Source organism: Homo sapiens, chromosome 20 (assembly GCF_000001405.40).
Source record: "Homo sapiens chromosome 20, GRCh38.p14 Primary Assembly".
Taxonomy (NCBI): Eukaryota; Metazoa; Chordata; class Mammalia; order Primates; family Hominidae; genus Homo; species Homo sapiens.
The window spans coordinates 3,842,521-4,122,503 of NC_000020.11; the positions used below are offsets into that span (position 1 = coordinate 3,842,521).

General features: G+C 45.1%; 3 protein-coding genes, 1 long non-coding RNA gene, 2 other non-coding genes and 2 pseudogenes across 24 annotated transcripts, besides 39 other annotated features; 4 read left to right on the top strand and 4 right to left on the bottom strand.

Annotated features, from left to right (window-relative positions):
- Positions 1,097 to 1,241: an enhancer, noted in NCBI's record as "145 bp enhancer 155/156 fragment used in the MPRA reporter construct; PK_construct_3514". NCBI's record gives its function as "activates an SV40 promoter by MPRA in HepG2 and K562 cells {active_cell/tissue: HepG2 | K562}" and the evidence as "EXISTENCE:reporter gene assay evidence [ECO:0000049][PMID:23512712]".
- Positions 1,164 to 1,174: a transcriptional cis regulatory region, noted in NCBI's record as "NFE2L2 motif; enhancer activity is reduced when this motif is scrambled". NCBI's record gives its function as "necessary for full MPRA enhancer 155/156 activity {active_cell/tissue: HepG2 | K562}" and the evidence as "EXISTENCE:site-directed mutagenesis evidence [ECO:0005528][PMID:23512712]".
- Positions 2,230 to 2,369: an enhancer, noted in NCBI's record as "active region_17487". NCBI's record gives its function as "activates an Ori minimal core promoter by ATAC-STARR-seq in GM12878 lymphoblastoid cells {active_cell/tissue: GM12878}" and the evidence as "EXISTENCE:reporter gene assay evidence [ECO:0000049][PMID:35858748]".
- Positions 3,731 to 3,780: a silencer, noted in NCBI's record as "silent region_12632". NCBI's record gives its function as "represses an Ori minimal core promoter by ATAC-STARR-seq in GM12878 lymphoblastoid cells {active_cell/tissue: GM12878}" and the evidence as "EXISTENCE:reporter gene assay evidence [ECO:0000049][PMID:35858748]".
- Positions 4,211 to 4,590: a silencer, noted in NCBI's record as "silent region_12633". NCBI's record gives its function as "represses an Ori minimal core promoter by ATAC-STARR-seq in GM12878 lymphoblastoid cells {active_cell/tissue: GM12878}" and the evidence as "EXISTENCE:reporter gene assay evidence [ECO:0000049][PMID:35858748]".
- MAVS (mitochondrial antiviral signaling protein) lies at positions 4,314 to 33,598 on the top strand. 4 transcript variants are annotated; one of them, NM_001385663.1, is made up of 8 exons: positions 4,314 to 4,383; positions 12,038 to 12,221; positions 15,115 to 15,289; positions 16,299 to 16,422; positions 18,812 to 18,984; positions 19,734 to 19,893; positions 21,736 to 22,268; positions 23,163 to 33,598. In NM_001385663.1, exons 5-8 carry the CDS (start codon positions 18,943 to 18,945, stop codon positions 23,625 to 23,627), a joined length of 1,200 nt encoding a protein of 399 aa, NP_001372592.1. In that variant the 5' UTR covers positions 4,314 to 4,383; positions 12,038 to 12,221; positions 15,115 to 15,289; positions 16,299 to 16,422; positions 18,812 to 18,942; the 3' UTR covers positions 23,628 to 33,598. The 4 variants fall into 4 exon arrangements, 3 of the variants coding, with proteins under 3 accessions (NP_001372592.1, NP_065797.2, NP_001193420.1); NM_020746.5 differs by lacking the exon at positions 16,299 to 16,422; NR_037921.2 differs by lacking the exons at positions 16,299 to 16,422; positions 18,812 to 18,984.
- Positions 8,324 to 8,825: an enhancer, noted in NCBI's record as "H3K27ac hESC enhancer chr20:3831491-3831992 (GRCh37/hg19 assembly coordinates)". NCBI's record gives its function as "activates a minimal SCP1, AML or CMV promoter by ChIP-STARR-seq in primed H9 embryonic stem cells {active_cell/tissue: H9 hESC(primed)}" and the evidence as "EXISTENCE:reporter gene assay evidence [ECO:0000049][PMID:30033119]".
- Positions 15,152 to 15,651: an enhancer, noted in NCBI's record as "H3K4me1 hESC enhancer chr20:3838319-3838818 (GRCh37/hg19 assembly coordinates)". NCBI's record gives its function as "activates a minimal SCP1, AML or CMV promoter by ChIP-STARR-seq in primed H9 embryonic stem cells {active_cell/tissue: H9 hESC(primed)}" and the evidence as "EXISTENCE:reporter gene assay evidence [ECO:0000049][PMID:30033119]".
- Positions 23,492 to 23,993: an enhancer, noted in NCBI's record as "H3K4me1 hESC enhancer chr20:3846659-3847160 (GRCh37/hg19 assembly coordinates)". NCBI's record gives its function as "activates a minimal SCP1, AML or CMV promoter by ChIP-STARR-seq in naive H9 embryonic stem cells {active_cell/tissue: H9 hESC(naive)}" and the evidence as "EXISTENCE:reporter gene assay evidence [ECO:0000049][PMID:30033119]".
- Positions 43,849 to 46,653, bottom strand: PANK2-AS1 (PANK2 antisense RNA 1). Its single transcript, XR_001754478.3, has 2 exons — positions 46,219 to 46,653; positions 43,849 to 46,029 (listed from the first exon to the last, which is right to left on the bottom strand). It is a non-coding gene; the product is annotated as a PANK2 antisense RNA 1 (long non-coding RNA).
- Positions 45,942 to 46,493: an enhancer, noted in NCBI's record as "H3K27ac hESC enhancer chr20:3869109-3869660 (GRCh37/hg19 assembly coordinates)". NCBI's record gives its function as "activates a minimal SCP1, AML or CMV promoter by ChIP-STARR-seq in naive H9 embryonic stem cells {active_cell/tissue: H9 hESC(naive)}" and the evidence as "EXISTENCE:reporter gene assay evidence [ECO:0000049][PMID:30033119]".
- PANK2 (pantothenate kinase 2) lies at positions 46,261 to 87,367 on the top strand. 8 transcript variants are annotated; one of them, NM_001324191.2, is made up of 8 exons: positions 46,867 to 47,208; positions 48,724 to 48,891; positions 65,406 to 65,758; positions 68,057 to 68,310; positions 69,938 to 70,114; positions 74,407 to 74,530; positions 76,151 to 76,276; positions 80,724 to 87,367. In NM_001324191.2, exons 3-8 carry the CDS (start codon positions 65,651 to 65,653, stop codon positions 80,772 to 80,774), a joined length of 840 nt encoding a protein of 279 aa, NP_001311120.1. In that variant the 5' UTR covers positions 46,867 to 47,208; positions 48,724 to 48,891; positions 65,406 to 65,650; the 3' UTR covers positions 80,775 to 87,367. The 8 variants fall into 8 exon arrangements, 7 of the variants coding, with proteins under 7 accessions (NP_079236.3, NP_705902.2, NP_001311121.1 ...); NM_024960.6 differs by lacking the exons at positions 46,867 to 47,208; positions 48,724 to 48,891 and adding an exon at positions 46,261 to 46,384; NM_153638.4 differs by lacking the exon at positions 48,724 to 48,891 and having other exon boundaries at positions 46,403 to 47,208.
- Positions 46,502 to 46,561: a silencer, noted in NCBI's record as "silent region_12634". NCBI's record gives its function as "represses an Ori minimal core promoter by ATAC-STARR-seq in GM12878 lymphoblastoid cells {active_cell/tissue: GM12878}" and the evidence as "EXISTENCE:reporter gene assay evidence [ECO:0000049][PMID:35858748]".
- Positions 46,752 to 47,251: a silencer, noted in NCBI's record as "silent region_12635". NCBI's record gives its function as "represses an Ori minimal core promoter by ATAC-STARR-seq in GM12878 lymphoblastoid cells {active_cell/tissue: GM12878}" and the evidence as "EXISTENCE:reporter gene assay evidence [ECO:0000049][PMID:35858748]".
- Positions 53,782 to 54,076: a silencer, noted in NCBI's record as "tiled region #6416; HepG2 Repressive non-DNase unmatched - State 14:Gen5', and K562 Repressive non-DNase unmatched - State 14:Gen5'". NCBI's record gives its function as "represses a minimal TATA promoter and a strong SV40 promoter by Sharpr-MPRA in HepG2 and K562 cells {active_cell/tissue: HepG2 | K562}" and the evidence as "EXISTENCE:reporter gene assay evidence [ECO:0000049][PMID:27701403]".
- Positions 55,093 to 55,322: an enhancer, noted in NCBI's record as "active region_17488". NCBI's record gives its function as "activates an Ori minimal core promoter by ATAC-STARR-seq in GM12878 lymphoblastoid cells {active_cell/tissue: GM12878}" and the evidence as "EXISTENCE:reporter gene assay evidence [ECO:0000049][PMID:35858748]".
- Positions 62,996 to 63,496: an enhancer, noted in NCBI's record as "H3K4me1 hESC enhancer chr20:3886163-3886663 (GRCh37/hg19 assembly coordinates)". NCBI's record gives its function as "activates a minimal SCP1, AML or CMV promoter by ChIP-STARR-seq in primed H9 embryonic stem cells {active_cell/tissue: H9 hESC(primed)}" and the evidence as "EXISTENCE:reporter gene assay evidence [ECO:0000049][PMID:30033119]".
- Positions 64,218 to 64,297: an enhancer, noted in NCBI's record as "active region_17489". NCBI's record gives its function as "activates an Ori minimal core promoter by ATAC-STARR-seq in GM12878 lymphoblastoid cells {active_cell/tissue: GM12878}" and the evidence as "EXISTENCE:reporter gene assay evidence [ECO:0000049][PMID:35858748]".
- On the top strand, positions 74,974 to 75,051 carry MIR103A2 (microRNA 103a-2). Its single transcript, NR_029519.1, has one exon. It is a non-coding gene; the product is annotated as a microRNA 103a-2 (primary transcript).
- On the bottom strand, positions 74,982 to 75,043 carry MIR103B2 (microRNA 103b-2). Its single transcript, NR_031722.1, has one exon. It is a non-coding gene; the product is annotated as a microRNA 103b-2 (primary transcript).
- Positions 83,516 to 83,685: an enhancer, noted in NCBI's record as "experimental_60114 CRE fragment used in MPRA reporter constructs". NCBI's record gives its function as "activates a minimal promoter by MPRAs in K562 erythroleukemia cells, with activity observed for both the introgressed and non-introgressed 20:3906768 variant alleles {active_cell/tissue: K562}" and the evidence as "EXISTENCE:reporter gene assay evidence [ECO:0000049][PMID:34662402]".
- Positions 84,791 to 173,038, bottom strand: RNF24 (ring finger protein 24). Of its 9 annotated transcripts, none has more exons than NM_001134338.3 (7): positions 172,917 to 173,038; positions 131,812 to 131,880; positions 121,355 to 121,504; positions 105,717 to 105,759; positions 102,657 to 102,698; positions 92,474 to 92,553; positions 84,791 to 91,681 (listed from the first exon to the last, which is right to left on the bottom strand). In NM_001134338.3, the coding sequence occupies exons 2-7, from the start codon at positions 131,865 to 131,867 to the stop codon at positions 91,543 to 91,545; spliced, it is 510 nt and encodes a 169-aa protein (NP_001127810.1). In that variant the 5' UTR covers positions 131,868 to 131,880; positions 172,917 to 173,038; the 3' UTR covers positions 84,791 to 91,542. The 9 variants fall into 9 exon arrangements, with proteins under 9 accessions (NP_001127810.1, XP_011527448.1, XP_016883110.1 ...); XM_011529146.3 differs by lacking the exon at positions 131,812 to 131,880 and adding an exon at positions 147,065 to 147,335; XM_017027621.2 differs by having other exon boundaries at positions 172,681 to 173,038.
- Positions 87,154 to 87,323: an enhancer, noted in NCBI's record as "experimental_60118 CRE fragment used in MPRA reporter constructs". NCBI's record gives its function as "activates a minimal promoter by MPRAs in K562 erythroleukemia cells, with activity observed for both the introgressed and non-introgressed 20:3910406 variant alleles {active_cell/tissue: K562}" and the evidence as "EXISTENCE:reporter gene assay evidence [ECO:0000049][PMID:34662402]".
- Positions 93,740 to 93,889: an enhancer, noted in NCBI's record as "active region_17490". NCBI's record gives its function as "activates an Ori minimal core promoter by ATAC-STARR-seq in GM12878 lymphoblastoid cells {active_cell/tissue: GM12878}" and the evidence as "EXISTENCE:reporter gene assay evidence [ECO:0000049][PMID:35858748]".
- Positions 172,545 to 173,144: a silencer, noted in NCBI's record as "silent region_12636". NCBI's record gives its function as "represses an Ori minimal core promoter by ATAC-STARR-seq in GM12878 lymphoblastoid cells {active_cell/tissue: GM12878}" and the evidence as "EXISTENCE:reporter gene assay evidence [ECO:0000049][PMID:35858748]".
- Positions 172,545 to 173,960: a biological region, named in NCBI's record as "H3K27ac-H3K4me1 hESC enhancer GRCh37_chr20:3996195-3997127".
- Positions 173,028 to 173,960: an enhancer, noted in NCBI's record as "H3K27ac-H3K4me1 hESC enhancer chr20:3996195-3997127 (GRCh37/hg19 assembly coordinates)". NCBI's record gives its function as "activates a minimal SCP1, AML or CMV promoter by ChIP-STARR-seq in primed H9 embryonic stem cells {active_cell/tissue: H9 hESC(primed)}" and the evidence as "EXISTENCE:reporter gene assay evidence [ECO:0000049][PMID:30033119]".
- Positions 174,164 to 174,765: an enhancer, noted in NCBI's record as "H3K27ac hESC enhancer chr20:3997331-3997932 (GRCh37/hg19 assembly coordinates)". NCBI's record gives its function as "activates a minimal SCP1, AML or CMV promoter by ChIP-STARR-seq in naive H9 embryonic stem cells {active_cell/tissue: H9 hESC(naive)}" and the evidence as "EXISTENCE:reporter gene assay evidence [ECO:0000049][PMID:30033119]".
- Positions 181,198 to 182,068, top strand: FTLP3 (ferritin light chain pseudogene 3; annotated as a pseudogene).
- Positions 190,954 to 191,598: an enhancer, noted in NCBI's record as "OCT4-NANOG-H3K27ac-H3K4me1 hESC enhancer chr20:4014121-4014765 (GRCh37/hg19 assembly coordinates)". NCBI's record gives its function as "activates a minimal SCP1, AML or CMV promoter by ChIP-STARR-seq in naive H9 embryonic stem cells {active_cell/tissue: H9 hESC(naive)}" and the evidence as "EXISTENCE:reporter gene assay evidence [ECO:0000049][PMID:30033119]".
- Positions 195,424 to 195,473: an enhancer, noted in NCBI's record as "active region_17491". NCBI's record gives its function as "activates an Ori minimal core promoter by ATAC-STARR-seq in GM12878 lymphoblastoid cells {active_cell/tissue: GM12878}" and the evidence as "EXISTENCE:reporter gene assay evidence [ECO:0000049][PMID:35858748]".
- Positions 203,555 to 204,055: an enhancer, noted in NCBI's record as "H3K4me1 hESC enhancer chr20:4026722-4027222 (GRCh37/hg19 assembly coordinates)". NCBI's record gives its function as "activates a minimal SCP1, AML or CMV promoter by ChIP-STARR-seq in primed H9 embryonic stem cells {active_cell/tissue: H9 hESC(primed)}" and the evidence as "EXISTENCE:reporter gene assay evidence [ECO:0000049][PMID:30033119]".
- Positions 204,056 to 204,556: an enhancer, noted in NCBI's record as "H3K4me1 hESC enhancer chr20:4027223-4027723 (GRCh37/hg19 assembly coordinates)". NCBI's record gives its function as "activates a minimal SCP1, AML or CMV promoter by ChIP-STARR-seq in primed H9 embryonic stem cells {active_cell/tissue: H9 hESC(primed)}" and the evidence as "EXISTENCE:reporter gene assay evidence [ECO:0000049][PMID:30033119]".
- Positions 217,081 to 217,632, bottom strand: RPL21P2 (ribosomal protein L21 pseudogene 2; annotated as a pseudogene).
- Positions 220,725 to 221,613: an enhancer, noted in NCBI's record as "H3K27ac-H3K4me1 hESC enhancer chr20:4043892-4044780 (GRCh37/hg19 assembly coordinates)". NCBI's record gives its function as "activates a minimal SCP1, AML or CMV promoter by ChIP-STARR-seq in naive H9 embryonic stem cells {active_cell/tissue: H9 hESC(naive)}" and the evidence as "EXISTENCE:reporter gene assay evidence [ECO:0000049][PMID:30033119]".
- Positions 228,930 to 229,431: an enhancer, noted in NCBI's record as "H3K27ac hESC enhancer chr20:4052097-4052598 (GRCh37/hg19 assembly coordinates)". NCBI's record gives its function as "activates a minimal SCP1, AML or CMV promoter by ChIP-STARR-seq in primed H9 embryonic stem cells {active_cell/tissue: H9 hESC(primed)}" and the evidence as "EXISTENCE:reporter gene assay evidence [ECO:0000049][PMID:30033119]".
- Positions 229,432 to 229,931: an enhancer, noted in NCBI's record as "H3K27ac hESC enhancer chr20:4052599-4053098 (GRCh37/hg19 assembly coordinates)". NCBI's record gives its function as "activates a minimal SCP1, AML or CMV promoter by ChIP-STARR-seq in primed H9 embryonic stem cells {active_cell/tissue: H9 hESC(primed)}" and the evidence as "EXISTENCE:reporter gene assay evidence [ECO:0000049][PMID:30033119]".
- Positions 231,929 to 233,128: an enhancer, noted in NCBI's record as "BRD4-independent group 4 enhancer chr20:4055096-4056295 (GRCh37/hg19 assembly coordinates)". NCBI's record gives its function as "activates an origin of replication core promoter dependent on BRD2, P300/CBP, MED14 and CDK7 cofactors, and independent of BRD4, by STARR-seq in HCT116 cells {active_cell/tissue: HCT116}" and the evidence as "EXISTENCE:reporter gene assay evidence [ECO:0000049][PMID:35650434]".
- Positions 232,542 to 232,836: an enhancer, noted in NCBI's record as "tiled region #12382; HepG2 Activating non-DNase unmatched - State 20:ReprD, and K562 Activating DNase matched - State 5:Enh". NCBI's record gives its function as "activates a minimal TATA promoter and a strong SV40 promoter by Sharpr-MPRA in HepG2 and K562 cells {active_cell/tissue: HepG2 | K562}" and the evidence as "EXISTENCE:reporter gene assay evidence [ECO:0000049][PMID:27701403]".
- Positions 239,717 to 239,916: an enhancer, noted in NCBI's record as "active region_17492". NCBI's record gives its function as "activates an Ori minimal core promoter by ATAC-STARR-seq in GM12878 lymphoblastoid cells {active_cell/tissue: GM12878}" and the evidence as "EXISTENCE:reporter gene assay evidence [ECO:0000049][PMID:35858748]".
- Positions 239,717 to 240,898: a biological region, named in NCBI's record as "CRISPRi-validated cis-regulatory element chr20.311". NCBI's record gives its function as "regulatory_interactions: RNF24".
- Positions 239,830 to 240,331: an enhancer, noted in NCBI's record as "H3K27ac hESC enhancer chr20:4062997-4063498 (GRCh37/hg19 assembly coordinates)". NCBI's record gives its function as "activates a minimal SCP1, AML or CMV promoter by ChIP-STARR-seq in primed H9 embryonic stem cells {active_cell/tissue: H9 hESC(primed)}" and the evidence as "EXISTENCE:reporter gene assay evidence [ECO:0000049][PMID:30033119]".
- Positions 240,201 to 240,898: a transcriptional cis regulatory region, noted in NCBI's record as "candidate enhancer chr20.311 targeted for multiplex CRISPR interference". NCBI's record gives its function as "positively regulates RNF24 gene expression with high confidence in K562 cells {active_cell/tissue: K562}" and the evidence as "EXISTENCE:mutant phenotype evidence [ECO:0000015][PMID:30612741]".
- Positions 240,332 to 240,831: an enhancer, noted in NCBI's record as "H3K27ac hESC enhancer chr20:4063499-4063998 (GRCh37/hg19 assembly coordinates)". NCBI's record gives its function as "activates a minimal SCP1, AML or CMV promoter by ChIP-STARR-seq in primed H9 embryonic stem cells {active_cell/tissue: H9 hESC(primed)}" and the evidence as "EXISTENCE:reporter gene assay evidence [ECO:0000049][PMID:30033119]".
- Positions 266,339 to 266,891: an enhancer, noted in NCBI's record as "H3K27ac-H3K4me1 hESC enhancer chr20:4089506-4090058 (GRCh37/hg19 assembly coordinates)". NCBI's record gives its function as "activates a minimal SCP1, AML or CMV promoter by ChIP-STARR-seq in primed H9 embryonic stem cells {active_cell/tissue: H9 hESC(primed)}" and the evidence as "EXISTENCE:reporter gene assay evidence [ECO:0000049][PMID:30033119]".
- Positions 266,892 to 267,443: an enhancer, noted in NCBI's record as "H3K27ac-H3K4me1 hESC enhancer chr20:4090059-4090610 (GRCh37/hg19 assembly coordinates)". NCBI's record gives its function as "activates a minimal SCP1, AML or CMV promoter by ChIP-STARR-seq in primed H9 embryonic stem cells {active_cell/tissue: H9 hESC(primed)}" and the evidence as "EXISTENCE:reporter gene assay evidence [ECO:0000049][PMID:30033119]".
- Positions 267,777 to 268,341: an enhancer, noted in NCBI's record as "H3K27ac-H3K4me1 hESC enhancer chr20:4090944-4091508 (GRCh37/hg19 assembly coordinates)". NCBI's record gives its function as "activates a minimal SCP1, AML or CMV promoter by ChIP-STARR-seq in primed H9 embryonic stem cells {active_cell/tissue: H9 hESC(primed)}" and the evidence as "EXISTENCE:reporter gene assay evidence [ECO:0000049][PMID:30033119]".

Genomic DNA, 279,983 nt, shown 5'->3' on the forward strand with positions numbered 1-279,983 from the left:
AGTGTGCCTAATCTTATGGCTCCCACACTTTCAATTGTTCTTCCTGAAACAATTAGATATGAAGCCGCAAGAGCCCAGGCAGGGCTGGATTGATTCTTGAACTAATCAACATTTATGCCCTCTTGGCTAAACTAGGCAGAGTTGGTTTTATTACAGTTCAGATGTGATTAAGCACACTGTATTGTGTCAGCGGCAGGTGACGAGCCACACAGTGTCCTGAGGCCTGATGAAAGGGCTATGCCAACCACAGTCCCAGAGGAGGAGCTGGCTGTAGCAGCGACTGACCCAGGAGCTGAAGTGAGCCAAGCCCCCTCCTCCTGAGACCCCTGAGAGGTAAGGCAGGCTCATGCCAGACCCTATTACGTCCCACATCATGGCTAGAACCAGAACCATCTTACATGGCTGGTCAAGGCAAGGATAACCCCAGGAAGTCAGAGGACTTGGAGACTCTGTATTGTAGGAAAAAAAAAAAATACTAGAAAAGACACTGGAGCGTCACCAGCAGTCACCCCTGGATGGTGGCATTATTATTATTAGTAGTATTTTTTTTGAGATGGAGTCACTCTGTCGCCCAGGCTGGAGTGCAGTGGCATGATCTTGGCTCACTGTAACCTCCGTTTCCTGGGTTCAGGCAATTCTCCTGCCTTAGTCTCCTGAGTAGCTGGGATTACAGATGTGTGCCACCATGACTGGCTAATTTTTGTAGATGGTGGCATTATGAATATGGATTTTGGTTTTCATCATCAAATATTTCTGTTTTCCCCACATTAGCTGTAAACAGTATATATTTTTGGTAAATTAAGTTGAAAGAATGAAAAAATTAAAATAGTATAAAGAATATCTGTTTAAGTGCAGTGGAGTGTGCCTGTGGTCCTAGCTACTTCGGAGGCTTAGATGGAAGGATTGCTTGAGCCCAGGAGTTCAAGACCAACCAGAGCAATGTAGCAAGACTGTGTCTGTTTTATTTTAAAAATAAATAAATAAAACATAAAGAATAACTGTTTAAAATACTATTCAAAATGAAGTCATAAAGGAGGGGATTATGTTTTTTAGTCATAGTTCCCTCAAGGGCTCAGACCGGAGAACATAACCGAGTTTGGAGCCCTCTGGCACTGTCTTTGCGCCTGACCTCTGCTCTCCAGGGGGTGACGTGAGCTGGTGGGTGCTGAGTCATCATGGGTGGGTCACAGCCTCCCTCGGAGGCCTGGAGATGGGCCTGTCTGTGCTGAACTTTACTGGGCAGGGGGCAGCTCCAAGGCCCTCACTGGGGGCAGCCTAGAGCATAGATCACTCTCTGGACTTGCTCTTCTCCTAATAAATGGACAGTGATCAATGAATTACACCCATGAAATAGGGTGGGATGCAATAAGAAATAAAAGATAATATAAATAGCCAGATAGGGTCAAAAGATGATTTATTTTACTTTATATTTTTGAAATAATTTCAGATTTACAACATAGTTGCAAAAATAATGCAAATGTTTACATCTTACATAACCCAGTACAATGATCCTAACACTGACAGATTGTTGTTGTTGTTGTTAATTTGAGACAGAGTTTCACTGTTGTTGCCCAAGCTGGAGTGCAATGGTGCGATCTCGGCTCACTGCCGCCTCTGCCTCCCGGGTTCAAGCGATTCTCCTACCTCAGCCTCCTGAGTAGCTGGGATTGCAGGTGCCCACCACCATGCCTGGCTGATTTTTGTATTTTTAGTAGAGACAGGGTTTCACCATGTTGTCCAGGCTGGTTTCAAACTCCTGACCTCAGGTGATCCACCCACCTCGGCGTCCCAAAGTGCTGGAATTAGAGGCGTGAGCCACCATGCCCAGCTAGATTATTGTTAACTGATCCAAAAGCCTTATTTGGATTTCACCTGAAGTCCTTTTTCTGTTTCAGGATCCAACCCAGGTTCCCATATTGCATTCAGTTGTCATGTCACTTTGGTGTCCTTTTCTCTGGAGCAGTCTCTCAGTCTCCTTGTTTTTCCTGACCTTGAAATTTTTGAAGAGTTATTCTGCAGAGCAGTGCTATCCAATAGAACTTTCAGTGATGATAGAAATGCTCTGTTTGGGCCTGACGCTGTGGCTCACACCTGTAATCCCAGAACTTTGGGAGGCTGAGGCAGGCAGATCACCTGAGGTCGGGAGTTTGAGACCAACCTGGCCAAGGTGGAGAAACCCCGTGTCTACTAAAAATGCAAAATTAGCTGGGCATGGTGGTGCATGCCTATAATCCCAGCTACTCGGGAGGCTGAGGCAGGAGAATCGCTTGAACCTGGGAGGCAGAGGTTGTGGTGAGCCGAGATCACGCCATTGTACTCCAACCTCAACAACAAGAGTGAAACTCTGTCTCAAAACAAAACAAACAAAAAAAATAGAAATGCTCTGTGTCACCGAGTATGAAGCCATTAGCTACATGAAAATAGCATTTGAAATGTGGCTCATGGGCCAGGTGCAGTGGCTCACGCCTGTAATCCCAGCACTTTGGGAGGCCAAGGTGGGTGGATCACTTGAGGTCAGGAGTTTGAGACCTGCCTGGCCCATATGGTGAAACCTCGTCTCTACTAAAAATACAAAAATTGGCCGGGCGTGGTGACATGCGCCTGTAGTCCCAGCTACTCGTGAGGCTGAGGCAGGAGAATCACTTGAACCCGGGAGGCGGAGGTTGCAGTGAGCCGAGATTGGGCCACTGCACTCCAGCCTGGGTGAAAGAGTGAGATTCTGTTTCAAAAAAAAAAAAAAAAAAAAAAAAGAGAAATGTGGCTCGTGGGTCTCAGGAACTGGCTTCTAAGTATTATTTAATTTTAATTAAAATAGCTACATGTGGCTAGTAGCCATTGTATTGGATAGGACAGCTGTCAAATGTCTCTCGTTTTGGGTTTGCTTACTGTTTCCCTATGATTAGTTTCAGATCATGAGCTTTTGATAGGAATACCATAAGCATGTTGTTGTGTTCTTCTTTGTCTAAATCTTTATAAAAGCTGTTGATAGGTGGCAGGGAACCACCTAGTCAGGCAGTGGGATTGTTTGAATGCTCTTTGAGGTCCAGCAAAGACAGGAGTGATAGCTGCACTTGGAAGCCCGCTCCTACACTTTCAATGTTCTTCCTGAAAGAATTAGATATGAAGCTGCTAGAGCTGCTCCGGTGGGGAGCAGGCAGGATTGATTCTTGAACTAATCAACATTTATGCCCTCTTGGCTAAACTAGGCAGAGCTGGTTTTATTACAGTTCAGGTGTGATTAAGCATACTTTGTAAATGCTGAAGGTTGTGAAATATTCACAGGGATATAAAGTACAGTAATAAAACCTCACTTGAGGCTGGGCGTAGTGGCTCACGCCTGTAATCCCAGCACTTTGGGAGGCCGAGGTGGGAGGATCACCTGAGGTCAGGAGTTTGAGACCAGCCTGGCCAACATGGTGAAACTCCGTCTCTACTAAAAATACAAAAATTAGCCGGGCGCAGTGGCATGTGCCTGTAATCTCAGCTACTTGGGAGGCTGAGGCAGGAGAATTGCTTGAACCCAGGAGGTGGAGGTTGCAGTGAGCCGAGATCGCGCCATTGTACTCCAGCCTGGGCGACAGAGCATGACTCTGTCTCAAAAAAAAAAAAAAAAAAAAAGAATAGAAGACCCTGTGCCTGGAAGATCGTAGGTGCTCAGTAAGTGCTGGCCTCTGCCCCAGAAGGGGAAGGGCGAGGCAGATGGCAGGAACTGCGGGAGGTACCTGTCCCAGGCCCTTGGGCGTAAGAGGCCTCTCCCACGCAGCACCCAACCCATACCCAGCCTGCCCGCCAGCCAACCTTGGCGTCCCTGCCTTGCGCCTACCTACCCAGCAGTCCCCCGCCCGCTCCCACTCCCACAGGCCCAGCGTGCACGTCTCCAGGATAGGCATCCTTGCCCCTGTGACTTCAGCGGCACCCAACGTTTATTGGGCACTAACTGTATGCCAGGCCATGGGGGTGCCGGAGAGAACGACACGAAGACCCTCACCCCTCAAAGTTCCCAGGGGGAGGAGGGGCTGCTTCACTTGGGAAGCGTGGGGATGGAATTCTCAGCCCCCCGATGACTCCGAGGCCGGCCACCTGCCTGGTTTCTGGCCGGACACCGGACTTCCCCTGGAAGTTGCTCGAGACTGCGCGCCCCCAGCAAAAAATCAGGTCGGTTCTCCGAGCCCAGTCTAGCGCTTCCCGACCCGCAAACCAAGGCCCAGTGACCGTCCCCGCTGCGCAGCCGCCTGCGTCGCCAGCCAACCACGCGCGGCCGAGTAGCCCCGCCCCTCCACATGGCCAATGGCCGCGCGCTCTGCCCGCCCCGCCTCCTCGCTGCGGGAAGGGTCCTGGGCCCCGGGCGGCGGTCGCCAGGTCTCAGGGCCGGGGGTACCCGAGGTAAGATCGCTTCCCGGGCGTTGGGTCCTTTCGGCTCAGCACGCACGGACGCCTTTAGGGAAGGTGGCTGCAGCGGCAGGACGGAGTCCGCCGGGACGCCCTGGGTCTGGGGTGCGCGGGGGGCCCAGGAGGGGACAGGACGCGCGGGGATCCGGAAGAGCGGGCCCTGTCGCAAGAGTTTCGGGAACACTGAGGGCTCCAGGCGCCGCATCCAGCATCCGGGGAAAAGGGGGTAGGTGGCGCTGGGCGTCTGCTCAGGCTGGGGGAAAGGTAGGGCCAGAAGGGGACGGGCAGCGGCCGCTGACCTCCTCCTGCCGCCCGCGGGCCCAGGGTGACGCTAAGGTGGGGCCGAGCCTCGACCGGGTGCGCCTAGAGGTCGAGTGCTGCCGCCCTCCGCTGGGTCTGGACAGTTCTCGGCGGCGACACCAGCTCAAAACGGCCTCCCCGCCCTCCGCGGACCTGGGTCGCGCCCAGGAATCCGATCCAAGGCTGTGAGGCCTGTCCCTTTGGGAAGGGTGGGTGTTTATTTCCGGGATGCACTCAGAGCCTCTGGACAGTCAGGTCGGAAACTTTGCTGTATTGGGAACACTCTGTCACCTACTTCCTTCTCAGTTGGGAAGGAAGTGCCAAGAAAACATGAAACAAACCAAAAACACGAAAAAGGGATTCTCTGTATGGAAGCCGTGAAGCCTCAAAAATATCTAGGAGGACAGCCAGCGACCTGGGACCTGTGGCAGCCATGTGAAAGCAGGGTTAATGTCTGGACTAAATGTTGCTTCCACCTAAGTGCACCCTCAGCCTCCCTCCCGCCAAGTGACCTTGGGTCCTCTTTGGGCTTGAAGGCAGGTGGCTGTGTGGGTCTCGCTGCAGGGGTCTCTGTGCCCTGCAAGGTGTATGACCAGTTGCAGTGAGGCAGCAGGTTTTGGGTTCAAATCCTGTGCTAGCCTCTGGCCAGCTGTGCACCTTGGCAACACTTTCCCTGTCACGGGATTGGGGAAGGATTAACTGAAAGAACCTTAGGATGTGCCTGTCTACAATGGGCCCTCCATAAATGTGAACAAATGTGGGCTTCCTTTCCTTTTGTTTGGGCCACATCATCCCTTCCCCTCCATCTGTGGCTGAAGCTGGAATGCAGAAGAGTGCCTCATCTGACTGCCTTCTGGTACCTGGCTGATGCCATGAGAAAGGAAGGAGAAAGGGGTCTTTTTTTTTTTGAAATGGAGTCTCACTCTCTTGCCCAGGCTGGAGCGCAGTGGTCCAATCTTGGCTCACTGCAACCTCTGCCTCCTGGGTCTAGAGATTCTCCTGCCTCAGCCTCCTGAGTAGCTGGGACTACAGGTGTGTGCCACCATGCCTGGCTAATTTTTGCATTTTTAGTAGAGACGGGGTTTCACCATGTTGGCCAGGCTGGTCTCAAACTCCTGACCTCAAGTGATCTGCCTGCCTCGGCCTCCCAAAGTGCTGGGATTCCAGGCGTGAGCCACCGCGCCCGGCCGAGAAAGGGATCTATTAACTCCCATAGAGTTGTTCTTTGCTAATTTCTTGAAGGCTCAGAGGACCCCCGCCTCACCTTCCTGATTCTCCTGACCTGTCATTAGTACTTGCCCCACGAGGAATGTAGCAGGGCCTGCTGGCTGGCAAAGCAACTCATGCATGTGAGGCTCTGAGGCCAGTGACAGGACTGCTTCCCCTGTGAGGAAGGTCTGGTGGCCCAACAGCTTTTAGGTGCTGTCTGCTCTACAGCACTGCCTCCTGAGAGAGGTCTCATGCCTGCCTGATGCCCACTTGGTCCTCTCCTGCCTCCTTCCCTCCCTGACAACCCACTTGGAATCCAATAGCATCTCAAACTTCACTTGTTCCGAACTGAGTTCTGGAGTCCCTTCTGAGCCACTGCTCCTCCCCTGGCTTCTCTGGCCTGGTAAAAGGGCACCTTCCATCCACCCAGTGCCCAAGGAGTCATGCTTCTTTTCTCTCCCTTATCTCCTACACCCTCAAAACACCAGGAATCTGGCTGCCTCCTGCCATCTCTGTGGTTCCCATCCTGACCATAGTCATCCTGTCTCCTGGGCTGTGGCCTCCTTACTGGTCTCCCAGTTTTCATCCTGGCCCCTCCAAAGTCCTCACAACCACCAGAGAAGTCTTTAATGTAAATCAGATCCTCTTCTTTCCCTGCCGGAACCTTCCAGTGGTTCCCTGTTTCACTCCAACTAAAACCCAGAGTCCTTTCCTACAGCACTCTACATGAGTGGCCCCTGCCACCTCCTTGACCTTGACAATCTCTGCCCCTTTCCCTAGCTTGCTTGCTTTTTTTTTTTTTTTTCCTATGATGGAGTTTTGATCTTGTCACCCAGGCTGGAGTGCAATGGGATGATTTCAGCTCACTGCAACCTCTGCCTCCTGGGTTCAAGCGATTCTCCTGCCTCAGCCTCCCGAGTAGCTGGGATTACAGGCGCCCACCACCATGCTAATTTTTGTATTTTTAGTAGAGAAAGGGTTTCACCATGTTGGCGAGGCTGGTCTCAACCTCCTGAGCTCAGGTGATCCACCCGCCTAGGCCTCCCAAAGTGCTGGGATTATAGGCGTGAGTCACGCAGCCAGCCATCCCTAGCTTTCTTGACCTAGACCACACTGACCTGCTTTCTATTCTTCAAACATGCCAAGCTCATTCTTGTTTTAGGACTTTTGCATTTACCATGCTCTCTGCCTAAAACACCAATCTTCTCAGAGCCTGAGAACAGCTCAGCTGTGTTCTGCACGCTAGTTCAGAAAGGCTTCTTTGACCCCCTAGTTCAAGTAGCATGCCTGTCTCCAGGGGCTCTGTCTCATTACCTGCTTTACTTTCTTTAGAGCCTTTATTGCTATCTGGAACTCTTATTTGGGTATTAATTTACTGATCTGTTATTTGTCCCACCCCATTAGAATATAAATTGGATGTGGCATAGACCTTGTCTCTTTTATTCCCTGCAGCACTCCCTGATGGGGGCGGCAGAAAAGTAACGAGCAAATACATCTATAACTGCAAATTGTGGTAACTCCTACATAAACAACTGGCAGCAATTGCTTATATTTGAGGCACTTAAAAATTTTTAAGCTGGCTGGGCGCGGTGGCTCATGCCTGTAATCCCAGCACTTTGGGAGGCCGAGGCGGGCAGATCACGAGGTCAGGAGATCGAGACCATCCTGGCTAACACGGTGAAACCTGTCTCTACTAAAAATACAAAAAATTAGCCGAGCGTGGTAGCAGGCGCCTGTAGTCCCAGCTACTTGGGAGGCTGAGGCAGGAGAATGGTGTGAACCCGGGAGGCGGAGCTTGCAGTGAGCCGAGATTGCACCACTGCACTCCAGCCTGGGTGAAGGAGCGAGACTGTCTCAAAAAAAAAAAAAAAAAAAAAAAAAGAAATTTTTTTAAGCTGCTGGGCGCGGTGGCTCACGCCTGTAAATCTCAGCACTTTGGGAGGCCGAGGTGAGCGGATCACCTGAGGTCGGGAGTTCGAGACCGGAACATGGTGAAACCCTGTCTCTACTAAAAATACAAAATTAGCGGGGCGTGGTGGCTCATGCCTGTAATCCCAGCTACTTGGGAGGCTGAGGCAGGAGAATCGCTTGAACCCAGGAGGCAGAGGTTGCAGTGAGCCGAGATCGCGCCATTGTACTCCAGCCTGGGCAAAAAGAGTGAACTCCATTTCAAAAAAAAAAAAAAAGGCCAGGCGCAGTGGCTCACGCCTGTAATCCCAGCACTTTGGGAGGCCGAGGCAGGCGGATCACGAGTTCAGGAGATTGAGACCATCCTGGCTAACACGGTGAAACCCTATCTCTACTAAAAATACAAAAAATTAGCCGGGTGTGGTGGCGGGCGCCTGTGGTCCCAGCTACTCGGGAGGCTGAGGCAGGAGAATGGTGTGAACCCAGGAGGTGGAGCTTGCAGTGAGCCGAGATTGCACCACAGCACTCCAGCTTTGGTGACAGAGCGAAACTCCGTCTCAAAAAAAAAAAAAAAAAAAATTTAAGCTTAGAGGCCGGCCACAGTGGCTCAGCACTGTGCAGGCCAAGGCAAGAGGATCACTTGAGGTCAAGAGTTCGAGACCAGCCTGGCCAACATGGTGAAACCCTGTCTCTACTAAAAAATACAAAAATTGGCCAGGCGCGTTGGCTGGCGCCTGTAATCCTAGCAACTTGGGAGACCAAGGCAGGCAGATCACCTGGGGTCAGGAGTTCAGGACCGGCCTGGCCAACATTAAAACATATAAAACCCCGTCTCTACTAAAAATATAAAAATTATCCAGGCATGGTGGCGTGTACCCGTAATCCCAGCTACTCGGGAGGCTGAGGTAGGAGAATTGCTTAAACCCGAGAAGCAGAGGTTGCAGTGAACCGAGATTACGCCACTGCACTCCAGCCTGGGCAACAGAGCGAGACTCTTTCTCAAAAACAACAACAACAACAAACAAACAAATTAGCCAGGCATGATGGTGGGCACGTGTAATCCCAGCTACTCGGGAGGCTGAGGCAGGAGAATTGCTTGAATGTGGGAGATGGAGGCTGCAGTGAGCCGAGATCACACCACTGCACTCCAGCCTGGGCGACAGGGAGACTCTGTCTCAAAAAAAAAAAAAAAAAAAAAAGTTTATAAGGCTGAATTACCGTACTGTCAAAACAAGCTGCTATCTGAGCCGTTTTAAGGGTGAGGAAGTCTGGAAACTGATAACTTGCCCAGGACACACAGTGAGTTCAAGGCATGGAACTCAGTCTCCTATCTTAAGAATGTATGTGGGCCGGGCATGGTGGCTCACGCCTGTAATCCCAGCGCTTTGGGAGGCCAAGGCAGGCAGATCATCTGAGGTCAGGAGTTCAAGACCAGCCTGACCAACATGGAGAAACCCTGTCTCTACTAAAAATACAAAATTAACCAGGTGTGGTGGTGCATGTCTGTAATTCCAGCTACTCAGGAGGCTGAGGCAGAAGAATCACTTGAACCCGGAAGGCAGAGGTTGCGATGAGCCGAGATTGTGCCATTGTACTCCAGCCTGGGCAACAAGAGTCTGGAACTCTGTCTCAAAAAAGAAAAAAAGAATGTATGTGTAGCAGGCTTTTTTTTTTTTTTTTTCCCCCGAGACGGAATCTGGCTCTGTCGCCCAGGCTGGAGTGCAGTGGCGCAATCTTGGCTCACTGCAAGCTCCGCCTCCCAGGTTCACGCCATTCTCCTGCCTCAGCCTCCCGAGTAGCTGGGACTACAGGCACCCGCCAGTACGCCGGGCTAATTTTTTGTATTTTTAGTAGAGACGGGGTTTCACCGTGTTAGCCAGGATGGTCTTGATCTCCTGACCTCGTGATCCACCCGCCTCGGCCTCCCAAAGTGCTGGGATTACAGGCGTGAGCCACCGTGCCCGGCCTATGTGTAGCAGGCTTTAATGGTGGGCCTGCAGCCATGTCATGGAAAGAAGCTGACCTGAAGATCTCAGTTCTTTCTTCTTCTACTAACTAGCAAGCATACCTCAGTTTCTTCTTTAAAGCGGGATGATCCGATTATTATCATGTTGGGGTTCACTTTTTATTTTTTCAGTGTGTCCCAAAGCAGCAGCACGTTTAGGTATAGCCCTCTTGCTATCAGCTTGAGGGCCTTAGAGCCAGGAAGGGAGCCAGGACATTTATAGGCACAGAAACTAGGGTCACATACAGATCCCCCCACCGCATGTGCTAGGGGTACATGCAGACCTTCCCAGTGCTGACCAACCTGCAGAGAAGAAATGGGCCCTAGGTATTCTGGATCTGATTCTTTTTGGTCTTCAATTATTTTTATTTTTATTTTTTTAGAGACAGGGTCTCGCTGTGTTGCCCAGGCTGGCCTCGAACAGCTGGGCTCAAGCGATCCTCCTGCCCTAGCTTCTTGAGTAGCTGGTGGTCATCAATTCATTTTTAGCAAATTCTGCAGAATTTTTTTTTTTTTTTTTTTTTTTGAGACGGAGTCTCACTCTGCCGCCCAGGCTGGAGTGCAGTGGCGTGATCTCGGCTCACTACAACCTCCGCCTCTTGGGTTCAAGCAATTCTCTGTCTCAGCTTCCTGAATAGCTGGGACTGCAGGCGCCCGCCACCATGCTTGGCTAATTTTTTTGTATTTTCAGTAGAGACGGGGTTTCACCATCTTGGCCAAGTTGGTATTGAACTCCTGACCTCGTGATCCATCCGCCTCGGCCTCCCAACGTGCTGGGGTTACAGGCGTGAGCCACCGCGCCCGGGTTCTGCAGGAATTTTGGAGAGACTCAGGCAGTAATAAAATAGGATGTTTACAGAAATTAAAGATGGCGGCCGGGCGCGGTGGCTCACGCCTGTAATCCCAGCACTTTGGGAGGCCGAGGCGGGCGCATCACGAGGTCAGTAAATCGAGACCATCCTGGCTAACCCCGTGAAACCCCGTCTCTACTAAAATACAAAAAAATTAGCCGGGCGTGGTGGCGGGCGCCTGTCGTCCCAGCTACTCAGGAGGCTGAGGCAGGAGAATGGCGTGAACCCGAGAGGCGGAGCTTGCAGTGAGCCGAGATCGCGCCACCGCACTCCAGCCTGGGCGACAGAGAAAGACTCCGTCTCAAAAAAAAAAAAAAGAAATTAAAGGTGGCTGGACACATTGGCTGGTGCTTGTCATCCGAGCTACTTGACAGGCGGAGGCAGGGGGATCGCTTGAGGCCAGGCGTTTGAGACCAGCCTGGGCAGCATCATGAGACCCTGTCTCTAGAAAAAATAAAAAAATTAGCTGGGCATAGTGGCGCAGGTTTGTAGTTCCAGCTACCGGGGATGCTGAGGCGGGAGGATTGCTTGAGCCCACGAGTTCGAGGCTGCAGTGAACTATTATTGCACCACTGCACCCAACTTGGGTGACAGAGACCCCATCTGTTTGTTTGTTTGTTTTTGAGACAGAGTTTCGCTCTTGTTGCCCAGGCTGGAGTGCAATGGTGCAATCTTGGCTCACCGCAACCTCTGCCCCCAGGTTCAAGCAATTCTCCTGCCTCAACCTCCCGAGTAGCTGGGATTACAGGCATGCGCCACCATGCCCAGCTATTTTTTTTTTTTTTTTGTATTTTTAGTAGAGACGGGATTTTCTCCATGTTGGTCAGTCTGGTCTCCAACTCCCGACCTCAGTTAATCCCCCAAATTGGCCTCCCAAAGTGCTGGGATTATAGGCGTGAACCACTGTGCCCAGCCCGAGACCCCATCTCTTAAAAACAAAATAAAACAAAACAAAAACGGCCAGGTGTGGTGGCTCACACCTGTAATCCCCAAACTTGGGAGGCCGAGGCGGGTGGACCACTTGAGGTCAGGAGTCTGTGACCAGCTTGCCAACATGGTGAAACCCCATCTCTACTAAAAATACAAAAATTAGCTGGGCATGGTGGTGCGCACCTGTAATCCCAGCTACTCAGAAGGGAGGCTGAGGCAAGAGACTCAATTGAACCCAGGAGGCGGAGGTTGCAGTGAGCCGAGATTGCCCCACTGCACTCCAGCCTGGGTGACAAAGTGAGACTCGCTCTCAAAAAAAAAAAAAAGAAGAAATTAAAGATGAAAGAAAACAAACATTCCAAAAAGTTGAGAAAGAATTGCCTTTTGTCCAGCCCCACTCCCAACCCCCCAACCCTGTTGTAATGTGTGATCTGTTTTCTTCCAGTCTCGTTTCCTCTCAGTCCATCCACCCTTCATGGGGCCAGAGCCCTCTCTCCAGAATCTGAGCAGCAATGCCGTTTGCTGAAGACAAGACCTATAAGTATATCTGCCGCAATTTCAGCAATTTTTGCAATGTGGATGTTGTAGAGATTCTGCCTTACCTGCCCTGCCTCACAGCAAGAGACCAGGTGAGCAAGGGAAGTGACAGCCCGACACTGGCCTGGGGGCAGGGCTGTGGAATTCAAAGCTCAGCCCCATCCTAGTTCCTCACCCAAGCCTGGGCTGGCTCCTTCCTTCTTCCTCTTGCTGTGTCTTGCTCCTTGTCCTTGCTGCTTTTCTTTTTTTTTTTTTTTTTTGAGATTGAGTCTCGTTCTGTCGCCAGGCTGGAGTGCAGTGGCACGATCTTGGCTCATTGCAACCTCCGCCTCCTGGGTTCAAGTGATTCTCCTGCCTCAGCCTCCTGAGTAGCTGGGATTACAGGTGCGTGCCACCACGCCCAGCTAATTTTTTTGTTTTTAATAGAGACGGGGTTTCACCATGTTGGCCAGGATGGTCTTGATCTCTTGACCTTGTGATCCGCCTGCCTCGGCCTCCCAAAGTGCTGGGATTACAGGCGTGAGCCACCGCACCCTTGCTGCTTTTCTAACTTTTGGATGGAGTGTGGCTCAGGGTGGCGTTGCTGACTTCGCCGAGCTCCCCCTTGTGTTGCTTTTGTGCACTGCTCAAAAATATGGCGCTGGCTCTCTGAGATTTCCTGGCTCTGGTCCACTTGCCCACTTTTTTTGGAACCTCCTATTTCCTTCATCTCTCTTGCCCTTCCTTGTCCTGCTCAGTTTTGATTCCATTCTCCTTGTCATGGGGCCCTGTCCTGGCACGGAGCTGGGACTCAGGTTTGAGAGCTGGCAGGATCAGGGTCGCTCTAGCCCCAACAGAACTTGCTGCAGGCCCCTGGCACTCACTAGCTGGTGAAACGGGCACAACCCCTCCCCGTTGTAGCTGCTGTTCTCAGATTGGACCCCTGTGCTCCAGAGGGTACCTGTTGGCTCTTTTGGGGCCTCCTGTCCTCAGATTTCTCAGGAGCCCCATTGTTGTCTCCGCTGTCCTCCCACACAGATCGCATTAGTATGCAGGTCTGTTTGGAGTTTGCTCCTCCCTCTTGTATTTTGGGGTTTATAGGGATATCTTGTTTTATAGTAAATATTTTCTGTGGGTTTTCTTTATTTTCTTTAAAAAATTTTTTTTTGAGACGGAGTCTCGCTGTGTTGCCCAGGCTGCAGTGCAATGGCATGATCTCAGCTCACTGCAACCTCTGCCTCCTGGGTTCAAGTGATTCTCGCGCCTCAGCCTCCTGAGTAGCTGGGGTTACAGGCGCATGCCACCACACCTGGCTGATTTTGTATTTGTAGTAGAGATGGAGTTTCACCATGTTGGCCAGGCTGGTCTTTATTTTTATTTTTGAGACAGAGTCTTGCTCTGTCACTCAGGCTGGAGTGCAGTGGCACGATTTTTTTTTTTTTTTGAGACGGAGTCTCACTCTGTCGCCCAGGCTGGAGTGCAGTGGTGTGATCTCGGCTCACTGCAAGCTCTGCCTCCTGGGTTCACGCCATTCTCCTGCCTCAGCCTCTTGAGTAGATGGGACTACAGGCGCCTGCCACCATGCCCGGCTAATTTTTTGTATTTTTAATAGAGACGGGGTTTCACTGTGTTAGCCAGGATTGTCTCGATCTCCTGACCTCATGATCCACCCGCCTCGGCCTCCCAAAGTGCTGGGATTACAGGCGTGAGCCACTGCGCCCAGCATTTTTTTTTTTTTTTTTTTTGAGATGGAGTCTCGCTGTGTCTTCCAGGCTGGAGTTGCAGTGGTGCCATCTTGGGTCAACCTCTGCCTCCTGGGTTCAAGCAATTCTCCTGCTTCAGCCTCCTGAGTAGCTGGGATTACAGGTATATGCTACCACACCCGGCTAATTTTTGTGTTTTTAGTAGAGACGGACTTTCACCATGTTGGTCAGGCTGGTCTTGAACTCCTGACCTTGTGATCCTCGGCCTTCCAAAGTGCTGGGATTACGGGTGTGAGCTACCGCACCTGGCTATTTTCCTTTTTCTAAAAATCTAGCTCCTGCAGGATTCTGTGGGTTTTTGTTTCTGCTGTCTGGTTGCTTGTTTTTATGTGAGAATTCAGGTAGACATAAAAACTCTAGGGCTGGGCACGGTGGCTCACGCCTGTAATCCCAGCGCTTTGGGAGGCCAAGGCGGGTGGATCACCTGAGGTCAGGAGTTCGAGACCAGCCTGGCCAACATGGCGAAACCATGTCTCTACTAAAAATACAAAAAAATTAGCCGGGTGTGGTGGTGGGCTCCTGTAATCCCAGCTACTCGGGAGGCTGAGGCAGGAGAATCGCTTGAACTCAGGAGGCAGAGGTTGCAGTAAGCTGATATCACGGCACTGCACTCCAGCCTGGGCGACGGAGTGGGACTCCGTCTGAAAAAAAAAAAAAAAAAAGAAACAAAAAAACTCTGCAGCCACTGTCATCTGCCCACAATCTCCCCAGCATTCTCAGCTTCCTTGTTTGTTATTGTCGGCCCCCTCTCTTTCCGTCTTTTGCCCCTTTCATCATACTTTTGCTATCTACCTTTTCCTTCTCTCCTAATCCAAACCTTTCTTTTTGCCCTGGGGGCCATATTAATCCAAGGCTTTTGTATCAGATTAACTGGGTTTGGATTCCTGCCCCACTGTTTTAGGATCTTTGCTACAGTACTTTGCTTCTGCTAAGCCTCAGTTTCCTCATTAGTAAAGTGGAGATAATAATGGCATTAAATAAAGATGATACATGCAAAGCCCTTAATGGAGAGCCCAGGACATAGTTAATTGCCAGTTTCCGGCAGCTGCCTTTATTGATGTGGCTGCTAATTGCTCTTCCTCACTCCATACCTGGCCCTGTCCTGGGCTCCGATCCAGTTTCACGTGGCTGCCTTGCCCTTGTGGCTTTCTTGGCACCCCTCCCCCCGCTGTGGCTTCATTCTGGGTGGGGAAGTGGCAGGGGCCACCTGGCTTGAGCAGGACAGTGGCATTGTGTCTTCCAGGATCGACTGCGGGCCACCTGCACACTCTCAGGGAACCGGGACACCCTCTGGCATCTCTTCAATACCCTTCAGCGGCGGCCCGGCTGGGTGGAGTACTTCATTGCGGCACTGAGGGGCTGTGAGCTAGTTGATCTCGCGGACGAAGTGGCCTCTGTCTACCAGAGCTACCAGCCTCGTGAGCGTCCTGCCCTTGCCCTCCTGGACCCCCAGCCTGCTCCCTGGCCTCCGCTCTCCTTTTCTCTCTCCCTGTACTTCCTGCCTTTCTCTGTCATCCTCTTTCTTGTCACTGTGAAGCGATGAATAAACCTGGGTGTAGATCCAGGCTGAGCCACTTACCAGCTGTGTCCCTTTGGCCAAGTCCCTTAATTTCCCTGAGCCTCAGGCCTCTCTTCTGTAAAATGAAGCTCATGGCAGCATCTGCCGCGGGGAGCTGCAGTGGGTGATACTGCGGGACGATGCGTGTTGAGTATTGAGCTGGGCTGGGCACTTCCTGTATGCCCAGCACATGGAGTCTCCCCTAACTTTCACGGCTGTAGCATTCGCCTCCCACCCTTCCTCATTTCTTCTCCCCCACCTACTCATTCACCCTCCCTCTCTCCTCCTTCTCTTCCCCTCCCCTGGTTTACCCTGAGAGCCTTCGACGCCCTCTATCAGCTGCCCAGTTATTCTTTAAGTCCCTCTCAGTGTCCCTGCCACTCTGAGTGCTCGGAGGCGATTTGATGAGATTGAGTTTGATCCTGAGTGAGATCAAGACATGGGAGGAGGCTGGGCGCGGTGTTTCACACCTGTAATCCCAGCACTTTGGGAGGCCGAGGCAGGCGGATCATGAGGTCAGGAGATGGAGACCACCCTGGCTAAAACAGTGAAACCCCGTCTCTACTAAAAATACAGAAAATTAGCCGGGCATGTTGTCCCAGCTACTCAGGAGGCCGAGGCAGGAGAATCACTTGAACCAGGGAGGCAGAGGTTGCAGTGAGCTGAGATCGCGCCACTGCACTCCAGCCTGGGCGACAGAGTGGGATTCCATCTCAAAAAAAAAAAAAAAAAGACATGGGAAAAAAAATCAAGCCAGCCCTATTTATATTTCAAACTAGAGGTAACCCCCGAGACCCTGGTCACATTTATAGCTGTGGGACATCCATGTTTTTCTTTTCTTTCTCTCTCTTTTTTTTTTTTCCTTTTAGAGACAGAGTCTTGCTGCGCCACCCAGGCTGCAGTGCAGTGGTGCAATCATAGCTCACTGCAGCCTTGACCTCCTGGACTCAAGTGATCCTTCTACCTCAGCCTCCAGAGTAGCTGGGACTACAGGCATGGACAACTACACCTGGCTAATTTTTAAATTTTTTGTAGAGATGACATCTCACTATGTTGCCCAGGCTGGTCTCAAACTCCTGGGCTGAAGCGATCGGCCTCCCAGAGTGCTGGGATCATAGGTGTGAGCCACCGCGTCTGGCTCTCATGCTTGCTTTTCTCTCCTTTTTCCCTTCCTTGCTTTTCCTCCCTCCCTCCCTCCCTTCCTCTCTTCCTTCCTTTTTTTCCTTCCTTCTTTTTAAATATGTCTCTTCATGTGTGGAGATTAATAGTGATCCCTGGCTGGGCACGGTGGCTCACGCCTGTAATCCCAGCACTTTGGGAGGCCGAGGCGGGCGGATCACAAGGTCAGGAGTTCGAGACCAGCCTGGCCAATATGGTGAAACCCTGTCTGTACCAAAAATACAAAAAAATTAGCTGCGCATGGTGGTGCAAGCCTGTAATCCCAGCTACTTGGGAGGCTGAGGCAGGAGAATTGCTTGAACCGGGGAGGTGGAGGTTGCAGTGAGCCGAGATTGCGCCACTGCACTCCAGCCTGGATGACAGAGTGAGACTCCGTCTCCAAAAAAAAAAAACCCAAAAATAGTGATCCCCTGAATACAATGGCTGTGGTAGGGCCTGATGAGGGGTGGGGGCAAAGGGGAGGGGCTCAGGTGGCAGCATCAGGGCAGGGGTCAGTGAGCAATGATAGTCATGTGGAGGAGAAAGCCACTGGGTCCTAGGATGCCTGGGGACAGAGAAGAGTGACTGCTGACACGGCGTGGGTGACTAGAGACCCACGAGGCCCCCCCATACTCCCCTTCCTCCCTTGCTACCTTGTCCTCCATCTGCTCTCACCCTCCCACTCCTGCCCCCTTGCCAAGTGATGCTTGTCACTCCTTTTTTTTTTGAAATGGAGTTTCGCTCTGTCGCCCAGGCTGGAGTGCAGTGGTGCCATCTCAGCTCACTGCAAGCTCCGCCTCCCGGGTTCACGCCATTCTCCTGCCTCAGCCTCCCGAGTAGCTGGGACTACAGGCGCCTGCAACCATGCCCGGCTAACTTTTTGTATTTTTTAGTAGAGATGGGGTTTCACCGTGTTAGCCAGGATGGTCTCGATCTCCTGACCTCGTGATCCACCCGCCTCGGCCTCCCAAAGTGCTGGGATTACAGGCGTGAGCCACCAAGCCCAGCCCTGCTTGTCACTCTTGAGGAGTGGGCCCACATCAGAACAGCTTTTGGACCTATGGGTGGGGCGGGGGGTGTACCCAAGAGCACCCAAGCCTCTTTAATCATGAGGAGAACCCCCAATTCCTTTTTTTTTGAGACAGAGTCTTGCTCAGTCGCCCAGGCTGGAGTGCAGTGGCATGACTTCGGCTCACCACAACCTCTGCCTCCCGGGTTCAAGTGGTTCTCCTTCCTCAGCCTCCCTATAGTCCCTGATTCCTTCTATTTTTTTTTTTTTTTTTTGAGACGGAGTCTCGCTCTTGTTGCCCAGGCTGGAGTGCAATGGTGCAATCTCAGGTCATGGCAACCTTCACTTCCCAGGTTCAAGCAATTCTCCTGCCTCAGCCTCTCGAGTAGCTGGGATTACAGGCATGCGCCTCCACGCCTGGCTAATTTTGTTATTTTTAGTAGAGACAGGGTTTCTCCATGTTGGTCAGGCTGGTCTCGAACTCACGACCTCAGGTGATCCACCCACTTCGGCCTCCCAAAGTGCTGGGATTACAGGCGTGAGCCACCACGTCTGGCTTCTTTTTCTTTTTTTCCCCCGAGACGGAGTCTTGCTCTGTTGCCCAGGCTGGAGTGCAGTGGCGCGATCTCAGCTCACTGCAACCTCCGTCTCCCAGGTTCAAGCAATTCTTCTGCCTCAGCCTCCTGAGTAGCTGGGATTACAGGTGCTTGCCAGCACGCCTGGCTAATTTTTGTATTTTTAGTAGAGACGGGGTTTCACTATGTTGGCCAGGCTGGTCTTGAACTCCTGACCTCCTAATCCACCTGCCTTGGCCTCCCCAAATCCTGGGATTACAGGCATGAGCCATCGTGCCCAGCCCCTGATTCCTTCTTTTTTTTTCTTTCTTTTTTTTTTTAGACGGAGTCTCGCTCTGTCGCCCAGGCTGGAGTGCAGTGGCGCGATCTTGGCTTACTGCAAGCTCCGCCTCCCGGGTTCACGCCATTCTCCTGCCTCAGCCTCCTGAGTAGCTGGGACTACAGGGGCCCGCCACCATGCCCGGCTAATAATAATGTTGTATTTTTAGTAGAGATGGGGTTTCACTGTGTTAGCCAGGGTGGTCTCGATCTGACCTCGTGATCTGCCTGCCTTGGCCTCCCAAAGTGCTGAGATTACAGGCATGAGCCACTGTGCCCAGCCCTGATTCCTTCTTGATATCACTACATCTTTGTCCTCTAGGGACCTCGGACCGTCCCCCAGACCCACTGGAGCCACCGTCACTTCCTGCTGAGAGGCCAGGGCCCCCCACACCTGCTGCGGCCCACAGCATCCCCTACAACAGCTGCAGAGAGAAGGAGCCAAGTTACCCCATGCCTGTCCAGGAGACCCAGGCGCCAGAGTCCCCAGGAGAGGTCTGTCCTCATAGTCTACCTTGAGCCACCACTTTTGTGTTCCTATCTGCCCACTTCTGCCCATTGAGCCTTCCAGAAACCCTCTCCCGTCCCCTATAAATCACGCCTAATCTCTGCTCAGAACCCTAGGGCTTCCTCAGTGGGGATCTGCCCCAGACCAGCTTCCAGGCTGCTGACCAGGTCTTCACCCTGTGGCAGCCCTAATCCTCTGTCAGCAACCAGCTGGGAGACCACAGTTTTGTGTGTGTGTGTGTGTGTGTGTGTGACAGTGTCTCATTCTGTCACCCAGGCTGGAGTGCAGTGGAGTGATCTTGGCTCACTGCAACCTCTGCCTCCTGGGTTCAGGTCATTCTCCTGCCTCAGCCTCCTGAGTAGCTGGGATTACAGGCACCCACCACCACGCCCAGCTAATTTTTGTATTTTTAGTAGAGATGGGGTTTTGCCGTGTCAGCCAGGCTGGTCTCGAACTCCTGACCTCAGGTGATCTGCCCACCTTTGCCTCCCAAAGTGCTGGGATTACAGGCGTGAGCCACCGCACCTGGCAATGCTGTGTGTTTTCTGTGAGGTAGACGTAAGGACACCTGTGGACAGAGGGTCTGGGAATTACCAGAACCCAGGCAAGGGCTCCCCTGGCTCCTGTGCTCCATGGTGTGGGCTGAGGCCTATAGGAGATGCCCCAAGAGCACAAGCTGCCCTTTGTGAGCTCTTGGGAGAGGCAACTGCCTTATTCATATTTTCCCTCATTGCAGAATTCAGAGCAAGCCCTGCAGACGCTCAGCCCCAGAGCCATCCCAAGGAATCCAGATGGTGGCCCCCTGGAGTCCTCCTCTGACCTGGCAGCCCTCAGCCCTCTGACCTCCAGCGGGCATCAGGAGCAGGACACAGAACTGGGCAGTACCCACACAGCAGGTATGCATGGAATCTGGAATTATAGGGTCCTTCTGATCTCTCAAGTGAGGGTAAGAATTAGAGTTGCCCCATCTGGCTTCCTTGAACAGGAGACAAGGTGGGAATAAAGGGAGTTCAACCCAGGAAGCAAACCAGTTCCTTAGTGGGTGTATCAGTTAGCATTTGCTGTGTAACAAATAGTCCACTCCAGTTTTCCAAATTTTTTTTTTAGTAGCTTAAAATACAGCCATTTATTTAGCATATGATCCTGTGGGTCAGGCATTTGGGCTACCTACATGGGCATTTCTTCTGGTCTTGGCTGAATTTCCTCTCAAGTACTCACCGGTATATACATAAGTTCTGCCTCTGGCTGTTTGCTGAGCACCTTGGTTCTCTTCTATGTAGTCTCTCATCCTCCAGCACACAAACCCATCATGGCAGCTGGGCAGAGTTCTCAGAGAGGGCTCAAAACTGGCACAGTGTCCCCTGTGCTCCATTCTGTGGGCAAAAGCAAGTTATAAGGCCAGCCTAGATTCAAGGAGTAGGGAAATAGACTCCCTCCCTAGACGGGAGGACTGACAGGCACAGTGCAGTGGGGCTGGGTGGAGATGAGCGAGATAAGTAGGGCCATTTTTGCGCTCTGCCAAAGGGACTGTAGGGAACAGCCAGGGCCTATAGGGCAGTGGGAGAGGGACAGTGAAGGGCTGCATCAGCTGTTGGCAGGGGAACCTTTAGGCACTGTCTTACCGCAGAGATCTCCAGTTCCCAGTGAATCATGAAAACTTCTCAGTCCCCAGAGGAAGTAAGGTCTTCATCATCCAGTGGCCTGGACTCAACTCCAGATGTCAGTGCTCCCCCTCAGAAATATATAGTTGTCCATCTGGACCTCTCAGGCCAGCATGTCTCTTTCCTACTTCCCAAACTATTCCACATGACGCTGGTGCCCAGTCAGCCCTCAGTGCCCTGGGACAGCCACAAGACACATGAGCAGTTAGAGGCTGGGAGACGTCATCTTAGTACTTTTGTCATCCCCAAACTGCTCCAAGCACCTGTCTGCTTTGCAGTGTCACCTGGCCACGGGATGCCTTTCAGGAGTTGCTGTAGACCACAGAGGCAGAGGGCGCTTAGGTTTCAGTACGTTTGTAGACACAGGTCCCATGAGATTCTGTGGTATTAGATTGTGGTGGGGGAGCTGTACATCAGAATCACCCTGACTTTTGCCAGCTGTGGGGCTTGGCATGTGCATTCCGAGTTCCGTGGAGAGTCCTGCTGCAACTGCCTTTACAGACCATCACCACCTGCTATCCTCTGCTTCCCCCACCCAGGTCAGGCAGCCTCCCAGGGGTGGCTTTGTCCTTGTCCCCTCTCTTCCCAAGCCTCCGGGATGGCCAGGCCTCTCGGCTGGTGTGAGCTGTTCTGCATGAGCCATCCTGCCACCCCTTGCCCTGATCCATGGCTGCTCCCACTCATGGTGGTAGGAGAGGGACAGCAGTGGGGGAAGTGTCCAGGATTGCATGAGGCTAAGGTCAAAGTAGAAAAGGTAGACACAGGAGAGGGGAGGTTTCCCAGGTGGGAGAGGAAAAAGCGGAGAGAATAATTAATAATGGTCTTCAGGCTCCTAGGTACCATTTCACTGTGTGCCAGGACAGACCTGGGGCTACAGGTCAAGGACTGAGGGCAGCTGTTGGGCTTTCAGGCCAGGAAGCAGTGACCAAAGGGACTGTGGCATCTCCTCCAAGGGCAGGAGATTTGGAGGCCTAGACACAGTAGGGACCATGAGATCTGGGCCAGAGGGACCCTTCTCCAGGCCTCAAGGTAATGGTCTTTGGGTCTGTGTTTCCACTTGTGTTTTTCCACCGGCAGGTGCGACCTCCAGCCTCACACCATCCCGTGGGCCTGTGTCTCCATCTGTCTCCTTCCAGCCCCTGGCCCGTTCCACCCCCAGGGCAAGCCGCTTGCCTGGACCCACAGGGTCAGTTGTATCTACTGGCACCTCCTTCTCCTCCTCATCCCCTGGCTTGGCCTCTGCAGGGGCTGCAGAGGGTAAACAGGGTGCAGAGAGTGACCAGGCCGAGCCTATCATCTGCTCCAGTGGGGCAGAGGCACCTGCCAACTCTCTGCCCTCCAAAGTGCCTACCACCTTGATGCCTGTGAACACAGTGGCCCTGAAAGTGCCTGCCAACCCAGCATCTGTCAGCACAGTGCCCTCCAAGTTGCCAACTAGCTCAAAGCCCCCTGGTGCAGTGCCTTCTAATGCGCTCACCAATCCAGCACCATCCAAATTGCCCATCAACTCAACCCGTGCTGGCATGGTGCCATCCAAAGTGCCTACTAGCATGGTGCTCACCAAGGTGTCTGCCAGCACAGTCCCCACTGACGGGAGCAGCAGAAATGAGGTGAGTCCTCGCCCTTCCTGGCAGGGATCCTGGCCCCTTCCCCCGGGACAGCTTGCCCACCTGGCCCTGGCCTTGGCCCCTTCCCAGTCTGCATTCTGTGTCCAGCCTGTGCTGCTCTGTGGCCTCTCCTTGAGGGCATACAGACAGTTGAGAACCAGCCTCATGCAGGCCCCACACCATGTTCTCCAGGAGGAACAGTCATTGAGCTTCTAAGTCTGGACACCTCAGGAGGGTCAGCCACAGGGGGCACCCACTGGTCAGGTGTATAAGTTCATTTAGGGCTCGTAGTTCCTAGTGAAGCCGAGCGGTGCCGTTTTGCACATAAGGAAGCAGTGACGGGGACAGCACAGTGGCCCATCTGCCTCTTGCCTTGCTCTTCACCAGGATGCCTGGTGTGTCCCTCCATGGCCAGGCTTTACAGAACGCAGTCCCACCTGGAGCAGCCACTCGGACCCAGCAGCCCCCCATTGTTGCCTGCTCCAAGCCTCACATCTAACCCTAGCTGCGGCTGTCTGCTGGGAAGAGCCAAGTCCATAGGGCCCTTTGGGCACATGGCCAGGCCTCTGACCCTGTGGCTGCTCTCTAGTTCTCAGGCCCAGGCAGGATGTCAGTGCAGGATGGAGCCCCGCCCTACCAAAGGCTTCCAGGTGGGCATGAGCTCACAGGCAGGCCAGGGAGTAGGGAAAGGCTGCCCTGGAGGAGGCCACCATTGGTGCAGATTCTTGGTCCCCTCTACCCCCACTGCTCCAAGAAAAGGTGGCCTAGGGGCATTATAGATTGGGAATTGAGGGGTTGGAGTGTTAGTTCATGCCCTGGCCTGGGAATGGGACCGCCCTACCAGGTTCGTCTCCCTGCCAACCCCAGTCCCTTCCAGTGCTCTCCTTTCTTTCCCAGGAGACCCCAGCAGCTCCAACACCCGCCGGCGCCACTGGAGGCAGCTCAGCCTGGCTAGACAGCAGCTCTGAGAATAGGGGCCTTGGGTCGGAGCTGAGTAAGCCTGGCGTGCTGGCATCCCAGGTAGACAGCCCGTTCTCGGGCTGCTTCGAGGATCTTGCCATCAGTGCCAGCACCTCCTTGGGCATGGGGCCCTGCCATGGCCCAGAGGAGAATGAGTATAAGTCCGAGGGCACCTTTGGGATCCACGTGGCTGAGAACCCCAGCATCCAGCTCCTGGAGGGCAACCCTGGGCCACCTGCGGACCCGGATGGCGGCCCCAGGCCACAAGCCGACCGGAAGTTCCAGGAGAGGGAGGTGCCATGCCACAGGCCCTCACCTGGGGCTCTGTGGCTCCAGGTGGCTGTGACAGGGGTGCTGGTAGTCACACTCCTGGTGGTGCTGTACCGGCGGCGTCTGCACTAGTGAAGCCCTGGGCTCTTCCCACCACCCATCTGTTCCGTTCCTGCAGTACACCTGGCCCCTCTCCGAAGCCCCTTGTCCCTTTCTTGGGGATTGTGGAGGCTGGGTCAGAGGGGAGTTAAGGGACTGCAGGCCTGGCAGCAGGACATGCCTTGGCTGAACCAAGTCCTGAGAGCAGCATCTCTGTCCCCACGGTGCCTTGTGTGGGTCCCCGTCCTTGGCTTTCTGGGTCCTGGGCTGCCCCCAGTGCTCCAGACCTTCCCCACTGGCAATCCAGGTTATCATCCATGTCCTCCAGAGGAGCTTCCTCCTCCAGGCCTCAGCCCTGTTGGCCCAGGTGGAGCAGGAGGGACCACTGGAACATGTGGTGCTTGGGAATGCCTCTCCTGTTGCATTGGTCCCTGAAGGCCTCAGGGCAGGTATGTGGTGTGTGGGCGACTCCACAAGACCTGCCTCCCATCCTGGCAGCCCAGCCTGAGACCGTTGCATTGAGGCAGGCAGGAGCGGCAGGGTGGCTGCTCTCCAGGAGCCCAACTGCCTTGAGTTCCTGCCCCACTGGGCCCCCTCCCCTGCTGGGCAATCCTGGGAAGGTCTGGAGGTTCCTGTGGACCTCAGGGAAGCCAGGGGCAGCTGTCAGGCCTGAGGAAGACCTGTGGAGCTCCTCTCCAGCCTCCTCTTTCCCTCCCCTCTGGTCTCCATTCTCTTCAGCTCCCTACATGGGCTGGGGAGGAGACACCTGGTGGGCAGAGCTCAGGCAGAGGTTTGGATTTCAGCTCCCTCACTTCCGGGGCTGTGTGGCTTTGGCAGATGTCAGACTTCTGGTCTTGCTTCTCCACGTGGACAGTGAGTATCTGGCTCATTCTTCACTGGGTTCTTCTGAGATTGAACCTACAGGTGTTTGCCAAGTGCCTGGCCCAGAGCAAGTGGCCACTGCTTCTCCCATCTCTCTCCTGCCCAACCTGGTAGAGCTGAGGGCATGAGAGGCAGAGTGCACAGTGGTCAAGGGTGCAGCTCTGCAGCACAGGCAGCCTAGGCCTGCGTCCCAACCTGCCTCTCACCAGCTCTGTGACCTTGGGCAAGGGATTTATCTGTCTGTCCCTTAGTTTTCTCACCTGTAAAAGGAGGATAAGTATATATATATATTTCCCAGTGTTGTGAAGATTAAAGGAGTTTATCGATGTAGGTCTTAGGATGAGTCCTGGCATTTACCAAGGGTTGGATATATGTTATTATCACTATTAAGTGTTGAGGGTCCAGGCATGCTGGGCAACAGGGACCCCATCTCTACAAAAAAGTTTAAAAAATTAGCCAGGCGTGGTGGTGCACCTGTCGTCTTAGCTACTTGGGAGGCTGAGGTGGGAGGATCACTTGAGCCCAGAAGCTTGAAGCTGCAGTGAGCTAGGATCGTGCCACTGCACTCCAACCTGGGTGAGAGAGCGAGACCCTGTCTCAAGAAAAAGAAAAATGCAGAGAAACAGGAGTCTTGGCTACTCCTTTAGAGGCAGACTCAGACCCTCCTGCCTCACAGCTTTATCTTTGTATTTGCCCCTTACTTTATCTTGTGCCTTGAGAAATTGCTGGGGAGAGAGGTATGTCCACTGGGCAGCTGTACAGGATGGAGGATATAGGGCGTTTCCACTCCCAGCAGCCAGGTTCCCTCACCCCAAGCTCACCCACTGTTGGGGAGATTATCTACAATAACACCAGAAACACATTGGGGTGGATTGGGGGTATCCTTATGGGTTCTTTTCAGGGAACCATTGCTGGACAAGGCACAGGAGCCACCTCCATTTCTGAGCTCTGCAAGGGACAAGAACTAGAGCCATCAGGGGCTGGGCTCACTGTGGCCCCACCCCAAGCCGTCAGCCTCCAGGGATCTACACCCTGCCTTGGCTGCTACAGCTTTTTCACTCCACTGCCCTAGGGGAGTTCAGCAACCTAATGATCTCTATCTCTGAACATCTCTTCATCCCATGCTCCAAGTCCAGCAACCTGCACCCTGGAACCAGGAGTGGACCCTACCCGAGCTGTCTGTATTAATCCCCATCCCCCACCACCAATCTTAAAAAGCCCTCTGTCCCCCTACCCTAAACCCCAGTTAGGTACCCATGCTGGGCAGGTCAGTTAACAATTTATGCACAGGTACTAGTTTTATTGTATTACCGTTCCAGGGTAGCTTTGAAAAAAGTATCTCAAAAAGGCAACATGGGCCGAGCGCAGTGGCTCACGCCTGTAATCCCAGCACTTTGGGAGGCCAAGGTGGGCAGATCGCCTGAGGTCTGGAGTTCAAGACCAGCCTGGCCAACAGGGTGAAACCCCGTCTCTACAAAAATAAGAAAATTAGCCAGGTGTAGTGGCAGACGTCTGTAATCCCAGCTATTCAGGAGGCTGAGGCACGAGAATTCCATGAACCCAGGATGCGGAGGTTGCAGTGAGCCGAGATTGTGCCACTGCGCTCCAGCCTGGGCGACAGAGTGGTATTCTGTTTCAAAAAAAAAAAAAAAGGCAGTATGTAGCCCCGAAGACTGTTGCCCAAGTGGTAGAATGTTAGCACACTACCAGCCTAGGTAAAAAATACAAAAAGTAACTGGGCATGGCGGCGCCCATCTATAGTCCCAGCTACATGGGAGGCTGAGGTGGGAAGATAAGTCACTTGAGCCCGCCAGGAGGCGGAGGTTGTAGTGAGCTGAGATCGCACCACTGCACTCCAGCCTGGGTGACCGAGTGATACTCTGTCTCAAAGAAAAAAAATTATAATTTTAGCACAGTAACCAGCCATGATGGGAGATACCCTGGGTAAGGCATGTAGAAAGGGTTGAGGGACCTTCCCAGTCCCCTAGCCCCGCCTCCCATCCTCCCATCTTTTTCTTTTTTCTTTTTTTTAGAGAATCACCCAGCCTGGAGCGAAGTGGTGCAATCATAACTCACTGTATCCTTAAACTCCCGGGCTTAAGCGATCCTCCTGCCTCAGCCTTCTGAGTAACTAGGACTTCAGGTACCTGTCACCATGCCTGGCTAATTAAATTTTTTTTTCTTTTTTTTTTTTGAGATGGAGTCTTGCTCTGTCACCCAGGCTGGAGTGCAGTGGCGCGATCTCAGCTCACTGCGACCTCCACCTCCTGGGTTCAGGCCATTCTCCCGCCTCAGCCTCCAGAGTAGCTGGGACTACAGGCGCCTGCCACCACGCCTGGCTAATTTTTTTGCACTTTTAGTAGAGACGGGGTTTCACTGTGTTAGCCAGGATGGTCTCGATCTCCTGACCTTGTGATCCGCCCGCCTCGGCCTCCCAAAGTGCTGGGATTACAGGCGTGAGCCACCGCGCCCAGCCAAATTAAATTTTTTATAGAGATGAGGTCATGCTGTTATGTTGCCCAGGTTGGCCTCATGAGATCTTGCCTTAGCCTCCCAAAGTGCTGGGATTACAGATGTGAGACACTGCACCCAAACCCCACCACTTTTTTTTTTCCTTTTTCTTTTTTTGAGACAGTCTTACTCCGTTGCCCAGGCTGGAGTGTAGTGGCATGATCTCAGCTCACTGCAACCTCCGCCTCCCGGGTTCAAGCAATTCTCCTGCCTCAGCCTCCCGAGTAGCTGGGATTACAGAGGCCTGCCACCACACCCGACTAATTTTCGTATTTTTAGTAGAGACGGGGTTTCTCCATGTTGGCCAGGCTGTTCTTGAACTCCTGACCTCAAGTGCTCCACCTGCGTTGGCTTCCCAAAGTGCTGGGATACAGGAGTGAGCCACTGCGCCTGGCTGATCCCAGCACTTTTCAAATGATGCCGCTCAAAGCCGTGACTTGGCCTACTTTGAACAGCAAACTTGTTGCTGCTGTTGTCAACCTGAAGGCCTCTCAAATGCCAGCTTCAAGCAGGGTGTGAATTGGCCAGTGTCAGATCTCAGGAGTCCTGTGTTGAGAGTGTGGCTTTCAGCTGCGGGGAGCTGCACTTGGTGGGGAAAGCCAGGCAGGTCACCCTCACAGCCAGATAATGTGGAGGTCAGAACCCAAGGAAGGGAGTGAGACCTCCACTCCCAGTGGGGGACCTGGCCACCCATCCTTGGGGACCTGAGAAAGCGTACTTCACCTTGGGGTGAAGGCTGGGTGGGGCCAGAGGGACCAGTGCCCTCCTCAGTGCTTAGGGGCAGAGCCACCTGCAGCAATGGTATCTGCATATTAGCCCCTCTCCACCTTCTTTCTCCCGCTGAATCATTTCCCTCAAAGCCCAAGAGCTGTCACTGCTTCTTTCTCCCTGGGAAGAATGCGTGGACTCTGCCTGGTGATAGACTGAAGCCAGAACAGTGCCACACCCTCGCCTTAATTCCTTGCTAGGTGTTCTCAGATTTATGAGACTTCTTAGTCAAATATGAGGGAGGTTGGATGTGGTGGCTTGTGCCTGTAATCCCAGCATTTTGGGAAGCCGAGGTGGGAGGATCCCTTGAAGCCAGGAGTTTGAGACAAGCCTGGGCAACAAAGCAAGACCCTATCTCTAAAAAAAAAAAAAAAAAAAAAAAAAAAAAAAAAAAAAAAAAATCTAGGAGATGCTCTTTACCCTGCCTGGCCTCAAACTATTAATAGCTTCCTTTGAGCAACATTATTTATTATGAACTTTCAAACACAAAAAAGTAGAGAGAGTAGAATAACAAATCCCCATGAGCCCATCACCCAACTTCAGTAATTATCAATTCATGGCCATCTTGTTCACCCCTGCCTGCTTCCCTGCTTCCCCTCATTCTGCAGAGGTTCTTTTCTTTTGAGACAGAGTGTTGCTCTGTTGCCCAGGCTGGAGTGCAGTGGTGCAACTTCGGCTCACTGCAACCTCCGCCTCCCAGGTTCAAGTGATTCTCCTGCTTCAGCCTCTCAAGTAGCTGGGATTACAGATGCCCGCCACCACACCTGGCTAATTTTCGTATTTTTGTTAGAGATGGGGTTTCACCATGTTGGCCAGGCTGGTCTCGAACTCCTGACCTCAAGTGATCCGCCCGCCTTGGCCTCCCAAAATGCTGGGATTACAGGTGTGAACCACGGTGCCTGGCCACTGTACAGGTTATTTATAGAAGTTGGAGAGTGAAGGGTTGAGAAAGCCAAGGGGCAGATGCGGGTCTGGAGGATTTTGTGCCTAAGGCCCTCTCTTTGCTCCCAGACAGCATGAAGTAACAATGAGGCATCCACCTCTTGGTTTTGTGGCCTCTGTGGATGACGTCTCTCACCTTGAACCAGTTCAGAGTTGGAGTAGCGCAGGATCCTGTCTTCAGAGGAGGGGCCGAAGCGGGTTCCTCTGTTGTCAAGCTCTTTGGAGGTGCCTGGCTGCTACTACTGTCCCAGAGAGGTGATGATGAATGATGGGTGTGTCCAGTGGCAGTTTGCCCCACTGAGGCAGGGGCTTCCACTAGGCCCTGACAGAGCCCTTCCAGCAGGCAGAAATCCCTGTGCTAGGCAAGATTCAAACTCCGTAGCATGTCTCCTGCTCCCATCTCTTAGGAATGGAGTCCTTCAGGCCTTGAGTCCCACATTTTCCATGATGCTCCATTAAGCAGCTGATAGCACCCCCACCTCCAGGGAAAGTGAGTTCAGAGTCCTTGGTCTAATGCATCTGTGTTGAAATTGAGGCCTTCCCCTGTGTTCACCTTTCTGCTCTTTTTCTTTTAGCCCAAGGCTATGAAGGCCTCATTCGGTGCTGGGCATGGTCACTCCTAGCATTCCTCACTCTGTTGCTAACAGCAACAGCAATAATAATAAGGGTTACAACTTACTCCATACCTTACTGTCTGCCAGGCATTAAGCTAAGTGCTTTACATATATTAAGTCATTTAATCCTCATAATGACCCTATGAAAGAGATACCATCTCAACCCAATTGACAGCTGGTTTGCAAGATTAGGAGGGATGAAGGACCCAGGGGACAATGCGAGGGAAAACTCTGACCCCGGGGCCCCAGGCTGGATGTTCTTTATGCCTGTGAACCACAGCTTATCACATGTCTGGAGTTAGGGACCCCACTTAAAGTGAGATTTTGGCTGGAGGTGGTGGATCATACCTATAATCCCAGCACTTTGGGAGACCAAGGCAGAAGGACTGCTTGAGGCCAGGAGTTCAAAACCAGTGTAGGTAACAGCTAGACCCTATCTCTACAAAAAATTTAAAAATTAGCTGGGTGTGGTGGTATGTGCCTCAAGTTCCAGCTACTCAGGAGGCTGAGGTGGGAGGATCACTTGAGCACAGGAGTTTGAAGTTACAGTGAGCTATGATGGCACCACTGCACTTCAGCCTAGGCAACAGAGGGAGACCCTGTCTTTAAAGTACATAGAGGTTTTTCACACCAACACATCTCTGCCCAGTGTGCCAACATCTGCCACCTGCTATAATAGTACTATAACACTCAATATGTAATTAATGTAGTCTCAGGGATGTTATGACAATATGATTACAACTATCACGTGTGTGCCCAGCCAGGCTCAATGCCCCAGGCTGGGCGAGGTGGGGCAGGGGACACAGCCTAAAATGCCAGGCCTCAGGAAGCCATTTGGTTTAGCAGACATTGTTTATTAAAGGAGTTACCTATGCCAGATCGAAGGCCTAAGATGATTAAGACACTATGAGTGCCTTCAAGTGGTTGGGGACGTTCATGATTGTGGTACAGACAAATAGGCTTTCACATCATTCTTTTATGTAATCATACAACAGATATTTGCACCTACATGTGCAGAGCACTGTGATAGGCCTCAGTGACACAGAATAATACGGCAAAGACCCCACCCGATGAGCCCCCTCCCACCACCCACCAGTACAGTAGGGGGTGGTTTAATGGAGTGTTCCTGGAATATGAAGTGGGGGCAGGCATTAGGGGTGGCAAAGGGACAAGTGTTTATCTGATCAGTTATGTACTGTTTATAATAAGTAAATCAGCAGAGGGGGAATAATACTTAGAACCTATAGAGAGTAAATCTGACAAGATGAAATGCTGATGAAAATATGGAGGAAATGAAACTCTCATGGGTTTTGCAGGGAATCTAAGTCAGTGCTGTGTTGTGAATGTAGGTGTACCCTTTGAATTCATATGTTGAATCCTAACCCCCAAAGCAATGGCATTAAGAGGTGGGGCCTTTGGGGCTGGGTATGGTGGCTCATGACTGTAATCCCAGCACTTTGGGATGCTGGCAGGGGGCAGATCACTTGAAGCCAGGAGTCTGAGATCAGCCTGGCCAACATGGTGAAACCCCATCTGTACTAAAAATACAAAAATTAGCCAGGTGTGATGGCGTACATCTGTAATTTCAGCCACTCGGGAGGCTGAGACAGGAGAATAGCTTGAACCCAGTAGGTGGAGATTTCAGTGAGCCGAGATCGTGCCACTGCACTCCAGCCTGGGTGACAGAGCGAGACTCCATCTCAAAAAAATAATAAAGATGTGGGGCCTGTGGGAGGTGGTTAGGTCATGAGGGTGGAGATCATGAATGGGGTTAGCACCTTATAAAACAGGCTTGAGGGAGCCCTTCTGTCCCTTCTACCATGTGTGGATGCAGTGAGAAGGCACCGTATCTCTGAAGCAGAGAGCCCGCCCTGGACACTGGATCTGCTGGCACCTTGATCTTGGACTTCCCAGCCTCTAGAACTGTGAGAAATAATTTTTTGTTGTTTACAAATTACCCAGGCTAAGGTGTTTCATTGTAACCTGAATGGACCAAGCTGGTGTGACCCTGTTGGAAAACTGGCAGTATCTACCAAAAGCCGAACATACGTATAAACTGATCCAGCAGTTCCACTCCTGGGTATGTACACCACAGAAAGCTATGTCCACCGAGACATTGGCAAGAATGTTTCTAACCACACGCTGACTGTAGCCCCAAACCTGAAACAACCCAAATGTCCATCCACCAACCCAAATGTCCATCCACAGTTGAAGCTACAGTGAAGTCACAGGGTCGAATACTACTGCACAGCAACGAATATGAATGAAAATATCGCTATGCACAGCAACATGGATAAATTTCACAGACATGAGGTCAAGCAAAAGAGGTCAGAGTCCTCATCATCAAGAGAGAATTCATTGTATGATTCTCTTCCTACAAAAAGTACAGAAATAAGCAAAACTGATCCATGGTGTTAGAAGCCAGGGGAACAGTTAACAGGGGAGGGATACTGGGGAGGGGCATCCTGGAGTGCTGGTCTACCTCATCTGGGTGTTGATTTCACGAGTATTGTCAGTTTGTTTCCAGACTCCCTGTTGGAGATGTGGAAATAAAAACCACCTAAACAAGAGCAGAGAGGCCATTTGGTCAAAGTTTGCAAAGGAGTCAGCCATGATTGCTTGTATTTGGCAGGGGTCAAAGGCAGGCAGGGACTGTGAAATGTTATAGTGGAAAAAAAGGGAAGGCTCTGGGTGTGCTGTGATTGGAGATTGTTGGCATGGGGACAGAGCGGACTAACTGGAGGGGCATCTTTGGTTGGTTGGGGGGGTATATTTGGCTTTCTCTGGTTGGTCTGGAGTTGGAAGAGGGGGTGTGGTGGCTGGGGATTGGGAAGAAGCTGGCAGCCACTAAGTTCAGACTGTTCTGGGTCCGATTGCTGCTGAGGCTGTGGTTTGGCTTCCTTGGCTTCCCAGGCTGGTCATGGGTTTCTGGCCAGAGTCTATTGTCATATGTGGCCTGGCCATTGTCCAGTTGTATGTTCAGTCTCTTGGAAGGAAGGGTATTGACTCTGAGAGGGGCCACCATCGCTGGAATGGGGGACACACAGTACTTCCTCCAGCTGCCTACACCCCCCTAGGGTCAGTGGCGCCTGCCTGTGAGGGTGAGCCCAATGGCTAGAGGGCTCTGCTCCAAGTCATTGCTTACTACACCCACAAACATTCTTCGTTCTTTAAGGCCTAACTTAAAGCCCAGATCCTACAGGAAACCTTGATTAGACCCCTCTCTTTATTAAGCTTCCTAAGATCAAACCCTGCTTTTGTGTAAATGCTGACCTCCTTGCCTACATTTTAAAAACCTAGAGCTGGGCATGATGGCCCCAGCCTGTAATCCCAGTGATTCAGGAGACTGAGGTGGGAGGATTGCTAGAAGCCAGGAGTTCGAGACCAGCCTGGGTAACATAGCTAGACCACATCTCTTAAAATAAAATAGTTAATTTAGCCAGGCATGATGATATATGCCTGTAGTCCCAACTACTTGGAAGGCTGAGGTGTGAGGATCTTTGAGCCCGGGAGGTCGAGGCTACAGTAAGCTATGATCTCACCACTGTACTCCAGCCTGGGTGACAGAGCGAGACCCAGACTCAAAAAATAAAAATAAAAACCCTGAATATCTTCCTTCTACTTCTTCAGTGCTGTTTTTATTTAAAAAAAAAAAAAACCAGCCAAAACCACAACTTTTTACTGAAGTGTAATGTAAATGCTGTAAAAGGCAGTGAAAGGCACAAGGGAGGTGGAGGGGTAGGAAGGGTGGAAGTGGCGGGAGGAAGTGGCAGGGCAGGCAAAATGAAGGGAAGCCCTGGGTTCTTGTCCTGCATCCGCAGCCAGCTCCCACTTTCCTCACCCTCCAGGACCTGTAAACTGTGAGGCTGGACCAGTTATGTCAAATCTGTCCTCCCCCAGAGCTCAGTCCCTCTGCCCTTGGGTGTCCTTGGCACAAGGCAGGCTAGGCTGCACCAGCTTCCTCCATCTCCGTCCTGCCTCCCCCATCCCCAGGTGCCATTCCCACACCATCTGAATCACTGATTTCCTCGCAATCAGACGCTATCTTCCAGTTAATCACTTCGCTTGTATTTAACATAAGAAAGAAAAACCCTTTCATTATCACATACAGCTGGAAATCGGCTTCTTGCAGGAGGCGTATCCAAAGGAATTGGAGAAGAGATAAACTGGTAATTGGTGAAAGAATTACTTTAATTTTTTTTCCTACTTGCTGTCATGATGATGTCCTTAGAATTGTGAGCCCGTGGACACTTCTGTACAATAAATCTGCTATTATTACTTCTAGAACTACAGTTATAATGGTCTACAATGGCCAGATGCCTGCTTGTAATGAGAAGCTACTGCAGTGAAGATCAACAGAGTCAGGGGGCTTGTCTGTGACCTCTCCTCCTTTTCCCTCCTGCCTTCTCCCTGGGGATGGGTGGGTTTCTACTTAAAGACAAGCTCCCAGCTCTCAGACAGAGAATGTATGAGAGCAAAACAGAAGTCACAGTCCTTTGGTACTTAATCTTGAAAGTGACATCCCAGCAGTTTTTTTTTTTTTTTTTTTTTTTTAAGACAAGGGCATGCTCTATCGCCCAGGTTGGAGTAGAGTGGAGTAGAATGTCTCACTGCAGCCTCAAACTCCTGGGCTCAAGCAATCCTCCCACCTCAGCCTCCTGAGTTGCTGGGACCAGAGGCACACGCTACCATGCCTGGCTAACTTTCATGATTTTTAGTAGAGATGCGGTCTCACTGTGTTGCCTATGTTAGTCTCAGACTGCTGGGCTCAAGTGATCCTCCTGGCTCAGCCTCCCAAAGTGCTAGGATTACAGGCAGGAGCCTCTGCATCCACTCCCATCACTTCTGTAAATTGCAGTCAAGGGGCAATTTACCCAGAAGTAGGAACCACTGGAAGCACCATTATAGCAGCTGCCTCTTCAGGAGGGGAATTTGATTCTGTCCTACAAAATGACATATGCATGTGTTTTTTGACCCAGCAATTCCATTTCTAGTAGTCTAAGCCAAAGATAACATTGGCAAAAATAAAGATATATGTCCAAGGCTAGTCATTATAGCCCACTGTGTAAATAGCAAAAGACTGGAAATAACTCAGACAATGTCCATCTACAGAACATTGGCAATAAACCAAGGTATATCTACATTGGAGTGCTATGCAGCTGTGAATAGAAATGAGTATCTCTATACTGCTATGGAGTGAACTCCATGATGTTTTGCTAAGAGGAAAAAAAAAGTGGAAAACTGTATATATAATATAGAATCTTTGGGCTGGGTGGTGGCTCATGCCTGTAATCCCAGCACTTTGGGAGGCCGGGGCAGGTGGATTATGTCAGGAGATCGACACCATCCTGGCCAACATGGGGAAACCCCGTCTCTACTAAAAATACAAAAAAATTAGCTGGCCATGGTGGTACGCGCCTGTAGTCCCAGCTACTCGGGAGGCTGAGGCAGGAGAATCGCTTGAACCTGGGAGGCAGAGGTTGCAGTGAGTCACGATCACAGCACTTCCAAAAAAAAAAAAAAAAAGACCTGACTCCAGTGGACTGAAACTCATCAAATAGGCTTTTAAAATCCATGAGTTGGCCAGGCGCGGTGGCTCACGCCTGTAATCCCAGTGCTTTGGGAGGCCAAGGCAGGTGGATCACGAGGTCAGGAGTTTGAGACCAGCCTGGCCAACATAGTGAAACCCCGTCTCTACTAAAAAAAAAAATACAGTCCGGGTGCGGTGGCTCATGCCTGTAATCCCAGCACTTTAGGAGGCTGAGGTGGGCGGATCACCAGGTCAGGAGATTGAGACCATCCTGGCTAACACGGTGAAACCCCGACTCTACTAAAAAAAAAAAAAAAAAAAAAAAAAAAATTAGCCAGGCATAGTGGCAGGTAGCCTGTAGTCCCAGCTACTCGGGAGGCTGAGGCAGGAGAATGGCGTGAACCTGGGAGGCGGAGCTTGCAGTGAGCCGACATAGCGTCACTGCACTCCAGCCTGGGCGACAGAGACTCTGCCTCAAAAAAACAAAACAAAACAAAACAAAAATAAGCTAGACGTGGTGGCACGCGCCTGTAGTCCCAGCTACTCAGGGGGCTGAGGAAGGAGAATCGCTTGAACCCGGGAGGTGGAGGTTGTGGCGAGCCGAGATCACGCCAGTGCACACCAGCCCCGGCAACAGTGTGAGACTCCGTCTCAAAAAAAAAAAAAAAAAAAAAAAAAACACCAGGCATGGTGGCGCACGCCTGTAATCCCAGCACTTTGAGAAGCCAAAGTGGGTGGATTCTATGAGCTCAGGAGTTCGAGACCACCCTGGGCAACATGGTGAAACCTCCTCTCTGCTAAAATAGAAAAAATTAGCTGGGCGTGGTGGCACTTGCCTGTAGTCCCAGTTACTCAGGAGGCTGAGGCAGGAGAATCGCTTGAACCCAGAAGGCGGAGGTTGCAGTGAGCCGAGATCGCACCACTGCACTCCAGCCTGGGCAACAGAGTGAGACCGTCTCAAAAAAAAAAAAAAAAAGCCACCAGTTCATGATAATACTAAAAAGAATTCATTGTTGACCTCTAGAGGATGCCCCAGGAAACCAACTCATTCTGAAAACTGGTCAGTAAAGGGAAAGAATTGATCCTGCCTTTTCTATTTGAGTAGTTCCAGCTCCTCTGGAGGCTGAGGTTGAGGTACTTCAGGATAACAAAGAGTTGATGAGGGAAGATTCTTTATAGAAATATTCCAGTTAGGCTGGGTGCGGTGGCTCACACCTATAATCCCAGCACTTTGGGAGGCCAGGCAGGTGGATCACTTGAGGTCAGGATTTCGAGACTAGACTGGCCAACATGTTGAAACCCCATCTCTACTAAAAATACAAAAGAAAAGTAGCTGGGTGTCGTGGTGCACAGCCGTAATCCCAGCTACTCGGGAAGCCGGGGCAGGAGAATCGCTTGAACCTGGGAGGAGGAAGTTGCGGTGAGCTGAGGTCGTGTCACTGCACTCCAGCCTGGGTGACAGAGTGAGACTCTGTCACACACACACACACACACACACACACACACACACACACAAATTCCAGTTAACCAAGCATAGAAGAAACTACCTGATTAGAAAATTACGGTAGGGGCTGTAGCCCCTAACGTAAGTAGTTAATGTTATGAATTTCTCTTCTCTTGATGAGATGAATAAAAAGTAAATAGTGAGACATGGTGGCTCACACCTGTAATGTTTTCACTTATAAGTGGGAACCACTTTGGGAGGCCAAGGTGGGAGGATCGCTTGAGGCCAGGAGTTTGAGACCAGCCTGGGCAACATAGTGAGACCCTTGTCTCTAAAAAAAAAAAAAAAAAAAAAATTAGCTGGGCGTGGTGGTGCACACCTGTACCTCCAGGTACTTGGGAGGCTGAAGTGGGAGAATTGCTTGAACCCAGGGGTTTGAGGCTGCAGTAAGCTGTGACTGCACCACTGCACTCTTGCTTGGGTGACAGGGTGAGACCCCGTCTCAAAAACAAAACAAAAATAGAAAAATAATGTTTAAAAAGGTAAATAGCACCTGTGAAGAATTCTTTTAAAGAAATCAAACCTGGGCCAGGTGCGGTGGCTCATGCCTGTAATCCCAGCACTTTGGGAGGCTGAGGCAGGCGGATCACCTGAGGTCGGGAGTTCGAGATCAGCCTGGCCAACATGGAGAAACCCATCTGTAATAAAAATACAAAATTAGCCAGGTGTGGTGGTGCATGCCTGTAATCTCAGCTACTCAGGAGGCTGAGGCAGAAGAATCGCTTGAACCTGGGAGGCGGAAGTTGTGGTGAGCTGAGATTGTGCCATTGTACTTCGGCCTGAGCAACAAGAGTGAAACTCCACCTCAAAAAAAAAAAAAAAAGGCAAAGCAATCAAATATAATATGTTAATATGTTGATCTCATTTGGAAACTAAATTGATTTTTTAAAAAATTTACTTAAGAGACTGGGTCTTGGTATGTTGCCTAGGCTGGACTCAAACTCCTTGTGTCAATCAATCCTCTCGCCTCAGCCTCCACTACAGGCTTTAAGAAATTAGCTCTAAGTCCTTATGGTAGGAAAGCTGTAACTCAGGTTACTGGATCATGGAGAGGCCAGGATTAGGTGACCTGAAAAATGTGGGCTTGGTCTCCATCATGATTGTTTAATTAAGACTCTTGGTTCCAGCTGGGCACGGTGGCTCACGCCTGTAATCTCAGCACTTTGGGAGGCCGAGGCGGGTGGATCACAAGGTCAGGAGATCGAGACCATCCTGGCTAACACGGTGAAACCCTGTCTCTACTAAAAACAAACAAACAAACAAAAATTAGCTGGGCATGGTGGCGGGTGCCTGTAGTCCCAGCTACTCAGGAGGCTGAGGCAGGAGAATGGCATGAACCCAGGAGGCGGAGCTTGTATTGAGCCGAGATTGTGCCACTGCACTCCAGTTTGGGTGAAAGAGCAAGACTCCGTCTCAAAAAAAAAAAAAAAGACTCTTGGTTCCAAGTAACAGAAGACAATGTAAGCTAGATTAAAATATGGGGCGGGAGACTTAATAAACTTATTTTAATGTTGCGGGGGGAGACATATGGAACACAGACAGGAATGTATTCAGCCTAGGGAATGGATAGAAACAGGCAGGACTGGGAGAGCTGGCAAAGTGCTTTTTCTGTTCTGTTCATCTGTTCACTCTTGGAGCTCTGTGCAAACCTACTTTTTTTTTTTTTTGAGATGCAGTTTTGCACTGTCACCCAGGCTGGAGTGCAGCGGTGCGATCTCGGCTCATTTCAACCTTGGCCTCCTGGGTTCAGGCAATTCTCCTGCCTCAGCCTCCCGAGTAGCTCCCTCCACCATACCCAGCTAATTTTTGTATTTTTAGTAGAGATGGGGTTTTGCCATGTTGGCCAGGCTGGTTTCGAACTCCTGACCTCAGGTGATCTGTCTGCCTCGGCTTCCCAAAGTGCTGGGATTACAGGCGTGAGCCACTGCGCCCGGCCGCAAACCAATTTTTTCTGCTTCTTTGACCCCACGAGGAATGTGGCATCACACTTTGAGAAGTAAGTCTCTATTCCAAGGTGGTGGGGTTTAGGAGGTACAAACATGGCTGTTGGGGCCTAATCTATGATCTATAGGAGGAATGGTTGTAAGTTGGGTAGATGTCAAATATGTCCACTATGAAGATGTAGTTTTTTTTTTGAGACAGAATCTCGCTCTATCGCCCAGGCTGGAGTGCAGTAGCGTGATCTCGGCTCACTGCAACCTCCGTCTCCCAGGTTCAAGCAATTCTCTGCCTCAGCCTCCTGAGTAGCTGGGATTACAGGTGCCCCGCCGCCATGCCCGGCTAATTTTTTTTCGTATTTTTAGTAGAGACAGGGTTTCACCAAGTTGGCCAGGCTGGTCTTGAACTCCTGACCTTGTGATCCACCCACCTTGGCCTACCAATGTGCTGGGATTACAGACGTGAGCCACCACACCCGGACTGTTTTTTTTTTTGAAGATGGAGTCTCGCTCTGTCACCCAGGCTGAGTGTAGCGGCATGATCTCAGCTCAATGCAACCTCTGCCCAAGATATAGGTATTTTAAGGGATCCTAAACTTGGTATTGTCACTGCAATCATTCCTTAGCAAATGGTGTGTGTGCACTCACACTCTGAAAGGTACTGGGGGATGTAAAGATGCAAAGTCTTAATCTGATAGCTCTCATATCTAGTTGGGATTATACAACGTGTACACCAAGAATCTTAGGACCAGGAAGTACGAGAAATGCCACTGAGAGTGACATAAGGCTGGGCAAGGTGGCTCACACCATAATCCCAGCACTTTAGGAGGCTGAGGGGGGCGGATCACTTGAGCTCAGGAGTTTCAGACCAGCTTGGGCAACGTTGTAAAACCCTGCCTCTTCAAAAAATACAAAATTAGCCAGGTATAGTGGTGTGGACCTGCAGTCCCAGCTACTTGAGTGGCTGAGGTGGGAGGACTGCTTGAGCCGGGGAGGTGGAGGTTGTAGTGAGCCATGATTGCGTCACTGCACTCCACCTTGGGTGACTGAGCCAGACCCTGTCTCAAAAAAAAAAAAAAAAGGGCCAGGCATGGTGGCTCACGCCTGTAATCCCAGCACTTTGGGAGGCCGAGGCGGGCGGATCACGAGGTCAGGAGATCAAGACCATCCTGGCTAACACAGTGAAACCCCGTCTCTACTAAATATACAAAAAAAAGTTAGCCGGGCGTGGTGGCAGGCGCCTGTAGTCCCAGCTACTCGGGAGGCTGAGGCAGGAGAATGGCGTGAACCTGGGTGGCGGGGCTTGCAGTGAGCCGAGATCGTGCCACTGCACTCCAGCCTGGGCAACAGAGCAAGACTATGTCTCAAAAAAAAAAAAAAAATCAGGGTTGGCCGGGTGCAGAGGCTCATGCCTGTAATCCCAGCACTGTGGGAGGCTGAGGTGGGTGGATCACCTGAGGTTAGGAGTTCAAGACCAGACTGGTGAAACCCTGTTTCTACTAAAAAATACAAAAATTAGCCGGGTGTGGTGGCATGCACCTGTAGTCCCAGCTACTTGGGAGGCTGAGGCAGGAGAATCACTTGAACCCAGGAGATGGAGGATGGAGTGAGCTGAGATTGCGCCAGTGCACTCCAGCCTGGGCGATGGAGAGACAGACTCTGTCTCCAAAAAAAAAAAAAAAAAAAAAAAAAGATCAGGTTTACAGTGAACTGTGGTAATCAATGAAGACATTAAGGAGGAGGTATCATTTGGGCCATGCCATAGAAGTTGGATTGGATTTTGATAAGCAGAAATGTGGCGGGAAGGAATTTTATGTAGAGATGTAGAGATGCCCTTTGGGAGGCTGAGGCAGGCAGATCACCTGTGGTCGGGAGTTCAAGACCAGCCTGACCAACGTGGAGAAACCCCATCTCTACTAAAAATACAAAAATTAGCTGGGTGTGGTGGTGCATCCCTGTAATCCCAGCTACTTGGGAGGCTGAGGCAGGAGAATCGCTTGAACCCAGGAGGCAGAGGTTGCGGTGAGCTGAGATAGCACCATTGCATTCCAGCCTGGGCAACAAGAGCAAAACTCCGTTTCAAAAGAAAAAAAAAAAAAAGATGTAGAGATGAAGGATGAGCCAAAGCTGGGTAAGAATAAGGCTTATCTAGAGAATTGTGAGATTTGTTTTGTTAGAACAGTTATGCAAGCATAATAAAGCAATGAGAAAAAGTGGGAAGATGCTGGGCGCGGTGGCTCACGCCTGTAATCCCAGCACTTTGGGAGGCTGAGGCGGGCGGATCATGAGGTCAGGAGATCGAGACCATCCTGGCTAACACGGTGAAACCCCGTCTCTACTAAAAAAATACAAAAAATTAGCCCAGTGTGGTGGCAGGCGCCTGTAGTCCCAGCTACTCCGGAGGCTGAGGCAGGAGAATGGCATGAACCCGGGAGGTGGAGCTTGCAGTGAGCCGAGATTGTGCCACCGCACTCCAGCTTGGGTGACAGAGTGAGACTCCATCTCAAAAAAAAAAAAAAAAAAAAGAAAAAGAAAAAGTGGGAAGATACCAAATGGTGGAGCTCCTTGGATGTCAAGTTGTTTGAACTTCATTCTGTAGGCAAAGAAGCCACCATAACCTTTTTAACATAGGCGAGATTATAAACAGGAGAATGCTTTAATAAGATTACCCTGGGAGCTGTGGGCCTGGAGAGTAGAGACTAGAGGCAGAACAAACTCTTAGGAGGCCATTGAAATAAATTACTAATTAGAGCTTTCTGTTTGTGATAGCCACTAGACACCTGTGGCTATTTATTTTTTTCTTTTTTTTTTTTTTGAGACGGAGTCTTGCTCTGTCGCCCAGGCTGGAGTGCAGTGGCGCGATCTCGGCTCACTGCAAGCTCCGCCTCCTAGGTTCACGCCATTCTCCTGCCTCAGCCTCCCAAGCAGCTGGGTCTACAGGCGCCCGCCACCATGCCCGGCTAATTTTTTGTATTTTTAGTAGAGACGGGGTTTCACCATGTTAGCCAGGATGGTCTCGATCCCCTGACCTCGTGATCTGCCCGCCTCGGCCTCCCAAAGTGCTGGGATTACAGGCGTGAGCCACCGTGCCTGGTACTTGTGGCTATTGACTACTTGAAATGTGACTCGGTGAGAGTGAGATCCTTTTTTTTTTTTTGAGACAGTGTCTCGCTCTGTGGTCCAGGCTGAGTGCAGTGGTGCGATCTTGGTTCACTGCAACCTCCACCTCCCTGGTTCAGGCGATCCTCCCACCTCAGCCTCCTGAGTAGCTGGGACCACAGGCATGTGCCACCACGCCTGGCTAATTTTTGTATTTTTGTAGAGATGGGGTTTTGCCACATTGCCCAGGCTGGTCTCTAACTCCTGGACTCATGTGATCCGCCTGCCTTGGCCTCCCAAAGTGCTGGGATTAAGCAAGGGCCATCATGCCTGGTCCCGAGATCACGTCTCTTAAAAAACAAATAGGCTGTGTGCAGTGGCTCATCCCTGTAATTCCAGCACTTTGGGAGGCCAAGGTGGGTGGATCACCTGAGTTGGAGTTCGAGACCACCCTGGCCAACGTAGCAAAACTCCATCTCTACTAAAAGTACAAAAATTAGCCAGGCATGGTGGTGTGCGCCTGTACTCCCAGCTACTCGGGAGGCTCAGTAAGGAGAATCGCTTGAACCCAGGAGGTGGAGGTTGCAGTGAGCCGAGATAGTGCCATTGCACTCCAGCCTGGGCAACAGAGACTCCGTCTCAAAGAAAATAAATAAAATAAAATAAAGTAAAAGCACTAGACTATTAGTAGTTAAGAGCAAGTTAACAGTATCCAAATCAGGGCTATTTAGTCAAAGATAAGATAGACTTTGAGCTTGAAAACTAAGGGAAAATTTTCATCTCTTTCAATACTTGGGAAGGGACAGGATCTTCCATATTTAGGAAACTGAGTTGTCCTAAACTCACTGTATTTCATCTTGAATTTTCTCTATTTTCCTGAGACAAGTGGAAACTGTGAAAGCAGTCAATGCTGTTATATTGCCTGTGAGCTCCGTCGAGGCCACCAGAATGCCATATGCTAGCTATACTATGCGTACGTATGTGCGCATATAACACACATCTCTGCCCCTTTTCAGCAGTGGACTCTGGGATACAGGCCAGACCTTGGAAGAGTGTCTAGGGGCTTAAGAACTTCATGTTCTTCATAGCTTTGCCTTTTTTTTTTTTTTTTTAACCCCCTCATACCTTTGTCCTTTGAGAGAGACAGTTAAGTAGGTAAGGTCTTCCCAAGTCCTCACACCATTACACTCTGGCCAAAAGGCCTTGTGTTTGAAACAGGCCTGATCTACACCCCTCATGTCCTCGGCACCGACGAAACACGATGACATGAGAAAGAACTTGGTGTTTAAGCCTCTGTGCCTGGCAATCTTGTGATGTCTTTTTTTTTTTTTTTTTTGAGATGGAGTCTTGCTCTGTCACCCAGGCTCAAGTTCAGTGGTGCCATCTTGGCTCACTACAACGTCCGCCTCTGGTTTCAAGTGATTCTCCTGGCTCAGCCTCCTAAGTAGCTGGGATTAGAGGTGCCCGCCAACACACCAGGTTAATTTTTGTATTTTTAGTGAAGACAGGGTTTCACCATGTTGGCCAGGCATGTCTCGAACTCCTGACCTCAGGTGATCCGCCCACCTTGGCCTCCCAAAGTGTTGGGATTACAGGCGTGAGCCACTGTGCCTGGCCTTTGTGATGATATCTTAATTTTTACTGCTAATGATGCTCTACTTTAGCTGCAAGAAAGCTCAAGGGAAGTCTGCCTCCTGGCTCTTAGAGAGCAGGAACAGACGAAGACGTGAATCATTAGGGGGCAGAAGGCGGACTATGGGCTCCAAGATGGCCTCCAGAGATTCTCTTCCTCCTGATATTCATGTCCTTGTGTAGTACCAACCTACACTGAATAGGGATGACCTGTGTGATAACAGGATATTGCATAAATGATGGAGTATAACTTCCCAGCCTAGGTCATAAAAGACATTGCGATTTGTCGTTTTCTCATCCTTCACTAGCTCTAGGGAAGGCCTGCTGCCATGTTGAAAGGACACTCACGTAGTCCTATGAAAGCCTGCATTGTGAGCTGAGGCCTCCTGCCAACAGCCAGCACCAACTTGCCAGCCATATGAGCAAGCCACCTTGGAAGTGGATACCCCAACCCACTACACTTTCAGAGGACTGCAACCTCTTGAAAGATTCTGAACAAGAACCACCCAGCTTATCAATCCTGAATTCCTGACTCACAGAAACTGGGATAATACATACATACATACTACTGTTTAAGCTGAAGTTTTGGTGTTTTTACCTAGCGATAGGCCTCTAATGTGGTAGATGAATATTTTGTATGATGTTTTGTCATTGAAACGGCTCTCGATTTTCAAGTCATTCCTTTAGAATCTGGCTAGTTTCTCTGAAGCTCTATGCTTACCATTCTTGTACTTATTCTGGTGTATACAACCAGAAAGTTGGCTTCTCTCTAGGGGTAAATAACCGGAGAGTGATAAAGAACTTAGTTCTCACTATAATAACCACAGAGAAAGGATGCCTCTTGTTAGGTTCATTTTACTTTTTTTTTTTTTTTTGAGACGAGTCTTGCTCTGTCACCCAGGCTGGAGTGCAGTGGCGTGACCTTGGCTCACTGCAAGCTCTGCCTCCCAGGTTCATGCCATTCTCCTGCCTCAGCCTCCCGAGTAGCTGGGACTACAGGTGCCTGCCACCATGCCTGGCTAATTTTTTGTATTTTTAGTAGAGATGGGATTTCACCGTGTTAGCCAGGATGGTCTCGACCTCCTGACCTCGTGATCTGCCCACCTCGGCCTCCCAACGTGCTGGGATTACAGGCGTGAGCCACCGCGCCTGGCCTCATTTTTTTTGAAAAAAAATAAAAAATAAAAAATAAAAAAATCTAAGCTTAATCATAGATTTACCTTACTCTGCTCCAAGGCAATTTTTCAACTTTTTAAAAAATAAATGTTTTCTTTCAGTATAATACCCAAAAAAGTGCACAAAATGTCTTGATAACATATTACAAAGGGAACACACCCATGTAACCCCCACCCAGATCAAAGAAACAGAATATCATTAGCCATCTAGAAGCCCATTTGGTCATCTTCATTTTCTTTTTTTTTTTTTTTTTGAGGCAGAGTCCCACTCTGTTGCCCAGGCTGGAGTGCAGTGGTGCAATCTCAGCTCACTGCAACCTCTGCATCCCAGGTTCAAGCAGTTCTTCTGCCTCAGCTTCTGGAGTAAGTGGGATTACAGGCACGCACCACTACGCCCAGCTAAGTTTTGTATTTTTAGTAGAGACAGGGTTTCACCATGTTGGGCCAGGCTGGTCTGAAACTCCTGACCTCCAGTGATCCGCCCGCCTCAGCCTCCCAAAGTGCTTGGATTACAGGCATGAGCCACTGTGCCTGGCCTAATTTTTTTTATTTTTTATTTTTTGTAGAAGTGGTCTCGAACTTGTGGTGTGCCTTCTTATTTATTTATTCATTTTTTTTTAGAGACGGAGTCTCACTGTCTCCCAGGCTGGAGTGCAGTGGCACGATCTCGGCTCACTGCAACCTCCGCCTACCGGATTCAAGTGACTCTCCTGCCTCAGCCTCCCAAGTAGCTGGGATTACAGGTGCCCACCACCACGCCCAACTAATTTTTGTGTTTGTTTTTTTTAGTAGAGACGGGGTTTCCCTGTGTTGGCCAGGCTGGTCTCGGACTCCTGACCTTGTGATTCGCACGCCTCGGCCTCCCAAAGTGCTGGGATTACAGGAGTTGAGCCACTGCGCCCGGCCGCTTTCTTTTGGTTATCATAAGGCGGGCAGTAGCTGAACTTCTCAGGAGTCCAAGCTCTGTCATTCTTTAGGCTTTGTGCTTCTGGATAAGTTACCTCATCATCCAAATGTTACTGCAAGGACTAAGTGAGATGTAGAGGCAGTGGGCAAATTGTGTAAAAATACTACTGTTTCAAGTGTTTTGATGTTGGAGTTCATCTTGCCAGCCAAGGGATGATGATACTTTGATTCTTCAGGATGATCAGAGCTCAGACTTGGACGGAAGCTCCCTCAGGTCAAGGAGGACCACATTTTTTGGGGGGTGGAGAGAGGAGGCAGAAAGAGAGGCAATGTCAGGCACTGAGATTTAGAAGAGTAGCTATAGCTGTTTTTGGTTCTTGTAGATCCGTCTGTGTTGGCTTCCTACAGGAGCTAGAATTTTCAGAGCTAGTCCTACAGTGAGGGGAGCTAACGTGGAGTGGGCGTGAGAATTCTATTCAGCAAGCACAAGCGAAGCTCAACCTTTTTGTTCAGCCTGCTACAACCAATCATTATGGGAGAGGGGAATAAGGATCACTGCCCAAGGGGCATTAGGATCACTGCCCAGTGGGCATTACAGTCTCCCCAGGGAGGCACTCTTTTTTATTTTTTATTTTTTTTGAGACGGAGTTTCGCTCTTGTTGCACAATGTTGGGTCACTGCAGCCTCCGCCACCCGGGTTCAAGCAATTTTCCTGCCTCAGCTTCCCAAGTAGCTGGGATTATAGGCATGGGCCACCACGCCCCGCTAATACGGAGGCACTTTTAATTAGCCCACAGTCCAGTGAAATTTGACGGAGTGAGGAAGTGACCTCAGAGTACAGAACGGGATGGGATCCTTCCGGGCTTGGGCAGCCTTTGGTAGTGGGGATGCTTGGAAGGGTCAGGGTCTCAGTCCTGGAGGTGACCAATTTTTCTCTCCAAAAGAGAAAGGAAGATGATTAAAAAAAAAATCCATGCTCCAAAGCGGCAGCCAAATCCTTCTATGGCCCCCAATGCATCACCCAGAAAGGGGCTCCAGACTCTCCTGCAAAAGGCCAACTCTACTTCCCGGCTCCCACTTCCCCTCCTTCGCCACAGGAGGGTGGCGAAGGATTTATAACCCACCTCTTTCTTTCAGTTGCCATGGAGACAAGCCCCAGTCCTTTCATTCCTTCTGGTACCTCTCTCTCCAACGCAGGCGGAAAGGAGGCGGCTTAGCCCAAACATGCTGGGGGAGGGGCTGGCGGCCTCGACGGCAGCTGCGGAACTAGGCCGAGGGACAAAGGCTAAGGTCAGCCGCGGTTCAAGCCCTTTCGTCTGCCGACGACCAGCGGCCAGACGCTGCGGGAGCACTGCTGGGCTGGAGGAGGGCTCGAGCTGCGAGGACGGCACGGAGCAGCGGGGTGGGACTCGGGGTCGCCCCAGGAGAGTTCCGCGGCCCGGGGGGGCAGAGGCATGCACAAGTGGGGGGCGGAAGGAGGGGGTGGATGAGGAGGCTCGGGCCCTTCCACCCACGCGTCCATTGGGCGGCGCCGCCATCACTCTCTTCTGGGCTACACCGCCTTCTCTTCCTCCGCGGAACCCGGATCCCCTCCTCCACCACCCTCTCCCCGCCCCGTCACGATAGCCTCTCATTGGACGGAGGCACGGTCAATCCTCCTCGAGTTAGGGAGCCGACTGGACGCGAGGCCTTTGGGCCGTCCCCAGCCTCGTCGGATTGGCTTCCTGCGCGTTGGCGCAACGGAAGAGGCGGCCGGCCGAGGGCGCGCCTCTGCTCTGGCTGGACTGCCGCGGAGGAGGCGAGAAGGAATCCGACGCTGGGGGGCTTGCTCGGGCGGCAGCGACTGCTGCTGCGGATGGGAGGGGGCCGGCTCGGCGCGCCCATGGAGCGCCACGGCAGGGCTTCCGCCACCTCCGTCTCGTCGGCTGGGGAGCAGGCGGCCGGGGACCCCGAAGGGCGGCGGCAGGAGCCACTGCGGCGCCGGGCGAGCAGCGCGTCGGTGCCCGCGGTCGGGGCCTCGGCTGAGGGCACGAGGCGGGATCGACTGGGCTCTTACAGCGGCCCCACCTCGGTCTCCCGCCAGCGCGTCGAAAGCCTGAGGAAAAAGCGGCCGCGTAAGTGTTCCGTGGGGCGCCCTCCCGGCCCGCCCTGCCCCCCCTTCCGGCCCACCCTGTCCCCTTCCGGCCCCGCCGCCGTTTTTCCCGCGCGCGGACACTGTCCCCGCACGGTGGTCCCTCGTTGGTGCGTGGCCTGACATCCGGCTGGAGGCCTCGGGTGCTCCGAAAGCGGTACCTTCGGGGGCCCCCCCGCACCCATTGGTATGCACTTCCCGCTTGTTGGAGTGGAGGGCTTTTCCCCAGGACCTGTCCTCCCTTTTCTTAGCTCCTTGGGCATTCTCTTCCTGAGGGTCACATGATTTTATCCTCGAGAAGGCTTCTTTTGACTCATTTCCACCTCCTTTCCTCCCAAATCCTTTGAATCCCCAATGTTTGTTTTCCGTGGGTTTCCAAAGAGCTGCTCTCTAATACTTTAAGTCCCTTTTATTCGTCAATTTCGGGCTTACTGGAAAATGGTGAACTGCCCCTTGAGTTGCACCAGGCCTGAAACTGTATTCCGTGCACCTCTAAGGTGGCTGCCCTTCTTCTCGTGAGAATCCAGGTCATCTCTCACCCACATATCCCCTCCGTTTTCCTTCTGTCTATTTGCAGGTACTCACGATTCAGAACTGTGGCATTCTGGGCATTAAGGCTCTTTGTTTTGAGGGGAAACAACATCTTTCTGAATTTTGCCTTGGGAGTTGCATACGCTCCTCCCAGAGAATCCGTTTCCCCATTTTATTAGGTTTCTTTTTCTGTGTTGTGTATTTTCTCCCCTTTACAAGTCTTCAATTCAGGACCGCTGCCTGGCAGCCATTGCTGCTGTTGAAAGTATCAATTGTCCTGATACTGTAATATGAGCTTTACAGTGTGATGCCATTTTACATATGGTTGGACTTTTTGGTGGGTGTTGCCAGATTCCTATTTCAGGAAATTGACTTGTTTAAATGCAGATTGTGAGAGGGAGGGAAAATGGCAAGATGTGAGATTTTTATTGAATAGTCTTCTACCTTAGCCCAGTCACCCAACTGCTTTTTTGAATCTTCTCTGATATGGATGATTAAATGTAGTTCTATTTTGCTGTGAAAAGTTTGGGAGTTTTCAGTTCTTTTGTCTTTTTCCATCTTCTTGCAACAGATTTGGAAAACAGATTCTTAACCTGTGCCATTTTCAGAGTCAGTCACCTAGTTTTGTTTTATTTGAGAAGCACCTGAGTTTGAAGCAATGCAAAATATGAGATCCTTCATGGTTTTGTATTACATCGTTGGAAATGGATGTAAATTCCAAAGATTCAGCAAATAAGAGTATAGCCATTAGCCACAAGGGTTTTTTTGGTTTGTTTTTTGTTTTTTACTTTGAGACAGCGTCTTGTTCTGTTGCCCAGGCTGAAGTGCAGTGGCATGATCATGGCTCATTGTGGCCTTAACCTCCTGGGCTCAAGCCATCCTCCTGCTTCAACCTCCTGCATTGCTGGGACTAAAGGCACGTGCCACTATGCCAGGCTAATTTTTCAATTTTTATTTTTTTAAATAGAGATGGGATCTCTTATGTTGCCCAGGCTGGTCTTGAATTCCTCCTGGTCTCAAGCGATCTTCCCACTTCGGCCTCCCAAAGTGCTGGGATATAGACGGGAGCCATTGTGCCCGACCTGGCAGTCGTCTACTAAGAGCTTTGGTAACTCATTAGCCTCGTGGCTCTGAGGTAGGTGGTAGTATTCCATTTTACAGATGAGAAAACTGGGACACGTTTGCCCGGTCAAATGGCTAGTGCGTTGTGAAATAGAAATGTAAACTCAGAATTGCTAGCTTCATAGCTTTTGCGGTGGACCACTGTGTTTTTCTGAATTATTTACGTTCTGTTAGTTATTTCTTCATTGCTCTAAGACCAAGCATAAGTTTGATCTTTTGTGTTCAAGACTGACTTACTTGAGGCGAAAATTTTTAGATACTGTGGAAGTACTTCCAAATATTGAGCATGAGAATGACCTGGTAAAAGTGCAGATTCAGTGGGCCCAGTTAAGCTCCTCATATTCAAATACAGGTGACTCAAAGACCACACTCAGAAAAACCGGTTTACACTGGGTGGGGAGAATTATATTAAGGTAGTTTTGAAACTTATTTTAGGGAACTAAGTAGACACATATTCATGCTATAGGATTTATATTTTGTTTTGATGTTTGATGTTTGTCGTGATTCCCTTCATTATCTTCTCTGGCTGATAAATCATGAAAACCCATCTTTCCAGTATAAGACCTGCTAAAGGAATGAACAGGATACTGATTGTTCTTCCTTCCATTTGTTTCTTCTGTACTATCTAGGGGTGCCCCTGTTAGGTGGAGAAGCAGGCTGGGCGCAGTGGCTCATGCCTGTAATCCCAGCACTTTGGGAGGCCAAGGCGGGTGGATCACCTGAGGTCAGGAGTTCGAGACCAGAGACCAGCCTGGCCAGCATGTTGAAACCCCGTCTCTACTAAAAAATACAAAAATTAGCTGGGCGTGGTGGTGCATGCCTGTAATCCCAGCTACTCAGGAGGCTGAGGTGGGAGAAACATTTGAACCTGGGAGGTGGAGGTTGCAGTGAGCCGAAATTGTGCCAGTGCACTGCAGCCTGTATGATACAGTGAGACTCCTCAAAAAAAAAACAAAAAAAAAGGAGAAGCAGCTTGTTGACTGCCGAACCCTCCTAGAGTATACTTCAGTCTTATCTCTGAGAGAATTCAACTAAGACTAAATCTTTTTTATTTATTGTTGGGAGGTTTGGGTATGGAATGGTGCCACCTTTCTGGTGAAACCCTATCTCTACTAAAAATACAAAAAAATTAGCCGGGTGTGGTGACGCGTGCCCGTAGTCGCAGCTACTCGGGAGGCTGAGGCAGATAATTGCTTGAACCCGGGAGGCAGAGGTTGCAGTGATCGAAGATCGCGCCACTGCACTCCAGCCTGGGCGACAGAGCGACTCTGTCTCAAAAAAAAAAAAAAAAAAGCCTTACTCTGATACCGCACTACTTGTCTAAAGGTGCAGATAGATACTAGTTGTCATTTGAAAGTCGAAGGAGCTATTCAGGTTATCTTAGGCATTCTTGTGGTCCTGGTTGTAGTCGTGTTCTGTCACGCGTTTCCTAGAGCAGTGTAGTTCCCAAACCGGCCCTTGTCCCAGACTTACTGCATCAGAATCCCTAGCGATGAGGCTAGGCATGTGTATATTTAAGTTCTTCAAAAGTTTTGCATCAGGTGGGGAGGGGGGTATGTCTCGCAGGGCTGAAAGAAATACCAAATAAAGATTGATTTTAAAATGATGGAAACCAAGACGCTAATGATGGTAATGTAGCTACCATTTTCTGAGTGCTTATTTGTCTTGGACACTATGCCGAGTATTTTATAAGCATCTTGGTTAAGTCTCATAGCTATCCTGTGAGGTAGGTGTTTTTTATCCCCAATTTCCAGATGAGAAAACAGGCTCAGTGAAATTGTCCTTTTGTCCAAGGCCATATAGTGAGTTAGTGATGGAGTTGGGTTTTGATTCCTGGTGTCTTGACTTCAGATCCAGTGTTCTTGGTCCACATTTTGGGGTGGGGGAAGGTATGTGTGATGTAATCCAGAGCTGTGGTTCTCAAGTTTTTAAAACTTTCCCTCAACCTACCATTGCATGATATAGGTCTGCAAAGGGGTCTAAAATTATATTTTAAATTTTATTGAGGCATAATTAAATAGAGTAAAATGTACAATTTTGGCAAATGTAGACACTCATGTAACAAGAGAACATACATTTTTATCAAGGGCTCCAGGTGTTGAGCATATGTGCAGCAGGTGTGCAGAAGGTGTGGAAGCCCTGTGATCAGAGTGCTCCACAGTAGTGTGGACAACAAACTTATCCTTTGAAGATGACTCGCAAGGCATGTTGTAGCATGCCAGGGAGACCTTTGGGGCTTGTTGATTTTGGACTCCTACAAATCTAACCTTCATAATACAGTTTTTGTTTGTAGCTTGACAACACTAGCCTAGAAAATGGATCATTTTTTCTTGGCTTTCCGAGGAGCGTTGCTGTTGGCAGTATGGAACTGGAGCCGGGGCCCTGTTAGGCTGCCTTTATTAGGCTCAGCATTTCAGCTTCAGGGAATTAGGACGGATTGACCCCTGGGAGCTGAGGAAAAATGTTAGATTGCTATAGCTTTGTGGCCCATTGGGAGAGGCAAGATGGGAGTTTTTTTTTTGTTTGTTTTTTGTTTTTTTTTTTTTTTTTTTAGAGGAGTTTCACTCTTGTTGCCCAGGCCAGAGTGCAGTGGTGCAATCTTGGCTCACTGCAACCTCTGCTTCCTGGGTTCAAGCAATTCTCCTGCCTCAGACTCGCAAGTAGCTGGGATTACAGGCATGTACCACCATGGCCAACTAATTTTTTGTGTTTAGTAGAGATGGGATTTCACCATGTTGGTCAGGCTGGTCTTGAGCTCCTGACCTCAGGTGATCCATTTGCCTCAGCCTCCCAAAGTGCTGGGATTACAGGTGTGAGCCACCGTGCCTGACCGAAAAGATGTTGTTTGTTTGTTTGTTTTTGAGACAGTTTCACTCTTGTTGCCCAGGCTGGAGTGCAATGGCGTGATCTCGGCTCACCACAACCTCCACCTCCCAGGTTCAAGTGATTCTCCTGCCTTAGCCTCCCGAATAGCTGGGATTACAGGCATGCGCTACCACGCCTGGCTAATTTTGTATTTTTAGTAGAGACAAGGTTTCTCCATGTTGGTCAGGCTGGTCTTGAGCTCTGGACCTCCGGTGATCTGCCCACCTCAGCCTCCCAAAGTGCTGGGATTACAGGTGTGAGCCACCGCACCTGGCCTGAAGGTGTTTTTTAACCTATTGATTTATCAACTTTTTATTTATTTATTTATTTATTGAGACGAAGTCTTACTCTGTCGCCCAGGCTGGAGTGCAGTGGCAGGATTTTGGCTCACTGCAACCTCTGTCTCCCAGGTTCAAGTGATTCTCCTGCCTCAGCCTCCTGAGTAGCTGGGACTACAGGTGTGTGCCACCGTGCCTGGCCAGTTTATCAACTTTAAGTGGAACCAAAGTAAATACAGCCTGTCTTCTTAGATATATAATAAATACTAAGCAATAAGCAGGGACTAAAAATCGTCCCCTTATGCAGCTGTGTAAAATGGTACAGTATATTACTTTAGGGGCCATGTGTAAGAATCATGCAGTTGGATAATATGGTTGTTTAGTGTTGGTGTCCCTGCCTTCTATCTGGGGAGACCATAGCAGGAAGAGATGTATGTTGTTAAAAATATTTTGCTGACTGTGTATGCTGGCTCATTTCTGTAATCCTAGCACTGTAGGAGGCTGAGGTGGGAAGATCACTTGAGACCACGAGTTCAAGACCAGCTTGGGCAACATAGCCAGACCTCGTCTCTCCAAAAATAAAAAGGGCATGCATGGTGGCTCACACCTGTAATCCCAGCTACTCAGGACGCTGAGGCAGGAGAATCACTCGAACCCAGGAGGTGGAAGTTGCAGTGAGCCGAGATTGCGCCACTGCACTCCAGCCTGGGAGACAGGGCGAGACTCCATCTCAAATAAAATAAATAAATAAATAAATAAATAATAATAAACAAATTAGCAGAATGTCGTGGCACATGGTCGTAGTCCCAGCTACTTGGGAGGCTGAGACAGGAGGATTGCTTGAGCCCGGAGGATTGCTTGAGCCCGGAAGATTGAGGTTGCACTGAGCTATGATCATGCCACTGCACTCGAGCCTGGGCGACAGAGGGAGACCCTGTCTCCGTTTTTTTTTTTTTCTTTTTTTTTTTCTCAAAACATTTCAAAAAATAGGAGGAGGAAGATAGACTAGGCTATTGTAGAGCATCAGGCAATGAAAAGAATGGCTATTTTGATTATTTAAAAGAGCGGTGATGTTTTTTGGACTTAAAGTTTGTAGCCTTGTGAGCTTTTCTCAGGTTCATAATTTGGGGTATCTTCAGGCACTGTTCAGGTAAGACTGACTGGGATGTGAAAACTTTTCTAAATTGCGGCTTAAAGTTTGCTTTCTAAAAATGAAACCCATCTCAGTTTTTTAGTAGTTCGTTACATTTTGTGTGTTTATATTTCCTGAATGTAGAATTTGTTGTTGAATTTGCTGATTTTACGGTATGTGGTCTTTTATAAGTATCTAGTCCCTGAGTTTAAAACTATTTTGGGAATAAGAATAATTATTAAAGTACCTCTTTCAATGTTAGGCCAAGATATTGCTTTCCTAGAACAGCCTAGACATGGATTTGCGATGTCATTAACCATCTGTGGTCTGGTAAAAGTGTAGTTCATAATATTGGAAAATTGAGCACACTTTTAAAAGTAAACTGTGTGTTTCTTTTTTTTTTTTTGAGACGGAGTCTTGCTCTGTCGCCCAGGCTGGAGTGCAGTGGTGCGATCTTGGCTCACTGCAAGCTCCTTCTCCTGGGTTCATGCCCTTTCTCTTGGCTCAGCCTCCTGAGTAGCTGGGACTACAGGTGCCCGCCACCACGCCTGGCTAATTTTTTTTTTTTTTTTTTTTTTGTATTTTTAGTAGAGACGGGGTTTCACCATGTTAGCCAGGATGGTCTCTATCTCCTGACCTCGTGATCCGCCTGCCTTGGCCTCCCGAAGTGCTGGGATTACAAGCGTGAGCCACCATGCCCAGCCTACTGAACTATGTATTTCCCATTGGAAAGTGTGATGTTGTGAAATATATATATTGGTCTTTTGCCCATTTCCTGGCATACAACTCCTGAAATCCTTAGAAACTCCACAGTGATGTCCTTTTGTGTGCTAAGGAGTTAACTGATGGCTGGAAGCCTCTGGACTTAGTCATGGAAAGAACAAGACAGGATTAGAGGGTTGGGACTTTCACTCCTCTCCAGCCTCTGGGGAGGGGTGGGGGCTTGAAGGTTAAGTTGATCACCAGTGGACAGTGATTTAATCAATTATACCTACTAATGAAGCCTCCATTAAAAACCCAGGAGGACAGGGTTTGGAGAGCTTCTGGATGGCCAAACAAGAGGTTCCAGGAGGGTGCAGTGCCCGAGAGCACAGAAGTTCCGTGTCCCTCCCCTATACTGTGTACTATGCGTCTCTTCCTCTGAATCTTTTGAAATATCTTTATAATAAACCAGTAAATGTGTTTCTTAGGTTCTGTGATCCAGTCTAGCAAATTAATCCAAACCAAAGAGGGGTCATGCAAACTCCAACTTGAAGCCAGTTGATCAGAAGTTCTGGAGGCCCAGATTGGCAACTGGTGTCTGGCAGAGGTGTGGTGGAGGAGCAGTCTTGAGGGACTTAGCCCTCGACCTGTGGCATATGATGCTATCTCCAGGTACATAGTCGTTGGAATTGCATTGGAGGGCACCCAGCTGGTGAGTGCTGCAGAATTGGTTACTTGCTTTGTGTGTGGGCTCACAGAAGTCTTCTGTGTTGATCGTTGCTGTGGTGTGAGAGCAGAGGAAAAACTTTGTTTTTCCACACTCTTAAAGGATTTCAGTCGTTGAGACCTATTATGGGACCTTGTGCTTTGCATACGTTTTGAAATGTGGCCTAAGTCAAGTATAGGTTGTCTAGACTGAGTACCTTGGAGGTCTTAATATCAGGAAATATGTTAAGGGCTGTGAATAGACTGAAATATCTGAAAATTAATGGCCAGGACTCACTAACTAGAAGGCAGGGGCCTTCTCTTATCAGTGAGCTCTAGGCTGGATGTGTTAGCTCACGTCTGTAATCTCAGTACTTTGGGAGGCTGAGGCGGGTGGATCGCTTGAGCTTAGGAGTTTGAGACCAGTCCGGGCAACATGGTGAAACCTCGTCTCTACAAAAAATTAGCTGGTTGTGGTGGCCTGCACCTGTAGTCCAGCTACTTGGGAGGCTGAGGTGGGAGGATCACTTGAGCCAGGGAGGTTGAGGCTGCAGTGAGCCTGAACCTGGTGATTGTACCACTGTACTCTAGCCTGGATGACAGAGTGAGACTGTGTCTCTCAAAAAAACAAAAACGAAAACAAAACCTGGGTGCAGTGGCTCACGCCTATAATCCTAGCACTTTGGGAGGCCGAGGTGGGCGAATTAGTTGAGGTTACGAGTTCAAGACCAGCTTGGTCAACATGGTGAAACTGTCTCTACTAAAAATATGAAAACTAGCTGGGCATGGTGGTACGAGCCTGTAATCCCAGCTACTCGGGAGGCTGAGGCAGGAGAATCGCTTGAACAACTGGGAGGCGGAGGTTGCAGTGAGCTGAGGTCTGTCGCTGCACTCCATCTGAGCAACAGAGCGAGACTCCATCTCAAAAAAAAAAACCTCTTGGTTTTAATTGGTTATATTGGATTTTGTTTTTTGGAATCTGTTGAGATAATCATGATTTTTTTCCCTTCATCTTACTAATTGGAATTTCTAATGTAAAAGCCATTGCTGCATTACTGAGAAGAATCTCTTTTGGCTATGGCCTATTAATTTTACTGTACAACTAGATTCCATTTTTTATTTTATTATTTATTTATTTTGAGATGGAGTCTTTCTGTCACCCAGGCTAGAGTGCAGTGGCACGATCTTGGCTAACTGCAGTCTCTGCCTCCCGGGTTCAAGCAATTCTCCTGCCTCAGCCTCCTGATTATCTGGGATTACAGGCGCCCACCACCATGCCTGACTAATTTTTGTATTTTTAGTAGAGATGGGGTTTTACCATGTCGGCCAGACTGGTCTCGAACTCCTGACCTCAGGTCATCCACTCGCCTCGGCCTCCCAAAATGCTGGGATTATAGGCATGAGCTGCCTCGCCCTTAGGCTTTCTTGCTGAGTATATTTAATAAATATGTAAGGCTAGATGTTTCCGTTTAAGTACTACTTTGGGTATATCCTATTGGTTTCTATATATTGTATTCTCACTGTCATTCATTTAAAAATAAATTTTGTTTTGATTTCCTTTTTAATCCCAGAGTTAATAGTTTAAAAATTTCAAAGTAGATAGATTTATTTCTTTGTTTGTTGGATTAATTTCTAATTTTGAAGTTTTGCAGTAAGTGAATGTGACTTGTTCTTTGGAATTTGAAGTTCTTTAAGCTAGTGCAGTTAATTTTTGTGAGTGCTTTATGGGTTTTTAAAGGAATGTTTGCATGGTTTTGTTTGTTTTGGGAAACAGTCTTGCTGGTCTTGAGTGTTTTTTTTTGTTTGTTTGTTTTGGGAAACAGACTTGCTGTTGTCTAGGCTGGAGTGCAGTGGTGCGACCTCGGCTCACTGCACCCTCTGCCTCCCGGGTTCAAGTGATTCTCCTGCCTTAGCCTCCCGAGTAGCTGGAATTACAGGTGCCCACCACTGCACCTGGCTAATTTTTTATATTTTTAGTAGAGACGGGGTTTCACCATCTTGGCCAGGCTGGTCTCAAACTCCTGACCCCGTGATCCACCTGCCTCGGCCTCCCAAAGTGCTGGGATTACAGGCGTGAGCCACCGTGCCCAGCCGGGTTTTTTTTTTTTTGAGATGGAGTCTCGCTCTGTCATCCAGGCTGGAGTGCAGTGATGTAGTGTAGGCTCACTGCAACCTCCACCTCCTGGGTTCAAGTGATTCTGCTACCTCAGGCTCCCAAGTAGCTGGGATTACAGGCATGTGCCACCATGCCCGGCTAATTTTTTGTATTTATTGGAGACGGGGCTTCACCATGTTAGTCAGGCTGGTCTCGAACTCCTAACCTCTGGTGGTCCACCCATCTTGGCCTCCCAGAGTGCTGGGATTACAGATGTGAGCCATTACATCCGGCTGTTTTTTTTTTTTTTCCCCAGAGTTCTATTTGTGTTTACTAGATCCACCTTATTAGCCATGATATTAAAATTCTCTTTCTACCATAATTTTGTAGGTGTGTGTGCAATCTACAAATTCCTGAGGTCTGTGTCATTCTCATACTGACTTGTAGATGTGTCAGTTTCTCTGTTAGTGTTTTCGAAGTATGTGTTATGTGCATAAGGAACATGGCTATTACATTCATCAGTTGTACTTTTTTTTTTTTTTTTTTTTTTGAGATGGAGTCTCGCTCTGTTGCCCAGGCTGGAATGCAGTGCTGCGATCTTGGCTCACTGCAAGCTCCGCCTCCCGGCTTCACACCATTCTCCTGCCTCAGCCTCCCAAGTAGCTGGGACCACAGGCACCTGCCACCATGCCCGGCTAATGTTTTGTATTTTTAGTAGAGACGGGGTTTCACCATTCACAGGATGGTCTCGATCTCCTGACCTCGTGATCCGCCTGCCTCGGCCTCCCAATGTGCTGGGATTACAGGCGTGAGCCACTGTGCCTGGCCCATCAGTTGTACTTTTTATGCACATGAGAGAGTTTTTTTTTTGTCCCTTCTTAATGCTTTTTTGTTTGTGTTGTTTGGTCTGCTAGTATTGTATCTGCTTGCTGTTAACATTTGCTTGATACAGTGGAGTAGCATTCTCCAGGCATTTATTTTAGTCATTTAAATTCAAGTGTATAAATTCAGCAAGTGAGTTAAGTGAATGGTGCCAGCGATTCTACCCAGTGTTTCCGTCAGTAACTATATGATTATGAGTGAGTATAGGGATGAGAATGGTGACTCTCCTTTCCCCTGTAGGGAAAGGAAGGGGCGTGATTGTCTGGAGGGGCACCTCTTGTAATGTGAGCATAGCTCTTTGCCAAATGAAACACTGGTCTTGAAACAAGGTATGACCTTTACTGTACTATGGCTCTTAAATGTAAATCAGCTGCTCTATCTAGTATTCATCTCTAGTGAGGTGCTTAAGAGTGCTTAACATTTTTATAATGTGTAATACTTTTGACTAAATGCCATTTTCATCTTTCAAAGCATTCAACTCCTCCTCATGGTGTGACTCCATTGTGGGTGATTTACCATTTTTCCTTCAGTTTACTTGTATAATCTTGTTTGAGGTATCTTTTTACATCAACATATACTTGAATTTCTCCTTTTCTCTCCTAATTCCTGGTTAAGCTCACAGAATTTCCTCTTCAGTCTAGAAGAGAAATTTGACCTATTTGTGATTACTGATAAGTGCAGTCATTCCCATCATTTATTTATTTATTAAATTATTTTTAAGTTTTTTTTGAGATGAAGTCTTGCTCTGTCGCCTAGGCTGGAATGCAGTGGTGCGATCTTGGCTCACTGCAACCTCTGCCTCCTGGGTTCAAGCGATTCTCCTGTCTCAGCCTACCGAGTAGCTGGGGTTACAGGTGTGCACCACCACACCTGGCTAATTTTTCTATTTTTAGTAGAGATGGGGGTTTCACGATGTTGGCCAGGCTGGTCTCGAACTCATGACCTCAAGTGATCCACCTGCCTTGGCCTCCCAGAGTGCTGGGATTACAGGCTTTATTATTTATTTATTTATTTATTTAAGAGGTAGGATCTTGCTCTGCTGCCAGGCTGGAGTACAGTGGCTGTATCACAGCTCACTAGCCTCAAACTCTTGGGCTCAAGCGATCTTCCTGCCTCAGCCCCTGGAGTAGCTGGGACTACAGGTGCACGTGATCATACCTAAATTTTTTTTTAGAGATGTGGTCTTGCTGTGTTGTCCAGGCTGGTCTCCCAACTCCTGGCCTCAAGTGATCCACCCACCTTGGCCTCTCAAAGTGTTGGAATTACAGGCATGAGCCACCACACCTGGCTGTTTTGTATTTACTGTACTTTTCCCCATTTCTTGTCAATCAGCTTTTTTGAACTGATTGCTTTATTTTTTTTCTAATGTGAAAGTCATTTTTTTTTTCTCCTCTGGAGTTACCTCTAAATTTTGACACATTTAAACTATCACTTCTATATTCTTGTGTAGAATTAATCAGAATCTATCTTTTCTTCCCTTTTCCAACAAGACAGAACTGCTGCTTGCTTTCATTTCCTTCTCCCTTCTCTTCCCTCTTCAACTTCCTATGTCGAAATCATGTAAGTATTTTAGTTTCAGATTGCTTATTTTTGTAAAAGTCAGTACTTTTGTTTATTTCTTAAAGCTCTTGGATTAAAAAAAAGTTTCTTAAAGCTCTTGGATGTTTTAAAATTATGGCATTCATCTACCAATTATGTTAGAGAAGGTCTTTGAAAAGTAAAGTTGATCCCTTACATATGTGAAAATTGTTTTTGCACTCCCGCTTGAAAGCTTATTTGGTTGGCTGGATATAAGTTTCAAAATCATTTTCCTTATAACTTTGAAGCCAGTGCTCCGTTGTCTTCTGGCATCTGTGCTGCTGATGAAAAGTCTGATACTGACTTTTATGTGATTTATGTATCTTTATAGGAATTCAGTTTTTTCCTTATGATATCTTGAAATTTCAATAGGATGTGTCTAAGTTGTCTTCCCCTTCTCTGCTGACCGATAAACACTGTTCAGCCCTTAGAGTAACCTGATGATTGGTGTCTTCCCTTTCCCCAAGGAAATTTCTGGAACTAACATAAGATGTTGGTCCTTCTGGTTCTATATTCTCTCCCTCTCTCTTTTTTTTTTTTTTTTAGTTAGAGACAGAGTCTCAGTCTGTTACCCAGGCTGGAGTGCGGTGGCATGGTCATAGCTTGCTACGACCTTGACCTCCTGGGCTCAAGCTATCCTCTCACTTCAGCCTCTCAAGTAGCTGTGACTACAGGTGTGCGCCTGGCTAATTTTTTATTTATTTTTTATTTTTGAGACGGAATCTCACTCTGTGGCCAGACTGTAGTACAGTGGGACAATCTTGGCTCACTGCGACTTCCACCTCCCAGGTTCAAGCGATTTCCAGCCAATTTTTGTATTTTTAGTAGAGGTGGGGTTTCATCATGTTGGCCTGGCTGGTCTCGAACTCCTGACCTCAAGCGATCCACCCACCTCGGCCTCCTAAAGTGCTAGGATTACAAGCATGAGCCACCGCACCTGGCCTAGTTTTTTTTTTTTCTTTTAAAGTAGAGATGGGGTCTGGCTGTGTTGTCCTGGCTGATCTTGGACTCCTGGCTTCAAGTGATCCTCCCATCTCGGCCTCCCAAAATGCTAGGATTACAGGTGTGAGTCACTGCACCCAGCCAGGTTCCATTTTCTCTATATTGACTATATTGACCTTTCTTTCATACTTGAAAAGCATTTGGGGATAATCTTTTAATTTTGTTTTCTATTTGTTTTTTCTGTGCCCATTTTGCTGTTAAATATATCTGTCAAGTTTTATTTTAGCAATTGTTTTTTCTCTTTTATAACAGCGTCTTTAATGTTGTAATTTACATACAATAAACTGCATCCATTTAAAATATACAGTTCCATGAGTTTCGACAGATGTGTATAGACACACACACACACACACACACACACACACACACACACACACACACCCCTTTTACCCCCAAACAAGAGTTGGGTTACCAGAGTTTTTCCCTCCTCCTGTGCAGTCCAACCCCAGCTCTCAAGCCCATGATTTGCTTGCTTTCAGATGTAAAAATGATTAGCTTGCCTTTTTTTTTTTTTTCCCCCTTTTTGAGACGGAGTCTCCCTCTGTCGCCCAGGCTGGAGTACAGTGGTGCAATCTTGGCTCATTGAAATTTACTCCTCCTCCTGGGTTCAAGTGATTCTCCTGCTTCAGCCTCCCGAGTAGCTGGGATTACAGGCATGCACTGCCACACCGGGCTAATTTTTGTATTTTTAGTAGAAACGAGGTTTTGCCATGTTGGCTAGTCTGGTCTTGAATTCCTGACCTCAGGTGATCCGCCCGCCTTAGCCTCCCAAAGTGCTGGAATTACAGGCATGAGCCACGACGCCCGGCTTTTTTTTTTCTTCTTTTCCTTTTTTTTTTTTTTTTTGAGACTGAGTTTTGCTCTTGTTGCCCAGGCTGGAGTGCAATGGCATGATCTCGGCTAACTGTAACCTCTGCCTCCTGGTTCAAGTGATTCTCCTGCCTCAGCCTCCCAAGTAGCTGGGATTTCAGCGCGTTCCACCACGCCCAGCTAATTTTTTTTTTTTTTGAGATGGAGTCTCACTCCGTTGCCCAGGCTGGAGTGCAGTGGTGTGATCTCGGCTCACTGCAGCCTCCATCTCCTGGGATCAAGCGATTCTGCTGCCTCAGCTTTCTTAGTAGCTGGGATTAGAGGCATGTGCCACCACGCCCGGCTAATTTTTTTTATTTTTAGTAGAGACGTGGTTTCACCATATTGGTCAGGCTGATCTCGAACTCCTGACCTTGTGATCCGGCCGCTTCAGCCTCCCAAAGTGTTGGGATTACAGGCGTGAGCCACTGCGCCCAGCCTAATATTTTGTATTTTTAGTACATATGTTTAGTACATACGTACATACTTTAGTACAATATGATTTCACCATATTGGTCAGGCTGCTCTTGAACTCCTGACCTCAGGTGATCTGCCTGCCTTGGCCTCCCAAAGTGCTGGGATTACATTCTTGAGCCACTGTGCCCGGCCAGTTTGCATTTTCAAAAGTTTCATATAAATGGAATAATATAGTATGTAGCCTTTTGTGCAAGGTTTCTTTTACTCACCCTATTTTTGAGATTCATGAATATTAAATATGTAGTAGTTTGTCCCTTTTTTTTGGTTTTCAGAGCATTCTTTCCCACAATTAGGAAATTAACATGGACAAACTGTATTTAAATTTTGCCAATTTTGGCTGGGCATGATGACTCAGGCCTGTAATCCCAGCACTTTGGGAGGCCAAAGTGGGAGGATTGCTGGAGGCCAGGAGTTGGAGACCAGCCTGGACAACACAGTGAGACCTTGTCTCTCCAAAATAGCTGGCATGGTTGTGTTCCTGTAGTCGTAGTTACTTGGGATGATGAGGCAGGAGGATTGCTTGAGCCCAGGAGTTCAAGGTTACAGTCAGTTGTGATTGAGTTGTGATTGCACTCCAGCCTGGGAAACAGAGCAACACGCTGTCTCTAAAAATAAAAATAAAAGGTGAAAAATAAATAGAAACAGTTTTGCATGGATTCTTTTGTACGTTGTTTATTTAGTTGTATATAATTTTATCGTGTTAATTTTTGCAGCCACACACATCTGGCAATCGTTTTTTAATTTTTGATTTTTCTCTATGGTAGCTTTTTTTATGGATGAGTTATGATTTTACCTCTGAGAATATTTTTGATTCTGTTTATTCCTGCAACTCTTTCTTCAGATATTTAGTTTCTCATTTTTGTAGTGTTTATTTCCCTTGTAGTTTTTCTAGTTTGTAAAAGTGATAATCTCTGGTTTGAGAATTCCTGTTCTTCTGCCAGTGGATTCAGTGTCTGTTTACCAGTTGGTCAGGATTGATTTTAGGGGAGGTATGAGATACGTGGCAAAATATGGGGTAAAATGTCTCCTTATTTCTTCTGGGTAATAGCAGCCACCTGAGTGCCATCCTGATTCTGGGGCTCCAGTGCCTGTTTCCAGTGAAGACTTTGCTTCTGTCAGTGTTGGGGATAGAACATGGTTATTGGTAGAGGGAGTGGCCTGTCCACTTGTGCCAAACACATTTCCCCACCATCGCTTGTGACTGCACCACTGCACCAGACCTGCTTTTGTTTCCCCATGGTAGCCGCCCTGAACCTACGGCTTGGATAGAATACCCCTACGTTCTCTCTCTCACCTTCATAGCTGATCCCAGTTTTAATAGCATTCCTCTTTTGAGGCTTATGCATGGTTATTGCCTCTGTAAACCTAGTTCTGCTGCTGCTATCTCTTTTTTTTTTTTTTTTTTGAGACGGAGTCTCGCTCTGTCACCTAGGCTGGAGTGCAGTGGCATGATCTCCGCTCACTGCTCCGCCTCCCGGGTTCATGCCATTCTCCTGCCTCAGCCTGCTGAGTAGCTGGGACTACAGGCGCCCGCCACCACGCCCGGCTAATTTTTTTGTATTTTTAGTAGAGATGGGGTTTCACCTTGTTAGCCAGGATGGTCTCGATCTCCTGACCTCATGATCCTCCCGCCTCGGCCTCCCAAAGTGCTGGGATTACAGGCGTGAGCCACCACACCCGGCCTGCTATCTCTTCTTGTTTCCCAGAATTATTTTAGAAAATAATATATCAAATATATCAATAAACCCACACCCTTTTTTTTTTTTTTTTGAGGTGGAGTTTTGCTCTGTCACCCAGGCTGTAGTGCAGTAGTGCTGTCTTGGCTCACTGAAACCTCCACCTCCCGGGTTCAAGCAATTCTCCTGCCTCAGCCTCCTGAGTAGCTATGATTACAGGTGCCCGCCACCACGCCCGGCTAATTTTGTATTTTTAGTAGAGATGGGGGTTTCACCATGTTGGCCAGGCTGGTCTTGAACTCCTGACCTCAGGTGATCTGCCCTCCTCATCCTCCCAAAGTGCTGGGATTACAGGTGTGAGCCACCGTGCCCGGCCTAAACCCACATCTTTAGTAATTTCTACGATTTAGATTGGGAGGGGAAGCATGTACAGATGCTTTTTGACTTACGATGTTTATGCTACATTCCATAAACCCATCAGAAGTTCAAAATACTGTAAATCAGGCTGGGCGCAGTGGTTCACACTTGTAATCCCAGCACTTTGGGAGGCTGACCTGGGTGGACTGCTTGAGCCCAGGAGTTCAAGACCAGCCTGGCAACATGGGGAAACCCTGTTTCTACAAAAAATACAAAAATTAGGTGGGTGTGGTGGCATGCACCTTTAGTCCCAGCTGCTCAGGAGGCTGAGATAGGAGGATTACTTGAGCCCAGGAGGCAGAGGTTGCAGTGAGCTGAGATTGTGGCGTTGCATTCTAGCCTGGGTGACAGTGAGACCTTACCTCAAAAAAGAGAAAAAGAAAATACTGTAAGTCAAAATGCATTTAATATACCCAGCCTATTGAACATCATAGCTTAGCCAAACCTACCTTAAATGTGCTTAGAACCCTTATATTAGCCTACAGTTGGGCAAAATCTTCTAGCATAAAGCTAGATGATTTAATAATGAATAATATAAAAGATAATTATTTTACAATAAAATGTCGAATATCTTGTAATTTATTGAATACTGTACTAAAAATAAAAAAAACAATAAATACTTGAAGTAGAGTTTCTACTGAATGCTTATTGCACCATTGTAAATTTGAAAAATCATTACTTTGAGCCCTCATTAAATTGGGACCTTCCATATGTCTGTGCAGTCCACTTTGATCCAATCTCTTCAGGCCTTTTTTTTCTTTGAGACGGAGTGTCACTCTGTCGCCAGGCTAGAGTGCAGTGGTGCGATCTTGGCTCACTGCAGCTTCTGCCTCATGGGTTCAAGCGATTCTCCTGCCTCAGCCTCCGGAGTAGCTGGGACTACAAGCGCACGCCACCACAGCCAGCTGATTTCTGTATTTTTAGTAGAGATAGTTTCACCATGTTGGCCAGGATGATCTTGGTCTCTTGACCTTGTGATTCACCTGCCTTAGCCTCCCCAAGTGTTGGGATTACAGGCGTGAGCCACCGTGCCCAGCCCTGCCTTTTTTTTTTTTTTTTTTTTTTGAGACAGAGCCTCACTCTGTCGCCCAGGCTGGAGTGCAGTGGTGTGATCTCAGCTCACTGCAGTCTCCACCTCCCAGGTTGAAGCAGTTCTGGTTTAGATTTCCTGAGTAGCTGGTACTACAGGTGCACGTCACCATGCCTGGCTAATTTTTGTTTTAGTAGAGATGGGGTTTTACCATATTGGTCAGGCTGGTCTCAAACTTCTGACCTCAGGTGATCCACCCACCTTGGCCTCCCAAAGTGTTGAAATTACAGGTGTGAGCCACTGCGCTTGGCCTAAAGGACATTTTGGGAACCGGTGTTAATGTCTATTGAAACCTTTTATTTTTGGAATATCAGATTTTGAAAGATAAATTGACCATTGGAGGTTATATGTTACATAGGTTTGGGAATTTCCTGTTTCTAGTTTGCTGCTAAACCAGAACTCTGAAGTCTCAATGTTTTTTTTTAAGCCGATAGGAAAGAGAGATTTTCATTCTGAATCTTTGTTTTTCACAGTTGAGGCTTACGAGTAGTCATCTTGTTATTTTTAAAACACTTCATAGTGCGGTTTGCGCTTGTCTGACAGAATGGTTGGGTTGGCTCAATACTTTGATATTTTTCTTTTTCGTCTTTGCCGTAGTATTTTTTTTTTAAGTTATGCATCTAAATCAAGACAGAATCACATTTCTTTGCCCCAAAACCCTTTTGCCTAGAATTATGTTCTTTGGAAACCCTAGCGTTTGAAATAAGTTGCTACTGTGGTAAGGGTAAATTTAATTTTCAGAAAAAAGCTGTTCTGACTTATTTTTCTTCCCCATTTAGTTTTTCCATGGTTTGGACTGGATATCGGTGGAACTCTGGTCAAGCTGGTATATTTTGAACCCAAAGACATCACTGCTGAAGAAGAAGAGGAAGAAGTGGAAAGTCTTAAAAGCATTCGGAAGTACCTGACCTCCAATGTGGCTTATGGGTCTACAGGCATTCGGGACGTGCACCTCGAGCTGAAGGACCTGACTCTGTGTGGACGCAAAGGCAATCTGCACTTTATACGCTTTCCCACTCATGACATGCCTGCTTTTATTCAAATGGGCAGAGATAAAAACTTCTCGAGTCTCCACACTGTCTTTTGTGCCACTGGAGGTGGAGCGTACAAATTTGAGCAGGATTTTCTCACAGTATGCATTTTTTAGCTTATATACAATTTATGGTAATTTGATTGTTAAAAATAATGCCAGTAGCAAGTGGTGAAATAATTTCCATCTCTAATGGAACTTGAATTTTCTTGAGTCAAATGAAGATTAAAGGTACGCTAGTGATAGGAGTTGGCCATCTAGAGGTGGTTGTCTAGTTCAGATGTATGGACGACAATCAGAACCACTAAAAGGGTAGCATTTTATTGCTCCTTTAGTATGAAAAATTAGGGCATCTGCTATACGTTGAGGAAGAAACTACCTAAAAGGAACATCATTAGATCATGAACAATGAGATTGAAATATAATTAAAATCATTTCATGTCATAAAATTGTTTTCAGTCTTGTCTACCACATAATTTCTCTTGTCTCCCTCAGTTGTTTGCTGGCATGTTCACTAACTGAAAAAAATAAGGAACTCTGGTCAAAAGTGGTGTTTTCAGGCTCAGGGCTGGTCTGAGATGGGTGACTGCAGAGCCCTCCTCTCCCAGAATGCTTTCTGATGTGTTCTGTGCTGCACACTTAACTGGAGTCTCGCCACCATGTCTGGCCCCTGGGGAATGCTGCCAGGCGCTCTATCTTGCTTTCATTGAGTGAACACTGGAGAACATTGTGAGCAAGACCTTGAGGCTAGGTCCTTTCAGGGTGGATGGTGGGGGTAGGCCGGAGAACTGACAAATGAATAAGCCAAGATCCTGACCGTCAGGGTGCAATACAGATTGAAAATGTCTTCAGTGACTGACTGTTTTTCTGTTGCTAAATGAGAGAATATTAGTCTGAAAGAGATTCTGCCTTTTTGTTTTGTTTTGTTTTCTTGAGATGGAGTTTTGTTCTTGTTCCCAGGCTGGAATGCAATGGCTCAACACAACCTCCACCTCTCGGGTTCAAGCGATTCTCCTGCTTCAGCCTCCCAAGTAGCTGGGATTACAGGCATGTGCCACCACGCCCGGCTAATTTTGTATTTTTAGTAGAGACAGGGTTTCTCCATGTTGGTCAGGCTGGTCTCGAACTCCTGATCTCAGGTGATCTGCCTGCTTCAGCCTCCCAAAGTGCTGGGATTACAGGGGTGAGTCACCTTGCCCGGCCCAGATTCTGCCTGTTATTCTGCATGTCTTTTAGTAGAGATGGGGTTTCACCATGTTGTCCAGGCTGGTCTGGAACACCTGACCTCAAGTGATCTGCCTGCCTCGGCCTCCCAAAGTGTTGGAATTACAGGTGTGAGCCACCGTTCCTGGCCTCAACTTTTTGACTAACATGCCTTGGAGTTCTTCCCACTTCAGAACATAAAGATCCTCTTCATTTTTGTTTTGTTTTGAGACGGAGTCTCGCCCTGTCACCTAGGTTGGAGTGCAGTGGTGCCATCTCAGCTCACTGCAACCTCTGCCTCCTGGGTTCAAGAGATTCTCCTGCCTCAGCCTCCCGAGTAGCTGGGTTTACAGGCGTGCACCACCATACCCAGCTAATTTTTTTTTTTATCTTTAGTAGAGACTGGGTTTCACCATGTTGGCCAGGCTGATCTTGAACTCCTGACCTTGTGATCCACCTGTCTCAGCCTCCCAAAGTGCTGGGATTATAGGCGTGAGCCACCGTGCCCGGCCGATCCTCTTCATTTTTAGTTGCTATACAGTGCTCCATAATACGAATAATAATTTAGTCATTCCTTTATTATTTAAATGGAATTAATTGATTATGAAACAGTTCAAATTTTGACTGCTAAAATTCCCCTCCCTCCCAAGAGGCTGTAGCTAGTTTAGATAGTGAAAAAAATCTTACCTTCTAACTGGATACTTTCAGCCTTTTGGCTTCAGTTTGTTAAATAATGTGTGGCCTCTTTTGATACTGCTCCAAAGCCTTGAGATGGTCCTCTGTCACAGTCCTTGTGGCTCCCACCCTGTGTCACAAGGTGGTTTCTGATAGTGCTGTGGCCTGAGCTTGGTATCAGCCCCATTGTCCCTGTAAGCAGAGATCTGAATTTCTGTTTGAAGGTTGATAAATGCTGTGGTTTTTTTTTTTTGTTTTTTTTGTTTTTTTTTTGGTCACACTTATTCAGCTGCTGCAGTAGTTTCTATGTAGAGTGTATTTGGGTCTGTAGTAGCAGGAGTCTGTCTCAGCACTGTGTCCCTAGGTTTGCTCCTAAATCTGTTCTGTAAAGCATGCACAAATAATACACATCTGTGAGTGCACTTTCATGGTTGTTTCACGTAGTGGGGATGCCTTATTGAATGGAATTTTTGTTTCTGTTGGCTTATTAAAAAGTCTGAGTACATTCTTATTTCATTACAGATAGGTGATCTTCAGCTTTGCAAACTGGATGAACTAGATTGCTTGATCAAAGGAATTTTATACATTGACTCAGTCGGATTCAATGGACGGTCACAGTGCTATTACTTTGAAAACCCTGCTGATTCTGAAAAGTGTCAGAAGTTACCATTTGATTTGAAAAATCCGTATCCTCTGCTTCTGGTGAACATTGGCTCAGGGGTTAGCATCTTAGCAGTATATTCCAAAGATAATTACAAACGGGTCACAGGTACTAGGTAAGTTGTATATAAAACTCACTGTTTATTCTTAGTATCCTAACGGGCTGAGTTTTCAGGTATTACATGTAACTACACCTTCAAGAACCTGTTAGGTGAAAGTGTTTCTGGATTATGCAAACAAATGTTTCTCTTTGAAAATTCTGATTTTATGACCTAGTTTTCTTTAATCTCTACTGTTCAAGATTTATTATCCTAGGTGTTTCTTAAAAGATCACATCAGCAGACTCATTGTAGCCTTTGCCCTCAGATAGTTTATGGTGTGCATACACAAAGTAGCTAAAGTTATTAGGCAGCATCTGTAAGGAGAAGGCACGGGAAAGGACCTAGCTCTGAAACCTGTGTAAATTTCATGCTTCCACACACATGTGTGTGTAGAATAATGATGTATTCTATGTATGTGATTTAGAAGTTGATATGTACTGATCAGTAGAAAAATTATTGAGGGAAGGTAGTATGAAAAGAGAGGATTAGCCGGGCGTGGTGGCTCATGCCTGTAATCCCAGCACTTTGGGAGGCTGGGGCGGGTGGATCATGAGGTCAGGAGTTCAAGACCAGCCTGGCCAACATGGTGAAACCCCATCTCTACTAAAAATACAAAAATTAGCCGGGCGCAGTGGCAGGCGCCTGTGAATCCCAGCTACTCGGGAGGCTGAGGTGGGAGAATTGCTTGAATTCAGAGGGTGGAGGTTGCAGTAAGCCGAGATTATGCCACTGCACTCCAGCCTGGGTGACAGAGTGAGACTCCGTCTCAAAAAAAAAAGAAAAGAGAGTATTAGGGCCAGGCACGGCAGCTTATGCCTGTAATCCCAGCACTTTGGGAGGCCGAGGCGGGTGGATCACCAGAGGTCGGGAGTTCGAGACCAGCCTGGCCAACATGGAGAAACCCCATCTCTACTAAAAATACAAAATTAGCCGGGCGTGGTGGCACATGCCTGTAATCCCATATACTTGGGAGGCTGAGGCAGAAAAATCACTTGAACCAGGAGGCAAAGGTTGCGGTGAGCCGAGATCGTGCCATTGTACTCTAGCCTGGGCAAAAAGAGCTAAACTCCATCTCAAAAAAAAAAAATGAGGATTAGATGGAAGAAGAGAATGTTTCGGCTTAAGGGTCAGAGGTCACTTCAGGAAAAACAGGCATCTAGGGATTGGGATAAACAATTTTTTTAAAAAAACAGTTGTGATTTAAATAGAGGAGTAATTTTTTTGTGACAAAACACGTTGCAGGAGGAGTATGTTTGGGGGTGTACTGATAAGCCAGGGTGACAAGGTGCTTGGATGAGAATGACTCAGGGAATGTACTTGGAGAAGGGAAAGGGAGGAGGTGTTAGCATGGCCCCAGGCGTGTCAGGCTAATTTGCACCTGAGGCTCTTCATACTTGGCAGACAGCCAGACTGCACTGGGGACATGGGCCCTGTGTTTTGTACTTTGCATGTTGGCTCACATGCATATGTACCTTAAAGGTGTATATCAGGCACCTTATCTTTTCACAGACTTGTTTCCTACCAGTGGCATTTGCATGATTGGGTTGGATATGTGAATATGGTTTTGGGGTTCATAAATGTTAACTTCTTGTTCTTATTTTTAAAAATGTTATAATACTGTGTTAATTGTTTTTAATCATAGTCTTGGAGGAGGAACTTTTTTTGGTCTCTGCTGTCTTCTTACTGGCTGTACCACTTTTGAAGAAGCTCTTGAAATGGCATCTCGTGGAGATAGCACCAAAGTGGATAAACTAGTACGAGATATTTATGGAGGGGACTATGAGAGGTTTGGACTGCCAGGCTGGGCTGTGGCTTCAAGGTAAGGGGGCATGTGTGTTCTAAGAAATACAGGCGGGCCGGGCGCGGTGGCTCATGCCTTTAATCCCAAAACTTTGAGAGGCCGAGATGGGCAGATCATGAGGTCAGGAGTTTGAGACCAGCCTGGCCAACATAGTGTAACCCTGTCTCTACTAAAAATACAAAAATTAGCTAGGCATGGTGGTGCGCGCCTGTAGACCCAGGTACTTGGGAGGCTGAGGCAGGAGAATCACTTGAACCCTGGAGGTGGAGGGTGCGGTGAGCTCCAGCCTAGGTAACGGAGTGAGACTCTGTCTCAAAAAAAAAAAAAAAAAAAAAAAAGACATAAAATAATAATATTGGGCATATTTTTTAAAAAAGCTCTATTGAGATATAATTTACGTACTATAAAGTCAGCTGTTTGAAGCGTACAATTTAGTGGTTTCTAGTATATTTACAGGATTGTGCAACCATCACTGTAATCCCAATTTTAGGACATTTTTATCATCCTAGAAAGAAACCTTGTGTTCATTAGCTACGACTCTCCATTCCCCCCACAGCCCCTGCCAAACAGTAATTTATTTTCAATGTAGGTTTGCCTCTTCTGAACATTTCATATAAGTGGTATCATACAGTATATGATCTTTTGTGATTACTTCTTCATATAGCATATGTTTTCAAACATTCACATTACAGTGTGAATCAGTACTTTATTCCTTTTTATTGCCAAATAATATTTCTTTTTTCTGAGACGGCGTTTTACTCTTTTTGCCCAGGCTGGAGTGCAATGGCGTGATCTCGGCTCACCACAACCCCCACCTCCCAGGTTCAAGCAATTCTCCTGCCTCAGCCTCCTGAGTAGCTGGGATTACAGGCATGCGCCACCAAGCCTGGCTAATTTTGTATTTTTTAGTAGGGAAAGGATTTCTCCATGTTGGCCGGGCAGGTCTCGAACTCAGGTGATCTGCCGCCTCAGCCTCCCAAAGTGCTAGGATTACAGGTGTGAGCCACCGCGCCCGGCTGCCACATAATATTTCATTACGTGGATAATACTACATTTTATCCATTTATTGGTTGATGAACATTTGGGTTGTTTCCATTTTTTGGTTATAATGTTGAACATTTATATGTAAGTCTTTGTATGTATGCACACACACACACACATATATATATATATATTTTTTTTTTTTTTTTGAGACGGAGTCTTGGTCTGTCGCCCAGGCTGGAGTGCAGTGGCGTGATCTCGGCTCACTGCAAGCTCTAGCTCCTGGGTTCATGCCATTCTTCTGCTTCAGCCTTCCAAGTAGCTGGGACTACAGGTGCCTGCCACCACGCCCGGCTATTTTTTTTGTATTTTTAGCAGAGATGGGGTTTCACTATGTTGGCCAGGATGGTCTCGATCTGCTGACCTCATGATCCGCCCGCCTTGGCCTCCCAAAGTGCTGGGATTACAGGCGTGAGCCACTGCGCCTGGCCTGCACATATATTTCTAATTCTATTGGGTATATACCTGAGAGTAGAATTGCTGAGTCATATGGTCACTTAATGTTTAATCTTTTGAGGAACTGCTACACTGTTTTCCAAAGTGGCAGTCCCATTTTACAATCTTAGCAGTTTATGAGCGTTTATATTTCTTGTCAACATTTGTTATTATCTGTCTTCTTGGTTTTAGTTGTCTTAATAGGAGTGAAGTGATATCTTGTAGCGTTTTTATTTTTTAAGAGGCAGGGTCTCGCCCTGTTGCCCACATGAGAGTGCAGTGTTGCGATCATAACTGGCTGCAGCCTGTGTCTCCTGGGCTCAGGTGTTTCTCCTGCCTCAGTCTCCTGAGTCACTAGGACTACAGCTGTGCACTGCCTTGCCTAATTTTTTTTTTGTAGAGATAGGGTCTTGCTATGTTGCCTAGGCTGTCCTGGCCTCAAGTGATCCTCCCACCTTGGCTTCCCAACATGTTGGGATTACAGGTGTGAGCCATCACTCCTGGCTGAACATTTTTTTTGTGTGTGTGGCAGGGTCTCTCTCTGTTGCCCAGGCTGGAGTGCAGTGACACCATCTTATCTCACTGAAACCTCTACCTCCTGGGTTTTAGTGATTCTTCTGCTTCACCTCGCAAGTAGCTGGGATTACAGGCACACCTGTAAATTATGCCAACATGCCTGGCTAATTTCTGTAATTTTAGTAGAGATGGGGTTTGGCCATGTTGGCCAGGCTGGTCTCGAGCTCCTGACCTCAAGTGATCCACCCACCTTGGCCTCCCAAAGTGCTGGGATTACAGGTGTGAGCCACTGTGCCCAGCCCGAACATCTTTTCATGTGTTTACTGGCCATCTGTCTGTAGTCTTTGGATAAATGTCTGCTGAAGTCTATTGCTAAGTTTTTAGTTGGATTGTCTTTTTATTATTGAGTTCTGGATACAAGTCCCTTATTAGATACATAATTCGCAAATGTTTTGTCCCATTTTGTTAGTTGTCTTTTCACTTCCTTGATGGTGTCCTTTGCAGCATGGAAATTTTAAATTTTGATGAAGTTAATCTTATCTATCTTCTGTCACTTGTGCTTTTGGTGTTATGTGTAAGAAATCTAAGATCATGAAGAATTGCCTAATTTAAGATCATGAAGAATTGTTTATTTTCTTTTAAGAGTTTTATAGTTTTAGCTCATATATATATATGTGTGTGTGTGTATTTTTTTCTTTTTTTCTTTTTTGAGATGGAGTCTTGCTCTGTCACCAGGCTGGAGTGCAGTGGTGCGATCTCGGCTCACTGCAACCTCCACCTCCCGGGTTCAAGCGATTCTCCTGCCTCAGCCTCCTGAGTAGCTGGGACTACAGTGCGTGCCGCCACACCCAGCTAATTTTTGTATTTTTAGTAGAGACAGGGTTTCACCATATTGTCCAGGATGGTCTCGATCTCTTGACCTCGTGATCCGCCCACCTTGGCCTCCCAAAGTGCTGGGATTACAGGCGTGAGCCACCACGCCCGCCAGTTTTAGCTCTTATATTTAGCTCTTATATTTGATCCATTTTGAGTAAGTTTTTGTGTATGGTGTGAGGTAGAGCTCCAAGTTCATTTCTTTTTGCGTGTGGATATCCAGTTGTCCTAGTACCATTTGTTGAAAAGATGATTCTTTCCCTGTTAAATTCTCTTGGCCCCTTTGTCAAAAATTAGTTGACCATAGATGTTTGGGTTTACTCCTGGACTCTTAAGTTATGTTCCATTGATATATATGTCTGTTTTTATACCAGTACCATACTGCCTTGATACTGTAGCGTTGTATTAAGTTCTGAAGTAAGAAAGTGTGAGTCATCCAACTTGTTCTTTTTTCGAGATTATTTTGGCTATTCTGGGTACCTTGAGAATATGAATTGTAGGGTTAACTTGGCAAGGTCTGTAAATAAGACAACTGGGATTTTAATAGAGATTACATTGAATCTTTTGGCCATCCTAATACAAAGTCTTCTGATCCAAAAAGATGGAATGTCTTCCCATTGATTTAGATCTTTGCTTTCTTTCAGCAGTGTTTTGTAGATTTTATTGTACAGGTGTTAATACTTTTGTTAGATATATCCGTAAGTGTTTTATTCTCTAATGCTATTATAAATGAAATCATTGTCTCCATTTTGAGATCGTTTAGAAGTACAATTGTTTTTCGTATATTGGGGCACATGGCTTTTACTAATAGAAAAATCATATGTATACATGCTTGTTTACTAAGTTTTAGGCACTTGGTCAATGCTGTTGATTTTCTGTTTGTAACATTTGCTCGTTGGTCATCACTTCCTTTTCTGATTGGAAAATTATTGTAGCAGTTCTGCTGAGCATGTACTTTGAAGTACTTTATCTTCTAGGGAAACCTGAAATTCTTAAGCAGCTCACTCTGGGACTCAGCTGTCTGTGCTTTACTCTGCTCTGATAGAGCAGTTTACCAGATGTGCATGTGGCCATCTGAGTGGAACAGCTGTGCAGTTGAGATGAATTGCTGTTAGAGGTGTTGTCCTGGAACTGTCTGGTTGCAGGAGCAATGGTGCCTTCCAGTGCATCTGATGAGATTCTAACTGAATATGTGAATATCTGGTATCCAAGCTAGATTTCAGTAGAAACCGCAGGGAAAGCTGTCTGCTCATTTAGAATGTTGGAGGGCTCTGTTTGAAGTTTGCATTTCTCTTTGAACAGATGCTCCATTGCAAAATAAAAGGTTTGAAGATTTCAACAATGTTGCCCTAAAAGCTAATTTTATTTCAATAAAGTAACATTCAAGTTCTGTTGGGCTTTGTTGCTGTTGGTTTAGCAATGGGATTTTTTTTCCCCCATCACAGCTTTGGAAACATGATGAGCAAGGAGAAGCGAGAGGCTGTCAGTAAAGAGGACCTGGCCAGAGCGACTTTGATCACCATCACCAACAACATTGGCTCAATAGCAAGAATGTGTGCCCTTAATGAAGTAAGGGGACATGGATTTCTTTAATTGCTCTAAGGAAAATACTGAACTTAAGTGGGCCCCATCACGTCTGTTTTCTCAGAACAGTGCCTAAATGTAGTCATTTGGGGTGGGGTTTGTTTTAGCACGAAGTTAAAACTCTTCAAATACAGATTAATCTTCTTTTTTTTTTTTTTAAACTGAAGATAAACATTGCTACTTGTCTAGAGGTAAAATGACATCTTTTGAGGAGAAAGTAGAGGAAGAGTGGAAGGTAGCCAGTGTTCCAGATATTGGGGACTGTTGGGGGTGATGATGGATAACGATGCTGAATGTAGACTCCACACTCACTGCTGAGCTCTAGAGGCCCTAGGGAGGAATCCAGAGGAAGTCACGGAAGCTGGGAGAAGACTGAGCAGGCCGAGGGGTGCCCTCCTTGGCTCCCCCACCTCAGCAGAGCTGCGTCTTTGTGCTTTCAGCTTCTTTACAGTGCTGCCTTGTAGCATTCAGGTCAAGCAGCATTGTACAGGGCTATGAAAGAACCAAGAATGGGCTGCCCTTGGGAAAAGAGGATCTAGGATCCAGTTGGTGCAGCTTATGGCTTGTCCCTGTGTGTATAGTTGTTAAATTATTCTTTTATTTTTATTTTTAAGAAGTTATTCTTTAGATAATAATAGGCATGTAGCTTAAAAGGAAACCTCAAAAGACACAAAGGATTTGTCTCATTTTAAATTAAAAAAATACTGTATCAGCATCAAGTAATTAAACATTTGTTGGAATATCATAACTTCTTTTTTCTTTATTGTATGTTCCCTTTCCTGTGCTTACGTATTTTCAGAAATTTTAGTTGGTGTGCATACCACAATTTGTATTTTATACTTAAATATACATTTCATGGTTGTATATTTATTTGATCAAGTTCTTTTATATCAAATAACAGAGCTTGGCATTTGGTTGCTTGCTCATAACTCGGCAGTAAGCATTTTTAAGCATGAAGTTATTCTTTGGTTGAATTTTATTCTTGATATGGGGCTTAGGAGTGAGATTTCTGGTCTACAGAAATGATCATGCTCATGAATTTTGACATTTATCGTCATGATGCTTTGCACAAGGGCTGCACCAATTTAGATCATCTTTAGCGGTGAATGAGTGGATTAATTTTACTACAACTACTGATGGTGGTGGTGGAATTTCAGTTGCTTTTTTTTGCGAGGTTAATAGGTCTAAAATTTTACTTTTGTTTGATGACTAGTGGTTTGAATTTTTCGCTGCCTGTTATATTGCTTGTATACTTTGCCTGTTTGTGTCACTGTCCTTTTGGATTGGAGTCATACTGTTTTTTTTTGTTTATTTTAACTTATCTGTATAAAACATTGTATTCAAAACTAGTTATTGTTGGTCAGATTTAATACAAATGTTTTTCCTAATCTGTTTTCTTCTCCTGTGACATTATCTAGCATGCTTTGCAGTGGGTCCAGAGTTGTCTGGGGATCAAGTTTAAGTAGCCCTGGACCAACTGGACTAAATTTGATCAGCAGTCAAATTGTTGCTAAGAGCTATGCACATGGTGCTGTATTTGGGGTAGCTTTTATGAGAAAATAGAAATTAAGATGAAAACTAATTGCCTTTTTTTGGTGTGCTCAGAACATTAACCAGGTGGTATTTGTTGGAAATTTCTTGAGAATTAATACGATCGCCATGCGGCTTTTGGCATATGCTTTGGATTATTGGTCCAAGGGGCAGTTGAAAGCACTTTTTTCGGAACACGAGGTAAGCTGACTTGTTCGTTGTGGTATATTATGTACACAGAGGGCTTGTGGGTCACACTGTCATGGAACTTGAGGTAGAGGGTGGAGGTGAAATGGGCTGCAGTGTTTCTTTTGTTTTTTGTTTTTTTGAGACGGAGTCTCGCTCTGTCACCTAGGTTGGAGTGCGTGGCACAGTCTTGGGGCTCACTGCAGCCTCCGCCTCCTGGGTTCAAGCAGTCCTCCCACCTCAGTCTCTTAAGTAGCTGGGATTACAAGTGTGCGCCCCCACACCCTGCTAATTTTTGTACTTTCAGTAGAAATGGGGTTTCACCATGTTGGCCAAGCTGGTCTGGTCTCAAACTCCTGACCTTAAGTGATCTGCCAGCCTCAGCCTCCCAAAGTTCCAGGATTACAGGTGTGAACCACTGTGCCTGAACTTTTTTGGTAGTTTAATTTCGTAACATTTGAAAGCTGTTTCTTCCCTGATACTAATGCAAGGTAAATTTTGGGTTAATTTAATTGTAAGCTTAAGGAATTTTAGAGAAAAACCCTTGAACATTCCCCTATATTTCTGATGCCATATTTTTGTCTGAACTATCCTCTATATTTTTTCTATTGCACTGACTGTGTCATTACTCTGGGTTCTGGTTTTTTCATTTTTTTCAGTGCCAGTTTTTATATATTGTTGTAATTCTTGTGCCAGTTATTTAAGATGCATGTTGTAAAAATGAATAGATGAGTAAACCTCTCAGACTAGAACCATACTATCATAAGAACTTAAGTACAATTGTAGACAGGCTGGAAATGATGAAATGGAAAAGAATCAAATTGCTCAACCTCATAGCCTGTCTTGGAAAGCACTCTTATTTTTCCTATTTGGGGAAAAAGAAGCAGAGGTATGGAAAGGCGTGTAGGGGTTCTTTCTTCCCTTCTTGGTTGTGGGGCAGTTGAACTATTCTTTCAACTGTTCTTGGATTTTAGATACTGTTATTATGAACATTTTTCAGAATTGTATTGCATATTTAGTTTAACAGTCTATATGAATTAAAGGAAATCAAAGTCCAGATAATAGCACAGATTTGAAGTGCTAGAGATTACTTTTTCCTTTAAAGTTACTTTAAGTTTTTCTTTTTAAATTGCTTTAGTTCATAGTTGAAGTCCAAAGTACACAAATCCCCATATCAAAAAGCTTAAAATTGAAGTCATCTAACTTAGTTTTAAAATTCTAACATTACTGTATTTGTAAACCAGCACCGAATTGCCATTAAGTTTCTTACAGTTCATGTTTCTGTATACATCTTTTTTTGTGATCTGACTTATTTTATTTTGCTTTATATTAGAATTTTTTAAACTCGAATGTTAGATCTTTTTCTGCTTTATTTCTGCCTCTTGTTTAACCTTTTCCTAGGTAGAACATGGAGATTAGTTTTTTAAGTTAACCTTAAAAAAAAAATAGGCTGGGTGCGGTGGCTCACGTCTGTAATCCCAGCACTTTGGGAGGCTGAGATGGGCAGATCACCTAAGGTCAGGAGACCAGCCTGGCCAACCATGGTCAATGTGGCAAAACCCTGTCTCTACTAAAAATACAAAAATTAGCTGGGCGCAATGGCGGGCGCCTATAATCCCCAGCTACTCGGGAGGCTGAGACAGGAGAATCTCTTGAATCTGGGAGGCGGAGGTTGCAGTGAGCTGAGATCGCACCACTGTACTACAGCCTGGGCAACAGAACGAGACTCTGTCTCAAAAACAAAAACAAACAACAACAACAAAACAAACAAAAACACCAAACAGGCCAGGTGCAGCGGCTCACGCCTGTAATCCCAGCACTTTGGGAGGCCGAGGTGGGCGGATCATGAGGTCAGGAGTTCAAGACCAGCCTGACCAACATGGAGAAGCCCTGTCTCTACAAAAAATACAAAAATTAGCTGGACGTGGTGGCACATACCTGTAATCCCAGCTACTTGGGAGGCTGAGGTGGGAAAATCTCTTGAACCCGGGAGGCAGAGGTTGCGGTGAGCCGAGATCGCACCACTGCACTCCAGCCTGGGCAACAAGAGCGAAACTCCATCTCAAAACAAAAAACAAAACACCAAACCGATATCATCATAATAGTTATAAGCCTTCGTGAAATTCTTGGTTGCATTTTGTCCTTATTGCTCGCTGACTTTGTTTTTCCCACTGCTTAGCTTTGCTGGTCCATTTGTCCCTGTGTTTTCCATTTGCATTCAGGCCTTTGACTCTTGTGTGCATCTCTGCCCTTGTGGAACTTTGATGATTATTTTATTTTATTTTTTTATTTAAGTTCTAGGATACATGTGCACAACGCGCAGGTTTGTTACATACGTATACATGTGCCATGTTGGTGTGCTGCACCCATTAACTCGTCATTTACATTAAGTATATCTCCTAATGCTATCCCTCCCCCCTCCCCCCACCCCATGGCAGGCCCTGGTGTGGGATGTTCCCCTTCCTGTGTCCAAGTGTTCTCATTGTTCAGTTCAGAACTTTGATTATTTTAGCCTCTCTGAGCCTTGAAATATTTTCTTGCCCTCACATTGAAGTCACTTTAACTTTTGTTGTGAAAGCTTCGTATAGATTCTCTCAAGCGTTTCCTCTTTGATCCTTTATTCTCATCTTAGCACGTTGTAGTTTATAACCACCTGTTTCTGTCTTGATAGTAGCATCCTAGTCTTCAGTGGACCCCCCCCATATATATATATAATGGTTAACTGTATCTTCTATATTTTTATTATAAAATAAAAGGTACAGAAAGCTGCCTAAAACAAACTGTATAGTGAACTATTAAGACAAACAGCCTTGCCTCTGTATTTCAGCTGTGCCTTGTCCTGTAGCTGCTGGCCGCCTCACATCACAGATTGGTGTGGCTGCCTTTATTTTATTTATACACACCAAAACCAAAGATGGTCAATATGCCTTTCTTTTTTTTGTTTTTTGAGATGGGGTCTTACTCTGTCAGCCAGGCTGGAGTGCAGTGGCGCAGTCTCGGCTCACTTTAACTTCTGCCTCCTGGGTTCAAGTGATTCTCTTGTCTAAGCCTCCTGAGTAGATGGGACTACAGGCACGTGCCACCGCACCTGGCTAATTTTTGTATTTTTAGTAGAGACACGGGGTTTGCCATATTGGCCAGGCTGGTCTTGAGCTCCAGACCTCAAGTGATCCACCTGCCTTGGCCTCCCGAAGTGCTGGGTTACCTGTGAGCCACTGCGCCCAGCCAATATGCCTTTCTTTTAAATTGCCAACTAGAGTGTGACAAGAAAGCCTTTGGCCTCTCGTTTGATCAGGTTTCTTGAAGAAGCTTTTCGTGAAAGATAGAGTGGTAGTTATTTATGTTTCAGAGACTTTTAAAAAATCCATACACAAGTCTTTCAGGATCTTCTCATTCCTTTTTTAGTTATTTCTTTTAAAAAGTAGTCTGATATCTTACCTTACAGGTTGGAGACCCTGATGGATTCTGCATCGTTTTAGGATTTGCCTCTGATTCTTGCTAGTGTTCTCTTTTCTGTCATTATGGGGTTTGCCCCGTTTTCTCTAATGTGCTATTCCTGTGTTTTGGTTTTGAGTTCTTGGTTGCATGTGACCTGACTGCTTCTGGAGACAGTACAGTGCTTGTCGTCTCTCAGCTGCTGCTTCTGTGTCTCAGGAGGGCTGAGGGCTGCCCTCCCTCGGGAGCCTCCGTGCTTCCTCAGGCTTTGCTCTTTGTTCTGTACCTCTCTTCACGTTACCTTTGGGTGGTGGTTTTCATTCCTGTGCCGCCTGCTTCTGGGCCAGTGATCCAGGTGTCTGGTGACCACCCGGGCACAGCTGCTTGGCTGCTGTGGGCACCTCAGCTTCCCATGTCCTGTAGGGAACTCACCCACCGGCCTTGCTCTCCACACCTCTTACTCCTGTGTCCCCTTTCTCGGGGATGCTGCCCCCTCCTGCTGTCCTGTCCTCTGTTAGGGGTGAATCTTGAATCCATCTTATCTCTTACTCTCCCTCCCTCTCCCAGCTCAGTCGGGCTCTCACCCTCTGTGACCCACCTCACAACTTCACCTGTTTCATTGCACTTTGCATCCGACCTCGCCTTCATTCCTTAGTTGTCTGGAAATGCTCCAGGCCTCTGCTGCTTCTCACCTCATTCCCCAGAAACAGTCAGGTTCTGTCTCTTACCAGAGGTAACTGAGCTGCTGCTGGCCTCATAGCTCCTGTCGCCCTCACTGCGGGTTTGGTTTTCCTCTTATCACAGTGGTCTGAAGTGCTTGGATAGTCTAGGACATCCAGCCCCCTCCCCAGACAGGGACTCCTTAGGGCGTCTCTGCTCCCAGGCTGGCCTTGGCCCTTCTGGGGTGCTCAGGAAATGGGTATGCTGTGTGTGGGCAGTGGTTGGCTTTAACACTAGTCATCATGTGTAAGGTGATTTGAATAAGTCTAAGGAAAATTGCACTTATTTTTGGTGTATTTTCTTTCAGGGTTATTTTGGAGCTGTTGGAGCACTCCTTGAGCTGTTGAAGATCCCGTGATCATTACCTGGGGAGGGGTTCCTGAAACCTTCCACAATGGGATCTGTGGACTTTCATTTTTTTAAGAGACTTACTCAATTTCATGACTGTACTACCTGAAACAAAGTGAGAAAGGACAGGTGTATTTTTCTAAGTCATCAAGATAAATCCTTAAGAATTCAGTCTAAATTAGCAACCAGGAAGGAAAAATATATTAAAAACAACAAAAAAGTGGCACATGTCCAGGCAGTGTGAGGATTTGCTGTATATAAGTTGCCTGCTTTGTATTTTTGAAATCTCTGCATCACTCATTGGAAGTGCTTCTGAAGAGAGCTGCTCTGTGTTCAGTTGACTGGTTTTGTGTCCTGTTTGAACTTGCTGAATGTAAGGCAGGCTACTATGCGTTATAATCTAATCACAATTTGTCAATATGGTCTTGGCAATCATCTGTGCATTACTCTGGTTTGCATTAAGCCTGTGTGTGAACTTACTGTAAAACATGTTTTATTTCAAGGTTCTGCAAAATTAATTGGGCAGGTTAATTGTGTACCTGAAACTTAACAAGCAGTTTTTGGAAGGGCAGTTCCACGTTACTTTACACTAAATCCTGGGAATGAATGTCTGGAGAGACAGGGCTTCTTTTCTTGGCAGAATTTCCTTGGGTAGTGGGCGGACTGTTCTGATGCAAGTGGGTACACTGGCAGAAGCAGCACAATCTGGAGGACTAACATGAGTCAGCAGGGCCACTAGAATTGACACCCCCTCAGGGGATCAGGGAGAATCTGGTTTTTCTTTCAGGCTAAGTAGAAAAGGAAGAACTGAAGTGTCTGTCAAAGAACTCATGGGGAGTGGGGGGTCCTTCAGGGCACTGTGGCACTTGGGAGGTGAGTCTCAGAAGACTGCCTGAGGAGAGTGCCAGGCTGCAGGTGCTCTTGGTAGGGGCTGAAGCTTTTCTTTCTGCTTTGCAGAATAATTTCAAAAGCCTTTCCCAAGGAGAGAATGCACCTTTTATATCTGAGGTCTTAAGTGGTGCCCATATTGCTGTTGAAGGCAAGGATGGGCCTGTACAAAGCAGCCTTGGACCAGGAGGGAAAACCCCAAGGCTCTGCAGCCTCCCTGCTCCCCTCCGTTTAAGGCTGTGGTCAGGGAGGGATGGGCAGGGTGCCAGCCGCATGGAGGCAGCAGAGACACCCGTGTTCCAGCTGGGGCAAGGGGAACTGATATGTGGGCTGTGGGCTGTTCCACTAGGCGTGGCCACCTCTGCACATGGGCCTTGGCACTTAGGAAATATGGGTGCTGCTGCATTGGGACCTTGTGTGGGTGCAGAGCAGGATGGCTGCTGCGTGGAGGGTAATTTTGTCCCCTGGAGAGTGATTGGTGACCCTCTTCCCTGCTGCTGCTGTTTGCAGGCTCCTGGCCTATACTACCTCTGACGCCCTGATCCTGAGTTCCTCTGCCCTCCTCTGCTGCCAGCAGCGCTGTTGGTGGCCTCACCCTCCTCCAGTACCCAGGCACCAAAGATGGCACCACCATCCTCCTGCTTGTACCACAGGGTGCTGCTCCCTGGGCCAACTCCTGTGAACTTGCTCACTTCCCATGGAGACCGAGGCCAGGGCCTGCCCCTCTGAGGCCCCTGTTTTGTGGTCCTGCTGCCTCTGCTGTGCTGCGTTCAGGAGGTTGTCCACTGCTCGACGTGGGTCACCATGCAGCCCTTGCTGTTCCCACAATTTAACAGAAAAGGAAACTGAACGGATGAGTAAGGCTGCCCAGGGTCACTCAGCTGGAAAAGAGTAGAGCTGGACTCAAACCCGGGACTGTCTGTCTCTGGTGCCTGAGTTGGGAAGACGCTGTTGATGTCCCCTTCTGCCTCGCTTTGAGCTTCCTCCTCCGTGGGCCCTCCCCCTACTCTAGAGAAACTAGTCCATTCCCTCATGTTCCACCTTGTGCTCAGTAAACCCTGTCACTCCACAGCAGGGTTTTTGAGACAGTCTCGCTGTGTCACCCAGGTGGAGTGCAGTGGGGCGATCTCAGCTCACTGCAACCTCTGCCTTCCAGGCTCAAGCAATTCTCCTGCCTTAGCCTCCTGCGTAGCTGAGACTACAGGCATGTGCCACCATGGCTGGCTAATTTTTATATTTTTAGTAGAGATGGGGTTTCACCATGATGGCCAGGCTGGTCTCGAACTCCAGACCCCAGGTGATCCGCCTGCCTTGGCCTCCCAAAGTGCTGGGAATACAGGTGTGAGCCCCTGCGCCCGGCTCACAGCAGGGTTCTTGATAGGCCACCAGTGAATCCCATGCCACCGAATCTGGCATTCATTTCACAGCCTCATCTCAGTTCTCACTCAGCAGAGCCCTCTTGCCTGTCCTGCCACCCAGGCTACTAATGTTCTGGTTCATTCTCTGCTGACAGTTAGCTGTGGCTGTCCTCAGCCTCAGTCCTGGGTCTCCCCAAGCAGTCATTAGCATCACCTTGACTGATTTCCAGGGAACACTTCAACCACCCCTTACCTCTGAGCTCCAGCCCCGAGACACTGCCTTCTCTCTGCATTTGTTGATCTCTGTGCAGCAGTGCCCACATCCTCATCCCAGCTTACTGCCGTCTCACCACCTTCAGGTTGTGAGGTGCCCATAAACTCTGCTGTTACCATTGCCACTTCCCTGTCTTAGCAGCTGTCCCTTTCAGTCTGCCCTCCACTAGTGGCCATGAAGGGGGCTGTGACCGTGGTCCAGGTGAGAAAGGAAGGCCTGAACTAAGATGGGAGGTGGGTGGCCAGAATGGAGAGGGGAGAAGTGGATGGCCAGAATGGAGAGATGCTTAGAGGGCTGTGTTGGGAAGTGGTGACTGGATACAGGGGAGGGAGGAGAGATACAAGAGGGCACCTGGGCTCATTTGTGGACTACGTGATTTTGAGACTCCAAATAAGCACTGGGTATTTGGGTTGGAGATACAGAGCTGAGAATGATATGCATGTAGGTGGGCAAAGCAAGGGGGATTTCATGAGTTCTAAGGTAGGGTGAGAAAAATAACCGAGAGTTGAGCAGTGACGGAGGAAGCTGCAAAGAAAACGACTGCTCAGGGAGAGGCTGGCCAGGGGCCTGTGGCTCAGGGGACTGAGAAGAGGAGCTCTCTAGGCATCTGAATTGAGGTTGCCCACAATTGGTTGCAAGATCGTGGCTGGCCTTGATGGAAGCTGGGAAGCCACTCGGTCCTAGTGAGGGGTGGTGAGGAGAGCAGCAACGGCCACACAGGAAGGCTTTGGACGTTTTTTCTCCTGACACTAGTTATTTCCAGGCCTGGGATATAGCTAGGGGCTTGGGGTGGGGGCAACTCTTTGCAGGGTGGTGTGGCCTGTGGAGGAAACAGGCTCAGTTCCACTACTTTGGCCAGGTGCAATGGCTCATGCCTGTAATCCCAGCACTTTGGAAGGCCAAGGCGGGTGGATCACCTGAGGTCAGGAGTTCAAGACCAGCCTGGACAACATGGTGAAACCCCGTCTCTACTGAAAATACAAAAATAATTAGCCGGGAATGGTGGTGCGTGCCTGTAATCCCAGGTACTCGAGAGGCTGAGGCAGACAGTTGCTTGAACCTGGGAGGCAGAGGTTGCTGCAGTGAGCCGAGATTGCTGCACTGCACTCCAGCCTGGGTGACAGCAAGACTGTCTCAAAAAAAAAAAAAAAAAAAAATCCGCTATTTCAGGTCACCCTGGTGCTGGCGTTCACGTGGAAGACTGCTTATCTGTATCCAGCTGTTTGCAGAGCTCAGGGAGGCCAGGGGGCTTCAGACTCCACTGTACTCTGCATTCCAGGATTCTCTGTTCTCTGGCTGTGGTGGCCTGACACACTCTTCACCACTGACCCCACCCCCGCTTGCACACTATGCCACAGGAAGGGCAGGGGCTTCCATCACAATCACTCAGTACTAGTTACCAGCTCTGATAGAATTACTCACCTTGAGTTTCCAAGTCTTGCTGAAGGTGCTTGCGTAAGTGGCACATGGATGTTCCCTCTGTTCAAAGGCATATGCACAACACTATTTTTCAAAATTTGCTTTTATTTACACGTTTGAGTCAATTACATGCATGTTTTATTTTTGAGGAGTGATTAGCAAAATGCATTAAAATTTTAAAATAGCAATTAAATATACAAAAATATAGCTTACAAAAAACTGCGAATGTTTAAAAATATTCTGCTGCAGAATTTTTAGTGTACAAAGACGTCTATGAAACCTGAGGTTCAGCATTTCATAAACCTTTTTTTGAGGGAGTTACACAATACCTAGTGAGGAAACCCGAGGGCCAAACTACAAGACGAAAAAGTGCCCCGTTCCTGGCAATGATGTCAGAAGACCAAGAGGCGATAGTTACCAGCAACACTCTAGGAAGACCAGCTGTCACCAGAAGGGAGTTCCTAACACTTGCCACACCTGCTCCCCCGACCGGGGGCCTGGGAGGGAAGGGCAGATGGAGAGGAACGGTGTGCAGTGGGCGTGAGATGCAGATCCACCAGGCTTGGGACTGGCAAAGGGAGCTGAGAAGAGAGTTCCCCCAAAGCACAAACAAGTCTGCTGACACTGGTGGGGCCCTTACAGTCACAGAAGTAAGGACTGGATGGTAAGCCAAAGGTGCTGATGCTTGGTCAAAAAGTGGAGTACATCTTTGCATCTTGTAACAATTTGGGCTCTACAGCTGAATTGGCAAAGTAAGGTTTACTACACAAGCCCCTCTTTTTCTTCTGATATCCCCACTCAAATGGAAGCACACTCCCCAGCACATGGGGATCCCTTATTAATCTTTACTAAAGAACCGTGAACCAGCATTTTCCAGTTATCAACTGGATATTTAGGCATGAATCTGGACATGTCCATCTGCTTAAGAAATCTGCTTAAGAAATCTGTAACAGCTACAGGAAAAGACACACCCAGGGCCAGAGATTCTACAAATGCCAGAAGAGTGGATGTGATAGAGAATTTTTTCTCAAGTTTTGGGTTAGGGCACCAGTTGCAATTTTAATCCAGGGGAGGATCTGGGCTGCTGCTGTAGGGGGCAAGTACACCAGGGAGGTGGGTGTGGACAGAGGCACTGGGCAGCTGCTGGGAAGCGAGGCACAAGTCTGTGCCCCTACTCCCAGGGCTGCCTGGAGGAAGCAGCTCTAACTTTCATCAGCGGGGACAAAAATGAACTTAAACTAAAAAAATTATTGGCCGGGCGCAGTGGCTCACGCCTGTAATCCCAGCACTTTGGGAGGTCAAGGCAGGTGCATCACGAGGTCAGGAGATCGAGACCATCCTGGCTAACACGGTGAAACTCCGTCTGTACTAAAAATACAAAAAATTAGCCGAGCGTGGTGGCGGGCACCTGTTGTCCCAGCTCCCGAGGCGGGAGAATGGCGTGAACCTGGGAGGCGGAGCTTGCAGTGGGCCAAGATCGTGCCACTGCATTCCAGCCTGGGTGACAGAGCGAGACTCCGTCTCAAAAAAAAAAAAAAAAAAAAAAAAAAAAAAAATTGTTGGGGTAATTTCTGTTGTCAAATGGAAAACAAGGCATAAAGGGAAAATTCTGTAGGAAGCATTTTCTTTTCTTGTGTGTTTTTTTGAGACGGAGTCTCGCTCTGTTGCCCAGGCTGGAGTGCAGTGGGGATCTTGGCTCACTGCAACTTCTGTCTCCCGGGTTCAATCAATTCTCCTGTCCCAGCCTCCTGAGTGGCTGGGATTACAGGCATGCGTCACCACACCCGGCAAATTTTTGTATTTTTAGTAGAGGGGGTTTCACCATATTGGTCAGGCTGGTCTTGAACTCTTGACCTAAGGTGATCCGCCTGCCTCGGCCTCCCAAAGTGCTGGGATGTTGGGATTACAGGCGTGAGCCATCGCGCCCGACCAGAAGCATTTTCTTTTCAAAGTGTGTGCACAGAGTGAGGAGGCCAGCCTGGGCAACATAGTGAGTTGAGACCTGTCTCTACAAAAAAATAATTACGAAAATTAGCCAGGTGTGCTGGTGTGCACCTGTAGACGCAGCTACAGACTGAGGCGGGAGGATCACTTGAGTCCAGGAAGTTGAGGCTGCAGTGAGCTACAATGGTGCCACTGCACTCCAGTCTGGGTAACAAGACCCTGTCTCAACAACAACGAAAAGTTGGGAGGGAAAGGGAGTAGCTCCATGAACTGACGCTGGACATTCAGGCATATCCACATGAGACTCACTGTGCACTTGCTCAGTAGCTAAGATGTCTGCCCCACAAAATAGAAGCCTTCAGTTGCTGCTGCTCAAACTCCTGCATCAAAGACACAAGAGCTTGCCTAAGTGACCACAACAGTTGCAGCCACACATCACCACTGGTCCTCACTTGGAACTGGCCAAGGTAGGGGAGGGGCCAGCAGCTGTCCAGGCACCTGCAGAGGCTGCTCAGAGCTGGGAGAGGCCTGTGCCACTGCTGTCAGCTACAGAGCCTGATCTTGAGCATCCTGTCGCAGATAGAAAGTCAATCAGAAAAATCTGGTTGTGCTCTTGGATTAGCTGGGCATTTGGGGTAAGGGAGGGACTGCAGATTCTGATTTGTACAGAAAACTAAAATTTCAGTATGTTGCAATAAAATGAAAATATGTCTTACTCAACAGGAGTGTGATTGCAAAAACATCCCCCAATTCTGGGTTCACATTTTGTATTCTGATTTCTGGGATGGCTCTTCCCACATTAGTAGGAGCGTTCCTTGAATACACTTGTCTGGTATCACATGAGTAGAAAAGGAGAAAAATTATATAGACACACATACACATGTGTGTACATGCATAAATGATCTCTGGAAGGATACCCAAGGAACAAACCAATAGTAGGTATTCATGGAGTGAGGAGCGGAGCTTGCTAGGCATCAGGAACTCAAGAAAGGCTTTTAACTACTTTATGATTTGTGAACCACATGAATGGATTACCTATTCAAAACATTAAGAAAGAAATATTCAGCACTGAACAACCAAGTCAGAGTTCACTGTGGGCAAAGGCAGAGATGACCAAGGAAGAAAGGGGCCAGGTGAACCTGGGCCTCAGGGAAAGCCCCTACAGCTCAGGAAGCTTTTTGGCTGAGGTTCTGTTCCTATCAATCATGATGGCAGAGGAGCCCATGTAACCCAGATGATGTTATGTGGTATCAGCAGCCCCCATGACACCAGGCCTGCTGCCTACCAGGCTCTGGGCACCAGCTAACCCCCACAAGAGGTGCCAGGGACGTTACTACAATCCCTGGGTGGTAGCTAAGGAAGCTAAGGAAGAGACTGAGAGGCTAACCTGCAGAAGGGCCTAAGGCTAGTGAGTGACAAGAGGTGATTCCATCACTCTCTGCCTGGAGCTCTGGGTATACTGCCCTGGATGTATCAGGATGTATTTCATAATGCCCAAAAAGCCTCTGAGAAAAATAATTCCTAGTTGTTCAAAGTAGCTTAGAGCGGGATCAGGCCAGGGAGATGACATGATTTTGAAGTGGGGTTGTGAAAAAGGACAAGGCCCGAGGCTATTTCTCTGATGGATCCAAGGGGCTTGGCACTGGGGAAAAGGATCTTCTTGTCAAGAACAGGGTATCCGGCAATGGTGGGAGGTCCCCTGTATCCCTCAGCTCAGACCTTCCCAGGGGCCACCTGCCCCTATTTGGCCATTTCTGTCCTGCCTTCCCTGGCTAGGCAAGCATAGGCTTCAAGGACCTTATCTGCCAGGGACAGGCCTAACCAAATCACACGTGGCAAAGAAAAGCAGCAGATGTCAACTTCCTAGTGTCTGATACTGACCCAACCAGGAATCAAGTCAGGCTGGTTTTGTTCCCTGTTTCTGAAGGCAGTTGAATTCAGTTGTACCCCTAGCAACTACTAATGGTTCAGCCACCCGTGGAGTCCAGTTGGGGCTGAGTTATGCTCCACTAACCCATAGCAGACCAGCAACATTCTATCTTTGAGCTGCTTAAGAAACACACAAAGGATACCAGCCAGTGGTCCAAGAGCAGACCAGAATCCCCACGCAGCTACACAGTAACAAGTCCCAGCAACTCCTGAAGATAGATGCGGAAAGGGTGACTTTACCATGGGGTTCGAGTCTGAGCCAAGAGAGTTATAAAGGGGTCCCTAACTCATTCCTTTTTCAAAATAAATAAAAAAAGGACTGTCTTTCAAACAAAAACCCTGCGATTTTAATGAGAATTAAAGGAGGATGTAAATTAAAAGGCCTGTTTGTCTGTACAGCAATGCAGATGCGCAGGCCCATCCTGGTGGAGGACCCAGATGCAGGGAGCAAATATTCGGGTTGTGTTGCTAAGAGTCGCAGGAACTACTGCTAGTGATACTAGGCTTGCTGCAGGAGGATGTCACGCTGAGAAAGGGAGATGACTAGGAGCAGAAAAAGTACTCTCACTGTTCCAGCTTCCAGCCCAATCCTAGCAGAATGAATGCATTTTAAAACCAGTCCACATTCACATGTGCTGAGAAGGTTGTTAGTGGTCCCTCATCTGGGCAAAGCAGACCCAAGGTGGTGCTGAGTGCAGAGTGCAGAGCATTCTTGTGCTCTCCTCTCATGGCTGGAACTATCTGGGCTTTGCGCCCTGGTCCAGTGCTACGTATCAACCCCCTCAACATGCCTGTGGCTCTGACACGGGGGGATGAATTAACTTGCCTCTGTTCAAATATACAGACTTGGTGAGGCTGTCTTTTGTTAGTACTGATGCACAGGGACAGAAAAAGCCTGCAACTTTCAGTTGGGAGAATCCTATAAAAGCTGTGAGCAGCAATAATTTGCAGTATTGATCATAGGAAGGGAAAAAACATTCTCTTTCCTATTAGAGCCCCATAACAGAGGTGACATCTGTCCCAAGGCCATTCCATGGAAAATGGTGGCTGCTGGCAATTAGTGAGGCTAGTCCAGAAGCAAGCCTCCTTCTGATATTGGTCACTGAAAACAGCTCACTATAAACGGGGTGTTTTGTGGCATTCAACTCTGTTGTGCTACAAATAGAGAATGCAAAAAGACGGTGAAAGTAGGAGTGCATAAATAGTTTTTTTCATGGGTGCCAGACAGGCTAAGGCTTTCATATAAAAATATTCCTCACTTTCCTCGTCCTGTTTAGGAAGCAGTCCAGTTGGCATACCACGAATAGGTCACACATAGGAAATGGCCTATTTTGACCAACTGGATTTGTAATTTTCCAAACCGGATTCTGTCCAGCACTGTTCTACACTAATGGAAATTTTCCTCCTCATGCCCAGCCATCTGAACCAAGGACAGGTTCCTTCTCCTAAGAGGACAGAGGTTGGATTCCAGAAAAAAATCCTGGAGTCATGCCAAGAGCAGAGTAGCAAAGCTCCCTCCATCCATTCTCCATGTCACGCAGACTGTATTCCTAATGAAAAACTTCCCCCACTCACACCTGTGGGATGGAGTGGAGCAAAGCAGTTGACGAGGAATTGAGGCAGGCGCTCCTAAGATGGAGGGAGGCGGAGAGCAGGGCTGTGGAAAAGAATTTTCCATCTGACCTGCTACTTTCCATAGCTAATTTATACAATATTCACAAATCTTAATGGACTTTGAGTCATTTCTAGAAAAGTTGGACAGAAAGAGCCAAAGAGCAGCATGCGTTTCTCTCCTATAAAGACACTTTCACTTTCAGTTTCGGAAGTCCAAATACTGAGGCACACACCAACGGTGGACAGCCCTGCAGGAGCTTCCTGAAACTATCTACAATTCCAAGTGGATCACCAGCTTCAGAATTACACAGGGATCTTATTTGGGATAAAGTGTTAAAAAGTGAATGACAGGCTTTTTTTTTTTTTTTTTTTTTTTTCTGAAGTAGAAAGAGAGATAGGGCAAGAGAGAGAAGAGATGGAAGGAGGGGGAGAGGCCAAAGGGTCGGCATTCCCTTCATCCAGCCGGGCCAGAAGTATGGGCCATTCTCAAAAAGCCACTGCTCTTTGGAGCCACTCGAGAGGTTCACAGTGGCTCCCTTCTGAGGCAGTGGCAGTGGGCTCACAGCAGCTACACTGGAACCACAGTGCACATGTGGGGATGTGGGCAGCCTCCTGGATCACTCAGGGACAGTGTGGACTCAGGGCCCACTCCCTGCTGGGGCTCTGGACGGGCCTTACTGGTGCATAGGAGAGGGAAATGATAAGAGGAAATGGCTTCTGACTAGGCCTTTCCAAGCGCATCTCATGTTTTCAGCTTAGATGATTTGATAGCAGGTGTTGTAATCCTGAGGGGGAAATGGGTGACGAGGAACACTGCTACTCAAAGCCAAGATGGCCTTATCAAAGGCATACAACATGAGCCTTGTGGGCACTGCCTCACCAACCACTGGTGGCTGGTTGTGCTGGTTTTACTTGGCTCAAGGGCTGCTGGGAAGGTTTGCTGCGACAAAGGCCTGCATGGCCTACAGAGAAACCCATCCATCCGCAGGTGGGGGTGTGGCTTGAAAGACCTGCTCTTAGTTCCCTTCTTTACCCTCCTGCTTGACATGGAGATGAGGCTCCAGGAGAGAGAGTGTAATGGAGTTAGTAAGAGACCCTCATGAAGTTTCTTGAGGCAAACCCGCAGGCTCATCCACTCCTCTTCTCTCGGCAGGGGGTAGTGTCAAAGTGCTTTGGTTGTCACAAGACCCAGACACCTAGGTTCCCAGTTTGGCTGGCCCAAGAGTTCTTCATGAGGCAAAAGAAGTGGCAGCTGGTGTCCTAGGTAGAGAGCAGCCATACAGACACCACATGTGTTCCTCCTGGCTCCACACAGACGTCGTGTCCAGCAACAGTCTGATCCTTGCGGTAAGCTATACAATGTTCTCTGCCCCAGGAAGGGGCCCCTGAGGGGGTCCACGGTCCTGCTTACTGTGCAACTGGGCCAGCTGTAGAACTGGCATGTTGCACAGGGGACACACTTTACGAACCTCCAGCCACTTAATAAGGCACCTGCAGAAGGAGACACCACAGGGGGAAGATGTCAGTCCTATGCTCATGGCACGGCTGTTCTGCTGAACATCTCCATATCTGTCACCCAGACAACGTCTGCTGTATGGTCCAAGGAGCTCCCCTCCTAGGTGGTGAACGGATGTCACCCCCTGGAGAGAGGGAAGAGACAGAGAGAAGGAGTGGGGAGAGGCCAAGGGGTCAGCAATCCCCTCTTCCTTCCAGAGCCTCCCATCTTCCACGTGTGAAGCCACAGATAGTATGTGATACTCTCAGTTACCCATGACTTCTTACAAGAACAAAATACACTGAGCAGGGATGTGAGAAGTAGGAAAATAAATTTTTCTAACAGAAATACAAAACAAAAAATTATAAGAGGAAGAATATTAATATGTCTGCAGGAAGTGGGAGGAGAGTGCCCCACACTACCATTTATATCCAGACTTTATTTTGATTTTAAATAACTATGGTTTTGATTTAAATAAGTTTTTAGGAGATGAGGCTCTCAGTGGAAAGTTCCAGCTAAATAGCTGTTTATTGCTTGGGCTCCAAGTGTAGGCTCATTTTGGCTCTCTGCCCATAGTCCTGACGTGGTGGTCACGTTCCACCACTCTGCTGTCTCCTAATGTCACGCACACACACACACATCCCACCTGTAGGGTGCTGTCAGCTTTCTGCATTACAGACCAATCATGAAGCCATCAAGCTTGTCTGGCACTGCCCTAAAACCCAAAAGAAGTTGGTTGATGTGCCTCAAACTCGGGTCCCATTAAGTAATTCCATACCAATACTTACTTTCTGTGGAAGGCGTGCTTACATGGGCAAATCCCCAACTCATCTCGAGGCTTGAAGTCTTCTAGGCACACTGCACAGAGCTGAAAGACAAATGCACAAATGAAGCCAAGTGTCTGTTAAGTACCCTCCCAGGTACAAAGTAGAGTGCAGGCTCCTAAAGGCTCAACCGTTTGAAGGGACTCATGAGACTCTTATCTTAAAAAAAAAAGAAATGAATGAATAAATGACTGAAAAGAAACAGGCCAAAATAGATGAATGTCTCCTGCTCTTCCTGTCCCATATCTTCAAGGAGGTGGGCAGATGGGAGAAGACAGAAAGCAAGAGGCAGCTGCCTTTACTTCAGTGCATCAGAAGTGTGGGACCGAGGGAGGGTTACTCTCACATCTGCCAGCTTAGCCTGCTGTCCCTTTCCTGGTGTGCCGAAAGAGCTGAGGCTCTCTGGGTTCTCCACCTTGTCAGCAGCACAGCCTGGCTCCCAAGCACTCACTGAAAGGGACCGCTCAAGCCCTGGCAATCTTTTCTCCTGTTTTTATGCACAGCTTGCAGTAACATGCTATTTATAGTTCCTGGGGCCTCCCACTTTGGCACTGTCCTTCTGTCAGTGTCTCTGTCATATAAAAAGTTACTGAAGACTCAGTTAACTCATGAACATGTGCAGATGGGACCAGGACTGCTCTCAGCCAATGACTAGTCTCCATGGCTTGGAGAGAGGCCTTTGCCATCGTACCCAGGGGCTGGGTTCCAACACTTTCCTGGGCATTCACCAGGGCCCGTGGATACCATGTGTCACCACACTGACCCATTTTACCGATGAGGAAACAGAAGCTCAGGAAAATAATGTTGCTTGAGGCCATTTAATTGGAGAGTGGCCAGGCCTGGCTGGGACCCAGGTCTGTTGCACTGATGTGCTGTTGTGCCATTGCTTTCTCCTGCCCAGTGGTTGAACTCCTTTCTCCCTACTTGCTTCCCTGTCCATTCCCAAGGATCCTGGTTCAGGCCATCACCATTTCTAGCCTGGACTGTTGATGGCTTTGCTGTTACTAGTTTCTTAACCTATAACACGTAACCCAGTCTTCTTAGATTATGTAACATGATCCAGGCAGGACATGTGGCTCTTGGTGCCCAGTGAACCGTGCCATGTTGGTTTTTAAACATCCTTGCTGAGGTAGCTTTCAGGGCCTTGTGTGTATGACAGACAGGACCTTCACAGGAGGAGAATGGATAACTGTGCTCTGTTGGACTCAGCATCCCTACCAAGATGGCAGGGGAGCAGGGAGGAGAGCAGGACAGGTGGCTGGCCTTGGCTCAGACACACTAGCTGTGTGGCCTCTGCCCTCAGGATTCCTCACAGAGCTCTGTTCCTTCATCTGTACAATAAGGACATGGCCTGTCCCACCCTACACACGGCTGTCATCAGCTCAGCTTGGGGGGTAGGGTTAAGGACACAGTAAGGCAGTCTACCAATGCCAGCTGTTTTTATTGATGTCTACATTTTATAATGGAAGTACTGTTTGCAAGCCCATTTTTGTCCTCTGAAGGGAGGCTGAGAACAAGCTGTGGGTAAAGGTAAAAATCCAGCAGTTTCAGCCTAGTGGTATCTTTTTGGGCCTCAGCTTCCCACCTGTAAAGAGGGAATGATGCTCCCATCTCCTAGACTGTGTGATTGGCCCTCTGGCCTTCAACAGCCAGTTTTCCTCTCAGCCCCGCCTTCCGACACAGGGTCAGGACTGTCCTCTGGAGATTTAGCACTGATCCTGTTGAAGCACAGGTTGGATGAGTTGCTTATTTTTATTCACTTATTTTTCCAGGATCCAAAATTAGATTAGTAGCCTTTCCAAACAGGAGTTTCTTTTTTTCTTTTTGAGATGGAGTCTTGCTCTGTCGCCAGGCTGGAGTGCAGTGGTGCGATCTCAGCTCACCGCAACCTCCGCCTCCTGGGTTCAAGTGAGTCTCCTGCCTCAGACTCCCGAATAGCTGGGACTACAGGTGCATGCCAACCATACCCGGCTAATTTTTTATATTTTTAGTAGAGACAGGGTTTCACCATGTTGGCCAAGATGCTCTCGATCTCTTGACCTTGTGATCCGCCTGACTCAGCCTCCCAAAGTGTTGGGATTACAGGTGTGAGCCACTGCGCCCAGCCCCAAAATGGAGTTACTATTAATGGTATAATGTGCTATTATGTTCTGAATAAACAGATCCTAAAACTATAGCCACCTGAGAAAAAACAAGACAAACTCTGACACGTTAAATGCTAAAGGTGACCAAAGTCAATGGCAATCACAAAAAGAGAAAAGCCTCAGATGACTTCCTAGAAGCTCCCTAAGAGCCAAACTCATTTTACAACTTTCCTTTACAGTTCATATTTTGCAAATAAACTTTTGTTTCCAGTATTCAATGAGATTGTTTCTCCAGTGTGACTTCCCATCACCATTAAAAAACTGAGATACAATTAATCTACTATAATATTCACTCCTTTAAGTAACAGTACAATTCAGCAGTTTTTAGGTATATATGTGCAGCCATCTTTACAATCTAATTCCAGAACATTTGCATCAAATGCCACCCACCCACCCCCCAAAACAAGCCCATATTCATAGGCAGTCATTCCCCATTCTCCCCTTTCCCCAATCTCTGGCAACCAACCACTAATCTACTTTCTTTATTGATGGATTTGTCTACTCGGGACATTTCATATAAATGGAACCATACAATATGTAATATTTCATGTTTGGCTTCTTTCCCTTAGCATAATGTCTTCAAGGTTCATCTATATTGTAACATATATCAGTACTTCACTCATTTTCATGGCTGAATAATATTCCACTGTATGTATGTACCGCATTTTGTTTACCCATTTATCTATTGATGGCCACCTGGGTTGTTTCTACCTTTTGGCTATTGTGGACAATACTGCTATAAACACTGGTGTACAAGTATCTGGCTGAGTCCTTGTTTACGTTCTTTTGGGTATGTATCAAGGAGTGGAATTGCTGGGTCATATGGTAACTCTATGTTTACCTTTTTGAGGAGCTACCAAACCGATTTCCAAAGCGGCTGCACCATTTTACGTTCCTACCAGCAGTACGTATGGGTTGTAATTTCTCCATATCATCACCAATACTTATTCTTGTCTTTTTTACTATAGTTATCATAATGGGTGTAAATGGGTCATTTCCTTAATGACTAATGATGCCGTGCTTATTGACCACCACATATCTTCTTTGGAGAAATGCCTATTAAGTCCTTTGTCAATTTATTAGTTGGTTTCTTTTTATTATTAAGTGGTAAGAGTTCTTTATATATTTTAGACTGAACTCCCTTATCAGATAGCCAACTAATTTTGACAAAGGTGCAAAAAGCATTTCAATGGCAGAAGGAAAGCCTTTTCAACAAATGATGTTAGAGCACTACACATTCATAGACACAAAAGACACACGCAGCCTAAGCAGAAACACAACCTAAGCACAACCAAAGCACAACCTAAGCAAAGAAACCAAAGGAAAAAATGGATAAACTGGACTTGATCAAATTAAAAAACTTTTGTTCTACAAAAGACCCTGTTAGGATGAAAAGACTGGGAGAAAATATTTGCAGACCTTTTTATTTTGCAGGCTTCTTATTACTGAGTTCTAAGAGTTCTTTATACATCTTAAATACAAGACCCTTATCAGATATAAAACTTGTGAATACTTTGTCCCTGTGGGTTGCCTTCACTTTCAAGATAATGTCCTTTGAAGCACAAAAGTTTTTAATTTTTTTTTTGAGACAGTCTTGCTCTGTCACCCAGGCTGGAGTGCACTGGTGCCATCATAGCTCACTGCAGCCTCAATCTCCTGATCTCAAGCAATCCTCCAGCTCCTCAAGCCTCAACCTCCCAAATAGCTGGGACTTACAGGCACACATCACGACACCCAACTAATTTTTTTTTTTGTAAGTAGAGATAAGGTCTCCTAGCTATGTTGCCCAGGCTGGTCTCAAACTCCTGAGCTCAAGCAATCTTCTCGTCTTGGCCTCCCAACGTGTTGGGATTACAGGAGTGAGCCTCCATGGCTGGCCTGATGAAGTTTAACTATTTTTTCTTAGCTTGCTTGTGCTTTAGATGTCATATCTAAGAATCCATTACCCAATCCACAGCTATGAAGATTTATACATCTATGTTTATTTCTCCTTTTTGTTTTTTAGAGACAGAGTCTTGCTATGTTGCCCAGGCTGGTCTCAAATTCCTGGACTCAAGGGAGCTTCCCCCTCAGCCCCCTGAGGAGCTGGGATTACAGGCATGTGTCATGGCACTGGGCTCACCTATGTTTATGTCTGAGAGTTTTATAATATTAGCTGATACATTTAGGTCTTTGATTAACTTTTGAGTAATCTTTGTATATAGTATGAGGTAGATGTCTAAATTTATTCTTTTGCATGTAGATATCCAGTTGTCCCAGCACCACTGATTGAAAAGACTATTCTTTTCCCACTGAATTGTCTTGGCACCCTTGTTGAAAATCAACTGACCATAAATGTTTGAATTTATTTTTGGACTTGCAGTTCTATTCCACTGATCTATATAGCTATCAATATACCTGTGTCACATGTATTAAAAACTGTAGCTTTGTATAGTAAGTTTTGAAATTGGAAAGTGTGAGTTCTCTAACTCTGTTCTTCTTTTTCAAGATTCTTTTGGCTATTCTGGATCCTTTACATTTCCATGGGAATTTCAGAATTCATCTGCTTGTCAATTTGTGCATAAAAGGGCAGATAGGATTTTGAAAAAGATGATTTGGTAAATACTTTGGATATTACTGCCAACTTACCAATATTACATTTTCTAACCAATGAACATGGGATGTCATCCCAATTATTTAGGTTTTATTATCTTTTCAACGTTTTATAGTTTTCAGCATATAAATCTGGGCTTCTTTTGTTAAATTTATTCCTAGGTATCTTATTTTTGATGCTATTACAAACGAAAAAAAAATTTTTTTTTTGAGGTGGAGTTTCGCTTTTGTTGCCCACACTGGAGTACAATGGTGTGATCTCAGCTCACCACAACCTCTGCCTTCTGGGTTCAAGTGATCCTCCTGCCTCAGCCTCCTGAGTAGCTGGGGTTACAGGCATGCACCACCACACCCAGCTAATTTTGTATTTTTAGTAGAGACGGGGTTTCTCTATGTTGCCCAGGCTGGTCTTGAACTCCTGGGCTCACGCAATCCTTCCACCTTGGTCTCCCAAAGTGTTAAGATTATAGCTGTGAGCCACCATGTGCGGCTGAATGAAAATTTTAGAACTCAAACAACAGAATAATCACAATAAAAAAACTTAATGGATGGGCTCAACAGCAGAATGGAGGGGATAGAGGAAAGAATCAGTGAACTAGAAGACAGAACACTGGAAATTACTCAGTCTGAACAACAGAGAAAAAATTACTGAAAAAAAAAAAAACTCTCCAGGACTTGTGGAACAACAACAAAGGGTCTAACATTTGTGTCACTGGAGTTCCAGGAGAGAGAAAGAGTGAAATGCAGAAAAAACATTTATAGAAATAATGGCTAAAAACTTCCCATGCTTGGCAAAAAAACCTATATATTTATGAAGCTGAGTAAACTGCAAACAGGATAAATCCAAATAAATCCATGCCTAGACATATCATAAATTGCTGAAAACTAAAGAAAAAGAAAAAAATCTTAAAAGCAGCCAGAGAAAGTGATACATTACTGGTAAGGGATGAATGATTCAAGTGACCTGATTTCTCATCAGAAATCATGGAGGGCCAGAAGGAAGAGGCATAAAAACTGTCAACCTGGAGTTCCATATACAAGAATATTCTTCAGGAATGAAGGTGAAATAAAAACATTCTCAGATGAAGGCAAACTAACAGAATTCATAGCCAGAAGACCTGCTTTAAGAAAATTACTAAAGGAAAGTTCATTATGAAGATAAAAGAGAAATGACATAAGAAGGAAACTTGAAACACTGGGAATGCATAGCAACAGAAATGGTAAAAACCTGGATTAATATAAGGCTGTTCCTCCGTGAAGGTTTTCTTATTTTTTTGAGACCAGGCCTCACTCTGTCACCTACGCTTGAGTGCAGTGGCGCAATCAAGGCTTGGCTCACTGTAGCGTCGACCTCCCAGGCTTGGGTGATCTTTCCACTTAAGGCTCCTGAGTAGCTGGGACTACAGGTATGTGCTACCTGTAAGTTTTTGTATTTTTTGTAGAAATGGGGTTTTGCCATGTTGCCCAGGCTGGTCTCGATCTTCTGGACTCCAGGCAGATGCCTGCCTTTTGAGTTTTTAAAAACATGTCTGATGGGGAAAAGACATATAATGATGGGATTTTTCAATGTATATAGACGTAATATGATAGATATTGCACAAAGAGGGGAAGGAAAAGGGATCCATATTGTGGCAAGGTCTCTACAATCCAACTAGAGTGTTAAAAAACTAATTCTAAATATTTATTTGGTAATCCCTAGAGCAACCACTAAAAAACTATACAAAGACATAAAGTAAAAATCACAACAGATAAATTAAAATGAAGTACTAAAAAATGTTCTAATAACCCAAAAGAAGGCAAGAAAAGGAAAATAGAGAATGAAAAAGAGAGAGAAAAGCAGAAGACAAAAAAAAATGGTAAACCTAATTCTAAATGTATCAGCAATTGCACTGAATGTAAATGATCTATACATACCAATTAAAAGACATATTGGCAGAGTGGATAAAGAAACATGACCCAACTATGCTGTCTACAAGAAAACTCACTTCAAATATAATTCAATGGGTAGATTGAAAATAAAAAGATGAAGCTGGGCATGGTGGCTCACGCCTGTAATCCCAGCACCTAAGAGGCCGAGGGGGGCAGATCACCTGAGGTGAGGAGTTCAAGACCAGCCTGGCTAACATGGTGAAACCCCATCTCTACTAAAAATACAAAAATTAGCTGGGCGTGGTGGTGGACATCTGTAATCCCAGCTACTTGGGAGGCTGAGGCAGGAGAATTGCTTGAACCCAGGAGGCGGAGGTTGCAGTGAGCCAAGATTGTACCACTGCACTCCAGCCTGGGCAGTAGAGCTAGACTCTATCTCAAAAAAGAAAAAAAAAAAAGAAAAGAAAAAGGTGGAAATACACATACCATGCAAACAATCAAAAGGAAGCTGGAATGGCTATATTAATATCAGAAAAATATTTTTTTTTTTTTGAGGTAGGTTCTTGCCCTGTCACCCAGGCTGGAGTACAGTGGCACAACCTTGGCTCACTGCAGCCTAAACCTCCTGGGCTCAAGCAATCCTCCCACCTCAGCCTCCTAAGTAGCTGGGACTATACATGTGTGCCACCAGGCCCAGTTAATTTTTTTTTTTTTTGCAGAGATGAGGTCTCACTATGTTGCCCAGGCTGATCTTGGACTCCTGGGCTCAAGCAATCCTCCCACCTCAGCCTCCCAAAAAGTTGGAATTACAAGTGTGAACCACCGTGTCCGGCCTGGACAAATATATATATTTTTTGAGACGGAGTCTTACTCTGTCACCCAGGCTGGAGTGCAGTGGCGTGATCTCAGCTCACTGCAAGCTCCGCCTCCCAGGTTCATGCCATTCTCCTGCCTCAGCCTCCTGAGTAGCTGGGACTACAGGCACCCACCACCACGCCCGGCTAATTTTTTTGTATTTTTAGTAGAGACGGGGTTTCACCATGTTAGCCAGGATGGTCTCGATCTCCTGACCCTGTGATCCGCCTGCCTCGGCCTCCCAAAGTGCTGGGATTACAGGCGTGAGCCACCGCGCCTGGCCTGGACAAATATTTCAAAGCAAAGGAATTTACCTGGGATGAAGACAGTTTTTTTTTTTTTTTGAGATAGTGTTTCATTCTTGTTGCCCATGCTGGCGTGCAATGGCACGATCTCAGCTCACTGCAACCTCTGCCTCCAGGTTCAAGTGATTCTCCTACCTTAGCCTTCCGAGTAGCTGGGATTACAGGTGTCCATCACCGCGCCTGGCTCATTTTTGTATTTTTGGTAGAGATGGAGTTTCACCATGTTGGCCAGGCTGGTCTTGAACTCCTGACCACAGGTGATCCTCCTGCCTTGGCCTCCCAAAGTGCTGGGATTATAGGTGTGAGCCACCCAGCCCGGCGAGAGACCTTGACAAAAGGGTCAGTTCACCAAGAAGATATTCAATGTGTATACAACTAACAACAGAGCTTCAAATAAATAAATAGACATAATGTATTCACAGGTCAGAAGACTCACCATGGTAAAGGTCAATTCTCTCCAAACACATTTATAGAGTTAATGCAATATAAATCAAAATCCCAGCAGGATTTTTTTTTTTTTTTTGTGGATACAGATGAGCTGATGCTACAATTTACATGGAAGGGTCAAGGAACCAGACTAGCTAAAACAATTTTGGAAAAGAATGAGGTTGGAAGAATCACACTGCCTGATTTTAAGATTTACTATAAAGCTATTAATAATCAAGACAGTGTGGTACTGATGAAGAAACAGGCACACAAATCAAGAGAATATAATGGAGAATCCAGAAATACAGTCACAAAAAATATGGCTATTTGATTTTTGAAAAAGGTGCAAAAGAATTTCAATGAAGAAAGCAACTCACCATAACCAAAGCTGGGGATACTATGGTGAAAAAAATCCAAGACTAGATACAAATGACCAGCGAAACAGGAATTGGTGGGTGTAGTTGGATACTAACTATGATACATACTGATGCAACACACAATGTATTTATTCAGGACAAAGTTTCTAAACTAACAGGTCACACCAGTAAGGAAGACTTCTGTTCTGGATTAATCTGGTAAAAATTTAATCTTTTCATTTACGGTCATCAAAAAGACTCCAAATGGGAAACAGACCACTTTTATTATTTCATGTTAATTTTGGCCATGTGTCAAAATTAACTTCTAGGAAAAGTAAAAAATCAAACAGTGGCCGGCTGCCGTGGCTCACGCTTGTAATCCCAGCACTTTGGGAGGCCGAGGTGGGTGGATTACGTGAGGTCAGGAGTTCAAGACCAGCCTGGCCAACATGGTGAAACCCCGTCTCTACTAAAAATACAAAAATTAGCTGGGTGTGGTGGCGCATGCCTATAATCCTAGCTACTCGACAGGCTGAAGCAGGAGAATCGCTTGAGCCCAGGAGGCGGAGTTTGTAGTGAGCGGAGATTGCACCATTGCACTCCAGCCTGGATGACAGAGTAAGACCCCGTCTCAAAAAAAAAAAAAAAAAAAAATCAAACAGTAATTAATGCTTCAGTTTAATCCAAGGCTAGGTCTAAAATGCCATTAAACAGAAACATATCAATTCTTTGATGAAAAATATGCAGAAAGAGCAAAGGACCAATAGATGATTTCAAAATATTTAACAATAATATGATTATTTTTATTATGATTCAAAAAACCTAACAAATTAACTTTCTTTGAAGAGACTGGCAATTTAGCTTCACCACAGCTAGGCTATATGCGACACTGCTATTACAACACACAGCTTTTCAAGTCCTTGCTTTAAACACCAATTAGAAAACCCAGAAAGGGAGAAGGAAAGGGTGATAAAAAATAAAAATTCTGAAAGTTTGTAGTCAGAGGCAACACAAGAAATAGAATGAAAAAGAATTCTTATAGGCTATGTATCTTAATGTATACAGCAGGATATACACACCCAAGTTTGTACTTAAGTTACAAAGCACCTATGTCCCAACCATGCAACCGAAGAGCTAAACAATCCCAAGGATTCATATCGCTACCTGTGTGTTCTTCCCCTGTTCCGTATGTCTTACCTTCTTCAATCCCTACCCCCATGAGATAACTGCTCTCTTTTTTGTACCATTGGTAAGAAAGAAATATTGGGAACATTTTCAATGGGGAAATTAGTACATACTCACCTTGAGTAGAAAAACTAACGTATCTGTTTCCTATTCATACAGCATGGACGGCAAGCAGCATCCCTACTGCTATGAAATTTTATAATGGTGTCATCACTATTAAAAGTATGAGTTATATTACTCTCGTAAAGCCTTCACACAATTGATTTTTATGTGACCTCACCCTGAAATATTCTATTACCCCAATCAAAATAAGCCTATTTTTTTCAACTACTGAGAATAAAAGTGTTTAAACATACCACAGCATACCACTGCTACTAGAAAATGGCTCAAGAGGATTTACTTATCATCAACTTACCTCATGTAAATTCAATTCTTTTACTTTCTCTTTTAATATAACCTGTAAGACAAAAAAGTATGTTCTTATGCCCATTTAAATCTGTAACTTTAAATATTTCTCATTATATTCTCAAATATTTTTCTTTTGTATATATGGCTCATTTCCCTCATATTCAATATTGAAGGGAATTTCTTTTACAGTTTGAGACAGATCATTTTAGCAACATTTTTTTAACTTGAGCAATGATGCAATATTCTCCTAAAAAAGGAATTTTGGCCGAGCATAGTGGCTCACACCTGTAATCCCAGCACTTTGGGATGCCAAGGCGGGTGGGTCGCCTGAGGTCAGGAGTTTGAGACCAGCCTGGTCAACATAGTGAAACCCTGTCTCTACTAAAAATACAAAAATTAGCTGGATGTGGTGGCGCCTGCCTATAATCCCAGCTACTCGGCAGGCTGAGGCAGGAGATTCACTTGAACCCAGGAGGCGGAAGTTGCAGTGAGCCGAGATCGTGCCATTGCACTCTAGCCTGGGCAACAAGAGCGAAACTCCGTCTCAAAAAAAAAAAAAAAAAGTAAGTCAATCTTAATTTTGAAAGTTTTGACTCCGTGGTGACCAGACAGTAGTTAAAATGAATGCCAAGTGATAAGAAGGAAGTTTACTATTTAAGAAAAAACTCTGAGACTAAATATAGCTTATTAGAGTTATATTTCATCTTAAAGTGAAGAAAATAGGCAAGTAAAATTTGAGGGAAAATCTCTAAATTTTGGTGTCTTACATTCCTGAACTAAAAATGGATTTGAGGGTAAATCCTGTTTTCAGAAATCACACCAGAAGCTACTATAAGGCCTCACAGGGATATACTAAATTTCCTATCCAGTATATTTTAAAGATCAAATTTACTGTATGTCTTGTGACTTGTCTAGTTTTATCAGTCAATTTCACTTAAATGACTGCAAAGGCCAATTTTACTTTCTAGTTAGCCTACATACAAATATCTTGTAAGCTGTCAAGATTATAATACGTGGCCAGGCACGGTAGCTCATGCCTGCAATCCCAGCACTTTGGGAGGCCGAGGTGGGCGGACTGCTTGATCCCAGGAGTTTAAGACCAGCCTAGGCAACATGGCAAAACCCTGTCTCTACAAAAAATACAAAAATTAGCCAGGTGTGGTGGTGCACGCCTGTAATCCCTGCTACTTGGGAGGCTCACCTGAGCCCAGGAGGCAGAGGTTGCAGTGAGCTGAGATTGCACCACTGCACTCCAGCCTGCGTGACAGAAGCGAGACCCTGTCTCAAAACAAAACAAAACAAAACAAAACAGATTATGATAGGAGTCTGGGCAACATGGGGAGACCCCATCTCTACAAAAAGTACAAAAATTAGCCGGGGGTGGTGGTGTGCGCCTGTAGCCCCAGCTATGCATGCCACCACACTCAGCTAAGGTGGGAGGATCACCTGAGCCCAGGGAGGTCAAGGCTGCAGTGAGCTGTGATCATGCCACTGCACTCCAGTCTGGGTGACAGAGACCCCGTCAAAAAAAAAAAAAAAAAAAGATTATGATAGGACTGAGACAAAAAGATTCATTCATTTAGAAAACTAAAATACTCAACTCTGATTTTGGATCCCACATGAGACCTGTAAGAGTGTGGGGTTACCTAAGGACATCAGTATGTCCATCTAGGGAATGTGCCAGTGAGCTCAGATTTCAAACATACATGGACGAAAGATGAACAGAAAGATAAGCAGTCCTGGCTGGGCGCGGTGGCTCACACCTGTAATCCTGGCACTTTGGGAGGCCGAGGTGGGTGGATCACGAGGTCAAGAGATCAAGACCATCCTGGCCAACATGGTGAAATCCTGTCTCTACTAAAAATACAAAAATTAGCTGGGCGTTGTGGCAGATAGATGGCTGTCGTCCCAGCTACTTGGGAGGCTGAGGCAGGAGATCACTTGAACCCGGGAGGCGGAGGTTGCATTGAGCTGAGATCTTGCCATTGCACTCCAGCCTGGCGACAGAGCGAGACTCCGTCTCAAAAACAAACAAAAACAAGATACGCAGTTCTGAAGTGTTACAGTTCCATAACATCAGCGTCAGCAAGGTTAAAGACTCAAATAAGCTGAAGCTCCCCTGTACCCAAGAAGAAAGCTAAGGGTAACAAAAATTAAGAATTTCATGCTTAGAGCCAAAGGAAAATCTAGGCCCCCTGTTTGGAAGAAAAAAATAATTTTACTTGGCCTTTGAGAAAAGATAAGTGTATTAACTTAAAGACAAAATCAGTGAAGGACTAGGTATTGACAGCTATGATCCAAGTTTGCAGACTTCTAGTGGATAATATGAGCTAACATTTAAAGTACAAAAGGGAGTAGATGAGATCACTGTAACACAGCTGGTCGCTCACCTCCGAGGAACTGCTATGTCTTCTAATAAAGAAGGAAGGAAAAATTTCACTTAATGGTATCTCAGAACTCCATTAAGTCGACAGTAACTTTAAGAATTACAAGCTATAGCATTTCTCTTTAGCAATCTGTTGGCTCAAGTTTCCTGTTAAATTATATCATCTGAACTTTCTACAGCTTCAAGTAATGCTTACAAAAGAAGAGAAAAGCTGGGCACAGTGGCTCACGCCTGTAATCCCAGCACTTTGGGAGGCCGAGGCGGGCGGATCACCTGAGGTCCAGAGTTCGAGACCAGCCTGACCAACATGGAGAAACCCCGTCTCTACTAAAAATACAAAATTAGCCAGGCGTGGTGGCGCATGCCTGTAATCCCAGCTACTTGGGAGGCTGAGGCAGGAGAATAGCTTGAACCTGGAAGGCGGAGGTTGCTGTGAGCCGAGATCACGCCATTGCACTCCAGCCTGGGCAACAAGAGCGAAACTCCGTCTCAAAAAAAAAAAAAAGAAGAGAAGAATACTTAAGAAAATGAAGTTGATATATTATACTGCAAATTGGCAGTGAGATGCTAAAATGAACACAAGTAAATTCAGTCCCAGTTTAACGTATGAGTGGAAATCAGAGTTCTCAGTTTTTTGGGGGGAAAAAAAAAATCAAAGCCAATCTGAATTAAATTTCTCACCTGTTTGTAGGCATAAAATTCTTTGTGTGCTTGATGTCTTAGCCTAAAAGACAGAAATTAGTAATGCAATATTGAGATTTCCAACATAGTAACTTGAAGAAAAATAAAAAGTTGCTGATTTTGGTATTAATTTATAACATTTATGGCTCAAATGATATAAATTAGAATCTTTACCCTGAAATACACCCAAATGATGTATCTCTTAACATGCTATGTGAAAGTGCCCAGGGAACCATGAAATGTTACCCAAACGTAAGATGACTCAATTCTTTTTATACCGACAGTCTACTTATTTCAATAATATTTATATTTTTTCTTAATTAGAAAAAATTTAAGTATAACATACATCCAATGAAGTATAAAAACCTTAAGTATACAGCTCAAAATCTTAAAAAATGTACATACCAGGATAACTGTTGCTCATATCAAGACATGGTACATTTCCAGCACACCTGAGCCCTCTAAAATGATCCTTCCTAATCAATATCCATGCCCCAGAGGTAGCACTATCCTGATTTCTAACACTGTAGATTAATTATGCCTGTTTTTGAACTTCATGTAAATGGATCGTTTGGTATATACTCTTTTGTGTTTGGTTTCTTTCAGTCTACAATGCCTTGTGAGATTCTTCCATATTGTTGTAGTAATTGTCTTTCTGACTGACATACAGTATTCCATTGTATGAATATAATACCATTTATTTATCCATTTTACTGCTGATGAATATTTAATTACTTCCTGTTTGAGGCTATTATTAAAGCTGATACACAAATTCTACATGTCTTTTAGTGGACATATATACTCATTTCTGTTAAGTATATACCCGGGAGTAGAACTGCTGGTTCAAAGTACTCACACCGAGGCTGGGCACCGTGGCTCACGCCTGTAATCCTAGCACTTTGGGAGGCCGCGGCAGGCGGATGGCCTGAGGTCAAGAGTTTGAGACCAGCCTGGTCAACAGGGAGAAACCCCGAATCTACTAAAAATACAAAAATTAGCCAGGCATAGTGGCACATGCCTGTAATCCCAGCTACTTGGGAGGCTGAGGCAGGAGAATCACTTGAACCCAGGAGGCGGAGGTTGCAGTGAGCCGAGATCATGCCACTGCACTCCAGCCTGGGTGACATAGTGAGACTTTGTCTTGAAAAAAATAAAAGTACTCACCCTGGCCGGACACAGTGGCTCATGCCTGTAATCCCAGCACTTTGGGAGGCTGAGGCAGGAGGATCGCTTGAGCCCAGGAGTTCGAGACCAGCCTGGGCAATAAGGCAAAACCTCATCTGTACAAAAAATACAATTAGCTGGGCATGGTGGCGTGTGGCCTGTGGTCCCAGCTACTCGGGAGGCTGAGGTGGGAGGACTGCTTGAGCCTGGGAGGTGAAGGCTGCAGTGAGCTGGGATTGTGCCACTGTACTCCAGCCTGGGTGACGGAGTGAGATCCTGTCATAAAAAAAAATAAAGTACTCATAACAATTTTACTTCTATGGGTAGTTTATGAGAGTTCTAGGTGTTCACATCTTTGTAGGTTAAGTCTGAAAAATTTTTAAATTTAAATGAAGTCTAATTTATCAACTTTTCCCAATTAGGTTAGTTCTTTTTATGTCCCATTAAAGAAATCTTTGCCTATCCCAAAACTATGAAGATATTCTCCTGAGTATGTTGTGAAAACAATTTGTTGTTTTACCTAACAAATGTAGGTCTATGATCCATCTGAAATTGGTCTTTATGTATGCTGTGAGGTAGCTTTTTATCCTCATATAGACTTTCATTTGCCTCACCATCATTTATTGAAAAGATTCTCCCCTTTCCCCACTGCACTGCAGTGACACATCTGTTGTAAATCAGGTGTATTGAATATGTCGGTCTATTTCTAGAGCTGCTATTATTCTGCTCCATTGGTCTATTTGCCTATCCTTGTATAGTGATGAATGTGTCCGCCTCAGCTCCCAATTCATGTCAAACTGGAACCTCAGAATATAACCTTATTTGAAAATAGGGTCTTTTCAGATTATTAGTTAGTTAAGATGAGGTTATATTGGATTAAGATGAGCCCTAAATTCAATTTGACTGCTATCCTTATAAGAAGAGGAGAGGATATGCAGAGACAGACGGAAAAGAAGGCCATGTGAACACAGAGACAGAGACTGAAGTGAGGCAGCTACAAGCCAAGGAATGCCAAGGCTTTCTGGTACTCACTGGAAGCTAGGAAGAGGCAAGAAAGACTCTCTCCTAGAGCCTTCAGAGGAAGCATGGCTCTGCCAGCACTTTACATTTGAACTCTTCTAGCCTTCACAATTGTAAGAAATTACATTGCTCTTGTTTTAAGTTACCCAATTTGTGGCACTTTGTTACAGCAACACTAAGCAACCAATGTACCTTGTGTCAATATCATGCTATTTTAAAAACTTTTATTTTGAAATAATTTTAGACAGAAAAGTTGCAAAAAATAGAATTCACATATACCTTTCTACCAGCTTTCACATTTATATAACCATAGTTGTATATACTATGTCCACATTTTATACAACCATAGTACAATTATCAAAACCATTAAATTAACATTGATATATTAGTATTGATATAACATTGATATATTATTAACTAAACTACAGACCTTATTTGAATTTTACCAGTTCTTTCTCTCATGTCCTTTTCCTGTTCTATTATCCAATCCAGGATCCCATCTTGCATCTAGTTATGTCTCCTTAGCCACTTTTAATTTTTTGTTTGTTTTTTGGAGACAGAGTCTCGCTCTGTAGCCCAGGCTGGAGTGCAGTGGCATGATCTCGGCTCACTGCAAGCTCCGCCTCCTGGGTTCACACCATTCTCCTGCCTCAGCCTCCCAAGTAGCTGGGACTACAGGCACCCACTAACATGCCCGGCTAATTTTTTTTGTATTTTTAGTAGAGATAGGATTTCACCGTGTTAGCCAGGATGGTCTCAATCTCCTGACCTCGTTATCCGCCTGCCTTGGCCTCCCAAAGTGCTGGGATTACAGGCGTGAGCCACCGCACCAGGCCAGCCACCTCTAATTTGTTGAGAGTTCCTTAGTCTTTCCTTGTCTTTCAAGATTTTGACATATTAAGTATGATCATTCTTTCTTGGTGGAATTTGAAGATTTCAATTTAAGATTGGTTAAGATAGTGTCCACTGGGTTTCTCCACTGTAGTGTATCTTGAGGGAGACACGCTGAAATTATACATATACTCTATTATTTTCTCAAGCTTTTGCCCACTGATTTTAGCATCCACCTTGCTTGCAATAATTACTGTAGTGTTTGCCTAAACTCTAATGGTGGTTTTGTAGTTCTCTAATTCCTTGCACATTTATTAACTGGAAATCTTCTATAAGGAAGAGATGTGCTTCCTCATTTATTTGTGCAATTATTTATTTCTATCAGTCTAGACTAATGGACATTGGTCTTAATCTATGGGAAGAGATGTGCTTCTTCATTTATTTGTGCAATTATTTATTTCTATCAGTCTAGACTCATGGATATTGGTTGTAATCTATGAGTTACAGTTCAATATGATCACTACTTTTTGTTGCTCAAATTGATTGGCCTTGAGTCCTTCAGGCTGACTCTTGTGTTCTTTCAACAAGCCCCCATCCTTTCCCATGCATTTCCGTATTTACTGGCACCAAAAGATGTTTGTTTCAGGCTCATTTTATATGTTCTGTGTTCCAGCCCTGGGGTTAGCCACTTCTTCCAAGGAACCCTAATTCCTTTTATTGGAGAAAAGTATTTAGAACTTGAGATCTGGGTGCTTGGTGAACAGCACTTTCTCTTAATACTGTTGCTTTAAAACAGGTTTTGGGGTCTGGTAGCAAAAGTCCTCAAGTTTTATTCTTTTGAATGACTGGCTTGGTTATTCTTGGTTCTCTGCAGTTCCATATAGATTTCAATTTCCACCAGAAAAAAAAAAAAACCCTCTTGGGGTTTTGAGTAAGAATGTACAAAATTCACAGACCAACTGAGGAAGAACTGACATCTTTGCAAGACTGAGTGTCTAACCTATGAACATTATTTCTTTATTTACAGCTTTAATTTTTCTCTTACACATTTCTCCTAGACATTTGGTAATTTTTGATGCTACTGTAAATAGTGTTGAAAAAAATCTTTATTTTCTAATTATTTCTTGCTACCTATATGGAAAAAAGTAATTTTTGTATATTGATCCTGTATCTGGTGGCTTGCTAATTCTAAATAGTTTCTCTGTAAAAACTTTTGGATTTTTTAATGTACACAATTATGTTGTCTGCATATAATCACAATTTAAACACTGCCTTTATAATCTTTATTTGCTTCTTTTCTAAATACACTTTTCTTTTATTCTTTTTTCCCGTTTTTTTTTTTTTGCACTGACTAGCTAGGCCCTCCAGTATGATGCTAAATAAAAGTGATAGTGAATGTCCCTATCAATACATCACTATTAAGTATGATGTTTTCTTTAGATATTTTTTGTAGATACTCTTTCAAATTTTAGAAAGTTCTCTTGTAGTACTAGTTTACCAAAAAAAATCATGAATAGGTATTAAATTTTATCAATGCTTTATGATATTATACTATTAATGTGCTATATTGTATTGATTGCTTTTCAAATGTTAAAATAACTCTCGTTCTTGGAACAAACCTCATTTGGTTGTAATATTCTACCTTTTTTGTAGATCCCTGAATTTGATTTACAATATTTTGCTGATGAAAAGGATCGGTCTATAATTTCCTTTCTCATAATATCCTTGTCAGGCTTTGAAATCACAATTATGCTGGCCTCATGAAATGAGCTGAGAAGTATTTGTTCCACTTTTATTCTCTGGAAGTGTCATATTGGAGTGGTATTTTTTTCCTTAAATGTTTGGATGAGTTACTTGGCTTAAAATATCATTGTGGGAATGTTTTAAAAATACATTCAATTTTCCTTTCTTTTCTTTTGGAGACGGAGTCTCACTCTGTCACCCAGCGTGGAGTGCAGTGCGTGATCTCGGCTCACTGCAAGCTCCGCCTCCTGGGTTCACGCCATTCTCCTGCCTCAGCCTCCCGAGTAGCTGGGACTACAGACACCCGCCACCACGCCCGGCTAATTTTTTTTGTAGTTTTAGTAGAGACGAGGTTTCACCATATTAGCCAGGATGGTCTCCATCTCCTGACCTTGTGATCTGCCTGCCTCAGCCTCCCAAAGTGCTGGGATTACAGCATGAGCCACCGTGCCTGGCCCAAAACACATTCTCTCTTTTTTTTTTTTTTTGAGACGGAGTCTTGCTCTGTTGCCCAGGCTGGAATGCAGTGGCGCAATCTCAGCTCACTGCCACCTCCGCCTCCCAGGTTCAAGCAAGTCCCCTGCCTCAGCCTCCCATGTAGCTGGGATTACAGACACATGCCACCACGCCCGGCTAATTTCTGTATTTTAGTAAAGATGGGGTTTCACCATGTTGGCCAAGATGGTCTCGATCTCCTGACCTCGTGATCTGTCTCTTTTTCGTATTAGATATATAATTATTCATATTTTCAATTTCTTGTAGTAGTTTTTTTTTTTTTTTGAGACAGAGTCTCACTCTGTCGCCCAGGCTGGAGTACAGTGGCACAATCTTGGCTCACTGCAACCTCCACCTCCCGGGTTCAGGTGATTCTCTTGTTTCAGCCTCCTGAATAGCTGAGAATACAGGTGTGTGCCACCACGTCCAGCTAATTTTTATATTTTTAGTAGAGATGGGGTTTCACCATGTTGGCCAGGCTGGTCTCGAACTCCTGACCTCAGGTGATCCCCTGCCTCAGACTCCCAAAGTGCTGGGATTACAGGAGTGAGCCACCATGCCCGGCCCCGGTTTTTTCTTTTTAAAAATTTCATTCTTTTATTTTTACTCACATTACAACTAACCGCCTTCAAGTATACAATTCAGTGGTAAGTAGTGTACTCACAATGTTGTCCATCTACCAGCTATCTCTAGTTTCAAAATTTTTCATCACTCCAACAAAACACCTGGTACCCCATTCACTGATCACTCCCCATTACCCCTTACTTCTATCCCCTGCAACCTCTTATCTGCTTTTTGTCTCTATAGATTTGCCTATTATGGATATATCATATAAAAGGAACAATGCAATATATGGCCTTTTGTGTATGGCTTTCCACCTAGCATGTTTTTGAGGTTCATCCTGGTTGTAGTATGTATCAGTACTTCACTTCTTTTTATGGCTGAATAATATTCCATTGTATGTACATACAATTATCCATTCATCTGTCGATGGACATTTGGGTTGTTTATACCTTTTGGCTATTATGAAACATTTCTGTACACGTTTCTGTGTGGACATATATTTTCATTTGTCTTGGGTATATACCTAGGAATGAAAATCTGGGTCACATGGTTTAATATTTTGAAGAACTGGCCAGGTATGGTGGCTCATGCCTGTAATCCCAGCACTTTGGGAGGCTGAGGCAGGTGGATCATGAGGTCAGGAGTTCAAGTCTGGCCAACATAGTGAAACTCCGTCTCTACTAAAAATACAAAAAATTAGCTGGGTGTGGTGGCAGGCGCCTGTAATCCCAACTACTTGGGAGGCTGAGGCAGGAGAATTGCATGAACCTGGGAGGCAGAGATTGCAGTGAGCCGAGATCGCGCCATTGCACTCTAGCCCGGGTGACAGTGCGAGACTCCATCTCAAGAAAAAAAAAAAAGAATTTGTTTGAAGATCCACCAAACTCTTTTTCACAGCAGCTGCATCATTTTGCATTTCTACCAGCAATATATGCAAGTTCTTATTTCTCCACATCCTCATTAACACTTGTTATTTTTCTGTTTTTGATTACAGCATCCTAGTAGGTGTGAAGTGGTATCTCATTGTGTTTTTAATTTGGAATTCCTTAATGACCAATAATGTCAAACATCTTTTCATGTGCTTGTTGGCCATTTGTGTAACTTCTTTGGAGAATTGTTTAAGTCTTTTGCCCATTTTTAAATTGGGTTGTCTTTTTGCTGTTAAATTTTAAGAGCTTTTAATATATTCTGGGTATTAAACCCTTATCAGATAGGACTTGTAAATATTTTTCTCCCATTCTGTAGGTTGCCTTATCACTTTCTTGATGTCCTTTGATGTACAAATGTTTCGCATGTTAATATCCAGCTTCCCAGTACCATTGGTTGAAGAAACAATTCTTTCCCCATTGAATGATCTTGGCACCCTTATTTGCATATCAATTTGTCATAGATGTTTGGATTTATTTCTGGACTCTCAATTCTATTTTATTGGTTTATATGTCTATCTTTATACCAGTACCACAATTTTTTGATTACAGTAGCTTTCTGAAGTTTTGAAATCAGGAAGTGTGAGTCCTTCTATTTGTTTTTCTTTTTCAAAACTGCTTTGGCTATTTGGGGCCCCAGTTCCAAATGAATTTGAGGATTGCTTTTTCTATTTCTGTAAAAAAAGGCCATTAGAATTTTGATAGGGATTGCACTGAATCTGTAGATTGCCTTGGAAAATATTGACACTGTAACTATATAAAGACGATATAAATCCATGAACATGGGGTGCCTTTACATTTATTTAGGTCTTCTTTAATTTCTTTCAGCAATGTTTTGTAGTTTTCAGGGTATAAGTCTTTCACTTCCCTGGTTAACTTTATTCCTTAAAATTTTATTCTTTTGGATGCTATTGTAAATGGGATTGTTTCCTTTATTTCCTTTTCAGATTGTTCATTGTTGATGCACAGAAACACAACTGATTTTTGTGTATTGATCTTAGACTCTGAAAGTTTGCTGAATTTATTAGTTCCAGTAGTTTTTTTTGTGTGTGTGTGGATCCTACGGGATTTTCTCTGTATAGGATCATATCATCTGCAAATGGAGATAGTTACTTCTTTCTAGTTAGATGCCTTCTATTTCTTTTTCTTGCCTAATTGTTCTGGCTAGAACTTCCAGTACAATGCTGAACAGTAGTGGTAAAGTGGGCATTCTTATTGTGTTCTGATCTTAGGGGAAAGCTTTCCGTCTATTACCAGAAAGTACAATGTTAAGTTGTGTGTGTGTTTTTTTTTTTTTAATAAATGCCCTTTCTTGTGTCAGTTTTGATACACCTCTTTTTTTGTTAGGAATCTATGTAATTCACCCAAAATTTCAAGTTTATTGCCATAAATGCATAATATTCTTTGTGACCTTTTAATGTTTATAGGATTTGTAATAATGTCCCTTTTTCATTAGTGATATTAGTAATTTATATTTTAGTAAATTATATTTTATAATGTATATTTTCTTTCCTCTTTTTCCTGATTAGTTTTTCTAGAGATTTAACAATTTTATTAATTTTCCAAAGAACCAGCTTTGGTCTCAATAATTTTTACTATTATACATTTATTTTCTAGTTCATTGATATCGTGCTTAGCTTTTTTACTTTCTTCCTTTTATTTTTTCTTGGGTTTAACTGGCCTTTTATTTTAGCTCCATGAAAACGTTGCTCATTGGTTTTAGTCTTTCTTGCCTAATATATGAATTTAAAGCTATAGCTTTCTCATAAGTTTATTAATTATGTAGTTCAAATAATCTATATCCTTATAGGGTTTTTGCTTGTTTTACATTTTATTTCTTTACATGAAAAAATACCATTTTCACATAAAGAAACTATTTTCACCTAAAGAAATAAAATGGACCGGGCATGGTGGCTTATGCCTGTAATCCCAGCACTTTGGGAGGCTGAGGTGGGAGGATCACTCAAGCCCAGGCTGAGGAACATAGTGGGACTCTGTCTCTACAAAAAATTGAAAAATTAGCTGGGCATCAGCTGGGCTCAGTGGCTCATGCTTGTAAACCCAGTACTTTGGGAGGCCGAGGCGGGTGGATCATTTGAGGTCAGGAGTTCCAGATCAGATCAGCCTGGCCAACATGGTGAAACCCTGTCTCTACTAAAAATACAAAAATTAGCCAGGCATGGTGGTACACGCCTGTAATCCCAGCTACTCGGGAGGCTGAGGCAGGAGAATTGCTTGAACCCATGAGGCGGAGGTTGCAGTGAGCTGAGATCATGCCACTGTACTCTAGCCTGGGTGACAGAGCAAGACTGTCTCAAAAAAAGAAAAAAAGTTAGCCAGGCATGATGGCGTGTGCCTATAGTCTCAGCTACTTGAGAGGCTGAGGTAGGATTGCTTGAGCCTGGGAGGTTGAGGCTGCAGTAAGCTATGATCATGACATTGCTCTCCAGCCTGGGTGACAGGCTGAGACCCTGTCTCAAAAAAAAAAAAATAATAATAATAAAAATAAAAAATAAATAAAATGAATTCCATTAGAAGTCATTAAAATGAGGCTTTATTTGTTAATTCATTTTGCTTGTTTGAATCTTTTAATTAGATCTGCATGTTTTCCCAAAACTGAACTTGTTACTTCCAGCTACAGCATGGATCAATTTGTGCTCACCTTTTTCTTCCATCTGTGGCTCAAAATTCATCCCTTCTAGAAAGTTCTCCCTTAAATTAACTTCATTCTATGAAGTTAATTTGATTCCTCCATTACTCTAACTCCCATTAATTATCTAATATTTTACATTGCACTATTTTATTTTGCACTGCTAAATAGATATCTAAAAAGTATTTAAGAAGGCATGATTAACAATGCTGAACAGTGCTAGAGAAATGATAAAACCGTGTAGCTTATGGCCACTGCAAATTTGTGGTCTCCAGTCTCAGCCTGATTCTCCACATTGCTCTCTAATCCTTCTATCTATTCATGCTCAGTATCCTAAGCTTTCATGCAGTGGTTCTTTCAAACCCTTGCCACTCTCTTTAAGTGTTACCCTATCACTTCCTCCCCTATAATTTTCAACTGTCAATTTTTTACTACACAAATAAAGGGGGCTGTGATGTATGCAAGCTTTCTCACTCCCAGCTCCACATGGCTACAATATATTTTGTTTTCTACAGCTACCCTCATCTCTGTCTTAGGAAAAGGTGTTCTCCTGCTTAGGAATAATATTGCTATCTCTCTTATGTGTGTCTCTTTTCACCTCTATGATTTATTCTTTCTTATAAATCTTCCACAATTGGCTCATTCTCCTTAATATATGCATACACATACCAAAATCTCTATCTTACAAAAAAACCCAGCACTAAAATACTTCCTTGATTCTACAGCAACTCCTCCCCTCAACCTAATCTTTTCCAGCCAAGGTTCTTCAAAGACAGAGTTATATTCCTTGTATCCACTTTCACCTACTAGCCAGGTTTTGCCCCATTATAGCCTCTACCATCCCTTTCCCTATGCTACTGAAATTTTTCTACCAAAGATTAAGGATGCAAAACCTTATTGTCAAATGTAATGTGAACTTTTCAATTGTTATCCTCTTTGTTGGCAGCTGACATAATTGACTCAATCCATTGAAACACTACTTGTAGGGCATCTTTCTCACAATATTCTGTGCCCCTGTGTGTGTTTGTTTTGAGATGGAGTCTGCTCTGTTGCCCAGGCTGGAGTGCAGTGGCGCAATCTCAGCTCAATGCAACCTCCACCTTCTGGGTTCAAGCGATTCTCCTGTCTCAGCCTCCTGAGTAGCTGGGATTACAGGCATGTGACACCACGCCTGGTTAATTTTTATATTTTTAATAGAGATGGGGTTTCACCATGTTGGCCAGGCTGGTCTCAAACTCCTAACCTCAGGTGATCCACCTAGCTCGGTCTCCCAAAGTGCTGGGATTATAGGCGTAAGCCACCATTCCCAGCCTCGATTTTCCTCTTATCTCCTGCTATCCCTTCTCAGTCTCTTTTAAGGGCTCCTCTTAAATATCAATGTTTCCTTAGGATTCTGCCCTGGGCCCATTTTATTTTACTATACACATTCTCTCTAGGCAACACTCCTGGCTTCAGCTTCTACCTATTAATTACATGACCTCCTATTTCCAGATCAGACTTCTCACAAGCTTTAGAGCTACACATCCAACTAAGTATTAAACATCTTCAGACCCCCATCTCTGAAATGGAATCTATCATCTTTTCACTTAAAATGTGCCCATTCATTTTCTATCTCTCGGAAGGGATTGCTATCTACCCAGCTGCCTAAGCCAGAAGTCCAAGAAAGATTCTAAACCCCTTCTGTCCTTAATGTCCAGTCATTAATTTCTGTTTATTTTCACCTCCCAAGTATTTCTTACAACCACAACATCTTTTCTAGATCTACTGTCATTATCTTGGTTCATGACCTCATAATAACTGTAGCCCCAAAATTTCCCTGTATTCTTCAAAATTTATTTTTGAGTATTATTAAAACATAATACACAATAATTGTACTATTTATGGGGTACATGTAATATTTTGATACAAGCATACAACGTATAATGATCAAATCAGGGTAACTGGGGTATGCATCACCCCTCTATTTTTTGTTTATAATTTTATCCAAGTTACATATGTTGTCATATGTGGCTCTACAGGGTTAATAACAAAAAATCAGCAGTCCTCTGCCCTCTTCTCAAGAGATAACCCATTTTTTCCCCCTTTAGCTCACTATTTTGATCCTGACTTTCATGTTTCTAAATAACTTGCCTGTGTTGGTACTTCTTGATTTTTTAGTTTTAGGCATATCTAATGACTTCCTACTAGGGAACCGTTCATTCATTCACCCAGCAAATACTTATCGAGTGCTTAATATCGTGCCAGGCACGATTCTGAGTGTTTGAGATATAACAAACACAACAAATAACCATCAGGGAAAAAATATGAACAAACATAAATTAGAATATTATATAATTCATTATAAAACAGGATCTTTCTTAGCAAGGTAAGATGCCCTTCTTTTGTGCTCCAGTAGTGCCCTGTTCACAGCCCTACCATAGTCAGCACATTCTATACTACAATCCTGTGTAAGACTGTGGTTGGTAGTGACTGTCTTGTTTAGACCTAAGTTATAGTCTTCCTATGGTTCTGATGAGTCCAGTGGTGGTGACTGGAGGGAGCTCTCTGGAGAACAGAAGAACCTCCTGGGAAGGTGCTGGAGAGCTTAGGTTATCATAAAAAATGAGCTAGGGTAATTCTGGAGGAGCTGACTCCACAGATCTCTAGATTAACTGCAAAGACTTGTTAAATCCCAATTTACCATTTGAAGTGTTAAAGGTAACAAATTAGGATCATCACAAAGGAAAGCTCCTTACCTCATGATTAAATTTTAAAAATTGGCCAGGCGCGGTGGCTCATGCCTGTAATCCCAGCACTTTGGGAGGCTGAGGCAGGCGGATCACAAGATCAAGAGATCTAGAACATCCTGGCCAACATGGTGAAACCCCATCTCTACTAAAAATACAAAATTTAGCTGGGCGTGGTGGCGTGCGCCTGTAGTCCCAGCTACTCGGGAGGCTGAGGCAAGAGAATGGCGTGAACCTGGGAGGCAGAGCTTGCAGTGAGCCAAGATTGCACCACTGCACTCCAGCCTGGTGACAGAGCAAGACTCTATCTCAAAACAAAACAAAACAAAACAAAAAACAATCGTACCAATGACTAGTAAATGAAGTTTAGAAATGTTTGAACATTTCTGATTAAACATGATAATTCAATTTTAGTGTAACAGATCCTAATTTCTTTGCTTTGTTAGCTTATTTTTAAATTTTTTAATTTTTATTTTTTTGAGACAGGGTAGAGTGTGGCACAATCTTGGCTCAATGCAACCTCTGCCTCCAGGGTTCAAGCGATTCTCATGCCTCAGCCTCCCGATTAGCTGGGACTACAGGCGTGTGCCACCACACCCAACTAATTTTTGTATTTTTAGTAGAGATGGTGTTTCACTTGTTGGCCAGGCTGGTCTTGAACTCCTGACCTCAAGTGATCCGCCTGCCTTGGCCTCCCAAAGTGCTGAGATTACAGGTATGAGCCACTGCACCCGGCCTGTTAGGCTGATTATAAAAAAGGATAAGGCTGGGTGTGGTGGCTCATGCCTATAATTTCAGCATTTTGGGAGGCAGAGCTGGGAGGACTGCTTGAGCCCAAGAGTTGGAGACCAGTCTGGAAAACATACTGAGACTTCGTCTCTACAAAAAATAAAAAAATTAGCTGGGTGTGGTGGTGGGTGTCTAGAGTCCCAGCTACTCAGGAGGCTGAGATGGGAGGATCACTTGTGCTAGGAGGTTGAGGCTTTGGTGAGCCTCATGTCACTGCACTCCAGCCTGGGTGACAGAGTGAGACACTATCTTGAAAAAAAAAAAAAAGATACAAAAGGATAAAATTAAGTACATATCATTATTTTTTCATTATCACTTTACTTATTTGCTTGATTATTAAAAGGAATACAATGAGGTAAAAGGGTGTTTCATAACTTACTTTTCAAAAACTTTGCCCAGAATCACAAATTGGTACATTAGTGGGTTTTTGTTTGTTTAAAGTTAAAGGCTTACTTAATTCTTTGACATAGTAATGAAAACTATATTATGAGCTATATATTTTAGAATTAAATATTTTACATATGATAACCCTCCCTTAATAACATTTTCTTTTTTTTACATTTTGTTATATTTTTATATTTTTTGCCTCTTTAAAAAATAATTTGGTTTTGAATATTAAATTTACATATTTCTAAGTTAAATCAACATTCGTAGAGGAATTATCAAAAAAAACTAGTAAGTCTGAAAAAAAAACCATATTTTTATATTCTGAGGTCCTATATATGCTATGGCTAATTCTCTAATTTTAAAAAATGCTGAATATTTACATAATGTTTATCAAACTATTATTAATTTATATTTGAGTGCTTTATTATATTGGAATTGCAGTAATATTAACATTTGTATAAACACACAAAACCTTGTCTTTTCTTGCTAGAAAGAGATGTAAAAATCTGAACTAGTTGAACAGTCTTAACTCATTGTCTAGCCAGATGTGGTGGCTCACCCCTGTAATCCCAGCACTTTGGGAGGTTGAGGCGGGTGGATTGCTTGAACTCAGGAGTTTCAGACCAGCCTGGGAAACATTGCAAATCCCCATTTCTACCAAAAATACAAAAAAAATTGGCCAGGTGTGGTGGCAGGCACCTGTAGTCCCAGCTACTTGGGATGCTGAGGTGGGAGGATCACTTGAGCCTAGGAGGAAAGCTGTAGTGAGCAGAGACTGTGCCACTGCACTCCAACCTAGGTAACAGAGTGAGAACCCATCTCAAATAATAATAATAATAACAATAAAGAACTCATTGTCCATTGGTAATAATAAATGTGTTTACGATGCAACAAAAAGTGTAACACAAAAATATATTAAATGCTGCAGCAAGTATTTACATATATGTACCTCATTTTTTTTTCTTTCCACTAAGGAAGGTGCTTGTCTACAAATAGACAAACACAAATGCTTTGGTGTTTACAATTACAAACACCCCAAGTCTAGAACTTAAAAGTGGCAGTACTTTTTTTGGGACTTCTTCAGTTAACAGTTACTTTACACAGTGCTAAACTTTTTACTCTTAATTACATTTTTGGATGATATTTATATCCCATTGTCCTAGAACACTGTGATCAAACTATTTTTTTTTTTTTTTGAGACGGAGTTTTGTTCTTGTTGTCCAGGCTGGACTGCAATGGCACGATCTTGGCTCACTGCAATCTCTCCCTCCCGGGTTCAAGGGATTCTCCTGCCAAGTAGCTGGGATTACAGGTGCCCACCACCACACCTCGCTAATTTTTGTATTTTTAGTAGAGACTGGGTTTCACCATGTTGGCCAGGCTGGTCTCGAACTCCCGACCTCAGGTAATCCGCCCACCTCAGCCTCCCAGTGTTGGGATTTTGGACGTCAGCCACTGCACCTGGCTGATCTAATTATTTTAATAATAGTTTAATAGAAATGTCAGAAAAAGGAATTTCTGGAAATAAACAGGTTTTATAAAGGTTTTTTCTGTAGATTACAATTATATTTGTCTCAAGTATTTAATTAATTTGGAGGAAGAAATAAAAGTCATAAGCAGTCAACATATCTATGAGATATAAGGAGCATCCCCTATGTTTCTTTATTATTTTATTTTTTGAGACAGAGTCTCGCTCTGTTGCCTAGGCTGGAGTGCAATGGCACGATCTTGGCTCACTGCAACCTCCACCTCCTGGGTTCCAGTGATTTTCCTGCTTCAGCCTCCCAGGTAGCTGGGATTACAGGCATGAGCCACCACGCCCAGCTAATTTTTGTATTTTTGGTAGAGACGGAGTTCCACCATGTTGGCCAGGCTGGTCGAGAACTCCCGACCTTAGGTGATCCACTCGCCTGGGCCTCCCAAAGTGCTGGGATTACAGGCATGAGCCACTGCGCCCAGCCTTCCCTACTTTTCTGATACCTAATGACCTTAGCTAACAAGGAAGCCACACCTTGAAAAGCAATTTTGAAATCTCTGTGAGAGTAGATTAAATCTTGGAGATAGACAATGACATACGTGTATCTGTTTACCAGGTAGAAGGGCAGAAAAATAAATAAGGACAATTTTCTCCTACAGAGTAAAACACTTCATCAGTAGATAAGATTGAAGATCATATAAAGGTGTTTTACTGATTACTAATGCACAGATTAAAACGGTAAGCCATCTTAATTTTTTAAAAATTTGCCAATTATCATACTTCATTTTAAAAAAAATCTGAGGACAGAAACTTGATTATTGATTATTTAACATATTTTGAAGTAACATAGAATGAAAATTGGTTACCTAATCAAGTAGCAACAGAAGAGTAAACTAAGGATGAAGACAAATATAGCAGTACCAAAAACCACAATATATATGTTGAGAGGCAGATTCTGGAATCCAATATTAGGCATCCTGAAGTTGTAATGTGGGAAATCCGAGCTCATGGATGAACTGTGGGGGAAGAAAAGAATGGAAAAAAAATAGGTAAAGACTAAGAACCAAGACAGCATTATCATTGTGCACGTATAGAGGCACAATGACCTCATCTGAAACAAATATGGTAGACAAAGTGTTAATATTCTTGCCATTCATTCATTCATTCACCATGCCAAATATTTACTGAGTATTATGTACCTGGCACTATTTCAGAGACTGGAGATCCAATATAAAAAGCTTTGCAAGTTGCATTTATTCACTAAAAGGCATTTCACTAAAATAATGCCAGTAATTAATAAACATGAAAATGTTCAACCTCAGAGAAGTGCAAAAAGAAAAAAAGTTTTAAGATTCTTCAAACTCTTTAGCCTTTAACCTAATAACTCAACCCTTGAAGTAACAATATTTATAATGGTAAAATATTAGAAATAACTGAGATATCTCACAAGGAAATATGATTAATTATATAGTCATATGTTATAGTATTAAAGGGTCATGAAAACATTTTCAAGTAATTTTTTTTTTCTTTTGAGACAGGGTCTCATTCTGTCACCCCAGGCTGGAGTGCAATGGTGTGATCTCAGCTCTCTGCAGTCTTAATCTCCCGGGCTCAAGCAATTCTTCCACTTCAGCCTCCCAAATAGCTAGGACTACAGGCGCGTGCCACCACACCTAGCTAATTTTTAAAAATTTTTTTGTAGAGATAGCATGTTGCCTAGGCTGGTCTTGAACTCGTGGGCTCAAGCAATCATCCCTACTTGGCCTCCCAAAGTGCTGGTATTATAGGCATGAGCCACTGTGCCCGGCCAATTTCTCCCCATTCTATACACAAGGAAACTGAAGCTTAGACAGTTCTGGTCCCATGGCCATGACTGACCCGGTATGTACACAGCCAGAGCCTCTCCAACTCCAAACTCAGCAGTCTCAGTCCATATGCTCCACTGCCTTGCTCATGTGTTACTTTTATAATCAGAAACAGTAAGTGTTGTTTAAACATTAAAAAAAAGGACTATTTCTGTCAGTTTGTTTGAGAATACTTACTGATTACTACAGTTAAAATTCCACAGATAAAGGATGCCTCTCCTGTAAGTGATAAGCTGTAGTTTGTCATTTTGATTCCTTACAAAATAAAGAGTTCCTGCCAGGCCTGCTTATTAAGACCAAAGATTGACAATGGAATTATAACTATGAATACTACAAATCCAAACCCAAACAAAACTCTACCAAGCAAAGAAAACTTCTACTTTTATTTATGCATGGTAAATTAAAAATGTGTTCACAGATTTTTAGTTTTCTTGTAGGTTCCCAGAAGAGTATATTTATACTGTTGACACCACTGAGATGCTAACTGGCTGTATCTGAAATCTAAATCTTATGATTAGTTTCCAGTCTCTAGTAACATATATCAGGAAGTCAGTACCTGCAAAGAACAACTTCATCCCATGTAAATTCTTCTCTGACAGCTTCCAAACATAAATAATGGGTAATATTTAATTTTGAACCTTTGGCCATTTTCTGGGTTGGCTCAGTTAGAGCAAGTGCTTTTACTCAAATACATATTTAATTTCCTTTTTCCTACATTCAGATCTTCTTACGAAGGGAAGGAAGGATGTAGTTAAGGAGTGCTTTACCAAATATACATAGCACATACGCTGTGGAGCTATTAGAAAATTACAGGGCACAAAACTCAGCTCTTAACTTTCATATTGCTGACAGGGCCTCACTTGATGACCCTTGTTATAGCCAAGACTTAGATGGCTGTCCTTTAATCCCTTAGAAATATCCCTCCCCAGACAAGACTGGCTTGGTAAAATATCTCTCACCTTAGAAAATAAGGGATTAGGCCAGGTGCAGTGGCTCACACCTGTAATCCCAGCACTTTGGGAGGCTGAGGTGGGTGGATCACCTGAGGTTAGGAGTTCGAGACCAGCCTGGCCAACATGGCGACAATGTGTCTCTACTAAAGATGCAAAAATTAACTGGGCGTGGTGGCACACACTTGTAATCCCAGCTACTCAGGAGGCTAATGCAGGGGAATCGCTCAAACCAGGGAGGTGGTTGGTTGCAGTGAGCCAAGATTGCTCCACTGCACTCTACCTGGGTGACAGAGCGAGATTCCATCTCAAAAAAAAAAAAAAAAAAAAAAAAAAGAAGAAAATAAGAGAATAAACATCTGTACTGGGCAAGCTAAGAGGAAATAGGCAAGTGACAGAAAGTGGTATGGTAGAAAGACGGAGAGGTTTGCAGTCAGCAAAGCTGGATGCTTGCTCCCAGGATGTCACTAGCTAAATGTCAGAGCTTGGCCCATCTATACTTCAATTTTCTCATCTTTCAAATGGGATAATGGGATATTCAAATGGGATAATCTAACAACTTTAAGGAATTCCTGAAAGGATAAAATGAGATAGCAGATAATGAAGTGTCTGAAAACTCAAAGAGGACAAAACTATTAAGGCTTTAGTGTGTGTGTGTGTGTGTGTGTGTGTGTGTGTGTGTGTTTGGGGAAAGGGAATGACATTAAATGAAAGTAGTAAATACCATAAAGGAAGCCTTGACAAAAATCATGTCTCTGGAGAGGATTCCACCAAACCAAGTGCCCCTTCCACAGGGAGCTCTTCTGCATGCACTGACAGCTTTCTGTCAGGTGGCCTGCCAACCTGGCCTCCAGATGCAGGAACTAGAAACCATGTCTGGCCAAAGGCAGCCATTAATACAGGCTAGCTAGGAGTGAGGCCAGTGGTGTGGGAATGTTGCCCTGCAGAGTTCTTGAAATTGGTACAATTCTTGTAGCATTCTGTACAAAGACTCAGACACACACAGCAGTAGAGGTAGTAGCACTGTCATCAGAGGGAAGAGACATCTGCCTTAGTGCTGCTGGGGGCTGGATGTTGAGACTTTTGTGAGTCCTCACTACCTGGCAGGGCCTTTTAATAAATCCCAATTACCAGAGGGATCCAGGCTGGTAGAAGATATGTTGATGCGAATATATTTTAGGAATTTTTCTCTCTTTGTTTTAGTAAATAAAATGGCTTCACTACAATTGATATGTTGGCCCAACAATTTTAAGTAGATGGTAGAGTATTCCAAGATGTTAATCCTGATCCAGTGACACATTAGTTTTTACAAAATTTTTATCATAATGTATTTTCACCAGAAGTATTAATCTTTTAAAATAAATTGATAAAAGGCTACATATCATCTTAGTAATATGCATTCTTTGCTATTGAAGTCTTACAAATATAAGTTATTTAGTAATTGCTCCTTGTGGGAGTGAAGAGGAGAAATAGAACATACAGTACACTGTTGTAGCTTACTTGGCATTTCCAACTTCATTCACGTGAAAGCCTTTTTTTCCCCTTATGTAAATTCAGTTCTTGAAATCTCTAGCCTCAGCCTAAATTTCAAACCACCCAGTCAGTTTATTAAAATCAAACCAAAACAAAAAAAAAAGACAAGAAGATTTGAGTATTTTATCAGCAATCTTAGAACCAAGAAGTTCTAAGAGGGACAGATTACTTGAGATTTGGATGCCTACATGACCTGAGTTTAACACAATACACCACAGCTAAATGGGGCTGCAGTAGCATTCCTCAAAGCATGCTTGGTAGCCACATTCTTCTTAGACCAGTTCCTGTTCCCTGGACAATACCATATCATCTTCCCAGGAGTCAATATTCTAGTTTTGCTTCAAAAATGCTCAGAAGTGCCGGGTGCAGTGGCTCATGCCTGTAATCCCAGCACTTTGGGAGGCTGAGGCGGGCAGATCACGAGGTCAGGAGATCGAGACCATCTTGGCCAATATGGTGAAACTCTGTCTCTATAAAAATACAAAAATTAGCTGAGCGTGGTGACGCATGCCTGTAATCCCAGCTACTCGGGAGGCTGAGGCAGGAGAATCCCTTGAACCATGGAGTCGGAAGTTGCAGTGAGCCGAGATTGCGCCACTGCACTCCAGCCTGGCAACAAAAAAAAAAAAAAAAAAAAAAGAAAGAAAGAATAAAAAATGTAACAGGTGGCTGGGTGCGGTGGCTCACGCCTGTAATCCCAGCACTTTGGGAGGCCCAGGTGGGCAGATCACGAGGTCAGGAGTTCGAGACCTGCCTGGCTAATGTGGTGAAACCCCGTCTCTACTAAAAAATACAAAAATTAGATGGGCCTGGTGGCGTGCGCCTGTAATCCCAGCTTCTCAGGAAGCTGAGGCAGATTAGCTTCAACCTGGGAGGCAGAGGTTGCAGTGAGCTGAGATCGCACCATTGCACTCCAGCCTGGGACAGAGCAAGACTCCATCTCAAAGGAAAAAAAAAATGCTCAGAAAGGGGCTGGGTGCAGTGGTACATGCCTGTAACCCCAGTACTTTGGGAGGCTGAGGTGGGAGGACTGCTCGAGGCCAGGGATTTGAGACCAGCCTGGGAGACACAGGGAGACCCCACCTGTACAAATAAAAATAAAAATTAAAAAATTAGTTGGGCATGGTGGCATGTGCTTGTAGTACTAGTTACTCTGGAGGCTAAGATGGGAGGATCACTTGAGCCCAGGAATTCAAGGTTACAGTGAGCTATGATATCACTGCTACGCTCCAGCCTGGGTGACAAAGCAAGACTATCTCTAAAAGAGAAAGCTTTTGACATATTAGAAGGAACTAACTTCTTTGTTATTTATTGAGTATCTTTATGACCACATGAAACACCTTCTGCAAAATCTTTTCTTGAGTGGGTGGATGAGAGGAAAGATTAAAAATTTTAAAAACATGTCACTGATCAGTAGAAAGACCTAAGCTTTCTGATGAAATGGATACACTGGGTTCTAGAGAGAATTATTTTAAAAATAAGACCTATATTTGGACAGATCCTAGTAAAATTTCTGAATTCTAGGATAGAAAAACTGTGATAAGTTTCCAAAAAAAAAAAGTTGTTATAATGGAAAGCATATAGATTTGAGATTTATCCTAGGCCATGAGTATTAGAGTGGGCTTATGGAGTCAGAGAGCCAGGGGTTTAACCACGGATTTGTCAGTAATTTGGGGCTTGTTTCTTATCTTTTCTATGTCTCGGTTTCCTCATCTGATAAGACAGAATAATACTAGTAACTATTTCATAAAGTTTTAAGGGAATTAAATGACTCAACACACGAAAAGCACTTAAAGCACTTAGAACAGTACCTGGGCACATACTGTGTACTTGAGAAATGTTAGTTTTCATTATTAACTAAAATGCAACAATAAAAGATAATGGAATCACTGTCTGTATCTCCATTAAAAGACAGTCAGGTAGACTTCTGACTCCAGAAAGATGGCATAGACATACATTTCCCTATTTATCCAGCTAAATATAACTAAAAACCATGGACATTAAGTTGGACAGAAGGTAGCACACTAACTAGGGACCTGGGGACCCAAGGAACCACATGTTAACGAGTTCTCTGGGCTTTGTTTTTGTCTCCTATATCCCAGACTTAGAGCTGGCAAAGTTGGCAAACAAGAATGTCAACAGGTGAAGACAAAAAAAAAAAAAAGCCCTAATGAACGTGTTCTCTCTAGCCAAAGGATGACAAAAGGAGTAGTTAACAAGACTGAAAGCTTTTAAACAAGAATTGCCCTACTTCAGCTAAACAACCCAGAAAAAACTATGGCCACACCCCTATAGACATGCCAGCAAAGGCTGAAGGCAGAGCCTAGATTTTCACTCTTGCCAGGATGTAACGAGATGCCCCCCAGCCATCTTGCTGGGATAGTGTTAGAAAAGGCCAAGTAGGAAGCTGAAATCTGTTTTTTTTTTTTTTTTGAGATGGCGTCTTGCTCTGTCACCAGGCTGGAGTGCAGTGGTGTGATCTTGGCTCACTGCAACCTCCGCCTTCCAGGTTCAAGCGATTGTCCTGCCTCAGCCTCCCGAGTAGCTGGGACTACAGGCGCCCACCACCATGCCCAGCTAATTTTTGTATTTTTAGTAGAGACAGAGTTTCACCATGTTGGCCAGCTGGAATTTTTACACAACATGGTGAAAATGAGGCTCCACCTCAGTGATATCAGTAGAGACTACATGTGGACCCTGACTTCTACCCCTATCCAGCAGTAACAAAGTGACTATACTCCTCCTCAATGGGGTGATGACAGAGGAGGATCTCGTGAAGAATCGGGATTTTACCACCACCAAGTGGCAACAAGCACTCCTACCTTTTCCAGCCAAAGAGGTATCAGTGAAAGCCTAGTTGAGAGCTGGAACTCCCATTCCTGCCCCGTCCCCGCCCCCCATGTCAATAAAGGCTAAATAGGGAACCTGGACTTCTACCTTTACCTGGCATTAATGAAGCAGCATTACAACCCACCGTTTCACTGTCAGAGTGCTGTCAAAGGAAGCCAGTTAACACATCAGGTTTAAAAAAAATCCAGAGTCTCATAACATAATACACAAAATGTCCAGGTTTCAACTAAAAATTACTCATCGTACCAAGACTAGGAAGATCACAAATCAAATGAGAAATGATAATTAACAGATGCTAATGTCAATGACAAAAATGTTAAAATTATCTGACAAAGATTTTAAAGTAGCCGTCATCAAATTGTTTAAGCAAGCATTTATGAACATGCTTGAAACAAGTGAAAACACTGAAATTCTCAGCAAAGAAACAGAAGATATAAAGAGGAACAAAATGGAAATTATAGAACTGAAAAACACAATAATTGAAATAAAAAAACTAAAACTAAGCGATGGGCTCAACAGCAGAATGGAGAAGAAAGGGGAAAGCATAAGTGAACTAGGGCCAGGCACGGTGACTCACACCTGTAATCCCAGCACTTTGGGAGGCCAAGGTGGATGGATCTCTTCAGGTCAGGAGTTCGAGACAAGCCTGGCAAACATGGTGAAACCCTGTCTCTACTAAAAATACAAAAATTATCCAGGCATGGTGGTGGGCACCTGTAATCCCAGCTACTCGGCAAGCTGAGGAATCTGTACATAAGTGTACAGATTTAAGAAGCTGAACAAACTCCAAAGAGAATAAACCCAAAGAAATCTACAACAAGACACATCGTAGTCAAACTTCTGAAAACTAAAACAACAACAACAAAATCTTTTTTTTTCTTTGCAGAGGTAATTGAGTTAAAACAACACTAAAAAATCTTGAAAGCAACTAAGGAGATACCATTGGGGGAAATAATATGAAAGACACAGATTTCTCATCAGAAACAATGGAGGCCAAAAGGAAGGAACACATTTTTCAAGTGCTGAAAGAAAAGAGCCATCAACCCAAAATCCTACATCCAGCAAAAATACCCTTCAGGAATGAAACAGGAAATCAAGACAGCCTCACATGAAGGAAAACAACGGGAATTTATTGCTAGCAGACCTACTCTTGAAGAGTGACTAAAGGAAGCTGTCTTAACAGAAGGGAAATGATAAGAAAAGGAACCTTGGAACATCAAGAAGGAAGAAACAACATGGTAAACAAATATAAGGGTAAATACAATAAACTTCCTTCTCTTGAGTTTTCTAAATTATATTCAGTGGTTGAAGAAAAATTATAATTGTCCAACCCGGTTCTAAATGTATTCAGAGGAAATATTTAAGATGAGCATATTAAAAATAAGGGAGGATAAAGGGACATAAAAGGAGGTAACATTTCTAGTCTGAACTGGTAAAGTATACTAGTAGACTGCATATATAATACAATGCCTACAGCAATCAGTAAGAAAACTATACAAAGACATACACTCAAAACACTACAAAAAATCAAAAAGGACTTCAAAAAATTACTCAAGTAACAGAAACAAAAATAGTGAAAACAAATAGAAAACAAAGTTTAAAATGGCAAGCTTAAGTATAAATGATTTAAATATGCCAATTAAAACACAGAGACTGGCAGAATGAATTAAAAAACATCACCCAATAATATGCTGTCTACCTGAAACTCACTTTAAAAATAATGATACATGCATGTTGAAAAGGATGGAAAAAGATATGTAATGCAAGCATTAATCAAAAGAAAGCAGGAGTGGCTATATTAACATCAAAGCAGATTTCACAGAAAATAAAATTACCAGAGAGAGAAAGAAACATTACCTAATGATAAAATGGTCAACCCACTAAAAATACATAGCAATCCTAAATGTGCATGCACAAAACAACAGAGCTGCAAAACATGTGAAGGAAAAACTGACTGAACTGAAAGGAGATATAAAGAAATCTATAATTATACTCAAATACTTCAAAACCTTCTCCCAACAGCTGATGAAACAACTAGATAGAAAACCAGCAAGGATAAAGAAAAATTCAACAACACAATTAGACAACAGGATCTACTCAAAATATATAGAGCACTCTACCTAGCAACAGCAAAATATACATTCTTTTCAAATACCCATGGCACCTACACCAGGACAGACCACATTCCTGGTCATAAAACAAATCTCAAACAACCTTTCAAAAATCGAAGTCATATAGAGTGTGTTACTGGACATAGTTGAATCAAACTAGACATTTATAACAGAAGGGTAGCAAGAAAATATCCAAACACTTAGAAACTAATCAACACACTACTAAATAATCTATAAGTCAAAAAGAGGTCTTAAAAGAAATTTTTAAAAATACACTGAATTGATTGAAAATGAAAATACAGGCTGGGTGTGGTGGCTAACGCTTATAATCCCAGCACTGTGGAGGGCCGAGGCGGGCAGATCACCTGAGGTCAGGAGTTCAAGACCAGACTGGCCAACATGGTGAAACCCCATCTCTACTAAAAATACAAAAAAATTAGTCGGGCGTGGTGGCACGCACCTGTAGTCCCAGTTACTCAAGAGGCTAAGGCACGAGGATCGCTTGAATCCTGGCGGCGGAGATTGCAGTGAGCCGAGATCGCGCCACTGCACTCCAACGTGGGCGACAGAGTGAGACTCCGTCTCAGTTTAAAAAAAAAAAAGGGCTGGACGGGATGGCTCACGCCTGTAATCTCAGCACTTTGGGAGGCCGAGGCGGGTGGATCACATGAGGTTAGGAGTTTGAGACCAGCCTAGCCAACTAGGTAAAACCCCGTCTCTACTAAAAACACAAAAATTAGCTGGGTGTGGTGGCAGGTGCCTGTAATCCCAGCTACTCGGGAGGCTGAGGCAGGAGAATTGACTGAACCCGGGAGGTGGAGGTTGCAGTGAGCTGAGATTGTGCCACTGCACTCCAGCCTGGGTGACACACGCGAAACGCCATCTCAAAATAAAAAAAAAAGAAAATGAAAATACAACATATCAAAATTTGAGAGACATAGGTAAAGTAGTGCTGAGTGGGCAATTCATGGTACTAAACGCACACATAAGAAAATAAAAAATCTCAAATCAATAATCTAAACTCCTACATCAAGAACCCAGAAAAAGGGCAAGTTAAAAATTAAAGAACAGAAACCAGTTAAATTGAGAATAGGAAAACAATAGAGAAAAATCAATGAAACAAAAAGCTGAGTCTTTTCTTTGAAATGATCAGTAACACTGACAAATCTCTAGGAAGAATGACAAAAAAAAAAAAAAAAAAAAAAAAAGAGAAGACACAAATTACCTATATCAACAATTAAATAGGAGAGATCACTACAGACACTGCAGACATCAAAAGGATAAGAAGGGTATACACACATATACAGACATAAATTTAGTAACATAAATAAAACAGACCAATTCCTCAAAAAACACAAACTACAAAAACTCACCCAATATAAAATAGATAATGTGAACAGTTTTATAACTATCAAAGAAACTGAATTAGTCATTTAAAAATTCACAAAAAAGAAAGCTCCAGGCCAAGAGGCTTTTACCAGAGAATTCTACCAAAAGTTTAAATAAGAATGAGCACAAATCCTTGACAATCTTTTGCAGAGAATGGGAGGGAACATTTCTCAAGGCATTTTTTGAAGCCAATGCGACCTTGATAGCAAAACCAGATAAAGACAGTGTCTGGCAAATACAGACAGAAAAATTCTTAACAAAATATTAGCAAGTAGAATTTGGCAATATGTAAATAGAATTTTACAACACCATGACCAAGTAAGGTTTATTCAAGAGATGCGGGGCTGGCTTAATATTAAAAAAAAAAAAAATCAATGTAATCTATCCATATTAAATGGCTAAAGAAGAAAAATCACATGATCATATTAACTGATTTAAAAAAAACACATTTCACAAACATCAGCACCCAGAAATTAAAAAACTCCCAGAAATAGAAATGGAAGAGAACTTCTTCAACATGTTAAAAAGCATCTACAAAAAACAAACCGGCAAAAACCAACCAAACAATAACAACAAAAACTGTACAGCTAATATTATTCTTAATTGTGAAAGACTGAATACTTACCCCCCTAAGACCGGGAACAAGGCAGGATATCTGCTCTCACCACTCTTATTCAACATAGTGCTGGAAGTTCTAGCCAGTGCAATAAGGTAGAAAAGGGAATAAAAGGCATACACATCAGAAAGGAAGAAATTAAACTGAGCCTATTTGCCACATCAACATCTACAACAACAAAATCCCAAAGAATCTTCAAAAAAATTTCTAAAACTAATAAATGAGTTCAGCAAGGTTGCAGGATACCAGATATACATATAAAAATCAACTGTGTTTTTATAAATTAGCAATGAACATAGGAACACTGAAATTATAAATACAATGACATTTACAATTGTTCAAAAAAAGAAATACAAAGAATTAAATTTAATAAGACATTAGATATGTACAGGACTTATATGCTAAAAATGACAAAATGATGATTAGAGGAATCAAGTAAAATCTAAATAAATGCAGAGACATACTATGTTCATGGATTTGAAGACTCAGCATAGGAAAGATATTCTCTCCAAATTGATATATAGGTTTAACATAATTCCTATAAAAATCCCAGCAAATTTTTTTTTTGTAGATATAGACAAGTTTAACAAATGTAGACAGAAAGAAAGACAAGGAAATAAAACAGCTAAAGCAATTTTGAAAAAAGAAGACTAAAGGGAGAGGAATCAGTCTATTCAATGTAAGGACTCATCATAGCCTAATCAAGACACTGATTGGTTTTAGCAAAAGGATAGACACATAAGTCAATGGAACAAAATGAAGAACCCAGAAATAGACCCACACAAATAAGCATAAATGATTTTTGAGAAATGTGCAATCCTTTCTCAATGGAGAGAGTATATGGTCTTTTCAACAATTAGTGCTGGACCAATGGGACATCCATAGGCAAAAAAATTGAATCTTGATCTTAACCTCACACACAAAAAAACAACTCAAAGTGGATCATGAACTTAAACTTAAAATGCAGAACAATGATACAGTTACAAAAAACCTAAGAGAAGATATTTGGGATCTAGGATTAGGTAAAAAGCTCCAGACTTGACACCAAAAGCAAGGAGTATAAAAGGAAAAATTGATACACTGGACTTCATTGAAATGAAATGTTTTTTTTGCTTTGAAAAACTGTCAAGAGGATGAAGAAAGAAGCTAAAGACTAGGAAAAAAATATTTGCAAACCGTATGCCTGATAAAGGGCTAATATCTAAACACAAAATTCAATAGTAAAAAAACAACCAGTTATGGGTTGAATTGTGTTCTCAAAAAGATATGGTGAAGATATAACTCCCAGTACCTCTGAATGTGACTTTATTTGAAAATAGGTTTGTTGAAGATGTAATTAATTCAGATGTAATTAAGAAGTTAAAGTTATACTAGAGTAATCCAATATGACTGGTGTCTTTATAAGAGGAAAAGAGACACACAGAGAGAGATACAGGAGGAGAGAATGCTGAGTGATATAAGAAGCAGAGACTGAAGGATTGCTGGCTGTCATCAGAAGAGAGGCATGAACAAATCCTTTCTCAGAGCCCTCAGAAGGAACAACCTTGCTATTTTTTTTTTTGCAAGTGATTCTCCTGCCTCAGCCTCCCTAGTAGCTGGGACTATAGGAGTGCACCACCATGCTCTGTTCATCTTTGCATTTTTAGTAGAGATGGGGTTTCACCGTGTTGGTCAGGCTGGTCTTGAACTCCTGGACTCAAGTGATCTGCCCACCTTGGCTTCCCAAAGTGTTGGGATTACATGTGTGAGCCACTATGCCTGGCCACCAACATCTTGATTTCAGACTTCTAAACCCCAGAATTGTGAGACAATAGATTTTCTGTTGTTTTAAGGCACCCAGTTTATGGCACGTTGTTAAGGCAGCCCTAGGAAACAATTCAATTAGAAAATGGGCAAAAGAGATATTTCACCAAAGGGAATATACAGATGGTAAATAAGTACATAAACGTATGTTCAAAATCATTAGCTATTAGGGAAATAGAAATTAAAGCCACAATGAGAAATTACTAAATTAAACCTATCAGAATTGCTAAAATAAAAAATTGTAACAACACCAAATGCTGGCAAGAATGCAGAGAAACTAGAGCACTTTATCTTGTTGGTGGGAATATAATATGGTATAGCCACTCTGGAAAATAGTTTGTCAGTTTCTTGTAAAATTAAACATGCAACTGCCATACAACTCAGCAGTTGCACTCCTGGGCATTTATTCCAGGGAAATGAAAACCTATGTTCACATACAAACCTCAACACAAATGTTCATAGCAGCTTTATCTGTAATGGTCTAAAATTAGAAACAACCCAAATATCATTCAATGGGTGAACGATTAAACAAACTTGAGGTATGCACATCGTCAAATGCCACTCAGCAATAAAAAGAAACAAACTATTGATAGATGCAATAATCAGAGTCACTTTCCAGATAATTATGGTGAATGAAAAAAGCCAATCCCAGGTTACATACTGTATAAGTACACTTATCTTGATGTACTGTAAGAAATCCCTGATGTGATGGAAACCTTCTGTATGTTGACTGTATCAAAGTTAATATCCTGGTTATGATATTATACTATAGTTTTACAAGATGTTATCATTACAGGAAATTGTGAAAAGAGTACATAGGATCTTTCTGTACTGTTTATTGTAGCTGCATGTGAGTCTATAATTAAAATAAAAATTTTAATTAAAAAATATACAATGGAGCAACATCTATACAGGTCTGATGGAAAAGAACTGTGATATTAGAACTGTATATCCAGCCAAACTATCTTTCATTTGTATAGAAAAAAAAGAAAGAAGGAAAAAGACATTTTCAGACATTCAAGTACATTTCTTTCTCTTTATATAGGTACGTAATCATTCCACTAATTAAAATCCCCCATAGTAATCTAGATTAAGGCTTCAGGTTATTTCAGCAAAGCATGGAAGATGGAACGGGGAGAAGAAAGTTAAGTTGTGCTAATAGTTTTATTTTGAAAAGCTATAACTACTTAATTTAAAAAGTTGTTACAGAAGTATAAGTCTAAATACGTGTTTTAAAATGTAGGGAGCCACAAACAGTATGTATAATTTTCATGACTAGCAGAGAGGAAAAAGCAGCAAAGAAACCTGGATAATTTCAGCAAAATATAGGGTAAAAAGGGGAAGAAGGGGGGTCATAAGAAAGCAAATTATAGAAATATAAAATAAAATGGTAGGAACAAAACGAAAAATAAATCATGAGAAAAATAAATGGTTTAAATCCTATTTAAAAAGGCTCTAGGCCAGGCATGGTGGCTCACGCCTGTAATCCCAGGACTTTGGGAGGCCGAGGCGGGCGGATCACGAGGTCAGGAGATCGAGACCATCCTGGCTAACACGGTGAAACCCCGTGTCTACTAAAAATACAAAAAATTAGCCGGATGTGGTGGTGGGCGCCTGTAGTCCTAGCCACTCGGGAGGCTGAGGCAGGAGAATGGCATGAACCCAGAGGCAGAGCTTGCAGCGAGCAGAGATTGCGCCACTGCACTCCAGCCTGGGCGACACAGCGAGACTCCGTCTCAAAAAAAAAAAAAAAAAAGGGCTCTAGCTTCCACGATTTGGCACACACACAAAAAACCCCAGAAAGACTCTAGGATGAGGAGAAGCTGGTTAACACGTACAAAAATACAGTTAGACACAAAGAATAAGTTCTAGTATTTTACAGTGCAATAGGGAAACTGTAGTTAATACTTTGTTGTATTCCAAACACTACGAAATGAAGAAAACTAATTTTTTTTTTTTTTTGAGATGGAGTCTCACTCTCTCGCCCAGGCTAGAGTGCAGTGGCGTGATCTCGGCTCACTGCAACCTCAGCATCCTGAGTAGCTGGGATTACAGGTGTGTGCCACCATACCCGGCTAATTTTTGTATTTTTAGTAGAGACGGGGTTTCGCCCTGTTGGCCAGGCCGGTCTTGAAGTCCTGACATTGTGATCCGCCCACCTTGGCCTCCCAAAGTGCTGGAATTACAGACATGAGCCACCACGCCCAGCCAAGAAAACTAAATTTTAAAAGTAAAAAAAAATTAATGTATATTTCAAAATAGCTAGAAGAGAAGAATTTGCAATATTCCCAACAGAGAAAAATATTTGAGCTGATATCTCAATTACCATGATTTAATCATTATACATTGTACACATATACCAAAATATCATGTGCCCCCAAAATATGTACAGCTATGCTTTAATCAAAAAAGACTCTAAAATTATATAAGAACAATATTCAGCTTTATTATAAGAAAACACTTTAAATGATTCTAAGATATTTTTAAATGCGGGATGCAATAAGAAAATAAACAAAAATATAGCAGGCAAGTATAAGAAAGCAAGCAGGAGTGCTAATTATTTTTAAAAAAAGTAGAAATAAAGGCTAAAAAGCTATATGAACAATGATGTTTTATAGTGATAGAAATATTAATCTCCAAATGAGATATAACAAAAAAGAGGACATAAACAATACCATTAACAAATAATATATATATTGGCTGGGTGTGGTGGCTCATGCCTGTAATCCCAGCACTTTGGGAGGCCGAGGTGGGTGGATCACCTGAGGTCAGGAGTTCAAGATCAGTCTGGCCAACATGGTGAAACCCCATCTCTACTAAAAATACAAACATTAGCCAGGCGCGGTGGCGTGCGCCTGTAATCCCAGCTGAGGCAGGAGAAACGGTTAAACTCGGAAGGCGGAGGGTGCAGTGAGCCAAGATCGCGCCACTGCACTCAAGCCTAGGCAAAAGAGTGAGACTCTGTCAAAAAAAAAAAAAAACCCAAAACAAATAATATATATATATTATATATCTACGTATCTATACTGTGTGTGCGTGTGTGTGTATAACTTTGTGTCTTAACAAAGAAAACACCTTTTCATATGAATCTGGAACATCTACATTTAGATAAACTATTTATCATGCTATAGGAAGATTCCACAGAACAGAACTCTTAGAGGCCACAATACGTGACTACAATGTGTAAAATTAACTCAACAATAAAAAGATAAACAAAAGGAAACTACTTATAAATTCAAAAAATAATCTTTAAAATGACTTCAGGCCAGGTGTGGTGGCTCACAGCTGTAATCTCAGCACAGCACTTTGGGAGGCCAAGGTGGGTGGATCACCTGAGGTCAGGAGTTCAGACCAGCACGGCCAACATGGTGAAACCCCGTCTCTACTAAAAATACAAAAATTAGCCGGGTGTGGTGGTGGGTGCCTGTAATCTCAGCTACTCAGGAGGCTGAGGCAGGAGAATCCCTTGAACCCAGGAAGCAGAGGTTGCAGTGAGCAGAGATTACGCCATTGCACTCCAACCTAGGTGACAAGAGTGAAACTCCACCTCAAAAAAATAAATAAAATAAAATAAAATAAAATGACTTCTGTCTAGTAAGTAACTAAAACAAATCACAGACCATTTAGAAGTTAATCACATTGTGGGAAAAAAATCTCATACTGAGAGAAAAATCCATTACCTTCAACATGGGAAAAGTATTCTTACAGGCTACTGTGTAGGTGTATAAGTGTAACTGATCGTATTATCAATCTAAAAAAGAATAATGAAAATAAATGGACACAAGAATTCAATTCTGGAAAGTAGAAAAAGAACAAATCAAACAAAATAAGCCAGAAGAAGGAATTAATAAAGGTCAAACAAAAATGTATGAATTAAAACAAAACAATGAAAGGAATTGAAATCAACTAACCAAAACACTAAGAATGAGACAGATAAAAAAATTCTTATGCAGAGATTTAAAAACATCCATGAGATAATTTGAGTATTAATTTTAAATTCTAGAATAGATTTTATAGGAATATAACCAAAACTGGCTCAAGAAGAAAACTTGAAAATATAGAAATATCTTCACAAAAAAGGCTTCAGACCCCAATGGCAATGAAAGTGGAACTCGCTAAACTTGCATAGATAAGTAGTCTGCTATGTACAGTAGTCCCTGCTTATCGATGGTAGATATGTTCACAGACCCCCACTGGATGCCTGAAAACCCGGATAGCACCGAGTCCTACGTTTTTTTGAACTGATAACCAAGACCCTAATGGGCAGGTAGTGTACACAGCATGCAGACACTGGGCAGGGGATGATTCACGTCCTGGGTGAGATGCAGTGAGCACGACAGCTTGAGATTTCATTACACTACTCAGAATGGTGAATAATCGAAAACTTACAAATTGTTTTGGGAATTTTCCATTTAATATTTTCAGACTACAGTTGACCATGAGTAACTGAAACTGCAGAAAGCGAAACTGAAAATAAGGGCGAACTACTGTAAACTGATTCAGAGTATACAAAAAAATGATGGAAAGCATCCCAACTCATTTAAAGGTGTAAGCATAATCCTGAAACTAAAACCACAACTTTACAGCAGAGTTCATAAACTCAAGGCCTCTGGACTGAATCTGGCCTGAACAAGTATTTTGTTTGGCCTGTACAAAATTTTAAAGATTGAGATAATTTAGATTTGGGAGATTTAACATAAAATTAGCAATTTCCAGCTCTATACAGAAAAAGGTCAGATCTAATAACCCTGGGCTCCATTCTTACACGGCAAAAACAGCCTGGAGCTGAGTGGCCTCTGCTCCCAGGCTGCCATGTTGTTGCACAATTTGTGTGTGTGTGTTGGGGGGGGCAGGGGGAGGGGGCGGCCCTGAATGCTTATGGGTTACAGTGTAAGTGTGCCTGGCCCTATTGTCAACAGAATCGCCATTTGTCACCATTTCTACCACTCCTTATCACTTCCTAATTCTGGACCAGATGTAGGTTGCCACTTGTGCTTGGGCTGTTATTTTTCTCAACGTAAATATTTCTACCTCTATCAAAAAAAATAAAAGAAAAGAAATTGATGGTTTCATGATTTTGCCTTCTACCAAGTGTATTTGGCTGATTCAATTTCCTGCCTGGCTTCTGTTGGCACTGAGTTTGTGCCCCTGCTTTACGATTTCTATCTTTGGTTTCCCCACATCAGATGACAGAAATACCCACTTATATTCTCTTTTATTTGCATAGTTTTATGCCTTAAATTTAAATGTTTAATCCATCTTGAATTTATGGCATGGAAAAAAGACCTAAAATGGTTTTTCCAATTTAGTCAACTATTCCAACAGCATTTATAAAATTCTTTCTCCACTGTCTTAAAGTTCTACCTTTTTTGGAGTCACTTTTTTTCTTTTTTTTTTTTGAGACAGAGTCTCGCTCTGTCTCCAGGCTGGAGTGCAGTGGCACCATCTCGGCTGACTGCAACCTCCACCTCCCAGGTTCAATCAATACTCCTGCCTCAGCCTCCCGAGTAGCTGGGACTACAGGCATGCACCATCATGCCCAGCTAATTTTTTAATATTTTTACATACATACATTACATATGAATTAGCATACCACTAATTCATATATGCTAGGGCAATATTTTCAACACTACTCTTCCTCTTTAATATTTTCAAGGCTATTCTTACATAATCTTTTTTTCAGCTAAACCAGTCTTTAAAATATTCTATTGGGCCGGGCACACTAACTCACGCCTGTAATCCCAGCACTTGGGGAGGCAGAGATGGGCAGATCACTTGAGCTCAGGAGTTCAAGATCAGCCTGGACAACAGGTAAAACCCCGTCTCTACGAAAAATATAAAAATTAGCTGGGTATGGTGGTGCATGCCTATGGTCCCAGCGACTTAGTAGGGTGAGGTGGGAGGATCACCTGAGCCCAGGAGCAGTGAGCGCTAATCGCACCACTGCACTCCAGCCTGGGCAACAGGGTGAGACCTCGTCTCTCTCTCTCTCTCTCTCTCTCTCTCTCTCAATAAATAAATAAATAAATGCTATTGTGAAGTTAATTGAAAGTACATTAAATTTATAGCTTATTTTGGGGAGAATGGGTCTTGCTATGGTTTGAGTATCTGTCCCCTCCCAAACTCCTCTTGAAACCTAATAACAATTTTAACAGTATTAAGAGGTAGAGGGTTGGGCGCAGTGGCTCATGTCTGTAATCCCAGCACTTTGGGAGGCCGAGGCGGGCAGATCATGAGGTCAGGAGTTCGAAAGCAGCCTGGCCAACATGGTGAAACCCTGTCTCTACTAAAGATACAAAAAATTAGCCGGGCCTGGTGGTGCGTGCCTGTAATCCCAGCTACTCGGGAGGTTGAGGCAGGAGAATCGCCTGAACCCAGGAGGTGGAGGTTGCAGTGAGCCGAGATCGTGCCATTTTGCACTCTAGCCTAGGCAACAGGGTGAGACTCTGTCTCAAAAAAAAAAAAAAAAAAGAGGTGGGAGCCTGCTGCAGTGGCTCACACCTATAATCCCAGCACTTTGGGAGGCCAAGGTGGGAGGATCCCTTGAGCCCAAGAGTCCCTGACTAGCCTGGGCAACATAGGGAGACCCTGTCTCTACAAAATTAAAAAAATCAGTAGCCAGGTGTGGCGACACATGCCTGTGGTCCCAGCTACTTGGGATGTTGAGGTGGAAGGACTGCTTAGGCCCGGGAAGTCAAGGCTGCAATGAGCTGTGATTGTGCCAATGTATTCCATCCACCCTACATGACAGAGTGAGACCCTGTCTCTACAAACAAAGTGAGACCTTTAATAGGTGATTAGGCTATGAGGGATCTATCTTCATGAATGGATTAATGCCATTACCAAGGAAGTGGGTTCCTTATAAAAGGAAGAGTTCAGACCCCTTTTGTGTTTGTTTCTCTCTGTCTTTCCCCTTCTGCAATGTGATGCCCTCCACCATGTTATGATGCAGCAGGTACCTTGCCAGATGCCAGTATCTTGATCTTGAACTTCTTGGCTTCTAGAACTGTGAGAAACAAATTCCTGTTCATTATAAATTTCTCAGTCTGTAGTATTCTATTATGGCAGCACAAATGGACTAAGGGAGGTCTTTACATCCAGGCACGTGGTATGTCTTTTCATTTATTCTAGTTTTATTTTACTACTTTCAGTAGATTTGTATAGCTTATTCATACAGGTTTTGGACTTTTCTTTAGTTTATCCCTAGTTACCATATATATATTTGCCTATACGTATTATAAATGGGGTCTTTTTTCCTTTATATTTTTTAAACTGGTTATTTCTAGCATTTAAAAAAGCTACTTCTTTGTATATTTATTTTGCAGCCTAACCTAGAAAAAATTTTAGTGCAGGTGCAACTAACTGCCATATAAATAAATCTTAATAAAGCACCCACAGAATACCCAGCTTGGAGCAGTGAGCACTCCAAGAAAAACTAGCTGCAAAATATACACTAAGACAACTAAACACAGTGACTTTCTGTGTAATCTTTTTATTTATATATCACCTAAAATAATTATAAAAATACATATCAGCCAGGCGTCGTGGCTCACACCTGTAATCCCAGCACTTTGGGAGGCCGAGGCGGGCAGATCACCTGAGGTCAGATGTTTGAGACCAGCCTAGCCAACATGGTGAAACCCTATCTCTATTAAAAATACAAAAATTAGCTGGGCATGGTGATGTGCACCTGTAGTCCCAACTACTTGGGAGGCTGAGGCAGGAGAATCACTTGAACCCAGGAGGTGGAGGCTGCAGTGAGCCGAGATCGCGCCACTGCACTCCAGCCTGGGTGACAGAGTGAGACTTGGTCTCAAAAAAAAAAAAAAAAAAAAAAAAACAAGTGAAAAAGTCTGGGCACAGTGGCTCATGCCAGTAATCCCAGTGCTTTGGGAGGCTAGGGTAGGAGGACAACTTGAGCCTGGGAGTTTGAAACCAGGCTGAGCAATATAGCAATACCCAGGCAAGGTGGGGTACACCTGTAGTCCTAGCTACTCAGGAGGCTGAGGTGGGAAGACTGCTTGAGCCCAGGAATTGGAGTCTGCGGTGAGCTATGACCAGATCATACCACTGCACTCCAGTTTCGGTAACAGAGCTAGACCCTGTCTCTTAAAAAAAAAAAAGAAAAGAAAAGAAAGCTTTTGGCAAATTAGAAGTAATTCACTTCTTCATTGAGTACCTTTATGGCCTCTTGTGAGCTTCGGTTATCAAGATTTTCCCAGGACCTAGTCATCCCTGGCAAGGCTGCATTTCTGGATATTTGAGGACCAGACACTGTAATGCAGCACCTCCGGTGGATATCCTGCACTGAGAGGTTTTGAGCCTCAGCACCTAAGCTGGCCCTCCTGAATGATACCACTGCCTCACTTCCTTTAAGGTGCTCTAGTCTCTACAACTTATATTTCAAAGGTCTCCCTCTGTATTCCCAGTCTTTTATGATATTTTATAATCTGTAAACTTAATTATTTGAAATAGACATCAGGGTTCCACCAGGGAAAAAGAGATCAGGGTTCAAAAATCTTTTATCTTCAAAAGGCAGACAGCTAGGCAAGAAATGGCTGGTGTTCCGTAAACATTTTTCTAAGAGTATCTTCTCTCTATTGTTTGAGTTTAAAGTTTGAGGTTATCCTTATTTTTTATTCTTCAGAGGATAACTCTTCTTTCTTTCAAGCTTTTTTTTTTTCTTTCAAATCTCAGTATACACCAGAAGACTTCTTTCCAGTTTTAAGAAACTGACAAGTAGGTATTTGGGTATTTTGTCTTTAAGTACCAAATCTGGAAATAAGTAACTCCGAAACCTCTCAGTCTGTAGGCAAAAGTCTATTTTTCTACAGTAACTTCTTTAATGTTTCCTTTTCTGAGGCTTCCTCCGATTTACACTCCTTCCCATTATTTAAAGGGCAGTTGGGCGGGGGAACAACAACAACCACAACAACAACCACCTAGGTTTATTGGAATTGCCATAATCAATTTGTCTATTCCATCTATGTTTTAATCGGGATCTTTCCATTTAGCCTTAATTTTACTGACTACCTCATTATTTCGATTCCATTTTTTCATCAAAGGATGTTGTAATTTTAAAATATGTTTCATCGCAATGTTTTAGCTTTTTTTCATCTAATTCTAACCAGATGTATATATTTGTTTGAGAAAGGGTCTCACTATGTTGCCTTGGCTGGACTTGAACTCCTGAGCACCAGCAATCCTCCTGCTTCAGCCTCCAGAGTAGCTGGGCTTATAGATGTGTGGCACCATGCCTCACATTTAATCTACTTATTTTTTTTCCCTGATCAGTTCCTTTTAATAGCCTTTGTGTTTTTTATCCTTTCCAGCCCTGTTACTGACAATTCCAATTTCTTCACATTTTGGATTTTTTCTGTTTCTTCTGCTACCATTGTTTTCTCTGGGTTTGTGCACAGCTTTTCTCTTTGCTGCTGTTCCACAGTTCTAAAATCCAGCCTGAGGTGCTATCTTTGTTTACCGTAATTGAAGTTTGTCTACTTGAATATTTTTTAAAAATTCAGATGTTTGTTATTTTGGTGAGTCTATTTTTACTCTGCCATATTCCTAGTAATTTTTTTTTTTTTTTTTTTGGTGAGATGCAGTTTCGGTCTTGTTGCCCAGGCTGGAGTGCAATGGCACGATCTTGGCTCACCCCAACCTCAGCCTCCTGGGTTCAAGCGAATTCTCCTACCTCCGCCTCCTGGGTTCAAGCGAATTCTCCTACCTCCGCCTCCCGAGTAGCTGAGATTATTGACATGTGCCACCACGCCCGGCTAATTTTGTATTTTTAATAGAGATGGGGTTTCTCCTAGTAGAGGTCTGGTTTCTCCTTGAAGACAGTTTGAGGCTGGTCTTGAACTCCTGACCTCAGGCCTTGGCTTCCCAAAGTGCTGGGATTACAAGCGTGAGCCACCATGCCTGGCCATTTTCTCTATTTTTATGTAATGATGAAATCTATTTTCAATGTAAATCATTCTATTAGATCTTTATGAGACTTCACTTTGAGGGCAAAGAAGAATTTGACGTCTCATGTTCCCTTTGTTTTTTAACTGTTCTTTTCACAGGTATGGATTTAATTCTTTTCTTTCTTCCTTCCCTTTCCTCCTTCCTTCCTTTTCCTCCTTGCCTCCTTCCTCCCTTCCTCCCTCCCTCCTCACTCTGTCGCTTGGATTGGGTGCAGTAGTGCAATCATACCTCACTGCAGCCTCGACCTCCTGAGCTCAAGGGATCCTCCTGCCTCAGCTTCCCGAGTGGCTGGGACTACAGGCACATGTCACCATACTCAGCTATTTTTTGAATTTATTTTTTGTAGAGATGGGGTTTAACCATGTTGCCCAGGTTGGTCTTGAACTCCTGGCCTCAAGTGATCCCCCCTGCCTTGGCCTCCCAAAGTGTTGGGATCAGAGGCATGAGCCACCATGCCCAGCGCCTTTCTTCTTCTGTTTTTGTGCCTTAGATTCAGTAGAACTCAAATTCCCTCCTGACATCTATATCCCAGGCATGAGTGTGCATGCAGTATAATTTTTTTTTTTTTTTTGAGACAGAGTCTCACTTTGTCACCCAGGCTAGAGTGCAGTGGCACAATCTAGGCTCACTGCAGCCTTGGCCTCTCGGGTTCAAGCAAATTTTCCTGCCTTAGCCTCCCAAGTAGCTGGGACTACAGGCACGTGCCACCATGCCCAGCTAATTTTTTTGCATTTTTAGTAGAGATGGGGTTTCGCCATGTTAGCCAGGATGGTCTTGATCTCCTGATCTCGTGATCCGCCCACCTTGGCCTTTTTTTTCTTTTTTTTAAAAGAGGCAGAGTCTTGCTGCATCACCCAAGCTGGATTGCAGTAGCATGATCATAGCTCACTGCAGCCTCAAACTCCTAGGGTCAAGGGATCCTCTTACCCTGGCTTCCTAAAGCATTGGGATTACAGGCGTAAGCCACAACTCCCAGCCCTATACTTTTACAAAGAATCTGCTAATCAACATTTAACTATTGACTTCTACATGATTCATTGTTTTTTGATTAATTGATGGCAGCACTCTTAGGAATATGGGTTAGGGGGAAACAACACAGAGTGATGCAGAGACAGAAGGAGGATGAAATAGAAGACAAGTTATAAAGGAAGAAAATACTCTCAGGTTGAAATTTACATCATAATTACACAAAGGCAGTGTGAAAAGAAATACGAAGCAATGAGCGGTTCCCATCTCAACATGAAATAAACTCTAGGGGTAATACCATAACTACTTAATTTTAGAAAAAAGCTGATTTAGTTCCCAAGAAAACATGTTTTTTTCTGCTGTGAGGAAAATCAAAACGCAACAGGACAGCAATACCTCATTTTGGCACTCAAAACTATCCTCTAATTATCTGCAGATGTTTAATTTTAAATCTCTCTCAAGTTTGATGAATGGGCCTGTGAGCCTCTTTACTCAGAGCCAATTTTTAGTCTACATTAAAGACTCATTAGCTCCTGGTTCTATTAGGTCAGCATAACAGATATCTGCAGAGCACAAAACAAATATGATTCTTAAAAATTTGGTGTTTCCATGAAAAGAATCCCATAATAGAGGATTCGATGAGCCACATGAACAGAGGTTCTGAGATTCTCATAATATTTAAAGAGCTCAGCCTCTTCTGTGATTGTACTGGACTCTTGGAAGGGGATGAGTGGGAACATAATTTAAAGAGTTTTCACTGCAGGCAGTAATTTACAGTAAACTAGAGAGTATTCACTCTTAAGAGGCTGGCTAGATATATGAGAAAAACACAAGCAAGCATAGGTAGAGATCATGTAAATTAGGGAAATTAAACAAAAATTTTCCAGATGTATAGGTAACTAATCACATATGTAAGCATCTTCACCTTCAGCAGCAGCAGCAGCTTAAAATAAAAAAAAAAAATTTTTTTTGGTATTTCAGGCTGGGCGTGGTCGCTCATGCCTATAATCCCAGCATTTTGAGAGGCCAAGGTGAGAGGACAGCTTAGGCCCACGAGTTCAAGACCAGACTGGACAACATGGCAAGACTCCGTCTCTACAAAAAAATTTAAAAATTAGCCAGGTGTGATGATATGCACCTGTGATCCCAGATACTCAGGAGGCTGAGGTGAGAAGGTTGCTTGAGCCCAGGAAGTCAATGCTGCAGTGAGCCGTGATCATGCCACTGCACTCCAGCCTGGGTGACAGAGAATGATCTTGTCTCAAAAAAATAAATAAATAAAATAAAAAATAAAAAAAATTGGTGTGTCCAGTAACTGGAATAAACAGCACTTATCATTAATGTTAACCTACTTATTCACTGGAATTAATATAGAGATGGCTCATGAAAAGAAACTCTTTTTTTTTTTTTTTTTTTTGAGACATGGTCTTGCTCTGTAGCCCAGGTTGGAATGCAGAGGTGCAATCACAGATCACTGCAGCCTCAACCTCCTGGGCTCAAGCAATCCTTCTGCCTTAGCCTCCCCAGGAGCTGCAACTATAGGCATGGACCATGAAGTCCAGCTAATTTTTTTATTTTTATAGAGATGGGGTCTTGCTATTTTGCCCAGGCTGGTCTGGAATTCTTGAGCTCAAGGGATTCTCCTGCTTTGACCTCAGAAAGTGCTGGGATTACAAGCGTGAGCCACAGCACCAGGCCCATATGAAATTTTTTGAAAAATATTTTGGATAATAGATTATGTTATTTGAAAATGGCTGTATCTTTTTTAATCCTTCAAGAAAACCAACCTGATTGTAAAGAAGAAATTAAAATGATTATTTGCAGGTGACGGTAAAATAAAAAAGAATCTTATTAAAAGAACAAAAAGAATACTTACTAATAAATACATGCAATCTGTATTAAGAAAATATAAAAGACACAAAAGAAGATGTGAATGACTAAAATACCCTCTTCTTGGTTGTAAAGACGCTAAATATTATAAAGATGTCAATTTTCCTTAAATCTATCAATTTAATGCAGATACAATTCAAAAAAACTGACAGGGTTTGTCTTTTCTGAGAGGACAAGAGTGGTAAAAAGGCTAATTCTAGTTTAAAAGTAAAAATGAAAATGAAAGCACAGCCAGAAATACTCTAAAAAAGAAAAACCTGGCCGGGCACGGTGGCTCACGCCTGTAATCCCAGCACTTTAGGAGGCCGAGGCAGGCGGATCACGAGGTCAGGAGATCAAGACCATCCTGGCTAACATGGTGAAACCCTGTCTCTACTAAAAATACAAAAAATTAGCCAGGCGTGGTGGCGGGCGCCTGTAGTCCCAGGTACTCGGGAGGCTGAGGCAGGAGAATGGCGTGAACCCTGGAGGCGGAGCTTGCAGTGAGCCAAGATTGCACCACTGCACTCCAGCCTGGGTGACAGAGCAAGACTCCATCTCAAAAAAAAAAAATAAAAAAAGAAAAACCTGTGCTGCTGACACTTGAATTGACAGATGAACAGGACAGAATAGAAATACGACAGTTGTTGTTTACCAAATATTTTCAGCTTTCCATCTTCCTTCTGCACACATGTATGACTGTATTTTCCTGCTGTTTTGTTGTGGGTAGAGTCATGTGACTAAAACTTGTCAGCGAGCTGTGAAGGGAACTGATGTATATCTCTTTCAGGCTGAACATTTTACTGATGGTGTGAGAGTCTCCAGGCCCCTCTTTCCCTTAGTCAGGAAAGCTGGTAATGTTCAAGATGGTGGCAACTCCATTAGTTTCTGAGTGAGAAGACACGGAGTAGAGCTCTCAGCCAACTCTTGATGAACATGTACCAAAAGGAAGGAAAATTCTTGTTATAAGCCATTAAGATTTTGAGGTTGTTTGTTACCACAACATAACCTAGCCTACGCTGGCAGATACAAGAAAGTTAAAGAATAGCCCAAATTAATATAGGAATCATAAAGCTGACATTTCCCATTAGAGAGAAAGAGAGAGAGATGGATTATTCACAAATGATATTGGGACAATTAGGTAGCCAGTTGAGAAAAAAAATTAAGATAGCCTTATTCTTTGTATTAAAATATATCTGAGCTGTACCTAAGGTTTAAATATAAAAAATGAAATTATGAAAATATTAAAATATATCAAAGAATTTTAAAAATAATCTCAAAATGGGGAAGGCCTTTCTAAGTAAAACTCAGAAACACCCCCAAAAAAAATCCACAGAAACTTTCTGCTTGGGGGAAAAAAGTACTCTCACACATTATCAGTGGAATTGTGAGTAGAATTATTGGCTTCCACAAGAGCAACTCAGCAAAATTATACATGCACTTACCTATTGACCCAGCAATTCCACATTTAGGAATTTATCTTTCAGATGTACTTGCATGCATACTCAAAGACACATTTGTACCAGGCTCTTCACACAAACTTGTTTATAAAAGCAAAAGGTTGGAAGCAACCTAAATATGTAATTGGTTAAGTCATAGAATATCATCACAATCTAATGTTTTACAGTTGTTAAAGAATGATACCAGGTCAGTCATGGTGGCTCACACCTGTAATCCCAGCACTTTGGGAGGCCAAGGTGGGAGGACTGCTTAAGGCCAGGAGTTAGAGACCAGCCTGGGCCAACACAGTTAAAAAAATAATATATATATACACACACACATATATATATTTTTTAATTAGCTGGGCATGGTGGCACATGCTTTTAGTCCTAGCTACTCAGGAGGCTGAGGTTAGAGGATCATCTGTGACCCAAGGTTCGAGACTACAGCAAGCTATGATCACATCACTGCATCCCAGCCAAGATGACAGAGCAAGATCCTGTCTCTAAAAATTAAAAAAAAAAATGTAGATTTGGCACAGTTCCATGATAACATTGCTAAGTAAAAAACAAAACAAAACAAAAAAACAACACACAGGACAGTGCATGTGGCATATCACCTCTGATATAAAAAGAAAAGAGAAGCTAGCTTTGTATTTGTCTAAAAAGGTCTCTAGAAAAATATATAAAAAACTGGTATCAGTGATTGAGCCTCTGACAGGGCTGGAAGGAGAATGACTTCACTGAATACCTGTTTATAATATCTTTAGTATTTTGCTGCTAGGATATGTTAATGTTACCTATTAAAGAGAATAAAAAATTTAATTGTAAATGGAATTGGAAGAAGCTATTTTTATTTTTATTTATTTTTTAAACAACTTTTTTTTTTTTTTTTTTTTTTGAGATGGAGTCTCGCTCTGCCGCCCAGGCTGGAATGCAGTGGTGCCATCTTGGCTTACTGCAACCTCCGCCTACCTGGTTCAAGTGATTCTCCTGCCTCAGCTTCCCAAGCAGCTTGGGACTACAGGCATGTGCCACCATGCCCAGCTAATTTTTTGTATTTTTAGTAGAGATAGGATTTCACCGTGTTAGCCAGGATGGTCTCGATCTCCTAACCTCATGATCCGCCTGCCTAAGTCTCCCAAAGTACAGGGATTACAGGCGTGAGCCACTGCTCCATGCCTTAAGAAGCTATTTTTAAAGAAAATTGTCCCAGTTGTTTGTAAAGATTCACAGAAATTTAAAAACCTTGATTCTTATTTAAAAGACTTAGTTGAAAATCCTGGCTTTTTCTGGATAAATGTAGTGAGGAAAAATTATCACAAGGATAATTAGATACTTCACAAATATCCTATAGCTATCTGTCTTAAATCAGCATTTGCTTAGATAAGGTAATCATTTAATGATCATTTTAATTATACATTTATAATTATATATAAATTGTTTCTTCTCAGTTGTCTAATATCTCTCGAATGACAGTAAAATAACATGAATAATGCACATTATTGTCTTAATCTAATGAGATTGCCGTTTCATGAATAGAATATGTGTGGCTATATACACACACACACGCACACACACACACACACACACGGAATTTCCATCTATACTTGCTAATACACTACTTTTTACTGAGTTGGAAAATGTACTCCTTGAGCGCAGAATTACATTGATTGTAATCCTCTAATACTACATTGATTACATCCAGTGTAGCAATACAATACTCCTTGAGGATAACAGAGATCTTACTCATTACTTTACCCACTCAATAACAGTTGGCTTTTTAAAGTATTTCTCTTTATTCAAAGGTAAGCACTACTGATGAGCAGCTCTGACTTCACTAGGAAATCTTCCATGTCTTTGATCTCTTTTGGTTTTGGCATTAGACTGACATTTTTGGAGAAAACTCTGATTGAGCTATGTGAGGCTACTTTAGTAAAGCAGTTATATCAACATACAGGAAGAATAATAATTACAATCTGGTTGAAACCACACTGCAGCACTTTACCAGGCAGAATCAGAGCATGAAGCCACATGAAATACGGACTTAGAATAAACTTTAGATGTAAGTTTGTAACACAGATTACAAACTTGGATGTAAAACAAGAAATATAAAATTTCATCACAGGTACCTGGTAGCACTTCAGTATTTTGTCTTTTTTTTTTTTGCTGTTGTTCATTTGTACACTTCAGTATTTTGAATAAGCTCCTTGTTTTCAATTAGTTATAGAATAATTTACTTCTGCAAACAAACTACAAGGTTGTAAGTCTCGTACAATTGGTAGACTGGACATTGTATCTCTCTAGGGTCTCCCTTGAAAATAGCTCCATGGATTCCATTAATGACTTTGGCTTTAAATTTCATGGAAACTGACAGATTTGGGATTTTCATATTTGAAATTCTCTTCCTAGTGTCATAATTTCCAAAGCAAAAAGGCTAGACATTGGCTTAAATAAGTCAAAATAATATGCAAGTAAATCTTTGTATTAAATAGACTACAGTGTTCAGCTTACTACTTTGTTTCTTTGTCATATTGGTTTAGGTTCAAATGGATTGTTAATAATAAAAATGTTATAAGCACAATTTTAAATATATCATCTATGGATTTTGATTACATCCAATGTAGCAATACAATTAATCTAGGAAAAATTACCTAAAAAGAGTTAGCCTGATGTATAATCCCTGAAACTGGAGAACCTTTTTTTTCCAAGTGATTAATTTGGATATTAATCAAAATGAACATTTTACATTGTGCTTTAGAGTTTGTGACTAGGTTGTATACATATTATTTAATCCTTATAATCACTATGGGATAGATATTATGCTCCCCAGTATTCAGATGAAAAACTGAGACTCAGAAAAGTCAGGCTAGCTGCCCAAACTGAAACCACTAGTGAGTGGTAGAAGAAACTGAAAACTCACATCTTTTTTTTTTTGAGGCAGAGTCTCACTCTACTACCCAGGCTGGAGTACAGTGGCCCGATCTCAGCTCACTGCAACCTCCACCTCCCACATTCAAGTGATTTTCCTGCCTCAGCCTCCCGAGTAGCTGGATTACAGGAGCCCGTCACCACACCCAGCTAAGTTTTGTATTTTTAGTAGAGACAGGGTTTCACCATGTTGGCCAGGCTGGTCTCAAACTCCTGACCTCAAGTGATCTGCCCACTTCAGCCTCCCAAAGTGCTGGGATTACAGGCGTGAGCCACCACTCCTGGCCACATATCTGAAATCAAACCTCTTACTCTTCCCATGAGAACCTGCTGCCTTCCATGGACCTTGATAAGCCTGGACTGCACTGGTAGGGTTAGAATGGATACACAAGTAAAAACAATTTCCGTGGTTGGTTCCTGTGGGCAGTTAGTATGCTGATGCATCTTGGATCATCTTCACTGCCTTAGAGGGCCTCCAGAAAGGCCCACACCATAATTTCTAAATAACTGGCAACAAGGTATATATTTTTAAACTTTTTATTTTGAAATAATTTTCGATTTATAGAAAAGTTGCAAGAGTTCCCAAATACCCTTCGCCTAACTTCCCCAAATGTTAAAATCTTACCTAAGGATAGCAGAAAGACAGGAAATCAACAGATATAATCCTATTAACTAAAATACAGACTTTATGCAATTTTCACCAGCTTTCCCACTAATATTCTTTTTCTGTTCTAGGATCCCACATTGCATTAATTGTATCTCTTTAGTCTCCTCCAATCTGTGACAAAGAACTGTGTCTTTTAAATTAAAATTAATCAATGTTCATTTTATTCTGAAAATGTCATGGCACTTCTCGAAACAGTATTGAATATTACAAACCTCCTTTGGGAATTGCTAGGTCTATGAGATAATCAAGAAAACATCCTGAAATAAAGAGCCAGAGTGGCCCTAAAGATAGAAAAAAGAAAATCACTCTTTAAATAAAGGTAGGAATTGGCTGTGACAATCTGAATGTATCAGTTGTATTTGTGACACCTGTCCATCAACAGTCAGTTATAACTCCCCGGAAAAGCACAGGGTTAAAACACCTACCTCTGGAGTATAACAGATAGAAATCAATACAACTCTGTTTAATGGAGCAGTCATTAAAGAGTTATTTCATTTGTTTTAAATTAAAGGAGTTGAGTTTGTTCATTCTACAGACAGGGTAAATTAATAACTAAATTCAAGTATACAAAGGTGATTAGAAGGCACTAAATTTTCTCTACATAGTGATCTCCTTTTCTAATTGGTAGCATAAAGTTGCTGAACTGTCAGTGATCCTAATTCAAAACCAAACCCCTGGGAAAGGTGACGAGTCTTTGGACCCTGTTGAAGCTACTCTGGGAGAAGTGTCAACAGGGTTCTCTATAAACCTCGACAGCTCACTTCTTATTCTTGAGGATTCTAGATTGAACACATTAATTCCAGGACTTTAATGGTGAATTCTTAGTTACCCAAAAAGGTATTAGAATTCCTACAGGAGTTTAGAATCCCTGAAGACAAAAGACTAGAATGCATAAACTGCACGTACTAAAAGTGAAATAAAGAAGTTTAGTAAACCACAAGCACTTCTAGAGTGGTAAAACAGCAACAAGCTAACAAATGAAAAATGGAAGATTCTTTCATTGTACAGCCTTAAAAGTGAGAGAAAACAATGTCACTGATAGTTTAGCAATTCATAGCCAGGAACTGAGAGCAAATTAGAGAAAGCTGCATGGCACTAAGTGGGTTCCATGAAAGATGGCATAGCAGAGGCAGTAACCTTACAGAGTTGAGTTTAGCCACGCCCCACCACGGGGACTTGTAGGCAAGTCTCAATGTCCCATCTATAATATAGGGAGAGTTACCCACATCCACCTCTGGGGTGTGCCTGGCATATAGTGAGTGCTCATCATTCCCATCAGGTCTCTTTTTGTTCTCTGGTGTGAGGCTGGCATTGGGGTTAGGAATCATTTGGGCCTGAGCCACATCTCCCTGGGCCACTCTGGGTTAGATCTACATCTTTGAGCCTGAACCACAAGTGGACTCCTTTCTGAAGTGACAGGGGCAGGGTACAGAATACTGAGAAACAGACATTAGTTTAGCCACATTTCTTCAACAACAATTTCCAGATAGCCAACCTGTATAAATTAAAACCCTATCTGTTTTTAGATCTAAATTTTGTAGAAGGAAAATTCTACAGCCACAAAACAGCATCTAAGATGTTCATGACTAATTCAGCATTCTTCAAATGGTTATGAATCAGCAAAGTGTGCAGGCTGCCTGGTAGTTTGACACTGGTGATAATTACCTTGCATTTCTAAAAATTACAGTCCTAAGCACTGCCTGGAAGTCTCCCCTTTGTTTACTAGGATCACCTCGTTCTTTTAAGAAAGATATGTGAAGACTTCATCTTTAAAATGATTTTAGGCAGCCAATGGAACAACTGAGACGATGGGGCAGATCAAATGTTATTTCAATATTTGGGGGGTGAATTTGGTTCTGCTTTTTTTTTTCAAAAATGCTGAAAAATCACAATCATTTCAGAACAGTGAATAATCCTCTAAATGAGTCTTAAAGAATCAAGACTTGCAATTTCATTAGCCCTGAAAGCTCTCTTTCCTTTATAAAAATGTTTTACAAGACTACTACTAATCTTCATCACACAAAGCGCTATTATTCTGGTTTTATAGATGGATATATTGAAGACTATACAAGTTTGTAATTTTTCTCTTCCTTCAAGATCAGGAATGAATGATGAGTGCCTCAGGTCATATGAAGCTGTACAAGATATATGCTCCCAGTAAGGTCACAGTACGTCAAGAGTTGGGTCTATTCTCTACTTCATCATTTTCCCCAGGGGCTCACAGACTCACTGGAAAAATTTACACTTAACCAAACTCACAAGAGGTTGGCTCATAAACCATAATATCAACTCCAAAATTCAAACCAGAAAATATATTTAGCAGGTTTCTTTTGGAAGATTCTCTGCACTAACACAATTACAGAAAAGAGAATGACATATTCTTTTTAAAATATATATATTTTGTAGAGATCGGATCTTGTATATTAGTATATTCTCCGAATGGACATTTCCATTTAGAGAATCAGTATCGGCTACGAGAAACAGAAGCCTCCTTCTCTAGAGGAAGCTAGAGAATGGTAGCTGCTCTTTGGTTTTCCTTTTGTTTATCATTAATGAGTCTGTATCAGAGACTGATGGTTTTCTGTCCTACCCCACCCTCAATATCTGTTCTCCCTTTCTTCCACTTAATTAGAATTTTTGGTTGGGCATGTGACTACACTTCCTAGCCTTCCTTGCAGCTGTGCACGGCCATATGTCTCAGTTCTGGCCAATGTAACTGATGCACATGAAGTTGTCTGGGAATCATGCTTAACAGAATACTGACAGGTGCCTTCTATCTTCTGCTTCATCCCTTTCTCCATCCTGTACCTGCAATAGGTGCTACCATTTTCCTCAATAAAAATGAGGTTTACACCCAAGAGGAGGGCAGAGTGGTAAGAGAGAACTAGGAGTAAGTGGTAAAATGTCCCTGATGCCATGAAGCTCCATTCCAGATCTGTACCAACTTTTACATGAATAAGAAATACATTTTAGGCTGGGCGTGGTGGCTCACGCCTGTAATCCCAGCACTTTGAGAGGCCGAGGCAGGCGGATCACGAGGTCAGGGGATCGAGACCATCCTGGCTAACACGGTGAAACCCCATTCTCTACTAAAAAAAAAAATACAAAAATTAGCCAGGCGTGGTGGTGGGTGCCTGTAGTCCCAGCTACTCGGGAGGCTGAGGCAGGAGAGTTGCTTGAACCCAGGTGGCAGAGGTTGCAGTGAGCCGAGATCGCGCCACTGCACTCCAGCCTGGGCAACCGACAGAGCAAGACTCCATCTCAAAAAAAAAAAAAAAAAAAAAAGAAATACATTTTAATCTTATTTTAAGCCACTTGTTTCAGGTTTTCTGTCACTCACAGCTGAAACCTTCCAATATACTGATGTTCTAGGTAGGTCAGTACTATTTTAAATTATTTTGTATTCACAGACCATTTAGAATAACAGATCATGGATTCTAATTCTAGGTCAGAAAAATACAGGATTTTTTTTTTTTTTGAGGCAGGGTCTTGTTCTGTTGCCCAGGTTGGAGTGCAATGGTGTGATCATGGCTCACTGTCGCCTCAAACTCCCATGCCCAGACAATCCTCCCTCTTCAGCCTCCAGAGTAGCTCGAACCACAGACATGTGCTACCACGCCCAGCTAATTATTTTTTTTTTCCACAGATGGGGTTTCCCTATGTTTCCCAGGCTGCTCTCAAACCCCTGGGCTCAAGTGATCTTCCTGCTTTGGCATCCCAAAGTGTTGGGGCTACGGATGTAAGCCACTGCACCTGGACAGAAAAATATGGCTTTTGCTAAGACTATAGATACTTATGACACTACATTAGGCAACTAATTAGAATACAGGAAATCTAACATTACAATGTAATCTTTTTGATATGATGTAAGAAATAATGGGGACCATCGGCAATACATTTGCCAATTATTTTCACAGAACTACATTCAGCACTAATTAAGTATCGCAGTCCAAATGCCCCACTTTTCAGAGGAAGAGATTGAGGCACACAGACGCTGGGTTTTCAAAGCTAAAAGGCTGGCTTTTATTTTTCAAACTACATCCAAAAATTTGAGGGGGAATATGCTCTAAGGGTTGCACTTCTAAGTATCCTGTCCCCAACAGCTCATTTATACTAATATGCAATAATTGGTTATCCTGAAATAAAATACTTAGCATTCAGCCCATCAAGCTCACATAAGAATAAAAAATGTGGCCAGGCGTGGTGGCTCAGGCTTGTAATCCCAGCACTTTGGGAGGCCAAGGCGGGCGGATCACAAGGTCAGGAGTTCGAGAGCAACCTGACCAACAAGGTGAAACCCCGTCTCTACTAAAAATACAAAAATTAGGCTGGGCGTTGTGGCTCACGCCTGTAATCCCAGCACTTTGGGAGGCCAAGGTGGGTGGATCACCTGAGGTCACGAGTTTGAGACCAGCCTGACCAGTATGGTGAAACCCCGTCTCTACTAAAAATACAAAAATTAGCCAGGCATGGTGGGACATGCCCGTAGTCCCAGCTACTTGGGAGGCTGAGGCTGGAGAATCACTTGAACCCGAGAGGTGGAGGTTGCAGTGAGCCGAGATTGCAACACTGCACGCCAGCCTGGGCAACAGAGCGAGACTCTATCTCAAAAAAAAAAAAAAAAAAAAAAAAAAAAAAAATTAGCCGGGCGTGGTGGCGTGTGCCTGTAATCCCAGCTACTCAGGAGTCTAAGGCAGGAGAATTGCTTGAACCCAGGAGGCGGTGGTTGCAGTGAGCCAAGATCACGCCATTGTACTCTAGCCTGGGTGACAGAGCGAGATTCCGTCTCAAAAAATAAAATTAAATTAAAAAAAATAAATAATGTAACACGTGACTGGGTGTGGTGGCTCACACCTGTAATCCCAGGACTTTGGGGGTCAAGGCGGGTGGATCATCTGAGGTCAGGAGGTCAAGACCAGCATGGTCATCATGGCAAAACCCCATCTCTACTAAAAATACAAAAATTAGCCGGGCGTGGTGGTGTGCACCTGTAACCCCAGCTACTCAGGAGGCTGAGGCAGAAGAACCGTTTGAACCCGCAAGGTGGGGGTTGCAGTGAGCCAAGATCAGGCCACTGCACTCAGGCCTGGGTGACAGAGCAAGACTCTGTCTCAAAAAACAAAACAAAACAAAAAACAAAAATGTAGCATGTAACCATAGATATCATATAAGAATGTCTGAGTTATGCAGGATAGTCAGCTGGAAAATTAGTTACAAGAGAACAGCAAATAAAAGTGAGAGTGTTGCAACAGTTTTAGTTACAACAGTCCTATAGAGTTGCACATTATTATCCTTTGTACTGAAAGATTCACTAACAACCATGACATTATTCATATATACAAATGCAGCTAAAAGGAATGATGGGACATGAATCTTTTCCACATTCTACACTAGAACACCATTCTTAGGTCTATAGCTACAGTAACCGTTTATAGGGCTTTTCTCGTCATTTGTGACTGAAGACTCATGAAACACTAGTCAATTTTCTTTGTTTAAAAAAAGTCACGGCCGGGTGCAGTGGCTCACGCCTGTAATTCCAGCACATTGGGAGGCCGAGGCGGGCGGATCAGCTGAGGTCAGGAGTTTGAGACCAGCATGGCCAACATGGAGAAACCCCATCTCTACCAAAAATACAAAATTAGCTGGGCGTGGTGGCGCATGCCTGTAATCCCAGCTACTCAGGAGGCTGAGGCAGGAGAATCACTTGAACCCAGGAGGCGGAGGTTGCAGTGAGCCGAGATCATGCCATTGTACTCCTGCATGGGCAACGAGAGGCGAAACTCTGTCTCAAAACAAAACAAAACAAACAAACAAACAAAAAAAGTCACTTCATCTTTTCTTCCTTCAGGATAAGTCAGTATATCTCTAAGAGCCTTAAGATAAAAAAGAACATGGATGAACCTTGAAAACATCATATTAAGTGAAAAAAGCCAGTCATAAAGGATACATTTTTAAAATCCTATTTATATAAGAGGCCCAGAATAAGCAAATCTATAGAAATAGAAAGTAGATTGGTAGTTGCTTAGAGCAAGGGAAGGGGGAGGAGCGGGGAGAATGAGGGGACTGAGGAGCGAAGGCCATTCTTTTTGGAATAATGATAACTAAAATGTTCTAAAATTGATTGTGGTGATAGACAGAAAACTCTAATATTCTAAAAGCCACTGAATTGTACACTTTGAGCAAACTATATGGGATATAAATTATGTCTCAATAAAGCTGTTAAAAAAAGGCAAAAGAGAATTGCCTAAAACAATCATCAAAAACGGTATTTTAATGGCCAGATGTGGTGGCTCAAGCCTGTGATCCCAGCACTTTGGGAGGCCGAGGTGGGTGGGTCACCTGAGGTCAGGAGTTTGAAACCAGCCTGGCCAACATGGTGAAACCCTGTCTCTACTAAAGATACAAAAAATTAGCCAGGTGTGGTGGCGCATGCCTGTAATCCCAGCTACTTGGGAGGCTGAGGCAGGAAAATTGCTTGAACCTGGGAGGTGGAGGCTGCAGTGAGCTGAGATGAAGCCATTGCACTCCAGCCTGGGCAACAAGAGTGAAACTCTGTCTCAAAAAAAAAAATTATATTAATGCATATATAATCTCCTTAAAAGTTAAGAACTATGTAGTACAGTTAGGCAGTTACAATTTTTACATCATCTGACATCCACCGAAATGGAACTTCTGACCAGCCACAGTTCAGCAGCCAGGCTAAGCTGGCTGCATAACTGAACTCATATTTATAAAAAGAGGGGAACTGAGATGTAGCAAAAATTGTTTGTTGTTATTCCTTGCTTAATAACAATAATCATTAGGAGAGCTAAGGAGATAAACTACACTCACAATAACTGGAATATTCAATGATAATTATCCCCATTTTGAGGCTAAATAGTGATTCACCAAGGCCAAATAGGTAACAAATAATAGGGTCAAAACTTACTTGAATCCCACACGCTTTTCTGTATATCACCCTGCTTCTTTTTTACCTTTATGGAAATTTACTTGGAACTTACTATGCAAAAATATATGTGGCCAGGCGCAGTGGCTCATGCCTGTAATCCTAGCACTTTGGGAGGCCGAGGCAGGCAGGTTACCTGAGCTCAGGAGTTCGAGACCAGCCTGGGCAACACAGTGAAACCCTGTCTCTACTAAAATACAAAAAATTAGCCGGGCGTGGTGGCGTGCACCTGTAGTCCCAGCTACTTGGGAGTCTGAGGCAGGATAATTGCTTGAACCCGGGAGGCAGAGGTTGCAGCGAGCTGAGATCATGCCACTGCACTCCAGCCCAGGTGACAGAGTGAGACTCCATCTCAAAAACAAACAAACAAACAAAAAACCTCATGAAGAGCCAGTTTTTTTCAAATTACAGGAACTTTTAAGTCAGATCATATGTAAAATGCCTGAAAAAATATTAAAATGATATCAGATCTAATAAACTCAGAAGTGAACTAAAACAATAAAATGTAGTGGGGTTATTCATCAAGTGCTTCTTACCACAAATGTAGCTTTCTGTAAATTCAGGCTGAATATGAGGCACATAAAATAGTTATTGATATGAATAAAGGTAAGATTGTAAATCCAAAACACATATTGGATGAAATAATTGAAATATTACTTAAAAGACAAAAATCACCCTTATTTCTGGTAGAGGAAAGAAAGCAGAATGTGTAAGATTTGTGGTCACCAAAGAACAAAGTTTCAGGCCAGCATGGTGAATCACGCCCGTAGCCCAGCACTTTGGCAGGCCAAGGTGGAAGGATCGCTTGAACCTAGGAGTTCAAGACCAGCCTAGGCAAGAGAGTAAGACCTCATCTCTATAAAACTTAAAAAAAATTAATAAATAAACAGCTGGGCATGGTGACATGTGCCTGTAGTCCCAGCTACTCAGAAGGCTGAGGTGGAGAGATTGCTTGAGCCTGGAAGTTGAGGCTGTGGTAAGCTAAGATTGCACCACTGCACTCTAGCCTGGGCGACAGTGAGACCCTGCCTCTTAAAAAAACAAACAAAAAAAAACAGGGCCGGGCGCGGTGGCTGACACCCATAATCCCACCACTTTGGGAGGCCGAGGCAGGCAGATCAGGAGGTCAGGAGATCGAGACTAGCCTGGGCCACATCATGAAACCCCATCTCTACCAAAAATACAAAAATTAGCCGGGCGTGGTGGCTCATGCCTGTAATCCCAGCACTTTGGGAGGCCGAGGTGGGTGGATCACGAGGTCAGGAGATCGAGACCATCTTGGCTAACACAGTGAAACCCCGTCTCTACTAAAAATATAAAAAAATTAGCCCGGCGTGGTGGTGGGCGCCTGTAGTCCCAGCTACTCTGGAGGCTGAGGCAGGAGAATGGCGTGAACCCAGGAGGCGGAGCTTGCAGTGAGCCAAGATGGTGCCACTGCACTCCAGCCTGGGCAACAGAGCAAGACTCCGTCTCAAAAACAAACAAAAAACAAAAAAACAAAACAAAACAAAACCTCAGCAAAGAAAGGTAAAAGATAAAGGATAAATGAAACAAATGTGGCAAAACCTTGTTAATTGTTGAATCCCACTGATAGGCACAGGGCCATAATAAAAAAATTTAAAAGAAGAACCTCACTAGCAGAAAAGTCTGAAAAAATAGTGTAGGTAAGTCTATTAAGTAATATTAATCTCAGGTAGAAAACAAAAGGATCAATGAAAAAAGTCATGGCAGTTGATTATTTAGAAACAGAATAAATTATATGGAAAATATCATTTTTTCCTCAGATATGACCAGACAGCTATATAATATAGTTTCCTGAAGTAGGTTATTTCACTGGAAATCAACAGTAGATAAAATACAGTTTTTATATAATACATTTTTAAAAAAAACTTTAGGAATGCAGCTGTCCATTTACTCCCCTTAGAACTGTGTCACGCTTTTATATAATTCTGGTGTTCTAAATGGATGGTGGTAGTGAATTGAAATAGAGAAAATGAAGACACAGAAAACAGAAGTCACAGCTGCATTCTGAACTGAATGCTTTGAATTTTTCTTTTTCTTTTCTTTTTTCTTTTCTGAGACAGTCTCACTCTGTCACCCAAGCTGGGGTGCAGTGGCGCGATCTCAGAACACTGCAACCTCTGCCGCCCGGGTTCAAGTGATTCTCCTGCCTCAGCCTTCTGAGTAGCTGGGATTATAGGCGCCTGCCACGGCGCCCGGCTAATTTTTTTGTATTTTTGTAGAGACAGGGTTTCACCATCTGGGACAGGCTGGTCTTGAACTCCTGATCTCGTGATCTACCCACCTCGGCCTACCAAAGTGCTGGGATTACAGGCGTGAACCACCACGCCCGGCCCAGAATTTTTCTTTTTGTGTAATCATTTTCTAAGAATCCAGGGCCTCCTTCACATCCCTTCTGAAATAGTATTTTAACTTTTAATATGCAACATTTACAATATATTCCACACACAGCGCTGACTAAGTTTCTTTGGAGGTCAATTTTCAAATTATCTTCCAAGCAATTCAAAGTAAACAGAACAGAAAATCAATAGTTTTCCAGAAACATCTTCAAAGCATAAAACATTTCATTTCTAATAGAGCAGTAGTTCTTAACTTTTTCTTAGGGTTATGGAACCCTCTGAAAATCTATTTTGAAAGAAAATCTACATATTTCTTTCAAAGGGTTTTATCATTGTTTTGAAGGCCCATGTTAGAAACTCCTTTTTTTTTTTTTTTTTTTTTTTTTTTGAGACAGAGTCTCACTCTATTGCCCAGGATGGAGTGCAATGGCGTGATCTCGGCTCACTGCAACCTCTGCCTCCTGAGTTCAAGAGATTCTCCTGACTCAGCCTCCCAAGTAGCTGGGATTACAGGCATGTGCCACCACACCTGGCTAATTTTTGTAATTTTTAGTAGAGTCAGGGTTTCGCCATGTTGGACAGGCTGGTCTCAAACTCCTGACCTCAAGTGATCTACCCCACCTCGGCCTTCCAAAGTGTTGGGATTACAGGCGTGAGCCACCACGCCTGGCCAGAAACTCTTATAATATAGCATTCTTATGGATAAGCAACTCTAAACCAAGTACAAATTCATCAGCTCAACACTAAAGGCCTCCCATGAATTGGCCCGGACTTTTCATCCTCATTCTCCACTATTTCTCTAAATACCAGACTTTAGTCAAATGCATTAGTTATCGTTCCTGAAGATGACTCCCTATCTTTTTTCTTGATACTTCCACTATCTGCACATCCCAGGCTATCCCCAACTATCTCATAAAATTCTGTCCATCCTTCATAATGTACCTCAAGCAATACAACTTCCATGAAACCTGCCTTGACCCCATAAACCTTCCCCTGAACTTCAATCTTCTGTCTTTCTATCTTCCAATATTTTTCCACACTTTGTATCATGGTCTGCTGAATACTTGTCTAATCTCGGATTCTGTGTGAGACAGTAGTCAAAGTAAAAATTATTACCAAGGAAAAATCTTACTCTCTTGAGTGGATTGAATGGTGGCCCTCAAAAAGATATGTCCATTTCTTAACACAAGGAATCGGTGAATGTGACTTTATTTGAACCGACTTTATTTAAGAAAAAAAAAAGGGTCTTTGCAGATATAATTTAAGGATCTGGAGATGAGAGCATTTTGGATTATCTGAATGGATTCTAGATCCAATGGCAAGTGTCTTTATAAGAGAGAAAGAGAAGACCATATGAAGACAGAAGCAGAGACTAGAATGTGTGGAATCACCAAAACCTGGAGGAGGCAAGGAAGGATTCCCCTCTAGAGTCTTTGGAGGGAGCACAGCAACCCTGCTGACACCTTGATTTTGGACTTCTACCTCCAGAACTGTGAAAGAACAACTTTCTGTTGTTTAAAGCCACGAAGTTTATAGTAATTGTGTTACAGCAATGTTAAGAAACTAATAAACCCCCTTTGCTCCATCTGATTCTGACAAGTCATTTTTATTTACTGCAGTAGCTCTGCAGGAGCATCAGAAGAGATTTAAAAAATATAGATTCTGCCCCCTACCCCAAATCTCTTCTTATTCTCCTGCTATTATCTGCAAAGATCTCTGCACTTCCATTATCAATAGCCCTCCAGAGGTGCCAGTACAGGATAACATCTGAATAGTAAAGAGACTGTATTCTTGTGAAAAGTTGATAACATCCACTGTGACAGGTGGTGGGCTCTAGAGGATGAAGGCCTAGGTTCAAAACTGGACCCTGAACTTGTAAACCTGAACAGGTTACTTCTTTGACATTTAGTTTGTCATCCATAAACAACTCTTTGAGGATTGCTGTAAGCAGTAAATAGGCAATATATTTAAAGCTACTGGCATAAAAGCTTTTTAGTGTAGGTTAACCAATATGAAAGATGATTTTCTGAGTATAATATTGCCCCTGGCTATTGATATACTGTTCTGTGATTTAAGAAAAAAAAAATCTTACTACGCCGAAAATTCCATCTGCCCTGTTTACAGAGATAATCGACAAGTTTGAGTAAAAGCCTTTATTTAATTATAGCCATGCATGAGATTTCCAACACATTTCTGAAGAAGTTTTGCAACTTGTTTCATGCTGAAGAAAATGAATGAAAGCCTACACCTTTGATTTCCCTTCCCACCCATTTCCCACAAACTACATTAACTCATAATTTGACGTTTCATTATCTGTCAACTTTTTTCATTCAGTCCAAGATAAAGAGACTATTTAGATATAATATTTAGGTTCTATTTCAAATTTATATCACTGAGCATAATTTCACATGCTCAGATTTGGGAAGGAACAATAAAGAGATACAGGTAGCTATAATTTTTTTTTGGTTTGCCAAGATGAACTTAATAAACTTAACAGATACTGCAGCACCATTCAATCTGCACATTTGAAAAAAAAATTAAGGCAACATAAAGCATACTGATAGACAGCAGTGAAACTATTAATTTTGAGAATTCAATAAACACTGTCATCAAATGAACTGAATGCTCATTATTCTTACAGTATGATATTTGCACTTATTTTGCTGTCAATTAAACAATTATGATATTAAATCTGCTAAAGGAAGTGAAGAACTGTATCTGATACAAGCACCTGTCTAATCGGGAAAACATAAGTACCATCAAAATGAGAGACAAGCTAAGACTACATACATAATTAACCTTCTATAGAATCTATGGTTTATGGCTAGGTGTGGTGGCTCACATTTGTAATCCCCGCACTCTAGGAGGCTGAGGCGGGTAGAACACCTGAGGTCAAGACCAGCCTGGCCAACATGGTGAAACCCTGTCTCTACTAAAAATACAAAAATTAGCTGAGTGTGGTGGCGCATGCCTGTAATCCTAGCTACTTGGGAGGCTGAGGCAGAAGAATCGCTTGAACCCAGGAGGCAGAGGTTGCGGTGAGCAGAAAGAGCACCACTGCACTCCAGCCTGGGTGACAGAGCAAGTCTCTGTCTCAAAAAAAAAAAAAAGTCTATGGTTTACACAGGAGCAAGCTTTACAACAAGATGGAAAAATTTTCCTAATTCAAATGATCAAAACTTTAGAAGATGACAACAAAAGGAACGGGCAAACCTCACTTTAAGAAAAGTTGACAAATAAAAACAGGAACTTTAAAAGCAGGTAACCTGGAAGTTACTTACAATATAAAAACATTCACTACAGTTCATTGCAACTTTAATACACCTAACAGTAGTGAATCCATAAAAATTCAAATTACATTAAATTTCCAGAGCAAATTTGTAACACGAGGTTCACTTGTAACATTATCTAAATAGCAGTTTCCTTTCCCTTGCCACTGCAGGCTTTCTCCAACTCCCTGGGGTACTATGGAGGGCCAGTGCAACTCTCTGGTATCAGACTATCCTTAGGGCACATGGAGGGCCCAGGCCAGCTTTCCCAAGAGTGGCCAGCCAAAAGCAAGGCCACTGGCCAGCTATTCTTGGGCCAGCTGGCATGGAACAAAGTGTCTGGTTCCTACCTCCAAAGCACAGGAGGCTCTGCCAGCTGGCTTTCAAAGGACTGCACTAGTTGGAATGCTCACAGTTCCTTTCAAACCATCTGGCATTCTTTTAGAACCCTCAATTTACCCAACACTACATTCTGAGATTTGAATTGCTCAGATAATTGAAGGAGTCCCCACTACCTACCTAGGTAAGAAAAGAAAGAGGCAGAGCAAACGCTAAGTCAATTACTTCAAGAAACAGTTTCTACAACTAAAAACTGCTCTCAAGTTTAGCTTGTATATTTTGTATTTTAAAATCTAAAATATTCCCATGATTATTAAGCAAACTTTCAAAGTAAAAACCAAGACAAGTAATAAGAGAATAAGCTAAAACAGACTATTTAACATGCAGAAAAGCTGTAGGAATCCCTTAGGGTTAGAAGTACCTGACTCTCCCTAGCCTGAACTTCTACAGAGCCTGTCTGTATTTTTTATGTGGTCCTCAGAATATACTTCGTACTGCTACATATATTTACCCTCCCAGCTAGCTAGTAGATGAAAAGAACATTGTCTTATAGCTGTTTCAAAAGAAAAAAAAATCTGTTGATGATATATTGGGTGTTTTTAAAGCTCCATTTCCAGAAATAAGAAAACTTAATGTGGAATAACATGAAGAAAGAACCTCACCTCTGAGAAAACCAAATAAACAAAGAACAGGACTTGGCTTGAAATAAAAATATTTTATCAAGTGATCAAAATGATTTATTGGCTGGGCATGGTGGCTCCTGCCTGTAATCCTAGCACTTTGGGAGGTGCTGGTAGGGTCACTTGAGCCCAGGAGTTTGAGACCAGCCTGGGCAACATAGTGAGACCCTGTCTCTACAAAAAAAAAAAAAAAAAAAGAAAAAAAATTAGCCTGGCATGCTGGTGTGTGCCTGTGGTCGCAGCTACTTGGGAGGTTGAGGTGGGAGGATTGTTTGAGCCCTGGAGGTTAAGGCTGCAGTGAGTTGGAGATCACACCACTGCACTGCAGCCTGGGCGACAGAACAAGACTCTCTCTCTTAAAAACAAACACACCCCCGCCCCCCACAAAACCAAGAACAGCTGAATCATCATATTGATAGCCCATATACCCTAGGAGATATAGTATTTTGAACAAAAATATTATAGAGACCAAGTCAGAGTCAAATATTATAAACTGGAGGAGGCTATAATAATTACTATTATTTTTCATTGAGTTTACTCCCAAGACGAGTACTGAGTTTCGTGTTTTACATATTATCTCATTTGGAACACAAAACAAACACATGAGGTAGGAACTATTATTAACCACATTACAAATGAAGAAAGAGAGAGGTTAGGAAACCTGCTGGAGGTCACATAGCAAAAAGTGAAAGAGCTGGAATTCAACTCCAAGCAGTCTGATGCCAGAGTCCAGGTGCAAGACTGCAAATATATATATATATTATATATATAATATATATATTATACATGTAATATGTATAATATATATATTATATATATAATATATATATTATATATGTAATATGTATAATATATATATTATATATAATATATAATATGTATAATATATATAATATATAATATATAATATGTATAATATATAATATAATATAATATATATATTATACATATTATATATTATATATATATTATTTATATATATTATATATATATATATTTTTTTTTGAGACAGAGTCTCGCTCTGTCACCCAGGCTGGAGTGCAATGGCACAATCTTGGCTCACTGCAACCTCCACCTCCCAGGTTCAAGCAATTCTCTGTCTCAGCCTCCCGAGTAACTGGGATTACAGGCACCCGCCACCACACCCGGCTAATTTGTTGTATTTTTAGTAAGATGGGGTTTCACCATCTTGGCCAGGCTGGTCTTGAACTCCTGACCTCATGATCCACCCGCCTTGACCTCCCAAAGTGCTGGGATTACAGGCATAAGCCACCATGCCCGGCCCAAGACTGCCAATATTAAGTCATACTTATGAAAGAATGAAATGTAACATAGGGCAAAATTTGATCATTAATATATTCTTCATAATTGTTTCAATTCTTAAGTGTAGCAAAAAATGGTGAGTAATTAAAAAACATGGATTCTCTTGTTAGAAATTTTTAAAAATCAAAAGCTATTTTACCAGGTCAGTTGTGCCTCTTTTGCCCATGTACTGAGTAGACACTTGTGCCACCTGCTGTCCTAGGGGACAGAGTGGTAAACAGGACAGATGAGGTCCTTGCCTTCCTGGAGCTGACCTTCTATTAGGGGTAAGTCACACAAAAATTATTAAACAACAGAATTTCAGAGGGTGGTACGTACTATAGAGGAGGTAGGGAAGGCACGTAAACTTCTCTTTTGAGAGACTTAACCATGTAGGTAAATAGAAAGGGATAGAGGAGGGTCAGGGAAAAGTTGTTTGCTGAAGCTTATTCTGATTTTAAAGATGGGCAACGTCACGGCATATGTGTATGCTGACATGGATAGCCCCCTGGAGAGTTGCTGATGATGCAAGAGAGAGGGCAAAAATGCTAAAGCTGTGAGATATGAGGGGGCATGAGGTATAGAAGATGTGAGGAGGAACACAGTAGAAAGGGGAGCTTGCCTCCGACAGGAGACAGAAAACATGGGTCTAAGGAAGGCAGATTTCTACATTTGGTTGGGGGGAAGATGAGTGGTTTCTGTCTGATATCTCCTAAACCCTCAATGAACTATGAGGTCAGCTTATCTGAGTAGGAGGGGTGGGTTGCTGATAAGTTTAAGGAGTGGAGAGAAGTTATGAAATAGTGATAGGCAAAAAGATCTTATTAAGATTCAATGGTAGCTTTGCCGGGCAGTGCTGAGTGTCTACTTCGGATTTTTGGTCATGAATCTGAAGTTCTCTTGTAATATCCAGCCACTTGGGTGGTGTCATGGAAAAGCCAAATGAATGATAAAGCAGCTATAAATAGAAAAAAAAGGGTTTTTAATTTTAAAATTTTTAAAGAGTAAACAAAGGATGTTTTAAAAATATGTATCCAAATTAGCCAGGCATGGTGGCGGGCACCTGTAATCCCAGCAACTGGGGAGGCTGAGGCAGGAGAATCGCTTGAACCTGGGAGGCAGAGGTCGAAGTGAGCCGAGATCACGCCACTGCACTCCAGCCTGGGTGAAAGAGTGAGACCCTGTCACAAACAAACAAACAAACAAACAAACAAACAAACAAACAAACAAGGCCAGATGCGGTGGCTCATGCCTGCAATCCCAGCACTTTGGGAGGCTGAGGTAGGCAGATCACGAGGTCAGGATTTCGAGACCAGCCTGACCAACATAGTGAAACCCCGTCTCCACCAGAAATACAAAAATTAGCTGGACATGGTGGCGCACGCCTGTAGTCCCAGCTACTCGGGAGGCTGAGGCAGGAGAATTGCTTGAACCCGGGAAGCAGAGGTTGTGGTGAGCCGAGATTGCACCACTGTACTCCAGCCTAGGTGACAGAGTGAGACTCCATCTCAAAATAATAATAATAATATGTATCCATGAGATAAACACAAAAATACTGACAATGTTCTGTGAAGCTGTGATTTATGCAGCTCCTTTTGCTTCCATCTTCTCATCACAGAAATTCTTGCAAACAATATATTTGTCACATTTAATAATGACATATTTAATCATGAAGCTCAAGTTAGTTTCTTTTTGGTCATTTCTTTTTTTGTCATTTCCTAAGGTGGATTTTTAAAAAATGCACCTGACAGCCGTCATGTTGGTTCATTTCACTGCTTAAAAGAAACTCTCTCTGATGTCAATTGATATTTTCATTGTTGATTTCATTTAAAAGTAAAAAAACTTAATCCCCTCTCTCAATGAACACATACACATCTACAGTGCTTAATCTCAATGCCTAAACAGTGGTCACAAGGAAAATGGGAAGGGAGATGCTGGCCTGATGGCGCTGGGCACCTAGCAGTGCCAGGTGCATGTTCTTGATCTTGCAGCTGTGCTCTTAAAACACAATGCTCAAGATCCAAAACGTTCGGGGGAGAATTCCTGTCTGCACAGGTTCAAGAGGAGGAAACAAAGACCCCACTGCTTGATGGAGGCACAAAGAATAGCATATTGGGTGAGATGGGGGGAGTATGCACACACATACATATACAGCCTTTTTGGAAAATACAATCTACCCCACAAGCAAAAGTAAAGAAAAATATCTATTCCAAGGTACATCATGAAATGTCAGGAACACCAGGGATAAACTGAAGATCCTAAAATCTTTCAGAGTGGGAAGAAAAAGGGAATGAGGATTAAAATGACATTGGACTTCTCAATAGTGACACTGGAAGCTAATGGAACAATGTCTTCAAAACAGTCACATTAATTTTCAATCCAGATTTTAACACCAAGCTAAACTACCATTCAAGAGTGAAGGTAAAATGAAGGCATTTCCAGACATGTAACTTCTGAATTCAGGAAGGAATTTCAGATTTTGTATGTACCCTTTCTCAGGAAGCTACTCAAGAATAAGGAAGACACAGGGTCCAGGAAATAGAAGACCTAACACAGGAGGAAGGCAAAGGGAATTCCCAAGATGATGACAAAGGGAAGTCCCAGGATGATGGCTATGCAGTAGTCCAGGGAGCAAACAATTCCAGACTGGAGTAGGAGAGAGGGGGCTCCAGCAGGACCATCTCCTGGGGAAAAGATATGAAAGTGAGTGACTACCTGAGAATATTCAAAGATAATCAGTTTTGTCATAGAGTTTGAATGAATTAGTGACTGATACAAAGAAAACTCAGCAAATGAAAACCAAACAAACAAAAGAGGCAATTATTTAATTCAGGAGCAACAAAAGTTGTTCAAGAAGAAAACACAGTAATAGCACCCTACGTGGCTCAACTGTGAATAACAGGTACACTGTCAGTCATATAAATCCTGAATACCGACCTAACTGTCAAGTATGAGTGGGAAATGGAAGGATAGTTATGTGAGACAGTTAAGTCTTCAACTTCCAAAATAGAAGTCCACAGAGAATATCCAAAAGTGAAGAGCTAAGAAATAGCAGTATAAACATTAAAAATGAAATAAGTATAAAGGTAAATACCAAAAGAAACCAGTAAGAGTTGAGAGTGGTTTAACTATATAATATATAAGACTGCTGATTTTGATTTTTTCTCAGTCTCAACATGGCAATTTCATATGATTCAAGCTAACACATTGTAATAGCATTATTACTGATCTTAGAATAAACTCCCATTTAAAACAATAAACAATTATTGGCCGGGCGCGGTGGCTCACACCTATAATCACAGCACTTTGGGAGGCTAAGGCAGGCAGATGGCTTGAGGCCAGGAGCTCAAGACCAGTCTGGCCAACATGGCAAAACTCCGTCTCTACTAAAAATACAAAAAAAAATTAGCCAGGCGTGGTGGCCAGTGCCTGTATTCCCAGCTATTCGGGAAGCTGAGGCATGAGAATCACTTGAACCTGGGAGACGGAGGCTGCAGTCAGCCGAGATCACGCCACTGCACTCCAGCCTAGGGGACAGGGTGAGACTCCATCTCAAAAAAAAAAAACAACAAAACACCCAAAAAACAAAAAAGCAATTATTGATAGAGAATGCTCAATGGAAAAATAAATTACTTTTTATTATGAGACATTACTGGGAGGATAATAGATCCTAGTTAACAAAGTGTTACCATCTATGCTCTTACCATCACTAACATAATATTACTATTCTAATGAATAAATATTTACTATTAAAACAGCACTTAACATTATTTTATCTATTTTAAGGATCTAAAAGTTAGTTTAGATTTTTTCTTCAATCATCATACTACAGAATGCTAAACTATGGGTTGGCAAATACTTTGATTAACAGAATGCTGAATAACAAGGCCAGGCTGTGTTTAGGTTCCTTTGTTGATATTAAAAATAGCTAAGTCACTCTTGCAAAATTAAACTTCCATGAAATTGCGATACTGTGCAAGCTTATTTCAGTGATAATTCCGGTTATGCTACTCTGTTTATCTAAGACTTCCCCTTACGGTTTGTTTTAAGGAGACTCCTAAAAAATGTCTTATGCAGTCAAGACAGGCAGTTTATAAATGTACTGGGTTACTTCAACATTAGTGACTTTAGTTAGTAAAGCTCTTGTTTTTTTTTTTCTGCTTCATTTTTCCTTCATAAAAGCCTTGTTTTAAATTAACTTATCTGAATTAAATTAATTGATATTAAGATTTTATTTAAATCATGCATTAAAACCAAAACATCCCCAATTGAAAAATCAACTTTCATTAATTTTTTTTTACTCTTACAAAAAAGAATTTGAACGTGGTAAGAATTTTACTAAGAATAATGTATCCTGAACTGACCATGGAAAATTTCCCCTTCAAATTAAAAGCAAATGTTTTAAACAGAGGGAATATACATAAACAGATGCTGTGGAAGACTGCTTAGTTTACATTTCATTTTCCACTGAAAACTACTAGGAATTAAAATACATGTGATTTTTAAAAATATTACAGAGAATCTTAAAGAAAACAGAACCCATACAATTATTCATATCATCCAATATAAGCGCCTCTTAATTTTTTAAAACCGCTATTTTGAATCCAAAGATCATAATAAAAATAGCTTTTTTTTCAGACGGAGTTTCGCTCTTGTTGCCCAGGCTGGAATGCAATGGCGCGATCTAGGCTCACTGCAACCTCCGCCTCCGGGAGTTCAAGCGATTCTCCTGCCTCAGCCTCCCGAGTAGCTGGAATTACAGGCGCTCGCCACCATGCCCGGCTAATTTTTTGTATTTTTTTAGTAGAGACAGGGTTTCACCATGTTGGCCAGGCTGGTCTCAAACTTCTGACCTCTGGTGATCCACCCACCTCGGCCCCCCAAAGTGCTGGGATTACAGGTGTGAGCCACCGCACCCGACCCATAATAAAAATACCTTGGAGGTGTGTTTCTTGTAAATGAGTGGCTAATTTCCCAACACCCTGTAAAAGTATATGGGTAAAAAGAAACTGAAAATCATCATGCAACCAGAGTTAACAACTATCTTGCAAAATTCATATCATTTGTTTTAAAACCAAAATAGCAAGGAAGAGCTGGTGTTATCCCAATAGCCTCTTTTTAATTGGTCTACAACAACTGCAACTCTTCATAACTTTACCAACACAACAAAGTCAGGCAGGCAGTCTGACAGAGTCAACGTTTGTGGGAACCTACAGCGCTTCCTTCTCTCTCTGGAGATGAGGACAATGAAAAAAGGTGTTCTGTTTTCCAGTAGTCCTGTAAGAGGAGCCATTGAGCTGGGCTGTACAACCAGACAACAGAACACAGGAAAATTCACATCAAAGCAAGGGCGCATGCCAGGGTAATATGCAATAAAACCCTCTGCCAAAGCATTAAGGGGAAAAAAAAGCAAGGAGGTAGAGAGAACCTGCTGGACTACCTTCTCATTAACACAGGGAGGCAGAAAGAAACAAAATCTGCCTGTATTCAGGAGCGGAGAAAACTGTGTCCTAGATATATTGGAGTATTCCTATAGACATGTTTATGAGCATTCGGACAAATTATCAATGAACTAAACCCAGAAAGCAGTGTCCTGTACGGTGGAGTATTCCTATGTAGACAGACATGAGAATCTTACCATTAACTAAGCCCAAAAAGGCAAAGTATTCTAGAAACACAGATATATGAGAATTTAGATGCACATTTCCAATGAATAAAACCCACTGGTTTTACAGTGAGAAAAAACTGTTTGAAATAACATCAGGTAAAGAATTGGGTAAAGGTGTGATGAAGTTATATCCCCTCCCCTTTTCCTCATACCCTTTTTGACAATCTCTGATTCTCTCATTTCATAGATGTCCCTTTCACTTGAATGCGCACACACACACACACACACACACACACACACACACACATCATTAGGTCTCCAGAAACAAAGGAGGGTCCTTAATTCTCCGGCCTGTGGAACCACACACGCCCCCTGCCCACAGATGGTGACTTTCATTAATGAGTAAGCCGAGGGAAGAGGTCTCCACCCCGACCACTGCCATGCACACTGTGACAACGGGGCACGAGACAAGCGCCACAAAGAAAGGGGAGGAGTGGACGGGGACCAGGAAAACACTGCCACGCCGCACCCCCCAAGGCGCGCGCCCACCGCCAACGCGGGGGCAGCGTCCTCGCCATCCTCCTCCTAGCCTCCCAGCTCATCCCAGCCGCCTCCCACGCCCGGGGACCCGATGCCAGGGCTTGGGCGAGCAGGACGTGCGGGGGCCCACGCACCTTCCCTCCGTGATCTCCAGGTGACAGCCCCGCTCCGCCCTTTGTGAGGGACTCACCCTCCAGTCCCGGGGCCGCGCCGGACCCTCCTCCGCGTCCCTCCTCAGCCTGGAGACACCGCCTCACCCCTGCACACCGCGCCCGGCCGGCCGAGGCGCCGGGAGAGTGTGTGTGTGTGGGAGGCTGGCGCGGGCCCGCGGTCTCCTCAGCATCCCGAACCCGGAGCGGCTCGGTCCCCCAAACCCCAGCCCGGGGGCGGCGGCCGCGGCGCTCCCGCCCTCGCTCGCTCACTTACTCGGGCGCGCCGGTGGCAGCGGCAGACGTGCGGGACCGTCAGCGCCCTGCGGCGGGCGGCAGGCTGCGGGCGGCGAGCGTCCGTCCGGACAGAGCGCGGCGGAGGTGGCGGCGGCTGACTGCGCCCGGCGGCCCCTCGCGAGGGGCGGGCCCGCCGGGGGAGGGGCGGGCGCCGCGCCTCTCATTCATGCAGCGGGGGCGGGGTGAGGGACCCGGATGCCCGGGCAGTTTCCCCACCCACCTCGGCGGAGGGCTCGGCGGCTTCAGAGTCTGCAGTGCGCAGGCGCGGCGCTCCCTGGCCAGGCCTGGTGCGGCCCTGGCCGCTGGCTCTGTTCCTGGTTAGAACTACGCCAGACAGGCCGGGCGAGGTGGCTCACGCCTGTAATCCCAGCACTTTGGGAGGCTGAGGCGGGCAGATCACGAGGTCAGGAGATCGAGACCATCTTGGCTAACGCGATGAAACCCCGTCTCTACTAAAAATACAAAAAATTAAATTAGCCGGGTGTGGTGGCGGGCGCCTGTAGTCCCAGCTACTTGGGAGGCTGAGGCAGGAGAATCGCCTGAACCTGGGAGGCGGAGCTTGCAGTGAGCCGAGATCGTGCCACTGCACACCAGCCTGGGCGACAGAGCGAGACTCTGTCTCAAAAAAAAAAAAAAAAAACAACTACTCCAGACAGACCTTCTCCATCGACCGTTTAGTATTTTTGCGTGCCCTACAAGCATTTTTAAAAGTGAAAGCATGGGGCCGGGCGCAGTGGCTCACGCCTGTAATCCCAACACTTTGGGAGGCCAAGGCGGGTGGATCACCTGAGGTCAGGAGTTCCAGACCAGCCTGACCAACATAGAGAAACTCTGTCTCTACTAAAAATACAAAATTAGCTGGGTGTGGTGGCTCATGCCTGTAATCCCAGCTACTCGGGAGGCTAAGGCAGGAAAATCTCTTGAACCCGGGGAGCGGAGGTTGCAGTGAGCCAAGATCGCACCATTGCACTCCAGCCTGGGTGACAGAGCAAGACTCCGTCTCACACACAAAAAAATGAAAGATTGGAATGCCACCCCTTTCCTAGCATGCAGATTGACAGTCCCCAGAGACACAAGAATGGTCACGTGGTGCCCATTGGTTTGATGGGGAGATGGTATGCACCGCACCCTCCTCCATCTGCCCCTCCTGCTGCAGCCTCTCAGCTGAGTGCTAGAACCTTGGTGATGGATGAGACCTAGACTCTGCCCAGATAGTGGAGAGAGGTGTGTGCAAGAAACAGTGCATTCCTTTATTTACATCCACTCCTCAACCTCCGGCTCCCATTCTACAGGGCAGGCAATAAATTGACCTCCGATTTTGGGAGGCTGAGCTCTTCCTGCAATACCAAGGCAAGGATCTGGGGAGTCCTCTCTTGTCTTTAGCAGGCAGTGTATTCTGCAGATACTCTCTTGTTCCCATCGCCTTGTGTCTGCCACTCCTGGGGTACGGAAGTTTCTGGAGAGGCTAGGAGCCTGCAGAGGGAATGGCTGTGAAGCTCCACAGCTGACTGTGTGTGCGCTGCAGCTCAGAGCTTGCAAAAATGATTGCCCCCTCTTCCTCAGTCTCCATGTGTCCCCCAGAAGTTCTCCTTCCTTCTCCTAATCTCTCAGGCCCCATCACATAAACCATAAACAGCTCAGTAGCTTAACTTTGGGAAGCAAAAGTCATCATGGCAAGCGCCTAGAGGCATGTTCCTTCTGCTTTGGCAAACCATTAACCACCAAGGCAGGGAGGAAGTAAAGAGGGAAACATTAGTGAATTTCTCAAGAAGTCACCTGCCACCCAATGGTCACAGTCCCCCAAAGTGAGAGAAGGGTGGAGGCATGTGCTAGGGAGACTGTGGCAAAAGGAAGGGAGTGGGAGACCCAGGCTTCCTCTAGAGCTGCCTGTGCCAGGGCTGTGCTGGGGGAACACTGCCCTCCTTGCTGTCAATCATAGCAGTTACCTGGAGGGTCTTTTCAACTTTGCTTTGCTCAAACCTCTCACTGTTCTAAATCAGCCCCCTCATCTCTCCCCTGGGCTGTTGCAGAAGTCTCAATCCATTCTCATGCAAATCGATTCTCATGGTATTCAAATCTGCCTGTGTTTCTGTCTTTTTCTTTTTCCCTGCCCCATCTGGCTCCTTGAGCCTTATTTTCCAGCCATTTACAGAACAGCACCATGGTGTTTCACCTCAGTAGTCACCAAGGTGACTGCTGTTTCCTGCTGTTCCCCTACTAGGAAAGCAATACTTACCTAGCATGCAAAAGTTGCTCTTTTCTCTGAAAATCCACAGATGCTTTTTAGGGCAGTGAAAATACTCTGTGTATGATACCATAATGGTGGATACCTGTCATGACACATTTGTCTAAATCCATAGAATGAATAATACCAGCAGCAAACTCTAATGTAAACATGGATTTTGGGTGATAATGATGTGCCAATGTAGGTCCAACAATAGTAATAAATGCTCCCGTGGGAGAATGTTTATAATGGGGGGGCTATGTATGTGTAGGGGGGAAGGGCTAGTTGGGAACTCTGCACATTCCTCTCACTTTTGTGGCAAACTTAAAACTGCTCTAAAAAAAAGTAAAGTATTTACAAAGTCATTTTTGATAAAGTATTTTTTTCTGCCCCCACTTATTGACAGACTTTCCTTGAGAATCCCCACCTGTGCCCTGTACCCACTTCCCTCTCAGCACTAGGCACCCTCCAAGGTCCCTGCTCATTTGCATATTTTCTTACCACACCAGCATGTGAGTCCTTCATCAGCAGGATCAGTATCTCCCAGGACCTAATATGTGACTGGCACATAGTGGGTCTGCTGTGGCTATTGGTGGAGGTGATGTTCCCTGGTGGGCTGGGGAGGCTCCACAGGAGAAGGAAAGGCTGAGCTCCTTTTCTTTCTTCTTCCTTATTTTGGCTTCCTTCCTCTGCCCTGCGTTTGGAAACCTGTTTTGTTTGTTTGTTTAGAAAGCTTGGCTAGTAATTCACTAGTCCAATCAGGCTGTAGGGTAGAGGATGGAGTGGCTCATTTCATGTCTTTTGTTCTTGAAAAAATTAGGGGTGAGTGGGAAAGAGAATGAGAGAATGAACGGAAGGAGGAGGGGCCGTGTCCAGTTGCTGTTTTCAGGGAGACTCATCTTATTAAAATTTTGCTGTGTCATCAACTGGCCCAACTGGTTTTTAGGGTCAAGGAGAAAGTTTTCCTTTGGGACTGGACAGGTGGAATCTGGCCTCACAGTTTCTACAACATATGGCAGGATCCTGCTCTTCTGTCCCCTGTAGCGGGTTGTCCCGTGTTCCCCTTAAGGAAGAAATCACAGTTTTTGTCCTCCTGGTGCTTCCGGCTGGAGGTTCACCTGCTAGTCCCTGATCCTCTTTGCTTAGTGATGCACATGAGTCTACTCATCCCCCCACCACTCCCAGCCCCCACTGGTCTAGGCAAAATGCAAGTGATGGGAGAGTGTGGGTGGGCAATTCTTTCTCTGGAGGGTTTAGGTGGGTACCTCAAAACAGCAGGCAGCTAGGACTTGAAGTGGTGGCTTCGCAGCTAACATTTTCCTTGTTCCACATGATGGGTAGGGGTAGGGTAGGGAAGACTTCACTGTTTGGAGTTTCGGAGGATGCCCCTCTTTCTCTTTATCCTTCCTCCCCACAGTCCCCTCCCATCTCCTCCCTTATACCTCTTTTTTTTTTTTTTTTTTTTTTTTGAGATGGAGTTTCGCTCTTGTTGCCTGGGCTGGAGTACAGTGGCGCCATCTCGGCTCACTGCAACCTCCATCTCCCAGGTTCAAGCAATTCTCCTGCCTCAGCCTCCTGAGTAGCTGGGATTACAGGCATGCGCCACCACGCCCAGCTAATTTTGTATTTTTAGTAGAGACGGGGTTTCTCCATGTTGGTCAGGCTTGTCTCAAACTCCTGACCTGAGGTGATCCACCTGCCTCGGCCTCCGAAATTGCTGGGATTACAGGTGTAAGCCACCACGCCCAGCCCTTATACCTCCTTTTAAGCAATGTCCTCACCCCAAATCCATCTCAGAAAATTGTCCCTACCCATATGGTCAGAAGTCCTTCAAGACTCCTGGAAAAGAAATCACAACTACTTTTAAATCAAACGTCTGACTAATTTTGGAACAGTGAGAACAGGGGCTGGTTTTAGTCATCTTTGGATCAGGTGCCCAATACAAGTTTGTTGAATGAATGCCTGACTGGTCAAGACAAAATCAGTCTTTCAAACAGAAGCTAGAAATCAAAGGTTGCCTATAGCCCCATTCCTCTGTCCATCCTCCCCATCTGTTGAGATGGCACGATTTCAGAAAAACATCCCTCCCACTGGTCAATCCTTTGAAAGCTTAATTATTCAGAGTTCTAAATGACCCCTTTAAGGGTTGATCATATAATGCTTTGACCCGTTGGACTGTGCCAGTAGAGGAGGAGATGTTCTGTGTTCCCCGAGCCTCTTCATCCAAGAATTCCAAAGTGACTCCTCCTGCCTTGATCCCTCCCAATGGCCCTCTCCTCCTCATAGCCCATGGGGACCTCTTGCTGGGGCGTGACGCTGCCCACGGAGGGGTGGAATTGCTTCTTCTTTTTTTTTTTTTAGATGAAGTCTCTCTGTCGCCCAGGCTAGAGTGCAGTGGTGCAATCTTGGCTCACTGTAACCTCCGCCTCCTGGGTTCAAGTGATTCTCCTGCCTCAGCCTCCCGAGTAGTTGGGATTACAGGCACCTGCCACTGCGCCCAGCTAATTTTTGTATTTTTAGAAGAGACAGGGTTTCACCATCTTGGCCAGGCTGGTCTCGAACTCCTGACCTCAAGATCCACCCGCCTCGGCCTCCCAAAGTGCTGGAATTACAGGCATGAGCCACCGGAATTGCTTCTTAATGCAGAATGTGTGTGCAAGACTGTGAAACAGCAAGAGTTGGGGAGAAAGCGTAGGTTTCTGTGTGCATGGTACCTTTAGGACTGGCTGTGTGTCCACCCACAAGCCAGCGAAGGAGGTGGGAACCTGGGATTCTGTTTACCCAGCCACCAACAAGCCCCGTTGCCTTTCTGGCACACACAAGCCCAATCACCCAGAACTCCTGAAAATATAAATGTTCTCAAGATCTCATGTGGGAGCTTTTTAGCTGAGACCAGCCACACATGCAGGAGACTGGAAGCACTATTTCCCAGGGGTGGAACAACCTGCTCAGACTCACTTTTAGATTGGAGGATACCCATCTCAGCGTGGATTCTCCCAAGAACAGATCTTAAGACAAGGGCTTGGATGTAGGTAATTTACTTGGGAGGTGATTCCAGGAAATAAGAGTGAAGAAATGGGGAAAGCAAGCTGTGAAAGGGAGAGAAGCCAACAGTAAGGTATGCTGATGGGCCAGTTACTGCCATGGGCAACTGAGGCTCAGTCTGGCTTGGCGTCCACTGAGAAACCTTGTAGAACAGCCCTCAGCATTGTCTGCCTGGATGACCAGGAGGCCAGAGTATTTCTCCACTGACTTCAGTGTCTTGGTTGCTTTTCTTTTCTTTTTTTTTTTGAGACGGAGTTTCGCTCTTGTTGCCCAGGCAGGAGTGCAGTGGCATGATCTCAGCTCACTGCAACCTCCGCCTCCCGGGTTCAAGAGATTCTCCTGCCTCAGCCTCTCAGGTAGCTGGGATTACAGGCATGCGCCACCATGCCTGGCTAATTTTGTATTTTTTTAGTAGAGACGGGGTTTCTCCATGTTGGTCAGGCTGGTCTTGAACTCCCGACCTCACGTGATCCACCTGCCTTGGCCTCCCAAAGTGCTGGGATTACAGGCATGAGCCACCGCGCCTGGCCCTCTTTTCTTTTCTTTTCTTTTTTTGAGACAGAGTCTCACTCTTGTCACCCAGGCTGGAGTGCAGTGGCGCCATCTAGACTCATTGCAACCTCTGCCTCCTGGTTGTTCAAGTGATTCTTGTGCCTCAGCCTCCTGAATAGTTGGGATTACAGGCGTGTGCCACCATGCCCAGCTAAATTTTGTATTCTTAGTAGAGACAGGGTTTTGCCATGTTGGCCAGGCTGGTCTCAAAATCCTGGCCTTGAGTGATCTGCCCAGCTCAGCCTCCCAGAGGGTACTTTCAAGTTACATCTATGGAACAAAGCAAGCCGCTCTGCTAAGCTCCTCCAGTTATTGATTACACAACCCCCACAGCTGTGACCACCATTTGGCTACCACCATCATCACAGCTTCTGCCCCTCCAATTTCCCCCAGCCAATTATATCACTGCCTTTTCTCTCTGCTAGGTTCTGTTAGGCCTGAGCTTTAAAGAGAAAGGAATAAAGTGGAATGATATATCTTTGCCCATAACTCATTCTAGGAAAAAGGAACTATGCTGGTTTTCTTTTTCCTCCATTTCAACCTATCCAATCTACCCAAATAGTTCCCAATCATTATCACCTCATCCCAAAGCAACAGACGGGAAAGAGGAACAGGGCAAGAAAGCAGACAGGCTTTCTGGAGTGACTTTTATCCCCACAGAGTCATAGATGCAGAGTTGGAAGAGATGAATTCTCTCATTTGGGAGATAAGGACACCATGCAGATAAAGAGACTCTGTATCTTCTGCTTTTCCTGCTGCTGCAGTGCTTCCTCCAGGCAGGCTTCCTTAGTTTTTCTTGGCTTCCTACCCTTCCAACCTACGCCATCATAATCTGGACTCCAGCCCTTTATTCCCTCAAAGGCTGACTCAGGCCATGACTGAGGGAAGAAGCTTGGATTCTGTAGTGGAACAGCATTGTCCATGGGGAGACACGGCTTCCATCCCAGGCCTTTGGTTCCATTACTTAGTTTCTCACTTGCCTGTCTGTCATCCAAAGGGGCTCACAAGGAGGGGAATGCAGGGAGGAGACATCTCCCTAATACCATTGGAGTTTTTTTCCAGGTTAAGATGGTGCATTGAATCCACCCATCTACTTTTGCTCCTCCCAAAACTCACTAAAACTATTATAAAGGGATTTTGTTTAAAGACACAAACTCATGAGGACAGAGAGAACAGAGTAGACAATAGTGGGGGAAAAATAAGTTGGAAGATAGAAAACAGATGGGTGAGTGGTAATCGACTCAGCAGCCCCAAGAAAGCTGAAACCCAGGGAAAGTTAAGAGTAGCCCTATTTTCATGGCAAAATCCAAGGGGGGGTGGGGAAAGAAAGAAAAACAGAAAAAAAAATGGGAATTGGCAGTCCTAGATATCTCTGGTACTGGGCAAGCCAAAGAATCAGGATAACTGGGTGAAAGGTGATTGGGAAGCAGTTAAAATCTTAGTTCCCCTCTTCCACTCTCCGAGCAGCAGGTTTCTCTCTCTCATCAGGCAGAGGGCTGGAGATTTCACCTCCGGAGAGAGTAAAAAGGAGGATCTCTGGGCTGGGGCACCAGGCGTGGCTGAGGACAAAGGTGGCATGTGGAGAACAGGGGCGTTAAGTGACTATTTCCTCACTGCATGCTGAGAACCTCAGCTTTCTTCTCTGATCACTTCCCAAATCACTGGCAGCTACTCTCCACCTCTCTTCTCTGAGCACTCTGACCAGCCAAAAGGGAAAGAATGAAGGATACTGGCATTCAGATTTCCAGTAAACGACCATCCATGTCTCCCTACGGTGAATCACAGTTGACAAGCCCAGTTCCTGCACTCAGGGTTTTTCATAGTCCTTTACTCTTAATCAAGAGCAGAGAGCTAAAGATTATGTCTTAGGTTCCCTAGAAACAGAAGCTGTGATGCAGATTCAGATGCATGCGATTTATTGCGGGCGGGCCCTCAGAAGAAGCTCCTTTTTCCACCTCCAGAAAGAGCATGGAAAGGAACTGAGCAAGGATGTGGTCTTGGCTGGAGTCTAGCCTCAGTCTGACCCACAGGGAGCCCTGGAGCATGAATTGCACCACAGGGTTGATCTCACCTTGAAGCAAGAGGGCCAGCTTTTGTATCCATATATTGATCAATCACTGGCTGTGGGCTGCCAGGGAGGAAGCCATGAATTCCCAGGCAAGGTAGTTCCTACTTGAGGACAATTCTTTAGATAAAGTGGCAGCTCTGGTCTATTTATGACCGAGATTTATAGCAGCTGAAGGTATGGGCAGAACACCAATAACATCTACTGTAGATTACCAGATTACCAAATATCTGAGGAAAGCTGCTAACATGGAAGATAGAAAATAAATAACAATAAAAACAAGTCAAAACAAGCAAGCAAACTAATAATTAAAATAAACAGAAAAAGGCAAGTTGGAGGAAACCAAGATTTATTTTTAAGAATAAGAGGTGATAGGCAGTTCGGCGGTCCAGTGGGTCTGTCTCTTGCTTCAACAGTGTTTGGACGGAACAGATCCGGGGACGGTCTTCCAGCCTCCGACCGCCCTCCAATTTCCTCTCCACTTGCAACCTCCGGGACCATCTTCTCGGCTATCTCCTGCTTCTGGGACCTGCCAGCACCGTTTTTGTCGTTAGCTCCTTCTTGGCGACCAACCATGAGCTCCCAGATTCGTCAAAATTATTCCACCGACGTGGAGGCAGCCGTCAACAGCCTGGTCAATTTGTACCTGCAGGCCTCCTACACCTACCTCTCTCTGGGCTTCTATTTCGACCGCGATGATGCGGCTCTGGAAGGCGTGAGCCACTTCTTCCGCGAATTGACCGAGGAGAAGCGCGAGGGCTACGAGCGTCTCCTGAAGATGCAAAACCAGCGTGGCGGCCGCGCTCTCTTCCAGGACATCAAGAAGCCAGCTGAAGATGAGTGGGGTAAAACCCCAGATGCCATGAAAGCTGCCATGGCCCTGGAGAAAAAGCTGAACCAGGCCCTTTTGGATCTTCATGCCCTGGATTCTGCCCACATGGACCCCCATCTCTGTGACTTCCTGGAGACTCACTTCCTAGATGAGGAAGTGAAGCTCATCAAGAAGATGGGTGACCACCTGACGAACCTCCACAGGCTGGGAGGCCCAGAGGCTGGGCTGGGCGAGTATCTCTTCGAAAGGCTCACTCTCAAGCACGTCTAAGAGCCTTATGAGCCCAGCGACTTCTGAAGGGCCCCTTGCAAAGTAATAGGGCTTCTGCCTAAGCCTCTCCCTCCAGCCAATAGGCAGCTTTCTTAACTACCCTAACAAGCCTTGGACCAAATGGAAATAAGGCTTTCTGATGCAAAAAAAAAAAAAAAAAAAAAAAAAAAAAGAATAAGAGGTGATATTACACCCATGAAACAAGAATAAGATGCTATTTTGAGACAAGAAACAAAAAATAAGCTTTAAAATAAACACACACACATACACACACATACACACAACAGCAGAAATGAAAAATTCAATGGATGGCTTGAGAAAAATGTCTAGAATATCTCACAGAAAATAGATCTGAAAGACAAAACAATGAAAAACAGGAAAGAAAAGATGAGGAATGTAGGGGGAATAGTCCAAAAGGTTTAACATCTGAATAACAAGCATTTCAGAAAAGGAGGGAAGGAAATCATCAATGTGATAATTCAAGAAAAATTTCCCAAATTGAAAAACATAAATTGCCAGGTCAAAAGGGCTCACCGTTTGCCTAGTTTAACCAAGGCACATAATTGTGAAATTTCACAGCCCTAAGGATAAAGAGATGATTCCACAAGCTTGAACAAATAAAAGAATAAGTCATATACTAAGTCTTAAGAATCAGCATGGCTCCAGACTTCTCTTCACTGGAATTGTTCCAGCAACACTGGAAGGTAGAATACTAGAGTAATATCTTCAAAATTCTGAAGAAAAATTGTTTCCAATCTAGAATTCTATATACAGTGAAACAATCAAGAAATGAGTGGAATGAAGACAATTTCAGATATGCACATCCCATGTTTCCTTTTCTGGGAAGTAATTTAAGGATGTGCTCCACCAAACCAAGGGAGTAACCCAAAGAAAAAGACACAACATGTGGGAAATGGGAGATCCAACACAGGGGAGAGGGATGAGGAATCCCTATGAGGCTGAGATGATGAAACTTGGAGGATTGGAGCAGAGAGACTCAAGAGATAGATATGTTAAAGACTGTCATCACCAAAGTGACTACTGTCATATTGCCATCTTTATAGCCACTTTTTGTTAGAAGCACAGACTTTTGAGGTAAATTAGATAAAGGACAGAGATCCCACATACTGTTGGAAAGAGGACTGGCCTAATACTGTTGAGGCTTGGGTTCTAGTCCTGACTTACTCTTGAAGTAGGTATAAGATCTGGGTATGTCATTTTTCCTCCCTGGATCTCAGGATTATCCTCTCTACATGTCAAGGATAGGCTAAGTGAATTACATGTATTTTTAAGGCTATTGTGCCTTAGTGACATGTATTCTTCATGGCACTGTATACGGTTATATGGCTTTTGAAAATGCAGAGTCATGTAACTACCTCCACAGTCATGCTACAGAACAGTTGCATCACCCCCCAAAAATCTCTCATAGCTCCCCTTTGCAGTCAGCCTCTTGCCTCCCCCTTAACCCTGTCAACCACTGACCTTTTCTCCCTCCCTATAGTCTTACCTTTTCTAGAACGTTAGATAAATGCAGTCATACAGTATGAAGCCTTTCAGATCTGGTTTCTTTCATTTAACACAGTGCATTTAGTTTTATGCACTAACCAGCAATTACCACTGATCTTGTTTTCAGTTCTCTCCCAAAGCAGATGCTAAGACAAGAATTCAAGTGCAAGTAGTTTATGTGGGAGGTGATCTCAGGAAGCACCAGTTAGCGGAGTGAGACAGGGAAGGGAAAGAAGCCAATACAGGATATGTCAGCAAGCAAGCTACCACTGTGGGAAACAAGCTCACCCTGCTGGAGACTCTGGGATCCAGTGCAGAGCACACATCTCAGCTCTATCCAGCCCAAGGAGCGAAAAAGCTGGGATTTTTATCTACCAACTCCCTGTCCATCAGTGGTTGAGTGCTACTTCTTAGGGCCTTCACTCTCCAGCACTTCTGGCTTGCCCTGTGCACAGACCAAGCATGTTCCTGTGACTAGAAATAAAAGCCCCCAGGCAGAAAGCAACAGATGTTCACATTAAGCAGCTTTCCATGTGCAGGGGCGAATGCCAAGGGTGATGTGTAAGACACTGGCAGCGTCAGCTGCTTCCAACCCAACCCAAATATTTTTATTGTTGTATGTGAAGGGAAGCAAATATATACTATAAATTCTTAAATTCATTCTGCTGGATAAAGAGAGAAAAGTCCTGGATTTCTTCTCAATAGGCCAATTTTAAAGGCTACTTTTCATATATAGGATGGGCAAAGCACTTTTAAAAACATTTATCTTAGATTTTCACTGTATTTATGGTTTACAAGGGTGCTTTGCATGTAAAACTTAATGTTTAAATAGCACAAGCTCATACAGTCCATATTCAATCCCTCGATTATTAATACAAAACTCAATTCAAGCAAAGACAAAGGATATAACAGAAGCTAAATCCAACTTGTGAATAATGAGAATAATTGATTTGTTTAGGTTCTATTATTCAGAAAGTTATGTCTTTGTTTTTTTTTTTTTTTTTTTTTTTCCAGGCAGGGTCTTGCCCTGTAGCCCAAGTTGGAGAGCAGTGGCACAATTATGGCTCACTGCAGCCTTGACCTCCAGGGCTCAAGGATCCCCATGTAGCTGGGACCAGAGGCACACGCCACCATGCCTGGCTAATTTTGGTATTATTTTTTGTAGAGATGGGGTTTTGCCATGTTGCCCAGGCTGGTCTCAAACTCCTGGGCTCATGCAATCCACCTGCCTTGGCCTCCCAAAGTGCTGGGATTACATGCGTGAGCCACTGCGCCCAGCCAGAATGTTATGTTTTAAATTTATCTGTGTTATCAGTTGGGTCTCTTTGCTTCTTTAAAGAAAATTTAATATTTAAATTAACTTTTTTTTTTTGAGATGGAGTCTTGCTCTGTTGCCCAGGCTGGAGCGCAGTGGCGCGATCTTGGCTCACAGCAACCTTTGCCTCCTGGGTTCAAGCAATTCTCCTGCCTCAGCCTCCCGAGTAGCTGGGATTACAGGCATATGCCACCATGCCTGGCTAATTTTTGTATTTTCAGTAGAGACGGGGTTTCGCCATGTTGGCCAGGCTGGTCTCGAACTCCTGATCTCAGGTGACCCACCCACCTCGGCTTCCCAAAGTGTTGGGATTACAGGCATGAGCCACTGCGCCCTGCGATTAACTTATTTTTTATACATCTAAAATGTACAAGTGCAGTTTTGTTACATGGATATATTGCATGGTGGTAAAGCTTTTAGTTTACCACTGAGATGTATTCTTTGTATCCTGTCTCTGGCAGTCAGCTCACAGTGTATTCTTTGTATCCTGTCTCTGGCAGTCAGCTCACAGAAATCCTCGCTGGCTCCAGCCACACCCAGGATTGTGTGATTCCTTGGGGGCTGGCTGCCGCTCCTGTGTGCCTCTTGACGCCCAGTGTATTCCAAGGTCCTGTGCTGGGCCAGGGGAACTTAGTAGATTATCTAAGGCACTTCTTTATTTTTGGGTTATTCTCAGGTGTGCACAACTCATTCTTTTACTTCCACACTTTGCTGGCTCTTGGCAGCCCTGGCAAGGCTGTCTCAACCTGCCTCATGTGCACACAGCTATCTCTATTTGGGAGTCTAACTGCCACCCTAAGCTCTATCCAGGGTTCTCACTGTACTTACATCCCCCAAACCTGAATGGGTTTCTTCCTTCTTTCCTTCCTTCCTTCCTTCCTTCCTTCCTTCCTTCCTTCCTCTCTTTCTCTCTCTCCTTCCTTCCTTCTCCCTCTCTCTTTCTCTCATCTCTCTCCTTCTCTCTTTCCCCCTCCCTCCCTCCCTCCCTCCCTTCCTTCCTTCTCCCTCTCTCATCTCTCTGTCTTTCTCTCTTCTTCTGTCTTTCCCTTCCTCCCCTCCCCTCCCTCTCTCCCTCCCTCCCTCCTTCCTCCTCCCTTCCTTCCTCCTCCCTTCCTCCCTCCCTCCCTCCCTTCCTTCTTTTCAAGACAGAGTTGCCCAGGCTGGAGCGCAGTAGCACAATCTTGACTCACTGCAACCTCTGCCTCCCAGGTTCAAGCAATTCTCCTGCTTCAGCCTCCTGAGTAGCTGGGATTACAGGTGTCCACTACCATGCCTGGCTACTTTTTGTATTTTTTTGTAGAGATGGGGATTTCACCATGTTAGTCAGGCTGGTCTCAAACTCCTGACCTCAAGTTATCTGCCCACCTCAGCCTCCCAAAGTGCTGCTGGGATTACAGGCATGAGCCACCACACCCGGCCCAAGCTCTTTTCCTTAGACATCCACCATCATGTGACTCTCCTTACTACTGAGTTTGGGGATTTATTCTGTATATGTGGGTGAATGCTTGCTCTCAAATGCATTCTTTCAAATCCGTTATATTGTCTACACCTATATTCCTCTAGGTTTCTTTCTAATGAACTTTCTTTAAAATTTACTTTTAATTTTGAGACAATGGTAGATTCACATGAAGTTATAAGAAATAATACAGAACAATTCTGTATAGCCTTCACCCAGTTTCCCCCAATGGTAACATCTTGCATAACTATACCATAGTATCATAGCCAGGAGATTGACACTGATAACGTCAATCTTATTCCATTTTCCCTAGTTTTATAGGACTTGTGTGTATGCATGTATTTAATTCTATGCAATTATCATATGTATAGATTCGTGTAATCACCACCATAGTTGAGATAAAAAATAGTTCAATCACCACAAGGATCTTTTGTGATGTCCTTTAATTTATTTATATTTATTTATTTATTTATTTTTCTGAGACGGAGTCTCGCTCTGTCGCCCAGGCTGGGGTGCGGTGGCATGGTCTTGGCTCACTGCAACCTCTGCCTCCCAGGTTCAAGCGATTCTCCTGCCTTGGCCCCCCAAGTAGCTGGGACTACAGCCACGTGCCACCACACCCCGCTGATTTTTTGTATTTTTAGTAGAGACGGGGTTTCGCCATGTTGGCCAGGCTGGTCTCAAACCCCTGACCTCGTGATCTGCCCACCTCAGCCTCCCAAAGTGCTGGGATAACAGGCGCGAGCCACTGCGCCCAGCCTTGCCCTTTTATAATCACACCTGCATCCTCCCTCCCGACCCGCCTTTTCCCTAACTGGCAACTATGAATGAGGGTTCTCCATCTGTATAATTTTGTCCTTTCAAAATATTATATAAATGAAATCATGCTGTATGCAACCTTTGAGAACTGGCTTTGTTTACTCAGCATACTACTTCCCTGGAGATTCATCCAAATTGTTGCACGAATCAGTAGTTTGTTCCTTTTTATTGCTGAGTAGTATTACAGGGTATGGATGTTCCACAGTTTGTTTAACCATTCACCTTTTGAAGAGTATCTGGATCATGTCCAGTTTTAAGTGTTACAAAGAGTCAACACAATAAGATAGTGATGAACATTTGTATATGGGTTTTTGTGTGAATATAATTTCTCTGGGATAAATGTCCACGAGTGCAATTGCTAAGTCACATGGAAGTTGCATGTTTAGTTTTGTAAGAAACTACCAAATTGTTTTCCAGAGTGGCTGTGCCATTTTACATTGCCACCAGCAATGTATGAGTGATCTGGTTTCTCTGCATTCTCACCAGCATTTGTTATTGTCATAACTTTTTATTTTAGCTATTCTGATAGGTGTGTAGTAATAACTGATTGTAGTTTTTACTTTGCATTTCTCACGTAATTACTGATGGTGAACTTTTTTTTTCTTATCTCTATTTGCCATCTGTATATTCTATTTAGTGAAATGGCTGGTCATATCTTTTGCCTATTTTCTAAGTGGATTATTTGTGGGATTTTTTTTCCCCTTGAGTTTTGAGAGCTCTGTATGTATTCTAGATAATAGTTCTTTGTTAAACATGTGGTTTGCAAATATTTTCTTTCAGTCTGTGGCTTGTCTTTTCATCAGCTTAAAGGGTCTTTCACAGAGTAAAAGTTTTGATGAAGTTTAAATTATCCAATTTTCCTTTTGTGGATTGCACTTTTGCTGTTAATCCTAAGAACTCTTTGCTTAGCCCTAGATCCTGAAGATTTTCCCCTAAGTTGTTTCCTAAAATGTTTGCATTTATATTTAAGTTCATGTTTCATTTTGAGTTAATTTTTGTATAAGTTGTCACGTTTTGGTTGGAGTTCACTGTTTTGTTTTGCCCTTGGATGTCCAATTGTTACAGTACAATTTGTTGAAAAGGCTATCCTTCCTTCACTGGATTGCTTTTGCACCTTTGTCAAAAATCCGTTGGCACTGGGCAGGGGGCTCACACCTGTAATTCTAGCACTTTGGGAGGTCAAGACATGAAGATCTCTTCAGCTCAGGGGTTTCAGACCAGCCTGTGTAACACAGTGAGACCTCACCTCTATAAAAAATAAACAAAATTAGCCAGGTGTGGTGGTGTGTGCCTGTAGTCCCAGCTACTCAGGAGGCTGAGGTGGGAAGATCGCTTAAGCCAAGCAGGTCAAGGATACGGTGAGCCATGGTCATGCCACTGCACTCCAGACTGGGCAACAGAGTTAGACCCTGTCTCAAAAAAAAAAAATTGTAAAAAAATCAGTTGGCTTATTTGTGTGGATCTATTTCTGGATTCTCTATTCCGTTCCATTGATCTGTGTGTCTATCCCTTTGCCAATATTGCACAGTCTTGATTACTGTAGCTATATAATAACTCTTGAAATTCCTCTTACTTTATTCTTATTTTACGTAATTGCTATATCTATTCTAGGGTCCATGCCTTTTAATATAAATTTTAGAATAAATTAGCCTGTGTCTATAAAAACCCTTTCTGGGGGTTTTGATAGGAATTGTATTAAACTTGGAGATAAATCTTGGGAAAACTTATATCTTTATTATGTTGACTCTTCCAAAATGTAAACAAGGTATGTTTAGCCATTTATTTAGATCTTTAATTTCTTTTACCAGCATTTGCGATTTTTATCATACAGATCCTATATATGTTTTGTTAGATTTGTTCCTAGGTTTTTCTTTTTTTTTTTTTGAGTGATTGAAAACGTTATTGGGTTTTAAATTTCAGTTTCTGTATGTTCAATGCCAGCATATAAAACTGTATGCTGATGTTGTGCGTTGTGAATAAACTCATTTATTAGTTCTAAGAGGTTTTTTTGGTGGGAATTTTCTTGAAATTTTCAATGTAGATCCTCATATCTTCTGCAAATAATGACAGTTTCATTTCTTCCTTTATAACCTGTATGCATTTTTTCATGTCTTACTGCACTGGCTAGAATTTCCACTAATATGTTGAGTAAGAGTGGTTAGAGCAGACATCCTTGCTTTGTTCCTGATTTTAGGTGGAACGCATTCAGTCTTTCACCAATATGTATGATGTTAGTTATAGGTTTTGTAGATGCTTTTTTAATCACATTGAGATAGTTCCCCTGTATTCCTAACTTGCTGAGTTTTTAAAAATCGTAAATGAGCTCCCTCTCCCTCCCCCGCCCCCCTCTGATGCCGAGCCAAAGCTGGACGGTACTGCTGCCATCTCGGCTCACTGCAACCTCCCTGCCTGATTCTCCTGCCTCAGCCTGCCGAGTGCCTGCGATTGCAGGCGCGCGCCGCCACGCCTGACTGGTTTTCGGTTTTTTTTTGGTGGAGACGGGGTTTCGCTGTGTTGGCCGGGCTGCTCTCCAGCTCCTAACCGCGAGTGATCCGCCAGCCTCGGCCTCCCGAGGTGCCGGGATTGCAGATGAAGTCTCGTTCACTCAGTGCTCAGTGGTGTCCAGGCTGGAGTGCAGCGGCGTGATCTCGGCTCGCTACAACCACCTCCCAGCCGCCTGCCTTGGCCTCCCAAAGAGCCGAGATTGCAGCCTCTGCCCGGCCGCCACCCCGTCTGGGAAGTGAGGAGCGTCTCTGCTTGGCCACCCATCGTCTGGGATATGAGGAGCCCCTCTGCCTGGCTGCCCAGTCTGGAAAGTGAGGAGCGTCTCTGCCCGGCCGCCATCCCATCTAGGAAGCGAGGAGCGTCTCTGCCCGGCCGCCATCCCATCTAGGAAGCGAGGAGCGCCTCTTCCCGGCTGCCATCCCATCTAGGAACTGAGGAGCGTCTCTGCCCGGCCGCCCATCGTCTGAGATGTGGGGAGCACCTCTGCCCCACCGCCCTGTCTGGGATGTGAGGAGCGCCTCTGCTGGGCCGCAACCCTGTCTGGGAGGTGAGGAGCGTCTCTGCCCCGCCGCTCCGTCTGAGAAGTGAGGAAACCCTCTGCCTGGCAACCGCCCCGTCTGAGAAGTGAGGAGCCCCTCCGTCCGGCAACCACCCCGTCTGGGAAGTGAGGAGCGTCTCCGCCCGGCAGCCACCCCGTCCGGGAGGGAGGTGGGGGGGGGGGTCGGCCAGCCGCCCCGTCCGGGAGGGAGGTGGGGGGGTCAGCCCCCCGCCCGGCCGGCCGCCCCGTCCGGGAGGTGAGGGGCGCCTCTGCCCGGCCGCCCCTACTGGGAAGTGAGGACCCCTCTGCCCGGCCAGCCGCCCCGTCCGGGAGGGAGGTGGGGGGGTCAGCCCCCCGCCCGGCCGGCTGCCCCGTCCGGGAGGTGAGGGGCGCCTCTGCCCGGCCGCCCCTACTGGGAAGTGAGGAGCCCCTCTGCCCGGCCAGCTGCCCCGCCCGGGAGGGAGGTGGGGGGGTCAGCCCCCCGCCTGGCCAGCCGCCCCATCCGGGAGGGAGGTGGGGGGGTCAGCCCCCCGCCCGGCCAGCCGCCCCGTCCGGGAGGGGGGAGGGGGGGTCAGCCCCCTGCCCGGCCAGCCGCCCCGTCCGGGAGGGAGGTGGGGGGGGGGTCAGCCCCCTTTCCGGCCGCCGCCTGTCCGGGAGGTGAGGGGCGCCTCTGCCTGGCCGCCCCTACTGGGAAGTGAGGACCCCTCTGCCCGGCCAGCCGCCCCGTCCGGGAGGGAGGTGGGGGGGACAGCCCCCCGCCCGGCCAGCCGCCCTATCCAGGAGGTGAGGGGCGCCTCTGCCCGGCCGCCCCTACTGGGAAGTGAGGAGCCCCTCTGCCTGGCCAGCCGCCCCGTCCGGGAGGGTAGTGGGGGGGTCAGCCCCCCGCCCGGCCAGCCGCCCCATCCGGGAGGTGAGGGGCGCTTCTGCCCGGCCGCCCCTACTGGGAAGTGAGGAGCCCCTCTGCCCGGCCACGACCCCGTCTGGGAGGTGTGCCCAGCGGCTCATTGGGGATGGGCCATGATGACAATGGCGGTTTTGTGGAATAGAAAGGCGGGAAGGGTGGGGAAAAAATTGAGAAATCGGATGGTTGCCGGGTCTGTGTGGATGGAAGTAGACATGGGAGACTTTTCATTTTGTTCTGTACTAAGAGAAATTCTTCTGCCTTGGGATCCTGTTGATCTGTGACCTTATCCCCAACCCTGTGCTCTCTGAAGCATGTGCTGTGTCCACTCAGGGTTAAATGGATTGGGGGCGGTGCAGGATGTGCTTTGTTAAACAGATGCTTTGTTAAACAGATGCAGCGTGCTGGTTGAGAGTCATCACCACTCCCTAATCTTAAGTACCCAGGGACACAGACACTGCGGAGGGCCGCGGGGTCCTCTGCCTAGGAAAACCAGAGACCTTTGTTCACTTGTTTATCTGCTGACCTTCCCTCCACTATTGTCCTATGACCCTGCCAAATCCCCCTCTGCGAGAAACACCCAAGAATGATCAATAAAAAAAAAAAAAAAAAAAAAAAAAAGAAAAAGGGGCCCAGGGGACAGGCATTCAGCATATGGAGGATCCACGCCAGCCCCGGCTGCTGCGTTCCCTTAGTATTTATTGCTCATTATCGGGCGTGACAGGATAATAGGATAATGGTGGGGAGGTCAGAAGGTAAACACGTGAACAAATGTCTCTGCACCATAAACAAGGTAAAGAAAAAAGTGCTGTGCTTTTGATGTGCATATACATAAACATCTCATTGCCTTAAGGAACAGTATTGCTGCCAGCATGTCCCACCTCCAGCCCTAAGGCGGTTTTCTCCTATCTCAGTAGATGGAATATACAATCAGCTTTACACCCAGACATTCCATTGCCCAGGGATGAGCAGGAGACAGAAGCCTTCCTCTTATCTCAACTGCAAAAAGGCGTTCCTTCCTCTTTTACTAATCCTCCTCAGCACAGACCTTTTACGGGTGTCGGGTGTCGGGCTGGGGGACGGTCAGGTCTTTCCCTTCCCACAAGGCCATATTTCAGACTCTCACATGGGGAGAAACCTTGGACGGTGCCTGGCTTTCCTGGGCAGAGGTCCCTGCGGCCTTCTGCAGTGTTTTGTGTCTCTGGGTACTTGAGATTGGGGAGTGGTTTGAGATTGGGGAGTGGTGATGACTCTTAACAAGCATGCTGCCTTCAAGCATTTGTTTAACAAAGCACACCCTGCACAGCCCTTGATCCATTTGGCCCTGAGTTGACACAGCGCATGTTTCGGGGAGCACAGGGTTGGGGGAAGGGTTACAGATTGGCAGCATCTCAGGGCAGAAGAATTTTTCTTAGTAGGGAACAAAATGGAGTCTCCTATGTCTACTTCTTTCTACACAGACACAGTAACAATCTGATCTCTCTTTCTTTTCCCCACAATGTGGTTTTGGGCGACTGTAGTCCCGGCTACTTGGGAGACTGAGGCAGGAGAATTGCTTGAACCTGGGAGGCAGAGGTTGCTGTGAGCCGAGATTGTGCCACTGCACTACAGCCTGGGCGAAAAAAGCAAAACTCCGTCTCAAAAAAAAAAAACAAAACACTTGTGATTTGGGGGTTTTGTGGAAATTTAATTACGATGAAAAATCTGTATCTTTTTTGTAATGTTGGCATACTTGGGTAATTTTGTGGCAAATATATTTCCCAGTGGACCTTTTGTTGGTGGCACTAACTGCAAGGTTGCTGGGAAAGTGGAGTCTGTTTGGTGGATGAGCTCTGACTGCCGTTTTGGAACCTCACCTCTACTCATGCTGTCTCAAGTCCTTGTCTCATTCTCCAGCTCTCAGTTCAAATAAAGTTATTTCTCCTGGGAAAAAAAGTTCCGTGAAACGCACACTGGATGACAGTGCTGAAGTTGGGTGCCCTGGGAAGTCCTCAGGACACCCCTGCATGAAGGCTGCCCCAGGAGAGCAGCGCAAGGTTGTGGAGGTCTCAAAGCTCTGAAGAACCTGCCTACCGAAGACAGGAGTGCCCACAAAACAGTTGGCCCATGGGCTCCCCAAGACCTACGTGTACCTCGGAGGCATTTGGCAGAAGATTCTTTGTGAACAAAAATCTCTGCCCACTAGGAGGCAGGAGTGTGTGTGTGTGTGTGTGTGTGTGTGTGTGTTGAAACCAGAACTCCACCTTATGTGTTCATTGTGGAATTTGAAAATGGAAGCCTAAAGTTGAAAATTAAAATCACCCGTGATAGCTGTAAAAAAAAAAAAAAAAAAAAAAAAAATCGTAAATGAGTTCTTACTTTGGAAGCATATATACTAAAGTTGGAATGAAACAGAGAAGATTAGTTACTGATTTCATTTTTCAATAAGTTTAGATTTATTATGTTGGTTTCCCAATTTAAAAAATTGACTTCTTAAAAAATCATAAATGAGTGTTGGATTTTGTGAAATGCTTTATTCTGTATCAATTGATATGATTATAGGATTATTATTTTTTAGCCTATTGATATAGCACTGTAATAAAAGTTATGTGAATATCCTCTCTCTCTGTCTCTCTCAAAATATCTTACTTTGGCTGGGAGCAGTGGCTCACACCTGTAATCCCAGCATTTTGGAAGGCCGAGGCAGGTGGACTGCTTTGAGCTCAGGAGTTCAAGACCAGCCTGGGCAACTTGCTGGTTGCCCAGCAAACTTGTTTCTACAAAAAATACAAAAAAAAAAAAAATTAGCTGGGCAATCATGCCTGTAGTCCCAGCTACTTGGGAAGCTGAGGCTGGAGGCCAGTTCCTGAGAAGTCTTTTCTTTCCTCCATCTCTTCTCTTGGTCTCTGTGTTGTGCTAAGTCAAGGATAGCTTCCTCCTTTGACAGATTATCTTTGACTTTGCCCATCAGGTGAGAGGGCACTATCAGCCACAGGACCACTCTCTCGTTTACTCATCGGGGAGATGTTCTGCTCCCTGTGGTGTGGGTGTGGACGCTTTACTCTGGAATCCCTTCCAGTGGACGTTAAGCATCCCCCTCAGGGCTTGGAGAGGACCAATGAACAAGGGAAGCAGGGCAGGCAAAGAGTCTGAGGCAGGCGGCTGATGAACCAGGTCTTCCCCTGAGTGATGCTGGGAAAAGAAGCACGTTGACTAAGCACCTGTGATGTGCCATACACTTTCATATGTGTTAATTAATCCCGTAGTGACCCTGTGAGGTAGGTATAATGATCATCCCCATTTACAAATGAGGAAACTGCAGTGTAAAAGAATTTAAAACTAGGTTTAAAAATGAGGGAAATAGAAAAGCACCATTAGGCAAACCTATAGTAATAATGGTTGCAGTAAGATTCACTGATAGTTGCTAAAAGTATTTTTATTAATTATAAAGGAAAAAATGGCTGGGTGTAGTGGCTTATGCCTGTAATTCTAGCACATGGGGAGGCTGAGATGGGAGGATTGCTTGAGATCAGGAGTTTGAGACCAGCCTGGTCAATAGAGTGAGACTTCATCTCTATTGTTATAAAGAATAAAACAAAATTTAAAATAAATAAATTTTAAAAACGTTTTAAGAAGGAAAAAATATAAAAGTGGAGAAATCCGGTAAATACCACCCTAATCAAGTGATCAAGGTTAGTATTACTAGTAATAATTGATACTGACATTAGGTACTCCCTGATGTGATGCCTTGAGTTGAGCACAGTATCATCTCTTACATCAATCTCATCATGATAAAACACTAGACAAACCCAGACTGAGATGGGGTTCCACAGACTCCTACTCAGGTGTCAGAATTAGAACCCAGAGCCCATCATCTTTCCACTCTGGGCAGGAAAGGTATGGAGGCCAAGGGTAGGGGGATGCCTCCTTTCTGGAGGGAGGCACTGCTGACTGAACGTGTACCCACCTCAGTACGTGGGACTCATGACTACAGTGTGCTCTGTAACTAGAAACTACATCTCTTTGCCTGAGGGCATTCTCCAAAGCACAAAGGTGGTTCTGTCTGTGCTGGCCTTCCCACTCCTTTTTTTTTTTTTTTTTTTGAGATGGAGTCTTGCTCTGTCGCCCAGGCTGGAGTGCAGTGGCATGATCTCGGCTCACTGCAACCTCCGCCTCCCGGGTTCAAGTGATTCCCCTGCCTCATCCTCCCGAGTAGCTGGGGACTACAGGCATGTGCCACAATGCCCGACTAATTTTTGTATTTTTTGGCGGAGACTGGGTTTCACCATGTTGCCCAGGTTGGTCTTGAACTGACCTCAAGTGATCCGCCCGCCTTGGCTGGTATTACAGGCTCTTGAGATTCTTAAACACATCACATCATAAAGTCCCTTGTGCCATGTGAGGTAATATACTCACAGCTTCTGGAGATTAGGATGTGGGCATCTTGAAGGGTATCATTATTCTGTCCACCACATGCCCATGGTCCAGGGTTCAGAATAAAAGGGGCTCTGAGTTGGCAACATCTGCCCAGAGGAAGCCAGTGCTGTGAGAAGGGGAAGGTGGTACAAGGGGCTATAAACTAAAATGCAGAAATACAGAGGAAGACATATTTCAGTGGTTACATAGCATGTGGTGTGTGTATGCGTGACTGTGTGTGTTTGTGTGCATGTGCGTGTGTGTCTGGGGGAAGGAGGTAGAGGAAGTGAGATGATGGTGACAGTGACAGCAGCTTGGAGAAGACAGGGGGGTGGGTCTACTTCTGAGGAAGTCCTTGGCTGAGGTAGGGCCGCAGAGAGGCAGGGTGAGGGTGGAGCCTGTGGTTTCAGAGAGGAGTTTTAATGGCTGCCAAGAATGTGCACATGAAGCCGAAAGGGAGTGCGGCCTGGAGCTGCAGTCAGCCCAGAGGGCGGGTGGAGCCTGTCCCAGGGCACTAGGATCGCAGAGAACGACAGGAGGGAGCAGGGCTCTGTGAGCAGGGAGAGGAAAAAGAGAGAAACTAGGTTTGTGATGGAAAATGGGCTATGGTTTCATAATTGGAAGTGCCTGTGGGCAATGAGTATAAATGGAGGGTTTGGTAACACTTGGGGAAAAATTATTAATTTGGAACTTCTATAAAGCCTTTTGTCTCCTATTAAAAATCCTGTGGGTACCAAGTGAATTTCATCATTTAATTCTCTCAATAAACAATGAACTGCTACTTTGCATGGGACAACATTCTCTGGAGATGCATACAGTGAACAAACAAGGTGAATGAATGGACTCAGGGAATTAGGTGTCACAGGCATAGAAAGGCAAGGAGATGAAGGAGTAAGTCAGCAAGAGGATGATGGAGGCAGAATCAGCTTTCCCCAGCAGGGGATGACACGGGGTTTTCGATATCACCTGCCCGGGGAGGCTTGCCCATTTCCACTCTCCAGCCCACCTGCCCAGGGGATAGGCTTTGAAATGTATATTCCCTACTGTCCGCCTCCTTGGAGCCATTCCTTCATTTCTTCCTTCCTCCTCTTCCTCTCCCCTTGTCTTCCTTTGCCTTGGAGCTTGGGAGGCTCCAGGCAAGAAGAGGGGGACTGCGGCATCTTTCTCTTGCTTCCCTCTCTTCTTTCTACCCTTTGGATCCCATTCAAAACAGATAAATAGAGGTCCACTGTGGGCCTGGAATCATGCAGGGGTTACAAGACGGGGGACTCCCATGACCAAGCGTGATTCTCCAGCAAGGGGATTTCTGGGAGCCCTTAGCAGCTGACACATGCAGCAGCTGGGCCAGGGGTGGACCAGCCTGTTAAGGGGATCTGTGTGGGGCACCAGTATCCTCTACTATAGCAAGGATGTGGAGTAGCAGATAATCTCACACCCTGCTATAGATTGGAATAAAACTTTAGAAAGCAATTTGCTAATATTGTATAGAGAGGAAGACACACATGGCCTGTGACCCAGCAATTCCACTTCCAGTCACATACCCAAGAGAAACTTTGCATGTGCATGAGGAGACAAGGAATGTTCATTGCAGCATAATTTGAAAAAACAAAAGCTGGAAATAAATGAAATGTGCATCTTATAGGAAGTTGGATCTATTCACGTAATGGAATACAGCAGGTAAAATAAACAAGATTTATGAGTATCATCAGAGATAACTCTAAAAGCATGATGTTGAGTGAAAAAAGCATGCTACCAAATGATATATATAATGTTGCCATTTATTTATGTATTATTTATTTATTTATTTTTGAGACTGAGTCTTGCTCTGTCGCCCAGGCTGGAGTGCAGTGGCATGATCTCGGCTCACTGCAATCTCCGCCTCCCAGGTTCAAGTGATTCTCCTGCCTCAGCCTCCTAAGTAGCTGGGACTACAGGCGTGCACCACCATGCCCGGCTAATTTTTGTATTTTTAGTAGAGACAGGGTTTCACTATGTTGGCCAGGCTGGTCTTAAACTCCCGACCTCAAGTGATCAACCTGCCTTGGCCCCCTAAGCTGCTGGATTACAAGCTTGAGCCACCGTGCCGGGCCTAATGTTGCCATTTATATAAAGTTTAAAGACACGCAAAACAATACGTTTACATATATATGTGTATATATGTATATATGCATTTATGTATGTATATATCTGTGTATATATAGTAAACATATATGTATGTAACATAGTAAACATATATACACACATACACAAACACACACATATATAGTAAAAGTGTAACAGCATGCTTGGGAATGCTAATACTCAATATAGAGTAGTGGGACTTGCAGCCAGATTGCTTGGATTTGCATCCTAGTTCCTTTTCTTACTAGCTGTATAATCTTGGAGAAGTTATTTAACCTCTGCAGGCCTCAGCTTGCTTATGTGTTAAATGGGAAATGCCAATTGTATCAGCCAGCAATTGCTGCCCTAATGCTGTGTAACAAACAACCCCTAAGCTCAGTGGCTTTCAACCACAAGCAGTTATTTTCTATCCACAAGCCTGTGAGTTGGCTGTGGCTCTGCTGGACTGGGCTCCAGGAAGTGGCTTAGGTTCATGTCTGCTCCACGTGTCTCCACCAGCAACTATCCAGGGCTTGTTCTTTTCAGGGCAGAGGTCACATGCATGGGTGGCTGCTGAAAGCACATGATGCCTTCTTGAGTCTTTGGCCCAGAACTGGCATATTGCTTCCACCCACATTCCAGTGGGGTAGGGAAAGTATACACCACCCACAGTGATCCAGAGCAAGGGCAGCAGGAGAAGGAGGTACTGGGAGCAAGTAATGGTGCAATAGTGCCTACCTGCTTTGTTTGAAGCATTAAATGAGTTAATGTGTGTCAGGTGCCTGGCACATAGTAGGTGCTATATTCTTACTAATCAGGAGAATGATGAACTCTGGGAGAAAGAGGAAATTTAACTTATCCATTAAATTTCTTTTTTAAAAACAAAGATCATAAAAAGAAAAAGAGGGAAAAATATTTGCTTTCAGAAGAGAAAGCGAGAGAGAGAGAGAGGACACGAATGCTGCAGACTGAACCACAGGGAGCATTGGCATTCAGGAAAAAGAGGAAAATGGAAGACTTAATTGTAGACTCCAGGAGGCAGGGACTGTGTGTGGCCTCACTCATTTCTCTGTCCCCAGCACCATGTCTGACACATGGTAAATGCTCCTAAGGAGCACAGGGAAAGAAGAAACAATGATAGAGGCAGAGGTTGGAGAGAATCTGAGAAAAATGAGAAGCTCTCACCCTAAAAGCTAGAGGAGATCGTTAAAAGGGGCTGGATAGCTGCCTTGTGGACTGGTCAGCAGTGGCCATCATCCCACTCTGGACCCAGCCTCACTGTTGGGTCTGGTGTTCCAGGACACAGGGGACAGACTTGCTATTTCATTTGGTGAGTTTTGTCTCAGGCCAAGCTTCTGAGTAGTAGGAGGTGAAAGGCCCAGTCCCCCGCTATTGATCTCTTAATTTCAGCATCCTCTTCTCTCCCTTTTCCCTTTGGCTGTCCCTGATTCTCCTTTTCAAATCTCCTTCCAGCCTCCCACTCCTCGGGTCCCCACTGCCTGGAGGAATATGCAGAGGCCAAGACAGAAAGGAGGCTGGGCACGGAGGCTCACACCTGTAATCCCAGCACTTTGGGAGGCCAAGGCAGGCAGATCACTTGAGCCCAGGAGTTCAAGACCAGCCTTAGCAACATGGCAAAACCCTGTCTCTACTAAAAATATAGAAACTAACCGCTGTGATGGCACGCACCTGTACCTGGGAGGCTGGCTTGAGCCCTGGAGGTGAGGCTGCAGTAAGCTGTGATCGCACCACTGCACTCCAGTCTGGGAGGTGGACTGACGAGTGTTGGGGGCTCTCAGAGACCAGGAGGGGGGCCAGGATAGAGCCCTTCTTCTTTGTTTTCCTACTTTGGCCTGAAAAGCTCCACTGAGCCTTCATGAAGGGCAGGCAGCCAAAGGCTGGGGAGAAGGTGGACTCATTTCCTTGTAAATTACGTGGTTATGAGGGCGGGAATTTCACATGTGGCTTTTTGCATAATCAGGTTATCAGGTAGTTGGCCCATTCCTGGGCTCATAAAGTCTCTGGTTGCTCTGACTCATAGCATGGAGTGGGAGGCGAGCCAGCAGGGATGGGGCTGGGAGGAGGTGCCCGCCAGCTGCCTGCTTGGGTGGTGTCAGGTGGGGATCCTTTTCAGAGCCCAAGTGTCATAAACATCTGGGCTTGAGAATCGGTCTACTTGAGTTCAAGTCTTGGCCTCACCGCTTGCCAGCTGTGTGACCTTGGGCAAGTTCCTAACCCTCCCTAGTCCTTTATTTCTGCATTAGGGCAAGGGTGGTGGTTTAGAGAAGGATTTGCCTGGGAAAGAGCAGGTGGCTGCTTAAGCAGATCCCCAGGAGGGCAGTATGTGGGTGTGGCCACCAACCTCCTGAATCCAATCCACAGATTTCCCTGAAAAAATGTAGTGGTTTGCACTCTGGCAAACCGTGGGGCAATATCTAATAAACTCACTGCATTAATTTTCTAGGGCTGCCATGACAAAGTACCATACACTGGGTGGACAGAAACAACAGATATTTATCCTCCCGCAGTTCAGGAAGCTAGAAGTCTGAGATCAAGGTGTTGGCAGAACCGGGCTCTAAGAGAGAATCTATTCCATGCTCTTTTTTTTTTTTTTTTTTTTTCCTGAGACAGAGTCTTGCTCTGTTGCCCAGGTTGGAGTGCAATGGCACAATCTCAGCTCACTGCAACCTCCACCTCCTGGGTTCAAGCGATTCTCTTGCTTCATGCTCCCAAGTAGCTGGGATTACAGGCGTCTGTCACCACACCCAGCTAATTTTTTTTTGTATTTTTAGTAGAGATGGGGTTTCATCGTGTTGGCCAGGCTGGTCTCAAACTCCTGAACTCAGGTGATCTGTCTGCCTCAGCCTCCCAAAGTGCTGGGATTACAGGCATGACCCACTGCACCTGGCCTATTCTGTGCTTTTCTCTGAGTTTCTGGAGTGGCGTTCCTTGGCTTGCGGCAGCATCACTCCAAGCTCTGCCTTTGTTGTCATGTGGCATGCTCCTTGCGTGTCTCTGTCTCACGTGGCTCTCTCTTCTGTGTGTGTCTGGGTCCAATTTCCTTCTTATAAGGACACCAATCATATTGGATTACAGTCCACCCTAATGACCTTCTCTTCATTTGATTATATCTGTCAAGACCCTGTTTCCAAGGAAAGTCATGTTTGTAGGTATCAGGGATTAAGTCTTCAACATATCTTTTTGGGGGACATGATTCAACCCATATCACCCACTTTACCTACGAACAGTAGGACTGAAAGGCCCAGTCCCCTCCTGTCCACCTCACAATTCCATCAACTCCTCTCCTAGGAATATAACTTAAAGAAATTAGTGGTTAGTCTACTGAAAGCTGAAACGCATGTACTAGAATGTTTCAAGCATCTTTATTTTTAATAGTCCCAAACTGGACACAACTCTAAGGTCCCATCCACAGGAGAATTGACAAACAGATTAGAGTACATTCACACAATGGAACACTACTCGGCAACAGAAAGGATAAATTGCTGATACAAGCAATAATATGAATGAAAGACTACCTTTGTTTGGCCCTGGCTATTTGTAGTCCTACTATGTGACACTATTTTATGAAATTCAAGAAGAGACAAAACTAGTCTGATAGATGTCAGACATAAATAAAAATTTATTGAGCTGTACACTTAAGCTATGTAAATTATATTTCAATTTAAGGAGTTTAAAAAAATTAAAAAAATTTAGGCCTTGGCATGCCCAGAAGTCAATGACTTACTCCCAGGGCTTGACTCCCATTTGCCAAAGTTCTAGGAGCTTGATGTATAAACTGGAAAGTTGACAAGATAAGTCCTAATGAGAACTCTAATGAGCCAGGGGCCCAGTGCCTGTGTCACCTGGATAGTGGCAGAGACAAACTGTCCAATGAGATACTCAGGACACCCTCTTCTGAGGTGCTGCTGGTTGATTATGCCCCTTCCTTGGACTGGATGCCACATAATGAGCTGGGTTCTGACTTCACCAGTGAAGTGTCCTGTGTCCTTGTGGAAATGACTCAGCCCCCTTCCTCATCTCTAAAATGCGTATACCTACCCTCCCTCCCAGGGTGGTTGTGAGAAGCATTTGACAAAACACCATATTTAAAGTCCCATTCATAGGAGGTAGGTACTCAGGTAATGTGGTTTCCCCTTCCTTTCACAGAGCTGGGATGCAGCTACTGGCTCAGACATTTTTCTTTTGATCCTTTTGGGTGCAGAGCCTTTTGCTAGTAGCCAAAAGAGGTGACGAGACACTCCTGAGAACTTCCTTGTTTCTCAGGTCACATAGATAATAGATAATAACTTATATCGGCAAAGCTATTTAAAAAACACTAGGAAGCTCACAGCCTAAGAATATATCCTCCACCAGCCAACTACCTGGAGTCCCCTCTAAGTGTGTCTTCCTGTGGGGTCACTATTGCCCCCTGTCTAATGTGCTGACTTTGTGAGTGCGAGGGTGGGGCATAATGGTGCATTTGTTAGTCCTGGTGGTGGATGGAAGGGTTGGGAGCCCTCATTGCAGGAAGAAAGGACAGAATATTTTGGAGCTGAGCTCATTGAGGGGGAGATATTTGAGGGTGCTCACATTCCCCCTGTTCCCCTGAGATGGCCCTGAGTCCTCAGCACCCTGGTGAGATTACCGGGAGTAGGCAGGAGTGGTGAGCTCTGGCAACTGCCGCCCTTTTGGGTCTTCCCTCCATCCCCGGGACCCACCCTTCTGTGTCCCTACCATCTTAGGCTAGGACAGGAAGGCTGCAGAGAGATAGGGCTGGTGGGGACTGGTGGGCAGTGCCTGGGTACAAGGTACGTTCCTGAAGGGGCTATTTGGAGAGCAAACTCCCCAGGTGGATGCCAGGCTACACTGGCAGAGTGGGGATCTATTTTGATTCCCAAGAATTCAACTTTAGAACAAGTAGTGAATGAGGGGATTACGAACTTCCTACAAGCATAGTTGGATGGTGCATAGGAACATGCCCTTGGGCCAATGTCATGAGCCCTGGGCTACCCACCTCTTGGTGTTCTTTCCCTCTGTATTAGATTTCCCCAGAGAAGCAGAACCAGTAGAATAAATACATAATGAGAGAGAGAGAGACTAATTTTAAGGAATTGCTTCATACAACTATGGAAGCCAGCAAGTCCAAAATCTGCAGAGTAGGCTGGCAAGCTGGAGACCCAGGGAAGAGCCGATGTTGCAGATCCAGTCTGAAAAACCCTCTGCAGGTAGAACTCTCTCTTGCTCAGGGTGGGGATGAGGGTAGGTCAGCCTTGCTCTATTCAGGCCTTCAGCTGATTGGATGAGGCCCACCCACATTATGGAGGGCAATCTGCCTTACTCAAACTCTACTGATTTAAATGTTAATCTCATCAAAACAGCCTCAGAGAAAAATCCAGAATAATGTTTGATCAAATATCTGGGCTCTGTGGCCCAGCCAAGTTGATACATAAAACTAACCTCCTTATTAAAACGACTTCGCCAAGCAGTACGAACAGTAGCTCCCTGAGGCCCTGCCTTGTGTTGGGGGCCTTGTGCTTTGCCTGATTCAGGTGGACCCTCCCAACACATCTGTTTGGTAAGTGTCATGCTTGTTTCACAGACGAGTTAACTGAATCTTACGCGATGTGACAGGTGATGTTGGTGCCCTATCTAGATCCCTTTTCCCAGCTAGTGTCCCCCTCCCCAGCTGGTGACGGTGCAGTGGCTAACAACTTACATCTGAGAACTTTCATGGAGGATTCCGCTGGCAATGGGATTGTCCTTGTCCAGGACCTAGTGACTCATGTTCCCTTCTCCCATCATCCAGGGATGGACAACGACTGACTGACACAAGGGTACAAAAGCCTGTCCTGCTTATCTCAGGGGGCAATTCTGTGGACAGCTTACACCCAGAGCTCCCGGTGGATTGGGCTGAGGCCAGGCTGGACTGAGGCCACGCCCCTGCTGAACATCTTCCTCTGCCACATCCTGCTTCCCTCCATCCCTTTCTCCTGAGATCATTTCCTCCATAAATCACAGGGATTCCACAAATCCTCATCCTGGGCTCTGAGTCTAAAGAATAGGACCTAAGACACCTGTGAGTGAGGAATGTAAACCCAGGTCTAGCTGCCTTCAAAGGTGTCCCACAGGATCTTCGCATTGTCCGTAGCTGACAGGGGTGAGGACCTCCCTGGGGAGGGGTTCCTGGTTGCAGAGAGGGAAGACTCCCCGCCTTTTGGAAGGTCTCTTGGGTTTGCCCCCTTCCTTCTTTGCTTGCCCACTTCTTTCTTGCCTCATTCCACAGAACAGCACCAGCCACAGGCTAGGAGCCTCTACCCAGGGAGGGCAAGGGGAGGTTGAGGGCTACACCTGTGGCTGGGAAAGGCTGAATCTATGAGTCCCATCCCCAAGGATTCTCAGAGCAGGGAGTCGCTGCTTTCTGGGGCAGGGGTGCAGATTCGCAGCAATGGGAATGTGCTCGAAGGCCTGAGCTGCTGCTTGGGAGAGAGCATGAGCCAAATCCTGGTGGGCAGGCTGCCTGGTCGGTGGGCTTCAAATCTAGGCTGCACTCTGAGGCCTCCATTTGCAGCCTCCGCCTGTGCGAGTGCTGTGTCACCACCCTGGGAAGGCCTCTGTTGGGTTTTTCCAGAACTTGGAGGTTTAGAAGTGCCCCAGTCATGGCTGCTCTAGTTAGAATTTCGCCTCCAGCTTTCCCAGGGGGCCTCCAGCCCTCTCTGAGACACAGCTGCTCAGGGACAGTGAATGAATGAGAGCAAGGGGCCCCCTGTGGGGACACGAGAGTTTGCAGCAGAGATGGTGGTGCCCAGGCCTGGCAGAGAAAGTGCTGGGGGCAGCTGCATGATGGGGCAAGGCTCCTCATTGGCCCCCAAAGAACCTTCCATCCCACCTGGCTAGAGAAGACAATGAAGGATGGTGGAGGGGGGTGGTTGCGCCAGTCAGCAGAAGGCTTCTTCTCTTAACAAAAAGGAGGAGTGTTGAGCTGTTCCGTTTGGTTACAGATCTTTACTACTGCCTTCTCTATGAAAAGATATAGTGTGGGGGCTTTGGTGTCACATAGATCTGATTCAAAAACCTCTGTTTTATCCTTATAAATTCTGTGATGCTGTGAAAGCCACTTAACATCTCAGAACCTCAGTTTTCTCATCCATAAAATGGGTGGCCATGCTCACTGCATAGGCTTGCTGTCTGGGAAGGGGCAAGTAGATGAAGAAAGTAGCTCAGCAAGAGACAGAGATAGCTTTGCAATCTCTGGAATGTGAATGAAAAATTGAGCCATCTTCACCATGAAGGAACTCATTTGCTTCTAGAGACATGGCGGTGGGGGCAGACAGAAGGCCACTGCTCACCCGTTCCAGTGTTAAAGGCAGACATTACTGATTATATCTGCATACCCCAAGCCTGGATACAGAAGCCTGGTAGCTTCTCTTAATTGATCAGAGGTGGCACTTGAAATGGAACTTATGTGTCATCTCTGCGCTCTGTCAAGAGGCCTTGACAGCCACCCTGGAGGAGTCCCTAGGTGGTGAGGGAAGATTTAAGGGAAAGTAAGTTTGCTTTTTAGGTCTTCTAGTTTGAGTGCCTGGGAATAGAGATGGTTTCTGATTGAGCAGCCCAAAGGCTCTATCATGTTCCAGTAGCTTAAGCTACTGAGAAGAGGCCAGGCTTGGAGTGGGCCTTCCGGATGACCACTCACTTGGCAGGGCTGGCCTCACTGAAGGTGGACTCTTACCTGCCTCCCACTGGGAGCAGATCCTGAGACAAGGATTGGAGTACAAGTAGCTTATTTGTGAAGTGAACCTAGGATCTCCAGTAGAAGAGTGAGGAAGTGAGACTGGGAAGAGAAGGCAGTGAGGGAGCTGGGGTATTTATACGCCAATTCCCATTGATCATTAGTTGAGGACTTCTGGGGTAGGATGTTAAGTCCTGGTTACATATGGACAGAACAGGGTCAGGTGGCCAGAGAAAGCTCTTTGACAAAAATAATCCCAGGTACTGGTATTTGGAAGTGGTAAGAGCTCAAAGCAGTATCTGCTACACATGTGGTCCCACAAATCCTGAGCAACTCAAGTGAGTTTGTCCGTTGAAAATCAGAACAGCTTAACCTTTCCCAATGTAGAGCTCTCTTTAAAATGCAGGCAGCCTCACCTTGCCCTACTCTGCCTCTCTCAGGGGGAGGCATGGTCCCTACCCAGCATGGCTGCTGTCACTGCCTTCTCCTACAACCATGAGGACAGTGCTCATTGATCACAAGACTTTTTCAGATAAGACCTCATAACCCCTCTCAAGAGAGTGAGTGCTCTAGTCAGCCCCTGTAATGTAAAAGGAATAATCCCAGAAAAATCTCTGATGGGCATTTAGCATGAGACACACATTAGGTGCCCAATAAATGGAAGCCATTGATAGCACTACTGTTGCTGCTTAGAGATAAAACCTATTGGCCAAACCTATCCTGACCCCAAAAGAGATGGAATTTGTCAGATTCATTCCTCCCCAGCAGCTACTAGAGAGGAGTGGAGAGAGAGAGCTGGGAAAAGCCGGAAGAAGTTGGAGTAATTTGGGAGAAGAGCCTGGAGTCCTTCCAAGAAGGAGCCCTGGGCAATGTGAGTTGGGGGGTTGATGAGAGCTTGGTGCCCAGGAGGAGGTGGCAAGGGAGGAGAGATGAGAGGTACTACAATTGTGCCCCATTTTTCATTCTCTCCTGGTGAGTCCCTGTCATTAGAAAGGGCATGTTCGATCTCATCTTCCCTTCTGGTTCCCACTCAGAGATGAGGACTTGCCTCCAGGGCTCCCAGTGGCTTATTCCCATGTTTTCCCATGGTCTGGACTCAAGGAGGGAGGGGTCTCTCTCTCTCTCTCTTTTTTTTTTTTTCTAATTTAGAGACAGAGTCTGGCTCTGTCACTTGGGCTGGAATGTAGTGGTGCAATCATAGCTCACTGTAGCCTTAACCTCCTGGTCTCAAGTGATCCTGCCACCTCAGCCTCCTGAGTAGCTGGGACTATAGGTGCACACTGCCATGTCCGGTTAATTATTTTTTATTTTTGCACCATGTTTAGCTAGTACCCAAACATGTCAGAGAGCCCAGCATGAAACCTTACACAAAAGAGTACAAACTGTATGATTTGAGATTCTTCCAAACTGTTGAATGTATTCGTAGTTGATTCCTCTTTCTCGCTGAGTAGTATTTCATTATATAAATATGCCACCATTTGTTTATCCATTTCCTTGTTGATAGACATTTAGTCTCTCTCTGGTTTTTTATTCTTGTGAATAAAGCTATGAACATTCATGTACACGTCTTTCTGCAGTCAAGGATCATTTCTTTTTTCTTTTTTTTTTGAGACAGAGTTTCGCTCTGTCGCTCAGGCTAGAGTGCAGTGGCGCGATCTCGGCTCACTGCAAGCTCCGCCTCCCGGGTTCACGCCATTCTCCTGCCTCAGCCTCCCCCAGTAGCTGGGACTACAGACGCCCGCCACCGCGCCCGGCTAATTTTTTGTATTTTTAGTAGAGATGGGGTTTCACCGTGTTAGCCGGGATAGTCTCAATCTCCTGACCTCGTGATCCACCCGCCTCGACCTCCCAAAGTGCTGGGATTACAGGCGTGAGCCACCAAGCCTGGCCAAGGATCATTTTTTATACAGGGTTTTGATTTGCTGTCCTGCTCCACTGGAAAACTTCCCTGCCAAGTTAGCGATAGACCTCAGCTAGCAAGACGGATGAGTTGAGTTTCTTCATGAAGCTACAATTCATATCCCAAACTGAAATTCTCATCTATGTCCCTGTATTAGTTCGTTTTCACACTGCTGATAAAGACATACCCGAGACTGGGAAGAAAAAGGTTTAATTGGACTTATAGTTCCACGTGGCTGGAGAGGCCTCAGAATCATGGCGGGAGACAAAAGGCACTTCTTACATATTGGTGGCAAGGGAAATGAGGAAAAAGCAAAAGTGGAAACCCCTGATAAACCCATCAGATCTCGTGAGACTTATTCACTATCACGAGAATAGAATGGGAAAGACTGGCCCCCATGGTTCAGTTACCTCCCCCTGGGCCCCTCCCACAACATGGGGGAATTCTGGGAGATGCAATTCAAGTTGAGATTTGGGTGGGGACACAGCCAAACCATATCAGTCCCTAAACTCACCCCTTCCACAGTCTCTCACTGTGTTTCTGGACTCGTTGCTCAGGCTAGAAACCTGGACTCCTCTCTGCTCATATTCTTCCACCAAACGATCGGCAATCTGATCATAAGTGCTTTCAAAATACCTGAACTTTTATCCCCTCCTCTGCTACCAGTCTGGTCTGGGCCACTATCACTTGTCACCTGGATTACTGCAGTATCCTTCTCTTCCTTCTCTCCAGCTTCTACCCTTGTTTCTCTTCCAACTCACTCTGCTCCTGATGTGATTCTCAACACAGCAGCCAGATTAATCCTTTAGAGGCTGAGACCATGTTCCTCCTCTGCTGGAAACCCTCCAATGTTCCAACAGCTCCCAGCCCACTCTAAGTATAAGCCACAGTCCTTACAATGTCTGTGAGGCCCTAGGTGATCTCCATCATACTTCCCTCCTATCATCTCCCTACTTTCTCCTCTTTGGTCACTCTGTGCATGTCCCTTTAATATGCTAAAGTTGCCCTTGCCTCTCAGCCTTTGCACTGGCTGTTACCCTGAATGGAATGCTCTTCCCTTTGATATCCACGTGGCTCCCTCCTTTACTTTCCTTCAGGCCTATCGACTTCACCAGCTCTATCTGTCTCTACAGTACTTACCACCATCTGACACATTCTATTTACTGGTTTATATGTTGTCATCGGTCTGTCTGTCTGTGTTGCTTATCAGCATGTCAAGCACACAGTTCAGGGACTTCGCTTAGTATGCACTTGTATCCCTAGTGCTCAGAACAGCAGGGGCCTCGTCATAGGCACTCAAATAAGAGACACAGTGGGGCCTAGGAACACCTAAAATGGAGAATCAAATCTGGCAGCTTCCAACCTTAGCTCACTAGTTGGGTGTTGTGTGTATTAAGGGGCTGCTAAGAGCATCCTTTGGGGATCTCTGTCTCCTCAGAGATTTAGGTGACTGCTATGATTTGAATACCTCCTCCAAAATTCACTTTGAAACTTAATCCTCGGCCGGGCATGGTGGCTCACATCTGTAATCCCATCACTTTGGGAGGCTGAGGCGGGTGAATCACGAGGTCAAGAGATTGAGACCATCCTGGTCAACATGGTGAAACCCCCTTTCTACTAAAAATACAAAAATTAGCTGGGCATGGTGGCGCGCTCCTGTAGTCCCAGCTACTTGGGAGGCTGAGGCAGGAGAATTGCTTGAACCCTGGAGGTGGAGGTTGCAGTAAGCCGAGATGGCGCCACGGCACTCCACTCTGGCAACAGAGCAAGACTTCGTCTCGAAAAGAAAGAAAGAAAGAAAGAAAGAAAGAAAGAAAGAAAGAAAGATAGAAAATCCTCAATGTGGCGGTACTGAGAGGTGGGACCTTTAAGAGGGATTAGGTCATGAGGGATCTGCTCTCATGAATGGATTAATCCATTTAAGGATAAATGGCTTAATGGATTAATGAGTTATCATGGGAGTGGAACTGGTGGCTTTACAAAAAGAGGAAGGGAGACCCGAGAAACCGCATTCAGCGCCCCCAACCATGCAATGCCTTGTGCCACCTGGAGACTCTGCAGAGTCCCACCAGCAAGAAGGCCCTCACCATATGAAGTCCCTCGACTTTGGATTCTCAGCCTCCATAACTGTAAAAAATAAATTTATCTCCCTTATAAATTACTCACTTTCAAGTATTCTAAGTAACAGAAAACAGACTAAGCCTGTAACATTAGGCCAAGCCCCCAAAAGCTCCTAGTCTCACAGCCTATGTGAGTTCAGTGTAGGCTTGGGAATTGGAGAAGCCTTCAGGAAATGATGAAATCAAGCTGGGCCTGGGAGCATAGGTGGAGTTTGGGTAGGCAGGGGACAGAAGGACAGTGTGGGCTAGCTTAGGGTAATGCTGCTTAGGTGAGTTACTAGGGGCAGGCACCCCGAACAGAGTATCCGAAGGGCTGCACCCAGCAGTGACACCATCACCTCTCTCCTGTCCTGACTGGGCCGGGCTCTGGGGGAGAGGTCCCAACACTGCCCACCTCTTCTTGTTCTCCCAATATCTGTCATCAGCTCCAGTTTGCATTTCAGTTATTTTTAGATTGTTTTTTCCTTAGCAGTGAAGCAAGCCTGTGGAAGGAAACATATTCCTTCTAAAGCAAGCCTGCAGTTTCTCTGGACAGGCAAGAGTGAGGCCGCCCGCCTAAACAAAGAGAGGTCTGACGTCTGCTAGGGTGTTCTGGGACTCAGTGGGTCCACCCCTGTCTTCAGTCTCGGACCTGGCTGCTCCCAGACCATTTCAAGCCTAAGACAATGACATATCTCGCTGGGTTTTGAAAGCTGCTAGAGGGGCTTCCTAACCTCCTTGGCTGTCCTCATCATAGCTGCCTCCACTCCCTAGCCCTGCGCTCAGTGTTTTTTGCAGGGAAGTTCTTCCTTAAGTCCAAACTGTGGCTCCAAAGATTTCGTTACCAAGGGAGAGAGGGAGTTGCCACTGATGCGCAGTGCTCAAATTGGACTGGGTGGCTTGCGTGGGATGGGTCTGGGAGAAACTGTCACAGAGGTCATGGGAATGATGACAGCTGCAACACACGGTGCCCCAGAGGCTTCTCAACCACTGGTAGGTAGGACGATAAGTAGGCAGGCAGCTGGCTGCAGAGGCCTCTTACTCACCCCATATTCTGCCCTGCCTGGGTTCTGGGCTCTCCTGAGCCTCAAGGTCTCTGCCCTTTCTTTAGAGAAGAGCTGGGTCCCAACTCACAGGACTTCCTCTAAACCCTCCTGGACCTCTTCCAGAGTCATGTCTGGGTCACTCTAAGGAAGGTCCTCACTGGGGACGGCAAGCTGTCTCAGGGTTTGGCTTCTCAGTCTTCTCCCAGATCAGGGCTCTTGTCCCAGGATATGTGGGGTTGGGCTGGGTTGAGCACCCCTGTCCCTTCCCATAACTTTGTTCAGGTTGTGGACTCCTTTAGCAGGCTGGTGAAGTCCATGAAACTCTTCAGAATAATGCTCTTAAATGCATAAGGTAAAATACACCAGATAACAAAGGAAACCAATTGCACTAAAATGCAGATATTAACATATTTTAATATTTATAAGATCCAGCAATCCCACTACTGGGTATATATCCAAAGGAAATGAAATCAAGGTGGAAGGACAGCTGCACTTCCATGTTTATTGCAGCACTATTCACAATATCCAAGCTATGAAACCAATCTAAGTGTCCATCAATGAATGGATAAAGGAAATGTGGTTTATATACAAAATGCAATACTATTCAGTCATAAAAAGAAGGAAACCCTGTCATTTGTGACAACATGCATGAACCTGGAGGACATTATGCTAAGCAAAGTGAACCAGACACAGAAAGACAAATACCACATGATCTCACTAATGTGGAATTTTTGAAAAAGTTGATATCATGGAAGCAGAGAGTAGAACAGTGCTTACCAGAGACTTGAGAAAGGAGCGGAGAAGGGAGGATGGGGAGAGGTTGGTCAATGGGTACAAAGTGACAATTAGATTGGAGGAATAAGTTCTGGTGTTTTATTGCATCGTGGGGTGATGACGGTTAACGGTAAGTTATTGTATGTTACTAAATAGCTGGAAGAGAGTCTTCTGAGTATTCTCACCACAAAGAAATGATAAACGCCTGAGGTGACGAATATGCCAAACATCCTGATTGGGTCATGCATTGAAACATCAAATTGTATCCCATAAATATGAGTAGTTACAAGATGTCATGAGGTGGTGTATTTGTTAATTAGCTACGTTTAACCATTGCACAATATATATTCTTCAAAACATCATGTTGCATGTGATAAATACATATGAAGTCATCTGTCAATTAAAAAAACAAATTTAACCTACCTAGACAACCTAGTGAGACCCTGTCTCTACAAAAAATAAAAAAATTAGCTGGGTGTGGCCAGGCATGGTGGCTCATGCCTGTAGTCCCAACACTTTGGGACGCCGAGGTGGGTGGATCACCTGAGGTTGGGAGTTCAAGACCAGCCTGACTAACATGGAGAAACTCTGTCTCTACTAAAAATACGAAATTAGCTGGGCGTGGTGGTGCATGTCTGTAATCCCAGCTACTTGGAGGCTGAGGCAGGAGACTCGCTTGAATCTGGGAGGCGGAGGTTGTGATGAGCCGAGATTGTGCCATTGCACTCCAGCCTGGGCAACAAGAGCAAAACTCCATCTCAAAAAAAAAAAAAAAGAGAGAAACGTTCTCTTTTCTTTTTTAGCTGGGAGTGGTGGCACATGCCTGTACTCCCAGCTACTTAGGAGGCTGAGGCAGCAGGAGTGCTTGAGCCTGGGAGATTGAGGCTGCAGTGAGCCATGATTGCTCAATGCACTCAGCTTGGGAGACAGAGAGACTCTGTCTTAAAAACATTTTTTAAAAATGTGATATATACTAATGAATTTTTTAACACATTAAAGAAGAAAATCTAGCAGTGGATCTGCTATGGTTTAAATGTGCCCCCCATAATCATGTGTTGGAAATTTAGTCTCCATTGCAACATCGTTGAAAGGTAGGACCTTTAAGAAGGGGGGACCTTAGGCAGAACCCTCACGAATGGATTAATGCCATTATATCATGAGAGTGGGTTGTTATAAAAGTGAGTTTAGGCTGGGTGTGGTGGCTCATGCCTGTAATCCCAGCACTTTGGGAAGTTGAGGCAGGCAGATGACTTGAGATCAGAAGTTTGAGACCAGCCTAGCCAACATGACGAAACTCTTTTTTTTTTTTTTTTTGAGATGGAGTCTCACTCTGTCGCCCAGGCTGGAGTGCAGTGGTGCGACCTCAGCTCACTGCAAGCTCCGCCTCCCGGGTTCATGCTATTCTTCTGCCTCAGCCTCCTGAGTAGCTGGGACTACAAGCACCTGACACCAGACCTGACTAATTTTTGTATTTTTAGTAGAGACGGGGTTTCACCGTGTTAGCCAGGATGGTCTCGATCTCCTGACCTCATGATCCGCCCGCCTCAGCCTCCCAAAGTGCTGGGATTACAGGCGTGAGTCACCGCGCCCGGCCGAAACTCTGTCTTTATTAAAAATACAAACATTAGCTGGGCATGGTGGCGGGTGCCTGTAATCCCACCTAATTGGGAGGCTGTGGCAAGATAGTCACTTGAGCCTGGGAGGCGGAGGTTGCAGTGAGCCAAGAAGGAGCCACTGCACTTCAGCCTGGGTGGCAGAGCAAGACTCCGTCTCAAAAAAAAAAAAAAAAAAAAGTGAGTTTGGCCCCTCTTGCTTTCTTGTTACTGCCCGCTCTTGCCTTTCTGCCTTTTGCCACAAGATGACACAGCACGAAGCCCTTGCCGGACGCTGGTGCCATGCTCTTGGACTTTGTGGTCCACAGAACTGTGAGCCAAATAAATTCTGTTCATGATAAATTACCCAGTCTCAGGTATTCGGTTATAGCAGAAGCAAACAGATTAAGACAGGATCTAATATCTATCACAATTTCACAATATCATAAATGATATTTTAAGATATCTGCAATAACTCTAATATGTTAGGGAAATAGCTGTGATTTTTGTTGGTGACAAAGTTGCAGACACTGCTAAATACTACTGTCATCTATTGCCTACATTCATAATGCAAGGAAATACCATATTTCAGTTAGAGGCAGTGAAAATAATGGGGAAACTTTTTTTTTCCACCCAAGTTTATTGACATCAGGATAAGAATTCTGCCTTTGGGCCCGACACAGTGCTTCATGCCTGTAATCCCAGCACTTTGGGAGGCCAAGGCGGGCAGATCACTTGAGGTCAGGTGTTTGAGAGCAGCCTGGCCAATATGGTGAAACCTTGTTTCTACTAAAAATACAAAAATTAGCCGGGTGTGGTGGTGGGCACCTGTAATCCCAGCTACTCGGGAGGCTGAGGCAGGAGAATCACTTGAACCTGGAAGGTGGAGGCTTCAGTGAGCTGAGATCATGCCACTGCACTCCAGCCTGGGCAACAGAGTGAGACTCTGTCTCAAAAAAAACAAAACCAAAAAAACAGAATTCTGCCTTTGACTTTCTCTTACCTTCATTATTTTTTGGGGCTAGATTAAGGACCTGGTGGGGCTGGAGGGGGCACCAGGCCTGGATTTCTCATTTGTAAAATATACTTATTTTATTTTTACTTAAAAATTTTTTTTAAAAAATTTTTTGAGACAGAGTCTTGCTCTGTCACCCAGTCAATATACTTATTTTAAATTAAACAGGAAGAAATTGGTGTTTGTAAAAAATTCAGGCAATATAAATAAAGACTTCTCTCATTTATCCCCCAAACCCTCTTCCCTCTTCAGTGGTAGCCCCTGTTATCTGTGTGTTACATATAGTTTCAAATTACAAAAGTAATATTTGAAAATATTTGCCTTGAAAAAATCAGATTTTTAAAAGAACTTTACTTACTGTACATACAGCAATACTTAGTTTTGTATGTAGTTACTTTTTTCTTTTTTCTTTTTTTTTTTTTTTTTGAGATGGAGTCTCGCTCTGTCACCCAGGCTGGAGTGCAATTGCGTGATCTCGGCTCACTGCAAGCTCGGCCTCCTGGGTTCAAGTGATTCTCCTGCCTCAGCCTCCCGAGTAGCTGGGACTACAGGCATGTGCTACCACGCCCGGCTAATTTTTTTGTATTTTTGGTAGAGACAGGCTTTCACTGTGTTAGCCAGGATGGTTTTGATCTCCTGACCTTGTGATCCACCTGCCTCGGCCTCCCAAAGTGTTTGGATTACCGGTGTGAGCCACTGCGCCTGGCCTACTTTTTTCTAATTAAGAAAAATACCAGATCTTTGTCTGGTATGTGTGTAGTCTTTTCTCAAATGCAAATAGGAGCATATTGTACATGCTCTCTTGAAACTTGCTCTTTTCCTGTACAACGTGACATGGAGGTCTTCCCACGTTAGCACGTATGGACTTGCCTCCTTTTTTTCTCATTCTTTTTACTGCTGTTTAGTATGTTGCATAAGTGCTGGGTCAAAGGGGGAACCACGTTTTGAATTTTAGTCAATAGAATTCAGCAGCCTCTCCCATGCCCAGGATGTGGGCCAGGCATCAGTCACCCAAGCTGGAATTTAGGCACTAATTTCCCTCTACTCCACTCTATTTGCCCAATCTATCAGCAAGTCTCCTGAGTATCTGCTAGCATTGGCTCCGGTTCTCCAACCCCACTGTCACTTCCTTCCTTCATCATCTATTTCTCCTGTTGGGGTGAATGCATTAGCTTACCCCTCCCACCTCTCATCCCTAGTCTTCGTAGTCCTATCTCCTGCGTGGCCCATGTTATTCTGTAGTCGGTTTACCTTTCTTGATCTCGAATCCAATCATGTCCTCCCTGATCTTAACTCTTCCATGGCTTCCCATTACCTTAGGATCATTTCCAGGTCTTTCAGCTTGGCCTATTCCCATCATTCCAGCTGTGCCAACCTCTCTGGCGGCATCATTCCTCTGGGGGATCTCACTGCATGCCCTAGATCTCAGTGATGCAGACAGTCGGGACCCTTAACATTTCAGGCTGCCCGCACTCCATGCCTTGCTCAGTTTCTCTGACTGCAATGCCCTTTCTACTTCCTTTTTTCTTTTCTCCTCCCTTTCACGTGGTGAACACCCAGCCATCTTTTAGGGGGTCATCTTCCCAGTCACTCATTCTGGACATTCTTTTCTATCCCCTAAAAGACAAGTGAGCATTTTCCTTTGAGCTCCTGCTGACATTGTTCAGGCCTTTGGCATAGTCTTGTCATGATTTACTGCCCAATTTGTTCCCCTGCTCTTCTCCCCTCTAGGCTGTGAACTCTTGAGGCTGTCTGAACAGTGATGGCATGCCATCTCCTATAGGGAATGGACATGCAAAAAGGACACACATCACAAGTGTGCAGCTTCCTGGCTGTAAACTGTAAACTGAACCTACTCATGTCACCAGCACCCAGATCAACAGAATATTACCAGCACCCCAGAAGTCCCCATGTGTCCATACCCACCAGAATCCCCTTTCTGTTCTTTAAAGAAAATAGTCCACGATATCCTTGCCGAGTTTTAGCTGTTTGTTTGTTTTGAAACAGGGTCTTGCTCTGTTGCCCAGGCTGGAGCACAGTGGGGCTCACTGTAGCTTCAACCTCCTGAACTCAAGTGATCCTCCCACCTCAGCCTCTTGAGTAACTGGGACCACAGGTGCATGCTACCAAGCCTGGCTATTAAAATTTTTTTTTTTGTAGAGAGGTGGGCGGGGGGGGGGTGTGGTCTTCCTATGTTGCCTAGGCTGGTCTCGAACTCCTGGCTTCAAGCTATCCTCCTGCCTTGGCCTCCCAAAGTGCTGGGATTACAGGCATGAGCCGCTGTGCCTGACCTAAGTTGTTTTTTGCTTTCTGGTTTTAGTTTTTTTGCTTTCAGTTTTTCTTGTGTTTGTATTTTGTATAAATGATTCAAACAGTATGTTCTCTTTTGTGTCTAGTTTCTTTGGCTCAGCATCATATTGGTGAGGTTTATCAAAATTATATGTGTAGTTATAGTTTGTTCATTCTAGCAGCTGTGTATTATTCCATTGCGTGTGTATACCACAATTTATGTATCCATTCTACTGTTGTCGGGTGTTTCCAAGACAAACTGGCAAATGAAAATGTTGCAGAATGTATGTTGAATACATAAACATATACATGCAAAACAATCCCAAGCATGTCTATAAATGCATAGAGAAGTGGTTGCCTGGGAGGAACTGGGGATTGGGGAGGTGACAGCCAAAGGGACTGTAAACTTATCTGTAATGTTTTAAATTTTCTACATGGAAACTGTATTCCAGTATAACTTAGATAATTAAAAATTAAATATAATTTTTTTACACATATTCATGCTCTGTGCATTTGGGTCCTCAGAGCTATGTTGGGAGAAATATCAGTCAGTCAATCAAGCAAGCAATATTAAATGTGTATTTATGGCCCAGTGCGGTGGCTCACACCTGTAATCCCAGCACTTTGGGAGGCCGAGGCGGGCGGATCACGAGGTCAGGAGATCGAGACCATCCTGGCTAACATGGTGAAACCCCGTCTCTACTAAAAATACAAAAAAATTAGCCGGGCGTGGTGGCGGGCGCCTGTAGTCCCAGCTACTTGGGAAGCTGAGGCAGGAGAATGGCGTGAACCCGGGAGGCGGAGCTTGCAGTGAGCCGAGATCGCGCCACTGCACTCCAGCCTGGGCGACAGAGCGAGACACCCGTCTCAAAAAAAAAAAAAAAAAAAAAGTGTACTTATTTATTTATTTGTAAATTATTTTATTTCTTCCTTGATGACTTAGAGGGACTATCATCAAACCAGTACGAAACTTTCATACATAATACCTGGCCATTTTCTTACCAATTGAGTAATTTGTTGCACAAAAAGCTACTTAACGTCTTTCAGCAAGAAATACATTAAATCTGAATAGTAAAGACATTACATAATGAATTAGGACACAATTAAAATTTGCTTTAAATATTTCTTTGGGGGAAAGGACACCACACTTCTACTCAACGAAGAGAAACATTTTTACAGTCCAGAGGTCTTTTATTTTTTTAACACCTATTATGCCTGAATTCATAGGGAAGAGGTTCCAGCAGCTCAGGCTCCTTCTCATTGGTTCTCACAAAGTGTGCTTCTCTGGGTGGAGCAGGCTGGCGCTTTGGTTGAACCCAGGTGCCTTTCTCTTTGACTTCTTTCTTTGTCTGATCATTTTCCTTCACGCGTCTCAGGAAGCCATCTCGGCTCTTAGAGTGCTTCCTGTGCTCAATATGCACATTAATTCTCTTGGCAAGAATCTTGCCCTTAACTTGTTTGTTTAGAACAATGCCAACGGCATGCTGGGGAACATTGCAGACTCTTCCAGTTTTGCCATGGTGACACTTGAGGGGCATGCCTTTTTGAACAGTTCCCATTCCTTGATGTCTACAGTATCACCTTTCTTATAGATTCGCATATATGTGGCCAAAGGAACAACTCCATGTTTTCTAAAAGGCCTAGAGAACATATATCGGGTGCCTCTCCTCTTTTCCTCTGTGTTCATCATCTTGGCGAATTACTGGAAGATGGCGGCTCCAGCCGAAAGCTAAATGTGTGTTTATTATTTGATCAAATATATCAAATCAAATAGATCACACTTACACGCCATGTGGCCTTGAGCAAGTGACTTCACTTCTTTGATCCTTAGTTCCTTGTTCTCTTAGCTTGGTTCCTCGCCCCGCCCCTCCTGCTGCCTGCCAGCAGAACCTGAGACAAAGGCTTGTGAACAGGTAGTTTATTTAAGAACGTGATCTTGGGGAGCAGGAGGGAGGGACAGGGACATTGAATCAAGAAATGAGGGAGAGCCAATACAAGATGTGACACCAAGTTAGCCAGTGCTATCTATGGGTGTCTGGAGGTGGGGGCCATCACAGCCTTTCGTGGAGTTTTCTGAAATGTCTCAGAACTCCCTGCTGGGGGACAAAAGGCAGAAGCATTATTCACTGGTTCTCACCACTGTTGGTCAAGGGACATCCCACAGCTTCTTAGTTCCTCCCACATTGCTGGGCTGCTCGTGCATGACGGCCAAGCATGTTCCCTTGGGTGTCCCACCCAGCTGTAGTGGAGAAGCCCCGGGTCAGCTCAGCACTGGCTGGAGGAAGAGATCTGCTCAAGAGGTTTTTGAAGTGGTGTCCCAAATGTGTCTAACACATTCATCTTTAATGTGAGGGGGGTGTCTCCACTTCAAAGGGACACTGCAAGGATTGGGCTGAATTCCATATCTAGGTAACAAGGCACCCAGGGTTGGTGTTCTGAGGTCCTGGGAAGGATAGGGGGTGGAGGAGACCTGGCCCCCCTACTCCAGTGTGGGGCTAAAGGAGGGGGAAGCTGGAAAGGGAGCTGAGCTGGCAGAGGCTCTGCCATGTTGCTTCTCCAGGGCTGGGCAGAGGCCCAAGCAAGACAGTGGGAAGGACAGCAGGTTCCAGGACACAGGGAGGAAGGGGGCCTGGAGGGATTTCCCTGGGCCTGGAATGCAAGGATGAGGTTCCTAATAGGTGCCGTGGCCTTGTTCCTGTGAGAGGAAGGAAACTGATGAGGCCACCGAATGGAGCAGAAAAGGTGCAGTGAAAATCCTTACCGCCTCCTGCCCTGCAGCCTCTGCATAGTCACAGGGGTGACTATTTTACATCACCCCTGATCACCCACTGTGGTCCAGCCTTGATCCTTCTCAAGGTTATGAAATAATTTGCTAGCAGCCCTTGCTTTTCAAGTATATTACAGGCTAGACTAGGGGTTCTTAATTTAGGGTCCTGCAGATACAGTGTAAAAGGGTCAATAAAACTTAGTTGAAAAAAATGACATCTATACGTTGCTCTAAATTAAATTGAGCACTACCTTCAGTTATGGATTTAGGCAACAAACCACAGAGCTGAGTCTTTGTCACCAGCAGAAGCCACAGATATTTTCACATCACATGACAGTTATAGATATTTTGAAAGCTCATTTATACTTCAAGATTGCAGTAATTATTAGGCCCTCTGTTAGATATCTTGGTATGTAGTGTATTAAGGAAGAAACACATAAATCTCTCTCTCCTTTTTTTTTTTTTCTGAGACGGAGTCTTGCTCTGTCACCCAGGCTGGAGCGCAATGGGCGTGATCTCAGATTTTCCTGCCTCAGTTACCTGAGTAGCTGGGATTACAGGTGCCCGCTACCTTGCCCACCTAATTTTTGTATTTTTAGTAGAGACGAGGTTTCACCATGTTGGTCAGGCCGGTCTTGAACTCCTGACCTCAGGTGAGCCACCCGTCTCGGCCTCCCAAAGTGTCGGGATTACAGGCGTGAGCCACCGTGCCTGGCCTAAAGCATATATATTCTTATATTACACATTTTAAAATATTTTGATAACAATATTTCAATGTAATTGGCTTCCTTTGTAATCTGATATATTTTATTTTATGCATTTAAAAATATTCTTAGAGGGAGTCTATAAGGTTAACAATACAAAAAGTGCAAGAATCCCTGCACTAGATCAGGAATGGCCAGTACTGACCTGCCTGTGCTTATGGCAGACATTATGAATCAATCATGGCAGTCTTTCTAGCAGATGCCAGATGCTCTCTAGGCATTTTCTACTAACTTGTCTGCGGAGACATATGAGGTCAAATTTAGCTGCCCTTCCTGGTCTATAATGAACCAATGCAGGATAAAACAAGGCAGGATAAAGATATGATTAAGTGCTTCTTTGGCAAGCACAGCAAATTAGAGCAAAGTTTGAGACTAAGTGTGTCAAAGGAGTTGGAACAAGAAACCCTTCACAGTGAGGTAGACCCACAGTCAGGGATTTAAAGACATGATTTTGAGAGGTGGAGGAAGGAGGGTGATGGTATTCAGGGTAGGGGCAGGGGCAATGAGAGGAGGAAAGACTTATATAAACAAAGGTTTGAGGATGGAAAGAACAAGAGATTTCAGGGGACGTTGTGGCAACCAGGTTTCGGAGAAGTTGTGGGAAATGAAACTGAGAGAGCAACTTCTTTAGGAAGGTTTGAATATGAAGAATTTTGCCTCAGAAGTCCTTAAGAGGACTTCTGTGAATAGAGGACAAAGGGTGTACCAGTTTGCTTTTACCGTGCAACAAGCCATCTCAAAATTTAGTAATTTAATACCACAACCATTTATTATTTCTTACTCATTTATGGGCCTGCTGGGTGGTCCTTCTGGTCTGGGCTGGCTTAGCTGATCATGGAATTTCCTCATGCATCTGCAGTCAGCTGATTGGCAGGGGGTGGAGGGGCTGGTGGATTCAGAACAGCCTCATCATATGGTTGGTTGGCCTGACTGTTGGCTGGGCCAATGGGGGTGCCTGGGCCACATGGTTTCTCATCCTCCAGAAAGCTAGCCTGGGCTTACTTACATGGTGGCAAGACAGATTTCCAAGAGAAGAGGAAATGCATATGGCATCTTGAAGCCTAGGCTCAGAATGGGCAATTCTACCACTTCACTTCTACCGTATTTGAACTGCCAAAGCAACTCATGAGGCCAGCCTAGATTCGAGGAGTAGGAGAATAGACTGTGCCTTTTGATGGGAGAAGATACAAAGTCACACTGCAAAGGGTGTGGTTACAGGAAGAGGAATCACTGTGGCCCACCTCCTTTTTTTTTAAGAGACAAGTTCTCACTCCCAGACTGGAGCACGTGGCATAATCATAGCTCACTGCAGCCTCAAACTTCTGGGCTCAAGTGATCCTCCCACTCCAGCCTCCTGAGTAGCTGGGACTGTAGGCATACCACCATGCCCCAGCTAACTTTTTAATTTTTATTTTTGTAGAGTGGGGTCTTGCCGTGTTGCCCAGGCTGGCCTTGAACTCTGGGGATTGGGGCCACTTTTGTAATTAGTCTATCCTGGAGGGTTTGAGGGCAGCTGTGGAACATGAAATACTAGGAGAAAAGCCCCAGGGACGGGGGGCTGGTTGGGAAACAATGACAGTAGTGTTTGGGAAGATAGGGATAGGATGTTTGCCCAGACTCTGAGATGGGGTAGGCCTGAGGTGGCGAACAATAGAGGGGATGGGGAGGAAATAGGTATCTGAATTTGGGGCCTGTGGGCCAGGCAAGGAACATAACCATTCGCAGAACTGGAGATGTCAGCAGGCGGCTGATGGGATCAAGGCCTGTCTGATGTGGAGTCCTGCACTGAGAAGGCCTTGAGGCCTTGGCAGACGGCAGCCCAGGTGTGCACCTGAGTCCAGAGGCCTCTGCTACCTACAGGCTGAAAGGTCTTGTGAAGCCCATTAGCATTTCCTGCACTCACTAAGTGTTCTGCTATGCAGAGTAGGGGTAGGAATGCGAACCTTGCAGGGCTGGGAGGGAGTGAAATAGGGCTCACTGTGGCGAAGCATTTTGTAAACTCTTTTGGACTGTACACTTTTTAGTGGTTTTATGGTTTTGTTTTAAATTGAAGAGACATTAGCCACACAGATGAGGGACCTAGGAGGAAATGTGAAGGGAGAAGAGGAGGACCTGGGGTTCTGTTTGTGGGAGAGGCTGCAACTGTTAGGAGGCCGTGGGAATAGAAGGATCCAGAAACAGAGAGGGCTTGGCTTGTACAGAGTCCCTCCGGCTTGAGGCATGGGGAGTTCAGGACAGCAGCAGTGGGGGGCATTCAGTCATGACTGGCTCTGTGCTTGCCCAGTCCTTGGGGTCAGAGAGTTGGGAGTCGGGTGGTGGGAAAATTAGTCTCCCTGCCTAGTCCTCCAATTGCAAAGTCCTGGGTGGTCTGGACCGACGTCAGTGCAGCTCCCCACTCCTCCCTCGCTCCTCCTTCTTGCTGCTCTGAAAAGTCCAGCAGAGTCACTGCTTCCAGATGTGGCCTCCAGATGTGGCCTGGAGTTTTTCCAGAGGATCAAGGATGCAGAGGCAGCAGCCCAGCTCCTGGCCTTTCTTTCTCCCTCCTTCTCCAATGGGGCCTGCCCATTGCTACCCCTCCGCTGACTTCTCTTCCACCACTAGGTCAGGTACCAGGTACCCAGAGGTCCTGGCAGATAGATAAATACCATTTATAAATAAACCTGAGCCAGACACATACATCTTTATTCGTGTTGGAAAGAGTTTACATCTGGGGGAGTGGAGACCTCTCCAATGTTTCCGTTCTGAGCAGTCCCAGCGGCTCCAGAAGGAGGAAGTGAGCTGTCTCCTTGGCTGGGGACCCGCCAGGGCACTGGGCTTCGGGCCAGCCAGGGCCTGGGAGGAGCTGCTGGAAACCTGCCCCTTAATGGGAACAGCCTGGGCCCTGATGTCTCACCGGGACAGAGCCCCAGTTAGGGGGGAAAGGCAGCTGTTTTATTAGTAGCAGACCATGGAAACCAGGTGGAGCTGCTACAAGTGAGTTCTCTGGTTGCCTGGATCGGTGTGTCACAGTTAGTAACGCCTGCGCTAATTCCCTGGGGCTCTTGTTAAAAATGCAGATTTTGACTCAGTTTATCTGGAGTAGGGCCTGGGGTTCTACATTTCTAACTAGTTTTCAGGTGATTCTGATGCTGCTGGTCTGTGGACTACATTTTGAGTAGGAAGGTTCTAGACTGGACGTCTAAAACATGCCTCTACTTTCCTCTATTTTTTTGTGTGTGTACGTTTCTGTATTTTTTTTGTACACATTTTGTATTTTCTGTAGCTTTTCCTGTTTTTTTTCCCCAGTCTGTTTTTAATTCAAAAAGTACCAAAGAGTAGGTAGTGAAAAGTCTCCTCATATCCCTGCCCCCAGCAACCCAGCCATCCCTTCCCATGGCCAGCCAGTGTTGTTGTTTTTTTGTGTACATCCTTTAAGAGACATTTTATGAATATACAGGCAAATATATAGTTCCTCTTCTGTCTCCCTGCCCTGTTTTGGTTATTATCTGATGTGTACTAGTACACATCTTTCTTTATTATGCAACGTACCTTGGAGATTGCACTGGCTCCTTCTTTTTTTTTTTTTTTTTAATTTTTCAGATATTTTTCAGTGATGGATTTCTTTTTTAAAGTTGCACAGTTTTATTATACACCACAACTTACCAAGCAGATTCCTTGTTGATGAATACTTGGTTTTGTCCAACCTTTTGCTCTTGTGCAGTACATATATTAATCACTTGGCAAAGGCCTACAAGTGGAAATGCAGGGTCAAAGAGTCTGTGCATTTGTAATTTTGATGAATATTGCCAAACTTACCTCCCCAGAGAGGTTGTGCTAACAACATGTGAGAGAGAGCCTATTTCCTGTGCTCTCCCAACACCGTGTGTTAACAAACTTTTTTATCTTTGCCAGTCTCATATGTGAAAAACGGTAACTGCTGTTTTTGAAACTCTCTCTTCCTTCAGCTTCCATGACTCTCTTCAACAATATATTTGTCAGAGGGTCACTGCATTCGTCTTCTCTGGGCCAGCCAACTTATCAGCACTGGGGTTCCGAAGAAGACCAACACTAATAATCCTTGCTCTTGCCTCTGGAAGGGAAGACAAAAAAATTAATTTGTTAATGATGACCAATGAATGGGATGAGAGCTATGATAAGGGGGTGACTTCTTAAGGCAGCACTTCTTACACCTCAATGTGCACACACATCAACTGAGGACCTTGTAAAAATGCAGACTCCGAATCAGCAGGTCTCGTTGTGGGTCTGAGATTCTGTGGTTCCAACGAGCTCCCAGGTGAAGAAGTTGCTGTTGGTCCCAGGACTACATTTTGGGTACCTAAAACAAGGGCTGGCAAACTTTTTCTGAAAAGGACAAGAGAGTGGATATTTTAGGTGTCATGGGCCACATGTGGGTCTCTGGTGCAGTTATTCAACTCTGCCTTTGAAAGCAACTGTACGATATGTAAATGAATGGGTGTGGTTGTGTTCCAATATAATTTTATTTACAAAACAGCTGGCTGTGTTTGCTGACCCTTGGCCATAGGCATCCAATAAATAACCTATTGAAGCAATGAGTGAACGATGTCATTGGGCAGTAGTAGGGGCCTGAGCTAATCTAGGGGTCAGGGGATACCTGAAAAAAAGGCATATTTGTCAGAGTCCTACGGGGAAAACAAAAGCCAAAAGCCAATGTTTAAAGAGGGGTAATGACACGCAGGGAATGGGTTACGTGGGTAATGGAAGAGCTGAGAAGTTACTTAGATGCAACCCAGAGATTAGCAACAGCAGGAAGCTGTTACCAATCACCCTGGGTAGGATGAGGAGAGCGGTGAGGAGCTCTCAGATCACCACCTGCTAGGACTGGAACCATGGTGGATGTACCTACTGGGAGCTTGGAGCCCTGGATAGACCCAGCTAGGGTCAGAGACTCTTGGAAGAATCTCATTTCTTCCTGCTCTTTCATCTTCCACCTTTTGGTCAAAATCAGCTGTCATCCAGTCTATACAGGAACCTGCGGGGGCCAACCTCTGCCCTCTAGCTCAGAGCAGGGGCAGTCAAAGCATGATGTGAGGCCAATAAGCCTAGGCCTAAGGGATATTTAGAGTGACTGTGAAAGTGTAGGTAGTTGACCAGGCATACCAGGGAGGGAGGGAGGGTGTATCAGACACAGAGGACAGGCTTAGGGTGTGTAGGGGTGAATGGTGTGGGATGAGGCTGGTAGGGAGGCCACTCCTTTAAGCAGGATGAGATTTATGCTTTAGAACAGAGGCTGGCAAACATCTCTGTCACACAGTTTTCTTTGTTTTGTTTAAAAACAAATGTAAAAACTGTAAAAACCATTCATGGCACATAGGCTACACAAAAACAGGCCACAGGCAGTGTTTGGTTCATGGGCTGTAGTTTGCCAGCCTGGTTTTGAAAGATCCACTTTAGAGGGATGGATTGGAACAGACAAGAGGCTGAGAGAGGCAGAAGGGCTGGAGAGGAGACTGCTGGAGCTACCAGGTGGGAGACGATGAGAGCCCAGTTGTTGGTCATCATAGTGGACAGAAGGGAGGGACTTAGAATTGTAGAATGCACAGGACACAGAATTAGCTGGTCTCAACAAAAGGTCTAAGCCTGGTCTGGAGGGATGTGCAATTGGGCACATTGACTATTCCTCTGATTAGCTCGGAATCCCTTCATCCCTTGCTTCAGGGAGACAGAGGGAAATCCTGTCATCCTGGAGAATGAAATTCACTATGGCCCGCCTTTCCCCTCCCCAGTCCTCTCTTTGGGTGGAATGCATGGAGGAGCAGGTTGCACTGCCTCTCACTAAAGGAGGAGTTGGGCACTCAGCTGTTGGTGACTCACATGTTGCTCATTCTAGAATATGGGTCCCAAGCATCTCCTGACCTCAGTTTCAGGCCTTGGCTGCCATTCCAGGACAACAGAAGAAGTCCCACCAACATCCTCTGACACTTTCTTGTGGAGTTTCCTGTGGGTCCAGAGTAGAGATAAGGGCTGGGAAGACCCTCACCCAGCCCTGGGCTCAAACACCTGCTGGTAGCCTCTGCCATCATCTCGATCACACACGGGCTAATGGTGTTGCGACAGGGCTGGGATGATGTCTTAGTTTGGACTGCCCTGGAGGCAGACCGTGAGACAAGGCTTTGAACACAAGTAGTTCTGTGAAATGGGGAAGGAAGGCAGCCCACAAGGGGTGTATTATCAAGCTAGTTACCACTGTGGGCAACTGGAGTTCAGTCTTGCGGGGGAAATCTGGGCATCAGAGTAGAACACGTGCCCCAGAGTTATCTTGCCTGAGGAGTGAGGGAGCTGGGGTATTTATCCATCAACTCCTGTGAGTTATAGCTAGAAGAAGGGCTCTGCTAAGGGTTGTTAATTCCCTGGCACTTCCAGCATGCTGCCTGGCCTTCTGCAGTTTAGGAAAGAAAGCTCTCAGGTGCAGACATGCAGATTCACAGGTGGAAGGCAGCGGGAGCTCCCTGAGGTGGTGAGGCCTCAAGGAGTGAGCAGGATGCCTATAGGATCCACTATCAATGGTTATCATCTCCACTTGACAGATGGGGGAACTGAGAAGCAAAGTGACAGTCCCAAATCACACTGCAGTTTGTGACAATGAGGGGCTGGAGCTCAGAGCATGTGGGTCCAGGGTCTTCCACTATTTTTTATGCCGTTGTTATGAATCTTCTGGGCATAAGAGGACCTGCCCTTGGTATCTCATAGGCTGACTCTGGTTGCCCTACATGCCTGCCTGCTACATTGTCTCCCCTGATGACCCCCACTTCCTGGGTCTACCCAGAGTCCAGAGCCCAAAGCCATACCTGCAGGAAGGGAAGCCTGCAGGACATGCACATGTGGCAAGGCTTGGCTTCTTACCAAGTGTAAGACTATGTAAGACTCGCAGAGCATGGGGAGGAGGGTAAGCAGGAGACAGGGTGGGGTGGGGAGCTGGGAGGTGGCCAACTTGTCAAGCTGTGTGGGAGGAAGGCGTGCTGAGCAGAGGTAGACAGAACAGGACTGAGCCAGCATGGAGGGCAGTCCAGAGGACCGAAAGGTGGGCTGGGCAAGTCTGAGCCCCCTGCCCCTTGCATGGTTAGTTGTGACGTGGGACTGTTTGCATAGCTGGGAGCAGATGTCTCAGGCCTCAGCACTGAAGGCTGTGTGTGTTCATCTAGGAATTACTTATGGGGGCCCCGTATGTCCCAGCTAGAGTGTCAACAATCTTGGGGGACACGTGGGAGAATTAGACATTTGGTTGCTCTCAGAACCTGTTGGGTCCTGTAGGGGGAATAAAACGCTTCCTCCAGCCTATAGGGTTTTTCGTGTTTTTGCCCAGAGACAAGGTCTTGTTCTGTTACCCAGGCTGGAGTGCAGGATCCTATCTCACTGCAGCCTCAGCTCTAGGGTTCAGGTGATCCTACCGCCTCAGCCTCCCGAGTAGCTGGGACTACAGGCATGCACCACCACACTTAAGTTTTAAATTTTTTTTGTGGAGACTGGGAGTCTCACTATGTTGCCCAGGCTGGTCTCAAACTCCTGGCCTCAAGTGATCTTCCCACCTCAGCCTTCCACAATGCCGGTATTAGAGTTTCCAGAGCCACCATGCCCAGCCTCCATTCTACATTGAGTCCTGAGTTGGATGGTAGAAAAGAGCACAGCCTCAGGAAGCCCCTAGTTTGAGGGCAAAGACATACTCTCAAATCCAGTTGTGAGGTTCCCCCCTTTCTGCTCACAGAGTCGTGGAAACAGTTTTCTTCCCAGTCTTTGATACCAAAAAGGAGGTGGAGATGACTGGGAATTCCACCTGGCTGGCCCAGCAGAAGCTCGATGCTCAAAGGTGGACACCAAGAGCTGCAGGTTACCCTGCCCACACCCACCCATTCCTAAAGCCAGCCTGTGGTCGCTCATGAGCAGAGGTGACTGTGTTAGTCCCCTCCTTGTGCCCTCATGCTTTGCAATGTGACTTTGCCATTCCTCCCATCAGGAGGTGGAGTGTGTTCCCCACCCCTTGAATCTGGGCTGGTGTATTAGTCAGTGTTCTCCAGAGAAACAGAACCAACAGGATGTGTATATATATAGAAGGACATTTATTTTAAGGAATTGGCTCATGTAATCATGGAGGCTTGGTAAGTCCAAAATTTGCAGAGTAGGCTGGCAGGCTGGAGATTCAAGGAAGAGTTGTCATTTCAGTCCAAAGGCATTCAGCTGGAGAATTCCTTCTTGCTGGGGGGAGATCAGTCTTTGTTCTCTGTAGGCTGTCAACTGATTGGAAGAGGCCCAACCACCTAATAGAGGGTCATCTATTTTACTCAAAGGTCCCCAACTGAACTGTTAACTGCATTAAAAAAAATAAAGAAAGAAAAAGCACCTTCACAGAAATATCCAGAATAATGTTTGATCAAATACCTGGGCACTATGGCCCAGCTAAGATGACAACATTAACCATCATGGCTGGCCTGTCACTTGCTTTGGGCCATAGAATGTGCTGACAGTAAAGCTGTTGAGTCCTGCGCCTAGGCCTCAAGAGGCCTTGCTCAAATCCATTTGCTTTCATGGAATTCTGCCAAGCCATCAGGCAGACGATCTTGATTTGAAGGATGGGAGACTCTGTGGAACAGAGATGAGATGTACCAGCTGACTCCAGTTCCCAGCCAACCTGGCAGCTGACTGCATATGCCCAAAGGGAGCTCAGCTGAGATCAAACTGCCCAGGAGAGCATGGCCCAAATTGCTGACCTGCAGAACTGTGAGCTAAATCAATAGTTGTTGTTTTAGGCCACTAAGTTTTGGCATGTTTTGTTACACAGCAAGAGCTAACTGATACACAGTCTAACTTCTGCAGTGCTCCCAAGACAGGTATCCTAACAGCCTGCTACTCAGCTGATGGAGAAAACACAGGCAAATGTAGGGGCAACTTGCAGCTACCATAGGCTCTGTGGGTGTCTGCATCCATTGATGGTATACATGCAGACACTCTTCTACCTTGATATTTAAATGTAGCTCTGCCAAACCCACTCTGGCCTGCCAAGCTCCCACAATACTGTGCCAGAGCAGAGGAGGGGCTGATGGCTGGCAACTGGGAAGGCTATGTGCTGGAGGTAGAGGGAAGCCAAGGGCTGGATCCTGGAGGCTGCTGCAGTAGGCCCAGGGGAGTTGCAGGGATGGATCATAGGATGGAGGACGGGAAAAGAACTTGGGAGGCAGCAAACCTGGGTCAACTTCTGCTTCTGTTGCTCATCAGGCCTGTGTCGTGGGACAAATCACTTCACCTTTCAGAGCTTCCATTTTTCCAAGGGTAGAGTTAGGTTTTATGGGGCCTGAGGCTGATACAATTTGGGAGCCCTCCTCAAGCAGAAGAATAAAAACTATGATTACGAAATTGCAGGGCTTTGGAAGGGGCCCATGCAAGTGAGCTTAAGCTGCATTGGCTTTGCAGTAAATTGCTTCTGGCTTCTCCACTAGAAAAAATAGTAGACTTAATACTGATGGAACAGAATGGTTTTGAAGGTCAAATACATTCACCATACATAGTGGGAGTCCTGGGGGTGGAATCTGGCAGGAAGGCAGCTTTGCAGTGGGGAAAGGGCTCAGGCGGTGGCTGGTGGGTGGGCTCCTGGGGGAGAGAAGGGTGGAATGAGGAGTGTAGTGGAGAAACACAGAGGGGTGTCTGTTCTCTCATCGGGTCTCCATGTAACTGCCCCCAGGGCACACAGAGAGGGTTGTAGGCAGAAGCAGGAGCTGATTTCACGAGATTCTGAGGCCGAAGCAAGGTTGGGACAGGGTTCCAGACACAAACTTGGGAAGAAGGGTATGTTTTCTTCTCTAGAGTGAAAGGCTGAGCTGAGGATTCTTGAGCAGGTGATTTATTGAGCGAGTACTCTTAGAGAGACATAAGAGGGAGGGAATGAAGCAGGCCAGGGCAGGGAAGATGCTAAGCATGAAGTGGTCTCAGCTGGGGTCTGACTTCAGCCTGATCCAGGGGAAGCTCTGGGGTGTGGATCGGCCACTGAGCTGTCCCCCGTTGGGGTAAGCAGGACAGATTTTTTTGCACCTCTGTGTCAATTACTTTTTGGGGGAGATCTTAGCAATAGCTGGTGGGTGGGTGCAGTGGCCAAGGAGAGGAATCTGGGCAGGGCACCAACAGAATCCGTTACAAGGGTCCTTCTCCCATTTCTGCGTGATACGCAGACCTACTACGGTCTCAGGTTGCCAACTTGGAGGCTATAGGGGGAGAACAGATGGAATTTAGGAGGGTCCATAGTGCTGGTCATCAGGGCACTCTGGCAGGGGCAGTGGTGAGGTACTGCCCCCAAGTGGCTTCTAAGGCCATAGCTCTCTAGGAGGGGACCCGTGCTAAGCAGATGTAAGATATCCCAGTTATTCAGAAATAACTGGGATAAATCGAGGGGCCCTGGAGCACCCTTAGTCTGTGGACGGGGGCAAAAGCCCATAAAGTGTGTTTTCCCTGTTAATGCCACCTCATTTGTGTCCATAGGATGGAGAAACCTGGAGGAGCTCGGGGCACATATGGGAACAGCCTTTGTTGACTCTAAAGTGTAGGATGATTTCCAAGGCCATGTACCTGATCAGCTGGAGGTAGTTCCCATCCTGTGGAAGACATGCATCCCAACCTGGCTATGGCCCATTGATCGGTTCATGAAGAAGGGAAACCAGGCAGGAGGGGATGGCAGTTTGGTGCAACTGGGGTCCTGCAGCCTGCCATGTCCTAGAATAAGAGGCAATGATATTTATCTTTGCTGAGATGAGTTGCAGAAAAAAAGCACTTAAAACTTGCCTATGGTGTCAGTGTGAAACGGTACAAGAAGGAGGGAATCGTTGGGGGCCATATTGGCTGATGACCACAGGGGTTAATGCAGCCATGCCTCCTCTGTTACACACACACACACACACACACACACACACACACACACACGGAACCTTGAGATTCTGGTGCACTGAGTCCTGAGGATCCCTGGAGGAATCTGTGTGGCGGCTGCGGGGCCAGTGGAGCTGTAACAGTGGCAGTCGCTGCAGAAGACTGCACTATTCATCAAGGGTCTGGGCAGAGGAGCAGTGGTCAAGCTGGAGTGGTCTGGTGTGCGGCGTGGCTTGGTGCAGGTTAGTTAGACCTGATGCAGGGGCCTTCCCTTGGTGATGAGGTCTTCATTTTTATGTGCCCTAAAACAAGGGCCCAGGACCCTCCAGGCAGCCTCTCAGCTAGTGTGTCAAGGATAAAATGAAGAGTGATGTAGAAGTATTTTGATGAGGAGACATCTTCAAACCTGAGGACTTGTCCTTTTCTCAGCCTGGAGTCTCCCTGGCAGGGGAAGGAGTGTGTGTGGGTCTCCTCTGTGCCATGAAGCCAAGGCAATGCCAGTCCCCAAATTGTGGTCACATGAGGCCTCTCCTGCCTCCCAGGTCAGGGAGTGGGACTCACCGTTCATCTATTAAGGAACTTTAGTATCTGGCCATGTGCTTTATGAACAGGTCACTCCATCTGAGCTTGCAGGGAGTTCTAATTTCTGGGCTCTTCCCTAAGGAGCTGGCTCCTAGGCTGAGAGTATAGGTCCTCAGACCCCAGTCCTTCCCCTATGCCACCAGCTCAGTCTCTAGTCTGGAAGACTTAGGGGTATGGGGGTGTACCCCTTTCCTATTTCTATGAGCTGTTCTTGGGGATGGAGGGAAGCAGGACATATCCATATCCTCCAGTTCTCAAAGGCAGCTTGTGCTTCCATAGAGGAATTTTGGACTCTCAATACATGGATTTTATTTTTATTATTTTTTTAAGAGACAATGTGACAGCAAGAATCAATGTTGCTTTAACAACCCACATACTCAATTATTTGACTACCTCTCTCTGACTTGATCATCTGTTTTGGAACATTGTAAACCACTCTTGGAGTCTTGCTTTGTCACCCAGGCTAGAGTGCAGTGGCATGATCATAGGTCACTGTAACCTCAAACTCCTGGGCTCAAGTGATCCTCCTGCCTCAGCCTCCTGAGTAGCTGGGACTATAGGGGTATGCCACCATGCCTGCTAATTTATTTTTTTATTTTTTGTAGAGACACGGGCTCTCACTGTGTTGCCCAGGCTGCTCTCGAACTCCTGGCCTCAAGCAATCCTCCTATCTTGGCCTCCCAGAGTACTGGTGTGAGCACGGTATCTGGCCAACAAATGAATTTTGAGTAGGGACCCCCCTGCTTCTTTTTCATCATCAGAGCCCACTTTTCTTGGTGACTGGTTAAGAGATGAGGATGAGATGGGAAAGAGAGGCACTGGCCCTTTAAAGGGGAAGCCAAGGTTTGTAGCAAAGTGCAAATTGCATGCAAATGGATCCGCAAAAGAGACTTGGGACCCAGGGACAGCTGGCTTGGATGAACCAAAGGGTTTTTGTGCCAGTTTGCCCAGCCCTGAGTCATGGTTCCCTGCTGGATGTGAGAAGAGGCACTACAGCTCCAGAATTTCTATAAAGGAGGCTCTGGGATTGGGGGTGAGGCACAATCTGGCTGGGAAGGTGAGAAGCTGTGGAAAGTCACCCAACTGCCTGGGAGCCACGCACTTTTTACTAACTGTATGTTTTCAGCGGATGGCTTTGACTCTCAACTTCCTCTCTAATCTGTCAATGTGACAGCAAGAACCAATGTCACTTTAACAACCCCCATGCTCAATTATTTGACTACCTCTCTCTGACTTGATCATCTGTTTTGGAATTTTGTAAACCACTCCTCCCTTCTTGCCCCTTTACCACCTGAGTTCAACTGTTCTTTTTATGCCTGATGGAATTTGACATTCTTTCCATGTACTTGCCTGGTCCTATTGTCCCAACGACCAATGCAGACCTCCTCCTGGAGCTCCAGGCTGAAGTAGCCCGGTGTCTCCTAAACAACTCCTGTGGTTGTCTCCCAGGGACAGCAAGCTGAGCAGATCTGAAATGGAACTCATTCATGGTCCTCCAACACTCAGTTCTCTGCAACCAGTATCCGCCATTACAATAAAATGGTGACCCCATCCAACCAGTGGACAAGCCAGAAGGCTGAGGTCAGCTTGGACACCTCCCTTACCCTCATGGCCCTCATGCAATCTATCTCTAAGACGAGTCCTCTTGTCTCAAAGCTCTTGTCTGACACCTTGACTACTTCAGTGGCCCGTAACTGGTCTCCCTGCTCCCTCTCTTACTATCCTCCCAGCCCTCCATCCTCATCTCCTCCAGTCCGCATTCAGAAGTCACGTGTCTCTATTCTGATGCAATTGTCTATCTGTATGACACTGGAAAACTTGCTGCCTTAGTTCTCTATTGGTCAAAGTTGGTCTGCAGACTTGCCAAAGACCAGAACAGATGAGTTTCTGGGGTGTCATGACCCCAGGGCACCAGCTGTGTTCTGGATAGAGAGAATCCCACAGTGGGGTAGGGAGGCCCCTAGGGTCCAGGAACTGCAGTGTAAGCGGTCGCAGCAGTTCTGCTCCCCCTTGGAGTCTTCAGCTTCCAGGTCTTTGCAGCCTGCCTGAGACTTCCTGCCATCAAGAAGGAAGAAGTGTTTGCAACCCACAGCCAAAACTTATGTCTGTTCTGATTCCTTTCCCCTTCTCCCCACATACCAAAATAGGCTTACTCCTTTCTCAATCCAGAACTTCAAACCCAACCCAGTCTTCAAACCCAACCGAGGCTGTCACCACTGTGAATGTTCATGTATTGATTTAAAAAAAAACTTTAAATTTTGAAATTGTTAGAAATTCACAGAATTGCAAAGATAGTACAGAGAGGACCCATGAACCCCTCACCCTGTTTCCTTCAAAGATTACATCTTAATTAACTATAATATAACACCCAAACTGGGAAGTGACATTGATACAATGTGTGTATAGTTCTATGTTATTTTATCACTTGTGCAGGTTTGTGTAACCACCACCCTGCCAAGATCCAGAACTGTTCCATCACCATCAAGATCTCTCTCTTGCAACTCCTTCAGTCTCACCCTCCTCTCTCCCCACCATCCCTAAGCACTGGTAACCACTAATGCGTTCTCCATAGTTTTGTCATTTTGAGAATGTTATATAAATCGAAGCATACAGTATGTGACCTTTCGTGATTTTCTTTTCCCCACTCAGATTCGTGCCCTTGAGATCCATCCAGGTTGATGCATGTGTCAATAGTTTAATTTTGGGTGGTAATCTCTGGTGTAAATATACCACAGTTTGTTCAATCATTCACTTATTGTAAAACATTTTGGTTGTTTCCATTCTGGTACTTGTGTGGCCATAGCCCTATTTCTCTGGGATAAATGCCCACAAGTGCATTGCTGGGCTGTATGGTCACTTTATGTTTAGTTTTTAAAGAAACTGCTCAACCATTATCCGGAGTGGCTCTATCATTTTATATTTTCACTAGTAATGGGTGAGAGATTCAGTTCCTTCACATCCTCTCAAGTATTCGATATGTTCACTATTTTTAATTTTTAGCTCTTCTAATAGGTGTGTAGGGATATATCATCATGGTCTTAATTTGCATTTTCCTAAAGACTAATGATGTCGAGGATCTTTTCATGTGCTTATTTGCCATTGTATAGCCTCTTCGATAAAATATCTCCTCATATCTCTTGCCTATTTTCTAATTAGATTATTTGGTTTTTTTTTAACTGTTGAGTTTCGAGAGTCTTTCTATATTCTGATACACATCCTTTGTCAGATACGTGGTCTGCAAATATTTTTTCCTAGGTGTAGCTTGTGTTTTTATCTTCTTAAGAGGGCCTTTTGTAGAGAAAAGTTTATTCATTTTGATGAATTCCAATTTATTGATTTCGATGTTGTGGGGACAAGAGAGGCTTTATTTTAAATGCTAATCCAGTGACTAACCACAAGTCCGGGAATGCCTCCAACATGTCTAGCTGATGTATTACTCTTTATGTGGAAACACCTAATGATTGTAAGTTTCCTCCAAAACAGCTCTTGATGCTGTTGCAGAAGTCATAGGCTGTGACACTCATAGCCAACTACACATTCCTTTCAGAGCACGTATACTTTTCCCCCAAGATGTAAGCCCCCTGCCTGGGGAGGTGTGGTGTAGAGATCTACCTGTCTTGTGGTGGCCCAAGACCAGACTTCTGTCTATAAGTTGCCCCTAATAAGCCACCTTATACTGACAAATGGGATTTGCCTGCCTCCTTCTTTGGTTTCTTGGCTTCTTTGGCATTTGAGGACTGCTTTGCATGTGCGGCCCTTTCATGGAACAGGTGTCATGTATAAGAACTCTTCACTAAGCCCTAGGTCCTGATGATTTTTATGTTTTCTTCTAAAAGTTTTATAGTTTTATGCTTTTTTTTTTTTTTTTTTTTTTTTTTTTGGTGAGACGGAGTCTCGCTCTGTCACCCAGGCTGGAGTGCAGTGGTGCGATCTTGGCTCACTGCAAGCTCCACCTCCCGGGTTCATGCCATTCTCCTGCCTCAGCCTCCCGAGTAGCTGGGACTACAGGTGCCCACCACCACGCCTGGCTAATGTTTTGTATTTTTTTTTTTAGTAGAGACCGGGTTTCACAGTGTTAGCCAGGATGGTTTCGATCTCCTGACCTCATGATCTGCCTGCCTCGGCCTCCTAAAGTGCTGGGATTACAGGCGTGAGCCACCGCGCCCAGCAGATATAATTCTTCTTTAGCCTATTGATATGATGAGTTACAGTGATTTATTTTTAATACTGAACAAGCCATTAATACCTGGAATAAGCCTCATCTGGTTATAATCTCTCTCTTTAATATGTTTATTATACATAATGTGTATATGTGTGTATTTTAGTATATTGCTGAATTCTATTAGTTAATATTTTGTTAAGGACATTTTCATCTGTATTCATTGGGGATATTGGACTATGGTTTTCTTTTTTGTACTTTGCCTTGTTTTGGTATTAGAGTAATATTGGCTACATAAAATGAATTAGGAAACATGCTTTCTTCTTCTATTTTCTGGAAGAGATTGTGTAGAACTGGTGTTAATTTTTCTTTAAACATTTGGTATAATTCGCCAGTGAAATCATCAGGGTTGAAGATTTCTTCTTTCATTTTAATAGTCTTAAAAATTTGAATTCAATTTTCCTTAGAGTGAAAGGGCTACTCAAATTATTCACTTCATATTGGGCAAATTGTGCTTGTTTGCGGTTGTTGAGGAATTTGTCAATTTCATTGAAGTTGTTAAATGTATGTGTGTAGCGTTGGTAGTATTATCTTATTCTTTTTTTAATGTCTTTGGGGTGTTCAGTGATAACAACAGATACCTGTTTCTTTCCTGAAATTCGTAACTTGTGTTTTCTTTCTTTTTTCTTTTGTCAGTCTTGCTAGAGGTTTGTCCATCTTATTGATCTTGTCAAGGAATCAACTTTTTGTTTTATTGCTTTTCTATATTGTTTTCTGTTTTTACTTTCATTGATTTCTGCTCTTATTATTTCCTGATTTCTGCTGAATTTGGGTTTATTTTGCTCTTCTTTTTCTAGTTTCTTGAGATGGGAGATTAGATTATTGATTTGAGTTTTTTCCTCATTTCTAATGTAAACATTTAGTTTCACAAATTCCCCCTTAACACTGTTTTAAGTGTGTCCCACACATTTTGGTACGTCGTATTTTCATTTTCATTTAGTTCACTGTATTTTTTTTAATTTCCCATGAGCCTCCTCTTTAACCCAAGGATTAAAGTGTATTGTTTTATTTCCAAGTGTTTGGAGATTTTCCTGTTACCTTTCTGTTATTTGTTCCATGTGGTCAGAAAACACAGTATGATTCAATTCTTCTACATTTGTTGAGGTGTATTTTATGGTCCAGGATATGGCCTATCTTGATATATGTTCCCTGGGTGCTTGAAAAGAATGTGGTTTCTGCTATTTTTGGGTGGAGTGTTCTATAAATGTCAGCTGGATTCTGTTGTTTGATGGTATTGTTGGTGTCTTCTATATCTTTGCTGATTTTCTGTCTGGTTGCTCTATCAATTGCTGAGAGAAAAATGAATTCTCCAACTACAATAATGCATTTGTCTATTTCTCTTTTCAATTTGATCAAGTTTGGCTTCACATATGTTGCAGCTCTGTTGTTTTGTGCATACACATTTAGGATTGCTATGCCTTCTTGGTGGATTGACCATTTTATCATTGTAGAATGGCCTTGGTAATTTTCTTTGCTCTGAAGTCGCGTTGTCTGACATCAATATAGCCACTCTCGCTTTCTTTTGATTTATGTTTGTGGTGTAAAACTGATCTTTTTAATTTTTAAATTTAAATTTAAATTTTTATTTAGAGACAGGGTCTCACTCTGTCACCCAAGCTAGAGTGCAGTGGCACAATCATAGCTCCCTGCAGCATCAAACTCCTGGGCTCAAGTGATCCTCCTGCCTCAGCCTCCCAAATGGCCAGGATTACAGGTGTGAGCCACCACGCCTAGCCATCTTTTAACTTTCAATTTACCTATATTGTTACATTTGAAATGAGTTCTGTGTAGATAGCATATAGTTGGGTCATGTTTTAAATCCTCTCTGTCAATCTCTGTATTTTAATTGGTATGCTTGGGTAAATTTATATTTAATGGAATTATTTATATGTTAGGAATTAAGTCAGCCATTAAATTTTTAAGTTTTCTATTGTTCTCTTTGTTTTTTCTTTCCTGCCTTTCTACGGGACACTTGAATGTTTTCATTCATTTTGATTTATCGATAGTGTTTGTGAGTGTATATCTCTTGTATACCCTTTTCAGTAGTTGTTCTAGATATATAGCTATCTATATTTATATCTGTCTATTCAAATATCTATCTATATTCGTATCTCTGTCTCTGTATGTATTCGATTGTGGTCAGAGAACACACTCTATGTGATTTCAAATCTTTCAAGTCACACTATCTATGAGTATTAACATTTAACTAGTTCAAGTGAAGTGTAAAACCTACCTTCCTAACATCGCATTACTTTCTTCCATTTCTAATATAATTGTCTTAAATATTTATATTTGTTGAGAACCACATCATACGGTGTTATAATTTTTGCTTTATTTATTTATTTATTTTTTGAGATAGAGTCTTGCCCTGTCACCCAGTCTGGGGTGCAATGGTGCGATCTCACGATCTCGGCTCACTGCAACCTTCGCCTCCCGGGTTCAAGTGATTCTTCTCCCTCAGCCTCCCGAGTAGCTGGGATTACAGGTGCATGCCACCATGCCCAGCTAATTTTTTATATCTTTAGTAGAAATGGGGTTTCACCATGTTGGCCAGGCTGGTCTCAAACTCCCGACCTCGTGGTCCGCCTGCCTTGGCCTCCCAAAATGCTGGGATTATAGGCATTAGTTACCACGCCCGGCCTTTTTTTTTTTTTTTTTGAGACGAAGTCTCACTCTTGTCGCCCAGGCTGGAGAGCAATGGTGCGATCTCGGCTCACTGCAACCTCTGCCTCCCGGGTTCAAGTGATTCTCCTGCCTCAGCCTCCCAGGTAGCTGGGATTACAGGTGTGCACCACTACGCCCAACTCATTTTTGTAATTTTAGTAGAGACGGGGTTTCACCATGTTGGCCAGGATGGTCTTGAAGTCCTGACCTCAGGTGATCCGCCCGCGTTGGCATCCCAAAGTACATTTTTTACTTTAACTGTCAAACATAATTTAGAAAAATCAAGAGGCTCATGCCTGTAATCCCAACACTGAGAGGCCGAGGCAGGAGGACTGCTTGAGCCTAAGAGTTCAAGACCAGTCTGGGTAATATAGTGAGACCCCATCACTGTATCTAAAGAAGAGGCCTGGCACGGTGGCTCATGCCTGTAATCCCAGCACTTTGGGAGGCCGAGGCAGGTGGATCATGAGGTCAAGAGATCGAGACCATGCTGGCCAACGTGGTGAAATCCCGACTCTACTAAAAATACAAAAATTAGCTGGGCCTGGTGGCGCGTGCCTGTAGTCCCAGCTACTTGGGAGGCTGAGGCAGGAGAATCGCTCGAACTCGGGAGGCCAAGATCACGCCATTGCACTTCAGCCTGGCGACAGGGCAAGACTCCATCTAAAAAAAAAAAAAAAAAAGAAAGGAAGAAAGAAAGAAAGAAAACTCAAGAGGATAAGGAAAGTCTGTTGTATTTATCCATATTTTTGTGCTTTTCATTGTTCTTTCTTCTTTACTGTTGTTCTAAGATCCTTCATTCAGCCAGGTGTGGTGGCTCACGCCTGTAATCCCAGCACTTTGGGAGGTCGAGGCTGGTGGATCATGAGGTCAGGAGTTCGAGCCCAGCCTTGCCAATATGGTGAAATCCCGTCTCTACTAAAAATACAAAAAATTTAGCCGGGCATGGTGGCGTGTGCCTGTAGTCCCAGCTACTCAGGAGGCTGAGACAGAAGAATCGCTTGAATCTGGGAGGCAGATGTTGCAGTGAGCTGAGATTGCACCACTGCACTCCAGCCTGGTGACAGAACGAGACTCTGTCTCAACAAAAAAAAAAAAAAAGAAAAAAGAAAAATTCCTTTGTTCATCATTTCCTTTCTGTTTAGACAACTTCTTTTTAGTCATTCCTAAATGGCAGGTGCTGACAACAAATTCTCCTGGTTCTCCTAATCTGAGAACATCTGGATTCCCGTCATTCTTGAATAATCTTTTTACTGGATATAGAATTCTGGGTTGAGAGTTCCTTTTTTTCTTTTCAGCACTAGAAAAGAAATGTGCCACTCTCTTCTGGACTTTAGGGTTTCTGATAAGAAATCTGACGTCTTTCCAATTATTTTTCTCCTGTAGGCAATGCGTCATTTCTCTCTGCTTTCAAGACTTTTTTTTTTTTTTTTGGCTTTAGTTTTTAGAAGTTTGGCCAAGATATGTTTTGATTTGAACTTCTTGGGGTTTATCCTGTTTGAGTTTCACTTAGCTTCCTGAATCTGTCGGTTCATGTCTTTTGTCAAATTTGGGACATTTTTAGCCATTATTTCTTCAAATACTTTTTCAAATGTAGATCCTTTCACCTCTCCACCTGGGTCTCTAGTGACACAAATGTTAGATCTTTTGTTACAGCCTCACAAGTCTCTTGGGTTCTGTTCATTTTTTTCTCTACTATTTTCTCTCTGTTGCTTGGATTGGGTAATCTTATTGTTCTATTTTCAAGTTCACTAATTCTTTATGCTGTCATCTCTATTTTGCTGTTCAATCCATCCATTGAATTTTAAATTTTGTTGATGTATATTTTGGTTCTAAAATTTCCATTTAGTTCTTTTTTTTTTTTTGAGAAGGAGTCTTGGTCTGTCGCCCAGGCTGGAGTGCAGTGGCGCAAACATCTCGGCTCACTGCAAGCTCCACCTCCTGGGTTTAAGGGATTCTTCTGTCTCAGCCTCTTGAGTACCTGGGATTAGAGGCAGGCACCCCCACGCCTGGCTAATTTTTGTATTTTTAGTAGAGATGGGGTTTCCACCATGTTGGCCAGGCTGGTCTTGAGCCCCTGACCTCAAATGATCCACCCGTCTCAGCCTCCCAAAGTGTTGGGATTACAGGCATGAGCCACTGTGCCTGGCCTCCATTTGGTTCTTTTTTATGTCTCCTGTTTCTTTGCTGAGACCCACGACTTTCTGTTCCTTTGCTGAGACTTTCTATTTTTGTGTGTTTTTTTCAAGGGTTTGTAGTTGCTCATTGAAGCATTTTCATGATGGCTGCTTTGAAATTCTTGTCAGACAATTCTAATATCCATGTCACCTAGGCACTGGTGTCTGTTGATTATTTTTCCTAATTCAATTTGAGGTTTTCTTGGTTCTTGGTTTGATGAGTCATTTTCAACGGAAACCTCAACATTTTGAGTTTCTGTTGTGAGACCTTGGAGCTTCTTTAAATCTGATTTAGCAGAGGCCTCCTCTGACTTGCTCTAGGGAAAGGGGCTGCTACTTTGTTCCTGTCAGGTGAGGTGAAGGTCCAGGTTCCCCACTCTGCCTCTGTTGACAGTCAGGGTCAGGGAAGGAGCGCCTCATCACTGTTGGGCAGTGGGTAGGGTTCAGGCTTCCTACTAGGTCTCCATCGACAACACCCTGGCTGGGAGGGGCAGAGTTCCCTTGTCACTGCTTCACATGTGACCTCCACTGATACTGTGGGGAAGCAGGATAGCCTTGTTACCGTTTGGCAGTTGCGAAAGTCCTGAGTCTCCACCAGGCTTCCTCTGAGACCACTGGAGAGGGGGCGGGGGAGAGGAGGGGGGCGGGGGAGAGGAGGGGGGCGGGGGAGAGGAGGGGGGCGGGGGAGAGGAGGAGGGCGGGGGAGAGGAGGAGGGCGGGGGAGAGGAGGAGGGGTGCTCCGTTACCACCAGCTGGGAATGAAAGTCCAGGCTTCCCATGTGGTCTCCACTGACACCCCTGGGAAGGGAGACCTCATTGCTGCCCAGCGGGATAAAAGTCCTGGCTTCCCACCCAGCTTTTTCTGACACTAGCCTGGCCAGGGGGAAGGAGATTGAAACCTCATGATAGCCTGAAGCCGTGAAGTCCAGCCTGAGCCTAGCCATGAAGCCGAGGCTCCCCACTCAGCCTTTGATGGTGCGGGTGGGGGTGGGGTCTTACATTTTTTCCTATGGTATTTGGCTGGCACAGAACGATCATTGTCTAAAAGTTTTCTGTTTTGCTAGGCCACTCCATCTTGGTCCTTTGGCAAGCAGAGCAGGATTTTCTTGGGCTTTTGTGGGGCATCTATTCCCATTGTTGTTTCCAGAATGCTGGCTTCTTTGCACACTGTCTGGGATATATGAGCCAAAAAGATAAACCCAGAGAACTCATTGCTGTGTCATTCCCTAGGCCCCAAAGTCCCTAGCTGGTTTGCCTTCTTCTCTCTGCTTTCAGATGCTTGTTTTATAGGCAGTATCTAGGGTTTTTAGCCATATTTACTGGAAAGAATAGGAAAAAACACATCTACTCCATATTTCTGAGAGTTGAGGTGTCATAGGTTGATTTAACCATGCCACTGATGCCTTTAGCTCTATCTGCCATGCAGCAGGTATCTTCTAGGTCCTTCATGGGGACCAGGCACTAGTTGAGGCCAAAGAGGAGACAAAGACTGACTCTGACTTCAGGAGCTCACAGTTTTGCGGGAACACAGGACTTTGCCCCAGGTAAGCTTGGATAGTGAAGAATAAGATGCTATAGAGGAAGGAATTACTTGAATGGCCTGGTTGGGGAGAGCTTCCTGGGAGGGTGAAAGTGGAGATAGAGTATTTTGGTAAATTTTAGAGAGGAGCTGCAGGAAGTACAGGTGCCAGGAGAGGAGCAGAGGTCCAGAGGGGTAAGTAGGGATGGCAGGAGGCAGCAGGGAGAGAGCTTGCCTGGTTGGGCCCTCAGGTGAAGCGAATGAGCCTGAAGGACACCATGCACAGGGGCTTGACAGTAGTATCTTCAGAACAGGAATCTGGGGATCAACTGTGACATGGCAATTGTGTGGGTGAGCAAAGATGGTGGCCTGGCCAGTGCAGTGGCTATGGGGTGGAGAGGAGAGAACAGGATCAAGAGGCATTTAGAAGGTAGAACTGATGGGTGTCTGGATTGATCTGGGGAAGAAAGAGAGAGGAATTAGATATGAGGCTGAGATTTCCAGCTGAGGTCTCTGGGGAAGAATGGTGCCATAAACACGCAGAGAGAGAAGACAGAGAGGGGAACCAATCTTTGGAATAAGAGGATGAGATTTTGGCCACTGGTACCCAGAGGCCCTTCTTCAGAGAATGATGCAATGAGACCGAGGTGAATATTTTCTCTGAGCACTGAAGTTTCAGATCAAATAAGCAACAGATTTCTGCTCTGTGAAAGCCCTGTAGTCGAAAGGCAGTACATTGCAAATTTCAAAGAATAAGGCACTATCCTCTACTTTTGAGAGAAAGAAATGGAAGTCACACGCCAAAAAGTTGAAGTCTCTCCTAGACTCAGATGTCCTCAGTCTTCATCACTCTCTCTGGGTCTGATGGTCAGGAGGCCTAATGCTCAAGCTGTAAGGCGAGGCTCCTTAGAACCACTTGAGTCACCTGTCCGAAGCTGAATTGCATGATGGCTTCATTCAGAGCCACCCAAATCATTCTGGCCAATCACGGGCAACTGTGGATGGTTCAATGGCACCTTCCTTTCAGAGAATAGAAGTCCCAGGAGGGCAGGGGTCTTTGTCTGATTTGTTCACTGAAGAATCCCAGGTGTCTAATAGGCTGCTGGTATATAGTAGATGCTAAATAAATACTGGTTAAATAAATGAAGGATTGCAATGGGTTTGGGGGAAGTCTGAGGCCAGGGTTAGGGGTCACACCAAGGTCAGGTTTTTAAAGTATAGGATCCCATTTTTGGTACTGAAACGTGGTTGGGGTATTTAGGGGTCTGCCTATTGGGACAAAGGTTTCTTGGAGGACATCGCACACCTCTCAACCTGAGGACTCCTTATGGGCTCAGGGGAGCAGCTACTGGCTGAGATTTTTAAAGCAGGGTCTCAGTCAGTGAAAGCCTGGCTTGCTTTCCCTGAAGAGAGCTATGCGCGTGCCTGGCCATGGGGCTCACAGCTGCCCCCTGGTGGTCAGCCACAGCCCCCTGCCAACCCTTGGGCGTGGTATTTTTCCAGCCTTAAGTCAGGCAGCAACGGCACATCCTAACGCAGGGTCCGTCTGGTTCCCGGGCCCCAGGTGGCGAGGGAACAGGAATGAGGGCTCTCCGGCACTCTCCGCTTTGCCCTTGGCCTCCTTTTTTCATCAGGGAAGACTCAGGGGAGGGCCTGCGCTGTGCCTCTCTTCAGCATCTGTGAAGATTCTGCCAGCTCCCCAGCCCCGTGCTCTCCGAGGGCATTTTTGTGCACGCAGGGCAGATTCCGGATTCCAAGAACATCAGTCATGGAATGACCTCTCTCCGGCCCCTTGGTGTGACCTCACTGTCTTGCCTCCTCCACCTGCACGTTCTTTGCCAGCCTGTAGGTCCTATCGTGGGGACTCCTCCCTGACCTCTGCCAATTTGAAGTGGGAACTCAGATGAGTGCCTCTGACTTTTTTTTTTTTTTTTTTTGAGACGGAGTCTCGCTCTGTCGCCCAGGCTGGAGTGCAGTGGCGCGATCTCGGCTCACTGCAAGCTCCGCCTCCTGGGTTCACGCCATTCTCCTGCCTCAGTCTCCCGAGTAGCTGGGACTACAGGCGCCCGCCACCACGCCCGGCTAATTTTTTTGTATTTTTAGTAGATACAGGGTTTCACCGTGTTAACCAGGATGGTTTTGATCTCCTGACCTCGTGATCCGCCCGCCTCGGCCTCCCAAAGTGCTGGGATTACAGGCGTGAGCCACCGCGCCCGACCGAGTGCCTCTGACTCTCACAAGGGCTCGTGTCTTCAGTTCCAGGCAGGCCCTGGAAGGGCATGGGGCAACATCTGGGGCGCCCCCACGGCTGCCTCTCTCTCCCCCCACGGCCCTGTGCCCCTCAGCAAAGCTTCTTCAGAACAGCTCTTTGGACAGCAGCTCTCAGGGCATCTGTAGCTGGTGCCAGCCTACACCCCCCATGCAGCTATCATGGACAGCGAGGGCATAGGCTCTGGCCATAGGACCCCACAACCAGCACCACCATGTTCTGAGTTAATGGTGGGAATTTATCTCCCAGCATGATCTGACATGGTCTGACAGCAAGCCCATGACATTCTGCCTCCATGGTGTGGACACCTGAGGCAGATGGGTTGTATGTGGGTGGGGAGATAGCCCCTTTCATCGCAGGCAGGAGGAACATGCTTAGGGTACTACGCTGTAGGGTCAGGTCTTTATGCTTCTCATCATGCAGAGCAGGCTTAGGGGCTGTGTCTGCAGCCCCTCCCTGATTCCCAGGGATGAAGAGATGGGGTAGGCTCTCCGCAGCTCTGGGGAAGTTTTATTCCCTCTTCTCCCCCTCTCTCTGCACTTCCTTCCCTCTCTTGTGTTCCATCTTAGTCCATTTCTGCTGCTATAACTGAATACCACAGACTGGGTAAGTTATAAAGAAAATAATGTATTTGGCTCACGGTTCTGGAAGCTGGCAAGGCCAAGAGCATGACGCTGGTGTCTGACTGATGAAGACTTCATGCTGCTTTATCCCATGGTGGAAGATATCACATGGTGAGGAAGCACATGTGTGAGACAGAAAGAAAACTGGCCAAACTCATCCTTTTATCAGGAAACCACTCCTGGGATAACTAACCCATTTGACTGATAACGGCATTCACCAACCTTTTAAAGGCCCCACCTCTCAACCCTGCTACAATGGGAGTTAAATTCCAACATGAGTTTTGGAGGGGACATTCAAACCATAGCATGTCCCCACCTGATCCATGCGCATTCTTTGTAGACCAGTGGTCCCCAAACTTTTTGGCACCAGGGATTGGTTTTGAGGAAGACAATTTTTCCTCAGACGGGGTAGGGGGGAGGGGATGGTTTTGGGATGAAACTGTTCGACTTCAGATCATCAGGCATTAATCAGATTCTCATAAGGAGCGTGCAACCTAGATCCCTCACATGCGCAGTTTGCAGTAGGGTTCGTGCTTCTATGAGAACCTAATGCTGCTGCTGATCTGACAGGAGGCGGAGCTCAGGCGGTAATGCTCACTCACTTGCAGCTCACATCCTGCTGTGTGGCCCAGTTTCTAACAGGCCATGGATCAGTACTGCGGGAGCTGGAGACCCCTGCTGCAGAGGATCTGACTCTTTTTGGCCCTGGGAGGGAGTGGTTCACAAAAGAAAAAGAAAATTACAATAGTCCCCCACCTTATTGGCAATTTTGCATTCTGCGGTTTCAGTTAGATGCTGTCAATCACAGATTGAAAATATTGAATGGAAAAATTCCAGAAATAAATAATTCATGTTTTGGCCAGATGGGGTGGCTCACACCTGTAATCCCAGTACTTTGGTAGGCTGGGACGGGCAGATCACTTGAGGTCAGGAGTTTGAGACTAGCCTGGCCAACATTGTGAAACCCCTTCTCTACTAAAATACAAAAATTAGCTGGGCATGGTGGTGTGTGCCTGTAGTCCCAGCTACTTGGGAGGCTGAGGCAGGAGAATCGCTTGAACCTGGAAGGCAGAGGTTGCAGTGAGCCAAGATTGCACCCTTGCACTCCAGCCTGGGTGACAGAGTGAGACTCAGTCTCAAAAAAAAAAAAAAAAAGAAAAAGAAAAAGAAAAAGAAAACCAAAAAACAAAATGAGCAACTCCCATTTTAAATTGCCTGCCATGCTGAGTAGAGTGAATCATCCCTCTGTCCAGCACGTCCATGCTGCATATTCTTCCCGCTCATTAGTCACTTGGTAGCTGTCTTGGCTGTCAGATCAACTGCTGAGGTATCGCAGTGCTTATGTTCAGGTAACCCTTACTTCATTTAATAACGACCCCTGGATGCAAAAGTGGTGATGCTTAACATCATCACAACATAATTATTATTAACAATAATAACTGAGAATAAAATAGAACAGTTGTTATAATTGTTCTATTTTATTATCAGTTATTATTGTTAACCTCTTAACTGTGCTTAATTTATGCATTATACTTTATGGTGGATATGTACATATAGAAAAATCCATAGTATGTATAGGGTTTGGTACTATCTGCGGTTTCAGGCATCCACTGGGGGTCTTGAATGTATCCCCTGCAAATAAGGGGGGGGACTAGCGTTTCTGTCTTCACCAGGCCTAGATGTGTCTTGCCTGCCGAGGAAAGATGTATAGTTAAGATGTGACAATTATCTGTCAGTTGGTGGAGTTTCACCCACTTAGTTGGTCTTCTTACTGTATTTTGAGATATCTTTATTTACAGGAGGCAAAATAGAGGTCCTGGGTCAGTCCTCAGCCCTCCACCCCCAGCCTTTATGCCTAGGAGACTTTGAGTTGATGGGGAAAGATGGTTTCTGCCCTTGGGGGACCCACACAGGGTCCTTAGTATAGAGCCTGGCGCTCCACAGGGACCCGGTATTGAATATGGGATGGAGAGGAGCAAAGAGATCCTGCCAGGGAGGTTGTAGGAAGATCAATGGGTCACAGAAGCTACAGAAGGGCACACAGTAAGGCCGTGAGAGTGGGTAAAAAGGAGTGTGGGAGCTCTCACCTGCTCTGTGCTGGGATGTGGGTACTGGTCTCCTGGGAGTGAGCAGTTGGGCCCTCACCCAGTTGGAGGGCCCAACCACAACCACGGCAAATCCCAAAGGCCAGGAACAGGGACTAATGTGGGGTCCAGGGATAAAAGCAGATTTCTGAGATACAGAAAGCCCAGGGTCTGGCCTAAGGGGCAGCTGATATGCCCAAGAGCAAGTTCAAGGGCAGAGCAAGTTCGAGTGTACTGCAGACAGCCTTGGGACAGGGACATCCAATTTCATGGGCCAAGGAGAACAGTGGAAAGTCCAGGTAGTCAGGAGCCCTTGAAAGTCTAGAGGGTGGTGGGCTTGGTTGGGATGTGGATGGACATATATATATATGTATATACATATATACACACACACCATGGTGTGTGTCTGTGTGTGTATATATATATATGTGTATATATATATACACACACATACCTGATATGTTATACCTGACATATGTTATATACATACATACATATACATATATACACACACATATATATATCTGATGGTTTTATATATATAGGGAGGTGTGTGTTTGTGTGTGTGTGTGTATATATATATGTGTATATATATGTGTATATATATGTGTATATATATGTATATATATGTGTATATATATGTGTGTGTATATATGTATATATGTGTGTATATATGTATATATGTGTATATATGTATATATATGTGTATATATATGTGTATATATATGTATATATATGTGTGTATATATATGTATATATATGTGTGTATATATATGTGTATATATATGTGTGTGTGTGTGTGTGTGTGTGTATATATATATATATATATATATATCAGTTTGCCCTTGCTGGATAACAAACCACCCCAGAACTTACTGGCTTAATGCATTAACCATTTATTATTTCTCTAGGCTTTTGCAATCAGATGCTGGGTTGGCTGGAAGCTGGCTGGTATAGCGTGGCCATGCAGCAGGCTAGTCTAGGCTTAGTCACATAGTGATTGCAGGGTTTCAGGAAAACAAATGAAAACATGCAAGATCTTATAAGGTCTTTACTTGGAACTGACAGACTGTCACTTCTGCCAAACTCTTTTGGTCAAACAACTCTCAAAGCCAAGCCTCACTTGAAAGAGTTTGGGAAAAAGTTCTGATTCTTTTGTTTGTTTGCTTTAGAGACAGGGTCTTGCTCTGTCACCCAGACTGGAGTGCGGTGGCGTAATCATAGCTCACTACAGCCTCGAACTCCTGGGCTCAAGCAGTCCTCGCAGCTCAGCCTCCCGAGTAGCTGGGACTACAGATGTGAGCCACAGCACCTGGCAAAGTTCTGCTTCTTGATGAGAGATGTTACTAAATCATATTGCAAAGGGAGGGGTGGAGAATTGCGGCCATTTTTGCAATCAATCTAACGCAACACCCACTTGTGAAAGACAGAAACCTGGGTGACATCCTGAGTCCTTCCTCCCACTTCTCCGACATCCGTTACCTCACCAAGCCAATTTGATTTTCACCCCCCAAAACGCCATTCAACTTTTCCTATTGCCACCACCCCAGTCCAAGGAACTTGTCTACCTGGTCTACTCACATTTGCTGTAGCTGTGCTCTACTATCGTGGCCACATAGCAGCCTATAGGACTTCTTCAAAGTACAAGCCAGGTCCCATCATTTCTCCCTGCCCATACCCTTCAAAGACTCTGTATTAGTCCATTCGCAGTTGCAAGCAGAAGAAACAGGCTCTGATTATGGCAAAAAAAAACACAAAAAAACAAAAAACCTAATGGAAGGGTATTGATTAGCTCACAGAATATCTTGAAGACTGGACCCAGAAATCACGCAGGCACCAAAGGTAGCAGCTGGATAGCCAAGACCACGATGAAAACCATGCTGCTGGAACATCTGGGGGACACTGTGGCCATCACCACCATGTAGCCAGGCCCCAGGATGCTGCTGCTGCCACCACTGCCAGGATGAATAGTTCACTGTCCTTGGCTTCTTGTATCACTCACTACAGGCTCAAAGAGCTGGGTGGAAGCATCTGATTGGCTAAGCCTCCAGTTTCCATTTCATTTCTGTGCTGACTCGGTCAGTGGAGGATTCCTAGGAATTCCCAGGATGAGGAAAGATGCTGGAAATTCAGTTGTTCTCAACCTTTACTGTGTTTTGCAGGTTCCCAAAGCCACTGGGGGCTGGGTGGGTATCTTCTCTGGCACATGGCATTTCTGCTGTAATAAAGGTTCTTTTAGTTAAAAGTCACAAACCCCTTATGGTGTAAGTGATAAGGTGGTGGGGATGGGACCTTTGTTTTTGCAAAGCTGTAAAGAGGAAAAAGTTAGTCTGGGCCCCTGAAGGAAAAGACATGAATCATTAAGTGAAGAGCATGGCTGAATCCCTGCGTCATCAGGGAGAAACCAGAGGAGGCAAATGTGTAAGAAAGATTCCCCTGGGCCTGGGAAGGGGAGCCGACAGAGGATCCCAGCTGCAGGAGGTCGGGCCTCAGGACCCCTTAGAACTTCATGGACTGTCCCAGCCAATGTGAAAACCCTGGGCCATGTCTGTTCTTACCCGGGAAAGAGGAGGAGAGAGGCTGGCTGGGGTCAGCAGTAAACCGATAGGGGACTGAAATGGACACTGTGGGTGCCTCGCCCAGACCCCTTTGCAGGATAGGGTGCATCTGCGGCTGCTGTGCCTGTTGGGTCACAGGGGCCTTCTCTCTTCTCTAGGGAATTGCCCTTTGCCCAGTGGGAGTCACGCCCACTCCCACAGCCTGCAGCCTGTGGATGACTGACATATAAGCCCTGCTGCCTTGCAACCAAGTGAATCTTATCTGAGGTGCCGCGACCCAGTGTCCTTGTGGGGTCAGCCAAGGCTAGATACATTTCTGCCCAGCAGTGGGGGTGACAGCGGCCTCTCCTACCATGCTGTGAAGGCGAGGGCAAGGGAAGCAGCTGCCAGGCTCCCGGGGCCTCCCTTATCTCAGCCCCTACCCACCCACCCAAGTCCAGAATCGGCCTCACACCTGCCCTGGATTCCACTTCCTCCCTGCTCTTGGGAGCCAGAGAAAAGATGTCCCAGGCCCGTTGACTCTCTTTCGCCCTCTCGTGGGCCCGCTGAGAACGGTGGTGATTCCCATAGAATTTTTCCCTAGGCTGCTTGTCCAAAAGCGGCCCGTTGGGACTTAGGAAAGGAGGGAGAAGGGATCAGGGTGATAATTCGTAGCTGGTGAGATTGAAGGTAGTTTTCCAAGCAAAGGGTTTGATGGTTTTTTTTTTTTTTTTTTTTGAGAGAGCGTCTTGCCCTGTTGCCCAGGTTGGAGTGCAGTGGTGCAATCATGGCTCACTGCAGCCTCAAACTCCTGGGCTCAAGCGATTCTCCCAAGTAGCTGGGACCAGAGGTGCGTGCCACCATGCCCAGCTAATTTTTAAATTTTTCGCAGAGACGGGGTCTCCCTGGGTTTGGTGGCTTTACTGGGGGGATGTTTGGTAGTCTTCCTTAGGAAACCTTGGCATCATGAAGGCTAGGCCAGGAAGCTGGTCTGAAGGGGCTGCTTGATGCTGTGACTGATTTCTGTGGCCTTGAGCCAGCCATCATGTCTTTGTCAAGTAGAGAGAATCAGACAAGGTCCTGTAGCCTGGAGGTAATGGGTGAACTTAAAGTGTAATTACACATTCAAGAGAGCTTCACCATCTCAAATCACACTGATCTTGCCGCCTATTAAACTTCCACCAGACTTCTCATTTTAGCTATGCAATCTTGTATTTGATTATCTATTTTCTTTCCTGTATATACTCCAGCCTCTTCCTATGGGTCTTTCTGCTTCCACACTGCACATTGCAACCAGAACTCACTCACTCAACACCATTTGGCTATGACACTAAAAAGCTTTCAAGAATTTCCCACTGCACTTACAGTAAAGTCCAAATTATGTTCCATGGCCCCCAAAGACCTGCACGGGCAAGGTGTGGTGGCTCACGCCTGTAACCCCAGCACTTTGGGAGGCCAAGGTGGTTGGTCTCCTGCCTCAGCCTCCCGAGTAGCTGGGATTACAGGCATGTGCCACCCTGCCTTGCTAATTTTTTGTGCTTTTAGTAGAGACAGGGTTTCACCATGTTGGCCAGGCTGGTCTCGAACTCTTGACCTCAAGTGATCTGCCTGCCTCGGCCTCCCAAAGTGGTGGGATTACAGGAGTGAGCCACCACGCCTGGCCTTGTGTGTCTTCTTGACTGGGCCATGGGGTGCCCAGGTATTTGATCAAACATTGTTCTGGGTATTTCTGCGAGAGTGCTTTTGGATGAGATTAACACTTAAATTGTTAGACCAAGTAAAGCAGATTGCTTTCCCTAATGTGAGCCCTCCTCCAATCAATTGAAAGCCTAAATTGAACAAAAAGGCTGACCCTCTCTTGAGTAAGAAAGAATTCCTCCTGCCTGATTGCTTTCAAACTGGGTCATCAGCTTTTTTCTTGCCTTTGGACGTGAACAGAAACATCAGCTCTTCCTGGGCCTTGAAACTGCTGGTCTTTGGATAAGAATTACACTATTGGTTCTCCTGGTTCTCAGGGCTTCAGACTTGGGCTAGAATGAAACCATCAGCCCTCTTGGGTCTCTGGTTTGCCAACTCACTCTGCAGATCTTGGGACTTGCCTATGTATAGGAGATATATATGTATATATGTATATGTATATCTCCTATTGGTTCTGTTTCCCTAGAGAACTCTAACACTCAATAGTATTCTCATGATTGGTTTAAATTAGTGCTGGCCAATAGAAATATAATGTGAGTCACATGTGTAATTGACAGTCTTCCAGTAACCATATTAAAAACATAAAAAGAAAGAGATGAAATTACTTTTAATAGTGTATTCTAGGCCAGGTGCAGTGGCTCACACCTGTAATCCCAGCACTTTGGGAGGCCAAGGTGGGCTGATCACCTGAGGTCGGGAGTTCGAGACCAGTCTGGCCAACATGGCGAAATCCTGTCTCTACTTAAAATACAAAAATTAGCTGAGCGTGGTGGTGCATGCCTGTAATCGCAGCTACTCGGGAGGCTGAGGCAGGAGAATTGCTTGAACCTGGGAGATGGAGGTTGCAGTGAGCCGAGATTGTGCATTGCACTCCAGCTTGGGCAACAAGAGCGAAACTACATCTCGAAAAAAAAAGTGTATTTTATTTAACCTAATATATTAAAAATATTATTATTTTGACATGAAACCGATATACACATGATTAAGTTACTAAATATTAAAAATATGCTGTGCATTTTATTCTAACAGCACATCTCAATTCAGACTAGTCACATATCAAATGCTCAATTGCCACACGTGGTTAGGGTCTATCATATTGGCCAGTGCACGTTAAGACCAATCAAGAAACATTACATGGGGCTGGGTGCAATGGCTCATGCCTGTAATCCCAGCACTTTGGGAGGCTGAGGCAGGCAGATCATTTGAGGTCAGGAGTTAGAGACAGACTGGCCAACATGGTGAAATCCCATCTCTACTTAAAATACAAAAATTAGCTGAGGGTGGTGGTACACGTCTGTAATCCCAGCTACTCGGGAGGCTGAAGCAGGAGAACCACTTGAACTTGGGAGACAGAGGTTGTAGTGAGCCGAGATCGCTCCACTGCACTCCAGCCTGGGCAACAGAGTGAGACTGTCTCAAAAAAGAAAAAAAAAATACGTTACTTAGGGCTGGATATATAAGTACCTTAAACAGAGTTGGAGCACTGTTAGTCAGGATATTGGGCATGAAATTAAGAGATGACACCCAGAAGTTCAATGTGTATTTGTTGATTGAATGAACACAAATTATTCCAAAATTGTCAATACCTCTAGACAATGAAAACTTCCTTTCTTCCTGTCTTCCTCTTTTTGCTCAATGTAACAAATGTAAGATTAATACTCACATACACACACACACACACGGCTGGTCAAGATGGACTGATTTATACTCCTACTTGAAACAACTAAAAACCTTGAAAAATGTATAAAACAATGGCTCTAAAGACATTGGACATTAGATACTGAAGGACAGTGATCCTAGAGAGATGGGAAAAAAATGAGTGAGCCCTACAATTGCCCCACCCTACTGCCTGGAGAGAATCTCCAGGCCATAATGCAGGGCAGTACAACCTGCCCAAAAACCTTAAAAGCAAGATCTGGAAGTATAAAACTGTTCCTAAGTAATCTAACCATATCTTAGAAAAAACTCAAGAAATTTTTAGACATGTGAAAATCAGAAAAACATTATTCACAAGAGGGAAAAATCAACTAAAACCAACACAGCAAAACACAGATAATGGAATTAGTAGACAAAGACATCAAAATCATTATTGTGACTACAGTTCATATGTTCAAGAAGATAGAGGAAAGCTCAAACATGATAATTAGAAACATAAAATATTAAGAAGATTCAAACCAAATTTCTAAGGATGAGCATTATAATGTCTGGGATGAAAAATACACGAGAGGATTCATGGAAGATTAGATATTACTGGAGAAAATATTAGTAAACTTGAAGACATAGAAATAGAAACTATCCAAAATAAAATGCACAGAGGAAAAAAAAGGCTGAAAATAAATGAGCAGATCATGAGTGAACTGTGAGATGACTTTAATAAAAAGTGTGTGCAATTGGAATCTCTAAAGATGACTGAGAAGAGGAGACTGAAAAGACATTTGAAGCAATAGTAGCCAGAATGTTTCCAAATATAATGAAAATTATAAACCCAGAGATCCAAAAGCCACAATAAACCCAAGCACAAGAGCTATGAATAAAACTATGCCAAATCGCACTATAATTAAATTTTTTAAAGCCGATGATAAAGAGAAAATCTTAAAAGTAGCCAGGAGGGGAAAACACACAAATAAACAAACAACAACACATAATGTATGGAGAAACATGACAGCAGATTTCTTCTTGGAAACAATGCAAGCTAAAAGACAGTGGATTAACATCTTTACTCAAAGAAAATAAATACATCTGTCAATCTAGAATGCTTCACTGTGTAAACACATTTTTGGAAACTAAAGAGAAAATAAAAACTTTTTTTTCAGGCATGCAGAAGTTGAAAGATTCATCAACCTCAGATCTGCACTATAAGAAATGTTGGCCTGGTGCAGTGGCTTACACCTGTAATCCCAGCACTTTGGGAGGTCAAGGTGGGCAGATCACAAGATCAGGAGTTGGAGACCAGCCTGACCAACATGGTGAAACCCTGTCTGTACTAAAAAATACAAAAATTAGCTGGGCGTGCTGGCAAGAGCCTGTAATCCCAGCTATTTGGGAGGCTAAGGCAGAAGAATTGCTTGAACTTGGGAGGTGGAGGCTGCAGTGAGCCGAGATCATGCCACTGCACTCCAGCCTGGGCGACAGAGTGAGATCTTGTCTCAAAATAAATAAATAAATAAATAAATAAATATAAAACGTTAAGGGAAGTTCTTCAGGCAGAAGGAAAATTGTGCCAGCTAGAAATGTTGATCTACGCAAATGTATGAAGGGCACTGGAAATAGTAACTTCTTGGGTAAGTGTAAAGACTTTAAAAATTATGATTTAAAAATTGTTTAAAGAAAAAATTTTTCTTTAAATAATAATTGACGGCCTAAAGCAAACTGATTAACAATTACTGTGGGATTCGTAACATATTTAGAACTAAATGCATGACATTACAGAGCATTGCATGTCATCACATTGCATTGCATCTTCTAAAACACTGAAGAGAAGAGACTACTTCCTAACTAATTCTATGAGGACAATATTATTATTATTATTATTATTATTATTATTACTTGTTGAGACAGGGTCTTCCTCTGTCATCCAGGCTGGAGTGCAATGGTGTAATCCTGGCTCACTGCAACCTCTGCTTCCTGGGCTCAAGCAATCCTCTCACCTCAGCCTCTCAAGTAGCTAGGACTACAGAAACACTCCACCATACCTGGCTATTTTTTGGTATGTTTTTGTAGAGATAGGGTTTTGCCATGTTACCCAGGCTGGTCTCGAAATCTTCAGCCCAAGTAATATGCCTGCCTTGGCCCCCCAAAGTGCTGGGATTACAGGCATGAGCCAACGTGCCTGGCCAAGACCAGTATTATTACTCTGTTGTTAAAATCAGAAATTGATATTACAAGGAAAGAAACCTACAAACCAGTGTTCTCCTGAATGTGGATGTAAAATTCTTATTGTAGTTTTAGCAAAGCAAATCTAACAATATATGAAAAGAGTAATATGGCTGGGCACGGTGGCTCACGCCTGTAATCCCAGCACTTTGGGAGGCTGAGGTGGGTGGATCACGAGGTCAGGAGATCGAGACCACCCTGGCTAACATGGTGAAACCCTGTCTCTACTAAAAATACAAAAAATTAGCCGGGCATGGTGGCGGGCACCTGTAGTCCCAGCTACTTGGGAGGCTGAGGCAGGAGAATGGCATGAACCCGGGAGGCGGAGAAAAAAAGAGTAATATATCATGACCAAATGGGATTTATCACAGGAATGCAACATTGCTCCAACATTGGAATAATTAATGTAGTTCACGACATAAATAGACTAAAAAAGAAAAAAAGGATCATTTCAATAGATGTAGAAAAATCATTTGACATAATTTCAAATCCATTTCTGGTAATACTCCCAGAAAACCAGGAAGAGAGGGGAAATTCTTCAACTTGATAAAGAGCATACATCTATGAAGAACCTTTAACTAATGTCATATTTAGTGGTGCATTCTCCCTCAGCTCAGGAGCAAGGCAAGAACGTGTGCTTATATTATTTCTACTTGAAATTGTATTGGAGGTGTATCCCATGCAAAAAGGTAAGAAAAAAAAGACATTCACATTGAATAGAAAGAAGTAAGACTATCTTTATTTGCAGATGATAAAGTCATCAAGTCATCTGATTGTCTAGAAAATCTTATGAAATTTCTACCTAGAAAATCTTATGAAATCTACAAAAAGCTACTAGAATTAATAAGTGGTTTAGCAAGATTGTAAGATACAAGATCACAATAAAAACATCAATTCATTTTATTTATTTATTTATTTATTTATTTATTTATTTATTTATTTTCAGATGGAGTCTCGCTCTGTCACCCAGGCTGCAGTGCAGTGGCAGGATTTTGGCTCACTGCAAGCTCTACCTCCCAGGTTCACGCCATTCTCCTGCCTCAGCCTCCCGAGTAGCTGGGACTACAGGTGCCCGCCACCATGTCCGGATAATTTTTTGCATTTTTAGTAGAGACCGGGTTTCACTGTGTTAGCCAGGATGGTCTTGATCTCCTGACCTCATGATCTGCCCGCCTCGGCCTCCCAAAGTGCTGGGATTACAGGTGTGAGCCACCACGCCTGGCACAAACATCAATTTATTTCCTTATACTAGCAAGGAATAATAGAAAATTGAAATGAAGCAAAACCATTTACAACAGCATGAGATACATAAAATACTTAAGAGCTAAATCTGACAAAAGATGTATGAGATATCACAATGAAAATTACTGATAGAAATTAAAGAAGATCTAAATAAAAGGAGAGATATAATGTGTTCATGGATAGCAAGACTCAATATTACAAAGTATCATTCCTTTCCAAATTGATCTGTAGATTCAATGCAATTCCAATCAAAATCCCAGCAGTCTTTTTTGGTGGAAATGTATAAGCTGATTCTAAAATTAACATAGAAGTGCAAAGGACTTGTAATAGCTAAAACCAGTTTGTAAAAGAAGAATAAAGTTGGATTTACACTACTTGACTTTAAGACTTAGAAACTGGCATTAATCAAGACAGTGTGAAATTGGCATCAAGAAAGAAAAACAGAACAATGAAACATAATACAGTACAGAAATAGACCTTCTCATATATGGCCGATTGATTTTTGACAGTGGTGCAAAGGCAATTCACTGGAGAAAGGGTAGTTTCTGTTTTAACAAACAGTGCATGAACATTTGTTTATCCATATACAGAAAAATGAACCTTTTATCTATACTTGGCACCATATAAAAATAAACTCAAAAGCGATCATAGACCTAAAACTATAAAACTTTAAAAATAAAACACAGGGGAAAATATTGTGATCTTGTTTCTGTTCTCTTTTTTTTGAGTCAGAGTCTCACTCTGCCACCGGGTCCAAGTGATTCTCGAGCCTCCGCCTTGCAAGTAGCTGGGATTATAAGCGCCTGCCACCATGCCCAGCTAATTTTTGTGTTTTTAGTAGAGACGGGGTTTCACCATGTTGGCCAGGCTGGTCTAGAACTCCTGACCTCAAACGATCGACCCATCTCGGCCTCCCAAAGTGCTAGGATTACAGGTGTGAGCCACCATACCCAGCCATAACTCCTGTTCTTTGAAAGGCACTTTTGAGAGAACAAAAAGACAAGCCACAAACTGGAAGAAGAATATTTGCAAGTTAAATAACTGATAAAAGATGTATGTTTAGAATATTTTTTAAAAAACCTTTTAAAACTCAATATTAAGAAAACCAACAACTTAAACAAAAATGGGAAAACATTCTTCACCAAAGAAGAGAAACACATGGCAAATAAATTCACACAAAGATGTTCAATGCTCAACATTACTAGTCATAGGGAAATGCAAATTAAACCACAATGGAATATTACTATAAACCTCTTCCCTTTTATTTATTTATTTTTTTGAGATGGAGTCTTGCTCTGTCACCCAGGCTGGAGTGCAGTCGCGTGATCTCGGCTCACTGCAACCTCTGCCTCCCTGGTTCAAGCGATTCTACTGCCTCAGCCTCCCGAGTAGCTGGGATTACAGGCATGCGCCACCACACCCGGCTAATTTTTGTGTTTTTAGTAAAGACGGGGTTTCACCATGTTGGTCAGGCTGGTCTTGAACTCCTGACCTCAGGTGATCCGCCCACCTCAGCCTCCCAAAGTGCTGGGATTACAGGTGTGAGCCACCGTGCCCGGCCCTTCTTCCCTTTGTGTTAGAAAGATCTGATGTCACCACCTGAACTTATTTCCTGGGGCTGCTGTAGCAAATTATTACAATAATTTAAACAATAGAATAAACAATAGGATTAAAACAATAGAAAAGTATTCTCTCCGTTCTGGAGGCCAGAGGTCTGAATCATTGTGTCAGCAGGGTTGGTTCCTTCTGGGAGCTCTGAAGAAGAATCAGTTCCATGCCTCTTTCTTGGCTTCTGGTGGTTGCCAGCGATGCTTGGCATTCTTGGCCTTATAGACACATCACCAGCCTCTGCCTCTGTCATCACTTGGCATCCACCCTGAACGTCTCTGTGTCTTGGTGTCCAAATTTCTCTCTTGTAAGGACAGTATGGGATTAGGCCCACCCTAATCCAGTATGATTTCATCTTAGCTTGATTATATCTGCAAAAACCACTATTTTCAAATAAAGTCACATTCACCGGTACCAGGGGTTTGGAATTCAGTTTATCTTTTGGGGGGACACAGTTCAACTCACAACACGACCTTAACTAATAATCGAACTTGCATCATTTATAGTCAGACAACCAAACATTATGAGCTTCCTGATGTGATACATACAACATGACGTCATAGTGCCACCTTTGTATTCTTGCCAAAAATGTTTAACCCATATCTAATGAAACTGTTTAAATGAACTTCCAGGTTACAGGGAATATACAGGGTAGAGGAGTAAGTTAAATGACACCATGATAAAGCAATCTGACAAGTCCAGAGTAGGGGGAATATTCTGCAAGACAACTAGTGTGCTGTCCTCAAAAAGTCTATGTCAAGCCAGAGGCAGTGGTGCCTGTAGTCCCAGCTGCTTGGGAGGCTGAGGTGGAAGAATTGCTTGAACCCAGGAGCTGGATGCTATAGTAAGCTATAATCAAGGTCTCTCTCTGTGTTGTGCCACTGCACTCCAGCTTTATCAACATAGTGACCTCGTCTCTCTCTATATATACAAAGTCAATGTAGTGTCATGGGTTAAAAAATATGTGATGTGCCTGTGTGTGATCAGCACTGTTTAACAGAAACAAAGTGAACCACAAATGTGAGTCATATACAGTATGTAACTTTTAATTTTCTAGTAGTCACATTAAAAAAGTAAAGGCCAGGTGTGGTGGCTCACGCATGTAATCTCAGCACTTTGGGAGGCTGAGGTGGGTGGATCACCTGAGGTCAGGTGTTCAAGGCCAGCCTGACCAACATGGAGAAACCCTGTCTCTACTAAAAATACAAAATTAGCTGGGCGTGGTGGCGCATGCCTGTAATCCCAACTACTCAGGAGGCTGAGGCAGGAGAATCACTTGAACCTGGGAGGCAGAGGTTGTGGTGAGCCCAGATCGCGCCATTGTACTCCAGCCTGGGCAACAAGAGTGAAACTCTGTCTCAAAAAAAAAAAAAACCAAAAATGTAAAAAGAAACTGGTTAAATTAGTTTTAATAATTGTTACTAATTTATTAATATTAAATTAGAATAAATAATTAACCTAGTGTAATAGTTTTTTTATTACTGCTGTCATAAACTTATTAGTAATTTGTTATCTTACGGTGCTATAGGTCAGAAGTCCGATACAGGTCTCATCAGACTAAAACCAAGGCGTGGTAGGCTGTGTTCTTTTCTGGAGGTTCTGGGAGAGAATCAATTTCTTGCTCATTTGGGTTGTTGGCAGAATTTACTACCTTGCTGAGGTCCTTGTTTTCTTGCTAGCTGTACGCTGAGGGATGTTCTTAGCTTCCAGAGACTGCTGTATTTCTTGGCTTCTGGTTTTCTTTCTTCATCTTTGAAGCCAGCAATGGCAGGTCAAGTACTTCTCAGGTTGCATCTCCCCGATACAGTTGGGAAAGGTTCATTGCTTTTAAGAACTCATGTGATTAGATTGGACCCACCTAGATAATTCAGTATAATCTCCCTATAGTAAAATCCTTAAACTTAGTCACAGCTGCAAAATCTATTTTGCTCTGTACAGTAATATATTCTCACACGTTCTAGGGATTAGGGCATGGACATCTTTGGGGTGCATTATTCTGCCTCACCCTCAATATATCAAAAAAATTTTCAGTTCTATATGTAAGCCATAAAAAATTTATTAATGAGCTATTTTACATTACTTTTTGTGAGTACTAGTTCTTTGAAATTCATTGTGGGTTTTATACTTATGGCACATCTCAGTTTGGATCAGGCACATTTCAAGTTCTTAATAGCCACTAACCACTTGCGGCTTCTGTATTGAATGGTCCAGTTCTAGATTAAAGGACACAAAAGAGACAGAAACCTGATACAAACAATAATTAGATTTTGATTTAAGAAAATACAAATCAAAACAATGTAGCTACATAAGACATTTTGGAAACAACTGGGGATATTTGTATATAGATTTAAATAATCAGCACCACTTACTGTTAATTATTTTAGCCGTGGTATTGGCCTTGACGTAGGAGGATGTTGAGAGTTTTAGGAGATGTGCATTGCTGTGATCACCCCACAGATGTGGGATAGATCTCCCCTAACCCACGTGAAATTTGGTTTGGATGTTGAGACTGATGATGCTATCTGCACACCGAGAAGGCATGAAAAGATTTGTGACTCATGTAATGAGCCATTCTGGGGAGAGTACAGCAGGTTCCTAAACAGGCCCCAAAGTAGCTTGAGAATGCAGACAGGGGCAGCTGGCCTGGCTTTGTGTTTGGAAGGGAGGCTGGGGTGAGGGCCCCTACCCATGGGCTGGGTTTGTGTGGGTGAAACTATCTGCCAGCAGCAAGGGAGGGAGCAGCTGGGCTTTTTTATTGGTTTGTCCAGCTATACGGCAAGAGGGGAAAAGGGAGGGATGGGGCTTGACAGCTGTCAGCAGTTAATCATCAAAAATGGAGTCAGAATTGGCTGGGCGCGGTGGCTTACGCCTGTCATCCCAGCACTCTAGGAGGCCGGGTTGGGAGGATCACCTGAGGTCAGGATTTCGAGACCAGCCTGACCAACATGGAGAAACCCCGTGTCTACTAAAAATACAAAATTAGCCGGACGTGGTGGCGCATGCCTGTAATCCCAGCTACTTGGGAGGCTGCGGTGGGAGAATCACTTGAAGCTGGGAGGGGGAGGTTGCAGTGAGCCGAGATCGTGCCATTGCACTGCAGCCTGGGCAACAAGAGTGAAACTCCGTCTCAAAAAAAAAAAAAAAAAAAAATGGAGTCAGACTCATTACAGTTCACCCCGATGCTCGACTGCTGACTGAAAGGTGCCATGTTTCATTTGATTTCATTTGAACTTGTTTAAGTGAACCATTATGGTGCCCTATGAGACCTTGAGTCTGAGGCCAATAAAGGAGGTGAAAGTTCTGTTAAACATCTTTTCCAAGAGCCCAGTATTCATTGTCAAAATTAAAAATGTTTGTGCTTCAAAGGACACCAGGAGCAAGTGAAGACACAGCCTACAGAATAAAAAAATTTTTTTTTGCAATTCATATATCCGATGATGGACTTGTCTCTAGACAAGTCCTCTAAAGAACTTTTTCAGTTCAATAATAAAAAAAAAATAGCCCCATCAAGAATGGGTACTATTGCAGAGTAAAAAGACAACTGACAGAATGGTAGAAAATATCTGTAAATCATATTTGATTAGGTTGTAATATCCTGAATATATAAAGAACACCTACAACCCAACAACAAAAAGACAAACAACCCAATTTTAAAAATGGGCAAAGGGCTGGGCTCGGTGGCTCAAGCCTGTAATCCCAGCACTTTGGGAGGCCGAGGTGAGTGGATCACTTGAGGTTAGGAGTTTGAGACCAGCCTGATCAACATGGTGAAACCCCGTCTCTACTAAAAATACAAAAATTAGCTGGGTGTCGTGGCAGGCACCTGTAATCCCAGCTCAGGAGGCTGAGGCAGGAGAATCACTTGAACCCAGGAGGCGGAGGTTGCAGTGAGCCAAGATTGCACCACTGCACTCCAGCCTGGGCGTCAGAGCGAGACCCTGTCTCAAAAAAAAAAAAAAAAAAAAAAGTATTGTGGTAATTCACTGTGAGGCACCACTCATCCTTTCCAGGTTCACAAACAGGCTATTAAATGGAGAAACAGTGTGGATAATCACCCCTTTTCTGAATAAATCTTGTATAATGAGTTTTAATCCTTGAAGGCCCTGCTTTAATTTATGTTGGGCCACATTAACTATTTTAAATGAAAAGGAAGAGGTGGGTCCATGGGGTCCCATTTTGTCAACCTGATTGTTAAGTGCCAAAGACTTAAATGAATTTTAATGTATTAGTCATTGGATCAGAGAGTCCATGCCCATTATAGGACATTTTAGAATAATGGGTGCTATGACTACAGGGAATTTAGGCAAGGCAATAGTTCAGATGGTTAAGGCGAGGCATACCTGTTTCTCCTGTCATATTTAGTAACTTCCCTAAGATTACAAAGGGTACCTTGTCTTAATTTAGTGGGATCACTGGTATAACTGTAATTTGAGCCCCAGGATTAAGAAAATGACATTTTCCCAATTGGTACATTTCAGCAGATGTTGAACTTAATTCAAAACTCATGTTGTAGAGGCGCAAAAGCCATTCGGCACCCTTTCATGTTTTTGTTGTATAAATTCTTTCAGTAAATTTTGGATTCCCGGCTGGGCGCGGTGGCTCACGCCTGTAACCCCAACACTTTGGGAGGCCGAGGTGGGTGGATCACCTGAGGCCAGGAGTTTGAGACCAGCCTGGTCAACATGGCAAACCTCCATCTCTACTAAAAATACAAACATTAGCTGGGCGCGGTGGCTCCCGCCTGTAGTCCCAGCAACTTCGGAGGCTGAGGCAGGAGAATTGCTTGAACCCGGGAGGCGGAGGTTGCAGTGAGCCAAGATTGTGCCACTGCACTCCAGCCTAGGTGACAGAGCGAGACGCTGTCTCAAAAACCAAAAAATTATTTTGGATTTCTACTTGGGTCATCCCCAACTGTGGACCTTGGTTTTTTGTTTTCTCCCCCTGTATCCAGGTATCTGGAGGGAGGTGGTTACTCACTGTGGTTTGAGGCAGGTCCCCTCCATCTTTGCCATATTTGTAAGCTTCATCCTTCAGAGGGTCTCACATTAGCATGGTCAGGGCGCGCCTCCTCCAGGGCAGTGGTTACCTTGTTGGCTAAGGGACACAGACTTCACGGGGGCAGAGCAGCCCTGTTGCGTGTTGATAAGTTGTGGCACTCAGCTGACCCCAGAATCTTTGTTGGTCCATTTTACAGCTGTCCAATAGGGCCAGGGTATCCTCTAACCCCTTAGGAGGGGCTGAGATAAAGCATTCAGGCCTTTTTCACAGGAGTCTGTCCATGGGATGTCATGGATGTCTTTTTCTTATAACCCTGGGGATCAGGGTCTTTGGTGTGAGAGAGGCACAGGTAGCAGCAGCAGCAGCAGGTGGCACTTGGAAAGCCATCACCTTTTAGGGGTGTGGACCTCAGCAGGCCACATGGTGACAGCTCCTGCACCCCATGAGTGACCATCATTGGGTGGAAATACTGCACAAGGTGTTACTAGTTCCCCTGAGTGCTCTGCAGATTCGGGTCCAATGTCTGGTTGAGACTCACAGCCAAAGGCCCCACAGTAAGAGTTGCTCCGCTGAGCCCAGCATCAGCCATAGCTTATGCTGGAACCACACAATTCAGTGAGACACACAGATAGGGCCATGCCAAGGTCCATGACCCAGAGCCACGTTAAAGAGGGCTCCAATCCCATACTTCTGTCCCTAAACACCAATTACTGAAACTTCCAGCTTGCCCTGGTAAAATCTGTAACAGACGCTCAGAGGACTTGGCCAATCAGCACAAAGCAGCACAGCTCCAAACACAAACGAATCAGCGGGCAGAGGCGCAGAGGGCAGGTCGCCAGCAGGCAGCAGAGCCAGTTCACAAGCCAAAGCGAGGGAAGAGAGACCCCTGCCATCACGGTCACTGCCCACATGCCCTGCTTGCTGTGCCAACTGTTGGGGTCCATTGTGCCTCTGTGGGATGACCACATGTGTTGGGGTATCGAAGAGTGTGTGTCATGACATCTGCAATGGGCATTTAAAAGTTGCAACCTTGGCCAGGCGCGGTGGCTCACGCCTGTAATCCCAGCACTTTAGGAGGCCGAGGTGGGTGGATCACCTGATATCATGAGTTTGAGACCAGCCTGGCCAACATGGTGAAACCCTGTCTCTACTAAAAATACAAAAATTAGGTGGGCATGGTGGTCGGTGCCTGTAATCCCAGCTACTCGGGAGGCTGAGGCAGAAGAAGCACTTGAACCCGGGAGGCGGAGTTTGCAGTGAGCCGAGATTGCACCACTGTACTCCAGCATGGGGCATAAAGCGAGATTCTGTCTTTAAAAAAAAAAAAATATTGCATCCTTAAGGCTTTAGGCAGGGGAGGGATGAGGCTGAAGAGGGCCAGAGAAAACCCTCTCAGGCGCTGCAGTGGGGCAGAGGGGATGGAAGTAGGAAGCGCATAGGGAGAGAAGATGAGTTTGGCTAACCATCTTCATAGTCCAAGGAGATTGAGAAGCTCTTGCTCTGTGGTGGTGCGGGGGAAAGGCAGCAGAGGAGAAGGGCTGAGAGCAAGACTCACTCACTCACGATTGGGAGCAGCACAGCGCCTACTGGCTCAAAAAAAGGCCAGCCATGGTGGCTCACACCTGTAATCCCAGCACTTTGGAAGGCTGAGGCAGGAGTTCCCAGTGCTGGGTGAGCCCAGGAGTTCAAGACCAGCCTGGGCAAGATGGCAAGACCCCAACTCCACAAAAAATGTAAAAATTAGCCAGGGATGGTGGCTTGCCTGCAGTCCCAGCTACTCTAGAGGCTGAAGTGAGAGGATTGCTTGAGCCCAGGAGATCGAGGCTACAGTGAGCTGAGATCATGCCACTGCACTCCAGCCTGGGCAACAGAGTGAGACCCTGTCTCAAAAAGAAAAGAAAGAAAAAACCCACAAAAAACCTTGGCTTGGGGCCAGGCATGGTGGCTCACACTTGTAATCCCAGCACTTTGGGAGGCTGAGGTGGGCAGATAACGAGGTCAGGTTTTCATGACCAGCCTGACCAATACGGTGAAACCCCGTCTCTATTAAAAATACAAAAATTAGCCGGGCCTGGTGGCAGGCGCCTGTAATCCCAGCTACTTGAAAGGCTGAGGCAGGAGAATTGCTTGAACCCAGGAGGCGGAGGTTGCAGTGAGCCAAGATCATGCCATCGTACTCCAGCCTGGGCGACAGAGTGAGACTCCGACTCAAAACAAAACAAAACAAAACATGGCTTGGACCTAAATTATGTCCCACTGAATTGTGTGTCTTTGTTGCAGCATAAGCTATGACTGATGCTAGGCTTGGGGGAGCAACTCTTACTGTGTGGCGTTTGGTGTGGGTCTCAACCAGACGTCGGCCCCAGATCTATAGAGCCCTCAGGGAGGGAACTAATTACTACTCAGACTACTTGAGTTCAAGAAGCAACTGGGCCCATTATTTAACCCCTGTGTGCCTCAGTTTCCTTACCTGTAACATGAGGGTGTATCAGTTTGCTAGGGCTGCCAGAACACAGTACAACAGAATGGACTGCTTAAACAACAGAAATGTATCTACTCACAGTTCTGGAGGCTGGGAGTCTGAGCTCAAGGTGTCTCAGGGCTGGTTTGTTGGAGGCCTTTCTCCTTGGCCGATAGGCGGCCACCTTCTCCCTGTGTCCTCACAGGATCTTCCCTCTGTCTGTGTCTGTGTCCAAATTTCCTCTTCTTAGAAGTACACCAGTCATATTGTATTAGGGCCCATCCTAGCAGCCTCATCTTAATTACCTCTCCAAAGACCCTATCTTCCAATACAGTCACATTCTGAGGGACTGGGGTCAGGACTCCAATACATGAATTTGGAGGGGGACATAAATCAGCCCCTAACTGGAGGATAATATCAGAATTTATTCCTTCGCAAACTTGTAGAGTTGATTGAATTAAGACACGTAAAGTGCTTAGAACACTAATAGAAAATGCTTTTTACTACTACTATTATTGTTATTTAGAGACAGCATCTTGCTCTGTCACCCAGGCTAGAGTGCAGTGGCATGACCATAGCTCACTGCAGCTTCGAACTCATGTCCTCAAGCGATCCTCCTGCTTGGTCTCCTGAGTCGCTAAGATTGCAGGCGTGCACCACCAAACCCAGCCTGTTTGTTTTCTTCCTTTCTCTCTCTCTCTCTCTCTCTCTCATTCTTTCTGATAGAGTCTTGCTCTGTCACCCAGTCTGGAGTACAGTGGCGTGATCACAGCTCACTGCAACCTCCGCCTCCCTCAAGTGATTCTCCTGTTTCAGCCTCCTGAGTAGCTGGGATGACAGGCACGTGCCACCATGCCCAGCTAAATTTTGTATTTTTAGTAGAAACGGGGTTTCACCATGTTGGCCAGGCTGGTCTCGAACTCCTGACCTCAAGTGATCCACTGCCTTGGCCTCCCAAAGTGCTGGGATTACAGGCATGAGCTACTGCGCCTGGCACCCAGCCTGCTTTCTATTGTTTAAGATGCAGAAATGACGTATGAAAGCGGGGCAGCCACTTTACAGGTTTCCCCAAGCTCCTGCCTCCCCTGAAATTTGGCTCCTTTGAGTCCTAATGGTTCTCGGACCCCATGCCCTCAGAAGCCTTCCCTACTTGCTTCAGGCGCCTCCCTTCTGAGGTCACAGCTCTGAGGCCAGGATCCTCTGTAACCGCCTTCTCCCCACGAGGCAGCCTGATTGCGTGGCCCCTTGAAAGCAATTAAGCCTGTGGTTTTCAAACTGTGGTCTCCAGACCATCAGCATCACCTGGAAACTCGTTAGAAAGGCACATTCTTGGGCCCACCCCATACCTCTGTGTTAATAAACCCTCCCGCTGATTCTAATGCGTGCTCCAGGCTGAACAAGAAGGTCCTCAGTGAAGGAATCAATTCTGCCGAACTACCGCTTGGGGACAGCACAGGACCACAAGGTAACCATGGCTGATGAAAAGCACCCGCAAATTGCAAAAGCCTCTCACTGCCCTTCCGGCCTCCAGTGTTGCTGTAAGCCCCCTTCAGTTCTCCCCACATACCCTGCATGACCTCTGGAAACCTCATACCTGATGGTGTCACTGGTTCAGAATTCTTCAGCAGCTCCCTAGGACATGAAAGGTCCTTCATTTGCTGAGCAGTATCTCCTGCCAGGTGCATCTTGCACGGGCTCCTCTCTCTCTGTCTCTGTACGTTCCCTGGGGTCGGACCCACCTGGGTTCGAATTTCAGCCCTGCCATTTACCGTCTGGGCGTGATGTGGGCAAGATACATCATTTTGAGCCCCTCATCTATGAAATGGGAGCAGTTAATAAGACTTTTCTCATGGGGCGGTTATGAGAGTCGGAGACCTCATGTATAAAGAGATTTTAGCCTAGGATCATGCAAACAGTAGGTGCCTGATATGCAGCAACTCTGCTTCCCCATCTGCACTGCCAAGTGCAAGAGGCAGTTGCCCACAGGCCCATCTCCGTGCCGGGTGTAGTAGGTGCTGTCTGAGTCCCACCAATCCTCTGACTTCGTGGCTTCCATCTGCCAGAACCTGTGTGTCTTTGCCTGGGGCTTTCTCTGGCTGCTGGTATCCACTGTGGTACCAGGGCCATAAATCTCTGTAAATTGGGGATGATAATAATGCCTACCTCATGGCACTGTTGGGAGGCCTTGTTAGTACCCTGCGTAGAAGGGGGCCTCAGATGTTGGGGTGCTGTTGGGGTGCTGTCTCTGTAACTCGCCTACCCACAGGAGTAGCCGTATCAGGAATACTGGGCAGTAGATGAAAGACGTGGGCCTGGCTCACATGGTGGCTCTCTGCTCTGCCACCCAGGCCGGCACCTGAGACGCCTGAATTGATGTCATAGGATGTAAGAGGACACCAGGAGCCTGGGGCTGCCAGTAACCCTGGCACCTTGGCAGGGCAGTGAGTTCTTCATAGCCTCTGAGAACCTGGACCATCTCAAGCTGGGGACCTGGAGGTGACTCAGCCCCTCAGCCTGCAGCCTGCAGGGCCAGAGGGACCTGCACTTTCCTGGGTGGGTGGGTGAGGGGCATAGACCTTGTCCAAAGTCACTGTCATCAGGACCCCACTCTTTCTTGTGGTTGCTTCCTGGGGGTTTCTCTGCCCTTTATCTTCATGTTCTGTGTGGGGCTAATCTGGCCCTTGGATGCAGTAGGCATTTATCTATGTGACTTGATGTAAGGGGCTCCAAAAATGCCCCCCGCCCAACCAGCCTAAATATCTCCCTGCCAGACTGTCATACTGTCTGTGCATGAAACCCCTGGCTTCAGCATTGCCCTCTCCCATTTCCTCGTATTGAAATAGGTGGCAAGCTGCAGTCAGGACTGGCAAAGAGCCCTGTGCAAAATGAAAATGGAGGGCTCCTCGTCCAAAAGTTAGGAAGAATTTCAAGGCAACAACAGAAGAGAATTCAACTAAGCACGGGGCCCTGCACTGCTGCACAGGCTGTGCACTCTTGAAGCCAGCTCTGCCTGCAGCCTGAGCTCTTAGCGAGACAGGATCACCTCCTTTCCTTGCACCAGTGAGGAGCCCTGGAGCTGCCCAGATCAAGGACACAAAGACAAAACGAGCCTCTTTACTCAGCTCAGGACAATTGTTGTTTTCGGAGATGGGTGAAGCTCAGGGCCCTCTGTCCAGCTGGCCTAACTTCAGGGCCTCCTGAAATTCCTCTGGGTTCTCCAGGCCCCTGGAGTCCTGGCAGTTGATGGGGCATTTTCTGCCTATGGCCTGGCTGGCCCTGAGCTTGTCCTTACTCTATTGCAGTGTTTGCCTTGCCTGCTGAGGGACTCGCTCTGGCATGTGGGCCTGATCCTGAGGGGTCCTTTTCCTGTTTCCTGAACAACCACCAGATCTTTGGATTTAGCTCCTAGCAGCCCCAGGAGCACCCCCAGACAGACTTCCCGTGCTTGGGGCTGTTCTAGGCTCTCCAGATCCACTGTCTTCTCCATCGCCCTGTGCCCCACAAGGCTGAGCTGGGTGGCTGCCTCTGTGGGCTACCTGTGCTTTTGCTTCTGGTTGGGTATGACCAATGGAAGAGAGGGAGGAGTGAGAGAGGTGGGCATTTACCCGCCAGCTCCCTCCTGGGGCTGCTGTAGCCTGGCTGTGTCCCTGCCCCAGGTGCCAGCTGCTTGTCAGGCAGCTCTCCCCGCTCAGCCCTTTCTGCCTCTGGGTTCTAACCCTCCCCGCTAGCAGCTCCCTCCCCTTGGACTGCCAGGCCTTGGGTGGTCACAGATTCCAGCTGTCACTACTGTTCCCTCCCTTGAGATCTCCCAATACCCTGACCATCCTTTGTGAATGGTTCCTTTATTAAACTCTCCCAGAATTATCCGAATTTGAATTTGTAACTATTTCCTTCCGGGTCCCTGACTGGTAGAAAGATCTTTGCTCTATGTTGTACCCCTGATCTATCTTTGTAGCCCTCAATCCCTTGGGACAGCCAGGTCAGGGACCAGATGTCCAGGAACTCAGGCCAGAGCCCACTCCCAATCTCCTTGGAGAACACCACAGAAGAAGTGGGGACCCTCCCCCAGGCCCCCCAAACACACCCACCGGGTACTCCATCCTCAGGGAATTGGGCACCAGGGGCCTACACATTGTGTCTTTTTCTCCTTCAGCTTCGGGGCTTGATGGAGGTAAGACAGTCAGCCAGAGAGGCTCATCCCCACACAGGCCCCCGGTGACCAGGTAACTAGGTAACCAGACAAGTATACAATTAGACAACTAGGCAACCAGATAACCAGACGACAGGCAACCAAACAACTAGATAACCAGGCAACCAGGCAAGCCGACAAGTAGGCAGCATTCTCTGAGGGGGACATCCGCTGGCTCTGCTGGTCAACCTTCCCTCTATCTTTTCCTGGCAGCAGATTTTCCCTTAGGGAGCTTGTCCTCCTTCCCTACTCAGGGGAGGCACCTGTGACCTCTGCCTAAGCCAGTCAGCCAGTCAGGCTTACCCAAAGCTGATTCTGGAACTTGACTAACCTAGAAGAGGCTGTTTCTTGCTGGACCTGCAGAGAGGAAGTGAGGTCTGAAGCTGTGCCACCCTTTTAAATCTAAGACAGGAGCCAACCTGAAAGAGGCAAGGCTGGGAGATGGGGAGACATCATTTGAGCCTTGATTGAACCATTCCTGAAGCTGCTGCCTTGGCGCCTTTAAGTTTTATGAACCAGTGAATTCTCTTTTTGCTGAAGCCACTTCACGCAGTGTTCCTTTCTTTGCAAAAGGAAGAACCCTGGCTGGGATGAGAGTCCCTGAAACTTTGCTCCACTGACCTGCTGCTAGGAGTGAGGCCCCTCCCTGCTTGTGATAGTCTTCCTGGAGCACCACCCAGGGCATTGGTCAGGAGGCTTGGGCTCAAATCTGGGACTGCTTTTAATGAGTTGTGTCAATGGACATGTCCCTTCAGCTCTCGGGGCCTTGGGCTTCTCACAAATAGCCATGCCTTTCTGCCCTACTTTAGCTGTGAATGGGGCTGAATGTTAGTACCATTTCCTGGGAGCCGTTGGTGTGGTATGGAGGTCAGGAACATGGCTGACTCAAATCTGGCTTTCAGAGTCTGATAACCAATTGCTCCAGGGTGTGTAGCCAGGGCTTTCCTGCTGCTCTCTTCTTCATTTGGGGAAGTCTCTGGCTCCCAGCCAGGGTCAGAGCCCAATGCTGTGGCAGCTAAGCCTTCTTCTCCATTCCTGGCTTGCTCACGGGAGGCACCTGTGACCTCCACCTAAGCCAATCAGCCAGTTAGGCTTACCCAAAACTAATTCTGGAACTTGACTAACCTAGAAAAGGCTGTTTCTTGCTGGACCTGCAGAGAGGAAGTGAGGTCTGGAGCTGCGCCACCCTTTCAAATCTGGGACAGGAGCCAACCTGAAAGAGGCAAGGCTGGGAGATGGAGAGACATTATTTGAGCCTCGATCGAACCATTCCTGAAGCTGCTGCCTTGGAGCCTTTAAGTTTTATGAACCAATGAATTCCCTTTTTGCTTAAGCCAGTTCTTTATTTCTTTGGGCCCTATCTCTGCCTCAAATCAGTGTACAGGAGGCTTCAGCACATCATTTTAACAATGATTTTATCAGGAAATTCCCATCTGTGCTCATAACTCAGCCTTTAATTGGTGGAAATTACCGGTCCCATATGCTTAGAGCTGTGGTTTTCAAAATGTGAGCTCCAGACCAACAGAACCAGCAATTACTTGGGAACTGGTTAGAAATGCAAATTTTCGGGCCGCATTCTATACCTGCTGAATCAGAAACTCTCGGGGTGCCCCCAGCAATGTGTGGTTTAAGAAGTCTGCCGGGTGATTCTGATTCTCACTCAAGTGTGCGAACCACCTGCTTGGAGCTTTTGCTGGTTCAAAAGGTGCACATAGAGGATGATCTGGCACTGCCTGGATCTCCTTTGGCTGCAGATGGGCTGTTCCCCAGCAGCAGCGAATGAGTATTTGCTGCTAACGGCTTCCAGCTGTTCCTTCTCCCTGCACTAAATCTGCCTTCCACGGGCCATGGCCAGTGCCTGATGGGCATGGGGGTATACCAGGCTGGTCTCTTTGTCCAGTGGACCAGAGAGGGACACTCCAATGTGAATTACTTTCTAGCCCCTCTGTGAATTAGGCCAGAGCTAGACTTTAAATGCTCAAGTCACTGCTTCTTCCAAACGCCTAGCTGTTTTTGGGACCACAGGTGTGAGTTACCGTACAACACCCTGGTGAAAAAAAAAGTCACTTGGCTTTGCAAAATTAAAATAAGCGTGCTTGATTGCTTGATTATCCTCCTCTGCAGGCTGGTTTTAAAGTCAACCAGGAGAGCCTCTGACTGTCATCTGGTTTGCAGGTCCTGGTGGCCATCAGCTGTGATTGGGTCATTCTCCTCTTTGTATCAAAGAATCAACACTTCCACCCCTTGGCCCAGACCTCACAGGGACATGTTTCATGGTAGCCTAAGAGATACAAAAAACTTGTCAACTGCTTTCTTCCTCTGACTGCCCTTCCTGAGAAGGGAGAAGGGAAAAATATTTACTTTTTGTTCTCAATTATCAAAGAGAAAGGCAAGATGCCAGTTACTTTCCCAGTTAATTTCTGAGGGGTAACAGAAAGTTTGGCGAGTGTGTTTGTGTGACTGTGTGTTTGTGTGTGTGGCTGTATGTTGGGTGTTGGGGTGTGTTTGCTTGTTTGTATGTGTTTGTGTGTCTGAGTGTGTGCAGATGGATGTGGAAGTGTGTTTGTGTGTTTGTGTGTGTGTAGATGGATGTGGAAGTGTGTGTGTCTGTGTGTGTGCAGATGGATGTGGAAGTGTGTGTGTCTGTGTGTGTGCAGATGGATGTGGAAGTGTGTTTGTATGTCTGTGTGTGTGTGTACAGATGGATGTGGAAGTGTGTTTGCACGTGTGAGCCTGGGGCTTGGGTTCTGTGACAGCCACAGCAATGGGGCCAGAGCCCCATCACTCCCCAGAAGATGTCAGCCCCTCCCTCAGTGCCAGGCCTCACAGCTGACACAGCATTCAGCTGCTATCTCTTGGAGCCTGCTGGGGGCACAGATGGTGTCACTCAACAGGACGGTGGGATAAACTGTCAGCTCCAGCCACTTCCCTGCTTTGATACTTCAGGGCTCTGAGGTTCTGCAAAAACAATTATCTGGGTAATTATGGCCCTAAACATACTCTGAAGTCTGGGAGGAAGGAGAAGTAAAAATATAAAAAGACCAGATGGGAATATAGGAAAACATTTACAGCATTAACTTTTTTCCTGGGGACTGTGATTATGGGTGATTTCTATTTATGTCTTTGTGTTTATTTGCATTTTTGAAATTTTCTACAATGAACACGAATTATGTGTACAATAATTAAAAATGAAAGCAGAAGAATAATTATAAATATCCCACACCTACTCCTTGAGTGCAAGCTTTCCCTCCCACCCCCAACACCACAGGAAATCGTTAACTTCCTCAACTTTGTGTTGTTACAACTTCCCAGCATGGGAAAAGTAGAAAGACAGTATAACCAACACCTGTGTACCTATATGCAATATACCCCACCACCACGTATATTCAAAATGGGTAATAATTTTTTATATTTGCATTATATATATATATATATACACACACATACATATATATGCTTTTTTCCTGAAACATTTAAAAGTAATTTGCAGATATCATGCTATTTCACCTCTGAACACTTTTGAATACATCACTTAAGAATAAGGGCAGTCTCCTTTTCTTTTTTGAGATCGAGTCTTGCTCTGTTGCCCAGCTTGGATTGCAGTGGCACGATCTTAGCTCACTGCAAGCTCCAAATCCCCAGTTTGAGCAATTCTCCTGCCTCAGCCTCCCGGGTAGCTGGGACTACAGGTGTGCGCCACCATGCCCAGCTAATTTTTGTATTTTTAGTAAAGACGGGTGTTTCACCATGTTGGCCAGACTGGTCTTGAACTCCTGACCTCAGGTGATCCGCCTGTCTCAGCCTCCCAAAATGCTGGGGTTACAGGCATGAGCCACCCCACCTGGCTGCCAAGGGCAGTCTCCTTTGTAAGCACAATAACATTTCACACCTAAGAAATTAATAATGATTGCATTATGTCATCTAATGTCTAGTCCATATTCAATTTCCCCAATTGTCCTAAGAGTGGCTTTTGTAGTTATCATCACATTTAGGATTGTTAAAAAAAAAAAAAAAAAGAAAGACTGGCTTTTGTAGTTGTCTATTTTTTGAACCAGGATCCGATTAAGGTTCACATATTGTATTTGGTTCTTATGCCTCTTTAATCTCTTTCAATCTAGAACATCCACCCCCTCAATATTTTTTTCCCTAATAACTCTAACTTTTTGAAGAATCCAGGCCAGTTTCTTGTGGAATATCCCACCGCTGGATTAGTCTCTTTCCTTGTGATGTTGTTTCACTTGTCTCTGTATTCCCCGACTTTTCTGTAACCTGAAGGTAATCTTTAAGGGTTTGATTACATTTAGGCCCTATATATTACTATATTGATTAGATTGAACATTTTCGGCACAAATACTTCGGCACAAATAGAAGGCTCACGGCATCAGATTTTTCAATTGCCTTTGATGGCTTGTGAAGCCCATTAGCGTATCAATTGAAAGGCATGTTTCCCCCTTTGCAATTAAGAAGTGAGATTTTGTTTTGGCATCTTATAAATATCTCATTTATGTCAACCATTTGGGACTGGCCTGAATCAATCATTACATTGGGGATTTGAAAATAGTGATTTTTGGAATATCATTATGGACCTATGGATGATTATAATTCAGTGTATTACAATCATTACTCTCTTTGATGTTCAGAGTATCCTAAATGTAGCCAATTGCAGTCCCTTCATGCCTGGTCGTATGTCCTGTTGTCATGACCCAATTAAATCTCTGAGTGTTTCCTTGCTTTCTGGAACATGATGTTCTAGGCTCACCTTGTATTTTCCTGGAATCAGCCATTTCTTCAAAGAGCTGTGGTTCTTTTTAGTGCAAAATGGTAATTGGAAAGCAAGAGCTGGGTGCTAGGTGTGCTGATTGCTATGTGGGGGTGCCGTCATTGCTTTTAGGTCCTTTCTTTGGACAGTGTTAGGAAATTTTTTTTTAAATTATGAGCTCCTATTGATATTTTTTATTCAGACTTAATATTATAGGAGTTTTAAAAAACTTCTTTGATCTTTAAAAATTTGTCTCATTTCTCTCACTGGAAATATTGGTTAATAGCAACATTATATATCTTACAATATACGTAAAGTAGTTTAGAAATAAACCTCCTGAATGAAGGTTAAGTTTTTTTTTATATATTTTGTCTTGGGATTTTATCCTACCATAAATATATAATCAGAATACTACATTCAAAGATAATTGAAATAATGATATTTTCCCTAAGTGGTTGCTATCAACCTGATACATAGTCAGGTATAATTATTTATTAATTAATTTTTTTTTTGTAGAGATAGAGTTCTCGCTTTGTTGCCCAGGCTGGTCTCAAACTCCTTGGCTCATGTGATCCTCCCACCTCTGTGGCCTCTTAAAGTGCTGGGATTACAGGTGTAAGCTACCCTGCACAGCCCATTTATTTTGGATTGCATTCAATTTTAGGGTTTGCTTTTTTCTTTTTGATTTAGCTTTTGAATATGTAAAATATTTTCGTACTTTAAAAGTTAATGCTTTATAACACAGCAAGTCTTACTTTCAACCCTTTCTTCTCCACTCAAGTTCCTGCCACCCATTGGTAACTTTTTATTTATTTCTAGTTTATCCTTCTAGTGTTTAATTTATGCAAAATTAATGCACATACTCTTTATATCTATATCTATATCTGTATCTGTATCTATATATCTTATTTACCTTTTATTTTTGCATAATGGGAAATGTATTATTAATGCTATTTGCACTTTGCATTTTTCACATTGCCATACATCCTAGAAGTCATTCCATGTCAGTGCATAGTGATCATCCTCCTTCATTTGCACAGCTGTGTAAATGCCGCAGAATTTATTCAACCAGCCCCCTTGTGTTAGTTCCTTCTTGCATTGCAATAAAGAAATACCTGAGGCTGGGTAATTTATAAAGAAAAGATATTTATTTTGGCTTACAGTTCTGAAGGCTGTACAGGAAGCGTGGTGCCGGCATCTGCTTCTGGCGGGGGCCTTGGGGAGCTTACGATCATGGCAGAAGGGGAAGGGGGAGGGGGCAGTGTATCACATGGTAAGAGAATAAGCAAGACAACAAGTGGGGAGGTGCCACATCTTATAAACAATCAGATCTTGGGTGAACTCAGGGTGGGGACTCACTCATCACCATGTGGAAGACACGAAGCCATTCCTGAAGGGCCTTCCCTATGACCCAAACACCTCTCACCAGGCCCCACCTCCAACACTGGGGATTACGTTTCAATGTGAGATTCGAAGGAGACAAATATCCAAACCATATCACCCCTATAGACAGACATGTGGGTTGTTTTTGATCATTTGTTATTACAAGTAACTCCACAGTGAAATATCTTACTGTTTTGGATTTGTGGAGGTGTAATTTCAGAGTAGATTCCAAGAAGTGGGATTGCTGGGTCAAAAGCATTTGTAACTTCTTAGGAAAGCTCTTTTTAAGCCTTGATCTGATCCTGTGACGGTGACTTCCTGTGGCCACAGTTATGACCTCAGATTCCCATCCTGCCTGACTTTGACCTTGGCTCCAAGCAGTGTTCTTCACTGAAGCGAGCGTGCACAATCAACCCTGTCTAACAAGGCTATTTCCCTCCATGCGATGTTCTTCTGGACTGCTTCACCCATCCAGATCAGCCAGATTCCGAGTCAATTGCAAGCCTCATCTCCTTCATGGAGCCTTCCCTAAAATTATCAAATAATGTTCTGTTTTGTTATTTAATGTTTCACTCAACATTTCCTGAGTAGAACAACTCAGGGACCACGACCCATTGCTGCTCTCCAGGAGCCTACACTGTGGTGAGCGCTGCAGGAGGCACAAGGACATGGTGCTCACGGAAGAAGAGGAGAGGTCCTTCCCAAGGCTGTGGGGGGCACAAGAAGGCATTTCAGAGAGGCAGTTAGGGTGTGAGCTGAGACCTGAAGCCTACATGGGAGGGTGCAGAGCAAGGGCAGATCAGGGTTGGTGGAAGATGCCTCAGAATTAGGTTTTCTTCTTCTTCCTCTTCTTCTTCTTCCTCTTTTTCTTCTTCTTCTTCTTCTTCCTCTTCTTCCTATTCTCCTTCTTCTTCTTCTTCTTCTTCTTCTTCTTCTTCTTCTTCTTCTTCTTCTTCTTCTTCTTCTTCTTCCTCTTCTTCCTCTTCTTCCTCTTCTTCCTCTTCTTCCTCTTCTTCCTCTTCTTCTTCTTCTTCTTCTTCTTCTTCTTCTTCTTCTTCTTCTTCTTCTTCTTCTTTTCTTCCTCTTCTTCTTCTTCTTCTTTTTGAGACAGAGTCTTGCTCTTATTACCCAGGCTGGAGTGGAATGGCGTGATTTGCAACCTCTGCCTCCCGGTTTCAAGCGATTCTCCTGCCTTAGCCTCTCTAGTAGCTTGGATTACAGGCACCTGCCTCCACACCCAGCTAATTTTTGTATTTTTAGCAGAGATGGGGTTTCACCATGTTGGCCAGGCTGGTATCAAACTCCTGACCTCAGGTGATCCACCCGCCTCAGCCTCCCAAAGTGCTGGGATTACAGGCAGAGTGACCGCAGCTGGCCATAATTAGATTCTCATATTAGACAAATTTCTCTGCCCTTGTGCTCATAAATATTGTTTAAATGAATGAAGCACTGAATGGAGAATGGGTTGGAGAAGGGCAGAACTGAAGGTCCAAGGACCATGTAGAAGCTATTGCAGTCACCTAGGAGATCACTGCAGCTTACATTTTTTATTCTTATTTTTATTTTTTGGAGACAGAGTTTTGCTCTTGTCGCCCAGGCTGGGGTGCAATGGCACGATCTTGGCTTCATGCAACCTCTGCCTCCTGGGTTCAAGGGATTCTCCTGCCTCAGCCTACCGAGTAGCTGGGATTGCAGACATGTGCCCCCATACCTGGCTAATTTTTGTATTATCAGTACAGATGGGGTTTCACCATGTTGGCCAGGCTGGTCTCGAAGTCCTGACCTCAGGTGATCCACCCACCTCAGCCTTCCAAAGTGCTGGGATTACAGGCGTGAGCCACCTCTCCCTGGCTGCTGCAGCTGAAATTTGAGTAGATGAATTTGAGGGTTTGGCTTTTGACCAGATAGGGGAGTGTGAGCAGGGAGATAAAACCGGGTAAAACATCCAACTTCTGACTTGAGCAACTGGATTGATGTGAGTGCCTTCAGTGAGTCAGATAATTTTAAAAAAGAAATATGGGATTTTATGGGTGGGGAAATGGGCTTCCTTTTACACACATTTTTGTTTGACGTGCTTGAGGTTCACCCAAGCAGAGACAATAGTCAGGAGTTTTTATAAAAGGTCAGGGGACTCATCTAGTCTGAAGATAGAAATCTGTGGGTGATTAACATATGGATGGCAAATGAGGCCACATCTAGGAAGAGAGTGTGGCTTGAGAGTAGTGGTCTGAGCTCCAAACCCGGAGGAATGGTCACATTTATGAGTTAACTGGAAGAAAGAGACAGAGAAGGAGTGTCAAGAGAGGTGAAAGCCAAGAGCAGGTGCCAAAGAAAGCGAGTACACTTCTAAGGAAGGAGGAAATGGTCAGTGAGTCAAAATATTCCCAAGAGGGTAAGTGAGATGAGGCCGTACAAAGGTCCACCGAGGAAGCTATTAAAGAACAGTTTCCGGCCGGGCATGGTGGCTCCCGCCTGTAATCCCAGCATTTTGGGAGGCCGAGGCGGGCGGATCACGAGGTCAAGAGACCGAGACCATCCTGGTCAACATAGTGAAACCCCGTCTCTACTAAAAATAACAAAAATTAGCCGGGCATGGTGGTGGGCACCTGTAATCCCAGCTACTCGGGAGGCTGAGGCCGGAGAATCACTTGAACCCAAGAGCGGGAGGCGGAGGTTGCAGTGAGCCGAGATCACGCCACTGCACTCCACCCTGGCGACAGAGTGAGACTCCATCTAAAACAAAGCAAAGCAACAACAGTTTCCGTGGAGTGAGGAGAGCAGAAGCCAGCCAGATTCCAGGGGCTTGGGTGATAAGTAGAGCACGAGGCAGAGAGACACCAAGAAGGGTTTGCTCCATAAGCCATAGAAGGAGTTGAGAATGGGAGATGGATGGATGGAGGAAGGAAGCATCCTTTGTTTTTTTAATTTCTAATTTAATTTTTTTTTTTTTTTGAGACGAATCTCTCTCTGTCGCACAGGCTGGAGTGCAATGGTGCAATCTCGGCTCACTGCAACCTCTGGCTCCTGGGTTCCAGCGATTCTCCTCCCTCAGCCTCCTGAGTAGCTGGGACTACAGGCATCTGCCACTATGCCCGGTTAATTTTTGTATTTTTAGTAGAGATGGAGTTTCCCTATGTTGATCAGGCTGGACTCGAACTCTTGACCTCAGATGATCCTTGCACCTCGGCCTCCCAAAGTGCTGGGATTACAGGGGTGAGCCACTGTGCCTGGCCGGAAGCGCCCTTTGAAACGGAGTCTCCCATTCTCCATTGTCCCTCAGGGTCCAGCTAGCGAGGAGGAAAGCTGTGATGGGGTGCAGGAGTGGAGGAGAAACGTGGCAACTGCCGAATAAACACACCAACCAGGGAAGACGGCCAAGGCTGGGCCCAGAATATCTGGAATGGAACCCATCTTCCTTTTGCAGCAGGAAGTGGAGTTGGAAGCTGAGTTGACCGTGGAATTTCCGAGCTTGGAGGATGTTCGTGGTGAATGCTTTTTTATTTATTTATTTTTTCATTCATGAAGACAGAGTTGGAATGAAGTGACCCCCCTCCCCTGAAACACTCCCTCCCACAGAGGAAGCGCTTAATTTAGCCTTATGTTCCCAGTTAGAAAATATCCCTGAGGTTTGAAGGCTTCTGCTGGGTTGTTTGTCACCCTCCAACATGGCAGGATGTGAAAACCAGACCTCTCTGCGTCTTGATTTCAGCCAAGGAGCACCATCCCAACCTCAGTGCCAAGAGGAAGTCCTCTTAGACCACCTATGGCGGATGTGGAAAGAGGCGTTGAAAGCCAGCTTTGGGAGCCTTGGGGGACCTCCACCCTGGCCCTTAAGGCAAAGAGAGCGAGTTGAAAATCAGAGAGAATTTCTTTAGATAATTTCCTACCCACTTGTGCTATGGGTCTGTCTCCCTTGGGATGAGATAGAGAGGGTGCTTCCCCCACATTTGGGGTCAAATGAGAGGGGCATCTATAGCACCACTCAGCTTGATGTGAGCATTTGTAGCTTGCAAGACAGCAGACTGGTATCTGATTCACTCAAGAGATTTGATTTGTGATAGGCTATGAATAGAACTGATGGCCAGGGGCCTGAAAAGAAGTATGACTGTGTTTGGGAAGTAACTGCAGCCTCTGGGGTGGTGGGTCAAAGGGGCTAATCTCGTAGCAGATGTGGCCATACACAACAGATAAAGAGGATTGTTTAGATCCCTCCCAAAAGGGCTACCTGGTGTAAGGTGGTGATCCCAGCACAAGGAGCCTTGAGGTGAACCATCCTTAATACCTGGGAAGAGGTGGCTTATTCCAGATAAGAGATGGCTTTAAGGCTGGACTTGGTGGTAAGCACCTGTAGCCCCAGCTACTTGGGAGGCTGAGGCAGGAGGATCCCTTGAGCCCAGGAGTTCAAGGCTGCAGTGAGCTATGATCACACCACTGCACTCTAGCCTGAGCAACAGAGAGAGACCCTGTCTCTGAAAAAAAAAAAAAAAAAAAAAAAAAAAAAAAAAGTAAAAAACCAGCCAGGTGCAATGGTTCATGCCTCTAATCCCAGCACTTTGGGAATCCAAGGTAGGAGGATTGTCCAGGAGTTTGAGACCAGCCTGGGCAATGTGGCGAGACACTGTCTCAAAAAAAAAAAAAAAAAAAAAAAAAGAAAAGAAAAGAAAAGAAAAAGAGATGGCTTTGTAAAGACATTCTAAGCAAGAGATAGACTGGGACCTCAAGACTTACAGGAAGGGTTCTTGGCTACACAATGATTAGAATACAGCTGTTGCCTTCATCTCTATGCCTATTATTTTATATGCCC

What these genes read in the sequence shown, in the direction of transcription:
- MAVS (NM_020746.5), top strand. Translation starts at nt 12,105, where the DNA reads ATGCCGTTTGCTGAAGACAAGACCTATAAGTATATCTGCCGCAATTTC. An exon ending in GCCTCACAGCAAGAGACCAG is followed by an intron (nt 12,222 to 15,114) that starts GTGAGCAAGGGA and finishes TGTGTCTTCCAG; the next exon opens with GATCGACTGCGGGCCACCTG. An exon ending in CGCCAGAGTCCCCAGGAGAG is followed by an intron (nt 18,985 to 19,733) that starts GTCTGTCCTCAT and finishes CCCTCATTGCAG; the next exon opens with AATTCAGAGCAAGCCCTGCA.
- PANK2 (NM_153638.4), top strand. Translation starts at nt 46,581, where the DNA reads ATGAGGAGGCTCGGGCCCTTCCACCCACGCGTCCATTGGGCGGCGCCG. An exon ending in GGCTGGGCTGTGGCTTCAAG is followed by an intron (nt 70,115 to 74,406) that starts GTAAGGGGGCAT and finishes CCCCCATCACAG; the next exon opens with CTTTGGAAACATGATGAGCA. An exon ending in GAATGTGTGCCCTTAATGAA is followed by an intron (nt 74,531 to 76,150) that starts GTAAGGGGACAT and finishes TGGTGTGCTCAG; the next exon opens with AACATTAACCAGGTGGTATT.
- RNF24 (NM_001134338.3), bottom strand. Translation starts at nt 131,867, where the DNA reads ATGTTGAATAAGAGTGGTGAGAGCAGATATCCTGCCTTGTTCCCGGTC. An exon ending in TTCTGTTGCTACTTGATTAG is followed by an intron (nt 105,760 to 121,354) that starts GTAACCAATTTT and finishes TCTGTCTTTTAG; the next exon opens with GCTAAGACATCAAGCACACA. An exon ending in AAGCACGCCTTCCACAGAAA is followed by an intron (nt 91,682 to 92,473) that starts GTAAGTATTGGT and finishes CTCCTTCTGCAG; the next exon opens with GTGCCTTATTAAGTGGCTGG.